Source organism: Parambassis ranga, chromosome 2 (assembly GCF_900634625.1).
Source record: "Parambassis ranga chromosome 2, fParRan2.1, whole genome shotgun sequence".
NCBI lineage: Eukaryota > Metazoa > Chordata > Actinopteri > Ambassidae > Parambassis > Parambassis ranga.
In genome coordinates this window covers 22,212,037-22,434,259 of record NC_041023.1, presented here as the reverse complement: position 1 = coordinate 22,434,259, position 222,223 = coordinate 22,212,037, and the positions used below count along the sequence as shown (strand labels likewise).

Below are 222,223 nucleotides of genomic sequence, written 5' to 3'. Positions count from 1 at the left end.
TCATTAGACAAGAGAAAAGGGAATAGACGCTGCAACGGGTTTTATTTCATCATTTAGCACCCTGCAGAAGGGGGCCGGGAGATCAGACCGCTTTGTTTTTTTCTATATTTCTTATGTAACACACCTGACGGGTTGATAATTAATGAGATGAGAGCTCTGGGGGCAAAGTCCCCCAGGGCCCCCTCTCCTCAGGTTCAAATTCATGGCATATTGTATGACTGCTTGGCAAAGTGATATTCATCATCACCTATCGTCACTTCAAAGGCATAATTTCTCTCATTAATCTGCAAAAGACTGATTCTTCAAAGCAAACTCAACGAGTGAGTGTTTAGTTTGATGATTTCATGCTTTGCACATTCATCTGGCAAACATTAGCTGTCGACAGTATGAAGATACACAAAAAGCACAAAAAGTGGGGTTTAAGTTGCTAATCTCATGTGACAACTGATTTACATACTGCTGACAACAGTCCAGCAGCCATCACTGCTGACTGCAGGCATTCAGTTCTGCATTACCATTCCTAGGCTGCTCAAAAGAGTCATTAGGGCGGGTGTGTCGCACGGACGTTGTCCCCTCTGCCTCTTAAGTGCAAGTTGTACTAACAAAAAAAGGAACACACCTCAAATAGATTTGTCCATCAGCCACATAGAACCACCCTGACATCCCATAATTATCCTCTGGGTTGTCAGGAGGTTAATAATAAAGTAGCAGCTACCCTGCTGCTTGAAAAGCTAATTGAAATGTTGCACTCAGATGTGTGTGTGTGGGTGGGTGTGTGTGTGTAAGAGAGAGAGAGAGAGAGAGAGAGAGAGATGGACCACAGCTGACAACAACACCGACGTTCTCCTGACACCGGATCACTCATGTTAGGTATCAAACAATAGGAGAAAGGCCTCCCTGTCTCTTCCTGGGGGATCCCCAGCTGCTCCGAGGCCAGTTCAGAGTTATAATCCCTCAAAAACCGAAGTGGAGATGCCAATAACTGCAGTTCCTGAAATGGCCACTTGAGGGCCATTACTCTGGTCTCAAATAATGAGTTCTCTTCTGTCAATTGTAGGGGGGGTGTTTTTATAACTCACTTATTTTAATTATATTCTGACTTAAAACTATGCATAGTTATGGGCGTTGCTGCTTGAGCGACACTGTTGCCGTATCACAGCGTGAGTTTCCTGCTTCCACGATCCCCCCCCCCCCCAAACTGTGCTCGTGCTCCCCCTCTTTGTCCATACTTTGGCGAGTTTTGGTGGACATGATGCTGCCAACATGGCGGCGGTCAGAGCGTCCCGGAGACTCCCACCAAGCCTCAAAACAGCTCTTCAGAAACAAATGGGTGACGTCATGGAAGCTCTGTCCAACTTGCAGAAGTACTTCAACCAACTGCTTTAGTTCTACCATTTTCCCACCTTGTAGCCACATTTTGGATTACCCAAGAATGCAACTTTATGCAAATGTTTCTCAGAAGTTAAAGTGCTGAGCTGCATTGTGTTAGCTTTCATAGATTTATTTTAGCAGAAACAACCCAAAAACTAGTTCCAAGGTAAATATTAATGATTAATAAATATTAATAAATTAGTAGTACTCTTACAGCTGTCTGTTTGACTGTCAGTAATCTTTACACCTGTATCATTGTCATAATACCACCAATATAATATACCACTGCCAATAAGAATCCAGAATTTACCTTGAATATGATATCAATACAACGCATATTATGTCCTGCACCTCCAGTTTGTTTTACATTTTTATTTGTTTTTCATGAGAAGCAGCTGATGTTTCTGTTTGTGCAGATACAAATAATCTCTTCCTATATTCACAGCATGTCAATTACTTTGATGTGTGTGGGAGATGCATATGTTCAAGCACTGTTGGTTATGTTACATATGTTAACATTGTAATGTAAATAGTTAGCATGAGCTCTGCCTGAGGGTACAAGAAGTTGATTTTCTTGCATGTCTGGCTGTAATTGCTGCTGAGCGGTCATATCCAGATCACAGCGTGAAGCTGGGACTTGTTTATTTGTCTGCAGATGACATTTACCATCCACCAGTCCCTATCGACCATCCACCAATCCCCCATCTTTGCAACTAAACACTGGGCTTTTTGGAGGCAAAGCTGCCCAGGTACTCTATTTCAGCTTTCCTTGGCTCCTCTGATACACAGCAGTCAAGATTACAGAGCAGCTTTCCAGAGACGGTTCAAATCACAACAGAACCAACTGGCGTCTTGGATTGATACACGTGTAACAATTTTCATGATCCTACATCAAACCGCCAAGATATGTGATAGGGGGCGCTGTGGAGCCATGATTCCATGTACGTTTAACAACAAACAAATTTGAACTTCTTTTGGCAAATAGCCAAACCTGCTGCTCGCACCACTCTGTGTTATTGACTTTGTGACTTCTACACTATGCCACTAACTTACTAAGCACCACTCACTAGCTGTTTCTTGAGGATTCAACTTTTTTTGGTGCACATTAAAGACATCAGAGATGTCACACAGTCCCTATAAAATCAGCAAAAAAATAAATCTGAAATTATTCAGTTACTGAAATATTTTTACTGGTATATGTTCTTTTGTTTAGAAGAATATTTAACTGTGTTTATGTGAATACTTGATCACATACAGTCACCAATTAATTGGACAGTTTTCTCAGACAAAAGCATCTGCTGGGTTTATCTTCTGCAAGGTGGAACGCGGGGAAACCTAGCAACAGGCTGCAGCAGCCCGAGCTCGTCGCTGCTCTCAAATTATGAAGGTACAGATGACAAACGACACACACATACACTCGCACAATACGCACACACTAGCAAGCCTCTGTGGGGTAGAGGGAACAGAATGTGCCACGGGAAGCACATTACACACCACACTGACCTGAACACATTCCAGCCTGTTGATCTTGTTGATCCAAGGTGAGCCTATTGTGGCAATTTCACATGTTTTTAAATTGACCCAATTTGCTATGAAAATGTGTGCTAATCACACTTAATCACACAGGCAAATAATTCGTCTGCATCCTTCTATGCTTGAACTGCATGTGCACCATCCACAGCCTTTGTTTGTTTACGCTCTGAAGCTGTTATCTCTGTTTGAAAGGAAAAAGAAACATAACCTGGAAGGAAGCAGATGAAGGTTTGTTGTATTTTGTTTTGTACAAACACAGCAGTGCAAGATGCAGGAGATTACGCAGGGTCATCAGTAATAAAGCAGTAATCAAGCGGCTTTATATAGAAAAATATACAGATACAAATGTAATCAAACACTTTGTAGGCAGGACATTTCCTGATGTGTGCATACTGTGCTTCAAATGCACTTTCCATTTAAATAAGAAGCTGCTTGTACCCATATTCTGTGTGTTCATATCTTTTTGCTGGATAACAGATTCATTTCTATCCCTGACAGAAAAACATATAAAGATACAAAGAAAGAAACAGATCATATATTTTATGTCTGCTAAGCTTTATATTGAGCTGAGGTTATTTTCTGTTTATTACGGCACCACATAGGGGCATTAATCCTGCCTCCTGGGTTCAACCTTTCAAGCTACAGTGCAGAATGTCTGTCTCCCCCTTCTGGCAGGGAGAGTAATGACACGAAATGACTCTACAACAACTCGAGGACGCCTACAGGGGAACTGGCAGGGTGTATTGTAAGACCAGGATTGTCAGTGGCTCTAAGCTAAGAGAGAGGACAGCACATAACATAACAACTGGGCCACAAGCAGGCCAGACCAAAGCCACGCATCAACCAATAGGAAACCAAATAAACCACAATGGGGCCAACTCTGGGCCACACCCTCCTCTTCTGTCTGCCAGAAGTAGACCACATGGAGGGCAGACCATAGCCACACCTCAGCCAAGAAAGAACCAAAAACACCAGTGTGACATATTACAAGCACAGAAGTCCGATGCTGTGTCTTGTACAGTGCTGCTAGTATTGACTTTCAATCAACTGAAACCCTTCTTCTTGATTTGGCAGCTAATAAAACTGTCTTTTCAAACAGATTCAGAGGTTTAAACTCACCTTAGAGGAAAGCATAAGACAAGTCCCAGAGAGAGTGCACACATGGAAATCAAAAGGTGCATACATACAGTGTTATAAGTGCTATTTGCTACACACAGTTCTATTTCTGCTTGCTTGCATTCAATGTACCGGTACCAGTATAGCACCACCCACATCATACTGTGTAAATAATGGCCTTGGATGAGAATCAGGAATCAAGACAGTGGATGTTTTCACTGATGAGAGGTGTGCGATTTAGTAAAGTGTGAACATTAATCACATAAAGAGCATTAATCAGATTTAATTCTGTAATTTCCCAAAGTATGAAGAACTGATCATAGAGGACAAAGTGTTTAATATGAGAATCAGAGCGTGTGAGTGGGCGATGTGGAGAGTAGACTCCTTTATCCAATTCAATCAATTAGCTGCAGTCTAATATGCTGGAAGTGGGTGAAGCGATATCCCCACTCCACTCGACAAAACGGATCAGCCCAGCCTCTCTCTCCTCCGCTGACTGATGAGATGTGGCGTTTCTGTCAGAAATGTGATTATGTTCATACTGGGGATTCACTCCACAGACAGTCCAACTGAAGGAGATCACATTACTGCTTCATTCATTTTAGTAATCGAGGAATGGGTGACAGCTGTAACAACTGATGACGGCTATTATACTTAATTTTTTGAAAAAAAACTTGAAATCAGCTAAATTCCATGACTGGTGCACACTGGAAACAAGAAACTTAACCTTCATTAATCAATTCAAGTTGACTGAAGTGTAATTAAAACTGATTAAAGTTGATTAAAATTAAAGTGTATTAAAGTCAATATTTCAACTTTCAGAAATTACTATTAAGATGTAAAAGGTGTTACTAATGGGGACAAATCCAACCATACAACTGAGTCATTAACGAGCCAACTAAACAACTGACTAACCTCTCAACCAACCAACTAAACAACTGACTAACCTCCCAACCAACCAACTAAACAACTGACTAACCTCCCAACCAACCAACCAACTAAACAGCTAGCTAACCTCCCAACCAACCAACTAAACAGCTGACTAACCTCCCAACTAACCAACCAACCAACCACTGGACCAGCTGACCAACAAACCAACTGATCAAGCAACCACTATAACTTTATGTCATCTCTGTGTATAAAAACTCATCCTTCATATGTGGGTTGAGTGTTTTATTAATACTCTGAATGATTCCTCCACTGATACCATAATTATGTCTGCCACTCTGCAGTTAAAATGCAAATGTACTCCAAAGGCTCATATTATTTTCATCCATGTCTCACATGTTAAAACACAGAGCACACAGCTCCACATGGGCTCAGTTTAAAAATGAAGTGATGCTAGTTGTTGACAAAAATCCCCAGATTAAAACAACTGGTTAAGCGTGGGCGTCCCTGTGAGTCCCTGCTGTAGTAATCCTGTTATAAATCTCCTGCTGGCTAAGCTCTCTCAGAATGACTGAGGGATAAACCCATGTGTACAGTAAACACCACCTCTGCCTTCCATTGTGATATTATTACATAACTTCTACAGGGGATAAGTAGCTAATATTAGCTTTGACAGTATGAAATATGTTCAACAGACTCCTCTGCATTACCAGATTTACCACAACCAAAAATAAAACATACAGGCAGGAAGAGGAGGAGTTTATCTTGCCTTCATAATTATGACTAAATGATCACACAATCATTTAGTCTTTATTAATTGAGGCAACAGATCAAAAACTATCACTACTGCATCTATTGCAAGCTGTGCAATAGACTGGCAGCCTGTCCAGGCTGTACCCCGCCTTTCACCCATTGACAGCTGGGATAGGCTGTAGCCTGTGTTATAGATAACACATGATCGACTGCTAAACTATAACAGGCAGTATACAAGTTTTCATTGTGGCAACTCTGGAATATGCAAACTTGAAGCAGAACGCTACATCATCATCATCATCATCATCTCATTGTGTTTCTGGTCTTTATCTGTGTCACTTAATACTGGGCATCCCATAATTGTAGTAAAAAAGGGATGGTTGGGATGGTCTACCCTTTTTTAAATTTTAGCCTTCAGTACACTAAGTCATTTAATGTGCCTATATATAGCAACTCAAAAATGACAGGCTGTTCTGTAAGTAAAGGACGAAAACGATTAAAAAATGTTGATAAATCATCCTGCACTCAGGGGTGTATACCAAATTTTCATCCAATCATTATATTTTTTTCAATTTTTTATGTTTTTCTCTCTCCTTTGTATCTCTTTCACCAGCAGAACTGATGTAGAATGTTGGGCGGGGCTTTCTCAGGCTGTTGAAGCTGACCAATCAGACAAAAGGAGGTTTTCTGAGAAAGAGGAAATGATCCCTCTTATGCCCTAAATAAACAAACAAAAAAAGACAGTCCTCATGAAAAAACTACACTAATGGACTGACAGGGTAAATGTCTGGAGAAGGTGTAAATACACAATTTAGCACTAAGTTTAAAGTCACATGAGACAACTGAGCTTTAAGAGGCAAAAAAAGAACAGGTGCATCAGTCAAAAACTGTCACATCATCTTTTACCATGGGACCAGGCTGGAAAACGACTCCAAACACAGACAAGCTGCATCAACAAAGAGAAACTGCAGCTGGAGCTACGAAACAGGCATATATGAGATGTATGTAGCTTATACGGGAAGCTTACAAACGCCACAACATTTAGCTTTTAACACGTTTACATTCTTGTATATTTTATTGTGTCCTTAATCTGTTCTTTTATCTGCACCATGTTTTTTGTTTTAATCCCTTCAGCCGACACAATTTCATTCCTGGCACCAAAATCCAAATGTGATGAAGGACCAGCTTCATCAAAACATGAACTGTGCAGCAGCAGCAACAGATCTGTGAGTTTTTTCTTACTGTTATATTTATTTATTTAAATGACAGGATGTGAAAGCAGCCTGAACTCCTTAGGAAAACTCGGCAGGTGCTGCTGGATGGGAGCCAAGAAAAGACCAACTGTGAGCATTTGAAATGCCGCGCTCAGAGGTGTTTGACATTAACACCACAAGACAAACAAACGCAACAAAAATCCCACTTGACAAACAGGGTTGTTGACACTGAAGCAAAGTTTGGAAAAGGCTGCTCAGGGTCTGCCTGCAGCAGAATAACCATCACTTTAATCTAAGGACTAGATATTTTTGTGGAGATGTCAATCTTCTGCTCCCTCATTAAGTAATTATGAGTGAAGTATTATTTGGTTAACAGTTGAGGAATAAAATGCATACTTTGTTAGATTCTGCATGAAATTATCCCTTGTGTGTGTGTGTTTACAGAGTATAATGTTGTTTATATGAAAGGTCAAGATTTGTAAGCAGTCTGCTCAGGTTATACAAAAGTTCTCAAAAGGCCTTCAGATCCAGTGAAACACTGGACACAGCAGAAAGGTCAGCCATCGTCTAGACAGCTCGGTCCTGCTCCGCTGACTGCTGTGCAGGAAGAAATGGTGCATGATTCCTGCTGTTATCTGCTTTTGTAGCCAATGTGATTTTTTACAACATACCGTTTCTAGGTGTTTCTTTTCTTTTGCTGAAGAGGATGTGGAACTCCAACCGTTCAAAGAGGACTCCTGAGGTAATCTGTAAAGGTAATGGTGCAATTAGTGGAGGATTGTTAGATGTGTTACACTACAATGATCTAACCTTTCTTTGACAGCTAAATGTGAGCTAATTGAAACAACAAACGACTATGTGTATGTATATAGCAGCTTCCTGCCACTGTGGAGCTGGTCACCATGGTAACCACAACTATGGATGGTGGAGACGCTTGTTGTAGATGTTTTAACCACACCTTGTGACGCTTCTTGTGATGTTTGTGGCTGAATCAAAGATGGTTGATTAGCACCATAGACATTATAAACAAACAGCCAAGGTGAGGCTAAAATATCGCACACATGGGCGTTGTCATGGTGAAAAAAAAAGCCTGGAGCTTGGAGTCTGTGTGCAGTAGAGCTCAAGCGGTGAACATTGTATCACACATGTGTAAGAAAATTAGCAATTGAACACAGAGTGTGTAAATTGGGTCTGTATCCCCTCATTAACATGGAGGAGGCAGGGATTTTGACCTATACTGTGGTCCAGTAATCCAGATGTTTAGGAGAGCTGTCGTGCTGGCCATCTCTATTTACAGTCAATGGTCAGGACTAATCAGCATCCTGTGGAAAGGTGAAGGCACTTTTTCCTTAAACACATTTTTTCCCTTATAACCTGCTAACTGCTACCTGTTTGCTTGTTGTGTTTCCTCTTTTTCAAACAAAACTGTACTGACCTCCTTAGAGTCTCAGCACCTGTTTACTTCCTCTATAGAATCCGGTTCGTCCACTAATAGTATATGCTGCAAAGCATTGGTGCTTATGGCTACAGGGTGAGTCAGTGATTCATCTCATCCTTCTATTTTTTATTAATAGCTGGTAGCAGAGAGGGGGTTAGCAGCACTTTCACTCAGTAATGCTTAAAAGGTTCGGCCTCCGGTTTACTGTGTCAGTTCAATGGCAGCCTGTCACTGCCTGCTGAAGTTCCCTTTGGCTTTTCCTTTTATGGCAGCTTAGTCCTGAGACGGTAAATATGTCAGTGGTTTCACGTTTATGGGCAACAAGGAATAAAAAAAGAATTCTTAGTGTATGGATAAGATAAGATAGTTTTAAATTTTTTTTAAACCATTTTGCTCTTGATCCTTCCAAACTGCTGTCAGCTACTTCCAAGTGCATGCACAAATGCATTTTGACATACAACACACTTTTTTAGGAGTACCTTTTTACTGTCTTCTAGGTGCTTTGTTACTGATTAATGAGTACGGCAGTAAGAAGGGTCTCCTAAATATCATCACACTTCCTGTCCCTCCAGCCTTATTGTGTGTGTGTGTGTGTGTGTGTGTGTGTGTGTGAGAGAGAGAGAGACAGAGAGAGAGAGAGAGAGAGAGAGACATCCTGACTGAAACGCAACAGACTGTACTTCTGATTTAAAGGACACTTAGCAGACACCTCTTAAAGTTCAGCCCTAGCACGGCATTTCCTGATGTCTGGAACACACACAGTTGACGTAAGTAAGACATACTGTACTCGGGTACACAACAAAGGGAAAACGTTTTTTTGTCGAGCAAGATCTTTTCCTGCTTCAGGATTTCAGTCCATTGTTTTCTGCTGCTCTATATTTGTCTTTTAGTTTCTTACTATCCTTATTATTGTGCAAAACTGAAAGGGAAATAGTGAAACCCCCGTTTTTATCCACAGAGCAACAAGGTGGCACATGAACTTTGGTCATTTCTGTCATTGTTCTGTGGAGGACAGGCTTTAAGTAAATACTTGAAGAATCAACAAACACAGTTTGTTTTTCTTGTGCAAAACAGGAAAATGATTCTATTTCAGAAAGCAGCTGTTTTAATCAGCATGATTGTATCCTTTCTCAGCTGTGAGTAGTTTCTCTTTTTTCCTGCACTGTCCATGCATTCATTTACCTAATCTGCTTCTGTGTGCATACAGGGAATTCTGGGACATTTATCTCACCTGAGCTAAGATGTTGCAGACATGTCAAGGGACATGCATATATCCATGCTCTGCCTCAGTTAATGGGATTTAACTGCATGTGCTCAATCATATTTTAGCTTGCTCACAATTACCCAGAACTTCAATAATGTATTGGCTCAAAAGGCTTCCCGTACACCTAGTAATCTCTAAAGCTACTTTATAAGCAATATGCATGAATGGTAAATCATGATGTTGGTGGAAACAGACCTTCTTGTTTGTTGACATTGACATGTGGAAGAAGGGCAGAGACACTGCAGTATGCAGCATTAGCTGTGGTTCACAGGCAGGACTTGGCTCATTATTGCAGCTTCAACACCACACAGAGAGCAGCGCGCCTCACAGACACCTTGATTAGCCTGACAACTGGCTGCATGTCCATCAAAATGTCCTCTCACGTCTGATGAAAGGTTCGGGTAGGTGGGGAAAAAGTAACGGGTTTAGGAAGGACAAAAAGGGAAAGTGAATGGATGTCTATTAGTTGTAGTGGCTGCGTGCACAGACCTGTTGGCAGCAGACAACAAAAGAGCCCTTCTGCCACCTTTTGTCTCAGAATATAAAAATAAATAACAGTTATATTATCTAATGACCCATAGAAAGTGGTTTGCCATAACCTCTTCGAAGCATTGTAAAATAAGAATAACAATTCTTATTAGTGAACAGACATAGTGAAAATGTTATCACTATGTCTCTTTTTAGTTTGCTGAGATATCTACTGAAGTGAGCATACTAACAAGCTAGCTCTGAACTGGCATTATACAAACTTAGCTATCATGTAGTTTATCTTCAGTCTAAGAACAAAACAAGAAGAGTTACTTCTGATGAGATGATCTTCTAGATGAGCTAGGGGATCTCTTCTTACTGCAAGGACCATGATTCCTTTTCTCCATGAGGCCAGAGGGAGCACTCTGTGTGGCTCACTTGTCCTCCAGTCCATCCTCCTCTGCAATGTTTGCTCCCTGGACAATAAATGGGTCTACATTAGATACCAGCTACTACATACTATTAGGTACAGGTTTGTTTGTTTGTGTTACTATTAGGTTAGACTGACTGTCTTGCCTTGTATTGTGCTGCAACCCTTTCACAGTAGATCTTTGTTTACTGGTTACTTCTCATCATGGTGGAGTAGAGGGTTGACCTTATTTTTCACTTTTGTATCAGGATATCAAATAAAAAATGAATATTTGTGCACTTTTGTTAAATTAATTGATTGTCCTGCCCTCACAGATCTGGTTCTTCGAAAACCTGATGAGACAGGCCTGATTGGTTTCTATTTGCAGGCTTGTTTGTTGTTTCTTTTTGTTGTTGCTAGTTTTTAACGTCTCATGCACTCATGCTCAAAATGTTGTTAAAAGGTCAGCAATAAGAGGCCAGAGGAAAGACAAATCAAACTGTTGTGGCAGAAAATGTACACAAATGATCTAAATATCAGTCCAAAGTATAAAACAAAGGCAAGAAAATAACCAGTTTACCATAAATAATACATTTCAGAATTGAAAATTTCAGTTCAAACCACTTAAAGTATATATTTTTATATACACAAGGAGCAATTCTGCAATTCAGCTCCTCTCAGCACAACATGAAAATTAATAGTTGTGCAAAATGACTCATTTAACGCCACATTCATAAGGACGTTAAGGGTTCTCTTTGATAATTGTTTATATGGTTTTCAACCAATTTAAAGCTACAATTTCGTAAAGTGCAGCAATAAACAGTGATCTGAAGAACCAAATAAAAACACATTAAGCAGGGTACATTGCATATGTGTGCAACCCGGCCTTGCAGAGGGGCGCTTTATTCCCCGCTCTCAATGCCAACTCAGTCAGAGTCAAATGGTTTGTAAACACCGAATGTTGAGAACAAGAACCTTCAAACATTTCAGTCAGAACTGAAATGAAAAACACTGCACTGTGACTCATAAGTCTGTCGGTCTGTAGTAATAAAGCTTTTAAGCATAAAACGTCCTTCTCACCTAAGGTTTTGAACTTGTGATCCTGCTCTGGTTATCGCCCCTGCACTGAGATCATGAGAGGCATGTGGGTTTTAAATGCTGCACTGGAAACAGGGTAAATGGGACCAACAAGAGCTGCACATCATGTTCCGTACTGAAACGGTTTTGCATTTTTAGGCACTTTCAGTACAAGGCCAAAATCTGTTTGTACCCACTTTATAAGTGTTAAATACCTTTGATTTACTATTTGATTAAATAGTTTCATTTTGTGATAAAACTGGACCAAAGTATGAACTTTGTGCTCCGTGTGACACTTGTTAACGTAAGCTTGCTAGCTACATAGAAAGAGAGCCATGCTTAGCCAGCGACCTCTAACAGCCACACAGCACGTCAACTTAGCTAACATGATCTATTTTACATTAGGTCCAACAGTGTGGATTTTAGCTAACATAAAATAACAGCATAAAACATTAGCATCAGTATATGATGAATGAATGTGTTGATATAACACGTGCATCAACTTGCTGATCACTACAGATTATTCATTTTGAAAACCAAGCAATTTAAATTTGAAAAAAAACATAAGACAATGAAATCATTTAATAGAGCACCACTGACTTAATAAACAGTGTCTGGTGTCTCGCTCTGAGCTGGATTTCTGACAATTTGTGAGCCCCACTGAAGACCGAAATGACTCTGCTAGATGGATTCTTCGTCTAGATCCATCAGTGTGAAGCAGACGTTGATATAGTACAAAGATAAGACTCTAATCAGCGATGCCATCAAGAGGGACAGGCAGGACCACTCTGCTGCTAACAAATGAGACTCCGGCTGTGTTGAAGCGAGCAGCACATTATTCCTATCCCAGAAGTTGGCACTTACATGAATCAGAGCTCATTTTGCTGTACAACAATCTCAACGAATGATGGTACAAGAAATTTAATTTCCAGCAGAAAAGATTTGACCTTTACAGATGTCTGTGAACTAGACACCGATATCTTATTAATAACCTAAAAAACAGTTATTATTTTTACTACTACTCTGAAGGTCAAGAATTACGTGAACACGGCTGTTGAACGATGGCGGACTTGAGTAATTGTTCTGGTGGAAAAGCCGTCCTCTCACTGAGACTTTCCTCCTGCAGCTGACTCGGAGATCAGTGTAGCCGGCCCCTGTAGTCAGTGGTAGAGGAAGTACTGAAGCTTGGTAGGTATGTAAAAGTACAATTACCCAGCAAAATATATACTCAAGTAAAAGTAGAAGTGCTACATCAACAAAAGTACTTAAGTAAAAGTCTTAAGTACTTACTTTTAAATGTACTTAAAGTATTAAAAGTAAAAGTACTCATGCACCGAATATATATTATTGATTTCCATTGCAAAGGATCTGAACAGGTTAAAATAATTAAAGAAATCATCTTAAAATTAAAATGGACAATGTGTAGTTAATTTATATTTTCAGTCCAGAAGCAGCTATGGACAGGTCTGTGTGTCATGAGGCAGGCTGTGGGCATCAAGTGAACAGAGGCTGCTAACAAAAAACAGGCATTCACCATTTTACTGTGTAAGTATTCCTGCTGTAGATTAATGTTATGATTCATGTTAATCAGACATTAAAGGTAGGGTAGGAGATTTCATTCTGATGCACTTTTGGTTAAATTAGTGTAACTTCTCTTTACAATCCAATAGCAACCAATTAGTTCGGTAGTTTCGCTTTAAAGCGAAGAATATGAATCATCTGTGGAAGCTATAAAATGCTAAAAACATCAGCCAATCCTACGAGGCGCCCCTGCGCGGAGTATTGGCTGGTTGTCACTCTCTTCCTGCTCTGCGCGCATCAGAGAGGTACGTGCATGATGGCCGAAGTCACAGACTGGTTGGGAGGTGTGGCTTTGGGGTGAGAGCCGAGAGAAAGGGGAAGAAAGTAAAGTAGAAATACATAAAAAAATTACTTAAGTACAGTAACGACGTACAAATACTTAGTTACTTTTCACCACTGCCTGTAGTGTGAACCTTTTCCGGGTCATCCACTAGCAGCATTCAGAAAATGAAGTGCTGCTGAAATTTCTCAGGTTCCACCTCCAAAATGGCAGTATGTCTCTTGGATCTTCTTCTCATAAGGCCTACAGTGAGCTGACAGCTTGGTCATTTGGAGTTTGCTGTGTTAGTGGACGGCTGCCTGTCCTCTGTGTCGTCAGATGTCTGTGCTTAAAATAAAGAAAATCTTGACTAAATCACTCCTGTCAGCTTAAACTCATATTGATGTTATCATAAATTGATTGGGCCTGTCATGTTGTATCTCTCTGTGAACAAGGCCTCAGAGGTGTGAAGCAATCGTAAAATCGGCGGATGACTGCTTTTCCTGGTGACTTTCCAGTGCAGCATTTATTTCCCCCTGGTTTCCAGTGGCCCCACATTTCTGACCCTGTCACTACCAATTGCCTGCATGCACAATTATGCCTTGTTTACTTCTGTCATTCCCTTCAGCTCCGGCAAGATGCTTATGTAACAAAATATGATGCACAATCATCAGCACTGCTGTCTTCCTGGGAGAAATCAATTTGCCCCCATCGGTTCTCGCCTGTTTCTTTTGTTCTCCCTTCATCCTGCGTTTTGTCCATGTTTCCTTTCTATATGGCTGAACAGTGGGAGTCCCTTCATACTTAAGTAAAGGCACCACTCTGCCCACAAACCAAAGCACAGGCTGAGTTTGAAGCTTATTCTTTATGAAATTTGATGCTCAAAGATGAAAAAATACCGAAGCATCTGGACAATGCTTTTAGGGTTCATACTGTTTTATAACTGCAAATCTGTGCAGTTTCAGTGTCTGAGAGGAATTATTGGGGGTAAATTCTGTCAAAAAAGATGGATTCAAATTCCTGTCATACACATGTCATCCTGATCGTCTCAAACCAACAAATATGATCTGCACACGACGGGGCCGTGAGTGTCATCCTGTTGTGCTTCATTGAACAAAGAGGGCGGGAAAATCTATTAACCTTTCAGGCAGCAGGAGAACCACCCAGCTAGCCGGGAGGGGAGTGAATGCACCTGTATTTAAAGGTTAGGGGAGATGTGGAGTAATGATGCACAGACACAGAAGAGTGAAAGAGAGAAAGGGGGGCGGCAAGGTTGTTTGGATGGGATCTGATATCTAGCAACACAAATACACAAATCACTCAACATGCTCCACACTGTACCTGCAGGTGTGTAAAAGTAACTGTAACCTGAATGAACCGCTTCATTCAGGAGGGGCTCTCCAGCTTCACACAGATACTTTTTTAAAGCCTTTCCAACACAGGTCATCCAACGTCAAAGTGTCTGACTACAAAGGAAAATGAAACAGCACATTAACTGTGATCACTGCCTAGCGGTTGGCATAGCAACGTCATTTAGTTCAAGTTGTATAGTAACTATTTGTGCTTTTCCACTGCAGGAACTTAAGGGCCTGTACTAGGATGGCCTGCGCCGTTGTGCATGTTCTGACTGCTAGAACCTCCAGTGTAGACATGTTTCAGGGTTGTTTTGAGAGGGGGGAAAACATCTACTAGAGTGGAGGTCATTCTAAAAAGTTGTAGCGACACTGGTTAAACTCACTGTTCCATTACATTGAAACTGTTTAAAGCACAACAGCAGAAGCAGAACAGTAAATATAAAACTTCAGGCTTTGTTGGTTTATTGCATGCTCCTAAAACAGGATGGAAACACAAAAGCTGTAGCTGGATTAGAGGTTTCATAAAGCTTGTGCTGCCTCACACATGTTTGAGTTCCTGCAGTGGACATACAACTTCTTATGTTCTTCACACGGCAAACATTTTACCAAAGTTTGTGCATATCAGCAAACAGCTAAAAAAGGACCCTAAAAAACAAGGTTTGGATTGTGTTCAGTTTCTGCAATGCAGAAACACTGAGAAATCCAATCATTAGTGAAAGTTCCTCCTGTCCAAAAGTGCCTACTTTTACACTTAGAGAAACAGGAATGCTTTTGGAGTTTACTAATATTGAAAAATGGATTAAACAATAGTCATTACAAACCACAGAAGACCACATATGGCTTTTTAAATATAAATTCATTAAAAACATAATGGAATATGACAGAGAGTGTTATTGCCGAGTCTCTGCTGAATGAATTCTTAGAGGAAAAATAACATTTTGCCTTTGTTGTGGCTCCGTGATTATTACACTGTATCTGAGACAGTCGGCAGCAGCTGAGGACATTTGGGTTGGTTATGAAAGCAAACTGTTGCAGTCAGAAGCTGCAAGGAGAAAACGTAGTGCTGCTCTGCATTAGCATGTTGAAGAAGGTGTAAAGTTTTCTTATCCTGCAAACATCCTCTGTCCAATGTTACCCCGATGGACCACACCATCTACAGCGTCCCTTTGGCAGTTCATGACATTTAAAATAATTGCCTATTGGGCCTTTTTAATCAATTTGAATTGCAGAAATACATTTTATCTAAGACACTTTGGGATGTTATTTGCGAATTTATTCAGCTTGTCTTGGCTTTTTCTGATAACATTAGCACTACGCACATAATGCTTCTGGGTGGTGTGTATATTATTGGAGCCACAGTGGCATTTTATTCAGCACTCAGCACATATTCACACACTGCTTTCACATCCATTGGAGTGTTTAAGCCGGGCTTTATTGTGTGACATTTCAGATTTCATCACACTGTGCAAATGATCCCAATTTTTATACTGATAAATTCATCACATTTAAAACAGATGTAAGAGGAAAATCAACAGCTTCCTTCTACAGAGTCGTCCTGATTAACAGACAGCTGGTATCCACATCACAGGGCCAGAGTAATGACTCTCGAGTTATCCTGTGTTGATTGGCAGGGCTACAGCTATTTACCACAAGCACAAAAGGTGCGGAATCTCATTCTCATATCATTTGCCTATAAAGAAAATAAATAAATAAATATGGAAACACACACGCAGTCACTCAAAAAACTGCTGACAACAACAGAACCAGCATGTCTTACAGCATCCATGCTGTCAAAACTACAGCCAGCTGCGTTCAATAAATACAATGTTAATATAGGATGATTTAAGAAAGGCTGTGTCACAGAGGAACAGAAGAAATAACATGTCTGTTATTGTTTTGTGGAAAAATACTGAAGTAGAGCGCACAACTTCAGTATCTCAGAGCTATTGTAACACCCTTCTGAGAAATCTACTGAGAAGGAGCTGACACCTAAAGGTTTATAATAATCCTTCTGTGTGTGTGCAGTAATGTGACAGTTTAATTAATTTTTCAGGATCAATGTAATGAGATGCTGAAAGCTGGTGCCAGTTTTTCGATTCATTACGGTGCCTCTTCCAGATGGCACAACCTCTGAGAAAGTTAAAAAAATTTGTTTCAAAATAAGGCAGAAAAAGCAAAGCCTCGGTGACAGGAGAGCTCACATTCTATCTTTACTGCGTGCTGTACATTTAAGTAAGAGGCTCTTGGTGGAGGTCAAGGAAAGCCACTGTCATTCTGAATGTTTAATGAGGGACGTAAATGTCCTGATCCACAGTGGACTCCAGCTGAAAACCAAATTAAAATATCTAATGGGATATTCAATGGTTAACACTGCATATCCATCTGAAATAGTGCACTCTCTCACTTAGGCAAGCTCGGGTTCAAATCTTTTTCCCTGAATTGTGAGTAATGTTTTGTTCTGTGACATACTGTGTGCAGCAGAGCCTGAAACTGCTAGCATTACCTGATGGACAGTGGAAAAGTATTCAGAAAAGCCACTTTGAATCCTTCATTTTATTAAAACCATTCAGAAATGCTTCATAGGTTTTGGGCAATAAGGAGCACTTTGCAGAATTGAGACAAATTCAAAGGAAGCATTCAGACAGAGTGACAGCTGCATTCAGAGGAAACAGACGGAAAAAGAGGAGAGGAGAGACACACTCAAGCTGCTTACACTGAGGACAAAACCTTTTGCTTTACAAGCCAGTTACATTTTTTTGCCAGACAGAGATGCATAACAGTTTAAGAAGGCATGCATGTGGATTTGTCAGCTCGACCTTACCAGGAAAATGAATCTTGAAGCTGAGGGAAACAGCCAGTGCTTATGCAGCCTCTCCTTTGGCAAAAGTCTGATGTAGAGTTATTACCACCTGGGAGGTGTTAACAATCCTTCACCCCTCCTCTCTTACAGGTCTTTGGTTAGGTTTAGCAAAAAATGTACTTTTGTTTAACAGGCATGTGCTAAACATGTTACAAGCTGCAATTCTTCCACCTGCAACAAGTTCCACTGCTGTTTTCTTGGCTCCTATTTTAATCATATCGACCGTGGCTGGGCAATTTTCCACACATTTATTGACACAACAACAAGAGGGCACAACGCTTTGTTAACACCTTTGTCATATACTGATCTAATCCAAGTCTATATTACAGACGGACATGTAAAGTTGAATGTCATCTGCATAACAGTGAAACCAGATACTTTTACTAAGAATGGAACCTATGAGGACCACAAAGAGAAAAAAGGGTGTGGCCAAAAATAGATTCCTGAGGACCATCAAAATGTAGAGGAGGATACAAAGTTGCTAGGGCAGACAGAAAAACAAACAGCTGCAAGGTATGCAGACATATGCAGAAACCAGGCTGATTTGTGGCCATCTTGCAGTAAACAAGTGGAGTGATTTCACAGTATTGCATTACTGTCAATAATTACTTGTCTCTCTTCATTACATTCTGTGGGTTTATGCAAAATCGAGCAGCCAATAAATTAAAGTCTCTCTGGAACCTTCAGCCTGTCTTTACCCTGCATGTGTAATGAAAAATCCCTCAAGTGCTCCCTCTCTCCACATAAGGCTTAGAGGAGCCATGAGTGTCATTAACCCATCAGTGAACACACTCAGTATATTCACACTCAAAAATGTGTTTGCTATGTACAGCCTGACTCTCAGTATGACATTCAGAGGATGAAATAACCTGGTTATTTTCACAGTAATGGACTCGTTGTAGGGGTCGCTATTCACATTAATCATCTGGCAAAGCTGCTCTCAAAAGTATAATGTGATCACACTTGAAGTCTTGTTGGCTGAAGTGGAATTTCACTGCAATTTACATTAACACGGGAGATGCCTACTCATCTTCCCTTTGGTTTGTATTAAAGTGAGAAAATGTAGATCACAGCAGAATCCTGGATTACCGGGCCAGCCATACTCAATCACTCTGCGAAATGGGTCAGGAGTCCTTCCCCTTCATGCATAGGGCCAAACTGGAGAACCAATTGTAATCGTTTGGGTTGGGCTTTATGTGATAACTTGCTGCTTGCCTCATTCAAAAATATATGAATTGCTAATAACACCTTGGATTTTCATGTTTTTATAGCAAAACAGACACCAGTCATTCACCGGTGTGACCCATTCTTTGTACAGAAACAGAATTAGGATAACTCACCAGGCTACTATGTGGGACAGAAAAATCTTTTGCACTGGCGCTTGTCAGGCAAAATTGCACCAGCTAGCAGAATTCAATCTGGTTAGCAACTGAGTGAAGATAACATCAAGTCCAACACAATACACAAGCCAGCATGATGAACTGTAGGATGAGCTACATACTCTCAACTTGTGGGGACAAACAGTCGAAGACCAGCTCTCCTGTCTATGCTGCTCTCCAATGTATGCTCCCTGAACACTAGTAAACATAAATGTTTTCCTATTCACCAAGATGTACCAGTAAATTTTTTTTTTTAAAAAGATCAAACTTCACTTCGTTTGCATTCGTTCAGTTCCCTAACCCTAACCCTAACCCTTCAGATTGGCTTCAATCTCCCAAAATCATAAATCAGCAGCTTGTCTCTTTCTATCTTTGCCATATCTGCTTCTCTGCCTCCTAAGTATAAAATAAAAAAGGAACCTGACAAGCCAAATTGCTGGCTTTACATCCCTGCCCCATCCATTCCCCAAAACCATTACCCTGAGTCTGATAACCCAGGCTGATAAAAAGAAGATAGACCAAGACTGAAGCGGTGTCTCTGTTAGCTGTGATTACACAACAATGTTATCCCTTCCTCCTGTTTCGGCCTTTCATCCCAGGTGACGCTCTGATGAGCTGCCTCTCCATACAGGCATGCTATCTGTGTGTGGATAACCCAAACAGAGGGTGCAGACAGCGCGAGATAGGATCACAGCATCCCTGCAAGAGAGCCGAGCCAGAGGCAAGACAGGGTGCTGGTTTCACCTAGCACATCCTTTGTCAGGTTGTTTCACAGGCTTTGTGCTGCTCTGAAGAAGGACAGATTCAACAATTGTATAGGAGTACGGAGTTTGTCGCAGAAATAGACTCTGACAACCACTTTTACAGACTGTCACAGCTCCTGTTTAACAAATCAAACATCTAATCTCCAGCAGGATCCATGTGAGATAAATGATATGATTTTATATATGATCCCCTTAAATATCTGTTTTTTTGTCTTTTTCCATCCTATTAAATGTTTATCTGTCACAGTATTACCCTACTAAATCTGCAGTAATCAGTTGTGTTATCATCCTTTAAATGGCTCTTATCAGGCATTATCATTCTATATAACAGCTGTTTTCAGTCTTCCAATTAGATGAATTTAATTGTCTTCCTTTAAAATGGTTGTTATCATCCCATTAAATGGCTGTTGTCAGCGGCATTATCTTCCAATCACATGATTGTCATCCTATAAAACACTACCTCCATCATTTCTAACCTTAATAAGAAATGCTACACAACAAATCAGGAGCCTCTTCTGTCCTCTGAACATAAAATATTTTAGAGAAAAAAATCCAATCTAATTCTAACTGTGGCTCTCAGAGCACTGACCACTCCTTATCCTCCTCCTCCATTTTCTTTTGTCCTTTGCAACTGCTTCAAGGGTGTTCCATGAGTGACCTCATTTTTTATTTTATCTCTCCCTACTCATCTATGTACGAGGAGTCCTTTTGTAATTTATTTTCACAATAGGCTAATTTCTGTCCCAGAAGCTACAATCTGCAAAATGGCCTACTTGGTGCTCGAAACTCAGCGCAACTTACGCTTGTTACCCTTTTTTTTGTGCCATTTACTGCCAGGTTATGTTTACAAATACTCACCAGAAGGGCATAAGATGAAGTTGGTTTTCCAAGAAGTTGAAAGGACTTTGCTGTTTATGTAGCTGGCGCCCTTCCATAGTTACACGAATAGAGGGCATACCAGCCAAGAAAATGAGGAATAGCTCCCTGTTGCAGATGGAAGAAGAGGTAAAATAAGTGACCAATGGTTCTTGAAGTACACAGTCCCATGAACGTCATCTTTTTTGGGTTAAAGTATAGAACAGTGCGATAACCATCAGCGTCTTTTTCACTTCCAAAGGTTTTCATGACCTTTAGGCAGGGTTCAGACCATCGTATATCAGCCCCAGACCACCAAAGCAGGACCATTTGAAGGGTTTGGAATAGTTGAAGACTGAATTATTGTGTTTAAACCCCATGGTGTAATTTGGGGCTAAACTAAAATCAAATTATGTTTTGTGATGCTTGAAAAACCATTTAAAATCCTGATAAAGATTCCTGCATCTCTCTCTAACTCTAAACTCAACTACAACGGGGAAACAGAACATGAAGTTTCAATCGATCAGTCAGCGGCCACTTCATCCCTGTTGAAGGATTTATTTGGTCTTTTCTGTGTGAAAAGATGCTTTTCACATCATGTATCCATCACAGCAAGTCCTGCACTTTGCACAACGGGTGTTATGTAACACAGCACCTATTCGCTCTTATGCAACCACTATGGTGTATCTTAGCCCTTCCTTTTTATTAATAACCACACAGCCAGCCAGTGTGTTGGCTCAATATCTCCTTCAGTAACCTCAGGAAGGAAAAAACAACAAAAAAAACAATTGAAGAAGATTCCCTCAACAGATGCCTAATTCAGTTTTTTGTGTGAGTGGGCGAGTGGATTTAAGAATAGGTCATCCTGAGTTTGTTGTCAGTGTGGATAGACACTGAAGTCAAAGTAGCTCAATATAATGGTCTCTCATTCTGTTTGTTTGGGTGTCTGCGTTGCTGATTTCTGTCAAATGTACCTTGGGATTCTAATAAAGTCGCGGAGGCCTTATGACTTTATCTGGGATTATGTGTTCCTGTCTAGTCTGCTCTCCTCTTATGAGATTTATTTGCAGCTATTCCGGGAGGAGAACGCTGAACTATTGAACAGATTATCGTCATTTCTGTCTTTATCTAAAGACAGATTATCGGAACAAGTCATTTATCTTTTCTTTTTGCAATTTACGGTGCGACTTTTGTAGTCTCTAGATCCTTGCTCGGACTATCAGTGATTAAACAAGCTGTAAAACTGGACACTAAAAACACTACATTTAAGTGTACTGACATAAAAAGGGAATAATTAATGCCACTGTTTTGGCTGGCGTGTGGTTGTTGCAGCGTTTATCTTAGCATGCCATCACCCTGTTCTCCTGGGTGAGTTGGCAGACGCACACACTAGACATCTGTGTGATATTCACAACCACACCGGCTGCCACAGAAAGAGATTACTGCTGTGGTTTGTTCTAAATTGTGTTTAATTATAGCTCCGTGAGAAGGGAGGAGAGCGTCTTCCTCTCTCTCTCCTTGTTCAGCCTGGTTTTTATTGCACATCCAGGTAACCATGACAACAGCTCAATCAAGGACCAACACCTTGAATTGTGGTGAAGTCATCTCTGGACAGACGAGTGGAAAGCGATTAGCATTTTACACTAAATGCTAAATTAGAAATTAATGTTACACAACATTCAAATGAGGGTGTTGGTCTCTAAAGGAATATTTGGAGAGTGAGGAGAGGTGACTTAGAAATAAAACTCTGTGGAGAGAGGAGAAAAAAAAATCAAATGCCTTGAATTATGTAGTTACATGTTTCATTTCCATCTGAAGGATACCCCACCCCCCACCACCACCCTTTATCCCTGCTCTGCCAAGTTATTGATTAGTTAATCTGAAAGAGAATACATTAGATGCAGAGGACACATGGGAGGGAAGAGCCATCTGTATCCTTATCCAAAGTTTTATATAAATTTATTTGTAACAAGCTTTTTTCTCTTCAAACCTTGAACGGCCACCAACTTCAGTTAGGCCCTGCTGATTCCATCCCTGCTGCAGAGCCCTTCATCAAAGCGTTATAACAGCAGACAGCACTTTGATTATTGTGATTACAGGACCCTGAAGTCAGACATGCATGAATGTACAGTAAGAGGGGAAGATCGGCCGGCACAAGGATGAGATGAGCACGACACAAAGATGGCACATTAGTAAAAACATTACTACCACTCCACTTTAAATGATGTGATTGTGTGTTTTTATCCACTTAACCATAAGAGCTTTTATATTCTACAAATGTCACCCCTGAGTGCTGAGGAAGGAGGCTGCCTGTACAAATATTCAGCCGTTCAGTTCAACATTTTGTTCTGACTGGGAGTAGCAGAGGATATAGCCTTGTTTACACTCGCAAATTCACGGGCTGTATGCCTACCATTAAAACTTCAGCAACTATTACCTTTCCTTTGTGAAGCACCCTCCTAAAAGTGCCCTCTTTGCTTTCTTGCTGCTGTGCAACAGGGAATAAAAAGTCCCAGTTTCGAGGACGTTGCCTTGTCCAGTAATGAGTGTAATTGAAGCCATGCATCCAGATGGCCCTGGTGGCCCAAGCTTCACTCTTAATGTGAATTAATTGTGACTGTAGTGAGCAGCCTCTGGTTAAGATAATGACTTCACCTGAGGGGTCCTGGGTGGCAGCAAGGCAGAGGTAATTGTTCCGAACATCCCAGTGAGGCGCTCTCAGCGTGAACAGTCCCTGTTCACCCAACTGCGCCTGAGATGGAGACGAAGCGAGAGGGAGAGATTGACTCCTTATTATGGAGAGAAGAACTACAAAGTTTAGCTCTAATTTCCAGCCATGCACCATGTAGAGATCAATCTTCTTGTCATTTGCTTATCTGTGCAGCAAACTCCAACTATAAACCTGTGTGCAGTCTGAATAGAGCACAGCATGCAGAAGACAGAGCAGTATACATGCACTGGTGCACTGATACCAGTAGCTGCTTGAATGGATAGAGCTGAGATGCACCGTGAACTAACATAAGTCAGTTCCAGGACAATAAAAATACACTTATGTAATAAAAAAGATCATATAAAAAGAGGATTATTGCTTTCTTATGTGTCAGATATAAAGCTGCACTGCATATGTGAGATTCGGTTAATGAATGATGACATAAAAAAGAACAAGGAGCTTGACTCTAGAGATTTATTGTTTCAGTTAAAATCATTTAATTGCATTTTACGTTGAATATAGTGTGTGTAAAGATACCTACAGTGACAAACAGGTCTGCAGGCATTCATCTGCACGGTGTCATGAAGCGAACGCCTGCTGGGAAATACTCATTATTTATACAAAAGTACACAAAGACAACAGGCAGCATAGCTCTTTTTCCCCCCACAGTCACAGGTGTAGCTGCAGAGCGAGCATGGTGGTGAAAGATGTCTGACCGTTGTGAAAGTGGGCGCAGACTTGGCAGTTAACCTTTAAATGGTCTAATTAAACCGCAGAGCCATTAGAAAACCTGTGATTAAATCAGACCTGTTCCATGAGGGAATGAAAGATGTCTTTTTAACAGGTTATCTGCAAATCAGCCTTTTTTCAGGGGGGCTATTAAACTGTTTTTTGTGCTGTACATGGTGAATTTGTATGTTAAACAGGACGTAAATAACTGGAGTAATTTGCCATTTACAATACCAAGATTTTTTCTTCTGTCTGTACTGTGTGAAAGAAAAAGTTTGTGTGTTCTCTCACAAATAAGGTCAAAGATTAATCATCAGGAAGAAATGCAGCGACTTTTCTAAAACAATCTGCATTAAAAACAAGCTGCTGTTCATGAATGAAGATTCATCCTAGGCCAAGTGGGCTGCCGATGAGTCTGGAAGGCCAGTAATTGTAACCATGTGCACTACACTGTCACAGAGCTGAGTATATCCAGTGTATCCAAGCAGTTTTCACAAAACCCCAAAAAATCAAGGTGTCAGCTCGCTGACTTCTTCTCCTTGGAGTAGATTCAGCACAATGTCAAGAGACAATCAGCCATATTTAAAGTGCATCCCGAGAGCCATGGATGAAAATGGTCCACCAATTCACCCCAAAGAACAATTCAAACAGTGAAAACAGTGTCCAAACTGGTATGGTCACACAGGCAGACGACAATTATCTCTATGACAGCTACGGGAGGAACCCAAGAAGGGGTACCATCATTCAGCAGCTGCCCTGTTTACCTGATCCTGCACCAGACTACTGCCTCATCCCCCGAATGAAGAAGCTCAGTGGTCACCATTGTGAGAGTGCTGATGTTGTTGCTGCAGTGAACCATTTCCTCAAGGTCAATAAGTGTGTGAGGAGGGGACAGTGCATTCTGTCCTGTGTTTATGCTTCCTCTGTTGACATTTGCTCCCTAGGTGTTCTTGTACTAGAGCAGCTAGTGTTTTCTCATTTCAAAAACTATGTTGATCATGGAGGCACCCCTCTCTGGGGCGTGTAAACATTCGCAAATTATCCCTCTCATGTTGCTCTCACAGACACAAAATCCCGGCTTCAAGTGTTGTGAGAATAATTAACAGAGAACAGTCTTTTTCAGGAGCATGCCAGAGGGGCAGCCGGGGTGTCATTAAACTGTTTAACAACAAATTGATCCGGCCTCACTCGTTGCACTTTGTCGTCTGTCACAGGGACACGAGCCGAGGAAGATGAATCCCTGCCACAAACAGGAGGATCATCAGACTCCTGCAACGAGAACTCGCACAGCTCTTAAGAGTGTTTTCCTACAATTTTCTATTAGTGTGCTTGACATTCACAGAGGACTGCCTTCTGCTGCTGTGGAGCTGCATTCTGATGATGTTCTCAGTGTCTCTAAAATAATCAATTAGGGCTGTAATTTCACTGATGTGCTGTCTGTGTTTTGTTTTAGGCAGCAGCGCAGCGTGCTGGAAGCCACCCATGTTCCTCCTCATGAATGTTAATGATTAAATCATTTCTCACTCGCAGGCTCTCTTAATGTCAACCAATGAAATAGACCCTGTTTTTAAAGCATGTCTCCCCTCTGTTGCCTCCTCACAGCACTGAAGCTGATGAACATCTTTCTTTTTAATTTCATATAAATTACTTTGTTATTGCAAAAAAAAAAAGATTGTTGATATTATAAAGCTTGAAAAAGTCCCTCTTATATGTACTGGTATAAGACTGAGGTGCTCCCCTGCACCTTTCCCCTCTTTTGTAAAAAGAAAGTCAACACTTTGTACCTCCTGTGAGGGTACGGCCATGTCGGTGGCCACTTCTCTGACATTTACTGTGACATTTGACATTCTCGGACTCCATCCTCTCACAAAGCAACACAATGAAACGCAAGCAAAGATTAGAAATTACTCCAACAGTTACAACATGAACCTTGTCTGTACAAGCAGCCCCAGTGTGCGAACAAACAGCTGGAGAGCTTGTCTGAAAACTCTGAAACAACAGATTCATATGTTGATGTCTTGACTGCGCTTGTTTGCTAGTTTGACACCTATTAATTTGCTCAAATGTGCAAAGACACAAATCAGAGCTGCTGTAATTTTTGTTCAATGACAACTATGAAAGAAAAAAATCTGTCAAGAACTTAACATGATAAAAACACTGATTTATACGAAGAAAGCGCAGCAGCTCAGTCAGCACTGAAATTATCTCTGTTAGGATAATTTACTCTCCTAGGCAGTAATTATAGGAAAAATTCTACAAATACCTTTATCAAATCTGTCATCTGTCTGTGGAAAGATAAAGCTTTTAAAGTGTGGGCGGAGGATTATATCAGATTAAGATACAAAGTATTTAGAGAGGTTATCATCTATGAGACACAAACAAACCTCATGCTGCTACGAATCAATCAAAATCACATCTCAAATCAAGATTTGGAAAATGATTTCAGGGGGAAAAGCAATAACAAACTCTTGTGGGATCAACATCATGACAGCCTCAGCATCCTCAGCATCCTCAGTATCGATTGTTTGAATAGCAGCCATCTTCTCAGTAGTAGAAGGTTCAAGTACAAGTTGTTCTCAAGTGGTGTGAAAAATCAACAAGATTCTAATCACATTTTGTCATCAAGATCTAATGACAAAAAGTCATTCATACTTGCCTTCTAGAAAGAGGCGTAAGTGTTTTTGACTTGATACTATTGGCAGGATGTCATCATTTGTCAGCAGCATAAATCATCTAAACGTCTGACCCGAGAGCTGTGGATGAGATTTGGTTACGCTGACACACAGTCATTGCCATAAAAAGCAGCAGGCTCCAGAGCTGAGATATAAAGCCAGGAGTGTTAAAAACTGTGATTCACCCCACAGCCTTTAGAGGCTGGCTCCAAAAGTGAGTCAATCTCCATAGAGTCATGTGTTAAACTCACAGCACAAGCTTCCTGCTTACACGACTCTGCCCAAGCTCCGTTCACGCTCCCCCTCTTTGCCTGAATTTGGAGTTTAGATGGACTTTTCTACTGAAATGAGGATCTTTTCCTGCATGTTGTCCCTGCAGAAGAGCTGGGGATTGAAATGTACAACCTTCTTATTCTGCTTATCCACAGCTTCTTCTTTAAGCAAATGACCCTGGGACCAACAATACTCTGATTATTATTTTTATTTATGACATGATAAGTGTTTCACTCAATGTCATGTCCATTTTTTACTCCTTTCTATGTCCATCATTTTGGAACAGGCTACGAGTGGATAAGCACACCACCCTTTATTTCCATGCACATAGTTTTGGAAAGCATAAGGCAGAGAAGCTTCAACTGCAACCCTTCCCATCTGCATATTTCTAGACAAACTAAGGCCCTTTCCATGCTTAAATGTGGAAAACCTAAGGCAAGGAGAAAACCCCTCCCACTTTTCCACGTGCATATATTAGGAAAGCCTAATGCCCGGTTTACACTGTGCTATTTTGGGCGCAGGCGAAAAACGAGCATCGTAGGAGAAGAGTGGAGATATCTTTTCCACGCTCAGCCAGCTGTGAGACAGGTTCCACTATGGCCGTTGTCAGCGACCAAAGACAAGCTCAGATAAAATTCTAGCGGAGTCAGAAATTTAGGATGCTAGGATTTAGCTGCTACGACCTGTCACTCTACATCCACGTCCTCCTCCTCGCGTGTAGACGTACGTCATAACCTGAGGTTGCCTGTGATTCAGTAATTCGTATTCGAGTCGCATAGTGTCTCATGCAATGGTCTTATATGATCGCTAAAAGTCGCACAGTGTACACCAGGCAAATACAGAACATACATAAAGGCTGTATTAGTGGTATTAGTAATTCTTAATCAAGTAAGCCAGGTATACATGAGCGAGCATTTTTTTTAACCATGACCAAGGTCTTCACATCTAACGTCTAAGACCAAACTCGACAGACTAGGACTTCTTAGCCCTACTTGTGGGTTGAGTTTTTTTTTTTTTTTTTTTGACGTCCACAATGAATTGTTCTGATCAAACTTGTGTTGACAGAGGGGAGTACAGACATGATTATAATGTAATCAGTCTGTGTAAATAATAATAAAAAAATCACATCACTTAGAGACTTTGTTCTAATTTTTCTTTGTGTTTGGGAGTCTAATGATAACACCAGCAGGGGATTACATATAATGTGGGCAGTGTTTAGTTTTGTATTTACAAATCATAATTATGCTAATCATGCACTAACTGCTCATCATCCAGCAGTGCCTTCTTTCAGCACCCCAATTAGTAACCTATAACTGCCATTAAAATGCTTTTTAGAGTGAAGCTGATGTTCCAGTGTCCCAGCGGGCTCAACCTCTGAAGAAATATTTTCTCTCCACATAGCTACTTCAGACATAAACAAGAGAAGTTAACTCAGAGACAACTACTGTTGTCTAGGAGACAGACCCATTTGGATTCACACCCCTTGTGTAACAAGATTTGAGTTTAGGGAATAAACTGCCATGAGGAATAAAACCCTCTGCTACTGAAGTGCTATAGACAAAATGCTTGATGCAGTGTCTGACATAAATACTGTAAGTGTTACAGCAAAAATGCCACAGGAGGCTTCCAAAAATCCTAAAGTGCACGGTCCAATTAAATGATTGTTATAACCACAGTGCAGGGTTAATGCGTATGTGGTTTATTATCAGTTACAGGATGCTGCATTTAAATTCCAGCAGCTGATTTCTCACCTTTTCTGTTGGTTAATTTCCAGTTCTGAAGGTCAGCCAAACAGCGTTCTGGTCTTGGCATCACAACCTAACACTGCTGAGCACAGCGCTCAAAACCCTGATACACAATGTATGACTCTTATAAAAAGCTGAAGACATTATTCTGTTTTTTTAAATAAACTATTAATAAAATAAGCTCATAGAGACAGTTTTAGAGAGGTGCAGCTTAGCCACTCAGACACTGAAAGAAGCCAGCCAGAAGCTGGCTATGCAACCAAGAGCAATTGAGATTGAGGATGGGTCAGGAGGGCGAGTGTTACAGAAGAACTCAGAAACAAACTAGAGCGAACAAGGACAGTTGCTTTCTTATATCATCTGGGTTTTTTACATGACGACAGATGCAGAGTCATAAACAAACAGCAACTTCCTGGCCTTAAAAATAAAGTTATACATTGTACTGTAAATGCGACTGCAGTTTCTCTACTGGCCACTGGAGGGAGACCCCCAGAGGTTTGACAAAAATGCACAGAATACAGAAACACACTGAACTCACATGGGAAGTAGTGACTCTTTATTTCCTGATAACCAGAAGTCATCAAGTTACACACACTGCAAAAGTTGAGAGCAATTTTAATGTTTAACTAAATTAATAATTGAAATTACTTCATTTTCTTCTTTTGCTTAAAGTGACAGTAGTGAATTTGAAAGGTGTGCGAGACCACCAAGTGGAGAAACAAAACCAAACCAACTGAGTTCACTCCTTCGGTAACCATGACTGCAAAACTCAGAATCACCTGCGGCTCTCCTACTTGTCACTCCTTCATTACAGCTGTTGTGATTCAGCTTTTTCTAGTTTTCTTTGGCTACAGTTGTGTGCCCTCCTGCTGGCATGGAGTAAACGGTGAATGAAAAGAGCCTGGATCACCACTTCTTGCAGAGGCAGCGACGGATGACCCTTTAACTTCATCCTGTCCACTCTCCTGATGAATAATACACATCATGGTATTCAGGATTCGAAATCAGTGAATCAATCAATCAATGGTTTTCAACTGAGAGTGTTGTGTGTTTTTTTTTCTTTCTGCAACCACCTGTGAGCAATCAAGTCTCCAGTTGGGCAAAAGCAACACATGCCTCTCAAATATTAATTAAAATGAGTTTTCAAAGGCTAAATTGTGATTTTCATCATCACACATGTAATTATTGTGTCCTTGACATGAAATTAAATCTGCATGAGTGGTCAAGTAATAATCTGAACAACAGAGGAAACGTCACATAAACTCCTCAGTGGCAGTTTTTAAGATATGAAATTAAACAAATGATGATGTTTATACAGGCATGCATATATATACAGAGTGCATATACATTATCATATTATCAGCCTGCTGCTCTAATCTCTTTGATGTTCTATCAACGCAAATAATGGTGTTCTAAATCTTACTCTCATAAACAGAGCTTCTTCTTCCTTCTGTGTATCAGGTTTTTATTGATAGTTGCTGATTCTCACTCATTACTTGATATTTATTTGCTATTTATCTATTATTTCAGAGTGATATAACTACAGCAGTCCATCCAGTTTGTCCATCTTCACTGTTCAGGGTCACAGGGGACAAAGACCTGTTGGGGGCTGGTGGAACTGGACGGGAGGCGGGGACACAGGCGGGTCGCCGGTCGTCTCATGTGGTGAGAGAAACACGCCAGTCATTACTCGAAAAAGTAATCCCGTTACTGACACCAACCACTTGCGCACAGCCATTGGACACAGTGAGGGCTGGGCTCCATCAACCCCCCACTCCGCTGCGTGTTACTCAAATGCAAAAGGGGGTGCGTGTGGCCAGTCGCTCCTCGTTGCGCGCGGTGGATATGGATCTGGACGCAGCGCGAATCCCTGCTGTCTCCCACGGCCAGGCTGCACTCAGCTGCGGCGAATAATAATAAAAAAAAAACAATTAAAAGGGTTTGCCCAAATGAACCGCCGCCCTCCCGGCTCCCCCGGCGTGCAATGGCTTAACAGGAGAGACATGAGTGTCCGGACGGAAGACAGCATCACCTTGTGCCAAAGGGCTCTACAGATCGTTACGGAACTTTGTCTCACGGGACACGTGGACCGGGAGAAATGTTCGGATATATTTCCGCTGGAGAGCAGCATACCAGGTAAAGGACACGCAGGTAAATGCAACAAAGTCCTTATTTTATATCCCCATGTGCCTCAATGTATGACTTTCCTCTGTTTCCTGTATGATGAAATTACGCAGGTGCTGCATCTGAGCTTAAAAACCACTCTCCTTTGTTTAAACTTTATTGCGCCTCTCAGTTTAGTGTGTTTTAACTGTTGTGAAAGTGTTTGTCTACCTGGTTACGCATCTTGCTGCAGCGCTGGTGAGACAGCAACAGGTGGAAATTAGAATAGAACACTGAGTGAATGTGCTCCTTTTCTCTTTCACTTTGCAGTCTGTGGAATTTATTCAGTGTCAGTTTGGAGGAACTGAATGTATGATCTGAATTATGAAACTTTGTTTTTGCAGTGTCTGCAAGGACAGCCTCAGACAGGAGCTCAGAATGATGTTTTTCCTCTGTGATTTTATGCTGCCCCCTCTTTCTTACAGCTGGCTTTCTCTCCTTTTTTCTCCTTCTCCCTTGCATGTTTGTCTGTCGTATTGTTGTGTCCTTTGCCTCTGCTCCCCTCTTCTCTCTTTCTCCACGGGCTTACATACATAGACATCTCTATAAGTCTCCTTGCTGTGGTGGTGGGTTTCTGTGGCCTCGCCCTGTTGGTAGTCTCTCTCTTTGTCTTTTGGAAGCTGTGTTGGCCCATTTGGAGGAGCAAGGCTCTGTCAGCCCATGCTGAAAATGGCCTCCACGTGGGTTTCCCCGAGGTGCCTCCACCAGCTAACTCCCTGCCAGTCACTGAGTGTAAAGTGGCAGAGGTGGAGAAGAAGAAGCCGCCGGAAGTCAAAGTGAATGGACGGTGCACTGTAAAGCTCCAGGAGGCGGCCATGAAAATCAGCCAGACGTCTCCAGACATCCCAGCTGAGGTGCAGACGGCTCTGAGAGAGAAGCTCAGCCAGCAAGCTAAAATCCAGAGGCAGACCACTGAGCCAACCTCCTCCTCCAGGTACCCTCCAATGAACCAGCTGCAGGCACCACCCCTCCCCATCTGCCTTTGCATGCTTCACATAACTGCTGCTTACAATCACAGTACAATGAAGGCATTTTAAAGCTGATGCTCACACAGTGCCGAAACTGTCCTGACAGTTCGTGACTCTGTCTCTGCCACTGTCCTCGAGGTAGTTTGGCACGTGTCACACTCATCATCAGTGACTGGATGGTGACCTTGTGGAACACATAAAATCTCCTCCTAGCTGAATTTTGAACCATATAATCTCTTTTATGTGCGAGTCAAGCTGCTATGGTAACGGTGGGAAGCAACCCCAGTAATTAAACAATCAGCTCTTGCATCTCTTTGTTTTACAGCGCTCTCTTTAAACTAGAATGTCCATAATTAGCATGGCTGTAGGGTGGGAGCTGTCATGGTGGAAGGTTGGATTCTTGTGAGACGCACCAGGCAGCTGTGCTCAGTTTGTCAGGGGAGAGCCATCATTGACAGTCACTTTGGCTTTGTCGTCAGGCTCATTGATTAAATTATATTGAGACCAAGGTCTTCATGAATTATACAACCACTCTGATGCAAAAAGGTCAGCTTAAAGATTACTACGCCTACTTTCTCAATCCGTCCACCTATTTTGATTTTTGCACAAAGTGGCAGCGATTTCATTGAGCACACGACATCTTAATTATGCTACAATAGCCCATTAGCTTTTAGCTTAGCTTAAGAACAGTGACTAAGAGAAGAAGGAAGATCTCATTTAGCTTTAAATAATTTTATACTTTTTTAAATAAAAAGTGTGGTTGAAGAAATGAATGGTTTTCATTTTGAATCCAGCTTATAGGGCTGGAAGTAAAGATTATTTTTAAGGATTTGATGTATGAAAACAGATTATTTTGAGAGATTATGTTGCAACAGGAATAAATCAGAGCATGATTTTATCATCACATCCACCATCGGTCACCATCTTAACAGTGCCTGACTACACCTTTGTCGCAGGAATGGGTGGAAGCAATACAGTGTGTATGTAGCTTAGGTGGGCTTGAGGCTAGACAGCTTGTGATCTAAGAGTGCCCACCTCCAATGCAGTCATCATGATTGAGGACACTATCTATAGAGACTACAAATATGCTCTTAACATAGAGCTCTATGGGGATCGACTCATTTCTCCTTTTCCCTTGAGGTCTGCTCTGCCTCTTTAACAACACATGCTTTCTATGTTACTTACAATACTGATGGTGTGAAAGTAATATTTAATCTTCTGCTGTGCTGTGCCGTGTCTGTCAAATCATTCTGATTGTCTTACTGTCAGAAAGGAGGAGGCATAGTTGCTAGGTGACAAAATTGCCAATTCAAACACAGCTTTGTCAAGAGATGTCAACTTCTCTGAAATGTGCGGCTTTCAGGTAATTTATATAAAGGTTCAATTCTGAATGCTGGAGATAGCATTTGGTTTCTTAAAACCACAGGCAGTGGGAGTCAAACTCAACAAAACGTTTTTGCCGATTTGTTCACTGATTCAACAAAGTCTGGTTGTCAAGGTAAAACAAGCCTAGACGACATGGTGTGTATATAGGTGAATTTCTTCTCTGACAATCCAATAGTGTCTATCATAATAAAGCATCTCATGCATAACACCAAACACGCCAGAGACATTTACCAGATGCCCTTTACCCTTTTCAACAGGCACAATTCATTCCGGCGCCACCTGCCTCGTCAGATGAATGTCACCAGTTTTGACTTCAGCATGGACACAGTGCCTCTCCGCCAGTCTTCTACTGTGAGCATTGGAAGAATAAAACCTGAACTCTACAAGCAGAAATCTGTGGACTCTGAGGACGAGGCCAAAGAGCCGGTGGAGACTTGCGGAAAGCTCAGCTTCTCACTCCGCTATGACTACGAGGAGCAGGCTTTAGTGGTGAGGATCCTTAAGGCCTTGGACCTGCCCGCCAAAGATTTCACGGGCACCTCTGACCCATACGTGAAGATCTACCTGCTGCCTGAGAGGAAGAAGAAGTTCCAGACACGTGTTCATCGCAAGAATCTAAACCCTACATTTGACGAGACCTTCTGTTTCCCTGTGGTGTACGACGAGATTTGCAACCGCAAGCTGCACTTCAGTGTCTACGACTTTGACCGGTTCACCAGCCACGATATGATTGGCGAGGTGGTGGTGGACAACCTGTTTGAACTCTCTGATCTTTCCAGGGAGGCAGTAGTGTGGAAGGATATTCACGCTGCAACTACCGTAAGTTGGTGTTTACATCGAGCTGCTGCCAAATCCTCACATATGTATTGCTCCAGCAGGTGTATGTGGTGTCAGTGAGGTAGTGAATGAGAATTTATACTGTTGTTTTTTAAGTCTGCCCACCCAGCTTCACAGAAGTGGCAGGTGGAACACACTGCATGATTCACTTGCTTTGGAAAATGAATTTTATCAGCTAAACGCCCACACACACATTTTCTAGAAACTGCTGGGTATTCTGCAGATATAAATATAGCAGCAGGGAGTAAAAATATCCAACGTCAGATGTGGCAACAACTCTACTGTAGGTAAACAAACAGGGCAGTACAGAGTGTACTGCAGATCATCAGAATGAAACTATGGTAATGCTTTTACTCTACGTAAACACTTATCACAGTTTCCTTAAGTCTCTGCTTTATTAACAAATGTTTTCATAATGAATGTGATAACACTTAAGATATTGTTTTTTTTAGCTTCTGGGTAATAATATAGTGGCATCACAAGAACTACAAATTCAGTTTAGTTTTTCCTCTCTGTCCTTTGATGATTTAGTATTTATATCCCTTTATGTGATAGAGGAGAGAGAGATCTAGGGTTTACTGCCTTTTATGCATCCATAACAACACAGATATATTGTGCAATTTGTTTGCTGCTGTATGAATCAGGTTGTGAGGAAACAATGTGGGTGCCATTGTTAACTTTACCAAAGAATTATGCTTACTATAATGGGTTTGTAGGATATCTAAGTGCGTATGTGAGAGAGAAAGAGACAGATGTGGACCTGGAAAATAGGTGGTATTTCCTCTTCTCTTGTTATGTTCTGCTATAATAATAAACATAAAAACTGTACCCCTGTGAAAACACTTCCACAAAGAAGGATGGCAAGTGACAATCTTTAGCTGAAGCTCTTGAAATGAAAACATTAACAGTAATTATGCTAATGTTTTGAACAGTAATTAACCCACATACACAACCTGAAAATGAAATGAGCAGCATTTTGAACAGACTAAAAACAGCAACAGAAGACTGTTTTCTGAGGATTTCTTAGCTTCATATAGTTGTACTATAGAGCCATCGTAGAAGCTCTGGGAGGCTAACATGCATTAATGATTGTTATTTTTGTTATTTTTAGGACATAGAACAGATAATTGATGCAATATCCCAGATGTAAATACTTACTCATTGATTTGATAGTACTAAAAACTATACATGTCATTGTGGTACTTAGAAATATTAAAGTACCCATGTGTAGGATGTTGTGACATCTAGAGGTGAGGTTGCAAATTGCATCCAACTGAAGGCCCTTGTGGGAGAGTTTGTCCACTGTAGCAACATGGCAGCATAACCCACACTTAATAAACTATAATTATAAACATTATTTTCCATGTCTCTCTCAATTGTACACAGTGGACCTTAATTAGAGTACAGCAATAAACAAGAACAAATAACAGTTGTGTTTTTGTTCCCATAGAGGATATTTAACAGATAATTAAATGCTCATTATCCAAATACAACTTCTTATATAAAGTGACCTCTTTGGTTTTAACTTATTTAAAGCTGGTTAAATGCGGTTTTCTTTGTCTTCCAGGAGAGTATTGACCTGGGAGAGATCATGTATTCGTTGTGCTACCTCCCCACAGCGGGCAGAATGACCCTAACAGTCATCAAATGCAGAAACCTAAAAGCCATGGACATCACAGGCTCTTCAGGTAACCCAACAGCAAATCCGGCTCACATCAAAAGCACAACTGGGTCATAAATTAAACTGAAGCAGCAGGTGGCCACTTAAAATGGAAATGTAGGAGAGATGTAAGAAGGGCCATTGATTCCTTAGCTGGTCTTTAAACTGTCTGTGTTTAGCAGTTTGGAACACCTGCATGTAGAAACTTTCTTTCCCTTTTTACATTTTTTATTATTTCAACAAATGCGGCATTAAATAATGTAATAACTGTGAACTTCTGTCTCCTAGATCCATACGTTAAGGTTTACCTGATATGTGATGGGCGCAGGTTAAAGAAGAGAAAAACAACAACAAAGAAAAGCACACTTAACCCAGTGTACAACGAGGCCATCATCTTCGACATTCCCCCAGAGAACGTGGAACAAGTCAGCCTCTCCATCATGGTCATGGATTACGACCGGTTAGTCGATGTACTTGTTTATGTCCTAAGCTAATGTCAACAAAGTCTACGCCTATTTTTCCAGTTCAGTCAGGAGTTTTGTGTCCTTCCACCAGCTTCAGAGATCCAAATGTGTGTTAATGCTTTACCACTAACAGGGTTGGACACAATGAGGTGATCGGCGTGTGTCGCACCGGGCCAGATGCTCAGGGCCTTGGACGAGATCACTGGAATGAAATGTTGGCTTACCCGCGGAAGCCCATCACACACTGGCACGCGCTGGGAGAGGTACAGACATGTTCTTTTAGACCATCTGTTTTCCAATTTCCTCTAAACAGCTCACATTTACACAGCTTTCCAGATGCTCCTTAATGTGACATTGACCAAATACTCTGCAGTGCAAAGCATCAATTTATGAATTTGTTTGTTGAGCTCTTCCTTCTCTTCCCCTGTGGAAGGCACACTATTTGTCAATGTGTTTAGGTTTTTCAAATATTTCCAAAAGTTTAAGGAATTCCTGACAAACCTGCATCTAATCTAAATACAAGTAAACAAGCAAACAATAATCTTGAAGGGATACTTTCAGATTAGGCAAATGTTTTAGCTGCCTTGCCCAAATTCAAAATTAGAAGTTAAGTTAAGTTAGTGCCTTCTATACAGAGTTAGAAATGTTTTCTGCACGGGAAACAGCTGGCCTTGCTTTGACAAAGGCGACCTTCTTTGTACGCTGCTGTGTGTGAAAGTCCTATACCCAAAAAGAAGTTGCCATGTTTGCAAAAATGTGCAGCTTTGCAACCTTGAAAACCCCCCAGAAGGCAGAGGCCAACTGTTTCACCACAGTTACTGCAATTTCATCTTTTAAATGTTATCAATTTTTTTCCTCTTTTGCCAAACCCACTTCCTACCTGACGAATAGGAAAAACCAGGTGATTACCATTTTTCAGTGGTAAAACTACTTTTAAGCTTTGACTGTGATCATAGGCAAAAAAAAAGATAGCTACTCCTGGGGATTCTGTTTGCAGGTGGAACATAACAGCTACACAGAGACGATTCTCTGAATAACAAAAGAGCTGAGGACTGACACTCTAATGAGAGCTGCTCGTGAGCTTGATAGCAGATGGCTTATTGACAATTGTGTGTGATATGAAATCTGAAATATCATGGCACAGTTTAATGTCACTGAGGAAATGCACGAATATTATCACTGTTTAAAGATGCAAAAAGAAAGAAACTGCTGTTGTTCCTGTTCAGATTCTGTCCGGTGCTATTATCATTGACCTTTCTTTCATCTCCATGGCATGTGGGCAACGATCTGTTCACATCTACTTTCACCGTACACTGACAGCATAGAAATCATCCATCAACAAACCAGCATCACAATGTGCTGAATAATTTAATAATAATAATAATAGGATGTTGTATGTGGAAGCAGAAGCTCAGCCAGATGACCATGCTTGGATCAAAACAAACTCCTATTATTCTTGTTCTCCAATGGCTGTCTACCAAGAGCTTCCAGATCATTCATTGAGTTACTTGGTCTTATGTTGGCATCTCATATTTTGGTATGGCTAACATGGTTCACATGCTAACCTACCCCTCCTTTAAATGGAAATCTAATGCCAGTATAAACAAACAAGGTCACCATAATCCATGTTGTGCAATCAGAGATGTGTGTCAGACCATTTGTCTCATGTGTTGTGTTATGATGTACTACTTACACAGTAGTTAATTTTGCATTTTGACCACCATTACTGTCAACTCGGAGATGCAACAGTGGAAATAATGATGCATGGTAGACGCCTGTGCAACACAATAAATCACAACAAGTTAATTAATAGTCCTACAAATTGTCCCTTTGAGGTTTTACCCACTTGCTGGGCCCGAGTTTGCCTATGATCACAGTGTGTCCTAAGGACTTGAGAAATACCTGCTCAGTTATTGCAGACAGACGGCACGTCTCTGTAATGTAATGTGTGTTTTGTGATTATTTTACCTTGCAGTGGCCTGGAAGAGCAGCAAGCTTTGAGAGTCAGGGCTCATGTCCGTCACCCAAACCTCCACAGACACCCTGATGGTTGCAGGTCAAGTGCTCATGACATCACCCCTGTAAGAAACCAGGTGTTTGTTTAGACTTGCTGGGAAGTCATGATGCCTGGCGGTATCTTGGGAGCATGTTGTGTATGAAAACTGAACTCATTCAGTTATGTTTCTTGTATTGAAATGTTATCAATTGTTTCAAATGCAAGTACTTCAAGTGCTCTACAGAGCTGGCTATGCACAGCACTCATAGTCATTCAGTTCAAGTTTTCAGAGTCTGCTTGGAAAGGATTTATTTGGCCAACATTTACACAGACCACATGAATGGCAGGCCTCACTGCAAGCAGTCCTTGGTGATTCACTTTAACAACCTTTTCGATATTTCAGCTACATTTTTTCTGGCCCCAGAGCTCTTTGGTGTGTTAACATTTTACTTTGAAATGGCACAAAGTTAAAAGGGCTACACTGCTCTGTGCCATGAAACGAGTTTACTTGATAAAAACTGCCAATAAAATGCAGTGGTTCGTGATTTAGATTTTAACTAAAAAATACAGATATCTCAGTGTCTACTAAGGGCTGGGTGAATCTCAGAAAATCCATCAGTCACAGCTGGCCAATCTCACATTTAGAGAAAAAGTAGCAGATACATGTAGCAAACATAATGTACACTCGAAAAAAACCTGGATAAACTTCACAAAATGATACATTAATATTTATTTTTGTACACACCAGAGACATTTCAGCTCATATAACAATCAGAAGGAGCAGTAATAAATAAGGTTATTATTATTATACGTCCCTCATGTTGTGAATCAAATATTAGGTAATGCTGATGAACACTGGACTATTGGAATAGGGGGAAAATGACTACCCTTTTTGTTATGCACACAAAATGGGTAATAAGTAATAATACAAGAGTTTGACCGAACATTGGCATGATTTAAAGATGCTGAGCAACCACAGGCAAATAAATTAATCTAAAAATTATGTTAAAAAAAGAAAAGAAAGAAAAACATGGTGAACAAGGCTACATCAACGATGAAGCAGTCTTCTTCTTACATTTTTTTCTAGCTAGCTCCATGAGGATCCTCACTGTCCAAGGATGCTAAATCTTAGCATATGTTGCGTGGCAGATCAGCACATACCGACACTCTATAATGGCATTTGTAATTGAGCCAGAATAGACAGCTTTGAGAAATCTATACACATCCTGACAATTTTTATTGATGGCTAGCTACCTTGCTAACATCCGTGACACATCAATATCGGCTTACATTTAAATTTATTATATCAATGAACCAATATATATCATAAGACTCTACTAGAAGCTCTAACTAGACACCATTTCAACCAACTTATGAAGACATTGCTTCTACTAATAAAGTCCTGTCTGCTGGGCAGCTGTAAGAACAGTTCTGTTGAGGCTGACTGTGACTGTAGTAAACAGTTTACTGACCAGACAAAACTCAATTTAACCCCTAATGCACAATCCCTCTATGTTTTCAGGGAATTCATCTCTATTAAAGAAGCTTCACTCAGTTGAACTTTAGCAGATATTGTGTACATTTTTACATTAAGCCATATGGAATTAGGTCAGTGCATCAAACACAGAACATTGACTCGACTTCTTCTTTGCTGTCAGTAATAAATTAAAAAACTAATAAGAAACCAACATAGCAAATACAAAAAAGGCTATGTACTGTTATCTTACTTGCACATGTTAATGATGTTTTCCCCCTGCTTTGCCCTTAATATTAAAATGAAATATTTTTACTTGTAGCATGCCTGTCGCCACTTTAAAAGCTATTCATCGAGGGGAAAGTGTGAGTAATGAGTATTTCCAATTTTGAACTTTGTGTTTACATCAATGGCACTGTTTGTATATATGGAGAAGTGAAATTTAAGAAGTTGTTGTACCTTATGGAAATAGAGACATCACGATGTATTTTGTATTGTTTGGTGATACTTTGAACAGCTCAGACTTGTACTCGAGTGAAATTTATACACGTTCTGTAATAGTTGTGAACAACTTAGTGGAACTGGAAACCCAGTGAAGCCAACTCTACCTTATTAAGTTATTCCATGTTTAGGGATTTAGAGCTTTGAGCTGTAAATGTTTGCCTATCGGTTGAATCTACTGTATATCCAGCAAGAACAACTACTGCAACCACTGTCATGATGTGTACAGTTTGTGATAACTTTTGTAACAATTTGAGGTAAACATTTGGAATATAATTTACTGTATCTGTTTCATATGTATTTTAACAACATAAATAAAAAAATTGAAGAGTCACAGCATGTCTCTGTCTTAGAAGACATCGCATTAAGACAGTCAGTCTTCTGAAGGGTTGTGTTTATTGATTAATACCTTAGGACAGAATACGATTCTACATGTGCTGATGTGTGCAAAAATGGGAAACAAAACACGCCAGTGGACCAATAGTGTGAATAAAGCGAGGTGGAAATCACCTCCACATACAGATAATGAGAAATAACAGCATGTCACCTGGCTAAATGCTTCACACCTGTCTCACACGAGGTGGCCAGAGGTCACTGTAAGCTTGTTCTGCTCTTTTTTTCAAGGTGTTTCCTGCAGCCACAAAAATAATAATAATAACTTCCTACTTTCTAGGAGAGCGAGCAAGATAGTCTGCATGTAAAGTGGCATAATTTCCAGAAAGAAATATATTTTTTGCTTGTTTTTTCCCCGTTTCATTTTATTGTGATTCTAATGTGGTAAAGTAGCACTTGTATTTTTGTCTCTTAAGTCTGGCTGCATCCTTCCTGCTTCAATAACAGGTAACCACTTTACAAGGTTTGTGCTTTTAAGGCCTTTAAGACAAAATAAAAGCCTGCTCCTGTTTGATGGTGAAACATGAAGAGAACATTTTGATCTCTCGTGCAGCGTGACATGCAGCACAACTTCCTTTTGATCCACAATATTGGAGAAAAACAGACAAAAGGGGGGCATGTTGCATTAGTTTCCTTGGCAATGGAAGCTTCCCACTATCCGTATGCTAAACCCATATTTAGAGTGGAGTTGCAGCTTTAGTTAGCAGTGGCTAATCGTGCCATGTGCTGATGCATGTAATTAAAGCTTTGCCATTTCCTGAATGCTTCTTTGTACCGAGTATTTAACACCACAGCTCTATGAAGATTTAGGAGGAGATTGAACAGGCAACGGAGCAAGCATCAACAACGCACCTGCAGGATTAGTCATTATTTTGTTTGAAATTGCCAACATAGAAGATGTAAAATGAAGATAAGAGCTTCTGTCAACACATTTTTTCAAATAATTGCACCATTACTGGCTAATCAATGTCCTGGTTCTGGCAATAAGCTTTCCAATAAATAAAAAATACAATAGTTTAACATATTGTATACAAAGAGCTGTTAAGTCTCAATATTATGTAAGCGCTGGGGGGAAAAACACTGTTTATTTAACAGATTATGACCTTCAACAGCCTGTAGTCAAGCTTTGATTCAGTGTGCAACCTATATAGAACATATGTTAGATTGCTAATGCAGTGATTCGCTATCAGGTTATACTGGTTAAAACTGGTCGCATGACTGATAGACAACACAATTAAAGCAAAAAAGCATTATGGAATATTTAAAATTTGCAGATTTAGTATTTTACAAAAATGTTACGAATGCAAAATAATATAAAAATACAAAATTTCCCAGCTTAGGATGAATGAAGTATTTCTATTCTAATTAAATCTAAATCTCTAATATTAAATAATAATACATTTTTCAACAGAGAACAACAATAGTTAAAAGATATTCCCAGTAGAACAGATCTAACACCTTCAGTAAAGTTAATAAATGTGTAAGCATATGTTTCATTGTTTCCAGAGACTTGTGTGCTGAGTCGAATTTTCCCCTGCCATCATCTCTATTAGCCTGACAGTTTGTTTTAGCACCATGAAAATGAATTCATTACAACATTCATCCTTTGGCAGCATTTTAAATGCTGCAATTAAACACTGACACTTTTATGTTTTAAATATGTTTCCACATCATGGTTATTCATGAGTGGGACATTCCTGTCAAGTCAGATCAATTAAAGAAGGACGAGTAATGAGAGAGGAATCCTTTGCTTCTACCCAGGGGGTAAAACATCTATTTATAGTCTATTTATATCAATATGTTTCCCTATGTGTTGCCTTGGCCTGATGCTGCATAGAGCTAGCTTTGCAAGCTTTCATCTCCTCTCTGCTTTGGTGATGGCTGTGTGGTTCCAGCAACATCAGACTCTCTCAGTTTTTTTTTCTTGATATCTTACAAAGGTTTGAACAGGTTGTGCAAAAAAAACAAGATTGAAGACACACATCTAGTCACCAAAAGGGATATAAATACAAATAAGGGACCATGTGCATACTTGCTAGAAATATTCCACACCATGAGTTTGATTGGTGAATTATGTAACCCAGCTTTTACCAGAGATACCACATGTCTATCAGCCATGGGGATTTTTTTTTTTTTTAAGAGGCACTGAACGCCATAAAAACGACAATTAGACAGTAATGGTGGCATTACATAACTGTCTGTCCACTTACGCCTGTAACTGTAATTGTTCTTAAAATAGAAGCAGCCCCTTACTCTCACCATTAATGGGCTGAATTTTGACCCCTATGAATCCAATGCACCATGGAAAATGGCACCTGAGTGACAAAGACCTGTGTGTACACACTGATGCCTTCACTTGTGTTTCCCATTGCGTCTTCAATGCTCATTATATGCATGTCCCACTTATATAACATACGTAAATGTAAGGCTCCTATAAATGCCATGTTGTATTAATAAATGTAAAACAGTGTATGGGCAATCAAGCTAATGTCATGTTGCACACTCTGGAATGTGCATAAATGTCAATTTTTTAGAAAACACATCCCAAGTTTTTTTTACATACAAATTAGTCCACATGCAATGTTAAAATGACCTCCACATTGATCTACAAAGCCCCTTAGGAAAGCTATGGGTGATGCTGAATGATAAAGGTTTGTTCATCAGTCTATAGACATGAACCTCTACTATCCATCCAACCATCCATCCATCCATCCATCCATCTTCTATTAACCCACATCCTCCTGCAGTGCAGGGTCACCAGTCCATCACACAGGGCAACATACAGTCAGACAACGATTCACACTCACACCTTTACTATTCAAAAAAAATATACTGTTACAAAAGTAAATGATACAGATATAAATCTATTTGCAATTACTTAGAAGAGTTCTTAAATAGATTTCTGTTACATGCATCAATAAATGTGTGGACCAGAGATGATCTTCTTCACCAATATTTTCAACTAAACTAAAAACACAAACACACACAAGTGAAGTAATCCCATCCCTGCTTTATTTGTCATTGTAAGCATCTGACTTCTACCTTATGAACACCACTAAAATTAAAAAAAAAACAAGAGGTTTCACTGTGGCTCCAACAGGTGTACGCAGTGACCCTATCATCAGCACTGCCACAGCAGCTGGGAGACAAGGTAATAACAGGTTGGAGGAAAAAAAAGGCTCCAGCTGCTCAGCTGATTTACATGGCGAGCAGAGGTGGAGGAGTTGGCATGAATCACCCCAGAGTAGGACGTGATCCCGAATCTCAATGCCACCGTTTATCAGATCCCACTCATTCCCTCACAGCCAGGTATACGGCTCATCCTGTAGCGCCGCGATTCATTACTGGAGACACGTTCAATGACCAAATGAAACGGGTGGGCAAAGATGGATGCTGGGGAACATTTCCCAGCACAGGAACATGAATACAATTAGAGACGTCAGATGATGACATATGCACAAACAAGTATCGGAAGCAAGCAAATGTGCAGAAATCAGAGATGGCACTCAATACGGGATAAAAGTTGACCCTCAAGTTGTAGGTGGTAATGCTAGCATGCTAATCTTTGAATAGTTTTTTAGTTGTAACAGAATGTAGCAGATGTCTGTATTACATCAGAGCCGTCTTTCCATGAATGAACGGCCCACACTCCCTAATGGTGACTCATAGTTTTGACCTGTGTCCTTACAATGTGTGTATGTGGGCGCCGCCGACAGGCAGCTGTTGGATAATTGCATGGGATTATATTTATAGTTTCCCCACAATGCATGACGACACAATAAGGACACACGCACACTTGAAATGACTCAATCAATTGCCCTGTGTGCTTGACAGGAGTCAATTACATCTGCATTTCCCACTCTTGTGTGTGAGCATGAGAGGTATTATTAAAGACAAAGTGAGGAACATGATCTAAGAGACTTTATTATGCAAGTCCATGGAGCCTTTTTCTAAACTGTGTTTGTAGAAGAAGCCTGAATTGCCCTTTTTCGATGGTGATTAACAGTTATGCAGTCACTGCCATGACACATTCTCAGTGAGTATATTATCCCCACTGATCAGACAGACACTAGTTGGTATAGGTGGGAGGGTTTAGTTTAACAAGCAGTTTTGGTGCAAGAAAACCAAACAGAAATTGAAAAAGTAATGGTCCAACACTGGACACAAACAAGTCTCCTGGGTGAAACTCTGAAGTTGTATCCACTATCTTTCCTATTTCTTCTATCTTTGGACATTGTCAGTCTGTATTGATGGTATTCACACTACCTCACCCACACTGTTGTTTTGGGAGTCAATGGCAATCAACCCTTTGGGACAACAAAACCAATTAAATTTAGGATGTCAAGAGTAGGGCCAACCAATAAATAGCTAATAAATAATACAAGTGTTTCATTAGTGGGAAGCAAGTTTGCTTAAAAACAAATGCAGTTCATTTGTTTTCTTCAGACACACTGAAAGAATTTGTTATAAGAGGTTACACTAATTAAGCCTCAAATTTCTCACACTGTGTATTATGTTAGCACTAGTACAACCAGACACTACAGCTCATGAACTCAAATGTTTGCAAAAGAGGTGCTGATAGGATGCAAGCTGACGTCAAATCTTTATATGGCCGGAGGGAGAGGGGCCAGAAAACTTGCAGGATGTTGAGGAGGTGCGGAGATTAATGCCCTGTCGGATAGGCTAAATCTCCTTTATACCTCTGGCTGCTACTAACTCCCACCTCAATTTGGAGGAGGCTGGAGATAAGCCCAAATGGTACTGTCTCCAGGGCAGGCTAATATATCCACAGGCTAAAGGCATCCTGAGACCCGGAGCTGGAGCATTCCTCCAAGCTGCCGTCCTGGGCGTGTGTGTGTGTGTTTATAATTCTGATGTGTGTTTGCTGTAAGGAAGCTGACAACCAGAAAGGCTGGAAAAAAAACACAAGTGTAATTGTTTCTGATAGATACTCAGTGTGTGGATTTGCTACAGATTAAATAAGGAGCTGCGGTGCATTGTGACTTAAGCATCGAAATTCTCTACCTATTTGATAATATTGTAAGTACTTCAGACAGCTGAAGTGGTTAAGGGGCCTCTTTAAGTCTAGCCACTACTTCAAGATTAACATCCTAAAGAGCACACCACAAAAAATCATTAAAAGTACAAGTACAAAGAAAAGTTATATAATCATTCAAAAATTCACTTCTTGCATGCAAGGAAGAGGCCAAAACTAAAAAATACTAAATATTCAGCAGGAACATGGCTCAAACATGGCAACAAAGGAGTGTGTGTTTTCACTCTCTGGTGGTATCACTGGATTTGTTGCCATGGTAGCCAAGAAAATGCCAGAGGTACAAAGGTTGCTTTTACCCCATCAACGTGTAAGCAGCATTGTTAATGATGTTAAGTGATGGATGGAGCTAAAGATGCTGAGTAAAAATGTGTTAATTATTCTTCACTGTGAATCCCCAAATGTTACAGCAGACTGTATTAAAGCCTCTAATAGCAGTTCCTCCTCTGAAGAACTGACTCCATTATCTTGGCACTGGCAAAAACATTTCAAAAGAGAATCCCATTCTTAATTTGTGATATAAACACAGTTCTAATGTGACAAAGCCATTGTTGTCACTTATGCTATGTTTTTTACAAATTTTATCTCATTATAAAACCTTTGTTTCTTTGCCGTCAGTAAACAACTCTGAAGAACAAAAACAACATAAAAGCGTTTGCTGCTGTATCAAAAGGCAGGCGCAGAATGTGTTTTTATCCATCATATTTACCAAAAGGCACGATTTAATTTAATACCCATTAAAGAAAACTGTAAATAATTAATAGGAATGGTAAGCCACTACAGTACAAAAGCCTGGAGATGCTATTATGCTGGACACTGTCATATGTTAAATACACCAGGCCACACAGACATTACTTGAGGAAGGCTACAAATCAAGCACAATTAGCATATAATTATATTTTGTTTTTACTTTATCACTCCTTTGTTTCCATTTCTAAGAAAAACATGATACTGTTTAGGCGTTAAGTCTTTTTTTTCTTCATTATCCAAATGCAAGTTGCTAAATTTGATGGTGGCTTTACTACAGAAATCACCACAGAGCATTTAAAGCATTATATATGTTATTTATGTCGTTTGTTTACATCTTCTGCTGCTGTGGCTGTCATGAAAAATAAAGGATTTATAGGAAATGAGCTATGATGTCCACCTAAGGCATTGCTAAACAGAACTTCACATCAAGAATGAGATGTCTGCTGACAGGGACCTTTCTTGTTAAAATGTCCATCATTCATGAGGAGGATGGGACTTATTTTTCTCAGATTATACCATGAAATACATAAAAAATTAGGCCACATACATGCATCATTAGAATTCCTAATGAAAAAAACATTCTGTTTGGAGAGAATTGGAGGATTCTTCTTAAGGACAAACTGTAGCTAAAGAAAATAAATCATGGAATCATGGCATCTGGCTTGTTATAAGCACACAGATGAACAACCAGCATCTGTGGTCAGTGAAGGTGTTCACATGGCATGGATACCTTTATCTGTGAAGGCATCACTGATATAGAATAATTTATCCAGGTTTTAGAGCAACACATGCTTCTTTCCACTGATTGTGTGGCCTAGAAATTGTTCATCATGCAGAGCTTACATTATCCTCCAGTCGCTGCTGGGTACTAATGAGCATACAACTACCCTCCTGATGACCCTGCAGCTGCTGTTCCTGGTAAACATACACACACACATGGCCTTTATTCATATGGGTGGACACATTCATGTGTGACAGTGTAAGATTAACGAGAAGCAAGTGTATCAGCAAAGTGTACCAGCATCAGAGTCCTGGGAACGTTTTGTACTGGACTGATGCTCTGGTATGTCCTGATGCTGTCAAGTCAGGCATCTTTCACACCAACGCTGCCAGCTGCACACCTTTCAGTGAGAGTGAAAGAGTGAAGGGCGCTGTATATATTGGAGAGGGCGTATCAAAGGCTGGAGAAGGGTTATTGAGACCTGATTGTACAACAGCCTCTCCCTGTCTCTATGGCAACCTGCGGGCACACTGCCACATCCAGAAAGGCCTTAATAGCTTGTCACGGCCATGAGAGGCAAACAGTAGTAAAGCAGCAGCCTGGCCTGAGTGACAATCCAAAACCGCAGGGGAGAGAAATTTCCCCGTATGTCGGTTATCCATGTGTTGCACTGCAGTGGCTGCGCTTAAAGTGTATTTTCCCTGCTGTGCAGTGAAAACGCCTGAACAGCCTTAAATGAATACATGCTCACAAGGATGAAAAGTCTCTGCTCACTCATTATGTACTTAGTATAAGTTTTAACTTTCTGGAAATAAAGACTAAAATTAAATGCTTTAAAACAACTGATATGGCTGCCAATATTGTAATGTAATTATTCATAAAAATATGTGGTTAATATACGTTGTTGATGCATTGCATCTGTTATTAATATCCTCTGAATAGCTTTTCCAGAAGGTGAGTTAAACTACAAGCTGGATCTATACTGCCATCTAGCGGACAAAACATTCTGCTACTCAATACATTAATTTCACAGTATAAAAGAGCATAACTGCAACCTTAACATATGTGGTCTTACAGATCAATGCAAATTTAAAGAAACTGAATGATTCTCTTATAGTGACATTATATCCCATAATGCTTTGCACAGTGAGCCTTTCTTTATTTAAAGCTTGGAAAAATATGCTCGCTTGTGATCACATTTTCCAGAATGTTTTATCTTTCATCAGACACAAATATTTTCTTTTGACAAATCACACACATTTATCCAAAGCTACATGTTCTATTGATAGCTAAAGTAAAATTGCTCTAGCTCCATTCACTGACCCTCCCCTGGAACCCCAGTATAAATGATCAAAACCTCCACTCAATACCTGTTAACACTGTTACTATGTTATCATAACTTATATTTTCACTTACTTGTATACTGTATTCTACTATTCTAACTCTATTGTATATTTTATAACACATATTGTTTTTCTATTTATGTATATCTTGTTTGTTTGCTACTGTATCTGCATAGTTTCTAAATATTAAAATGTACGCTATATTTCGAAGAAATTAAAAAAAGATGTTGGTTATAATTAAAAAACTAACAAGTTAATATGTTGCAGCATATATTATAATAATCAATCAAAATAACTTGTTTTAATTTAATGAATTACTAAATACTTTATGGCTGACACAGGAGCTGATCATCCCACTCAACAAATTAAAATGTTTATTTTCAGACTATTTTAGGAGATCCTAAACCTGTCTCAGTGAAGCTTGGTCCTCTCATTTGAGTCTTTTTGCTAACAACACTGCAGACCAGCCCTGAACCACAGCGACTCATTTAGCTGCGTTACAGGTCAGCTGTGCAGCACCTGTTTGACTTTTCGGCCCTTTAACACAACCCTAAATACAGCATTAAATCAGACATACCAATGAAACAACTCTTTTCACACAGAAACATTCATGTTTCAAAAGGTTGTCATGATTAGACTGAGACAACATGAACTAAAGTGAGCCACACACTCACACTTTGTTGATTTATTGGAAATTTGAGGTTTTGTTCACAAAACTGAGTAATACACAAAACTCCTCAACCACAATTTGGAAACACTTTTTTAAAATACAGTTAATTATTCAATTTTAATTGGCTTGGTTAACTTCTCTTGATTCACTTCAGTCCTTCTCAAACAGTCCCTGGGGTAACTTTTATGATACAAACAGACACCAAAGAGTCCAGAGGCAGCCTGGTTGCCACCATGGCCACTGGCCCCCTCACTTCCAGGAGCCAGACTTGCCCTTGGCACCACGGGAGGTCTTAGATGCTTTGGATCCCCTCTGGTGGTCGCTGACTCGGTTTCGGAGCACGTAGATGTCGTACTTCTGCTTCTTAAGCTTTTCGGCCAACTCAAACTTCTCAGCATGCAGCTGGTGAAGCCACTGCCAGAGGTCCTGTGCCTTCTCTGCCAGCTTCTCCTGGTTCAGGTGGTCGATGTTCAGCGGCTTCCTGCGCTCCAGCAGGGCCTTCTTCTTCTCCTCGCGGGCGGTCAGCTTCTTGCCCTTCTTCTGGTCTACCTTCTGCAGGTAGCCACCAAACGATTTGTTGGAGAAGATCTTCTTCTTCTTGGCCTCCTCCTCAGCGCGAAGTTTGGCTGCCTCTTCCTCACGCCTCACTCTCTCCTCGGCCAGCCTTGTCTGGCGCTCGCGTTCCTGCTCTGTACGCACACGTTGCTGTTCAGCCCTGTCAGCACGACGGCGTTCAATGCGATTACGCAGCGCGATGAGCTCTTCCTCTTCCTTCTGGCGGTTGGTAAAGTGCAGCTCGATGAGGGTCTGGAGGTCATTGAAATCTTTCTCGAGTCTCTTGCGGTGGAGATCATCGAAATCCACCTTCTCACCATCAGGAAGCTTTGGTGGAGCAATGTTTGGCACATAAGTTGTCTTATGTCGAGGTTTGGACTCTTCTTCATGCTCCTTCTTCTCCTCTTCCTCCTCAGCATCTTCATTTACCTCCTCTTCTTCTTCTTCTCCTTCTCCTTCTTCTTCTTCTTCCTCCTCCTCCTCCTCTGCCTCTTCCTCCTGCTCATACTCCTCCACGATTTCCTCAGTGTCTGACATGATGGTACCTCGGAGGATAACCCGGAGTGAGAGAAAGCAGGGTGAACACCAAGACCAGCTGGTGCCTGGCACGCAGTAAGTGAAGACCGGGTCTGTAGGTTTGGGGGGTTTTTATAGGGGTGTGGCTTTACCACATGACCACATACACTGACTACAGTCACCCGGGTGTGGGTCAGCAGCAGATTTTGAAACAGATGGAACAGGCTATTTTCTCCTTCACCAACACACACACAGTCATCCCCCTATAGACCCCCCTGCTGTCCACTCTGACCCTGCAGGGCTCCTCATTCCTTTGTAAGGACAAGATGAGAGACTATTTCAGATCCACAACAGATGCAGACACACACTTGTGCTTTCCAGGCTCACAAAGCAACACATAGGACAAATACTGTAACAGCGGGCCTGAACTGCAACTTCTATTCCACAGAATGCACATAGAACTGCAACTTCTATGTGCATTCTGTGGAAACATTTTTGGGCATGTGTATCCATCACTATAGTTTAGAATATCTTAAGTGTCTTAATATTAACATTTTGTATGTCAGCTTTGTTTGACACTGGTGCTATTCATAGCCAGGAACTGAGGGTTGAAAAAAAGAATCAATCTAGGTTTATAATGTTATGATGACTAATGATAATAATACTTCTGCAATCCAAAGCAAAATGAGGATGCCATGACTGATTCACTTGCAATCTGTCCAAAAACAATCAGCAAGGTCTTGGCTGATGGGTTTTATGTACAGATTCATTCTACGCCATGATTGTGCTGTTTCCATAAAGGTCCAAGACATGCTGCAGTGTAAAATCAGCCCCATTTTAACTAAGAATGTTTCATCTTTTTCTATTACATCAAAAGAAGCTTATAGTTTATTTATATTTATATAACGTGCCTTTTCCCTCTCTATATCATTCAATTGTCTGGATCTGTTTTAAAAATGTAAAAAACATTTTAAATATTCATATTTGTACACAATGTTATTTCTGTAAAGAATAACAGCACTTAAATGTGCCTCAGTAAGAACAATGACATGCAAGACGAGCTTTACTGCTCTGCCTTGTCTCCACTTTGGAATGTAATTAAAACATTCTTCCTATCGGGGGCTTTCTGCTTTCGGCGCAGAGTGGATTAAAGCATAATTGCTCCCACACGGCAACATTTAAAAGCGGATGTCAAGAATTTATGTTCCCACGTCTTGACTTATCAGCAGGAAAAGGACAAATGCAGTTTTTAGAGGATGAGGTAACTGACAGGAAGAGACAGGTGCTCTGCAGTGTCTGAGAATCCCAATTAACTTGCGCCTCCTTAGGATAAAGCTCCTGACGTTACGTGCTCTGCTGTACATGCATGTCATAGATAACACACACACATATTATCTCCAAAGGGCTTAAATCTGAGGCTCATTATAAATCTTGAGTGAAGACAGGCTAATTGTGGTCTAAGAGGAGCACAAAACAAATCTCAATGCCTTAGAGAATGTCCCATCCCCGAGTGCACTGCTAAAACATGCCTGCACACAACATGAAGACAGCAGGTGGCTCCAGTATAATCAAGGGTTGCTGGTGGCAAGGGACAACTGTGTCTATCAGCAAGGGAAGGCAACAAATGACAGGGGGCTATAAATAGACTGTCTGTTCAAAGAGAACAAACAGAAAAGGTTGTCCTGGTTTTATATCGATTCATACAGGAAAGGACTGACAAAAGACAAGGTTGGCGGCCTGCTCAGATATTTCAGTTCATGATTTTCTAAGACACAAAAATAGAAAGAAGTTCACTTCAGCAGACACAGTGACACCTTGTGGACATTACAGTGCAGTACAGTTAAGAGGATTCCCTCGATCTGAGGTGTAAATGCTGTCATCAGCTAAATTAAATTAATTAAGAAACCTTTATTAGTCCCACAATGGGGAAATTGCTTAAGGCAGCCCAACAAAGAGCGCCATACACCACAGGGCTCTAGAGTGCGACCATTTTGGGTGCACATGCGACCTAATTTCTCAAAGGTGCAACCAAAAAATATCAGTGGTCGCACAGGTACGACCAGCTGTAAAGGCTGTTCCATACTCCGCGAGACAAAGAGCGGAGAACGCGCACCACGGGTGGTAAGAGATAAATAAAAAAGGTCTTTTCCGCACTGAGGTACCATACTCCACGAGACGCGTGTGTGCAGAACTCCTCATACGGCCCGCCCACTAAACTATAAGGAAAGACTTTACTGAGTTTTTTAACACACCACAAGGACTTGTGCCATGGCAAGAGGGCATTATACAGAGAGGGTGCCTGCAACATTGTGAGATGTCCGGAGATGAGTTGTGAAGATGCGACATTAAAAGTAACAATAGCAAAGATTCAGTGTTTGTGCCTTTATGACCACATTTGCACATCTACTGTGTTCCAATGTGCCTGCGATACTTCAAACTGTCCGGTGATGAGCTGTGAAGATGCGACATTAAAAGTAACAATAGCAAAGATATACAGACATTGTTAACGAGCCTATTATGCCCGGGTATGTAGGAGTATATAGAATGGTAATAACAGTCACCATCTGGTATGTGTGAATGGCTGTCTGGAGTTATTGGTGACAAATCACCCTGACTTGCCTTTCTTTCTTTCTTTTATTGCTCATCATGCAAAACCGGTATGTCTTATCTAAATCTGTTGAATCAGCGCTGTTTATACACCTACCTATATACCTGGAGAGGCTCTTGCGCTTCTCCACTTTCATCACGCCCACAATAAATTCCGACCAATCACAGCATGGTTGCCGCACAGCCTTGAAAGACAAAGTTCGGCCCGGACCCTGTGCACAAAAGTGCGGAACAGCGGGCGGTCAGAGACAAAAAATGACGTCATTTTCTGGGCGTAACGTCTGCAGGGGGGAAAAATGTCTTTGTCTCGCGGAGTATGGATCCAGCTTAAGAGGGAGATACGTTCTCCGCGACTCTCAAAAGTCTCCAGCAACAGACACACATCGGGCCATATCGTGGTCTAAACCAATCAGAGACGGTGAAGGGCGGGGCCTCCGTGTGCGTATCTTTGAAAACGTGTCTGCTGCGGTCAGCCGAGACCGAACATTCAGAAGAAGAACGCGGACATATGCTGCGCAGAGCTGATGCTGTGTGCTAAAGCTTGTTCCATACTCCACGAGAACGGAGAGATCTGTTCGTGTTCCCGAGGTGACGAGAACAAAGTTCGTTTCAGCCCGGACTTTTTAAAACATGTGTGCAGAACTCATACGGCCCTCTGACTGCAGCGCGCAGTGCGCACACAGACAGACAGGGTTTAAAGACGTTTTGCTGCAGAATCCACAGTTCAGGTGAACATGCAGCGGAGGAGCAGGATTTGTTGATACTATGCGGGTTTTGCTAATTTGCTGTTGACCTGAATGACTGACGAGGAGCTGGTCATGTTCAGGGAGGGGGCGTGACGTGCTCGCAGCATTATAACAACTGAACAGCAGGTCTGACGGACAGTGTTATCTGACGTGTGAGGTTCATCCATGAAGGCTGAGTCACTCTGACTGACAGCAGTCAGCTGGTTTTAAGGAGTTATAGTACATGGTTACATGACGAACGCCCATTTAAAAAGTATTGTTATTATCCTGCTATAGTGGAGCATTGTCTGCCAGTATGATATCTGCATACAGCTAAAACTGTAACAGACAGAATGAAAAGTCTGTCAGCTGGAGCTCAGCTTTAGAAAGAGAGGAGACACAGGAGACACTGAGGAAGAGAGGTGAGGAAGATGAGAGAAGAGATACTGTAGCTGCATTAGAAACGTGTTGAAGAAAACTAAATATATATCTCAATCACAACTATTAAATAAATAAAGGTGTATATAATTTAAATAATTTTTAATTCCCATTGCCAGATAGATAAGTGAGGAGCGACAGCCAGAATAATACAGAGAGAAAGCAAACAGGGAACTGAAGAGTGCTGACAGGCTAGTTTGTCCATAATTTAAATGAGTACTCTCAGTACATGTATTTATTTATTTTTATTTACCTATGTTCATTAAACAAGGTCCAAAGTCAGTTTAGGATGATATGTGATTATTAAGCCCGTTCATATTTCCTAGAGATCAATTTTTGGACCTCAGTATTTCTAAAACTTTGTCTACAGCCCTGCGAGGCCGTCAGGTAAAGAGTAGACGTAGCTGCAGATGATGAGAGAAGATGAAAAGAACTTCTGCGTTAGGATAGGTGTCAAGTTAAGGCCTGATCCATAAAATATATGGACAGCAATTAAAAAACAAACTGCTGTGTGATGTGTGATGCGGTGCACCTAACTTTTGTGCCGGTGCACCCAAGAAAAAAAGGTGCAACCAGTGCAAAACGTTAGTCTAGAGCCCTGCACCAGTGAGCACACTGGAGGCTATGCAGGTAAAGTGCCTTGCCCAAGGACACACAACAGTGACTAGGGAGGAGTTGGGATGGAACCACCAAACTTCCGGTTATTGGACAACCCTGCTATACCACTGAGCCACTGCTGCCCAAGTTATATTGCCAGATTGAAATTCCAGTATAAATATATGCATATATTCAGTCAGCATAATGTTGATTATTGGGTAAAATATGTACAACTTATATGAATAATTAAAAAGACTATTTACTTACTCATGGCAAGTAAATAGTCGCATCCTTTTCTCTGCTGATTGGGAAGAAAAAAGAAACTAATCTGTATTTTAAACAACAACTCTAAAAAAAACAGCTATTTTACCCATCCACAACTTCAGACGCCAGAACTCCTGGATGTTTTCATTTTACATGCTTATGCATCGCCGTTGTACGTCTGAATTAGGTACACTTCACTTACTTAGTAACTTTATTTTCCTGACTTTCCTTCCCTGACAGTGTGCAAATGGCTCTCTTCCTCTCTAACATACACACACAGTGTGTAGACACACAATTATGTGCTAAAATACTCCCTATAACTCCATATACAAGCCAGAAACTACACTACATGAGCACAGGCCTGCAGGTAAAGGGTTAATATGGTAATTAAGTTGTTAACTGTAAAAATCATAAATTTTACCTCCTACCAACAGGGTAAACCACCAACAATCAAGAATGCATGATTATTTAGTGCCATGGCTGTGCAGTCAAAAAAAGTGTGTTTATAATGTAAGTCTATGGGACAAAATGGGAGAAAAAAAGAAAATCCAGTGCTGTGCAAAAACTAATAATGCAATAAAGTCATTTTTTTACTGATGTTTGACATGACCAAGACTGTAATAAAGGTTCAAAAGAATCCAGTCCACATTCACCTTTTCTATTAAAAATGAGCCATTTTGTGTGTTTTTTTTTTTTCAATTTTCAGCACCACCCCTTATAAAATTGGTGATTAAAGGGTTAAAATCCTGGGGGAAAATGATTTTTTCACTACTGTTGATTAGAACTGAAGTTAATTAAAAGGTCTATGCAAAAAAATTTCCAAAAAATATTTATCTAATATATTTTTAAAACCATTAAAGTTAGGGGACGTTTTTGTCCCCGAACAACACATTAGGAAGAAAAAAAGAAAATCCAGTGCTGTGCAAAAACTAATAATGCAATAAAGTCAATTTTTTTACTGATGTTTGACATGACCAAGACTGTAATAAAGGTTAAAAAGAATCCAGTCCACATTCACCTTTTCTATTAAAAATGAGCCATTTTGTGTGTTTTTTTTTCAATCTTCAGCACCACCCCTTATAAAATTGGTGATTAAAGGGTTAAAATCCTGGGGGAAAATGATTTTTTCACTACTGTTGATTAGAACAGAAGTTAATTAAAAGGTCTATGCAAAAAAGTTTCAAAAAAATATTTATCTAATATATTTTTAAAACGTTAAAGTTAGAGGACGTTTTTGTCCCCGAACAACACATTAGGGTAGTGTTTGCGAACAATGCATGAGGGTTAAACTACATTTTATCTTCAATGTGTTTCAATAAAGTGGTCAGAGGTATCAGAGGATTCTAGAAATAACTAGACAATAACTAGTATGTAGTATAATAACTAACACAACAGTGCGGTGTGCTTAAACACCTAAACAGTTTAGCTTTGTGGCTGAATGTAAGCTAACACACAAGGACTACATCTCTGTAATAATCACCACTATCTAGCTCTTTATTTACATTTTTTGACGCCGATAAGCTGTACCTTCTAGCATTGTGTCCACAGTTGTGTATTTTGCCAGACGCTACCTGTGGATCTGTGCTGAGCTAGCTTGCGTTAGCTAACTTATCATGTAGCTTAAACAGCTAAAAGAGGACGGAAATGTGACAGAAAAGACTTTGTTGTTTCATTTTGAAAGTGTCATTTTTGAAATTGTACCTTCAGCATGAATCGTTCTGGTGGAGTGGATTTGAGGAGGGGGGCAGCAGCGACAGGGTGGCGCTGTCCCTGAGTCCGGAAGTTTGTGTCGTTATTGATCGATTTACAGCACCTTTCTGAGGGAAGCAGATCAAACAGGTGATTGGCTGGATGGGAAGGAATCTGGTCCTGAATCTGGTCCTCCTGAGGAACCGGGAGCTGGAGATCCCTTCCTCGTTCTAGCAGGGGGTGCACTTTATTCATGCATGTTTTTTTAGCTCTCTCTCTCTAGCTCTCATTTGTCTTGTGTATTTTTTCTGATTTAAAACAGACGTAGCTGAAAATCACACAATCACAGACTGAGAATGTCTTTCTGTATTCATTAAAGAAAAAAAGACGGTCACGTGCTCCGAGACTCCGCCCCTCCGCCGCACTCCTGTTATGAAAGCGAGCGGTGGGTGTGACGCACGGAGTCCTTTAGCTGCTGCAGACACACAAACAGGTAAAGAAACAATGCGTTTATTTTGTTGACTTGCTGTCATCTGATCAGATGTTGATTTCTGTCTGTTTGGTTGTTTGTTATGTTTGTGTGAGCTGTGGTCTGTTACACGCGGTACGATACATAACAGCAGTGTCACATTTGTTGTCAGGACACCGTGTTCCTCCTGTTTGTTGTTAGCTCAGCATGTGATGTTTATTTGTAGTGTGTTGTCATTCTGTCTAAAGCTATAGTTTATTATTTTGTGTTATAGAGGAGTTAGTGGTGCTTAAGTTAAGAGTTTGACTAATACATGTTTTCTATTTTAGTCATAATAATACATTTATTTATGACATTTTTTAATTTGGGTAATAATAACTTTCATATTTTATTAATATTAATATGTTTTATTTTCAAACTATGAGTACAGAATGTTTTGCTCCTGGTCCGTATTTGTTTTGTATTTGGCTATTTGTTTTATTCTTATTTCTGTTCTGTTTCTTGCCTAATGTTGCCTAATTTCACTTTATTTAATATTCAAAAATACAAAAAGTACACCAGCTCCAGTCTCAAATATTTGTTGTTTTTTTCCATTAATCAAATATTGAATATATTTAACAGGATTTTCAGGATCAGTCGTGGAGTTTTCATCATGTCAGGGCGCTGTTTTTATATCCTGTGTTCTTCTTTCAGATTCACTACGATGCTTCGTGTCACCACTGCCTCCTTGTGCACCTACTGTCAGAGGATGAGGCTGCTGCTCCCCCCCTCCGTCTCCACCTCCACAGTGGCCTCCACCAACAGAAGACCGGAGAACCAGCAGACCGTGGACTCCCTCTACGAACTGTTGGTGGACATAAGGAAGGTGCGTAAGTGTAAGAGCTGGGTTCTGTCTGAGAGCACTGCGTATGTGTGTGAGACTGCCGACCTGCTGAAGGACATGGGGGCAGACGCCACAGCTATCGCCCACATTCTGGAAACTCACCCTGAAGCGGTCCTGTGCCGGCCGGAGGACACGGCCGCGCAGCGAGACCTCTGGATGTCCGTGTGTCACAACAGGCGCAAGTTGATGAGCATTATTGAAAAGTTCCCAGCCTCCTTTTTTACATTATCTTACCATAGCAACCAGCAGGCCAACATCCTCTACCTCCAAAACCTTCGTCTCAGCAGAAGAATCATCAGCAACCTGATGGCCAGTGCTCCACAGAGCTTCAGTCAGCCAGTGGAGCACACTCAGCAGGTCATCCACACACTGAGGGAGACCTACCTGGACCTAGGCGGGGACGAGAGCAACCTGCGCATCTGGCTGCAGAAGCTGCTGAGCCAGAACCCATACATCCTGATACGGCCTGCCGAGACCTGGAGAGACAGTCTGGGCTTCCTGAGGGAGCAGGGCTTCACCACAGAGGATCTCCTCGGCCTGGTCTCCAGCCTCAAAGCATCCATCTCAGACCTGCAGCCTGCGGCCATGCAGCAGGCGCTGGCTTACATTGAGGAGGCTCTCGCCTGCTCCGAGGACGAACTCAAGCAAGTGGTGATCCGCTGCCCGGCCGTGTTGTACTACTCCCTGCCCATCCTGGTGGGGCGCTTCCAGGGCCTGATGGATGTCGGAGTAAGCATGGAGCAGGTGAAGGAATCTCCAAATGTCCTGGAGCTCACCACGCAGATCGTGCTGTATCGTGTCCAGAAGCTGGCCTCATATGGATACGACGTGTGCTCTGGCAGCCTGGACGTTATTGTGGGAACTAAGAAGGACTTTGAAATGAGTTACAACCGGCTCCACCTCAGGCAGCAGCGGCCGCTATTCAACCCTGTAGCTCCTGTTAGGTCTGCTGAGGAGTGAATGTCAGAATGTTGATTAATAGGATGGAATGAGTAACAACACCGTAAAACTAACCAATGTAGCCTTCACAGCTATTTTTTCCAAAGACAAGACAAGACAAGCTTCAAAAAATGTATTGAAATGAGTGCCAATAAATGCCTGACACTATAATTAACTGAACATGGCAGATAAGCAATAAAAATCAGATTTGATGTTTTTAAGTTTGTGTTTGTCAAATCAACAAAAACTAACAATGCAACATGATACAATACTCATATGGCTACCAAAAAAGAGAGAAAGGAGCAGCATAGGAACAACTACACAAATGTTTCCAGGGGGAACCCAGAAAGTGACGGACCAGGCTGGGCCTTGCTTGCTATTTGTGCACCTCCTAAACACTTCCTGTTTTTAAGTGGAAGGGGGTGATGGGCAAATGGATCATTATTATTAATTTGTTTGGGTTCAGTTTGCTTAGCTAACACTAAATATTTGTGCAGCTAACAGCCACATTTAGCATTAGACAAATTAACTAGGCTGGACATTTAGCATAGAACTGTTGGGATGGAACAGTGATATCTTTAGCTATCTCCAGTTAAATATATGTTACTTATCAGTATAAAATGTTTTCCTAGAATTGAATAATTATAAAATGTAACACTCTATGAAAAGAAGATCTATTATTTTATCCACTCACATTGAAAACATCAATAACATTTCCACTACTACTGTTTTAACTCTTATCAACTTTTTGCATAGTTACATAAGGTGCTATTTATTCTGGGCCTGGTCTTAAGAGCGCCCCCCTGTGGAACAGAAAGTTCAGAGAAGTAGACAACTCCATCATGGCAAGAACAGACTGAAACGTTTGTATATTTAACCCAGTTTTAATTGAACAAGCACATTGAGAAGGAACAAGAAGCAGGTGAAGCAGTTCTCTCCAGTGGTACAGTTATTGGGGGATTATACAGCAGGGAAAGAGGTGGGGAAGGGTGGGGGGTCGGGGCACCATGATATGAAGGTTCTGCATCCTTTTCTTAATAACCACTGACAAAGACAGTAACATGGCAGTTAATGTCATTATGATATTGGTGAGGAATAAACCCACAAGTAGCCTCTACTGTGTAGATATTTACATGGGACGGAGCAAAGAATGAGAGAGCAGGCAGATGTTTCAGGAGATACAAGCATTTTTCTCACCTTTTTTTTTTCTTAATGGACAATCTATAAATGCTTTAGTTTTTATTGAACATTTTTCCAAAAGAAGGTTCCATCCACAATGAATTTCTCATATCAAAAATATATCAATGGGTCTATGGGTACACAAAGAGAGAAAACACACATACAATATCCAAATATTTACAGGTTGTATGTGAGCTGCAAATTAGCAAATTCATTATATACACAAGGACGTTTTTGTTTTTTTTTGTCCTGGCAGAGACAACCACAGTGTAACAGCCTCTGCAGTGACGTCTGCACTGGCCAGGCTGTGCAGTCCACACCACCATAAATGTACAGTCTGATTATGTGAGAGACGCGTGAGTGTGTTCAGTGACAAGTTGTCCTGAAGGTGTGTTTTCATGCAGTAGTGCAGTAACAAAATCTGACCATCCATTTTGTTTTGGCCGTGTACACCATGTGACCGACAGTGAGCCTGCAGAGACACCGGAGGAGGAGAGAACAGAGTGCAAAAATGAGTTCAAATGATCAGACAATCACTCCACAGCTTTGACAAATGGGACACTTATTGAAGTCATATTTTGACCAAGTTAACAGGCCATGTTGAGGCTAATATTCTGGGAACAAAGTGTTTGCAAATATTTTGAGGAAAAACAGATTGTATGACTACGATTTTTGTATATTTATATTAATCTCAGAAATTAAGTTCATATAGTTAGGGATCAAAGAAAAAAAATCTCAGTGATTTTTATCTCAACCACCAAAGGATGGACAGATGGATGTTTGTAACCGACCTCTTTAGTGGTTGCTTTGTCTCTGGACTTTAGAGCTTTTGCCGTTCCCGGAGTCCTCACTGTGCCGTTTGCCACTGCTCTGAGTGGTGGAGTGATGATCCGGCCCTGGAAACACAGATTTATTCTTCACAGTGAGATCCTGAAGGTTTCCGTCCAAACAAAAACACACAAGAGGTAATTAGTCAGCCTCTCTTTTACTCACCTGTTTGAACTGCAGGACCAGGAATCTGCTGGGTGCCTTGAGTGTAGCACATCATACTGGAACCGGCAGCATAACCTGGAACACAGGCAAGATTTAAGAGTTAGCAGAAAAAAACAGAAGTGACGACTATAATAAAAATGTCGGAGCTACCAGCCCACCTTGTTGGTGTGTGCCGATGGTTGTTTGCTGATCGCCCTGCAGGTACATCATGACACCACTTTGCCAGTCTCCCTGGGAGTGAACAGGCATTGGATATCCTGAAAAAAACAACACAAAGCTTCTGTTCAAAGACATGCTGATATGGAAGATACTCTTAAGTCTTTAAATGTGGCAGGAGGAGATGTTACCAGACTGAGCAGCAGCCTCATGCTGAGCCTCAACAGGGAATCCCATCACATCTGAGGACGCCTCACCGCCTCCATTACCATTACTGTTAGAGTTGGAGGGAACAGTCGCCAAAAGGCCTGCGGGCACAGAAAACAGACAGTCAAGATCTTCTTCGGGAGCAACAGATGAAATGAGATCTTTCTTCATGATCCTCACCGAGGCCCCTGTAGCAGGACAGCTGCTGGTAGATCTGCTTCATTCGTTCAATGTTGAGACGGCTGGCCTCTGCATGGTGCACCATGGGCTTTGGGTAATGCACTCCAATAATACACTTGGCTGCCTTCTGCACAACCTCAGGAGCGTTCCAGGGATCATAAATATACTTGGCTGGAAACCCCCTCAGAATGGGCAGGTAGCGCCTAAAAGGACGGAAGAAAAAGGTGAGATGTAGCCAGAACATATGCACTGTGGTAGAATTAGACAAAACTACAGGCACAGCCATAGAGGTAATTTCACCGAATGTAATCTCCATTGGGGTCGGTGCGTCGGCCGAATCCCACAGGGCAGTAGCAGTGGAAGAACTGCTGGAAGAAGGAGCTGCAGGAGAGCCACATCCAGCTGCCAGCATTTACACTCCAGTCAGCATCCAGCAGCAGCTCCTCGAACACCTGAACACACACATACATATGAACCATCTTAGCTTAGAGACCTGTCTACTCATGCACAGTACACTGAAGCAGAAATAGCTACCTTCATGCCCTCCTCCCAGCTGATCCACAGGTCCCCTCTCGTCAGGAAACAGGCCACGGCGTGCCGAGCCAGATGGTGGATCCACCCCTCCTGCCGCAGCTGGGTCATGATGGCGTCGATCCAGGGGAAGCCGGTGCGGCCCTCCGCCCACTTTGCCAGCGCCTCAGGGTTACGGTCCCAGGGGATCTGAACGCAGATGGGGTTGTTCTCCATCTTGTCGAAGCAAGGGTTGCTGGTGGCAGCTGTGTAAAAGAACTCACGCCACAGCAGCTGACCGTAGAGCGACAGAGGGGGAGAGCTCTTCTTCTTCACCTTGGTAGGAGAAAAGTCATTTAGATTTCTGACTGGTTGATATTTACATTCAGTTTTAACACTACTATGTCTGCAGTATGTCAAATGTACAAAGTATAGTTATGTGCCAGTTATGGGCTAATGATAATTGTTTCTTATTATATTCATCAATATTTTTACTGGTCACATACAGTTAATACACCTCATGTCTCCTTCCATGTCCTTTGGTTAAACAATGAAAAGATTAAGATTAACTTTATTAATCCCCGTGGGGAAATTAAGTAAAAACATATACATATATATCAGGGGCACCTGTCTTTCTTCCCTAAAACAAACACTTTTAACCCTTGGATGTGGTGCAAGATCTCATCGTGCATGTCTTCAGTATTTAATTAGCTACAGGATATCAGCACACTGGCTGAGTCAGCTGACAGGTCTGGAGGCTCTTGATTGGTGAAATGAGGTGTCAATATAAAGGTCATAGTGCAGCAGCCATGTTGGAATTCTGACAGCAGTGTGGAAACAAACTTTTCCTACAGAGGATATGTGGAAGGTTTATCTGTTTACAGCCAGTGGGTTTCTATGGATCTAATACCGTTTTGTGGATTAATTAATTTATTGGATTCTATCATCAGGATGCTGGATTACTACGATGCTACAAGGGTGAGGGGAGTCTTTTGTTTGCTGCTGGTGTGACACCTGCTGCTGTTGAGACTGTATGTTGAGGGAGTAGGCCAATGGATTGTTATTTCCTGTGGCTGAGTTTTTGTGTTTGTGTGTATATGCGACGGGTTTCTCTGTTGTTCTCCTGTCCTGTTATGTCTGACATCACAAATGTGTCACCAGAAAACCCAAGCTAATATTCACACAAATTGACTCAGATGTCACATTAACATCACTGCAGGAGTGAATGCAGATTTTTTTTCCATTGACAAAGGCCTAAAGTTAACAAATGAACAATGTTCTAGTTACCTTCCTGTAGAGGTCGGTGAGTTTGAAGTAGAAGAGGCGGCAGGAGAGGCAGCCGAAGCGCAGGTATGGGCTGAGGCCTGTAGGGCTGGCGAGCAGCGAGTTAGCGTTCATTCTGGGGCGCTCAAAGTTGGCGACCCACGCCTGGAAATGCACGAGTGTGTCACACTTGATGTCACCACGCATAACTACAAAAGGTTAGATTATATATGCGACATGGCTGACCTTCCTCTCCAAATGCCTCTCTAGCCGTGTGAGAGCTTCGGTCTCTCCTCCTGGCCACACAGCTGAGGACAGACCTTCAGTATCAAAACCTGCAAGGGTGACATCAAAATCAGTCAAAATCCAGCCTGGGTTTTAGTATTTAATTAAACTGGACTGAATGAACTCACCCAGCTCCTCCAGAGAAGGGACCCCAAACTTTTCATCATGGTCCTCGGACAGTGGTGTCGTGCATTTCCCCATAATCTCAGCGGTAATGGACTCGGCAGGGATTTCCACTGGATCCATGCGGCTGATCAGAGTCTGAAACCGCTTGTAGGTGAGGGGGGACTGACCGCCGTTTAACTCTATGATCCTGCAGAGAACAGAAAAGAGATCAGACAGACATGTAGATGAGCTTTAAATATCACACCTAAATGTCACGATAATAACAGGACAGTAATAAAGTCAGTGTTTGTTGTGGTAAGCGGAGATATCAACTCACTTGTCCAGATCATAGAGTGTGTGGGAGATGCGAACTGTCACCTCCACTCCAGCCTCAGAGGCCAGCTTCTTAATGGCTTCATCTCGCTCTCTCCCAAAGGGCTCAGAGTCATACTCGTAAGACAGACGAGCAATCTTCCATTCCTAATGGAGAACAGATTATTTAGGGTGATTCCCTCTTCTCTGTCTAATATCTGAATGTAGTTTTTTTCCATGATATAAGGGCTAATATAGGAAAGTGCATTTATCATTATATGAAATTGATGGTACATATGGATAGCATGCATGGCTAGCTCTTAAAATGACTAAGAAATAAAAGCCTGAAAGTAAAGGCAGTGCCCTAGCATAGCAGCTAGTTTACCTTGAAAAGTCTGGGAAAGACATCAGTGGGTTGGCCTCGAATCACGAACAGACGAGAGTTGAGCTTACGGAGGCTGGAGTCCAAGTCCTCAAGACTCTGCAGTAAGAACCTGAAGAATGACACAGTACATATCATTATATATAATTGTATATAATAGTTTGCATCTTTTGTGTGCAGTAAAGCCCGAAGTTTTTACAAAAACATTGCTTGACATAAATAAAATACATAGTTTGTCCAGCAGAGTGTGCTCTGACTGTCTGCAGCACATGTAGCAGATTAAAACTGGGCAACATCTACTAAAGGTGCGAACTAGTTTGTGAAATACATTGCGATGCCATCATTTCTCCATAGCTGTGTCATGCTTGTTTTTATCATTTCATCGTTTGCTATGTAAGCTAGCTGGCTATATAAGATATAGCAATACCTTTTTTACATCAACACTTGGACTGCTGCATTGTGTTCTGCATTCTGTCTTTGTTGTGTATTTTTGCTTATTTATATTATGTGAGAAAATTTGCCTCTCCAGAGCAACGTTGTACAGGCATACTGTCACCTGACCGATTTAATTAAGTTTATTCAAAAAGGATGAACATATTCAGAGTATAGATAATACACAGCGGTCTTGTGTCTGAGTACATAAAGTAATTCCACATGTAACTTTTCATTGCATCTACTTCTTGGATCATAGAGAAGCCTATTTTCTGCTAAAATGTGTAAACTAATTTAAGCTGATGCTGCATTTGCTTGAAGCGTGTTAAACATTATATTATGTAAACCCTAAAAATATCTTCTTGACATCAGTTAGCTTGGCTAATATGACATTTATTCCTAATGACATCTAACTGCCTGCAACCTTCACCCCTCACACTGAACCCCTGAAGAGCTTTAAGAGTGTAAAACTACCAATAAAATAAAATCATTTTCCTGGGGCGCACACATTAAACAAATATAACACCAACTATGCATGAGTACAACAACTAGGTTACTGTGCTAAAGTGATGCAACACTGCTGTGTTCATTGTCTGCTGAAACTTTTGTCCTTTTAGGTGATGCGTCTTTAATGTTAAAAAAGACCGGTCCTTACAGCTGAATCCCTCAGGGAGTTTATCATCTCCGTTTCAGTTCACAAACACGGCACACCGAACCACCAACAGGCAAACAAATGCAACATTTTACTGCTTTAATGTCCAAATAATAACATTTCCGTCATTACATTTGCTTCCGTTTCCCTCTTCCCTAAAATAACAAACTGTAATCACGAGAGCACACCCACCGCTGTGCACTGACAGAGCGGCAGTAATTTGGTGCTTCCCATGCCGTTGCTATAGGTACCAACATTTGTTATTAACAGAGCAAATATTTAAAACTATTTTAAAGGTATCCTGAGGTGACTTTTAAAGAGAAAACGGGCTCAGTCGGAGCAGAGGGCGGAGGTTGTAGCTGATGAAAGTTATTATCCTGATGTAGCTCTAATTTTAGGTCATAATTCTCTATAAATGTGCAGCATTTGGGATGATTGTAAAAAATGATGTAAAGTGATGATGATCTGTTGATAGCTAGAAGGTGAGCAGCAAATGGATGTAAGAGAATCAAAAACATGTGGACAAGCTGGAAATGCTGTTTTCCTTTGTTCTGACCCTTTCCTTGCCTTGAACTTGTTGCTGTGGTGCACCTCATTTTAGTTCAATTGCTGTTTGACCTTTGCACAGACAGAACAGAAGTGATGCTCTGCTGGCTTGTTTATGTGTATCTCCATAGCCTGTGCTCCACTCTCTTGAGTTGCTAATGTTCAATCCTTGGGCCACAAAGTTATCAATCAGTTCTTGTATAACATGAAAAATGAAAGTTTAGCAACAACAATACTGAATTATTCTCACAGTCCAGCTATGACAACAGTGTTTCTGTTCCATTGAGCCACAGAGGAAAACTTTTCAGTGGTGGTTTCCCTTTTCAAACATGCAGGAAGCTTTTTTCTACTTCTTCTTCTAGGCATTAGCTGAGTATAACTGATTCTTTTTCCACTTTCACCCATACACCTTCACACTTCAAGCTTTCTGCTACAGCCAGAGCCTTATCTGATGGCCCCTGAATAGCCTTCTTACGTCCATAGGCCCAGATTTATCCTGCCAGGATCATTTAAAAAGGGCTGAGTACAGGTCACTTATTCTGCTGAGGTCAGTGTGACACCAGCTGACTGGAAACTTAAGCTATTCTGCTCTGAGGGAGTTAAGACACAGCTGTACTGCACAGGAAAACCATACATTCCACCTTTTTCTACCAACCACTTTCTAAACACCTTACTGATTATCTTTGACTTTACTGCCATAATCACAGGCCACCCTGCACAACACCAGCTCCAACAGCCTCCAACCATAAAGCTTGATGTCAGATTGGACATGGATGTAGCAGAGATAGTCCGGGTATCTCTCAGAAGCAGCAGCATGAGAGCAGAAGTAGGTCAACAAGACGAGAGTGAGGGGAGATCTACTACTAACACACTGACCTACTTCTCTGGCGATGTCAGCTGACATTGACGTGCCTTTTCACAGAACTTACAGACTTTAGCATATTAAATGGCTTTGAGAGCTCTGTTTGTATGGTGATATTTGCTGCAGTTTGCATGATTGATTGACAGTAAAGGCAAAGTTATTTCTGACTATTTGATAAACAAAAATGTTGATCAATCAGTAAAAAAGGCCCTAAATAGCGACATCTATAACATCATTACATTTAAAGGGTAGATTTGACTCTAAAAAATCTACAGTTTTTCAGACTAATTTGCTTGATTGGATTGATTAACTGAAGCTTTTGTTCACAGTTTATTTGTAAATTAAAATTAGTACCTGGAGGTTTTGTGCCTCTCCAAACAGCAGTTGCAGTTTAGTGTGTTTGATGTGACATTTTATCATGAATTCTTGATCCATGTCGCAAAAACAAGGTTTGAGAAGTCCTAGAAACCCTTGAAAGCCAAATTTGAATCAGCTTTTGTGGAAATCTGTGCAAGATTTGAAGGAATTTTCTCACTTGATGACCACCAAATCATTATTTGTGATGTCCCAGTAACTGTGACCTTTGACCTCATGATAGGAATCAGGTCATCTTTGAGTTTGCACAAAATCTGAAGAAATTCTATCAAGGCCTACTTGACATACTGCCTTTGCAAGTGAGGTTATAAACTGACAACTACAACACCCAAGCAAAAACATACAGCCTCCATACAAAGAGCATGTTTTATACTCGGCTTGTATTTCACCAGGATAATCACCTCTTGCCTCAGAATAAGATTTTAATCCCTTTAGTATGTTTTGCTCAGTGCAGTAGGTTTTACTCCATGCACACGTCAGATATGTGCATAAAAAATAAAATAATGATAATAATGGGAATGAATCGGGGCATATCGAGAACTCTACGTCACCCGGGGCTGCTGTTACATAACTGTGGAAACATAACATGGATGCTCAGAACAGGCGTGCCTTTTCTGCTGCTGCTGCTGCCCTTCACAGAGACCGGGTGGCACCACGATGCAAACCGGTGGCAAAGGAAACAAAAACATCCAGCCGGACGCCTACTGTGCTGCAAACCACCAGCAGCTGTGTGCGCAGGCAGGCTTATAAACCTGCTGTAGTTCCTGCACAGCGGTGGAGCCAACACAGCACATTTGTGGGGTTGTTCTGGATAAAAGTCTGGGTCACTGGGTGCCCATTGTTTGTTTTGACAGGAGGAAACCTTCCACTGAACTGTTAGCAAGTAGCAGGACAAACCCAGTCTGCTAACGGCCCTCACTCTTATCTCTGTGTGTACTTATTTATGTCAGTGGATTCAAACGGCCTGTTCCTGTCTCTCGCACACTTGGCTGACAGTTGAGGAAATGTCAGTTACATTCACTTTTAAAATCACGCAGAAATGTTTATTAAAGAAATGTGAGGACAGAAAGTTGAGGTAAAAACAGAGATGTGGAATTTAACCTGAAAAGTTTCAGCCTGTGCAGCTCAGCCAGGTGTTGTATCTCTACTGATCTGAATGTGATTTACACTGCACAGCATGGATCTGTGGTCTGCACTGTTCAATACGGCATCAATCACAATGTAACTCATTCTAACAGTAATTACAGTCTAGCAAAGCAGCCAGCATCAACACACGAAAGTACTGTTTTCTCATCAGAGGTCTTACTCGGCTAGAAGAAAAAGTAAAGTTAAATCCCCTGTGATGTCAGCGCTGTCTGATTTTAATTGATATAATTTGGTGTTTATTCTCTTCTGGATGTTTTATGGCGATTGATTGGGGTGAGGATTACAGTTTCTGAGGTTGTGCAAATTACATGTTAGCTGTCTTCATTTGCTGCAGTTTGTGGTCTAGACTTTCTTTTAAAAACTTGCAGCGCGCAGCGCGGCAGCTTTACGTAGGGATGCAAGAGAGAACCTGTCTTATAGATGGCCTATATTTAACACCAGTCATTTTATATCTAGAACAGGCAAGTGTTGCCGTAATACTTTTTAGCACTAATTGTGCTGCCAAATGTCTAGTTAAAAGAGTTTTAATGGATCCACAATACAAGCAGTAAGATATCTGCATCGGGAGATATCAGCCTTAGTATGAAATATTGGCCATAGGGCAATAAGATGGAGATATTGGCTGATCAAGTTGATGCTAAGTGATCCGGATGCAACAAAAACGGTTACTAACTCGTATAAAAGAACAAATATGTCTGTGGTCTGGAGGTCTGTAAATTTCTGGCCTATTCGCTGCCTTTTTGTGATACCTGTGCTTTGGAATTGCCTTCAGTTTTTATTATTTGTTCTTGCTAATTGACTTTGAATTTACCTGCAAAACAGCCCAATATGGCGTCCTTAAAGGGATTATTATGAAAAAGCTTTGCAGTTCAGTGCAAACATGCACAAAACCTTTTGACTTGGCTTCTTTCCTTTAAAATATAGCAGTGATCAGCTGGTCATCAGTTAACTAATCAATAATTTATAGCAGTTAAGAGATAAAAAACAAACATTTATATCTGATGCATTTTGTAAAAACTGTGACTCTGATTGATGGCTCACCTCCACCTGTTGATCCCGACGTTGGAAGATCCCGCGAACCAGGGGTCGAGGATGTAGACGCAGCGGACTGTGTCCGCTCCCTGCAGAGATTCCTTGAGCGACGGGTTGTCGTGGAGCCGCAAGCCCTTCCTGAACCAGTGGATCGTATTAATGACCATTACTCAACTGGATGAGTCCTTTGTAATTTTCCTTTTTTTTTTAATTAGGTATCAGCTGTCCTTCAAGTGCTCACTTTTTAAAAAAAATCTCAGATTACGTCTAAGAAAAAAACATAAGAAAAAAAGGCCACCGGGAATTCAAGTAGAAGATGAAAAGTCCTTTGATTTCAGCAGCAGTTTTATTGATTAGCCTTGCTCTAATAGAATTTTTTCCATAGTGTCGAAAAATTCAGAAGCCGTTGTCAGGTGGAGCATTTGGGCTTGAGACAGTGCGCGCTCCCCGGAAATGTGACAGGAAAGCCGGCGGGCTTTAGGACCTGGTGCGCTGAGGAGCGGAGCCGGGCTTGTTGTATAACTTGTTTTTCTGATAGATGAAAAATACATGTATATTTATACATGTACTAAATCAACGAAGCTCTCACTGCACGGACATTACACAAGTAAAACTAGAGTATTTAGGTAAATAGATGCAGTCGGTGCTGCTTGTGTCCACGGGACACCGTGGCAGCGCCGGTCGCAGATACCGGGAAAGCTGGTTATGTAAATACAACGTCTAACACCTATAGTGTCAAATTCTTCGTCCTAACGTGAGCTGGATCGATACTCATCTGTTCTAAACGCGCCTCGGTTCCCTGTAACTCGTTTCCCACGCTGCCGGGCTGTTGTTCTGAGTAGCAATATGAGAAAAATCTCTTCTCAAACGTCCACAGTGATCCGCTCAGGGTCCGCGCCGCACCTACGAGCTCCTGACTCCGCTGACTGAAGACGTGCGCGGCTCCGAGCGCCGTGATTGGTCCAGAGCGCTGCGTAAGCTTGTTGGCGTGGTCACGTTTCTGCAGCGTGCTCTCACTGTGGAGGCGCGGCAGGCGGCGTGGACTGTTAACCTTACAGTGATATTACAGTGAGGTGTGACCTCTTATGGCGCGCCGAGCAGACGAAGCGTGTCAGTGGGTTAATTTACGAAGCTCTGACAATAATTATCCCACAAAACACGAGAGGAGACCGAAATTGACCAAGTATTTTCTGGTTGATTGCAAGTTTAGCAACAAATCATTACATAAAATAATCGAATAATTATATAAAACAACAGAAGAGGAAGCCTATAATTATTAATGTAATTGATGGATAAAATATGACCACGTAGACGTAAGGAGAACAAATGTAGGTCGGCAGAGCGCACTGTGGCTTGTTTACCATATAAGAACCCGGATGAGCACATGAAGTCTGGCATGAGCGGACTGCGCTCACGCGCCACCGGCGTGTGTGTGTGTGTGTGTGTGGTTATAGGTATGTTTTTTCTTTTATCATAAAGCTTCATGCTGTCTACATTCGGCTTTTACTTTAAAGCAAGGCTTTTAAATCATAATTCGCACTTTTATTTTCATATTGCTTTTGAATTCCATTTATTTCTTAAAGCACTTATACCTGCCATTCAAACTAACTTGAGTTGCCCCACTATTATAGGATTTAATGATGTTATACCCTACAGTAGTCATTATTGTTGTTATTATGAGGCGGTGTTTTCTGTTGATTAGATGTTATTTTATATAATCCAGAAAAGAAGTGCGTCACAATTCTCTTATATAAAATAAACTGTCATTATGCAAAAGTGCTGCTTTGGACAGTTGGTGTAGTACTCGGTTTTGACCACTGAGGGGCAGTGTAACATCACTCCCTACAGTTCTGTCCTTCTCCTGATGATAATATTGTATAATTCAATACATTCATACAGGACAAGATATTACAGGATGCACGATACTTGACTTTTTACTTATGTATCTACATATTTAAATATATGATTAAGGACTGACAAATGTATGCATTATTATCTAAACATATATTACTTAGATATACATATAATACATATAAACTTAGAGGAGGCAGGTAACACTGTTAGAATCATGTTCTTTGATTTTTCCAGTGCGTTTAACACCGTGCAGCCTGCCCTTTTGAATAGGAAGCTCCTGGACATGCAGGTAGAGACCCCACTGGTCACCTGGATCACTAACTATCTTACAGGTCGACCACAATTTGTGAGGCTGAGGAACACCGTCTCGGACACGATAGTGAGCAGCACGGGGGCACCCCAGGGCACGGTACTGTCTCCATTCCTGTTCACACTCTATACATCGGACTTCAGACACTGCTCACAGTCCTGCCACCTGCAGAAGTTCTCGGATGACTCTGCCATTGTGGGCTGTACCAGCAGAGGTCGGGAGGCGGAGTATATGAGTGTGGTGGACAGCTTTGTGGAGTGGTGCGGACAGAACCACCTGCAGCTGAATGTCACAAAGACAAGAGAGCTGGTGGTGGACTTCAGGAAGCACCAGACACTCCCAAACCCAGTCAGCATCAAGGGTACCAACGTGGACATTGTGGACAGCTACAAATACCTGGGTGTCCACATTGACCACAAACTGGACTGGTCCACAAATGCAGAGGCAATATACAGGAAGGGACAGAGTCGCCTGTATCTACTGAGGAGACTCAGGTCCTTTAACGTCTGCCAGACCATGCTGCAGATGTTTTACCACTCGGTGGTCTCCAGCGTCATCTTCTACGCTGTAGTGTGCTGGGGCAGCAGGATGAAGACGGCCGACACCAACAGACTCAACAAGCTCATTAGGAAGGCTGGCTCGGTGCTGGGAGTGGAGCTGGAGTCTGTGGTGGAGGTGACGGAGAGGAGGATATTGAGGAAACTCCTCAGTATTCGTAACAACACGTCTCACCCCCTGCACGACACACTGCTGTCCTACAGGAGCACATTCAGTGGTAGACTGAGACTACCGAGGAGCAGCACAGAACGCCACAGGAGGTCCTTCCTGCCAGTGGCCATCAGACTGTATAACTCCTCCCCTTTCTGTAGGGAGAAGCGCTAGATAATCATGTCAGGCATCACTGTCATTCCCTCCACTTGTCTATATTATGTTTACTTAGCACCTTACATCTCCATATTTGTATCCATGTATCATATATTGTGCTCATACTGCGTACTGTACTCTTTTTTGGATTATAGTGACACTTATACTTATACTCTGTACTTAACTGCATTTATTGTGACTTGATACCTCTGGCACAAGAATTTCCTTCGGGATTAATAAAGTTTTATCTTATCTTATCTTATCTTATCTTAAACAGTACACATATAAATGCACACTGTGCATAGGCTACAATAAATAAAAAAGCTGTAAATAAATAGATATTTAAAAAGTAAAATAATGCTTTTATAAGTAGACATAACACAGTTTAAAGCAAATGATGTAACTATAGAACAGAAATTAAAATCTAAAATTACATTTTCCATGACTGGAAGAATAAATTAAAAAAAACATGACTGAGCGGCATGAAACATGTTTATATGATACACTTATTCTGCTTCAAAAACACAAACTATCATCTTGCTGGAAAAAATAAATATAATTTTGCTGTTACCAGGCAACCGAGGTTTAATAAGTGAAGACAGGCTTTGGAGCACCACAGTGCACGCAGAGACGCAGCTGACAGCTGCCCACCTCCTCCACTCACCTGAGTTAGTCAGCAAGATGTGCTGCATTGCATCAAGAGCTGGTGGCAGAAACTCTGTGCATGTCACACACTGCAGGAGGAGATGTGCTAATGATGGCATCTCCAAATGCATCACTTCCATCTCATCTGTTTTCTTTACGGAGCTGCACATTATCTGCAGTCAACATGTGGCATTCAGCTCTACAATGTACTGTACAGTGATGTTGTTTGTCATTATTTAACAACATCAAGTTGACATGATTTGTTTTACACTTCTTCCCAGCAATCACTTCTGCCACAGTGGGTGTCACATCATTTCTACTTCACCAGAATCCTGGTGTAGTAAGTTTATCAGCTCTGGCACAGCTACTGCAGTGTCATGTTATGGAAATGTGAACGGCAGGCAGGCAGGCAGGCAGCAGCGTGGACAGATGGTTGGTCCAGCTCAGACGTACAAGGAGAAGCCCCAACAGAATGGATGAATCATCATTCCACCAACTGTTCCGCTCGGCATGTCCTCAGAGTTCAGACTGCCTGCTCTTTCACTCTTTGTTTTCCTGACAGAAAATAAAGTTCAGTTTTATAGAGAGTAAATGATGATGTTGATGATGATAAGGTGGTGCTGAACCTTTTAGAAAGGGCAGCAGATTGTTATCATCATGGGATGTGAGACGTCTTAATGAGGTTTGAGATGTTCCTCAAGAGAGTTATTGATGCTGCAGACACTTAAATGGAGTTAAGAAATGAATTGTATTTATTAACTTTTTGTAACAGCCTTGTTTTTATTGTTTGTGTATATTTATATATATTTTTATATTTTAAATTAATACTCCTTTTCTTATACTTTCCCAGAATGGAAATTGCGTAAGGCTCAACTAGGGAGGAGTTGGGCTTGAACCACCAACCTTCTGGTTATTGGACAACCCTGCTCTACCACTGAGCCACTGCTGCCCCAACTGGTGCATTTATAATACTAATCCTCACCAGTTTATATAAATAAAAATAAAGACAAAAATAAATGAAATATGAAATAAAAACAAGGCTGTACAATAAGTAAATTAATAAATACAAAACTTATTATGTTTTTAGTTGATCATCTGCAGCCATAAATAGGAGAGAGAGAGCCAACATGACCTGCAGTGTCTGTGTGTCCTCTCCATCATTCACCCTCCTTGACGTCATAAAAATAAAATGTCTGTTTTTTTGTGCCATTCCAACATTAGCACCATGTGCTGTCTCAGTGGGACTCTTCCTCTTCCTCCTGACAGATGACACTGCAGCTATACAGGACTGCAAACACCAGATTTGTTGGCACAGCAGCCTGCGTTTGTGTGTCTCTTATTGTACAGTTATGTTTCAGGTAGAATCTGCTGAGAGGCAGCAGGTAGCTCTTCCTCTGTGTCAGTCAGAGCTGATGGCGGTGCGGATTGGCCGGTTCCTGCTCGCGGGTCTCCAGGCTCCTCCTCTCCATCAGAGTCCTGCCTGTGCTGCGCTTGTTGCAGTCAGGGTTTGTGCGCTCTCAGGTTACGCTCATGAAGTTGTGGACAGGAGGACATCGAAGACATCCAGACACTCGGAGAGGGAGAAAAGTGGACGCACACGTCTGTCATTTCACTCTTCAACCGGGGAATACTTGTTTCAATCATCGGACGGCGGTGGAGAGAGGCACCGAGACGGGTTTGTGGTATTTAACTGAGACCAAGCATACCCAACAGTATGCGGTGCAGTTATGGCAGGCAAGGGTAAGACAGTCGTGAGGACGCTGGAGGATTTAACGCTTGATTCTGGTTATGGTGGAGCTGCGGACTCGGTCAGGTCGTCCAGCGTGTCGCTGTGCTGCTCCGACACGCATCAGTCCTTCTCGCATGGGGGCAACTGCTGGCATCTGACGGAATCCATGCACAGCAGACACAACAGTTTGGACACAGTCAACACCGTCCTGGCGGAGGACAACGAGATACTGGAGTGCTCGGGTCACTGCGCCAAGCTGCCCGAGCTGGAGGACGTGCCATGGAGCCTCGGCGAGGTGGAGGGCGCACTGAGGAAAGACGAGGAGCTGATGGTGGGCAACCCGCCGCCGGAGGTGCTGGCGCGACTCTCGGCTCTCATCAGCCGCGTGCTGGTGAGGGTGGCCCGGGAGGCGCAGCGGCTCAGCCTGCGCTACGCCAAGTGCACCAAGCATGAGATCCAGAGCGCCATCAAGGTGGTGCTCTCATGGACCATCTCCGTCAACTGCATCACGGCAGCTCTGAGCGCCCTGTCCCTCTACAACATGAGCACCGGGGACAAGTTCAGCCGAGGCAAGTCTGCGCGCTGCGGGCTCATCTTCTCCGTGGGGAAGTTCTTCAGGTGGATGGTGGATAGTCGGGTGGCGCTCAGGATCCACGAACACGCTGCCATATACCTCACCGCCTGCATGGAGAGCCTGTTCAGAGAGGTGTTCAGCCGCGTCCTGCGGAGCGCGCTGGTGGAGAGGGACAACGGGATCCCCAAGTTTACGCTGGAGTCTCTGGAGCAAGCCATCAGCAACGACTCGGAGATCTGGGGTCTGCTGCAGCCCTACCAGCACCTCATATGTGGCAAGAATTCAAGTGGTAAGAAAAAACGTGCAGCAGTGATTGTTAATTGAAAACTGAGTGGAGGTGTCACCTTGTAAAATGTAGGGTGGGTGTGCAGGAGTTTCAGGAAATGCCCACAAACAAGTGTGTGTGAGGCAGCTAAAGGGGTCAGAATACCTTCATCACTAGATCTTCTCAGAAGTTTTTAAGCTGATGGATCTGTGCTGTGTGATCATGAGCAGGGAAAACCAAAGGGCCTGACAGTTTCTGGAATATTTATCACTCTCAGCTTTAGACCTTAAGGCCTCATGCACCTCTGAAACACGAACTGCTTATCTTGGTATCAAAGCCTGCAGCAACAGCAGCCAGAATAGGTATTTATGGTTTCTTTGAAGCCTTTTTCTCCTCCGAGGCACGGATGTTAATGACTATTTCTTTTCTTTTTATGATTTTTTTTTTGTTCTTTCTGAAGCATGGTTTGTGTTTACATCAGGCTCCGGCCTTGTTGATAATACTCCTGTCTCGCTCCAGAAGGAGCTGTCACAGTGAGCCGCCCCAAAAAGCCCTGAATGAGTTGGCTGAAACTGTGAAGCAGAAGGGGTTTGAAATGCTGCTCTCCACCCGCTGAGAGAGCCGAACTGGACCGAGCCGTGTTGTCATTATAGTGTCTTTGCAGGCTGGTGGATAAGAGCAGATCCCCTGGATGAGGATTCCTCCAAATTAAAAGATTGTTCCAGAAGGAAAATTGATCAGGTGTTGCTGCTTCTCCTCTGTAACCCAAACAGATCTATAGTCAAATATATGATCGATCAAAGAAAACTGAACATCTGTTTGTTCTTGTCTACGCAGTGTCTGAGATCAAACGTTCATTTGGATTTAGAGATGAACTGGTTCAGTTTTGGAGGTCAAAGGTCGGTGTTTTAAAATCCCTTATGGTGCGTATGTTAGACGAATCTGGACTTTAAAGTTATGCATAACTGGACTAATTCAATGTACAACTTTAAGGTGGTAATTCTATTTTTTCCATAGTCAAATATGATATGTTATATACAAAATGATGACGACTAAGTTGTCCTTGGTGCTTTGGATCCAGCTTCTCAGGTTTGACTGTAGGTTGCAGCTCCTGTTGCAGCAGCTCAGGCTTTCAAGCATCAAATAGACTCTTAGTTTGGAGCTACTTCAGGTGCTTTATCCGATCAGACGTGTTGTCTGGTTGGCTTTGCTTGTGGCACGCTCTCTCTTTCTTTTTTGTCTCCTCTTACGTATTCTCTCTCGCCCAGGTGTCAGGTATCAAAAGTTTGGTACCCAAAGCTGTAATTGATTCACCTTTTTGTATTATAAAGTGTTAGAGGAATAATATAAATGTCTTATCGCTGTTTCCAGGCGCTCATATATTAAGATAACAGGACCAATCATTTCTGATTAATTTTCAGCCTATCAGTGATTACTCACTGTCTCATCGTCTTTATTCTACACTGACGTTTGACCCAGCTTTGTCTCGTATCTGGGAAACAGGTACTCCTCTGTAGACATGAATGCAGATCTTAGCACGAATCCCTCTCCCCTCCTCCTCTTCTTCCTCCTCCTCCTCCTCCTCCTCTTCCTCTGTGGAACGCATCATTTCCTGATGGTGCAGAGGAGGCTACAATTTGCACCAGCATGATGTCAGACTGTGACAGATAGGGAGGGAAAAATGTGAGGATTTATTTTCCTGACCCGCCATTTTATCTTTTTTGGTTGTTTTAAGCCATGCTTGAAAGAAAGATCGTTTTAAAAATGGAAATGTTAAAGCATGTCAAACACTCCCTCAGCTGCCTTTAATGTCTTAGTTCTGGTGAAGGTCTCTTGTCCAAAATGTCACCAGGAACAAAAGCAGTGCAGCACACAATGGTTAACTCCACATTACTCCGCACTCCCTCTGACCAGACATGACAGCCTCTGTGCTCTGACTAACGAGCGCAGTAGAACCGGAGTTTTTCTTTCCAAACCTGGATCCATAACAACAAAATGTGCATGAATGGATCACCTGTAACATCCTGTGATTGGATCATGTTTTTCTTACCAACAGCAGCTGGAGTTAATACATGGTGTCTACAGTTTAAGACCAATATGAGAGCCTTATTTAATGTATTGAAAGGGCTGTAAACATGTTAGCCTGTTCGCCTCTTTACTCTCCTGATGGATTGTTTACCCTCATGCAACCAAAGCCCATATGATGGTTTTTGGATCAGTTTCCTATCATTACCATAAAGCAAATGTTTTTAAGGAACAGAGCTGTGAATTTGAACTTTTTTTTCTCCATTGTTGGCTGGAGTTTCTGTGCACTTTACCGTACATTTCAGCATAGCTGCGCAGCATTTTAAAAGTGTATACAGTGCGGCTGTGTCTCTCCAAATGGTAGATGACGCAGTACTGCAGCGTGGAAGAGACAAGGAGGGTTGGGAAGACGTTACCAGTAATGCCATGCTCAACAGCTGACTTTTGCTGCCTTATAATATTGGGTGCAAGGCAGTTTGCGGGCTAGACCGGTCTGCGGGCCACATTGAAGATGCAAGTGGGCCGTGTCTGGCCCGTGGGCCGTACTTTGCCCAGGTCTGGTCTACACCATCCTCTGTGGCTAAATGCTCTAATTTTCTCGGTCACTTATTGACAAACAGCATCCTGCTACCACAAAAAGCACAAGTATACATGAGCCAAAACAGTAAAGCTGCGACTAGAAAACCAAAACACTGAGTAACACAAGGAGGGACAGCTTTCACACAAGCTTTAAAAAAAAACAAAATAAACATCAATTATAGCTGTTTAAATGCTTACCGTAACTCTTACCTGTGTGTGATGGGCCTTCATTTTCTTATTTACTGTAAATATGTTCTAAGTTGGAGATGGCCATTAAATGTCCACAGTGCACATTGGTTCAATTTCACAATAAAAGCTCTCTATTAGCGATGCTAGTTCATATTAAAAGTGAATGAAAGAGGATCCAGAAGACACACACCTCGTCTCTTTTTTGTGTCTGTTTACTTCTATTTTCATGCTTTTTAAGTTGCTTCTAAAGTACTTGGTTAGGTATGAGCAGAGTTTGGGTTAAAAACACCCTTTAATAAAGATGACAAATCCTATTTTTCTTGTTGCTTGATTTGTACTTCCAAAAAAAGGTATGCATCTCTGTGCTGGAGCATGACTGACAGGATTGGTAGGATAGGATGGACATGACACAACCACCCTCATTATTTTTGATGTAAACCTGCACACAACACACCCGACGGCGTGCATGGATACACTCTGTGATGTCAGCGATCAGCTGTTGAGGAACAACAATCATATTTCTGGCACATGTAGCTTCCTACCTATAACATGATTGTGTGTTTACACATGAGCAACATGTTAAACTGTAACGACATGGGAAACGAACAACACCATCATCAGCTTCAGTTTAAATTTGGAACCCCGAATGACTTGATTGTATCTGATTATGTCTGTCATTCGCCGTGACCTTCCCCCGAGGAACTGATCCAACCTCCGCAGGACAGATGACACAACATAATGGAATTGCATAGCCTGCTATAGTCAGTCTATTAAATTAGCAGCAGGGTGTCTGTTCTCCCTCCTTCTTCGCTCTCCATCTTTCACACCATATTTTATTGTGTTTTCTGCTGGGAGGGGGAGGCGGGCGGACGGCCGGCCAGGCTCCGTGTTTGCATATTTGTTTTCCACTGTGGTTTTTAATAAGCTCAACTCATAACCACATGATTCTGGCAAAGCCTTTTGCTGTCCATTCTGTTATTATGTTCTGCCTGTCCTTCCTGCCCGTGGTGATGGTGTGGTGGTGGTGGTGGGGGGAGAGGATGTGCAGATGAATTGACAGATTGCCGAGGTTCTGGTGGAGATGTGAGCAGCCAGGCAGGCGGGCGTGATGGATTTTGATGTCGTGGTAATTTTATAAGACCAGTGGCTGCACCCGCTCTTCTTCTCCACCTCGCTTCAGCTGCTGTCGGTGATTGTGAAGTTATGCGAAGTTGTATTTTTATGAGCTTCATCCATTTCTAGTTGCCCTCCGTGTTACCGGCTTGTGACAACATTGACTTTAATTTCATATGCTTTCCAGTGATTTTTCACTGGCAGACATATCACTCGGCTGAGACCTCTTCCAAAAATGCAGTGGTTTTATCACTTCCGTGTCATCGGAGCGTGGATCCCCCTTCCATTTTCAGAAAGTAGGTGAACGCAGTGGGTCAGGAGGAGATAATAAGAAGCAGTCAGACTGCTGACTGCTGCGAGGGAGGCGAAGTGCGGGAGGAGAAATCAGGCTGGAGAGTCAGCTGGGGAAGGTGGTGCTGTGGGGGCATTGGCGCAGGTCCCTCAGAGATATAATTACCATGCAGCCCTCTTTAATTAACACTTGTGCTTATCTGGTAGTCATTAAGATTAGGAATTAGCAATGGAAAACACCAGGGAGCCGCCGAGAACAAAGATAATAATTCTTCCATTCATTTTTTTTATGACTGGATGCTCGTCGGCGTGTTTGATCGGATCCGGTCTGTGTGGCCGAGATAAAATGTTTTCTTCAGACCAACCTGTTATGTCCTTGTCAACATTTTTCTGCACAGATGTTATTCTAGAGCCGGCAAATAGCAAAAAAATACAATTTAACAACTTTGTATTGAGCCCATATTCCATCATAAACATGAAATGTGACTATTTCAATAGTCGACTACTTTGGAGCGCTAATTTGTCGTTGCTTCGTCCGCCTCCGTTCTGCCGCTTCAGTGTATAAAGCTGAAGATCTAGAGCCAAAGCCTAAGGTTTGTGTGTCCGTCCGCTCATTCCCACAGCTACCTGAAGCGCATTCCCGCCAAATCCACAGAGTTCCTCCACACCCACCTAACAGACAGCCCCTCCTGGTTTCAAACCCAGGACCTCTTGCACCCAAAGCACCAGTCGTCCCACTACAATGCGAGCTAAAGAATCATTCTGCGCTGCAAATGCGTTACACTTGCATGCCCTATGATGACGTCACTAACGACCCGTCGGCTACTACATTAGTAGTTGTTGCAGCCCTATACTGGACTATTCATTGCGTATTATTATATATTTATTATATCAGCTTGTGAGTGATGTCATTTGTTGTTCGTTTGTTTGGTAAACATAAGCTAAGACTTAGCATATGCTACATTTTAAGCTGGAGCTTAGCATTGTTTTTCTAAATATAGTAGTATTTTCTTTTATTAAAGTTTTTTTTCAATGCAGAGAAAGCTACTAAATAGCTATTATTGATTATGTCAACTTAAGAGTTTATAGTGGAAATCATATCTCTCCACACCTATGTAGAAATCTACATGTGTGAGTGTATTTGTCGCACATTTATGACCATATTGAATGGCCTGCTGTTGTGATTGTGTGTAATCAGCTTCTGTTTTTTGACCTTTGACCCATGCTGTGAGTGGGATGTGTGTACAACAGGTGGAGGTGTGTGTGTGTGTGTGTTAAATGAGTTCACACCTCAGCGAGTGGGGAAGGTGTGGGCGCAAACACAATGCTGCAATGTCAGAATGACCTAATTGTACAGTTGCTGCTTTGACAAATACACATCCAAGAGATGACACGGTGAGATGAAGGCTGGAGACGCGCAGGGCTTCTTTTGAGGTTGAGACAACTTGTGACAGCAGCTGTCAGAACAAACTGTGTTATTAGATGTTATCTGTCAACAGTATGAAGATTTAATTCAACATTTATATCCTGCAGGGATCCTCAGTCATCATCTGACCTCGTAATCAGCGCAGAGGCTACCTCTCCTTCTCTGCAGAGTTTTTTCCTCACTTGTTTTGTTCTTGAAACTTTTGCAAAAGAGTCTAAGTATCGCCAGAGGATGTCAACAATCTCACAACAAGCAGCAAATAGAAGAAGAAACCTGTTGTGTCATTCTCATTCTCACACACTAAAGGAGTGTGGATTTTCACTTTTGATTTGACATCATGGAGGAATTACATTTCTCTAAATGTTTTAGGAGCTTTTCATATAAAGACACAGTTTCTTCTTCGTCTTTTCGGACTAATCTACCAAGCTAATGCTAGCTGGATCATTATATGTCGCTACATTTACCCATTAAACACTCTAATAAGGTTTATCAGATAGCAGCTGTAGCTTGGTTGGCCGCCATTTTCACAGATTGGGTTGTGGTTTCTCCTCTGCTTTAGTCAAAATGGCGATCAGTTCAGGTGGTGGGCAGGGTGTCATCTGTCTTTAGCTCGGATGTAAACATGTTTATTTTTGCTGTAAAGTTAGACATGTGGGGATTTACGTGCTTTTGCAGCCAGCCCTCAAGTAGCCATTTCAGGAACAGCAGTTTTTGGCAGCTTTTTTCTGGCCTGCAGGTTGCAGCTTATAGAAATTATGACACAGAGTTTATTAGGATTATTAATTGATTTGGTTTGGTGTCAGTTTCACATGAATATGAATTTAAATATACCAAATTTAATATTCACAGTTGTAAGTTACTCATTTTTTGGGCTTATTTCTGTGATGGAAAGTTATAATCAGCCCAGTGAAAGTACAGAGTGAAGCCGTACCGTGCTGCTGGGATGTTAAATCACGTACTCTGCAGAACTGGAAGGTTTTAATCAGACACTTTTGCATTTCCTGTAAAAAACCTCTTTTCACCTTACATACTGTGTCTCGACGTGGATCTCTGTATCTCAGTGTGCTTGACTCTTCTTTGTCGTCTTTTTTTAATGACATTTTCTGCAAAACATCTGCCAGCTGGACTTGGTCATTGGTCTTCTGTCATAATAAATCACGGTCATGAGTCCTCTGAGGAAACGGGACAAATGACTAATGGCTGTCTTTAAACCCAGACCTTATCATATGAGTCAAAGCGTTGTGAAAAGTTTGTCTTTCTGTAACACTGATGTCACTGCTGGACTGGGAATGAGGATGTTGCTGTGAAAGAATCACACCCTCTGACATTCATCTGTTGAATCACCGGAACTTTTTGTCTGTATTGTCAAAAAGGGGAATTCTTTACTACAATTAGCACATCGCCTAAAAGTTTAGCATCACAATGGCTCTGAGAGCTATCAGAAGATCTGCTCAGAGCGAAAATAAAACCGCTGTTCTGCTCCTTCTTTAGTATTATGATCGATTAAATAGGTTGGACAGTAGCCACGTAGGAAGCAATCATATCACTTCAGCAGTATATTCATGGTCGGTTTGTTTATTCACAAGTACCCAACCTTAATGCTGCTGAATTATGCAGCTGGGCCGACGACTTACATTGTTCCAGCTCCATGTGAGCTGTCTTTAAAAGCAGCAGGCATCAATCACCACCTCCCTCCTGTGCTTATTATCCTTCCCTCTGATATTATTTCACTCTCAGACTCCTTGGAGTTGTTTATGCTGTGAGGAGAAACACATTTTAATCAGAAACAAATATACAATTTCCTCCTACATTTGTGTGGTTGTTCTGAGAGCTGGCCGCACTGACGGCCAGTGTCTCTGCTGACAGGTCTTCAAAATGAAAGAAATGATAGATGGATATCTCTTTGCTGCCATCTTTCCTCAGGAGAAAGTCAAATCCTCCTCTGTAATTCTTCAAAAACAGATAAAAGTAGGACATGTTTCCAACAGCGTGTAGAAATGTCCTGAGCAATAACAGTTATTAGTCCAATAAATGATCTCCTTTGGTAATATCTAAGAAGACACTATTTAGAGAGCAGCAGGATCCATATGAACATGGAGAGCGAGAGAGAGGACAGAATTCATGTCATTATTACTTAGATTTTTTTTTCCAAAAAGCATCTCATGATCTTCCTCTGTGTTACTGCACTGAGGATATGCCAAACTTTTTTATTGCTGCACTACATAGGAGCCAAAAACTGCAGTTCCTCACCATAGTTCTCACATGTCCAACCTGTCAGTCAGCATCTCACAGACTAGCTCTTGTATCTCTGAAACCTCTTTATAGCTGATTTTAAAATCAAACTTAATTAAAAAAAACTTAAACTTAATTAACTTAAGGCACATAGGTTTGCGCCCTAATCTCAGTGATCATGTACTATGTTAAAAATCCATAGATTAAAAGAAATGAGAACATGTATGTGTTGCTAGAGATCAAAAGACAGAGTTGCATTATGAGTGTAAATATAAAATGTTGAAGCATTCTGTTTCATGGTTGGTTTTGTAGCTGCATGCTTACATCCACGCTGCTCTTCTCTCCAGCAGACCTGGCTTCCTGTAAATGTTATGAGAACTTCAAACAGGAAGTCTTTTATGTGTCTCTTCTTTACTAAAAGTCTTTTATGTTTTTTTTTTTTTTTTTTTTCTTGTGGCGGCTCAGAATGTCATCAGTTGACGGGTCACGTTTGTGATCAACTGACACCTCCCAGCAGCCTCGATAAGCACAGATTAATACACTGTAACATGGCGGCTTGGCCTCTGTGCCTCATGTCTGAGCAGGAATGAGGCTTTTCATGCTTGCACGCATGTTTTTAAACACGTTCCCGTGAATTTCCACACAGACAATTTAGTTTTCTTCGGCTTGGCTGCAGATGAGATGCAATAAGTCGGATTTAAAGGATCAAACGGAGATTAAGATGTTGATTTCATACAAACACACCTCGCAGATGAAGTCTGTCAGTCGCTGGGCTGCACACGTTCATCCACAGACTTACTCATCTTTTTGAGTTGTGTAACTCTTGTGTAATGCTTGTAAGCCAAGTTCCAAGGACAGTTTCTAAACATGTACATTTTTCTTCAGACTTACAGAGAGAGAGAGAGAGAGAGCAGCGAAGCTCGGCTGTGTGATGACAGTTCAGTTCGCTGAATTAAAGGCTCAATATTTTTTAATTTCAGTTTGATGTTTGAGCCATAACTACCTTTTATATATAGTCTCAAATTGAAATATAACTGCTGATAAGACCCTTTATCATGTTGTATTTTTAATTAAGAACCTGTGAAGTGTTTCTCAGGCATAGTTATCTCATGTTCGCTTCAGATCTGGGGACTTATGATGCATATTTTTATTAAGCTTTTTGTCCTTTCTGTGTTCACTACATCTTTTATAGAATATCTTCGACCGTTCACTTGAAACCAGGAATGAACTGGTTAACTTTTTAGTGGTCAAACATCACTCTGACCTCATGTCCAAATCTTCTAAACAGGATCGATAGCTCAAGAGAGTGATTAGAAGTTGCGGTCATGATTATAATGCTAATGCTGCACATGTTGTATTGATGCTGTTCTTTAAGCTTTTAGACACAAAATGTCATTTGTGCACATCCTGGAAATTAGCTCATTTGACTGGCTAATCCACCAAGCTAACTCCTGCTGCCATATCCATAACAGGGTCAGAAGTGTTCCACACACGCTCGATGTGTGTGCACACAAAATATGAAGAGTAACGGCAGCTTTTATTCGTCATTTTATCAATATCAGATATTAAATATTTGTAATAATGTCAGTAGATTTATATCAGACCTATCAGCCATCATCAAACAGAAACAACAAAACAAGGACAAGGGGAGAGTGTGGAGCAGCTCTGGTCAGTGAAATGGACAGAGATAAATAGAGCTTCCTGCAGAGTGTGTGTGTGTGTGTCCACGTCCTCCTGTTTCCCGAGCGGCGGGGTTTCAGTGTGACATGTTACAGCCCGACAGGACAGGCCCACCGTTACAACATTTAATTAATGAGGGGTGACTGCAGGATCACTTTCTGGCTGTTCCCAGGTGGTGATGGGAAATTAGGCACCCTGCTCTAGGGAGAACCATCTGGTGACACTAAATAGGCCAGTAGTCCTGCAATGCATTCTGGGTGATGTAGTCTAGGGGAATACCTCACTCTCCTCCTTGTTCTCTTTTCATTGTTTGTCTTTTTTTGACTCTACTGTAAAATCCTGAAGTGCAAACGCCAACTCACACAGCCTGCATGAACAAAAGCACTCCTTTATTGTTGTTGTTGTTGTTGTTTTTAAAGCCCACGCTTACATAAGCTGTTTCTCAATGACTGCTGGTTGTGAAACAGCGACAGTGACACACGGTCCTACTACTCTATCAGAAATTCTGGAGTCACCCACAGCTAGTGTTGAAGATGTAACGATTTTGGTTCAGTGCTGCTGTGTAGGAAGGAGCACTTCCTCCCACTGACATTTCATAATGATCACAAAGTAGACTTTGACAGGAAAGCTGCTCTCAATCACTACATGGTTGCTGCTCTCAGCAGCTCTCCACAGAGACAGCTTCTCATCTCCTACTAATTGATATTTCCTCTTTTTAATGAGCGTTATTGTGTTTTTAAAGGTTGCTTATGTAGCAGGTAATGAGATAAACTTCATACTTTAGCATTTGTGGCTAAATTTGGCATCTTGAACTGACACCAGGCGGCAGAACTTACCCTGAAAGAGCAACTGTACGTGAACAATCTGTCCTCTTTCCATGCAGTCATGGTTATTCAGTCCAACAGTTGGTTTATAATGTGTCATACAAGATGGACTTAAGCCCCTTTTGCATGCTTGTCTTGGATTTCACACGGCTACTGTGAAGAATGGTAAATTGCAAATGGGCTGTGTTTTATGGCACTTTTCTACCTACTCCAAGGACTTTACTCTTTCACACACCAACGTACAACCACTGAAAGCAACCGTGAACTGCCAACCTCACACTTGTTGGAAAACCGCTGCATTGCCTATTATAATAATAGCAGGAAGAGACAGAGGAGAGCCGTTTAGAGCCCATGGTACCAGGCGAGGACAACTGGTGGAGTGGTCTGCAGCAGCCCTCTCTTTTGTGTGATGTACTGTTGATACGTTTTTGGTCACATATGGAGAATGCAAGAATCAAACTTCATGATCCCCAAAGAGAAGCAGGCAAAAAACACCTAGCAGGGAGATAGCGATAGCATTGTGATAATGCTAACACCATTTCCAGATAAGATTTATAACAACAATACCTTGCTGAAAAGTGTACATCACCCAAGTGAGTACTGTAGACATGTGAAGGAATGAGTCACAGGTGAGTCATGAATGTGGAAAGCCCGACTCCACTGATAGAAGAGAAATATTGTGGAGAACACACTGACACCACTTTAGCTTTAGCTCGCTGTTGACTGAATGACACCAAGCATAAAAATTTTTATAAATAAAAATTAAATTTTTTCATAAAAAAATTGTGTCAGATTGCACAGTTGCTGTGCAGTTGCATGCTAACGCTAAGCAGGCATTTCTACACAAACAACGTCCCAGTGCTCTCTCCACTACTATTATCATAGTTCACTTTGAGGAATTGTTGCAACAAGCTGAAGACAATGAGCCCGGTGCATTATGGGTGTTGAAGTTTTGGTTAAGGTGAATACAACCAGTTTCTCTGGTCCTGTAGCTCATGTTAGTGCTGCTGTCGTTGCCTGGTTGTTCTTCAGGTCTGGGTATAATCAGCATTTTGTGGGTTCAAGGTGAACTCATTTCTCTGTTTAGCTTGAATATTGAGAAATAAGAAGTTGTTATGAAATACTTGCAGGGTTTTTTGAGACAAACTGAAAACAAGCAGAGCTGTAATCCTCTCCTGAGTCCTTTCATTGAAGCTGACAGTAAAACTAAACAATTGACAACATAAAATATGAGTGTGTGTGTTGTTCCCACTAATTATCCTCATTCTTCAGTTACTCCAAACTCCTTCATCCATTTCAGCCTGCAGCTTTCACGCGATTGCATAATAACAAATTAGAATTTTTTACTTTTTTTGTTCCTGATGTATTTATTATGTTACTCTGCTTCGCCACCTGTCTGGTTGAACCTGCTTTGCGTCATCCTGCAGCCCTTTTGGCCGTCGCGACAGACAAGTAGAGGCACGGAGAGGTTGCATCACAGCTCCAGTTTCTCTGCCAATGGCCGACTTACTGCGGGAATGCGTGCCTACAAACAAACAGGTGTCGGGACACACACACAGTCATTTGTGTGTGTTTGTATTGATGCACCTGTGGGAGTATTTGGCGGCTGCAGAGATAAACCATTACAGCACATGCATATTTTAGATGTGAACCTCACAATCCTGATGAAACTTTAAATTCAAGTCTAAAGCAGTCAAACAAATGCACAATGTTTACTTACTGAGGTGAGCTGTAGTACAAGGCGTCTACCCTAGGTTTATTGCTCCACTGTGTCCTCAGTCTGACTCCAGGTTGGACACGTCACCAGGGAGGCGCCCAGGCGGCATCCTAACCAGATGCCTGAACCACTTCTGCTGGCTCCTCCTAACATGGAGGATCAGTGACTCTACACAGAGCTCGGGACCAGCTGGCTCTGCCTTTTGTCTCAGCTCTTTCTGCACCACAATGGACCTGAGCAGAGCCCTCATTGCTGCGGATCTAAGTGTTGATCTCCTGCTCACTTTGTCCCTTACTCGTGAAAAAGACCCTGAGATGAATTTACCCAAGGTCCCACCCTGGAGCCAGGCTTTTTAAGAGGAAGTTGATGCACTCCTACTAACATCTGCTCTCTATATCAGTTAATGAAACCTCAATACAACCTTTCCACCATCGCTGATTTAATAAAATGACCAGTACCCAAGGCTAATCACCGTTAAAGTGGGGGATCGTTAATGAGGAAATTTAAATTAATCCGCAGAAGTGTTTTCAATTCTTTTGTCAGGTTTGAAGGTGGGCAGAGCTGAGCTGGGAACGACACCATGCTGTCAAAGTCTGTGTAATAATAGGAACCATAAAGGTGTGAGCCGCAAGTGCAACAAAATTATCAAGTAAATGAACCAGATGTCAATCAAGAGCTGTTTTTTTACACACCTACACCGAGTGGAAAACGGATCTAATCAGGCAACAGGGCTGAAAACAGCTGTGTGGACGAGCTGCTCATTTAAATGTTAATTATTAACCCAAAAAAATCCAGCGTTAGCATGAGCTAGTCCTCACAAATGTAGGAAGCCATACACACAGATGTAGGTTGTGGGTGCTGGTGCTCCACCTGTTGCTGCTGTGCATCAGTCTCATTACATTATCATCACTTCCACACATGTTAATGGAATGTGTTGGTTAAGTGCAGGGATGCAGTCGTGCACATCCTGCGCTGCCAAGTTTATCCATCCAAGAACTCATTCACCTATGCTAATGCACACCTACACAAGATATGATACCGCTCCCGCTTCCACACAGTTAATCCTCTGGCTTCACGGCAGCACTTTCGCTTTCTTTTTTCTTCCACACTCCCCAAAACAGATACTCAATCTCATCAGTACCCACGATCCATCATGATGTCCCAAATGACCGCCAGGCACCGCCATCAAAATACAGTTTGTTTCTGGCTTGTTTTCACCCGTGAATGTATCATCAGGGGGCTGGTAGCAACTCTCTCTCTCTCTCTCTCTCTTTTCCTGACCTGCATTTTGCTCTGCGTTTAAATCTGTGACTCACACTGAGTCAATGTGAGTGTGCATAAAATGTAAGCTGCCCTGGAAAACAGGAGCAGCATGTTATTTATTTTTTAAGGATAAAACATCAGAGAGAACACTGAGACATCACAGAATCAATACAAAAAAATTAGAAAACATCAAAACATCAAAATATTCTCACAGATATATCTGACTCATCCATAAACTGTGCCACTCACCATAAATGAATCTCACAAATGTTTTAAAAGCCTGCTTTCTTTTGACTTCCAAATCCAAGACTTTCAAAATAAGAGCTAATATAAAATACCTTGTATTGTTAAAATAATACAACTTGAATTGCACAAACATGAAAATACATGAATGACAATTAAATTTAAACTATTTAAACTAAATTAAATTTAAACTATGTCTAACAGAGAAGCGGAACTTGAGCATGTCACAATTGTGAAGCTCTTATTGTGAAAAAACCCTTCTCCTTTTTCTGTCAATAGAACCATTAAGGGTTTTTTGTGAGCTTTCATGGACTTTCCCAACTAGTTATCATGTTACCTAGATACAGATACCTATTGTATGAATGGATTAGGATGTTTCATTGTCACTTAAGATGAGGTTGCATGTTGATTTTTACACAGGAAATGTAGCAGTGGGAGCCTGCTAACACCTTGGTAATAAAATGTAAATATACTGGCAGGTTGTGTCCATCATATTTCCAGTAACTCGCTGCAGCTTTCACATGTTGAAGTGAGTCTAGATCACTTCCTTTTTTTTTTTAAGTGTGAACTCGGCAGTTGTCCTTTTACTTTCTGGTTCTCCCTGCTGGAAGTGGAGGGCTGTGAAATTGCCCCGGAAACATCAATCATGCCTTCATTTCCTAGACTAACCCCCCTGTGTGCTGCCTCCTCTCTTACATCCCCGCCGCTGCCTCCGGTCGGCTCGCTTACAGGGGTTTTCACCCCAGCTCTTCTTATGCTGCTGTCATTCTCAGACTTGTTCTCCACTGCATAACTCCACCAGCCCATATGGGAGGAGACAGTGAGGCTGTCATAAGTTCTCCTCAGGAAGGGTTGGGCTCATCCATGTTTTAGTGCAACACAGCGTTGACGTATTGTTGATGTGTTTAGGAAGCTCATTCAGGAGGTCAGAGCAGAAGTGAGATGGTCGAGCTAAGAGATTTCCCCTGAATAGATATGTGAAAAGATAACAAATAAAATTTTATAAAACACATATATTTTATTATAATTTCTTTTTTTACAATATTTATATTACATATAATTTATTTTTTTATTTTGAAAATAGAAACAAAAGACAATTGAAATTTATTAGAAATATGATAATACATCCTCACCACATTATTATTATTAATAATATTAAAAATAATGTAAATTACAAAATATACAAAAATGTATATATAATTTGAAAAAATAAATACACATTATAGTAATTAATTTTATTATGTTTATAATATAGAATCAATTTGAAAAAAATTTCTGAAAAAATATTCAGAAAAAATATATCTAAAGGATGATAATAAATTGAATGTGTAGAAATACACAATTCAATTCAAAAATGTAATTACAAATATAAAACAAAAATCACATTTAATTTAATTGATTTAAAAATGTGATTTTTCTTTTCCTGTTCATTACATAGCAAATAAATACAGCGATCTCCATCTCTTCAGTTTTCATCGGTGTAAAGACGAGCTGCCGGTTCCTGAATGATTCCCAACACACAAATATTTTAGAGTTAATTTTATGCAGAGGAGAATCGATGGAGGAAAATGGTGCTTGGTAATAAATGTTCCCTCTATGTCTCCTCAGCTTGGAAAACTTTTATGTTTGTCATCATTTTGTTTGTATGAAGGATCTTTAGCATGACAATAAGTCGGGAGGTCCAGATGTACTGGCCTGGCTCCTCTCCTCTGGCTCCGCTGTCAGAATGCCACGAGTGTCAGCTGCTCTTTGTCGCTGTCATTGTGCCCATTCTTCTGTGCATCCAGATACTGCTCTGTCAGACATTTTGCCGCTGACACCATTAATCATTGATGTGTACACACACACAGGCTGATGTGCTTTCAAAGAGTCCACCAGGGGAAATAAACAAGTGTTCCTCCACGGACAGAAACAATGACAAAGACACCTTTGATCACTTCATTTCATATGAAAACCACATGTGAGGGATGGAGCTGGCGTCTGAGCTGTTCTGCTGGTTTTCCTTTCATTTTGACATCTGTAGAGCAGATTAATTCAAAGAGAACTTCACTCACATCGTTCAATCAAACAAACAGTTGTTTTTTTTATCCCAAATAGAAAAGCGTTGTTTGTGTTGGATTAATGTTGGCCTCTGTGTGCCAGCTGTGTGATGGCAGCAGATGTCTGTACACAGCAGTATGTCCAAAACCTCGAGGGAACTACTGCAAATTTTTGAGCAAGCTTGACTTAAATATAAAGGTGAGCTGGTTAGAATGTAAAGGTCAAGGTAACTGTGACATCACTAAACATGTAATTCATGTGTAAATATTTACCGCATAAAAGCATAAAATAACTTCTGTTACATCTGAATGTGAGAAAGCAAAACAGAAAACATGTTACACTTTTGACATTTTTCAACTGCAGGAACTAACAGGCCATTTCAGGGCTCATTAGACCAGTTGAATAGGGGCTTGCATATTTCCACTGCAGGTCAGAAAAAAAACTACCTGGCAGTTTGAGCTCCCTGATATTTAAAAACAGAACAATGTAAATATTCGTTAATAGGGAGCGGTTCCTGGGAACCATTGCTGTGGGTTCCTGCAGTGGAAAAACATAGGCATGTGTTCAAGAAATTGCGCATGTGTTAAGGCTGTTCCATACTCCACGAGAACAGAGAACTCGCTCCATGGGTGGTAAGAGTAAAAAAAAAAGTTTGTTTCGGCATGGAGGTACCATGCTCGGCGAGATGTGCGTGTGCAGAACTCCTCATACGGCCCTCCTATACGCAGCGCATGTCACACACAAAAGGTTGACAATGCAATTGTATTGCAAATTGTGAGCACTGTCGTGGTTACCTGGCCTAACAAGCTGATAATGCTCAGGAAAGAGGGCGTACAGCATGACAATAGATAGAAGATCAGTGTAGCTGAGTGTAGCTGACTGTAGCAGACCTCTGGTCTGTGTGCTTCTTCACATTCATCATGCCCACAATAAATTCCGACCAATCACAGCATGGTTGACGCACAGCCTTGAGAGAAAAAGTTCTGCCATGTGTCAGAGAGCGCTGCACAACGGGCGGTCCGAGAGAAAAATGACGTAATTTTGTGGGCGTAACGCCGGCAGGGGGGAGGGAGTTCTCTGTTCTCGTGGAGTATGGATCCAGCTTCATAATCATGTAGCTGCTAGTGCAGGCTTAGTTAGATTGATCAATAGATTAATAGATCAGAGGAACGATGGGAAATGTGATGGCTGTGTTTGCGTAGATGATGGAAGTTGTAGTGTGTAATCCCTGGTATTAAAAATAAGGGTCCCATGAAGTCCATGTAAGGGGTGTGACTTCACTCTGCTCACCTGCAGTGAAACCATCTCTTTTAGGTGGGAAATATCCCCTATTGATATTTGCTGTCAGTTTGAATCACACACCACAACCCAAACGTCTCATGTTTTTGTTAGCCATTCTGACCCGTGACCACATGGTAGTGATTGCTCTGGTCCATCATGTGTGCTGTGGTTGTTTACTGAGCTGTTTCAGAGCCTGCAGGTTTTACTGGTGCACAGAGAATCAGGAATATGACTGAACTTATCTGCAGAGAGGTCAGTGAGAGTTACATAACTTAACACACAGAGCTCTCTTAGAGTAACTTTGGATTTTTACTCTACTCATGGTTTAACTTGGTTATAAAACAAATACAGTATCAATATTATGACAGCTGTTTTAGACATAATACAGTCCATGAAATCTTTGATAGACTATGGACTGCATAGATGGATGGCAGATCAGGGTGGTGGCTCCGCCCGTCACCATCTTGACAGAAATTCCATACAGTTGTACTCCATTGTAGAATATAAAACGGTAGCAGGGTGTATACAGGAGGTTTATGGGACCTGATTCACTTCCAGCCCTCAAGTGGCCACATGAGAAACTGCAGTTATTATGCATCATTTTTTAAATATTCTATTCTCAGTCCATCCTCACCAGGACAACATGAGGTATGGTGACGGGACTCACTGAGCTGGCTACCGTGTGTTTCCTTGTAAAATTTGTTGAATGTTGACCAGTAGTTTTTATGCTAAATCCTGTCACAATTAAAAAAAGAACAACAAATGAAAATATAATGGCTTGCAGTGTTGATGGACTCGAACTTGGGACTCCTTATTGGAAGTCTGCCGGATTGTACCTTAACCATCCCACATGCCAAGCTGCCTCCTTACTCTGACTTTTGCTGATGTATTGGTGACATGATCAGATCACATCTGGTGATATCTAACATGATGTAAAATAACGTTACAAGCTGGGGAAGCTGAGTCCATGCATTCTGTTAACATCAACATAACCATGTGTTTTATCTGGCAGATGTCATGAATCTGCCAGATAAAACAAATTTTTTGTCCTCATTTGTGATACATGCAGAACACAGAGGCTCAGATCTCAGACTCAATTACAGATCAAATATCTTTATCTTTTTACAAATAGCCTCCTGACTCCTCTGAAGGAGGGAAATATCCTCTCTCCGTCTCCACGTCCCCTAATTTGTGTTTTTAGATCATTTCTGTCCTTCAGAGTCTCGCTTTGAAAATCTCCAATATAATTATGCCTTGTGGTAGACAACCCTCTACCTAGTGCACAAATTGACAGCCAGCCTGTAAAAATATATAATGTACATATATTATAAGCTCTCTGTGGAGTAAGCCTAATTTGTAATCGCGTGTGAAGATCTTCAGCTGTTAGCCAGCGTTCATGAGTCAGCTTGTGGAGAGGAGTAATTGGGAGCAGACTAATGGGGCATTACTATTCTGAGGGCTGGTTAGGCATTATGTGGGACAGAATGAACATTTCACTGTGCTCGAGTGTCAGTTAAAGAAAGCTTACTGGTAACTGGAATAACAGTGAGTAGTAAGAAATATAAGAGACCAGCGGGTCTTGTATCAACGTGGACTTGTTGTGGTTTGTGATTATGCAGTAATGCATTTAGAGTGTGATTGGAGGAAGTCACAGGGTGCAGGGAAAACCCACACACACACATATAGAGATGTAATAAGAAAAAGCACGCGAGAGAGGCTGTCTTTGGGATTACATTAAAAACTTACCCCTCCCTGCAGCATATGCACAACTCTGGCAAATCACCTTAGAAAGTTAAAAGCAGGGAAACAAACACTTTACACATCTAGTCACTGAGCAACAAAAGACCTCTCTTGTGCTGCATTGTGTTATTCCTATTATGAAGTAGTAGTATGACAGAAATATGGTTATTAAGTCTCACTACAGATAATTACCATAAGATGCTAAAAGGAGGACCAGGATGTTTTGCTACATCTGGCCACATTTTGCAGGATGCACGCCACAACCCTCTGCTCAGCAGGAGACCTGTCATATGACTGAGCTGCAGTGAGACGGCTGACTGTCAGGTTGGCTGTGTGGGTTTTTTTTTTTACGTATATGTTTATGAAATGTAACAAATGTAATTGAATTGTTGGACACAGCTCCGATCAGCAGGGATGTAAAACATGGCACCCCGGTGTGCCTGTGTCAGTAACTACTGTGTCATCGAGTCCATCTGGTAAAATCAGGACTCAGTCATTGCTTATTTTGAGGTAAATGACAGTCAGTGGTGAAGGAGTAAAAACACTGTGAGCCAGAAAACAAAAACACCGTGCAGTTCGTACAGGAACTACAAAGAGGAACTTGAGAGTCTGGTGATAAATCTTGGTGGATGTGAGTAAATCTGCTGAAAATCTCATGACCTATAGTCTGTTGACCAAACTGTCCGACTTCCTTCATCTTTAAAATAATCCCATTCTGCAGCAGTAGGTGTTATTCACCTGTGCTGCTGAGTTCATTGTAATTAGCAGACATGTCATCTGGTTGAAAGCAGCTCCCTGATGTGTTTTTGATAGATGGCAGTCATCACCTCCTGCTTCTACAATTTTGTTTCCTCTCACCTTTTTTTCATTGTTTGTTTCAACAACCCAGCTGCAGACCAAACAATACAAAATCAGCTGAATTTCCTGAAAAAAAAGAGGAAGGCATTTTCTGGCGGTGCCTACAGAGCACAGGAGGATTTTTTTTTGGAAACAACAGCAGTGCTGAGTAGCACTGACTTTGCTGTCATACGCCCACTCAGTCACCCTCATCAAACCCACATGTCATAGCTGCAGATGAACCAGGGCACTGCGGTTGCTATGCTTCTGCTGTTTCCAGCATTGTGTCGCATCTTTAGGGGTGAGGCGGCACATGTTCATGAAAGAATTCCTGGCTTTCTTAGTGATGACTTCCACTCATATTTGCCTGCGTGCACATGATTACCTGATATCATTATAAGTGAGACATTTGCCGCCTCGCAGGGATGGCGGAGTATATACGATCCCGCCGCAGTGTTTTGGTCTGCACCAGACAACCTCCCTCAGACATGTAGAAAGCTGCGTAATGAGATGCTTGAACCACCTCACCTGGCTGCCTTTGATGTGAAAGAACCAGCAGACGCCCTGAGCAGGAAGCACCTCCTGTCATCTTTTTTTGATTTATATACTCAAAGTTTGTGTAGGTGAGGGTTTGAATATAAACCCATTATCAAACCGAAGGCTCCTCAATAAAGTCTGAGGCTGAGCTCCTGCACATCAGCATCTGCACCTGATCTGGTCTTTGTTGTGCAGCCTACTTGGTGGTTGCATAGCTGGATGCTCTAATTGTAGTTTTGAGGTTAAAATTGCATTGACAATTTTATGTCCATGCACCATGTGATTGCTACTTCATTAACAGCCACAGTGAACATGTCATCTTCAGCGATTGAAGGATTTGCAAGGACACACTGTAAAAGCATCCCTAGCATGCTCAGCAGCTCATTCACATCTCTAACTAGATGTCAGTTTGGACGTTATCTGTAGGAACTACATGCACAGAGGTGAAAGAGTTCTTTCGGTGGAGACTGAGGCTCAGATTTCCATGGAGGAACAGCTAGGTTTGAGAGATTTGCTGCTCCAGATGCATGAACACGAAGTGTCAAGTGTGAAGATACTCGAGTGGCCACTTGAGGCCATTGGAGGATGTTTATTACTGCTGTAAAGTTGGGATTTTAATGAGGCTGTCTATGGAGATCGACTCACTCTTGGGGTCACTTTCAAGTGGCCATTTTAGGAACTGCAGTTTTTTCCACCCCTGAACATGCTGTTTGGTTTAGTCATCCACCACAGCTGTGTCTTCTACATTCCTCTGCAGTGTGTCTGCCGATCAAAATAATCTTTGTGGATTTTACATTTAACTTTGTACCTGAATTGTTATGAGGTTAAGTGCCATGTGTCTGTTTCACAAATGAAAGTCAGCTTGCAGACCTGAATTTAACGCACTGATGCATGATTCTGTTCATTGCCTTTTTGGGCCATAGACAAGCTGCAGCCCCAGATGACCAGCGTGGCCTGCTGTACCCATGTGTGTGTTTGGAAGGCTTGTGATTCAGCCACAGATGGGGTCATGACTTCAGCTGAGTGTAAACGGACCAGTAGACAGCGAGGACACACACACACTGCCCTGTACCCTCCTGTATACAGTGGCTATAGGAAGGATGGGAGGCGAAGGGAGGGCAGGAGAGTTCAGCCTCTTAGTTATGCAGACTGGGCTTTTAAGTAGGCCAGCTCATGCCTGGGAGCAGCCGTGCCAAATGTACTTCCTTGGTTGCTGTGTGAGGCGGTGTTTTGGAGGAGCCTCCAGGGAGCCAGGGCTGTCAGGGCGATCTGAGGGGCTGGAAATGCAGCAAAAAGGAAACTGTCTTAGTTTGGTTTACCAACAGCTCCTGACTGCAGAGCACAAACACTCTCATTCTGAATAAACCTCTGACAGTGCATGTCAGGTCAACATTTGCATAATTATTGATGGTCGACAGCATAGAGAGACTATGGCTTCATTTAAATGAAGCATCTTCTTCATAAACAGTCTGACAGGAGGACAGGAAATAGGAGAGGATCTCCTGCAGTCTTGATGCAGCTCGTGGTGGACTGAAGCCAGCAGGTGGTTGATGGAAACTTTAATTTTCCAAACATGGCCGCCATGCTGGTGATGGAGAGGTGGTGGGCGACGCTACAGAAGGTCTGCAGCATCTGTGCTGATGGGGAAATTATAGATCTTTGATAGTGACATCCAAATCGAAGCTTTAGGAACCTTCTTTTATCAGTTTTGTGTCTGTAAAAAAATATCACATCTAGGGCTGCAATGGCTAGTCGACTAATTGTCGACAACTTAGGTAGTAGTCAACGGGTCGTTTGTGACGTCATCACATGGCATGCAAGTGTAACGCATGTGCAGCTGGGAATGATTCTCTGGCTCGTGGTGTAGTGGGATGGTTGATGCTTTGAGTGTAAGAGGTCCTGGGTTTGAATCCACGATGAGCCAGCTGCTGTTAGGTTGGTGCGGAGAAAAAGTTGTCTGTATGAGAACCGTGTGGAGTCGGTGGTAAAGCACTTTAGGCAGATGTGGGAATGAGCACACAGCTTTTTGGGGCTTTGGCTCAAGATCTTCAGCCTTTACATACATTGAAGCAGCAGCATGGAGGCGGTTGAATCAATGACAAATTAGCGGTCCAAAGTCGTCCACTATCAGTCGACTGGTAGTGGATGACTAGTCGACTATTGGAATAGTCATTAGTTGCAGCCCTAATCACGTCTCCTGTGATTACCAAGAAATAAAGGGCTAAGTCATCATGGAAATACTCATGGAAAAGAAGATATTACATTTATCTGGGGTGGCACCAGATTTTAATGTAAGCCTGCAAGCTACAGCAGTACCTGTGTTTTAGTCTTACATCTGTAAAGTAAAGCAGAAAGTTACTTTTGCTGAATATTTAATGCCGAAGTTCAGTCTGCCTTTCACACAAATAAGGCATGGGTATATATGTCTCGCTGCCACTCACAGCAGGCCTTTGCCTCTACACTTATTCTGCTGTCAGAATCCACCAGGGGAGACTCTTTAACAGTTTCTATGATGAAATGGCGGGAGCTGTTAAACAGTCGGGGAATCCCAGGTGGCCAGACAAAAAGCTTTTTTTTTAATGAACATCTCGTCTCCTGTGAAACTGTAGCCTCGGGTAAATAACAGGGACTCTTCAGTGCATCATTGTGTTCACACATGCTGATCTATACCATGTAGGAAAGTGGGGGATGGGGTGTAAAGGTGACAGGATAAGGAAGAAAGAGCACAGTGTAATAATTGCATTGAGTGAGTGGGAATGCAATACAGGAAAACAGAGGAGGAAGAGGAGGTGGCCTGAGTGGCAGGAGCCTGTTCCCGGCTGAGCAGGCTGGGATAATCAGAGCAGGGAAATGAGCCGAGTCCCACGCAGTCCTCGCCAACCGCCCCGGAGCGACCGATCACAAGCCTGATGGATGGCAGCACACAGCGAGCAACACTCCTCTGGGAACGAGGGAGGCAGAGGGAGGACTGAGAGGAGGGGAGGCACAGTGGGGGAGGAGGGGGCTGCAGGTGGTCAGAGGGGTGGGCAGGTAACAGAGGAAGAGGTGGAAATATGTTTGCTTACGACCTCAAACACAGATCTCACTTGGAGACTGTAAATAAAGATGGACAACATGACAGCCCCCTAACAGTGAGGCCAGAACATCTGGATCGCCCCCTGGTGGCTATAGGCCTCGTCCATAAGGCTGGGACCAGGACCCAATTTTCTTAAGCGTTCATATCGAACTTGTTGGCTAAAAAGGAGGAAGTAACATCACAGTCAGCAGCTAAAGGAGCAGCCAAACTAAGCAAACAGTGAAGGACGGGTGTGCTTGGTGCAGAAATGGGCATGTGTTTCGGAGGAGAAATCACAGCATGGCTTCACCTCTAGACCTCTACTGTGCAGACTCATCTTCCAAGTAAATAAATTAAATGTATAAGCGGTCACAAACCTGATCGAAAGGTTGGCCTACAGAAATTAGGAACTGCTTTTAAAAGACTGAAGCTTCTCTCTAAACAACATTATCCGCCTGCACTCAGTAGCATGACAAACGATGCCTTCCCTGACTGAAACCTTGTCCTGCTGCCAAGAGGGTTTGTTCATCTACAAAACAGACACACTGTACATTCATTTGTTATTCACTCATACACATGTCCCCACACAGCACCACTGGGTCACACCCGGTCAAACATAATGCAAGACAAGAGCCGTATCGGGGAATCTGAGCCCAGGCTTCTGATTGGCTGGACTATGTCCCGGCCTGAAGTGCACCTTGTGGGCTCTTTGCTGGGAGATCAGCAGCCAAGAGAAATAAACAAGGCAGTAAACACTAACTGCCAGGGGGACAGCCCCTGGGGAGAGCTTATTTTTCACTCTCTGTGAGAGGTCTGTCCAATCAAAATATGTCTGACTCCCCACAAAATCACACCGAACGGCTCACCGGAGAGTTTTAAGAGATGGGTGACGGATAGGAATTATATAAACGTCTGCTCTGAGTTTTTATGCGAACATATATCACCATCAGGAACCTGATTCATGTGTTTGGACCTCAGAGGGTTTCAGCCCAGTGCAATTTGTAAGCTTACTAGTTCAAAATTTGTTTAACAATTATTAAAATGATCACTAAAATCATCAAGTTAGCATGCTAACCAGCTAATTCTTGCACTGTGCCATTGTGAAATAGCACACGATGGGATAGTGACTCAATGTAAATGAAAATCTGCCTTCAGTTCAGCTTCAGGAGAAAAAGTAGTGCTGCTCAGAGAGCTGTGTTTCTCTTTCTATAGCTGTTATCAGGCCTGCAACAAACAAGTATTCTGATACTTGGATACTCGCCGATTAGTTTTACGATTATTCAAGTCTATCACAAGGAAGGTTGCTGAATACAAGGTTTCTCACAAAGCAGGGGGAGGACTGCTCACACAACACCCAAGCTACTAGTCCACAAGTCTCTCCCAGTCTGTCTGCAGCTGGCGCTGCTCTTTTCAGCCGGCTCCCAGGGTTACGATGTAGTCATTAATGGAAGGGGACCCAATCACGCAGCTGCTGGTCTTTGATCAGCGAATCACTGCTGGGCTCTGGTACAGCTACCTTTGCACACACACACACTGCACATATACACTCTCTGCACAGGTCAGTACCAGTGGCACTGCCTGGCGAAAACAACATTCAGTCACACTCACAACACACTCTATACACATATACGGCCCAGGGGCCGTAACAATCGGATCATGCATAAATGTCATAGGTTTCCCATAAATACGGCTGCAGCTAATAGCTACTTCGCTAGTGGGTGCCTGCTTTGTCATTGCTTCAGTCCGCAGCTGCCTCCATGCCCGACGCCAAAGGTGTGTCTGTGTGTGTGTGAGAACGACTCGTCCGGGTTTTGAAAGCAGGGCCTCTTGTACCCAAAACGCTGATCATCCCGCTGCGCCATGAGCCACAAAACCATTTTTGATGACATCACTAACGGGTCATCGAACACCAAATTAGTTGTCGATGCGATTTGCCCTCGAATATTACTCGAGTACTCAAATAATCATTGCAGCCCTAGCTGTTATAGTCTGTAGTAGCTCCCATCAGTGCTACCGTGCATGGTAGCATCTATAGCTCATTTACATTGGCGTTAACGTCCGTACCTTCAATGCTTTGGAGGACAATTTAACAGGTAAAATATTTACCTAAATATTTATCCATATTTACAAACATGGAGCAAAAAGTGGCTTCAGACTTAAATGTATGTAATAAACATGATGCTAATGAATGCTCACCTATCATTAACCAACTAATCATTACCTGATTAGTTGGCAGGTTTTAGGGTGAACCAAATCATTCTGCTGATCAGTGATAATCATCAGTTGCAGCTCGCTGAACTGCTTCAGCATGTAGGCCTGTGTGATTAGAGTGCTCTAAACATGCTACAAGTCAGACAGCAGAGTGTGTGTGTGTGTGTGTGTTATCATGTGTGTGTGGGTGGCCAGTGACATTAAATACATCTCATATTGGGTGTGAAGTATGTTGACTCATTAAGGGGTGTGATGCAGATTGCAGATGGAGAGTCGGTGCCAACGGTGAGCACAGAGCAGTGTGTCACACTGCAGTCAGAGCTGCGGCGCTGCTGCACCTCACCCGGAATGAAGGGTGGATGCACGCAGACAGGCGCTGCTTGGCGATGTCAGAGACAACATGTCAGGCCTGATGGAAAGTGACTGATGAGCATATCAGTGTCCAATTTAAAGCCAGCGCATAATAGATGCTGATGAATAAAGCCATCAGACGTTTCAGCAGGAGCTGGCCCATCCTGAGAGGTACATTAGCTCATGTCACACATCTAATAAGGAAAATAGTTTGTGACAAAGGAAGCTTGACGTGATGCTTCGTCTCCAAGCCGGACTGACAATGTGCTGCAGCTCTGCCTCCCGATGAAGTACGATTCCCTGTCTCAGTTATTTTATTATTACTGACACTGATGGATGGCTTTAATTATTAATACGCTGCAAAAATCTCCATCTTGTCAAACCACCTTTGTCTATTATTGAATCCTATCAGTTTTATTTTGAGGTGGATTCAACCTGCTCCAGGTACAAAGGTTTTTCAGGTGACTGATATCTGGAAGATATTTGAATCCAGTAATGATTAATTCATTTTCTTTCCACCATCAACACATTTGTAAGCCTTTTCAATCAAAGACAATCACAGAATAAGAGTGTGTGTGTTTGTGTGTGTGTATTCCTGTGTGACACTTTTCAAGTTGGGTCATGAATTATAGAGAGACCAGACAGCTTTCCTTCAGGGAGTGTACCAGAAAAAATGTGTGTGTAGATGCTCCTGGGTACTTTATCATGTTAAAGTTAACTAAGTGACCAAACTGCACACTAATGTGTTTGTGGCCATTTGGATTCTGAACTTTTTTTAAACTTAAATCAACAGCCAATTAAATTGAATTCTGCTGTCCGTTAGCTGATAAAATGCTTTAGCTAATGAGTAAATTCTGTATTACCTAATTTTTTGGGTTATATGTTGCACCAGAGTATAAGTCGCACAAGGTGTATGGTATGCTAATAGCATACTGTACGTTACGGCATTAGCATTATGCTAACAAACACGTTGATGGCTAATCAGCTACATGAAGCATAAAAACAAACTCAATAGTTTTCCTTTATGTAACATATTAACAGTTTCTTTGGATAACTATGGCATAAAGAACATAACAAAACAAGTTTATCACTAAATCCATTGAATTCGTCTTCCTCTGTGTCGTTCTGAACAACTCTGCCAACTCCGGAGGTTGACAAGCCTAGCGCGCCCTCTAACAAAGTCACACCTGAGTATAAGTTGCATACCCAGCCAAAGGATGAAAAAAGTGCGACTTATAGTCCGAAAAATACAGTATAATGGTGCATTCTTGTTTGTAAACTAGCCAAACCACTTGTTGCTAGCTTGCGAGCTGAAAGGGTTTATCTACATATCAGTTTTTTGGAGCCACCCTCAAGTGGCCATTTGAGGAAGTGCAGGTTTTGTCTCTTGATCATTTTTCGGGCATGTGTTTGATTAGCGAAACAAAAAACCTGAAAATGCAAACAGTGTCAAAGCTTCACAGTTGGTGTGGTGTTACTTCAGTTTTCCACCAAATGATGAAGCGAAAGTAGTAAAATCTGCACCAGAGTGTTTTCAAAGCAAACAGGACAACTGTGCAGAAGGCGATGTAAACTTCCAACGGTAGTCACTGCCACCGGCCTTTTATAGTCCAGACTCACCGGCTCCACACGGCCTTATGAATAAATGAGCGCAGAGAAACGACCCCGTCTGACATCTCTAACTCTCTAATTGACCAGAACACAAGTCCCAGGGCCGGCTCTCAGGATGATGTTTTTTCTCTGTTTCTGTGATGCTCACACTTGATTAAGCATGCATGTGATCTTTACTGTGAATGGCAAGTGCAGCCCTCAGCTGGGTCACTGCGAGCCCATCTTGACATTTACGTTTGTTAAACAAAATCATCAAGTGCTTTTGGAACAACGCCGATGACATATTTATTTGGGTAGGTCACAGAGATAGGATCATTTTTTTTACCCTTGTTTCCTACAAATGATGCTATTAGAATGCAAATGCATGGACATGAATTGAATTAATTATGAAAATGCAAATAATAATCATGCACTAGTGCAGATTATCACCTGTACCTGGCATGTAGCTGAGCACAGGATGGTCCTAAATGTGCCGGAGGTGGCACAGATGGTATTTGTATGCTCTGTGCAGAAAAACGCCGCTTCCAGCTGCGTCTACCCTCCATCGAACCTCAAGTGTAGGAGTGTGTGTGTGTGTTTCCTCTTACCACAAAACTCAACTTTTTACTTTCCCTACACGAAACCATTAGTGTTAGCCGTAGCCAATGTCCCATCGCAGTGACATAAATCAGAGCCTAATGAGGCTATCTGTATGCGGCGCATGTCATCAGTGAGATTTACTGCAGATAACATTGACACTGTGGCATCTTTGGCAGCATACCTGGGTGCAACAGTTAAACACTTTCAGACATAACAAGCACATGAAAGGTCATCATAAAGTTGCTTTTTTTAGCGTCCTCAAGCGTGTGATTAGACCACTCAGGGGGGCTCCTTTAGAGGCTGACTTGCAGCCTCCAGGTGGGTTAGATTTATATTAATGTGACGAAAATCATCCAGGCGTCGCACTCGCTCAGCCTTCAGCCCGTGCAGAGGTGTCAGTCCATGGAGGAGATCAAGGTCACTTAAGGTTTTTAATCCTGTGCTCTTCAAGTCACTCCGCTTTGTAATTTGGCAGAAAAAAATCCCTATAAATGCAAAGCTATGCAAGAGAATTGTCACCTGTATCTGCAGCTTTTTTCCACTTTTTGGAGCTTTATAGTCTGTATCTGATCACTCAGTCGATGAATGAAAAATAGACTAAATAAATTCAACAGGTTCATTTTTGAGCAGCAGTGTACCGTATTTTCACGACTATAAGGCGCACCTAAAAGTCTAAAATTTTCTCAAAAGTCGGCCCTGCGCCTTATAATACGGTGCGCCTTGTGTATGGGTTGAGTACCAGACACGGGGACGTGGTACGTAAACTACGTACGCTGGCAGCAATTCACCAATCAGCTGAACAGTACGTCATACGTACACTACGTACACTAGCAGCGATGAACCAATCAGATGGATACTACATAACACACCGGTTCAGCCGATTGGTGAATTGCTGCCAGCGTACACTACCTACGCTGGCAGCAATCAGCTGAATGCTACGGTACTGGCGCAGCAACTTCCAGCAGTGTGCAACATTGCCATCAAAAACATCCAGCCCAGCCACATCACCAACATGTATGGACTCTGCCTAAAGAAATGTTTCCAGCAGGAGTCTTTGTTAAGGAGAAATGAGGAGACGAGGAGTGGCTCAGGGAAGTTTATGTAAAGAGACCGGGTGGTTTTTTTCCACGCATCACCCTCGCTGCTGATACGCGACTCCGCGTACGCCCGTCTCACCGCTGGTGTAAAAATACAGGCGGAGCAGATGAATTCATAGCTTGCCGTTATCCCGGGAGGGTTAACAAAGAACTCCAACCGCTGGACATCGGCGTAAACAGGGCGTTCAAAGTAAAGTTGCCAGCGGTGTGGGAGCGATGGATGGCAGACAGCGAGCACAGCTTTACTGGGAGGCAGCGCCGGGCGAGTTACGTCAGTTATGTGAATGGATTGTGGACACATGGGCTCATGTATCCGAAGATGGTCTTTGTTTATTAATAAAGTGTAAAGATAAAGTTGGAATCACAACAGGCATTCAGCGGCAGCCACTGTTCTGCCCATAGAAACACACACGCTGTTTCTCTGTCGCTGCCACCGTCGAGAGAGAGGCTGCACCGGCTCCTCGCTGATATCCAGCCGGTTTTTACTGAATCGCTGCTGATAGAGATGTGAGCGGCTTGCGGAGAATGTTTCCTGGGTTTTCGCTTCTGCAGCGCAACGTAACTCTCTGTCTTAAAGCTGAGATGCGAGGGTCCGATCGCAGGAGAGTTGCTCAGGGAAGTTTACGTAAAGAGACCGGGTGGTTTTTTTCCACATATCACCCTCGCTGCTGATCTGTGACTCCATGCGCGCCCATCTCACCGCTGGAGTAAAAAACCAGGTGAAGCAGACGAATTCGGAGCTTGCCGTTATCCCGGGAGGGTTAACAAAGAACTTCAACCGCTGGATATCGGAGTAAACAGGGCGTTTAAAGCTAAGCTGCGAGCGGTGTGGGAGCGATGGATGGCAGACGGCGAGCACAGTTTTACCAAGACTGGGAGGCAGCGCCGGGCGAGTTACGCCACCATATGTGAGTGGATTGTGGACGTATGGACTCATGTTTCTGCATTGACTGTTGTTCGAGCTTTTGTGAAAGCCGGCATAATTTCAGAACAGCCAGCCGGCAACAACAGTGACTCTGACAGCGATGAGAGGGAAGCTGGTATGCAAGCACTCGCACAGTTGTTTTATTCTGACGCTGAAGATGAGGACTTTGATGGGTTTGCGGGAGAGGATTGATTAAAATGTGAGTGTATTGTACATAGCTGTAATAAAGTTCGACTTAACTCTATGTTTTTGTCCCGTTACCTTTTTATTTACGTACTGGTATGTTTTAGCGTAGCATGCGTCTTAGCGTCTCAGTGACTGTTGTCCGAGCTTTTGTGAAAGCCGGCATAATTTCAGAGCAATAATGAATTAGGAATCACTGTGGTGCAATTTATATGCAAAGATGGTCTTTATTTGTTAATAAAGTGTAAAGATAAAGTTGGAATCACAACAGGCATTCAGCAGCAGCCACTGCTCTGCCCATAGAAACACACGCTGTTTCTCTGTCCCTGCCACCATCGAGAGAGAGGCTGCACCGGCTCCTCGCTGATATCCAGCCGGTTTTTACTGAATTTACGTACTGGTATGTTTTAGCGTAACCTGCGCCTTGTAGTACGGTGCGCCTTGTATATGCGCTGAGGACAGAAATAGACCGTGTAACTGACACTGCGCCTTATAATGCGGTGCGCCTTATAGTCGCGAAAATACGGTATTTCAATGGCATTTCCTGTTTTTGCACAAGTGCTGTGTTGCAGATAACCCAACACTAGAGTCCTTTGTTCTTTTCAAACTTATTTTTTTTGTACATTTTGTAAAGTGTGAGGGATTATAGTGTGGGATTAACAGCGAGGCTAAATAAATTGAAGGTGCAACCAGTTACCTGTGCCAGATAATCCTATTTAGCCAGTGCAGTCATACCTAGCATAGCTCCTGTTAGCTGTTCCGCAGGGCAGCTTCCCTATAGGCCGATCAGCTTCCAGCAGCAGAGCTGCAGATTTGAGCAGGATGCATTCACTATATTAAAAAATGATGTTTTGTGTTGATGTATATCCATCTTTACTGTTAGAGATGACCTTCTGGATCTTTTTGGTGACCTTCCCGGGTTCTTTGATTAGGAAGAAGTGGACAATATCTGGTCTCATAACAGAGAAAGCCTCTCCTCAAATGCTAGTAGGCTTCCAGCTCCAAGTGACCTCAACCTCATTACACTTAGCTTTAGCATTAGCATGCCTGCATAGCATTCTCTAGTTCTGTATGGCTGAGAGTTTAGATTTGAGTTTTAACTACATGATGCAGCTAGAAGAACCACAAGTATTTGCACTAGACGATAGTTTTTAAAGACAGCACTATGAATTTTACAAACATGACATTAAGTGCAAAATAAAGGTTGTCCTGCCTGAAGAAACAGAAACATGTTAACTCTGCAGTCCCATGTGTTCCTTCTCACCTCCAGAGCCATGTTCCAGATTATCTGCTCCATCCTCCCCTGAGCCTTCTGCTCCCTCGTGGTTTCATCACAAAAACTCTTTAAGTCGTACTGAGCTTTCATACCTCGGGGACTGACATGCAGGAACGCTGCCAAGCTGCTACAGTACGATAGGCACGTTATACTGTGCTACTCCCAGCAGATAAACCCGCTGAAAGAAAGCAGGCGAGCCAGCGCTGGAGTCTAGTGCACTACAGGGGTCAGCGGCTCGATTATCTCCCTTCTCTGAGGCCCTTCATTGTTGCCGAGGGCCCGTCTTATCTCCAGGCACAAGATCTCTGACACAAATGAATGATCACGCCCCTTATCGCCACGTGGGCTCAGCTCGGGGACGCTTCATGGGAACACGCAGCTTTCTTGTTGCTGTGGATGTGTGGAGTGTGTGTGGTGTACAGTGGAGGTTTGCAGCAGGTTAGGTTGAATGATGAGCTGCTCCTGGGCATTTGTTAAGGTAATGGTAATGGACCTCTGTGCCCTCAGTGTACCCCTCTGTAATTTCCCTGCTGGTCTTTTATTGACTGACTGTCATTGTGCTCTGCAGCCCTAAAGGACCCTATCTGTCATACGTCTACTTGGACTTTCTGCACAAACCTGGTTGAGTCATGTGCGCTCTCTTTAGCTCTTTGCCAGCTGTGCCCGAGCTAAATTGCTCACATTTAATAACTGTATCCTCTTTATTTTTGATTGCTGACATTAGACTGAAAAAGCAACAGAGAATATGTCTGGGCAGCACCGCCTAATTATTCCTGTTTGGTTTTATCTCGCAGCTTTTTTACTCAGCACGGCTCCGTTTGTTTTTCTGGACAAGCGAAAAAACAGGAAATAATTTTGTTTACTTCCATTTCAAGGGCACAAAAATATAGCAAATAAGAGACAATGGAGAGCCCCATTCATTCAACAAGCTACAAGGCAATATGCAATCAGCAGTGCCACTGATTAGGTGAGTCATTTTTATACGTGTAAAATTACAGCTTTTACCAAGACAAAAAACTTCAACAAGGAGTATTTGTAATCTGACAGAGGTGCAGTTTGCACAGGCTCACCTTTATTTATCAGTCCTGAATTGGTCTTGTTAGCCTTCACAGATGCTTCACCGATGGCTGTTGATCTTCACCCAGGGCGATCCACGGTCTCTCAAGACTGATGGACACCGCTGTTAATCAGTTTGTCAATCCCCTTAACTAAAGCTGCAACTAAATTCAATTAGCTAACTCTGGCTAACATTGGGTGGCACAGTGGTGCAGAGGTTAGCACTGTCGCCTCACAGTTCCCGGTTCGGTTCTGACTGGGGTGTGCACGTTCTCCCTGTGCCTGTGTGGGTTCTCTCTGGGTACTCCGGCTTCCTCCCATTAGCAAAGTCTTAACATGTGATTTTAGTGTGTTTCCATGTGTTATTTATTTTATTGCATTCATGCAAAATTTTGCATTCCTCTAGTGGTATGGCCTGGAAGCTTCCTGCCAGCGCCCCCCTTATATTTATTACAAATATGCAGTCAAAAATGTATTGATTTAACTCCCTGTAAGCGTCATCTGTAGATTCCTTTGTTGCTAAATTTGACACGAGAGCGGCCGAACATCAGAAACGCCTCTTCACTCATGTCTCATTTCATCTACATCACTTACAGACTAACCACTGTAAGTCTCCAGTGTTCTCAGAGAGATCGACCTTTGTCACACACACTGTTGGCAATCTAATAATGTGCCACTGTTACATTATTCATGTGGTTGAAACGATGCCTTTTTAAAGAAAATAAAAGCTGTCTGTTATCGGCTGCATGAAAGTGAGCGGGGAGGAGAAGCAGATATCTGGATTGACAAATCGAGCGGCATGAAAGGGCAGAGTCGGCCATGATGAAACCATTACCCTCACAAAGGACAGCTAGACAGAGGGACGCAAAACAATTATGGGGAAAAGGGAAAAGTCGATGTCACCAGCAGGAAACATGTGCTACCTGTGGCACCATTTTTCATGATTTCTGTAAACAACAGAGGCTCCAATAACAACAATTAAACAGAATTTAATGAGATGTTGTTAGAAATTTTGGGATTTTTCAGACACTTCCTGACAACTAGGCGTCAGCCACAGGACAACTTGCAGCTTCTGATGGGCTTTTAATGAAATGCTGCCTTATTAAGCCTCTGTGATGCTCATTTGATCACACAGAAGTAAAAAAAAAGACACTTTCCAAACATTTACTGGCTCTGCTAGTTACTTATTTTCTTGTCAGAGAAACTTCCTGACTGGCTCGAGCATTCAGTCAAGAGTTGATCAAAGTGTGTTCTCTATAGATCAATAGGCCATGACCTTAAATCTGCAGGATGCACATAAACCTCAGCAGCTCACTCAGGAAGTCGCCGCTCAGCCACCACACGTACACACACTTAGCTGACGAAGCAAAGCTTCAATACAAAGCTGGTTTCATACATGCTGTGTTAGTGTGTTCTCACAACGCTCAGCCATCACATGTAGCCACAGTCACGTCCGTAACCCAGACGAGCTGCCGAAAGCCACGACATTCTAACCTGCATGTACTGCAGGGGGGGTTATTGTTTGTCAACTTTACAGCCGGTTTGTTCAGAGTGTAAATCAATGGTGGAAAAATCAATGTAATGTGGAGCAGGAAGGATTGCCTGTAAAGCATCGTTTTCTGGAGGGAAGGGCCACAGCATTCACGTGCTGTATATACACTATAAATAACATATTAGATGCATCTTAAATAGTAATTGTGCTTGCAGCCTGCACATAAAAATGAATGAACCCTCTCTGATGTGGTGCTTGTGTGGTGGTTCTTGATTGGGTAATCCAGAAAAGGGAAGCTGGTGGAGCTGGAGTGGAGCTGAGGTGTGTAGCCAGCATGGCTGAAGCCGAGATTTTAGAAATACAGAGGTCCCAAAAGTGAACTTATCATCATGAAATATCAAATAAGCTGAATTTGAGGTGGATTCTTTCATTTTTTTCAGGCATGTACGGTAATATCTGGTGTAAATTGTCATCCATTAAATCCATCAGAAGCTTCCCATTACCCTTTGAAGCTGACATCTGATATTTTTTAATAAGAAACATATAAAATATGAATAATATGATGAAGGAAAATCTTCTCAAAGCTGGAAGACAATAACTTAAATCTGGAATTTTCCTTTCCCCCCCTTTTTGGCTGCTCTTTACACCCACCTGTACCGTAATACCTTGTATAGATGCATACCTTAAATCCTTGTGTCGGTTGTCTTGACCAAACCTAAATTAGCAGCAGAAGCAGTGAGTCCTTTGATCATCCACCCACCCACACACCCAGCAAGGACCCAGGAGACAGTGGAGCATGGTGGTGTTATACAACCCTTACAGCAACAAGTTTATTAAATGACCTTTGCCATGTTTATGCTTCCTCTTGAACATAATATAGACTTTGAAGTATTTTCTTTACCTTATATTTTTACAGCACAGAAGAGAGCAGTGAAAGATTTGTGTGAAATTTCAGATCTGCGGCACCTGTTATATCTTGATTTAGAAAAGATGGACCTGTTGGATTGGTATAAGTTTTACAGCCTTTGTAAGAGTCAACTCTTTTTTGTCCTTGCTGCTACATTTTTGTTGCCATGGTGACCGAATCCAGGGTAATTACGGGACCATTACCTTCATTACTGCATGTGGGAGTCGTCGTCGGTTGGGGTTGCGAGGATATGAAACTGCCATTTATTTAATTTAGAATGAGGGATTGAGTGAAGCCTCATAATTCTGCTCATGCGATGGATTCTGTTTATTCGCTGCTCGTGAGGCATTTTTTCGGGATTTTAAAAGGAAGAATTTTAATCTAATTATGCTTTATGGAGAGCACAGCAGTGCATCGACCCCTCCAAATGCCACAGGAAACACTGTTTTATGACCCTGAGGGGATGAAACTCTCCTGCTCCTCCTCCTCTTCTTCTCTTTCATTCCATTTGCAGCAGATTCCCTGTTTAAATTTATGGGCCTGTTAGGGATCCTACATTTGCAGCCAGTCCTCCTGGCCGCAGTCTGTGGAGAGGAGGCCATTACTGCTCCGCTGTAGCTTTAGAGATGACCCCGGTCACGGATGACATCAGAAAGACTCATTTTCCCTTGCCAGAGTCTTCCAAACTCCAAGCTCTGCAATGAGGTGGCGGAGCTGGCACACTTTTTCCTTCTGCTGCCGGAGAGTTTTGGGCTGTAGCTTTGCAGATAAAAAAAATGTTCCCATCTGAAATTACACACCCTGAGAAAATGTCAAAGCAGAACTCAAATAAAGTGTTAGAAATAGATGTAAAACTAAACAGGTTTACTTTGCTCCATCAGTGCTGCAGCTAACTGAACTTTGCGTTCTTCATCTGATTCAGCGGTCAAACTGGGGGTTTAAACTCACCATTACCTCACACTCACTTCCTGTTTACACAGTTTATTAGTGATGCTCTAACCTCAGAGTGTATTCCCATCATAACCTGACCTGGTAAAAAGGGTTAGCTTAGCATAAACAGGTGGCCTAATTACCTATAAAGCCATGTTCTACTTCATTTGCCTAAAATGACAAGTTGTAGTTCTCATAGGGGTTACATGTAGGCAAGTTTTAGCTGGTTGCCTAGCAACAACAATGATTTAGGGCTAGGTCCAGATTCTCTTTTGGAGAACTGACACTCACTAATCAATCTTCTCTGGAATAGTCATATTCAAGTTTAGAGGACCCGAACTCAAAGCATGCACATCTTTATTATGGCTTAATTTGATTAAAACAAATTACCCTAAATAGAAACTTAAAAAAAACATATGCATGAGACCAAAGCTGCTTCTGTACCAGGCTGTAAATACTGAGGTCCTGGGTCCAGCCTCAAGTTAGATTAGTACAGCCATACACCACTCAAAGGAGCTAGTGCATAAATATTGTCCACTGTAATACATGTAAGGCCTGATTTAAACATGAAGAAGTCAGTAAGCCTTTATAAATCCTCCAGTTCCTTACGCTAAGCTAACCAGCAGCCGTCTGTGGCTTCACATTTACAGTTCAGACATAAGAGTGTTATTAATCCTCTCATCTGATTCTCAGCGAGTTAGATCTTAACTCCAGAATATTCTCAAAGGTCAAACACACACACACACACACATGCTGCCTCATCACTCACCATTACATCATGCAATTAAAGTTGAACATAGGAACTCTGTCTGGGCTTATTTCCAAACACAGTGTAACTCAGAATTGATTTCCTCTTAATACGACCCTGCACTGGCATGAAAACAACCCTGCAGATTCTGCGATTATTATGGCAGAACAGATCCTGCCACTGCACACTTGTTACAGACGCCGATAGAGCACGCATGGCCCACCGCACCGGATCGGCCGTAACGATGAAATGAGTCACAGAAGTGATGAATTATGGGTAATTATGAGGCTATGGCGGCACATGCAGGGAACGCTCAGTTTTAAGTGTCTACGTGTGAATACTTTATGAATATTAAGTGTTTCAGAGGTATGTAGGTGAAGGACTTATTAAGAGGAAGTCATTTCTTGAAGGCAAAAATAACTCATTGATTGAGTAATATAGAGTAAAGCTTAATGTGCATGAGTGGGAGTCATAGCTTGAGTAGTGAAAGAACTCAAGTCCTGACCAAACCAACAACTGCATCAACTTCTACAATAAAGGAGCCGACGTCAGAATACTTTCTTATGCTTTTATTAAACATAATATTAGGGCTGTTAGGCTTCGAGGAAAACTAGCAGTGGAGCTGCAGTCACACAGCAAGTGCACTGATTTAATGAGCCAGTCGACGAACAGTCATCTGTATAATAATGAGAAAGACCCAGATTAGTGTGAGTCAGCTCAGCAGGTGATTGATTGATTGATAATGTTGTACAGTCACAGTAATGAATCCTAGCAGGATGTCACAATGAACAGTAACAAAAAGTGGCCTGACATCCAGGTTCAATGTGAGACATGAGGCTTTATACTGTGTATGTATTCTTCTTAGTCCATATCAGGGTCGAGCGGGGGGCATCACTGGCCCTGAAGCCTGCTAGGAGCTGGCCATGCCCTGAAAACCTTTGTTGTTTGTTGTTTTTCTGAACGGCACAAAGCCCATATTTTGCTAAATTACTGAGTCATTCATTGTCCCACCATTATGGTTCTGATATTTCCAGATTCCAGACAATATCCTCTACTAAACTTTAAAAAGACATCTCTACTGGCACCTTGCTCTGTAGACACACATGCTGAAACATAACAATTTTGTCAGTTGAATCATTTCCTTGATATAAATGCTAATATGAAAAATGGGGATATTATCATATGAAATGATGGTACATCAACATGGCCTAGACTAGCCTATAAATCAAGGTATAGCATGTATGGCTAGCTCTTACAATGACCATGATATATAGGTGAAATGCCCTGAAAATGATGAGTTTATTTTGCTAAAGCTTAGCTTTGATAGGATAAGAAATCTCTATAAAAGTTCTGCAGTTCTGCATATATGTTTGGATGAGCAGCAAATCATCACATAAGGCCTGCTCTGTTTCAGTGGTATGGATCGATAGGTATGATAGGGTTGTGAAGTGGGGGTGGGTATGGCTGTCCAGTCTTGGCTTGTGCAAAATCTTAATCGTCAGAAAAACTGTCAATGATTAATATTTGCCACTTAATGATTACGGCGATTAGTGCCTTGTCATGATGACGCATTTTTGTGAGCCCACAATAACAATAATGGCGGAAGGCAGTGGTATTCAGTTAAATGTGGAGCGTTGATTGTTGCCATAGTAACTGGATTTTGTCTCGTACCAAAGGAATGAAGTCCGATCATTATTTACGGACTCCACAGCAAGATAGGAAACATTACAACAGCGAAGTCTCCTCCAGCAGATATTGGAAAGAATCCCACTCAGCTGAGAATCCGCGATATGTTTAGTCATTGTGCTGCTTACGACCAAACCAAGCGCTGGAAGAACGTAACGTAGGTTGACTTGCACAGACATACATTTAAATGTGAAATTGTCTGGTTTGTTTGTAATGTTTTTTCTGCTGCTGTTCTACAGTCTGAGTGAAAACATGCACTAGTGTGGGACATATTCCAGTCACAGGTTCATTTGCACAGACACATTTTTTTAACTTGAAATAATCACTGATGTGACTTTTGTGAACTTATTTGTCCTGTTTAATTTTAAGGTTGATATGCACTGCTCTGTGACCTTAAGATAAGAACATTTGAAGGGCAAAGCTACTTTAAATGTTTGCTTGATTATTATTCTGAAACAGTTTGTGCCTCTGTTATCAATAAATATTTCCATGGCTGGTTTGTGCCTAATCACTACTTACCAGCTTAACCTGTTAGAATGACGTAGTTAACTTGACTGATGATTTGTCGGTATCATGCTAGAACACTGTGCCGATTTAGAGTCAAAAACATGTAACATGTGGCTAAATGCCACAATTAATCGTGATTAATTTTTTTACCAATATCGCCCAACCCTAGTCCAGTCTACCCTGAAGTCATACAAGCCAACGCAGCACTCAATCTCCCCTGATCCTGAGCACTCTCAGTTGTTATGAATAAAATAAAAATCCTCCTCCGTGTTGCTTTTTCTCTGTCACAGCACCACATGCGGTGCTGGTTTTGTCTTTGTGACACATACAGCTGCATTGTAATGAGGTAACACAGCACTTACTGATACAAACAGCGCAAGGACAGAGGCTCTCCCAGCCCATATAATGCAGGAGGAGACAGTGCAAGACGCCCACTGGGGATGGTGCCTTGGCCAGTTCTCACTTATTAGGATGGCTGACTGAGCATGCAGACACCCTGAGGGAAGAGGATGTTGAGATGGTGGGTGGTGCCGGATGGAACCAGCCACTTCAGTTTTCCTCCGGATAGTTCAGGGCCAACAGTCTGTCTTTTGTGCACTTCCCTGTGTTGGCTTTGTGTGGCCCTGATGGAGGTCATCTGCTGATTGACCCCTACTTCTAACTAGTTTAAAAAGGAAGCCTGTGCTGGAGGATGGAAGGATGCTTTGAGGATAAATCCACAAGTTTAGACGGAGGAGCGTTTTGAGACCATGGCTTCTTCTTACAGCCTTTCTTAGTATTCTTAGTGTTATGAGGGAGATTTACTTCTTATCTGCCTTTGGGTGCAGAGGTCATCAGATATTGAAAAACAGTTCTTCTTTCTTCGGTTTTTAGCCTACATTAGCAGCATGATGGATTTTCATCAATTTACCAGATAAATGTTTGCTAAACTTGCTTTGTTACTGCACCAGCAGATTTACATCATTTTATTTTTCTCATCTAAACATTTACCAGATGTTTATGGTTTCCAGAAGAAGGGTTTGCTTATTTTTCCTCCAACAATAAACAGTTAGGTGACACATACACCAGTTTGCTCCGGGGGTGTCGTAACTTGAGACCATATCTTCAGTGGGTACCAGCCAGCGTGTAGTTCAGCCTTAGCGACTACCTAGAAGGCTGGGAACATGGGACTGAAAACAAAAAATATGTAAATGGATATATACAATCGTTCAGATAGCTTCTGGCCTTCATCACTGGACTCTGAATACACACAGTGGTAGTCACTGAAGGCTGATGGTTCCAGCAACAAGCCTGCTAAGGTGGAGTGTCATAAGGTGTGTGAAGTTAGCAGCCCACCCTACAACAAGCTTCCCTGCCATTTTCTTGGCTACCACGGTGAAGCTAGTCCTTCTTCACAGAGGAAGTTTACAAAACTACATAAGTATCTAAACACTTATGTTGCTTAATAATTCAATCACATCTGCCATTTTGTATGATAGGGATGACGATTGATGAAGAGGATGACACAAAAAGATGCCACGTTTGGTCGACAATATGTCTGCCATATTGTTTACATTTATGGTAATCAAATTTCCCAATATCATCCAATCATGGTAGCAATACATATGATAATATGCTAATCAACCCTCCCCTGGCCTCCTCAGACTTTATGAGGACTATCATTGACCCAGCCAGCATCCCTGCACACACTGACCATGATCAATGTCCCGTGTGAGTGAATGTGACATTGCTACCTTTGGGCGACTGTCAGCAATCGCATGTGTCACACGCAGAGAGCCGTGCACAGAGATGCCCGTTGTTTTAAATCACACACGTGGAGGTGTGAGGTGTGTGGTTCATGTGCAGGTGGAGGGGTGACCTTTGGTGTTCAAGATGAAAGAAAAGGGTCAAATCGTCACACAATGCTAAAGATGTTACCACCAGGATTAAGCAGTTAAAGCTAGTAATTTAACAGCAATAGAAATACGTAATGATTTGTTAGTGGAGTTTAATCAGAGAACTTCTAGGAGGCACTTCACATTCACATGGCCACAGGAGGGCGCACAGCTTTATAAACATCGGTCGACCACCGCTATTGAATTCTCGGTGATTACAGAGTGACTTACAACAAGCTTCTTTACTGATTTCTCAACGAACGCGGTTACGAGTCTGAAGATCTTAGCTGCACTTATTCTCTTGACCACAAGAGGGCATGTAATGGTACTGTAGATGTCTACCATCACATGTGGTGTTCATGTGGATTTTGACCTTTGGTTTTATTGACAACAAATCATCACAGCCTGGTTATTGTATAGTCTTCTATAGGCTGCTTGTCAGTCATTTGTTAATGGTTTGTTTTCCTGAATTTCCATCATCATGCGGCTGTAAATCCTCCAGAGGTTGAGGTGTTAAAGTTTTAGTGTTGTTTGCTCGCTTTGCCCTCTCTCAGTCAGAGCTCTGTGAAGCGTGAGTTCAGTTCAAAAGACAGAGCTGCTCAGGATCCTGCATCCATGATGGCACAGCCGGCCTCACACTGAGGCGGTGCTCCTTCATCTCAGCTGAACTCTGCCTAACAAGCTCAATTACAGTAACCACATCTAGAGTAGAACATGGCCTCAGATTGGACGTGCCCCCCTCCCCATCCCTGTTATATGTGTGTGTGTTTTCATCCTCGTTGGGTTTCATACTTCAACACAGCTGAGGTAAACAAAATAAAAGTGGTGTTGACGGGTGGAGATTAGTGAAGTCATTCTGATATAACAAATATATGCTGCTGCTTAGGCGATAATTAAAAACACCTTTATCTGCTGTTCCAGCCTTAATGCATTTGTTCACATTTGTGTTTTTTCACTTTCCTCCCCAGTGTTGTGCGATAAATCTCAGGAGAAGCAATTAACGGGATAAGACAGCAGAAAAATACAACTCTGCAGCACGGCAAAATGTTCATAACTCAAAACTGAGACAGGAGACTGCTTCATATATAGCTTCACTTTTAGGGTTTATGACCAGAACTAACAGAGATTTTCACTTGAGATTCTTATGAAAATAAAAATATGTTTTTATTGAATCAGTTAGCTATAAAGAAGCAGTTCAAAGTTAACGTTTTTAAGTGTTCTATTGTTACAAATTCACTCAAATTCACTCAAATCCCCAACAGTGGTGCAGTGGGATAGCAGGGTTGTCCAATAACCGGAAGGTTGGTGGTTCGATCCCAAACTCCTCCCTAGTCACTGTTGTGTGTTCTTGGGCAAGACACTTCACCCTAGCCTGTGGCGCGCCTTGCTAGTCATTGTATGACACTGCTTGTGCAGCAGCCGTAACGAATTTCCCTCTGGGATTAATACAGTATCTAAAATAAAAAAATAAAAAATAAATAAAAAATAAAAAAATTTAGACGCCAGAACCTGCAAATGTTCTGTAGTTGTGCCACAAAATTATTGAATTTAACTGTTATTCTTCAGTCTAAAGACATGAGATGGTGAAATCTAACAGTGGAACTACTTTGCTGTAGTCTTGGATATTTAAGGAGCTCTGATTTGGTCATTTTTGGGATCTTTGTTGCATCCTTTTGAGGTCAAGCCGCGCCTGAACACTCTGCATTCAAATGGAAATTAAATAAAAACCATCACATGTTAAGATATTTACTGTGTACCCTGCATGCAGTTCCTCAAATAGCCACTTGAGGGTGGTTTCATAATTGAGACAATCACCATAGACCTTTAAAACCTCATGTTTACGACATTGAATTTGATGGAACGGTGAGGTTCAACAATGGCACTGATTCATGTTTCATGTTATTCTCCCCAGCAGTGTGAAAATCAGATTTTTTAACAGTTTCTTTCCAGAAATTCTGAATCATCAGCGTTTTAGAAGCATTTTCATACAAAGGCTCTTTGTCTCCTTAGAAGTGAGGAGTGCTGAAAGCTGCTGAATTTTTCAAATTGTGTTGTGAGAACCACAAACAAATAATATCACCTCCATTGTGCCTCAGAGACAAACAGAACTTTTGCCAAAAGAAAAAAACACCTTTTGACATTGTATTCCCATCATAATAACAATAATACATGTTTTGTATATAGTGGGCCTTAAAAAGCATCCAGATGCAGAGTGAGCATCGTCTCTTGGTCCGTGCTGCTGATCAGTGTAAATCTAACACGCCGTGATCTCTCCTCTTTATATCGATGCCCTGACTCAAACAGTAAGCCGCCGGCTCCACTGCAACAGCTCCGCTGCAATGGCTCCACTGAAGAGTGGAGGTTGTCTGAAGGTATTTATACAGTTGGAGGGAAATCTGCCAAATTCACTCATCAGCAGTGAGTATAAATCATGTTGTCAGCTTGTAGGGTTTGGTAAGGTCAGCCTGTCATTCTTTTGGTCTTAAAAAAACACACACAACTGCACACAGAAAGCCACGGGGGGACACACAGACACACTACCTACAGTATGACGGAGGCTTCTCCGGGAGTCACGCTGATGCTGCTGCTGCTGCTTATCTCACTCTGTGGGGCAGCAGACATGCAGGAGCGCTGGGATTTAATCAGGAGGATGACATTCTGCTTTGTATTTTGGTTCACAGTGGCAGTTTATCAGGAATTACAGTCATGTCGAGAATTTTCTTTTTTTCATTTCACGTTTTCAGGACGGGAGGCTCAGAGGGAGATATAATAAAGCATCCAGCAGCCAGATCCAAGCTCACATTTATATGAAACTATCCAAAAGAAAGAACACACTGGTGATTAAATGTCACTGCAGCGTCCAGCCAAACACTCCTTACCTGTTTAAGAACATCCATTATTTTAATTTAAAGTCATTCTAAATTGCCCGTAGGTGTGAGTGCCTTCAAAAGTGAGTCAATCTTCATAGACCTTCATGTTAAAATGTCAAAATTTACAGCAGAAATAAACACTTACAGCCTGGTAAACACCTCGGACTCTCGGACCAGTGCTGGAGGTGGTCGTGGATCAAAACGACTCTTCAGAAACCTACAGAAGGTTTATCTGTATGTTTTTACAGTCGATGAAAATGGCAGAGAAGCTTGTGGCAGACGGAGAAGTCTGTTTTAACCTGACCAAATACTTTTGATGTCTTACATGAATTTAAATCAGATAAAGAAATAGTTAGTGTAACTTTGGACTTGATCTCTAGTCCTGCCTTTATGAATAGGTGCAGCAGCCTAAGTAGGGTGCAAGGTGATCTGAGAGGCATCTTTTCGTGGTCCTTGACCCAGCGACCATGTTGTTGTGGAGAAGTTGTTTTTTAGGACTTTGTGACTTTAGAAAGTCACTGTTGTTGTTTTTACTTTTGTAAAGACAAGGTCTTTCTGAATCCTGTGATACCGAATGTGTCCATGTTTAGTTTTAATTCAGTGTGTGGTCACAAACTGAAAGGTCAGAACAGGGCTGTGCTTGGGGGATTCATGGGGGGTAAAGAAGCTCAGGTGGCGTGGACTGACCTCAGACCCAAGGTGCCACCAGGCTGCATGATCCCCTTAAAATCCCTGTAAAACAAGGTCATACCTGGGTTTACTTCTTGACTTCTGAATTAAAAAGGATATTCGCAGACACCAGCTAATGTGATTCACCGCTCATCTTCTAGATTTGTTCTGGACTGATTGATGTGAAGATTTCATCTGTTCAGAGTTTGGGGAATGATTTTTTTAATGACTTTCTTTTATTATTTTAGTGTCAATTTAAACATTTTTCTGCACTTTTACTGACTCAGCACAATCACCGGATAGTCTCCTGCTTTTTTTATCTAGAGTAGGTAGTGTGGAAGCAAATCAGGTGTCTGTCACTGTGTCCTCTTCCACTCTCTCTTTGTTTCACACTGTTTTGTACAGTACAGAGTACAGAGTGTGTTACACCTCACTGACTCTTTTCAAATGGGACGAGCTCTCCGGACACATTCTGACTCGCTGCTCCACATTGTTCGGCTCCACTCTTACAAGCAAATCTTTGACCTTCAGCTAATTTATTAAGGTGCCTCCTCACTGTTTCCATTTGTACTTAGTATTCACGTCTCCTCTCAGGCCTGTCTCCTCGGGTACTCTGTGTATCTGCGGGGAGTCGAGTAAATGTCATTTTTTCTGGGAGATAATTGGACGTGGGAACATAGCGGGGGGGATTTTCTACGTGCTTCACTCTGACAGCCTGACATCCAGGTTAACGTCTCTTCACTGGAGTACCAGGAAATTCTGGCTTTGACACAGAGTTTTCTTTATTATTTTTTAAATTCAGGGCTGATCAATAGAGGGGAGGCATCAGCATCTTTTTTCAGGGCTTTTTTGCAGAGGCAACAGTTCATTGGACGGTCAATGGTACAGTTGACCTTAAAATCACGTTGTGGCATTTGCAGGAAGTTCTACAGTGTTAAAATCTTTGAAGTTTAACTATTGGCAATGGGTTTAGGAGTGTGACATCAAAGCTGTGGAAAAATCAGAATGCAGTTTATGTTAGCAAGTGTAACACATACCGGAGACACAACAGCCTAAAACTATAATCTATGGAAATCGTTGATGTCATGTCTGTAACATGGGGTAAGCTAACAGCTAGCATGCCAGTTAGCTAGACATAAGCCTACACTAGACATTGCCATCAGAATAATGATAATACTCCAAAGGTGTTGGCACACCAAGTGTTAATGAACCTCCATGGTGTCTTCCTCTGTAGCACTCTTTCTCCACTACTCCCCCACATCATCTGACCATTTGATTGACAGACAGGCATTCTCTTGTTCCAGTGGGTGGTGAGTTACATAAGGAGGAAGAGTTGATGGAGGAATGATTGCCCTCTGTGCTGCATCTTCCTTCCATAAAGCCCTCCATGCGGCCTCGGACATCTAAAGGCTGCCAGCAGTCCGTTTTTAGCCTCAGGAAGGAGTTTTTTTATAACTGCTTCACTCATGTCGAGGACACTGTGGAGCTACAACATTAAGTTCAATCAAGTATAATTGTCTTGGCAGTTGGTTGCCTGTTTAAAGAGACTTGGGTGTGTCTCCATAAAAAAGGCAAAACTAAGAATATAAATATAGAAACAACTCAGCCTCGCAGCTTCCGCCATCTTTGCGTTTGCTGTATTATTGATTGACTTCCTGTCTGTCGACATGATTGACCAGCAACACAGTACAGACGCCCCTGACTTCACTGCTGTTATTTATGTATTTTCGTTCTTTTTTTTTAATGCTTTAGGTCTACTGTAAGAAGCCTGCAGATCAGCCGAATACTCACTGAAGTCAGTGTTTCCGATCATGGTGTAGAAGTTACACTGAGAATTTGTTGTTATTTTTTTGCAGGATCTGAAGAGTGGTCTGTATTTCCCCCCCTGGAGCTTCCATTCACACATTTAAAGCATCAGAAACCGCTCAATGTGGTGTGTATGGTACTAACAATGGCTTCAGCATTGTCCTGTGAGCATCTTCAAAACTCATTACCAGTGGAATTAGAAAAGTGGAATAATTCATGGACGTAGCTCGAGCGTCTATTTGTTCAGATTATGAACAGTAATAGTTTCCTCAAGGGGCCTTAAATAGAGAAGCATCCATCAAACACTGTCCATATATATATAGAATATATATATATAGAACATGAAGGACTGATTTTCACACTGCTGGAAGGACCTTCATGTTCTGTCCAAGTTGGAACAAAGCCTGCATAAAGCCAGACCCTCCAAAAACATACATTAACGCCTGACAGGATGCACGCCGAGTGTTTCTTATTGATTACCAGAGTCATAAAGCCGTGAAGTGAATGACAGCATCTGCACGTGTTTCAGAGTATAAGCCCAGCTAATGTAATTATCTCTCTCTGCTTCCTTCCATGCTGCCGGACCTGCTCTCCCTGCTGTCCACTACAGGTAAGCTCCTTTCTGTTGCACTAACACTGACACTGTGTAATGGCTCCGGCCGCTCGCCGAGCATGAAAACAATTTACTGCAGCCTAACAAGTTGTGAAATTGGAAGCCAGTGGATGTGCTGGCTTTATTTCACTGCAGCGTAAAAGAGGCAGACACGTTGTGTTGCTGGTATGTTGTGTAACAGATTAGAGGACGTGGAGGAAGATCTTTCCTCCCCTCTGTTGTCGGGTGTGTGTGACATCTCATTACTGGGCTGCAGCTGATTATTCTTTTTATTATCTCTTCTTCTTTTATCAGTTTCGGAAGTGTGATAGCTCATTACTGCGCTGCTTCTGCTGCTAGGTGGCCATTGTTCTGTTGCACTCTCGGGAGCTTTGTTAGTTAAAATCTACGCTTCAGTGAAGCACCAACACTTTAGTTCCTGCTTTATCATTAACAGCAGCTGCAGACTTTCACACCTCTCTCTTTGTATCTGCGTTCCTTATTTGTATTGTCACATGTCAGTTTGTCTGATATCCATACGCTGTCGTACTTTATTCCATTTTGTCTAAACTTTTAGTGAAATTTTAAAAGAAGAGAGAAGTCAGGCAGCTCCTGCTCTGTCAATCACAGACATTTTAAGCTGCCCTGCACTCATGCGTGCACGTTTCGAGGAAATGATGAAGGTTGGGGTCGGTTGGAAACAGCTTGCAGACTTATCAAACCATTAAAGGTAGGAAAGGAGATTCCATTCTGATGCACTTTTTGTTAAATAAGTGTAACTTCTCTTTACAATCTGATAGCAACCGATTAGTTCGGCAGTTTCGCTTTAAAACGAAGAATATTAATCATCTGTGGAAGCTATAAAACGCTAAAAACATCAGCCACGTTGTGTAAATCAGCTTCCAATCTCCTAAAATAAGGTAATTCCAATTCAGTCTTTAAAATGTCAGTCTCTCAAAAACTGCAGTTCCTTCATTAGCCACTTGAAGGTGGCTCCAAAAGTCAATCCTCACAGACACTCATGTTAAAAAGGGCAACATTACATTAAAAAAAAACAAAAAAAAACATGTTTATTAAAGAGGCCAACAACCTACAAGGCTGATGGATGAAGCCTACAAGCCAAAAACTGGCTGGGCTCCACCAGGAGTCAGTCCCCACACAAACGAAACCGTTCTATAACCCAGCTAAGAGTCTAGTTGGTTTTGCATGGTAGTTTAACTGAAACACCTAACATCCAGGGATGTCTGAGAAATTGACTCAATTGACTGTCAGTCACATACTATAGCTGGCTAGCCCATTAGCTGTTAGCATGCCAGGTGTTGTTAGCAATTTGTCAGTCATTGTTGCTCACTGTTAGCATCATGTTTGTAGTCCTACTTCTGTGTCTTTTCTCGCTCAGTAAGCCACACAAAGTTATATAGTGCAGTCTAAATCAGGATCTACATGGAGCAGACAGTGTGTTCCCGTCCTGTCAGGATCCCCCTCAGCTGTTTTGGATGCTGCTGTTTTCACAGTGTTCCATGTGTTTGCTTTAATGTGTCTTCCAGAAGGGATTTGTAGCTTTGATCCTGCAGCAACACTGCGCTCCGGCCACTATTCCAAATTATTACCCACAGAGCTCCAAACACACAGAGAGAGAGAGAGAGAGAGAGAGCGAGAGAGAGAAGAAAATTGGCATTGGTGAGAAAATAAAATGGGGTCACCAGCTAGTTGTGTGGTAATTTAGTTTGGGAAATACTGGCAGGCTGAAATCAGTGTGTTCTGCTCCGATCGGCTGGCTGGAGAAATAATAAGGGCCGTGTGTGACCCACTGTGCGTCCGGGATGGGAGGAAATAAAACTGGAATGATTAAAAGAGGCTGCTTGTAACACATCTGAAAGTCTGCAAGCACTTCAGAAGTTACCAGCAGAGCAGTATACAGCATGTTTTCATGTTTCTGTGAGGCTGTTTGGATGCTGAGTCTGTCTGTTTACCTGCGACTGGCAGACGGGAGTAAATTCACACAGTAAATTCTGACGGGCGTCGAGCCTTTCAACAGGCGAGCGAGCAGCTTGAATTAGCATGATGAATGCAACGGGCCCATTCATCAGAGCAAGAGGCTCTCTATCAGCACGTAATTACCACTCTGCCGATGTTTGCTCTGCACAGGGATGAAAAGGGAAAGGAGCAGACTCACAACCTTGAACTTTCCTTTAAGGTTGTTTTCTTTTGTTACATTTCAGTCTTTCTGATGAGTAATCAGTGGAAGAATTCTCCGAAATGATGCACAAAACATCCAACAGTCTCATCACACAGTGTGAAATGGTCACTTAGTATTGAATGTGTTGTTCTGTGCACACAGACACACAAACATTCCTTTTGTTCTGTGCCTGCAGCACATTTTCTTCTGTTGGAAGAGTCATATTGTTCAATGCAGATTGACAAATCCTTTTCATTACAGCCAGCACGACATCCTACAAACTTACCCTGATTTTAGTTTCAATGCCAAACCCCAACCATGAGTCAGAGTGTCAGGTGCAGTGTGGCAGTGAGGCGACCATCAGGTGGACTCCTGGGCAAAAGCCAGTGCTGGAAAGTAACTAAGTATTTGTACTTTTTAGTAAAAGTAAAAATAATAGTCCATACTTTATACTTTTACTCCATTACATGTTGCAGCTGTTACCTGTACTTTCTACTACACTACATCTCTACAGTGTTTGTAGTTACTTGTTACATTTGATGAACACAGTACTGGACTGATGTGAGGTGGTGGAGGCGGTGTCACGCTGCCAGCTGTGTTTCTATAATGATGCCGGTGCTCTGGCTCAGTTAGCTAACTAGTTAGCTACTGTCTGCTAACACAGATCCATCCATTAATGTCTGATTAACATGAATCATAACATTAATCTACATCAGGAATACTTACACAGTAAAAATGGTGAATGCCTGTTTTTTATTAGCAGCCTCTCTGTTCACTTGATGCCCACAGCCTGCCTCATGACACACAGACCTGTCCATAGCTGCTTCTGGACTGAACATGTAAATTAACTACACATTGTCCATTTTAATTTTTAAATGATTTCTTTGATTATTTTAACCTGTTCAGATCCTTTGCAATGGAAATCAATAATATATATTCAGTACATGAGTACTTTTAGTTTTAATACTTTTTTCTACTTTTACTTGAGTATATATTTTGCTGGGTATTTGTACTTTTACTTAAGTACAGCTTCAGTACTTCCTCCATCACTGGTGAAAGCCCACAGTGACTTTCTAACACAGACTGGGAAAAAAAACTGATGTGTGCATTAAAAAAGTGACAATTCCACCAAAGAAATCGGATGATTTGTGTCAGTTTGCACAAAATATTAGGCTGAATTCAGTGGATGACACTGTTTTAGAACATTAGAGCTTTTCTGTTGAACTTTTCATTGTTGACTTGTGTGTGTGTAGGTGTGGACAACTGAAGCAGACATCTTATCAGAATGTGTGACAAATGCTGGTGGACGAGGCTGAACAGGACACAGTTGGGGGGGGGGGGGTTGTTCTTATTATAGCACATATACAGTAACTGTTAGACCACATTCAGAGTAACATCCGCCTCGCATAATCAACTTGTCTGTGGTGAAGTATTACAGTAAAATGGTCCTTCTGACTCATATGTTGTTATGAATGATATAATGAGATGATTAATAATAAAGCATCAGTGTTTGAGCAGCGTGTAAGTGAAGATATATGTGCTCCAGCAGCAGGGCTCGGCAGAGGATTGATGGGAAAAAAAAAACACAAATCTGTTTCTTTGATTTTTAACTGAGATTAATATAAGAAAAGTGAGTATTTGGTGGAGCTGTTAAGAATTCATGGACATCTGTACAGTGACCCTGACCACACAGTGATTTTTGTACAAAGCTGGTTGTATTCTGACACCTTGTTATAGCATCCATTGTGTAAAATGGTCCTCTGAAAGATGATTGATTGGGAGAAGAAAGTTTCCATCATCAGATTGTGTTTATATGCGGCTTGGACTCTAAAAGGAAGTGTATAAGACGTCTGCTGTCTGTACAGTGACGTGTACAGGAGCTGTAGGAGGTGATAAATCATACGTGTTGAAACAAAGCTGTAGCCTGTGCCACCATAAATAAACCAACAATTGTCCACTTCCACCCGCCACCTTTGTTTGTACGTGATGGACTGAAGAATCCCGTCTTTATTGAGACACTATAGAAATATTTGAAGAACGGATTTTATAGTGCCATCTTTATGTGTAGAAGGATGTATGACTTCTTCCTCCATGAGGTTTTTCTGTTAACTGCTGCTTCCCTAATGTTCCAACCAGCGACCTTGGACATTTGGAGAACATTTTTTTTAATGCTGCATTACATAAAAGGTGATTTATTATGGGATGGAAAGGCAGTTAAAGGAACAGTTCACCTAAAAAAATCACCCCTGATTAACCATCTTCTGATCTAATATTATAGAACTTTGTAGCACAACAAGCTTAAAACATCAAGTCGCTCCATAGACCTCATTCAGAGCTTTCTTCTTATGGAAACTACTTTCTACCAAACTACACCCGACAACCGTATCACTACGCAGAGCAGAGCATAGCATGACGAATATTCCGACTTAACCCAGGAGGACGCCAATAACATCCACACAACCTGTCACAAGCACAAACTTGCCTGATGGAGATCACACAGGTTCGTCCTCGAGGCCAGGCCTCAAGCTGTTTGTTTGCACGCGAACCACTCATGGTTCAGAAGTACTGATATCTGTGTGTGTTTAAAGTGTGGCAGTAAGAAGCTACCAAGTTCTCCTTGCTAGTGTTTCCTCTTCTTTTATCTGAGACTGTTCTTTTGACAGCAAGTTTTTGTGTTGTTGCATCCAAGTATGGATGTATTATCTGTGTTTAGTTGGATGTAGTTTGGTAGAACATAGCTCCAACGTGGAGAGAATATAACCATGAACGACGCTTCTGTAACATCACCCATAGGTTTTTAGGAGGTGTTCTGAGTCTTTCCATCATCACCATGTTGGTAGCATCACAGTCCAACTCCAAAAAACAGGCAAAGCCTTGTTTTGCAGTGAGACATGCATAATAAACAAACTTTGACTTCTTTGTGATGCTTTCATAGTTTCTAAAGAGTTGGTTTAAAAATAATAAAACACTGACAAAAACACAGCAGAGCACATGACAAACATGAGTATAAATTTTGTAGGGTGAACTATCCCTTTAACATTCCTGCCCCAGCGTGAAGCGGCATTAGAGGATTGCTCCCTTCAGCCTCATCACATTCAGCTCAGTCTTCGCCTGGGCCTCTTTCTTCTCCTCCTGCTGTAGGTGCTTATGTTCTGCTTATGGTGAAATGCTGTTAGTATTCATGTGGCGGCTGCCCTCTGACTTCTGCATTTGTCATTTAAAGGGATATAATTAGCTAATGGAGAGTGTCTGACTCAGGTCGGTTAGTCTGAGGCAGAGTTCTAGTCAAAATATCCAACCAGCGCTACAGTTCCATTTAGCTGATTTAACTCTATCAACGTTGGCTGCTTTTTTTTGGCTGCAGAGACCGTTGAATAAATGAAGGCCTGAGCACACAGCGGAGCTGCTGCTATAAAAGACACGCTGAAGGAAGTGAGCTGTGATACAGGTTGAGACTAAATATACTTTATGTTCCTCATCTTTATCTAATATTTATACATAAGACAAAAAGCAAAATAAACGCTCCAGGACAGCCGGCTTCTTTTTTCTCCTCCACCTGTTGACCCACATTTAAGTTACCTGTGTTTCCTGTGCAGCGCAGCCCCGTGGACCATAATGCTCTGTGCTTGTAAACAAAGTTACATAACTTGTCAGAGGGAGCCAAAAATTCTGCAGAGCGTTTCAGGAGCGTCTCTAAAGCTTGCTCGGTGAATAATTCAGAGCCGCTACCGTGAAGATGCATGAAGCCGCTGTCCTCGTCTTACGTGTTGGCTGTCATGTTTTTCTCCGTGAAGGACAAGAGTACGGCGGCCACAGGGGGGGCTCGCCGAGAGACGCCGGGGTTATACGACCTTTCTGGCTCTAAAGCAAGATGTTGTTGGATGGCTGCCTTTTCAGGGTCAGTGGTCAAAGTCACAGAGGGAAGATGAACTAAATGATGCAAGAAAGTTTTTTAGAAACTAAAAAACTTCTGTTCCTTCTGTATTGTTGTATATTTAATTGAATTTTCTTATTTCATATAAAGCAATTAGTGAGAGTGAAACTGTTGCTTCTTCTTCTTCCTGCATCATTTCTTCACCAGAATGGTGGGTGGAGCCAGGGTGGTTGACCAATCAGAGCAAAATGGCTTTTTATTAGGGGGTGTGGCCTCTTTTGCTGCTGTCTAAATATATCTCCTGGACACAAATAGCTTTTTGCTATCCATTTAATAGCCTACTTAATTTAATTTAATACTATTTTGGCAGGAAGAAAATGGAATTAGGGATGTCCCGATCAGGTTTTTTTGCCCTCAAATCCGAGTCTGAGTCATTTGATTTTGAGTGTCTGCCGATACCGAGTCCCGATCCGATACTTTGTATAAAGGCACTCGTTGCAGCAAAATGTGTGTGTGTGTGTGTGTGTGTGTGCGCGGATGCGGACCGCACGCAGCACATCAAGATCTCGAACCCAGGACCTGTCGCACCAAAAGCGACTGTCATACCACTGCGCTACAAGACACAGAGCCACCCTGCACAGAAGGCGTTAACTTTGACAGCCCTAATAAATATATATCCGAGTCCTGATCGGGAGGTAATGTCTGATTCCGATCGAGTCTGAAATCATGTAATCGGGCCCGATTTCCGATCGCGTGATCGGATCGGGACATCCCTAAATGGAATTGGACAAATAAATGTACACACTTTTAATAAATTCACACAAAATCTGCAGCCATGCTGATGCCGCAAAAAATGCGAGAGATGAGAGGCTAAGTCTAAAAAGACTAAATCATATTATACTTCCTTTTTCTGTCACTGTGTTCCTAGGGTTAGGCACTGACACAAGCTGGTGAGGTTTAGGAAGCCATCAACAGGCTCTTTCACAGTGTTTAGATTTTTCCTATCCTTTGTTGCCATGTACACTAATGCATGTACTTCATCGCGTGACCACAAGAGGGTGCCTTGCTATGTACAAACAATAGATGTTTCCATTGTGTTCAGCTTTCATCCAATAACTATTGTAGTTATTGTGGCTTTCACATTTTCAGCTTATTTTTAGCGCATGCTAATTGTATATGCTAGCAAAAATTGGCTTAATTAGCTTCTACATAATTCATCTTCACCTGTGGAGGTGAGTTTAGAATGTCAGACACAGAAACGGGCAGTTAAAGGTAATACAGTCATCATGGCAGCAAAGTGACAACGAGTGAGTTTTATTTAATGACTCAGGAAGAAGCCGGTCCCTTCCCAGAATGCCCCTATGACCTGACTGCTGCCCAGCGCTGGGCCGGGCTGTCAGCCTTTCTTACATCATCGGTGTGAGGCGAACTGAGCAGAGAGGTCACGGCTGGACAATCTACTCTGTCTGCATGTCTCACCGGGATGTCGCCTCCCTCTCATAACTGTCAGGGAAAAGATTAAGAGATGTTACATAAGCACATGAGTCGAGGAACAGCTGATATCTAAACCAGACCTAAGCATTTTTAAGAAGTCTCTCGCTTCTTTTGATTTTCCTGGAGTCTTCCCTCAGAAAGTGTCATTTTCTTGATGGTTGTGCGGTGATGTGTCCCCAGGCCATTAAGGACACAGGCGTCGTGTCCTCTGCATTTTTTTTCTATTTTTTTTGGCACGTCCGCTTCCATTTTTCACACATAGCTGAGGTTTAGTTGGAGCTTTTAGAGGGACTGTTATCTCAATTCGCCTTTACCCTAGGAGTGTAACACTGCAGTACATGACGGTGGCAAGGGAGGCTTGGTGACTAGAAACAAAGGGAAGAGGAGACAGAGGAGATAAAACTGTGCAGTCACCACTTTATAGTCACTCAAAGGTCAGCACTGTCGAGCCGAATAGCATTTGGAGTGTCAAAGTTCAGCTAAGTTGAAAGTTATGCACAATTAATTGTCCTCCATGAGCAAATGATGTCCGTTTCACTAAAGAGCCTTAAATGATGGTGGCACGCAGAATATTTGTTTTGTTGTGGTTGTTGTGTCGATTTTTTACATCGTATTAAGAAGTAAATATTGGCATTCACAAGTGCATTCTGAAGTTTTAACTGCAGCCTCATTTCAAAGGCTTTTTAATTTTACAATTTATTTACTAAGTCCTGAAAAATGTCATGTTTTTTGAGTTAAATCAGATATAGAATTAAATCCCTTCTCTTTTCTACAAAAGTCACCAAATGCTTACATAACAGCATGTAAATAAACACACATGTGCAGGATTGCATTTCCTTCAGTGTATTATTGACTGTGTAATGATGACTCCTCTTCTGATGACATGAACCGTCTGTTTTATCTTCCCTCTCATCCAATCTCTTAATTATCCTCTGTTGCTAAGGCAGCTTTTTTTCTTACTCTCAGACAAGTGATCTAACAGATAAGGCAGCTGAAGGATAAAAGATCGATTGGAGTGAAGCGCCGCCGCTGCTGCTGCTGCTGCAGGGGCTGAATTAAAATTTGTCGCAGTCCCCCCCTTCGCTTTCACTTCACAGCCGATCATCTGATACACAAACACACACATGGAGAGGGAAGAAAAACAGAGAAACAATCAAGTGCAAAGGGAAAGCTACTATTTCCAGTACCAGCTCTGTGTGTGCGGTGAAGTGTGTGAGAGGGATCAGTCTGAGTTTCTGTGGCAGTAAATTAGACGTCCAGCCGAGGTATTAATCAGGAATCCATTCCCCTTGATGGCTTCACTGAATCACGATTGAAGGGATCAATTGAATCAGCTGTGACTCACAAGGTCTTACATTGCAGTGATCAGGCAGTCGTCGTTGCCTGACTTGTGGATTTAGAGCCGAGAGCGGTGGGGATAGATGAGAATTTGCTCGTTTTCGCCAGGTTTTTGAAACACTTTCTGTTAAGCTGTCATATTGATCTGAAGAGGAGAGCGGAGAAGTAAAAAAACACAGAATCTTTCACAGAATCAGTCTGCACTTATCCTCCTCTTTGAGCTGCTTCTTGTGACCTCATGGATTTTTGAAGGCAAGTTAGAAAAACTGATCTTTAAACAAATGAACAATATGCAGGAAAGTGTTTTATAACAGAGAGACTATTTTCCTGACGTCAGCTCCACACGTTTAACCTCCACATATTAGAATAAGTGCTGCATGGTGTGATGACAGCCCTTCATAGCACCGATATGACTTCTCCTCCTGATCTAACAGCAAGTAGTAGTAGTAGATTTAGTGCCTACACAAAAAGTGAAACATAAAGTCAGTAACTAATAATAATATAATATAACAGGAAGAAGCAAGCATAAGATAAGATAAAAAAAAGTAAAAATGTAATCTAAAGGCTATAAATTAACTTTTACATATACAAATGAACAGAAGAATGTGTAGGGGTTCTGTGTAATAGGTACAGCAGTGTAACAGGTACCGCATATGGTCTGTGAGGTGGTATGAGTGTGCAAAGTAGTAAAAATGAGTAAAAAGCAGGTGGATCGTGGCAGGAGCATGATACAGTTATGCAAAAATGATGAAATGATTCAAACTAAGAAAGTTCCCAAAAAAACTACAGTTCCTCAAATGACCACTTGAGGGCTGACTTTAGGAGTGAGTCAATATCCATAGATGTCAATGTCAAACTTTACAGCAAAAATAAACATGTTTACAGTCTGGTCCAAATTATTATTATTACGTCACATCAGCTTCACTCGCACTCCAGCGTTTTGCCTGTATTTGGATAAACAGGGGGTTAGCTGGAGCCAGACCTTGCCAAGACGATGACGGCTGGAGTCGCTCCTTTTAGGAAACATATGGATGACCTTATACAGGCTTAGTCCATGTACTACAGTATATTTGTCGCCCATAGTAGTTTATCCCTTTTTTAAGCCCGGCCTCAAGTGGTCATTGCAGGAACTGCTGATCTAGATTTTATAATTCAGCCAAAGAACTTTTTTTGCGTCTACAAATTGCTTCATAAAGTGGAAGCTTTATTTTCCAGCCGTGTGTGTGCCATTTAAACTTATTTATTTAAATAGGCTCACATCTGTTGGACCCTGAATGTTGCGGCCATGTTCTTGGAGACATTTACAGCGATAATTACATGATTTGTGTCAGCCCACATAGCTGGTTTTTAACCTGTATTACCTTATTATTCAGCAACACTCTGTATTTGTGCGCTGTGGAAACATGAAGGTACTCAGAGACTATTTGTGTGTGATTTGCAGCTACATGTTTTTTTTGGCTTTTGAGGTGGTTTTGTCAGGGAAATTCGTTTCCAGTTTCTGACCTGCACGTCCTGACGTTTCACTGAACTGTGTAACACAACATTTTCATCATTAGTGCTAAACACGAACACTGAATGGAACCAGCGTTATAATATAATAATTTAAACATAATTATTCAGTATCACCTTGGACTCAAGTCTGCAATTAACCTGAGCTCGACCCGGCGGTAGTGACAGCAGCTCGCCTGGTAATCAAGAGTGAAAAATAATCCCAGCAGCCGCTGCGATGATGAGGGAGGGAGGATGAGCGATTATTGATTCTGCGCAGGGTTGTGATGGCAAAAATCATTCAACCCATCCAGCCAGAGTGGACAGTGCCCGGAGGAAAACACGCATCGATCCCACTGTACCAGCACCACTCTGTTTTCATAAATATGATCTCTAAATCTCACAGAAACACTTTGCTTTTATGATTTTCGTTTGAATAGTTTTCATGCACTTCTAACTCAGTCGAAGACTTTTATTTTTTTTCACCATGAACCCCGGTGTGGGCTGGTGTAGAGCACAAATAATGAGTTTTTCATTGCAGAGAAACATCCAGAATAATTGTCCAAATCATCACTGTTCAGCTGATTTCGGTTAAATGCACCTCTCAGCCTCTAACAGCTAAAAACATTTCTCTTGCTCAAGCTTTCAGTCTGCCTGGAATGCAAAACAACAGCTTTTAAAAATGGAGCTCCTTTTGATCTTTTACTATTATGTAATATATATTGTCTATTTTATCTACTGTACATGTTATAAGATCTGAGCACTTCTCCTCTGCAAAACCATGGAAACAGTTACATGGTTATTGGAAACAGGCGTCTTTCAACATGTGGTGAACATCACCTGAGATTAATATAGAAGTGGAACCTCTGCATTGTAAAGTATCATAAAGGCAGATCTCAGTGCATTAGTTAAATTTAGAATTTATAAAGTTACTTTTACCTACAGCTGTTGAATAAAAGTGAAAGCACTTGGAGCATACATGTGGTTAAGTTTATAATGCAGTGTGGGGCGGTGTTTATGTAGCAGCTCCCTTGTGTGGTCATGTGAATAACTGCATGTAAAGGTCTGCTAGGTCTGCATAAAGCGAAACTCACAGCTACAGTTTGTGTGACGGGGTTTGACAAAATTATCATCGGTAGCGGAAAAATCCGACAAGAAGGGGCACTTTTTATTAGCGTTCCCTCGTGTCTCTCCGACCGCTGTGTGTATTCACAGGCTGCAGCGCACACACACCCTGAGCCCTGAGTAAACATCCAATCAGCGTCCGTATGCAAATGAGTCAACACGTAGTGTCAGGTTTCAGTGTAGTTACGGAGAGGAAAGACATTGAAGAAGCTGCACACACGCATCTCGGGGAGTGTGAATACTCTGTGCCGAAACTTTGTTCTTGTTCTTGCCACCTCGGGAGCGAGGAGAAAGTTCTTTGTTCTCGTGGAGCATGCTCCCAGCTCTACAACAAGCACAGAGACGTGTCCATGTCCGCTGAATGTGACAGACTGAAGACAAATGACCGCTGTCTGACAGAGCCCTACGTAAAGCCCCGCCTCAGACTGTAGTTCTACACTGTTCTGTTTCAGATCATCACTGCAGTTTCTACAAATCCAGCTTACTTAATTTCCAGGAGTTAGGCGAATTCAGGAACAACCAAGATGGGGACCACCAGAGCTTCAGACCTGCTCCTTAGATATCTGCTCTTGGTCCATCTACCTGTGTTCTATTTCTGCTTTTTGTCCCAGTGCTAACCATCTAATGTGTCACTGTGAAATGACATAAAATGTGCTGAAGTGTTAAAACTCTCGCCCTTTTCGCACGAACATGTTTTCAGCTTTTTAAAAATATGTATTTCTATAGAAACTGGTTGGAACATTTTTACCCAAAGGCCAGAATTTCCATGTTTAAAAAATATTAGAGACTGTAATTAAAAGTCTTTGCCAGACTATGATCACCTCATACAGCAGTCAGTGTAGCTCCTGCAGTGGCAGAGGGGATCTTCATAATCCTGACTTGCCCTGGCATCAGTGGCTGCTGTCAGCCAGAGTTACAGTCCAGGCTTACAGGGGGTATCCCTGGTCCTTGGCTGGGCCCTCCCCTCCCTTCCCTGGCCTTCCTTCCCTCCTGCCTGGATGCCTCAGATCAGCGCTTTTATGAGCTGTCTCTGCCCTTTCTCCCTCCCTAAATCTCATGGCAGCTTTTAACGAGCCCAACTCTGGCTTCAACCTTTGCATGGCAACACTGCTGTCTGATCCTGCTGTTTGAATTGGCTGCAGGGGACTGTGTCCTCAGAAAAAGACGAAAAACCTGCAATTTCTTTCAGTTTATTCTTAAAAATGTGCAGTTTAGACATGAACATTTATTTAAATGTTCTTTCTTGTAAATTCAGTGCAAAGAACAACACAAGACAAATTCAATGAATGTCTGAATTTGTTGCTTTTTCTGTATGTGGTCGGTGTGTGTGTGTCTGTGTGTTTGCTGCATAGCGGGGCTAGAAAAGCCCTTCTAATCGGATTATTACACAAAAGCAGGCTGGTGGAAACAGAGCTCAGTAATTAGCAGAGTTTTATCAGTATTCTATCGACTGTTAAACATCCTGAATCTGCTGAATCTCTGTCAGACAGCTGAAAGCTACAGTTGTTTGTCAGTCAGCCAGAGAGTGAGCTTATGTTTAGCCTCAAATTTTACAGTTATTTTCTACAAGGGCTCCGCAAAGGTCAATGCTGATAAAAGATCGGAACCAAATAATATGACACCCAGAAGAAAACTTTTCAGGAGACACTCTGGTGAGGTACATGGGTTGTTGCCATCGTTGCAGCTACAGTAGCGGACTTGTTAACTCGTTTTAATAATATAAAGTTACATTTTTTTATAAAAAAGTGCACGACTGCTTTGAAGAACAGGTGACCTCCTTCTCTTTGCCTGTTTCTGAATTAACAAGGAGTTAGGTGGATCACACAATACAAGGATGCACACAGAATCTACAGCAGCTCTTCTTTAGGCATTTTAACTTGGTGGTCTGTGGAGGTCGTTTTTCTTTGAAAGCAGCCCTAAAGTGGCCATTTAACTTCCTTGCTTCCTCCTTCCTTCCTAGCCCTAAAAGTTTTCATTTCCTAAATTTCAATTAGACAAATAAAGGAAATGGAACATTTGCAACTGTGTGTAAAAGTACAAAAGTACAACTTATATACTTTAATCAAAAAAGTCAGTTTGTAACTAATAATGATGAAATAGATTAAATGAAATGAAGATGATTACAGTTATCTTTGAGCACCATATGTTGGAGCTGGGCAGCGTCACAGGCCCTGGGATGGACTGGTGACCTGTCACCCAGGGTGTACCTGGGATAGGCTCCAGCCCCCCGTGACCCTGCACTGCAGAACAAAGCGGGTTAATAGATGATGGATGGGTGGATGTTGGAGCATCTTAACATGATGCTCTCTGCTCAGGGTAATATTAAGTCCAAGTGTTTCAATTAAGTCCAAGATCAGGTCTCTTATTCACTTTTTTTTTTTCTAACCAACAGCCCAGAAACTCAAATATATTGAATTTAGCGTTGATGTGTGGAATATTTCCATGTTAAATAAATTATAAATCAGGCTACTTATCATTAAATTGACTCCTACATTCAGTCTGTATGACCTCACTAGCCTGCATCTGTGTGATCTGAGTGTTTTTGTGCCTCTCTGGTTATCAGCATGCGGCCGCTGTGGATAATGCATAGAACCAGATTTATTCCACAAGCTTCCATGCCTGGTGTGTTAAACTGCTCTCTCATGGGAAAAATGAAATAATACAAAAAAAAGAAATCATCAGGATGTCATTGCGACCCGTCTCATGTACTTTCCACGAGTGCAGCGCAGGTTTGTTATCACACCCTGCGATTCCACGACTGTCACCCTGACCGTTAATTATTCACGGTTAATAACCACCTGCACAGGCTTAATTTCGGCCCTGACATTTCATTAGCTAATATCTGATGCCTTCATTTGTTTTCTGGAATCACAATTCAGGATATTGAGTTGGATGACATTAACTTCTGTGGCGAAAATGAGCAGATGGACACTGTGGAGTGTAAAGTCTGTCGTATTTCAGACACTGGAGGTGTGAATTCAGGGCTTTATTGCCATGTATTTTGTCTCTGAGGTTTTTTTCCTGGAGGATAAGTCAGCGGTGACTCAGACTGTATCTTCTGATGGTTGTTTTAATGTTACTATGTGACGTACTGATGAACCAGAGAGCAGGACTAAAGAGAAAAATCCGCCGCATCTCACTGTTTGATCTGAATCTTTCTGCAACTTTTGGATTGTAGATTGGCACGAAGAGAAACATTTGAATATTTAATCCTAGTCTTTATTATTGGAGAAGATAGCAGATGACTGAACAGAGCAAAACAAACCTGAACAGCATCATGGATTAGTTTATTTTCACTGTAGGAACAGAAACTCTATTTGATGATTTATTTTCCACTTATTACCAGTGTTGGGTAGTAATGGATTACATGTACCGACGTTACGTATTTAGAATACAATATATGAGTGACTGTATTCCGTTATAGTTACACTCTAAAGAGATGGTAATCAGAAGTTACATTGTTGAAATCAGTGGATTACACGACGGTACTTTCACATGTTTTTTCACTCTGCTGGATGAAAGAAGTCGTGTAAAAAATTCATCGTCTTCTTACAAAAAAGATCTTGTTTACGGCAGATGTCTGACTCTCCTGTTCGCTGGTCTCATTGTGTGGTCATATACGTGTGTATGACGGTGAATAGTCAGGAGTGAGAGCTCTTACCATCAATACAGTGTCCTTGAACAAAGCCAAAGTTTTTGGTTCATGTCGGCAAACTGGACAGAAAGCTGCGGGCGACAGAGAGGACAGAGCAGCTGGGGGTCAGAGTCTGAGGATTAGGATGAAGCACTGTGTGCTTAAGGCTCCTCAGTCATGATGCCGGTACACTGTTAGCGTCACTTGAAGGAGTGAATTAGTTAGCTGTTTGCTGTTAGCTAACTCCGTACGGAGGCTGATTAACATTTAAGTACGAACGTGTTGCTTGCAGTCAGCTGGTTTTATACATGAGTCTGTTTGACGTACGTATTCAAACACTGTTTCTGTGTGTAAAATGACTTTGCTTTGTTTAAAAAATATATTATTCTGTCATCATTACGGTTTTTTTTTTCAGTTTCTCTCAATAGAATAACATTGATGTGATGCAGTCAGCTGTAACAGTCTGGACAGGTTTTATTGAATGTTTTATAGCGTCCTTTGTAGTAAACAGGGGCTGATCGCTGCATTCAATCACTTAAAATGCAATTCAATGTGCAAGTATTCCAAGTATTTAGAATACGTTACTCAGACTGAGTAATGTAACGGAATACATTACAAATTACGTTTTAGGGCATGTAGTCTGTATTCAGTAACTGAATACTTTTTAAAAGTATTCTTCCCAACACTTCTCATCACTGATTATGTTAAAATAATTAATTATGTAACACTACCAGCCAAACTAACATTCACCTCATCTGGATGCATATCCTGACATGCGATCACAGGATTATTATAGTCTGGATTAGGAGGCTGATGGTGCAATCATATGTTTGTACAGATGTCTATCTGTACCATGCATCTATCTGGTGGATGTATTATCGACGCAATGTGGCATGTCTTGGATGTGTTGGAATCCCCTTGAATCCAGACACAACTGAAGGACAGACAGCGGAGCTGAAAAGTGAACTTTAGTTCTGCAAACAGCATTTATTCAGCATTGAAACCAATTTAAATGAGTTTATTTCAAGTGTACTGGCAGCTCTTTTCAGCAGCAGACCAGCATCCCTGAAACCTATGAATATATAATCCCTGCAAAACACAGTGAAGCTGCTTCTCTGTGCTGGCACTTGGCAAACAGAAGATGATGCGGTATAAGACTATTATGTTAACTATCTCTGTTATTTACCTCATACATTGTCAATAAGCGAGTGAAGCTGAGGGATTTTTCACACAGACTGCAGCATGTGTGATTTGGAGTTTTGGTTCGTTTATCCCCACACGTCCAGCTGACTTTAAAGCAGGTCCACAGATATAAGTCGAGACAGAGACTGCAGAAAAATGATCCAAAAGAAGAAGAAGCTGAGATTTTGATCTGTGCCCAATCTCCTGTAAACCTCCACCTCATAACACGGAAGCCAGAAGCTGCTGGGAGGGGTTTGTTGCCACTCCCTTTGCCTCATCAGAGTGCGCTCAGTGCCTGATCACCAGTGTTAATTTTGGCAGCAATTTCGGATTTAGTTTTTATTTTAGTCTTGTGACTAAAATGTCATTTGATTTTAGTCACGTTTTAGTCATCAACATTTTTAAAGTTTTAGTCTAGTTTTAGTCGACTAAATATCAAATAATTTTAGTCGACTAAATCTGCCGTGGATTTAGTCGACTAAAATTCTATGATATATATTTTTCATGAAATATTTAAGGTTTGATTGTGCAATAAAAACAGGCACAGCTTTAACTTGTGTTATTTGAAACAAATATCTCTTTATTTAATTGCTATTACCTTTTCACAAAAGAACAGTGAACAGTGAGCTGCTCTCCCTGAATACACTGTTCAGTCATGACCTTCTTCATGAATACTCCATAACTACAGCAAAACACTTCAGTGACAACTTAGAAACAGTGCGCATGCTGTAAAACCATCAGCAGCGGTGTCTTCATTTATAGATTTTGTCACGTGTCTTTGAACGGAAGTTAAGATGACTCGTCTGCAAATGTCGCTTCAGGTTTATTGTTTTTACCGCTGATAGTCGCTCCGCACGGTTTGTAAACCGTCTTGATTGTCTTGAAATTAAACGTGTCTGTGTGTCTGTTCTCCTGTTCTGTGTGACCATGCATGAGTACGCCTTCTTCCAGCATCGCGGCGCAACGTCCTTACACAGAGAGAGCACTTCTGATTGGCTCTCTGCCGCCGTCTCCTGATTCGTCCCTCCCTTTCCACAAACAAAATTTGCTCTGATTGGATCTCGTCTCCATCAATAATTTCGTCTCGTTTTTATTCGTTGACGAAAGTGTCAATACATTTCGTCTTCGTTTTTGGCACCATGCGTTAGTTTTTATTTAGTTATCGTCTCGTTTTTATCAGCAAAAAAAGGTCGTTAACGAAAACTATGACGAAAATGATTCGTCAACAAAATTAACACTGCTGATCACAGACCTTTGTTATCACCCACCTCTGACCTGAGCGCCTTCCTGTCCGCCTTGATAAGAGCAGATCAAACACAGACAGCTCTGACGCTGCAGATCCAGAGCGGCTTTTACAAAGGCCACTGCACAGCACTCTGACATGGAGGACGTGTGGGGGATATTATGATGTCAGTGAACGTATACTGAGGTCAAAAGCAGGGCACAGGCTTGGAAATGTTTAACAGCTACTGCAAGGCAGGTAAAAGCATGCAGAAGCACAGTCTCCTTCTGTGCACACACAGTTCAGCAGGAACGGAGCACAGAGCCCTTCCTCGAACATCCAGTGAAAGAAGCCATGAAGTCACCAGTGATCTTTCAGGACCCAGCGTGCTTACACCATGGACCACTGCATGGACACATTCCTAATATCCAGCTCTGTGATGAATTAGGTCATGGATGTGGTCCACTGCTGGCCTTTCAGTTCCCCTCTGACCGTAAATTGCCCCAGTTCTCCAAGTGTTGATCCTCAGCACCCCTTTCACCCTTCCAAACAAGCTGCAGACCTTACTTTTCCCAAGCCTGTTACTAAGCTCCAGTGGCGCAATCGGTCAGCGCGCGGTACTTATAAGACAGTGATCTGCAGAGCAATGCCGAGGTTGTGAGTTCAAGCCTCACCTGGAGCAAAACTAATCCTCTGGGATTATTATTAAGTTTTAAATAATTTTCCCTCAGGATAAATAAAAGAATTCTGATTCTGGTTACCCAGAATCCCTGTAATTATTGTGACTTTTTAGGTTGGTTGTTGCCGAGCAGATAAGAACAAGGAAGCTGGAACGAGTGATGATGAATGAAATTGTCGTTTTGTTTATGGTCAAAAATAGACATTTTTACACACATATCAAAATATGATCTGAAAGAACGTCACTTTCTTTTGTTGTTATCTTTTTGAAGTAAAGACAAGCTGACACCCAGTTTCATACAGTTCAGGGCAGAGGATGAGGGGCTACCCACAGGGCACAGAAACACTTATGTACAGGGTTATCACTGAGTCATCCTGGTCACGACTGGACTTCACTCGCATTATATGTTTTGTCCTTATCCTTGCACAAGTACCAACAGCTGTGGTCCCTTGTGCACTTACACCCCTAAATTTACTTTCACCAAGTGTGCAGTGAAGCCACATGTTGGGTCAGGGCCCCTGAATGCATTATAGACACGAAGGATTGCATCCCATCCCTCATCTGTCTCTGGCTGGTGACTCTGCCCCCTAATCAGCTCTGATTTTTTACCCCTGACAGATCCAGATCACACCTTCCTCATCATCCTCCTAAGTTACAGGTTACAGTTACATAACCCACTCTTCACACTGGGAAATTAAAAGCGCAGCAGGACTTTTAACCGTGCAGCCTGATTAAGGTTTTTAAACTGCACGGGGGAATTTCTAAACTTTTCATCTGAAAATTGAGTCCAGTCCCGCCATGCTGAATCTAAATTAGTCTGCAGAAATGATTTGACAGGTACTGATGCGTGTTATTGCAGTACAGGACAGTCTGGAATCATACATTAATTCATTTGCTAATTAAAAGAAATGTTTTTTTTTCTTGAATATAACCAGCCACCCATTGAAGGTGCTTATTCTTGAGTGCCTACAGAGAGCATGTAAAGCAGAGCTGCTTTTACTTTGGCAGTAACAACACTTGCTAAGCGAGCTGCCAGGTGAATTTGAGGCCAGAACATGAAGAGGAAAATGTTTATAGACAAAGGAGATACCCCTCAGACAGAGAAACCTCCTCCTCCTCCTCCCATCACAGAGCGAAGCGGAGCGTCCTCATCAGCAGATCTGGAGCGCTGCCACGGTCAGGCCCGGTCACCGCTCAGAGGGGCTGGCTTTAATCAGAGGCACACTTCCTCTCACACACTCTGTGGAGTGGGTTGTTGAGAGGCAGAAGATCTGTGAGAGCAGATTGATCTGATACCAACACCAGTGACAATGTTTGTTCAGCTGGAATGGTTGATATGGACTGCTACTTACTGGGCACAGGAGACAGGCAGAGAGAGGCAGCACTACAGAGAAGTTCAGTTAAACCCTCTCCAAGGACTTCCTCCTGAAAGACTCTGCCTCCTTAGTGAGGGAGCTGCTGAAAAATGCACAGGCTTTCTGCAGCATCTGAGCACAGGAGCCACAGCAAGGTCAGCACCCATCACGTCCCTGGTAGACCATCACCATGCTGGTAGAATTGTAGTCTACCTAAACTCCAGATACAGGCAAAGAGAGTGAGTGAAGTGAGTGAAGCTGAGGTGGAAGGAGGGACTTTTGTAGCAGGCCCTCAGCTCAGAAAGCTGCTGCAGAGGGAGGAAACAGAGTGTTCCCAGGCAAGCTGAGGGATATGATTAACTTTTGTTCTTTCAGTGTTAATTTTGTTGACGAATCATTTTCGTCATAGTTTTCGTTAACGACCTTTTTTTGCTGATAACTAAATAAAAACTAACGCACGGTGCCAAAAACGAAGACGAAATGGATTGACACTTTCGTCAACGAATAAAAACGAGACGAAATTATTGATGGAGACGAGATCCAATCAGAGCAAATTTTGTTTGTGGAAAGGGAGGGACGAATCAGTAGACGGCGGCAGAGAGCCAATCAGAAGTGCTCTCTCTGTGTAAGGACGTTGCGCCGCGATGCTGGAAGAAGGCGTACTCATGCATGGTCACACAGAACAGGAGAACAGACACACAGACACGTTTAATTTCAAGACAATCAAGACGGTTTACAAACCGTGCGGAGCGACTATCAGCGGTAAAAACAATAAACCTGAAGCGACATTTGCAGACGAGTCATCTTAACTTCCGTTCAAAGACACACGTGACAAAATCTATAAATGAAGACACCGCTGCTGATGGTTTTACAGCATGCGACCTGTTTCTAAGTTGTCACTGAAGTGTTTTGCTGTAGTTATGGAGTATTCATGAAGAAGGTCATGACTGAACAGTGTATTCAGGGAGAGCAGCTCACTGTTCACTGCTGCTTTTGTGAAAAGGTAATAGCAATTACCGGTAAATAAAGAGATGTTTGTTTCAAATAACACAAGTTAAAGCTGTGCCTGTTTTTATTGCACAATCAAACCTTAAATATTTCATGAAAAATATATATCATAGAATTTTAGTCGACTAAATCCACGGCAGATTTAGTCGACTAAAATTATTTGATATTTAGTCGACTAAAACTAGACTAAAACTTTAAAAATGTTGATGACTAAAACGTGACTAAAATCAAATGACATTTTAGTCACAAGACTAAAATAAAAACTAAATCCGAAATTGCTGCCAAAATTAACACTGTGTTCTTTGCTTTTTTCTCTCTGCTAATTAGCAAACTCTCTTCAGCATTAAAGCCTACTTGATTGCGTGCTTTGAGAATTTTAGCCACTGGTAGCTGCTAACATAGCTAAAGACAGTTAGCTTTATTGTGAAGCTGCATCTGCACAGGTATATCTGAGTCTTTATCTTTACTGGCAATTTAAGAATAAAGTTCCATACAGCACAGTTCTTACAGCCCACACATTCAAATAAAAATATCCGTACCTCAGTTGGCAGCCATTTTGGATGCTGCTATTAAAGTATTTTAAAAAGACGTGACAGCTATGATTCTCAGTTGGGATACACTATGTAAACTTAAACTGTGGCTCCTGTAACCTGTTATTATTACAGTGCAATATGTATCTGCTGCAGTGAGGATTCTATTCTATTTGATCACACACGCTGTGCTCTGTTCATTTCATAAGCTGGGGGTGGGGTTTTAAACTCAGCGGAGCGTCGATGAAAAGTGTAAAGGATCCTTCCTGTCGTCCTTCATCTCTCAGCAGCTCAGAATTAGTCTGCAGTTTGCAGGAAGGGAGTCCGTCTGGATTGATTCCAAACAGTGTGAAGATTTTTCTCACTTTTACTCCTGTCGTCCTTTTGACTGAGCAGCTTAATTACTCTTGCCAATTTAATCAAGCACATGCTAATCTGGATTGATTTTGACTTCAGCCTTAGTGCGGCTCACTGGCTGTATGACTGTTCATCAGAATCCTAAAGGCCTGTATTTCCTGGTCCATCGGATGGCATTACTGTGTCAGATGTTGGAATAACTGAAGGGAGATGTGTCCTTATTAAACCAACATGCGTTCAATATATTATTAATGTGATATGCTAATGAATAATTCACCTCTTCTTGAGCCTTTGGAGAGAATAGCTAAGAAGGGGAGCCATCATTCATGTCAGTACTAATAACTTTTACCACTATAAAAAGACAAAAAAAACATGTCTTTTATATTTTATACTGTCCTCTGTCTCTGAATCTGTCTTATTTATAGGGCTGTTTGAGACGTCTGAGGTTCGAGTCCCCTGACACTGTCAGCTGTTTTGTTTTTGCTTGTTTAGTTGCTGGATTTGGGTGAAAAGAAACAAAACTACTGGTTAAGACTAGGCGACACAAACAGGGTAAGCCTCCCTATACCCACCATTTGTGTAACTTTGTGTAAGTCAACTGTGTCAGCCATTTTTGTTGGTTTTAGTCTCAAGCTATTCTGTTGTTTATTTTGTTCAAATGATCCTTTTAACTGGAGCATTCTAGTGGCCACCTTTTCTTTGTCTTTATAGTTTAGAGGAATCTTATTAGAGGTACAACAACAGAAGGCTCATCAGCAGTTTAAAGTTGGATTTCAGGCGTTTTACTTAATGGTACCTGCAAAATAAACACAAACTGCCTGTGCAGGAGGTACGATGCTGAAACAACCAGTGAATTTTGATTTCTGTGGAGCACACAGCAAACCTTGAGGCTCTTTTATTCCCCTTGGGGGGTTCAGACTGCCGTAAACCAGCATGTCAGCAAATTGGATTAGCGCAACATTTTAGAGAATTAAAAGGCATTCTGTGGAAAATTGATCAGAATAAAATGAGATACTTGAAAAGAGTCCAAACTGCTCACCGAACCCTTTTTTTCTTTCATCTCCTGCTTTGAGATTCAGTGTTAGATAATTTACTCCCTGAAGGCAAAGATCTGTATCAGAAAATAATGTCTGCTGTTTGAAATGTCTAATGTGCACGGATGTAAGCGAAGGTTACCTTTATGGATAGGTTTACATGAAAAGTGTTGTAGCCAGAGGCTTCTTCTTCTCCTTCCTTTCCTTCTTCTTCTTCTTCTTCTTGTTTTTGGTCAGATAAAGGTTATGCACAGGGCACAGGAACACCTCTACACAGGGATATGAGTTAATTATTGTGGCCATAACATGAGCAGCCCTCTTCTTCTTCTTCTTCTTCTCGACAGATTAATGGCTGCCTCTAAAAACACAGACCTGTTTTTTTTTTTTTAACACCAACATACAATGACCAGGGTTATTTAAGGGGTTTGTTCTATTTTGGCCGAGCTGTGGTACATTTCTAGCTGCTCTCAGTCCTGTATGTTTGTGTGTGTGTGTGTGTGTGTTTGCAGAGAGAGAGAGAGAGTGGGTGTTATGTAAAGCCTCCACCCATTCGGGGTATGTAGGGGCAGATCAGTAATAGCAGTGGATTTAGGACAGGAGTGTAAGATGCAGGAAAAAAGATCCTTCTGAAGCAAAGATGTAAAACCTTCAAAGTGAAATATTTATACTCCAAGAAAGCTAATGGTGTCGCACCATTTGTTTTCATTTCCTGCCTGCAGCTTTAAGCCAAGTAGCAAAATGTGTACGGCAACATTTAAAAGAGCGCTCTGACTGGAGGATTTGCACTGTTTGACTTGTACAATATGGATGACTGTGGCTAGAAACCGTGCAGGGCCGTGCTGCACGGCAGGGGGGCTCTGAAACATTTCAGCACCTTTACAGATATTAACATTAAAAAAAAAAGTTGGCTCACTTCTGTGAGAGGAGAGGATCTGTGCCTTATGTGTGTGTTTTCCTCTGAATAATGAAGGGAAACAGCATCAAACAGATTACTGTTCACTGAGGTTCTCTGACCTCAATAAGACAGAACAACTGGAGAACTCAGAGCCCGTCATCAACAGGAAAACACCACTGTGCCTGCACGTCAGCCATTATTGGGGGCGGGGCTTAGTGGAAACATTTTACTTCATATAATAACTTCAATTAAATTCTTTTTTTGCTATTCTCAGTAAATGCTGCCACGCTAAATATATAAGTAAATAAATTAAATAGAAACCTTTTAGGTAAATCTCTATTTACATTGTTGTGCAAAGAAGTACGAACTTTCTAGGAAAGTGTCTGTATACATGGTGATATATATAGCAGAGTTGTCCAATAACCGGAAGGTTGGTGGTTCAATCCCAACTCCTCCCTAGTCACTGTTGTGTGTTCTTGGGCAAGACACGATATATGTTTGTCCACCACCCTTAGCTGCTTCCTTACATTAGCTTTGATTAGCCTGCTGCTAATTAATTTTCCATCCCCCCGCTGAGGACCCCTGCCTCCCTCTCCTGAAGCCACATCCTCGGCTTCCTCGCTGTGTATTTACGGATCATCTATGTATATCTGACACTAACCCTGTGGCTGAGGTCAGCCCCGCCACGCCAGACAGGCAGACTTCCTGTCCGCCTCCTGCGGCTGGAAGCCTGACTTGTGCCAGGCGCGCTCGCCGCACCCTGAGAGGAGCACCGCCTCCACCGCTGCTGCTGCTGCTGTGCGTGGACAACTGGTCCTCCAGCTGACCCTGCTCCTTAATTGGATGGCGTTACATAAGCTAGACTCCTCCGGTGCACTTGAGGAAAAATGCAGCGAGTGTGTGCACACAAAGATGGAGACTTTGAAAGATAGTCGTCTGACTGTTCACACTGACTGATGTTAGGTGAAAGATTTTATTTTGCATGATGAATTCTGCAACACAACTGTCAACACTCGTCCTTAACTCTGCTTTCCAGCGTCAAGCCTGATTGCTTCTGACTTTTAATTGGCAACTGCTCTTCCCTCGGTGGGTGGAGGATGAACAGCTTATTCAGCATTCTTCTATCTGCAGCTTTTGCCTTTAAAACAGCACCAGCTCTTTTGCTGCAGGTGCACATGTGGGTTGCTTCACCCATGAATATGACAATATTACAAATTTGACAGGAGATATGTCAGCCTTTTTCTGATGTTGTTGTTTGAAAATCTGGCTCTAGTTCATACATTAGAACACTAAAGTGCGTAGAACATTTGCACTGCACTGTATTTCTAATCAGGCTGTGCTCTGTAGTTTCCTGTTGTCTCAGTTCATTAGTTTCAGCAGCATCCAGCCGCCTTCCAGCTACACTCAGAGCCTCCTGCTTCATCTAATAAGAAGCTATCAGGAGAGCCATCACAGGGCTAATTTTAGTGTAAGGTGCTGTGTTTTGTGGGCTGGGAAGTTCTGACGGTTTCAGCATAAATACTTTGAAAAGTTCAGTAATTACAGTGGTTGCCCTGAATGTTGCTTCTGATGAACACTTGGTCTGTGCGTATATTTGGCTATAGAGCTTTTTTTTTTCCACAGAAAACACCTTCAGGCAACAATGACACTATGAGAGCAGCACAGAGTGAGAAATATGAGTTATGGAGCTCTGCAGAGCTGAGGGGAGCTGCAGGTCTGCTGCTGTTATTGTTATGTGTGTGATATGTCAATGCATTTATTACACACACACACTCACTGGTATTATAGCTGGCTAGCTTGCTCACTAACAAACAGATGTTACGGAACACTAAACTAAGAAAGTGAAAATGATGTAAATAAAGTTAATGAAAAACATGTTTATACATTATATGATGTATAATATTTTACTACAGATGTATTGCAAAGAAGTGAGCTTTGGCCTCAAACTTCTTGCATCAGTCAGGCTGTATTATAGCTTCAAGAAACACATCCTTGTGTCTCTTTGTGCAGCCTAATTGGCAGTAACACATCTCGCTTCCATTTATGTTGAATTTGGCATTTCAGGCTCTTACTCCTCTTCCTCAGAGTCCAAATTTCAGCCAACTAATTAACATCATCCCTCTGCTAACTCCTAGTTTAGCTTTTCTTCATCTTTAATTCTACATAAGAGAAATGATTAAATAACATGCTGTTATTTGACCTTTGAACTGGCAGCCTTTGGAATTTCTAGCAGCTTCCTGCGCGCTAGGTGCTTTTATTTTGAAGGACACTGATGAATAGCAGCATCACCTGATAAAAGTCCCTCGGCTTATTGCTACATTTTAATCTGTGACACAACTTTAAAGCAGTCTGCAGATGCTGTCAGTGTCATGAAGGATTTATTAAGGATAAATGAAACGGACCTGATATCTCCTGGATATGTGACGTTATCACAGACAGCAGCAGTTTGCTTCCAAATCACGGGCAGTGTGTTTAGGGAAACTACCAGATTTCCACGTGAGTCTGTAATGACTCTGCAGAAAGAGACAAAGGAATCAGAAAGCTAAGAGAAAACAGCCTTTTACCAAATGATGCAAGGATTATAAGGCTGAGAGAGGCTCAGTAAATGACAACAAAGGTGTGGCGTTTGCTCGAGTGCTGCAGTAACATCGTTTTAGAGGCAAAGAGAAAGGCGAGGCCTCGGAAATGAAGGATATTCTAACTCGGCGGTGAAAGGGAGATTATCCCCAATTGTTCCTTTCAGCTCGTCTAAGCTGTCCTGATTTACTTTCAAATCAAATCATTCATTCTGCCGTCTCCTTGGTGCACACCTATACCGAGAGCAGGAGTGTGGCTTGCAGCATTACAGGCAGATATTGTCCCAAAGAGGCTGACTGACGCTCTGCATTTCCGCCCAGAGTATTCAGTAATAGAAAGCACAAAGCTCTGCCAGGCTAATTTATTAGAACTGTTCCTCTCCTGGAATTATGGTGAATGAAATAGGTCATCAGTTTTCATGCTCGGTAAACTCTTTTCATCTCGAGGCCACCAAAAGAGATGAAAAACAATAAGGGGAAGGTGCTACAGTCGGGGCCGCCACGGGGCTCCTTTACTAATAACAACCTAAAAAATATATAAAGTGCCACCTTGATGAGCCCGAATGATGGACAGCGAGCGCTGCAGAGTCAAATCTCAGGGCTCAGAGGGACAAACTGAAGAATCAATCTCCTCTGCCAATCCACACAGATTACACAGGAAACAAGGAGGTTTTTTTTTACAGCTTTCCCCTCAGCTGCTGCGAAGTTATTGTTTTTATAAAGCCAATCTGGGGTTAATACACTCATGATTCAATAAGCAATATAGATATCATGATTTATAAAACACTGCAATGCACCTGCATGTATATATGTCCAAATAATATGAAAATACAAACATAATCATGGGTACAAATGGCATTAATTATGCTGAAGCCAGAGCAGATCAGGAGTTGATCATCTCCAAATAAAAGCTTTATGTAAGGGATTAATAAAATAATTAATAGCATCTTTGTGTCTCATAAAGTCAGTCTTGCACAGGGTAGTCATCCATTTCTGTCCCTATTAATTATCTGTTTTGTAGCTACGTACAAAATACAATCGACTGGCGATGCTAACAGAATCTAAACTAGCTAGTGTGCTAGAGTTCTGTGTGGGAAGGACCTGAGATTTGCTAGCTTAGCATGATTACAGGATGACTGTACTTACCACAAGTTAAGGTACCTTCTTTCATTGCTTCCTGTCTCTATACTATGCTAAGCTAAACAGGATGTATCATGCATCATTACACCTCAGCAGTTAGCACACTTGTTAATGGATTTTCTGACTTTAGCATCATTAGCTGCAGAATAACAGAGTAGCTGTTGCTGTACCTGCCTTCCCCTAAAAAATAAATATTCATACTGCTCATTAGTTTCAAATTTAGTGATCGAGTGCGGTCATTATTTTCAAATTGTAAAAGTCTGGGGCAAGCTGGATAATTAATAATAATGTATTGATGATCATACACTTGATGTCTTACACCTATTAGAGAAGGCACATTATTAGAAGTCCTCATATAAATGCTAATGGAGCTAGGTGTTTCAGAGCAGAAGCATTAAATCAGTCCGTGGTCACGGCGACTGGCTGCAGGTCACGTCTGATATCACGCTCAGAACAATGGAAGCCTGTTGGACGTTGATAAAGACACACAGAGAGAAAGCTGTGAAAATGATCACATCGGGCTTCTGTTCAAACATGAGTGAGCTTCTGACAGCAGGAAGATCATACGAGAGGCACAATAATGTCGGCAGAATGCTGTATGAGTGCTCCGGGATTGAAATCTCCCTCTCGGGGTGTCATCATGGAGCTACTAGAAAGCTGCATGCTGCTTTTGCCAGAGTTGTTATTAATAGTTCCTGCATTCAGCGTGGTGTTTGTCAGATTGGTTGCCAGTGTGGAATTCCCTCAGAGATCCTGAATAGCTGTGGGTCAGTCAGTTAACTACACTCGTCAGCGAGACAATAACAGATCGCTTTCTGCACACAGCGGACGGGAAATTATTTGTCTTCCTCTCTTTTTACAGATATGTTGTACAGTGTCTCCATAGCTTTGTTGCTGGAAGCCTTACACTCGCCATGGTCCACAACCACCTCCATATAGATTTCTAAAGGATGTTGCTGTTATTTATTCCACGCTGCTTCAAACAGGTGCTGCAGAACTTGTTCATCCATCCATCCATCTTCTATTAACCCGCTTGTCCCGCAGTGCAGGGTCACAGGGAGCTGGAGCCTATCCCAGCTAGCTTTGGGTGGGAGGCGGGGTACACCCTGGACGGGTCACCAGTCCATCACTGCAGAACTTGTTGTGCAGTGAAATTCTTCTGAGGGAAGCTATTGTTTGAGTGCTTTGAGATGCTCTAAGAGGCTTCATCCCTCGTAGGACACATGTGGACTAAACCCCGCCTTCGTCATGTTAATGGCTGGACACAGATCCAAAATGTTGTTGGCTGAAAAAGGAGGAAGTAATGGTGTGGTCAGTAGCCAATAGTGAAGTCAAGCTTTGCAAGGAGGTGAGAGAAACATGTGCTCGGCATGGAAGTTGGTTGGTGTGTAATCGGAACAGGGACTGTGCAGCTTCACCTCTTGATCGGGCTCCAAGATGGCGTCTTTTTCCAACAAGGCAGAGACATGTGCAAGATATTTTGACCTCACCTTTGTACAGTGGGTGGAGGAGGTAAATCTGGACAGAGATTTGTAAAAATTCTACCAAAAAAAAGTAAAATTTTTTCTTCACAGCAGTCCTTATCATTTTTTTATAACAACATGGCGTGCAGTCTGCTGATGATGCAGCATTAAATTTGAATTTTTCCAGCATGCACAGTGGGAGAGACGTGACTCCTGATTAAAATTCATAACTCTGACCTGTAAACACTGCAGCATTAACATGAGTAATTCCCTAAAGTTTCATTAAAACTAACAAACAAATAAATGGATGGGTGGATTACTCACACCTACATATCATCATAAAGTAATTATTTATTTACAAACACATAGATCTTTCTTCTGCTTTCTAATAAAACACGTTGTAATGCAGTGGGTTAAGGTGTGTTTGTCATCCCCAACATAAGCCAGCAATCTTGGTGACCCAGTTCGAGGCAGAAACTCCCTCAGCTCGGTTCTTTTTAACCTGCACCATATGGCAGGCGGCCTGACTCGCTCTGTGGGGGTGCTGATTGGGACAGCCAAGAAAACGACAAGCCTCAGCCTGTCAGTACCGATACAACTGCAGAGTGAGGAGATTCCTTCTTCACAGGAATAAAAAAAATCAAAATAACGAAATGAAAAAAACATCCCTGCCTGCATGACCCAGCTGCTGGCAAAAGCCCCTCGTCTTCCACTATGACAGTGACGTAAGAGGAGGTTCTCAAAAGTCACAGTCTCCCTGCAGCATCCTCTGCAAACCCACCTCCGCCGACCGGCAGGGCTGTTGCCTAGTTACCTGGCTCTGCAGAAGTGCAGTGAAGCATCATGGGCCAACGCGAGGACCACTTCACAACCCACACCTACTGTGCTACAACGAGGGAGGGAAGAAGGAGTGAGGCGAGCTGTTTTCTCCAAACAGAAGACAAAATACAAACAAGACGCAACCACAGAGGCAGAAACACATCACTGAAAGATGCAGCAAGTAGTCCACAAAAGCTCCACAAATGATCTCAAAAATTCAAGTAAAAGACTGATTTTCAGATTTCTAAGAGTCTGGACGAGACTGAGAAAACAAGGCAGAAATCAGCTGTGCTGTGTTTTTACAGTATGTGGCAGCCGTCTCTTCTACAACACATCTTCACAAACTCATATTTACATCTTCCCAGATGCGACACATGGCTGCACTCGCTGGTTCACCAGAATAGAACGTATGATGATCAATTCAGCCACAAACGTTCATGTTATAAGGTTGGAGTCTGGCCCTCAGTTCTACGGACACAGTGGCTGTTTCCGAGGACTAAAATAACAGCCTTTTATTATGTTTGGCTTGTGGTAACGGGATGTATTTTTATCTTAGACCACTCAATCAGCAAAGCTTATAAATGCACTGAACCACATGACCTGCAGCGCTGATGCACCTTTACTGTCAGAAGGACCGTGAGCACTTTTTCTACAAGTTCCTCACTATAAGAAATTTTTAAATGTACGTTCTAGTCGAGCCACAGGAGGCACTGCATGATGCGTGGGCAGGCTGACAAGTTTATTTTTATTTTGACTTCACTATGGTTCAGGTTGTGCGCTCCCTGCTTGTTGGTATTTCAGAAGGTGTTTGCTGAGAGTTCCTGGAATTGTCTGCATGTTTAATTCATGCAGGAGTTCATGTATAAACCAGGCTTTGTTTGTCAGCTTCACTCCTCCTCCTCCTCCTCCTCTTCCTCTTCCTCAGGAAATGTGGCTCTGTGAAGGTCAGATTGATCTCAGTGTGTGAGGAATGTACAGTAGGCCCACCTGTCAGTCACAGCCTTCGACTTGATGCCTCCTCCTCTGATGTGCTTCAAAGCAGCAGAGCTGAAACGAGACCTCGCTTTAGTGATGTTGGAGGAACTGTTTGACTTTTTCTCCTTATTTAAAACATATATACACCATCAGGTAAATAAAATAAACTACTTTTAAAACCACCTTGTAAAACATGGAGAAGATGTTTAGTAATATTAATCTTTTAAGCTGCAACCACGTCCCTTCCATATTCTTGTTGACTGTTGTCATTGGACTGCACTGCTCATCTGTTCGTGCACATTATGGACACGTAACACTTTAAAAGCTCCCTCATGCTGACATTGTAAACGTTCGCACATCATAAATGTGCTGTGACTGGACTCATACATCTCTTCTTCTTTTATATTTACACATTTTTCCGCCCAGTGCTGAAGGCCTCCGTCCTTATTTAGTACTGTGTCTACACCTGACAGTGGCACATCCATCACATATGTCAGAAAGTAAATCAAACTTTGTGCCAAGTTAAGTTTTGAGTGCTGCAGTCAGTGTGAGCGAGCCGTCCAGGTTTCTGTTTGAGACATTTTGCAGCAGTGATCATAACAGGCGCCAGAAATAGATCTGGACAAATTTATGGCATTTGAAGTAGAGCAGATTGTAATTTAAGGCTGATTGGATGGGTTTATATTAATATATACATATTTCATATTAAAAAATATTTATTTAATGTGTTCACAATATAAACAAAAACACTCCTCAAGTGGAGCTTTAACTATTTAAGTAATGTTTGGTCTTTTTATTCAGCTTCACTTTTTGTTGCTGGAACTCTGGAAACACACCAGATGTCTTCCCTGAATTAACGGCATAATAACTCAGTTAATCGATTCATCGATTCAGGTTTGCGAGGACAAGTTACAGCCACGCATGATAGATGAACGCGCTCATAAAGATCTGGATAATTAATGTGATTCACGGTGAGAGACATCAGTTGGTTTGCACAGGAACTGCTGATGGTGTGTAACTCTTTGAATTACTAAATCAATGCATGCACATATTACCCTGAAACTCAAACCAGCACCTGTTCCGTCCGTCTGTTTTGTCCTCAGAAACAGAATCACAGTCCAGATGAAGACAAACAAAGTCACGGTGCTCCTCTCTGATTGTTTTTTCTTTGTCAATTTAGAGATTCCACGGTTGACAGCCGATGCACCTGCTGCTGTACAGCAGCGATCTGCCATTTTTGCACAATAATTGTCTCATTTTGAGTAATTCTGCTGAACTAATGTGTGCAGAGAGCAGCGGGACTCTGACAGAAAGCCTCGACGGGTGCTTGTCCTGCAGAGATTTGTGGTGCTCCGTTTATTTGTTCATCATTTCAAGAAAATATGTCAGATGTGGGTTGTAACGGAGGCAGCGAGGGCTCGCTCCTACCTGACTGCTCCATTAAAAGGTGACAGCAGAGGTCAAAGGTGACACATCGCCCTTGATGCGTGCTGACAGCAGAGCCCCGTCAGCCACGGTCCTCTAGGGGCAGCACCGCAGTGACAGTAAATGGCAGGCGGAGACGGTGCCCTGATGTGACACCCACAGGAGCTCTGACCCGGGCTCTCGGTGGCCCCTGGCCCTTTGCACGAGTCAGCAGCAGCCGTCACCATGTGCTGTCAGCAGAGTGCCTGACAGGACGGCTGCTTTGTCGCTGCTCTTTTGTGCTTTCTAGCTGCAGTACGATGCTGAAACGTGCTCACACATGTTGGCCTGTGACATGACGTACAAATGAGACATTTATCATCTAACTGATTTGCATAGTTAAAGTTTGCATAGAAAAAAAGGTGACTGTTTTGCTTTGATTTATCTGTGCAACAATCTGCTCATTAACCAAAATGCATGATATAAACACAGGTCTCATTAGCATGGAAATGCTAAAAACGTATCAAAATATTTGTGTATCTACTTACAATCTGTTAATCTTACTGACAAGAAGTTTAGGAAAAAAAAAACATTTTAATTAGAGCAAAAGTAAAATCTATATTTACATGTATAATTTAAAAGGTGCACTATAAATATATAAATAAATAAATAATAAACACATTGGTTTAATGGTACAAAGGTCTTTTTCAATTTGTGTCATTAGCATTAATAACATCAAGAGACCATCAGGATGAATGCAAAAAATAAGAAAAATAGACTTTTTAAAACATTAAAACATGGCCTCTCTTTTATTTCCATTCTTTCATTCTTCTTCTTTTTTTGCTGTTGGCTGTTGGAAGGGACAGTCATTTTATCTGAGCTGTTTTGCAGTAAATAACATTTTTTTAAAACCAAAACAACATCCTAAAAAGACATAAATTAGCACTCAGTGTTTAGTATGATTAGTACAGTGCCTGGATCTAAGTATGATGAAACAATGATTCATCTTCCAAGAGTTTAAAGTCAGAAGTTTCTGGTTGTTTTCCACAAAAGGAGGCTGACGGTCTCTCTAACAACATGTCAGCTAAGGATCAGGCTTCCTGGAGTCTCGTTAGCCTTCAGGTGGGCTCAGCAGATAGGCACCGATTGGGTGACCATGTAACTCCACTCCTCCCATCATGTTCATGAAGAGCCTTTTCCCGGCTTCAAGGCTCCGTCAGAGCCCGACACTAAGCTCCTCGTCTCTTCTTCCTTTGCCACCCATCAAGGATTTATCTCCTTTCAAACAGACCGCGAGGAGTGTGTCAGCACTGCAAAGTCACGCAAGGGCAGCTGTCAGGGGAGGAACAGGGAGCCGCTGCAGTCTGATTTCAGATTTCAAAGCACAATGTTCATGCCAAATAATCTGCCTCTCCGCCTACTATGCTAATCTGACATGTGATACACACAGGAGGGCTATTTTCAAAACCTTCCAGGGTACACCCACCACCACCACCACCCCCACCCCACCTTCCCTCCATCCTCCAGGGCGAGCAAGCTCAGCTAATTTGCCTCAGAGGAGAAGGTGCAAAGGGATGAACCTGACACACTCCAGCTTTCCTGTGGTGTAATTACACCAGCAGAGCTCGGCCTCTGTGGCAGCCTGTTGTTTTTGAGTTTCTGTTAAAGGGACTTCAAGTTGAACAGATGCACTTTGAGTGACTTTCCCTGCAACTTTACATAAACATTAACTTATGTTATATAAATAGATCAATAAATGAGCATCAGAAACGATGGTTCAGCTTTTATTTTTGCTGTTTTAAAGCTGCTTTGTGAAACATTTAACACATAAATGTTTTCTTATTTTCGTCGCATTTTGTGTAGTTGTTGCTTTTCCAAAACAAGTGAAGTGAACTTCAGGGCAGAGCATAAAAAAGATTTATCTATCAGAAGAGTGAAGGCTTGAAGGATGAAGGAGGTGTTTGATATACATGACAGCATACACTGTCCTTCACAAGGCTGAACAGTTTGGCAGTTTACTATGTGACTCAACAGGGATAACATCCCTAAATGCATGTAACACAGAGCTAGTAAAGTCATTTTTACAAAAGGTAGTGCAAATACAGCTCAAGAGTATATTTCCTTTGGAGGCAAAGAAACGAAGCAGTAGTTTTAACTCCCAACTGTGAGTAAAAAAGGTTTCCAAGAAGTGAAAATGAAACTTAACAAAGAGAGAACAAAACAAAACAGGAACCCCAGACTCCTGGGTGAAAGTCTGTCTAAGGTTTGTCCTTATATTGACAAATAGACAAATAACAAAATGTAAAGAATAAGTGCATGACATGCATATCGTGCAGACAAACATTGCAGCACAATGAACTACAGCGTCCACCCATCAAACCAGCACCAGAGGCACTAATTCACACCCTGGCTGCATCTGCGTGGCTCCAGTTGAGAATAATTGAACATAATTAAACCTGGAAAACGGAGCTCAGCGACTGTCTGAAACTTTTAGCAATATCCCTGTGCTCCTCGCTGAGGGAAGTGAGCCGTAATAACACGACCACACCTGAGTCCCTGAAGACACATGAGCCATAACGGGGTAATGGGGGGTGGAGGGCGCTGCTGTGGTTTTATAAGATTTGTTACCAGAGATGCGTACGAAACCCAGAGACCAGGGCGTTCCCTTCTTCTGGCAGAAACAAACACACACACTGCAAAAAAAATATTTAGTTTGGAAAGAATGGAATCATAAATTCAGGTTTTTCACTGTGTCTGTGGGAAAATCATTCTCCTGAGACTCCTGATGCATGTTTTTCTCCTCTGATGATCAGTAAAGTTCTGTCAGTTGATCTGGGACAAATTTATTTCTTGGTGCTCGAAGCTTTGTGGTTTCCATCTGAGCTGTACCGGCCAGCAGACACTGGTTTATGCAGATCAGTGCTAACACATTCTCAATGTTTGTAGCTGTTTTGAACATTTAAATGAGTGCAAACAGTACAGTACGAGTACCCCCATGCAGAAGGGTCAGAAACTGCACGGTCACGACCTTGTCATGATGTCCCGCCATCTTGGCAAAGTCTGGCTTCTGTTTAATCCAGAAACAGGCAAAGAAATGGAGTGAGTGCAGCTGCAGGCTGTAAACATGTTTACCACTGCTGTAAAGTTGGATATTTTAACATGGAGGCCTATTAGGATTGACTCTTTTTGGAGCTAGCCCTCAAGTGGCCATTCAAGGAATAGCAGAGATGTTTATTATTTATCATACACGTCCAAATCTCAGCAAAACTGTTGCCATAACTCTATCAATCATAGCTTTGTTTTGTTCATCATATTCTTGAAGCCAAATGGTCCAATAATTGTATAATTTTGGCCTTGAAACTCAAGAGCCACTTGATTTGACACAAATTCAGATGAGATGTTAATGACGTTGTTTTTATTTGGTATGAATGCATAATGAGCAACCAAAATGTAATTAATAGTCTAAATTATTTATCAGATGGAGCAGCTGATTGTCTTTGAGATTAATCATTAAAAACTTTTCCCGTCCAGCCTCACTTCAGATTTCAGTCACTGCGTGTTAACGTGTGTGTGGGTGTGTGTGTGTGTGTGTGTGTGTGTGTCACAGACATCATGAGACCTGCCGCCAGCTGCGGCTCGTCCTCAGGTGTTGATGCCTCTTTGTGGTACAAAACAGTCACTGATACAGTAATTGCAGTAACTGCAGATCATTTTCATGCACTCAGACATGCTTTGTCACGTCGCTCTGACAACCCAGGAAAATGCACAGTCGTCTTTATGCTTCGCATCTCAACACTAATAAAGGCAGAAAAAAAGGAGCTTCCCTCCAACCCACCACTTTAATTTAGTTTGTCAAACAATAAAAAAACACCTACAGCAAAGGGTAGCCCTGATTTAAGTCACTGTTGAGAAAATGCCTGTTTTCAGGTGTGGAGCGTCACCGTTTTGCTTATGCATGTTTTTTGGACATAATATCAGATGTTGATGCTGCAGATGCTCCGTCAGACAGCCCCACAGCACACAGCAGAGGGTAAACAAACCATGGCAGGAATCGCAGAGAGTGCATTCCTGGGCCCGGTCTGCTCTCGGCTCGCTCTGTGTGGACATATGGTGACCATCTGGGCAGACCCGGGGATGTCAGAACACTGTGACTGGGCGATATTCAGGGGCCCCGCAGGTCATGTTAACCCGTTAGGCGGCCTGTTGATGTGAGCTAACGCCGCAGCCTGAGAGTGGCAGCGTGAGAAGAGGAACCTTCAGCCTGTCTGTTAAACTTTCCAAGAACCACTCAGGTTTTATCAGAGCGCTGTCAGCTGCTTAAAGAATAAAAGTCACAGAGCTTGACATTTGCATGTCGATGATGATTTGTGCTTGTTTATAAGAATAGCATCGCCCCACAGGAAAAGGACGCCAGCTCCTCTCACACTGTAGAATCTGGAAAAGCCTCTTATATGCTCAGTGGCTTTTAATGGCCTCTGAAGTTAACACTGCTCTTACAGCACAGCGCTACAATGGTACTAACACAAGACTGCAGCATCCAGATGCAGACTGCATTAAACCAACACTTATTTTTTTGTAAGTTTTTGCACAAATATTTGGACCCCAGAAGATCATGTTTCTCCAAAAGAACTCATTCTTAATTCTTACTTTGGCAGCTTGAGATGAGTTGGTCTAAAGAAAATTGAGCCTTATGAGGTGAGATTTGCATTGACTTGGAGATTCTGTTATGTGCGGTGTAGTTTTTAACAGGACCCAGGCGCAGACAAAACAAAGTGCAACGATTCTGTTTCTTCAGGTGCTCATGAGACCTGATTCTGAGTCTCAGGTCCACCGGCGTGTATCACAGACTGGAATTAAATTGAAGTCATTTTTGACACCGCACTGCAGCAAAAGAAGATTTTTGTGAGACTTTGTTTTTTTGGCTTTGGCTGGTCACTTCCCTTCAGGCCAGGAAGAGAGAGTGAGTCCACTGTGAAGATAAAACATGACTTCCTGGCCCTTGTCTCCTCTCTGTGCTCACATCTTTCTCTCTTCAGTCCCCTCACATCAATCACCCTAACATCTCCTCGTGTTTTTACAACTCTGCCTCTCGCCCTGCATCCTTCAGCTTCACTGTAGTCCGTCCCCATTGTTCTTTCACAGTCTCTTGATCATCTCTGTCGTGCTCTGGCTCTTTTATTGTGAGATCAGGCTTGGAAAGCACTGCTGGGATGTGTGAAATCATCGGAGGCTGCCCCCCCTCCCCTCTCTCCTCCCATCCCTCTGGGCTCCGGCCAGTCACAGCTGTGTAACCTCAGCGGCTTCCCAACCTTCCACGACTGGCCCGGGATGCCCCGCAGCCCAGTGACCTGTGTGCACGCTGCGTGGTCACATCGGCCGTGTCGGCAACCTTAACATCAAGGACCAAGTCATATCGCCCCCAAATATAGAGCTGCCACCCTGAATCTGCATGGATTCTTTTGACTTGCGCTGCAGCTATTGTTTTGGCTCAAAGTGGATTTTCATGCTTTTTAAAAACATATCCAGAGGAGGAGGGTTTTTTCTTTTTCTTTTTTTTTTTTTTTTAACTGTGCTGCAGCACAAAATGACCATCTGTGGCACAGACGATAAGGGTGGTCATCAAAATTCATCAATACAAACTGGAACACTTCATAATCTGCAGCTTTTATTCATTTATTGTGTACAAAGAAGATCCCATTTACCAGCAGCCACACTCATAACATAGGTGACAATTTATTTAAAATGTGTCAGACTATGTTGCACAAAGCCACAAAATAATAAAATCTTCTGCTGTGATTTCACATCAAAACTAATACAGTTAAAAACAGAGTTTCTTCAAAGTGTAGTGAATGTTTTTTTTTAAAGGGGTATTTACCCGCCCACATGTTTTCAATATGAAAATTGTTTGATTAAAGCTCATGTTGTGCTGAGATTACTGTAGGAGGAACGATGGTGGGAGATTACATAACGTCAACAAGTTCTGTGAACAAACAAAGAATAAGGGTGTAAATTCTCCTGCCTTATCAGGTGCAGCAGAAACAAACAGGAGTGAGAGCGAGCTGTCTGTCATGTTTAGTCCTCAGAGGAGTTACACTAACGAGTTTCTGACCTGTGAAAAGCATTAATGTAGGCAAGAGTGGCAAGGTGGAGCATGTTCACCATCACCCGCCTTATCAGCAAATCTTGTTGTAGAAGGACTTGTAACCATGGTAACTGAAATCCAAACAATGAGAAACATGCAAACATGGTTATTTCTGCTGCTTTTAACATGGAGGTCTATAGTGGGATTGACTCACCTTTGTACTCAGCCCCCTAGAGGCCATAGGGGGAACTGCAGTCATGAAGCACTTTAATAAAGGAAATCAGCTGTCCCACTCAGGGACACAAAGTTATAGTCTCCATCTAAAACTCCACTGCCTTCTGTGGACTTTGAATGGATGTGTATATCGTTACCATCTGTGGCTTTTGGATTAGATAAATATTGACATAACGTACTGTTTATATGTGAGGTTGTACTCGAGGCTGAACAGCTGCTGCAGAGACAGGTTAAAAAAACCCATCTGCTGGAAAAAGGTTTTGTGATGCGGCTGAAAAAAATGTCGACTTTGCTGTGTATTTTTTGTATGTTTACATGATAAAATGGTTGTTTTATATGATTACAAGATAAAACTGTTGTTCCGCGCTACCAGAGGCTTCTGTGCTTCCTGTAAATTCTCTGAAATGTCATTGATTGTTCTTTGTGTTGCCTGAAAGCCTCCCTGCCTTTTGTTTCTGCTGCTGAATCAGCTGAGAAGGTGTTGCGTTTTTTTCCCTAGAGGACACTTTAATGTGGCCGCAGGGGAGGATCAAACCCAGGCCTCCTGCACGAGGGAAAGACATCAGCAGCCAGAGGCTGCTCCGACTCTTACCTCATCCCAGCTCTCAGCGGAGCAGCATTTTGGTAGAATTAGGCGATCGATAATCCTCCAATTTGAGGGGATTTTTGTTGAACGTATGCCGACTGATGCAGTGTGAGAACATCCTGCTGCATACAGAGAAAAGATTGGGTGCTGTGCGCCGACGGCATCCTGATCCTGAAGTCGTTACCCTTCCTACAGGAGATCCAAATGTCAACATCGCCCTTTGCCAAATCAGAAACGTGTTCTATTTGTGTACATACGACAACACAGAGGATGAATGCATCAGTCCGTCTCTGTACACCTGGTACACTGTCAAACCGAATTCCTGCAGGGAAAAGGCCAGAGGGAAGAGATCCTACACTCTGATAAAAAAAAACTGTGCATGTGTGACCACCTGCTCCCTTAAAGCTGAGCACTCTATGTGCTATTTATAGCTGTGAGGTGGGACCAGCAGAAGGTGAGATGTTCCAGCTCGTCCTCACCAGAAAAATGTATCCGGATGTATCACTACGTGTTCATGGGGGCAGCGACCGGGCAACTGGAATGGTTTTACTTGTAAAAACATGTTTAATGTTATGAATTCACATGTTTAAGGGTGATCTTTATCTAAACCCTCTTCCTTCTCCTTCAGTCAGTTGAAAGGTGCCACCGTATGCAGCCTCTAAATAATCTGCACCAATGACCAGACCAGGACCAATGAAACCTAGATTACTACTTGAAGAAAATGCATAATATGGCCTCTACATGCTACTTTAATTCCATTTTACTAATCATTATTTAGAGTCAGCCTATCCCTGATAGATAGGTATAGAGTCTGTATCTGCACTGTGTGAAGAAGCTTGGTTCTAATGATTGTTCATGTGTAAACACTTGCACACTGTATCTTTAACTGTATAACATAAGTAACAATATGTTTGTGGAAACCTGCCCTTTGGCCTTTGATAGTGGTAAAGTGTGTGTGTGTGTTTGTGAATAGAGCTCCATGAATGTTTATTATTTTCAGACCCCCTCTTTCCCTCTCAACGCCCCAGCTTGTTACACACCGGCTGATATGTGTGTTGCTGATTGCATTACTTCTGCTCGAGATTGAGAACACAGGCGCCGAACCTCACGTGGCACCTCAACCACTCGTTTTGAATATCCACATAATGCACACAACAGACCGACTGACAGACTGAAAGCCACACAGGACGTTGTGTGCTGTTTTAAGTGGTGCCACAGCAAGGCCCTGTGTTCTAGATGAAGGTTGTAAATATAGTATGGCATCTGGCGTGGCACCTGCAATCCATCTGGCTTGGCATGATGAAGGTGTCCAAATGATGAAGGATTAGGCTCCTCGTCGACTGCAGCCAGATTAAGCAACAAAACTTACAAAGGCGACACATCGCACTCATGTTGCTTCTGCAGAGGTGTAAATTATTATACACAGCATATGGATTCATCACATTAAACACTGTGTCTTATGTTTGCTCCAGTTCACTCCAATTAAAGCTGCAGACTTGCTGGTGGGTTCGGCACAGGATCAGAAAGTTGTATGGAAGGCCATCTGGTGCAGCACCTTTTTCACCCCGAAAAAAACCTGTCTCCTGTGATTGGTAATTGCTGTACCCATTTATGTAGCGCTCCAGGAGAGGTACATTAGGTACAAAGGTTTAGAGATCCTGGTAGTCGAGGGAGTCTTTGTACCTCATGCCATATGCATATCTGTTTTAGCTAGTTAATCATTTCTACAGCGTCGGGAGTTTCGGAGCTGCCACAGGTGGGAAGTAACCAAACATTTACTCTATAATCTCAAAAACTGTACTAAAACTCTGTATATTATATTAAAATAAAGGTGTAGTACATCTTTCTAGAGGCAGGTGGTGCTCTGATGACGATCTGCTGGATAAGTTATGCAGTCTAAGCTAGGCTTAAAATCTGCTGATTTATGCCAGGCTAACAACAGCACTTAGCTTGTTGGCTATCCCAAGAGTGAAACAAAAAAAAAAGTTCTCTTTCTCTCATGTGGAATTGAGGGCAGATACTGTGTTGACTCACAGTCACATCATGTGGTGCCTAATAGCACTAGCTGTTTAGCATGCTAATTTAAGTAGATATGACACATGTCATAGCTGTTTGATTGATCATTTTTAGCTAATTTTTTGACTGAAGAAAACCTACAAATTGCCCCTTTAAACTACCAGCTGCACCAGCTGTGATATTATATGTACTCATACATATATGAATATCCTTATTTTAAGCAGCATTACTTTTGATACTTGTTACTTGGCCACTATTGACACTGAATGGAAACTCAAAAAGAAGCATTTTTCTCTGTGATTCACATCAGCGGGGGGAAAAGAGCCTGAGAGCCACAAAAAATGTAGATTTTATGCTGCATTATAATTCTGCTCCATCACATTTTACATAAAAATGCAGCACTTTTTACTCATTATATATTTATTTGATGGAAATGATTACAAGTTTCTACTGAGATTAGGGCTGGGCGATATGGCAAAAATTTTATATCACGATTCTTTAATGATAAAATCACGATCTCGATTTTATCACGATTTGTTTTTACATTGACACTAATTTGCATGTTTCCGTGTAAATGACTTAAGGTAGCCTTAAGGTAGTCACTTCTCAAAAACTGTCAGTAGATTAAGGCAAACAACAACTCTGATAACGTGCACTCAGTATTAGTTTTCAATAAACATGAACATTTAAATAACAATTACAGAACAAAATAAAGTTTTATTTCAAATAGGTTAAAAAGAAGACTAATGTAGTTCTGTAAAGTATTATTCAACAGTCATTTAAACAGACTGAAGTGTGCCTCCTAAGGCTAAACAATAAATACAGTATTAAGACTTAAGTAACTCCTAAAGTTCAATGTGATTTAGAACAAATGATCAAACTTTAATGGGAATCATATCTAAGGACAAACGGAGCTGCTGCTCTGTCCACCGTTTACTAGAGTCCTCATATGGAGCCTCTTCATCAAATGCCTACGTTTTTGTTTTGGTGACGTCATTAGCTGTTGCCTCTGTCTGCATCTGATGTACACACGTGGCCCTCCCACACACACACACACACACACACACACACACACACGTAGAAGAGCTGCTGACGGCACAACAGCAGCGAACCTGAATATAACGAGCTGGTAATGTTCAGAGAGGTGGGCGCGTACGCGCTCCTACCATTATAATACATTCGTATACACACGGCCCTTCCACTGCGACACACGTCGCGCACACACACAGGCTTAGAAGACGCGTCGCTGCTGCCGGCAGAAACAGCACCGAACATAAAGGTGGAGTTCGTTTTAGGGACCAGTTCCTCCGTTCTCTTCTCGTTTTCAGCCGTAGCTTCCTAACAGGGAGGCTGTCATTGGTTGGTCGTGTTCACATTAAGCACACTGAGAGTTGGCCGAGTGAAAAAAACTCATGCGTCTGCGCGAACATAGAACTGCAATTAATAGAAGGTGCTCTATGGACGATAAAACGATCTGTCCGTTCTGGTAGATCGCCGATACGTTCAAATCCTTCACGATCATTTATCGTCAAATCGCACACCCCTAACTGAGATCCATTATTAAAATACATAAAATCTGCAAACCTATTCATGTTTTATAAAAAAAATGAAGTTACTGTTAAAGCCACCAGTAATAACAATAATGCACAATGCATAAAAAGTAGACTAGATTTTATCAATTTTGCCAATTTAAATAATAATAATAATAAATAATAAAATAAAAAGTACATTACATATATATATATATATATATATATATATATATAAATGTATAATATATATTAAAACAAGCTTTCTATTGGGCTGACCAAGAAGCTGTTTTTATATTCAGTCAAAGAAACATGAGAAAAGGAAGGAAGGGAGGTTTGTAACAGGCGAGCATACACTGCAGAGAGTCAGACATCTGTACGTGTTTTTAATTTATGCTGGAAATGCTTGTTGGTTGTGACTTATTTATGTGGAAGTGAGGCACTATCTTGTCGGCTGGTGATCGGGGTGGGGTTGGGGATTTTACTGATAAATGAAGAGGGGGTGTGAAACAGCAGTTTATTGAAACACAGATAATAGGATGAAATTTTCCATTGTCAGCAGATTTACGCTCAGTGAGCTGTATTTTATAATAAGTGCAAGACCTCGCTGTCACCCCCTTTTAGATGCAAGACTACAGAGTTCCCATTAAGAGCTGTTAGCGTTTGTGTGATGTCTGTCTGCACAGCAAACAGGCAGACACTCAAAGGCCACTGAAACAAACATTTGTAAAGGCAACATCCAAATCAGGTCACCACTTCACTCCATGGCTGGAGTGGAAACTATTACAGCTCACTTTTCATTCTTTCATTGTTTGCAAAGCAAAATTGGCTAATGAGTGGAGCAGCAGGCATACAGCTTCTTTAATAAATAAAGGTTTGGTATAAAGGATTTGGGGACCTGTAGTGGTGATGCTGCAGAGAGCAACCAGCAGAATACCTTCGTCAATATGTCCTTGCAGACAGACACCAGAGTCAGTGAGAGAGTCATTCAGAGTGTGAATGACTCTCAGTTAAACACATACAAACAAACAGCAACCTCCAAAGCTAATGTGGAAGTGCCAAAAAACTGCAGGTCCTCCAATGGCCACTTGGGGGCTGGCTCCGAATGTTGAGTCCATCCCCACAGACCTCCATGATAAAATGTTCAGGTGTACAGCAGACATACATACGTTTACAGCCTGGTACAAAGTGAACGAACTCTCTTGCCGGCTCATACTTTACCCCTTGGACTACTCTGGAGTTAGGCTGAGTCAGGGACTACCCAGATGGAGACAGATGAAGCCTCCATGTTGGTCTTCAAAATCAGGTTTCAGGAAACTTGGTGACATCACAGTTTATAGTTACAGTAACACTGGCTGCTACAAACATTGCTGTTGTTTTAGTAGAGAAGCTACTAAAGTCATTTCTACACCCTGCAGTCCCACAGTGTTACTTACATCCCCACTATGACTTATTAAGACTGAATATGAATGTGCCATGTGATGCCACAGATCCAGATTTTGTTCTCTGCTCTTTGCTTTTTACCGCTGTGGTCATGGATATATGGTTGACATTTCCAGTTAGCCAGTGGGGTCAACCATTTAATCATTTTGGCCACTCCGCTGCTAATGTGGTCTTGAGTCCCGAGTAGATTAATTCATTATTGACGAGAGAATCAACGTCTCTGTGGTATGGTTCCCACCACTGATGCAGTGGATGCTTTTTTGTTTGTTTCTGCTGCTGCTCGTGGCTCTGGGGTTTTCTTGTGCTTTCCCTTACAGTAAAAGAAGAAGAAAAAGCATCGGCCAATCGCAGCACCGTTAGGCAGCAGTCGCCTGTTGCCATGGTAACTACCTGTTAATATTCCAGTTGAGTTTTCTCACTGACAAGGGGAGAGCGCCATTACTTTCTCAGTAGAGAAAATCGATTGGACATTCCTGCAGAAAGTCAGGGAGCTGCAGTACCTGCACACACATGTCGCCTGCTTCGTCAATATGACCTCACCGACCTTGACCTTTAATAGCAGAGGCTGAGTGCATCTAAATATCGAGCATTAAGCAGCTGAACTTTCTTCTTTTTTTGCTCTTGAGTGGTAAAAGCTTTCAGCTGGGATTGGCTGTCTGTCACATAAAGGGATGGCATTGATCAGGAATCCCATTGTGTCCCCTGAGCTTGATCTCAAACAGTCCAGACAATCCTGTCTTCCATTTCTCTTCTGAAAAGACCTTTTTTTAAACATCTTTGTCACATGAGAGGCAGGAGAGAGTGTATGAAAAACTGTTAATTACACACACAGACATGAAAACACTGATGAAAAGCTGAAAAGTCGATCAATCGATCAGTTTTTCTGCCAAAAGTAGCAGTAAATCAATGAAATGACATCCAATCAAACAATTAACGGAATCAATAATACATGTAGAAACCATCTATATCACTATTTTAATAAATATTTTTTTGCAGAATCCCTGGTTACATAACATAAGTGTAACTTTTCTGTGTGTTATGTAATATTATTTGTGCCAAACTCAGTAAAGGCAGCAGCAGCAGTGCTCCCTGCACTGCTGCTGCTGCCTTTACTGAGTTTGTTTGTTTTGTTTTACTGAGTTTGCCATGAGGCATCGCCACTGGCTCGGTGAGAAGACCTAACAAGGATAACAAGAATTTTTTCTTTTTTCTGACTAATGCTACTCATGTTCCAGGTGCAGAGAAATATAACTCAAAATGTCAGTGCCATTAAAGCTGTAGTGTTCTTCTTCAAAGCCCTGTGCAGAAACACATCGTAGAGTATCGTAGGGCTGTGTGGCTGGAATGAAATACTGTTGGATTTGAAGCTTGAAGTGATATTAAATCTTAGACAAATCTGTCAGGTCATACTGACGCTCGCCTCCATCAAGGTTGAGTAATGCCTTGTGAGGTTTTCTGTGTTTCTCAATGTGAGCTTTTTCTCTAAAATTCTGACTCTGTATTTAAAAACCAGTGCTTGTGTTGTAGCCTGGGCTGTATGTTAGTCAGCATTTTAACCTGTTTTGATCATATTTCTTCTAAGATCTGGTATTTTGTCAGCAGGCAAGCCAGGCAACGGCTTGGAGCCCCAAGTGTGTTGGGCCAGATACTTATCCCAGTGGTAGCTGAAAATGGCAACCATTGTAAAATGTGTTTGTGCATTTTAAGATCATCCTTACTCAGCCCCTTACTCTGTTTTTAATGCCTAAACTTAACCAGTAGTTTTTTATGCCAAATCCAGCCACAGGTAAAAACGACACTTAACTGCAGGTGAAAACAAAACAGCTTGGGGTGTCAGGGGGACTCAAACCTCAGAGTCCTAATTGACCAGTACCATCCCCAACGTCCCTCATTGCTCTGCCTTTTCTGGCTGTATTGGTCCCATGATTTGATAACGTCAAGATATGCGATCACTTAGCATAAGTGTAACCATGTGTCGTATCTGATGGATGTGTTATCAGGACAACTGTGTGTGTTTATACTCAACATAAGGCTGAACCAAATGCTGTCAGAGACCAAGTGAATATTTGGATCATTTTAAATTTTTGAAACATCAAAAAACAAAGCAAAAAGTCACTTCATTAAAGAAGTGGCAGCTAAATGCTTTAAAGATAAAATCAAAGACTAGCGTCTTTGTTCTGAGGGGGCTGTAGGCTGTTAATTGCTTTGTTCTGGGCCTTTTCTTTTTTGTTTATTCCTCTGCTTCTTTGCATCACCTCCAGTGATTTATTCCCATACAGACAGCTGTTGTGCGCTTGTACAGCTCAATATTCTCTCCATTATTTATGACGACCTGCAGGAGCTGCAGCGTTGCTGCGGAGATGACTCAGGGGATTTCGGTATGCCACTCAGAGCCTTAAAGCAGTCTCGTCCCTGTGACCCAGTCTCCATCTTCATCTGCCCGACAGCAATGGAGATGAAGGGAGCCCCCGGAATAGAAAATGCAGGTCATATCTGTTTATCTGGGATTAGACTGTTTCTCAAGTATGCGTATACATAACGCTGAGCTCATGCAATTGCCTAGGAGGTCGCAGAAAGATGCGGTTGAAGTGACACAGAAATATGAGGTTATGAAACAAGCCTGTGAGTCTCATGTTGCTTGTCATTTTTTAATCAGACGCTTGTGTCCGTTCCATCTTCTGCCTTTTTTTTGTCTCTGGGGTGCCAGGCTGGCTTCTTTTTCACCTCTGATGTTTATTACACAAACATCACCTAAGATCAAATATTCCTCCTTTTTTTCTATCCAGGGAAGCCAAGTGTTAGTGAGAGATAACATGTAGAGGGAGTGGGAGGTGGGGAAAGAGAGAGCTGCAGACTTGTTTATATGTCTTGATCTGACAGGATGAATAATTCAGCAAGGGACCACGATTATATTAAAAGAATAAATGGGGAGGAAAGAATAGGAGGTGATGAAGTAAAGGTGATGATGGAGCCTTGATTACAGGGAGCACTGTGAATCGCCTAAACCTAACCGTGTGTTGCAGAGGAAGCCGATGGGCTTCTGATGATTGAAGGACATTCAGGAGATTTCAGAGTCTGCTTCACTCTGGAACAGGAAGATAGAGGAAGTCTGACAGCTTCCTTTTTTTACCGGAGGCCAGAGGAATCCCCCATCTCCTATTTGCCGGCAGGCGTTCTGAAAGCTTCTGTCAGAATGTTGCTTTCTCCGGACGTTTACAGCACTGAACAAGTTGCAAAGTTGAGAGGCAAAACTAAAAGATGTTTACTTTGCATTTTCGCACTTTTAGAGAAGTACATGAGCCAGTTTAGGTGTATAAAATCACATGATGATGTAATTGCAGTAAAAAAAATCACCCCTCTCTGACTTTTAGCTTTAGTTGTTTTGGTTCTAAGACCTGCAGATGCTGTAAAATCCCTTCTGAGAGGGACGCCACATTCACAGAAAAAGGATGAACCATCTTCTTATTTATCTTCAACCAATCAGAACACTTTTCTTAAACATGCTGCAGTTCAGCTAAGATTGCCAACGTGTTCACATAAAGAAATGACTCGGGGGAGTGCAGTGACTAAAGTGCAGACGCACGGACACTTAATGATGTCACCCAAAAGTAGCTTTGAGGTCCGGTGAGTTTGTGCAATCTGGACGCTGCCAGACTCTGCTAACTACAGCCTAAAACGGTCAGTAGGTGGAGTTAACCATGCTACAACCTGGCTCCCTCAGCTACACTCGCACTCCACCTCTGTTTTTGGAGTACTACAGGCTACTGGAGAACAGGATGGCTGGAAGTCAGGTAGTAGACAAGACGAACTGGCACCAAGTGAGGGGAAGACGTAGACTATATACACAGGGATCAGGTCAGACAAAGGGGCACAAGTGAGACACATTAGGGAGGAGCAGGTGATCACCAGGAGAAGGAGGGAGAACATGAGGAGGGAGCAGTCAAGACACCTGAAATGAGAGGGTCAGTGATTTCAAAATAAGGCCGGAACTAAGGACAGACATCCATCCATCTCCATCCATCTTCCACCGCTTATCCGGGGCCGGGTCGCGGGGGCAGCAGTCTAAGCAGGGACACCCAGACTTCCCTCTCACCAGACACTTCCTCCAGCTCCTCTGGGGGAATCCCGAGGCGTTCCCAGGCCAGCTGAGAGACATAGTCTCTCCACCGCGTCCTGGGTCTTCCCCGGGGCCTCCTCTCAGTGGGACATGCCCGGAACACCTCCCCAGGGAGGCGTCCAGGAGGCATCCGAACCAGATGCCCGAGCCACCTCAGCTGGCTCCTCTCAATGTGGAGGAGCAGCGGCTCTACTCCGAGCTCCTCTCGGGTGACTGAGCTTCTCACCCTATCTCTAAGGGAGCGCCCAGCCACCCTTCGAAGGAAACTCATTTCGGCCGCCTGTATTCGCGATCTCATTCTTTCGGTCACTACCCAAAGCTCATGACCATAGGTGAGGGTAGGAACGTAGATTGACCGGTAAATCGAGAGCTTCGCCTTCCGGCTCAGCTCCTTTTTCACCACAACAGACCGGTACAGCGACCGCATTACTGCGGAAGCTGCACCGATCCGTCTGTCAATCTCCCGCTCCATTTTTCCCTCACTCGTGAACGAGACCCCGAGATACACAAACTCCTCCACTTGGGGCAGGAGCTCTCCTCCCACCCAGAGAGGACAAACTACCTTTTCCCGGTCGAGAACCATGGCCTCAGACTTGGAGGTGCTGATTCTCATCCCAGCCGCTTCACACTCGGCTGCAAACCGTCCCAGTGCACACTGGAGGTCCCGGCTCGATGAAGCCAACAGGACAACATCATCTGCAAAAAGCAGAGATGAAATCCTATGGTTCCCGAACCAGATCCCCTCCGGTCCCTCGCTGCGCCTAGAAATTCTGTCCATAAAAATTATGAACAGAACCGGTGACAAAGGGCAGCCCTGCCGGAGTCCAACATGCACTGGGAACAGGTCTGACTTACTGCCGGCAATGCGAACCAAACTCCTGCTCCGGTCATACAGGGACCTAACAGCCCTCAGCAGAGGGCCACGGACCCCATACTCCCAGAGCACCTCCCACAAGATGCCGCGAGGGACACGGTCGAACGCCTTCTCCAAGTCCACAAAACACATGTAGACTGGTTGGGCGAACTCCCATGAACCCTCCAGCACCCTGCGGAGGGTATAGAGCTGGTCCAGCGTTCCGCGGCCAGGAAGAAAACCACATTGCTCCTCCTTAATCCGAGGTTCGACTATAGGCCTCCTCTCCAGTACCCTGGCGTAGACTTTCCCAGGGAGGCTGAGGAGTGTGATCCCCCTGTAGTTGGAGCACACCCTCCAGTCCCCCTTTTTAAAAAGAGGGACCACCACCCCAGTCTGCCAGTCCAGCGGCACTGCCCCCGATTGCCACGCGATGTTATTAGACATAATCAAACAAAATACAAAACAACTGCCCTGGCTCACGCTGGGACCCTGACACTCCAAGACACTTCAATCAAAGGCTGTCGAGGGAGTCTTAATGACAATAAATGTGATTACAATTTAGTCTTTTGGATGTCAAGGTTGCATAACAATATTATAAGAGCATTAAAATGACTGTGTTTCATTGTTATCCTATGAAAAACTATCACATTAATTTGGTTTACAGCTTTACATTCTGGTAGATGTGAAATGTAGAACAGCTGCACCACTGCAGACCCAAACCTTTCACTTTTGTTTCACCATCACGTATTTCATTTGAGGAACTCCATTTCAGACACACCCTAATACCAGCTGTTCCATCAATACGGCTCAGCAGAGCAATGGAAAAGGCTGTTATAATAATCATTGGAGGCTCTAAAAAAAGACGACCTCCCCGGAAAGGCTGTGGGAAGGAGAGGGAGTGGGACTCAAACAGGGGAATACTGGAATTCTTGGGCTGGACACTGTGGGAAGAGGACATGGTGGGAGGAACATGGAGCTGGAGAACTCTCTGTGCTCCTTCATACGTGCACTGTGTCCACTGCCTGTTCCTTTTATTTCATGCTCTGGCATCAGACACAGACAAATTGACTAACTTCCTCTGTGGTGTAATTACTGTTTGTTGAGAAACAGCATCTCCCACTGTGCCGTGTCATTTGGATTAGGACTCAGCGTAGTGGTGTTGCCTTCCATTCTCTAGTCGCAACAAAAAACTCAATATCCAATCTGTCATGAGCTGGCTAAACAAAGCCTGGCTGCAATAACGGCACCTAAATGCAATAAAAGGTAATCTGCTGCACCTTGTTTGCAGCTGGGAACACACCTGTGGTCACAACATGCAACAAATAAGCCTCACAGCCTCAACTAAGTCAACCATAAAACAGGAGCAGTGAAGTTAAGAGGGCTCAGATCAGCCGTACAGTCTGCATCCTATCTTCACTGTAAAAAATAAAAAATAAAGATGTAGAGTTAAGCTGTGTTTAATCATTCAGGCTGCTCCTGAAATCACTCCATCCTGCTCCACAACTTCAATATTTTACATGCTGAAAGTGCTGATTCTGCAGTTCTGCTGCTACAGGTCCCCTGTTATTTCACACTGGCTCAGATTAATTTGACATCAGCAAAAAAAAATGGGCAAAAGATGATGCATAAATTGCTGCTTTGTTTGTTTTTCTGACCCCTCTGGGCCTCTGTTTACAGGTGTGCTGAGCCTGCCGGAGAGTTTGAACCTGCACCGGGACCAGCAGCGGTCCGGAAGGGGCAGCGAGAGTCATGGATACAGCCAGGCCGAGCTTCGCACTCTGGAGCAGTCGCTGCTCGCAACCCGAGTTGGAAGCATTGCAGAACTGAGTGAGTAAAAAATACTCATCATGTAAAATCAGCACATTAGCAAACATTTGTGATACACCATTATGCCGTCTGTATGCAGTTGCGTCAGTAATACTTGTTGCTAAAATTACACGCACATGATTAGATTAATAAACAGCCACCCTACATCTGAACTTGTTGTAAAGGCCAACAACATCCACCACAGGCCAGGCTGTCACATTCATCCTCACTAAAGGCCATTCTAAATAAAGACCATGGCTTTGTCATGGCAATTCATAAGATAAGATAAGATAAGATAATCCTTTATTAGTCCCCCACAGGAGAAATTCACAACTAATTACTTTTCTATTTTTATATTAATATAATAGACTCCACAAGTAGAGCTGTAAGGTGTGAGGAAATCAAATAAAGTTTGTGTCAATGTTCAAGATTAGACCATCAGAGGCCAGAGGCTGCCTAAGAGATATTCATATTTTGCTCCACAAAGGCCACATCCATTGAAGGCTGCAGCCCTTAAACTGAGACACAGGGACAGTACAAAAAGATAAAGAAAATACTTGCATATTTGGATGAGGAGGACTAAAAACTGTGTATTATAAATGTAGCAGTAATTGTTCTGCAACCTTAAGTGCTTATTTTCACATTTCTTTGCCAAATAGCTCCATTAGAGGTGAAGAAGCGCTCCCTCCCTGTCCCTGTGGGCAGTCATGGTGGTCTGAGTCTGACCTAGTATTATTCTACTGTCCCTTCACCGCGCCTCACCCCATCCGTCTCTCCCCAGCCTCCCTCAGCCTCCGACACACCGCAGCAGCCAGGCACTGTTTCATTACAGCTGTTCTAACACCTGTTTATGGGTGCCGCCTGGGGTCCTTTAAATCCAAGGTCACCGCCTTGGAGGCTTTTAACCTCCACTTGAAAGGAAAAGCTCCACCTTTCGCTCTGACGCCTCACCCTGCTGCCTCCAACCCCCATCCTCCTCTCATATTAGATCATCCTGTCCCCTGCAGACATTTGCACAGCGTCGCTGTGTGTTTGTGTCCTGGTTTAGTGTGTGTGCTTCAAACCCTGCAGCACGTTATCAACCAGTAAATTATCGTGAATCATTGATTGAAGCGAAAGATTCGAGGTCTTTGTTAAACATGTTGTCCTTCGTTATCTCGGCTGGGACAAAATCAAAGATTAACAGTGCTGGAAGAGATGGACAAAGCTTCCATGTCACAGCGGCATCCTCATCCCTCCCTGAAGTAAACTCACAGCCTGTCTGTGCAGCCAGTCTCTGACATTCATTAGTTTACTAGTTTACTTTCTCTCAGTCTGTCCTCAGCTGTTGCTAGGCAACAGTTACCATTACCATGTTCAAACATATCAGTGAATAAGGTAGTAAATATAGGTTTTAAATGTTATATAGGCCAGTTCTATTCAATTTCTGCATAATGGAAATGGGAGCATTGGCAGCAGTGAGCAGGGGCAGGGGCAGATCTACAGCAGGCACAAGAGGGGGGCAGCCACCTTTATTTTGAATCCATATAGCTATGTGTGACTAAACTTTTCCATTAAAAAAAGCTGACTAGGTTGCGATTACGGCATTTGCTTATGCATTTTAGTGGTTAAAAAAGCAACTTGTTGCTTATAATATTCACTTGTATAACAAGAAAAAGGTTTCATGTTATTCATTAGAGTGGCAAATGACAGCATTCATACAGTATTAATACAAGTTTAAATGCTTTTATGGACAGAGCACTCTAATAGTTGAGAGAAAAACTGTATATAGTCTTTATTATTCACAACAGGAAATGCACCGATGTAATTAGGAATAAAAGCGCATCAGAGAGAGCCCCTCCTCTAACTGCTAGTCGAAATGCAAATGTGTGAATTCCTGCTAATTTGAAGATATAAATTGGAAACATTAGACAAGCTGTTGGTAAAAAAGCAGATGGCCGCTGTTTGATTCCTTTTTAATGTGCTGAGTGACTGACTGACTCTGCTGCGGGGCCTCCTCACCTCCGGGGTCAGCGCTGCCAGAGGTTGACATGTGCCTCAGAGGGGTGCTTGCTGCCAGCCGTTTGCAGTCGTTGCAGGGGCTGTGCTGTGAACAGATTGATCTACAGTTCACAGATCTGCTTATGTGTGGTATGTAAGGCTGCAACTTTAAACATGTTCTACCATCTGAAGTGCAGCCTGCATGTCTGTCTCGGAAGTTGGTGTGTATCCAAAGCTGCTGCGGTGTCACACTATTACTTTTTTGTAGCAACATAATCTGGATGTTGTTATTTATCTGCCATGTTGCACAAGCACTGATACTAAGTAATAGTGATTCTTGTCTGACAAAATATTTATGCACAGGTAGTGCTTAAGCCTAGGGGGCAATTATGGGCTTTATTTTTTTTTTTACATTTTTTGGGGATAATCCATAGGAGACTTGCCTGCTAAAAATGTTCGTTTATGCTGTTATTTTACCATGTTTTGTGCCAGCTTATAGCATAAAAACATGAATATAGGTTGATTAAAAAAATAATTTGTCGAGATGTAAAGAAATGTTTGTTTTTGTGTGGAACTGCCTGATCAGATACATTTCTCATTGTGCACATCAGCAACTCTTAAATGAGCCAAAAACCTTTCAACTAAACTAAAAACTGACTCTTAGCATATTGAGATCTTCGGTCTTCTGACTCCGTTAGCATGTCAGGGTGGTGAGCAGCTGTGTACTTTTATATCAGCTAAGAAACTGTGGAAGAAGATCAAAATAATTAGCAGTAATTATCGCAGTAAAAAACTGAGCTGAAGCAGGAATGTTCTATTTAGTGTTCTGTGAGGCTGCTGTAATAAACAGTTATTTTTCCTGAGACCTCAGTGTGCCACTGCAGCAGGTGAAGTACCGGCCAGAGCAGCAAAGATGAGATATAAGGCGGTAATCTTCCTCCCAGAGCGCCACAGATAAATAAATACGAGCGGTTATTACATTTTTCAGACAGATACAGTCTGTTTCATGTGGAAATGCGTCCTGCTCTTAGCACACACCATGAAAAACAACAACACTAAAAATATGTTTTCAAAATAAAATTCAGTGACAGCCAACAACAGTGAAAATATTTCAAAACAAAGAGATAAAGGAAGGTATGTGAGAGAACACAATGTGGTCATTTTGTGACGCTAAACAAAGGGAGACCTTTCAGGGATCGGCTAATGCACTGGAGTGATTTCAGTCTTTTTAGGAGACATTTAAATGGTGCCTCAGGCTGCAATTATCTCAGCAACTGATGAGGAGACATCAGACAGATCGGTCACATGTTTTTAGGTTCACCATGTAACAGTTTGTGTCAAATTAAGTGTTAAGTCCTGAGAGAGACACATTTATATGGAAGGTCATGTTCAATGTCTGGACAATTATTCAATGTATTTCTATAGACTTTCATTATTTTCAGTAAATATTGATTTTGATGATCTGTAAAATGTCGTGTTACACCACCTGCTGCACCTTTATGGCTCATGAATCCATTGCATCCATGGTGGTTTTGTAATGAAAAACCCACAGAAATAAGGACAAACTCAACAGTAGTTTGTGTTTAGAGCTAATATTAGCATGCTTATATGCTACATTGGCATGAACATACGGTATATGGATGTCATTGTCATTTGTGGGAAGGAGAGTCACTGTCATTTTAAGTATATAAAGCATGTGGGTGTCCTCCTACCCTCACCTGTAGTAGGGACCGTTGGATAGAGGCTGGGGGGCCTGGTTATCAGCGTCTGGTTAGGATGTCCCCTCAGCACCTGATTGGTGAGGCGTCCTGAACATTCCCAACCAGGAGGAGGCCTCTGGGCAGACCCAGGACATGGCGGAGGGATTATATCTCCCAGCTGGTCTGGGAGCACTCCGGTAAACCCCCCTGATAAACTGCAGGAGGTGGCCCTAGAGAGGGAGGTCAGGGTGTCCCTGCTGCTGCTTCCACCAGCCAAACCCCAGATAAGTGGAAGTAAATGGATGGATGGTTTATACCAACATGGTATGGAAGCCTGGAGTGCAATATGAATACATGGATGGTGTTTGCTAAATAAAAAAAATGTAATCGCTCTAATGTTCATAATAAGGAAAAGGCCTACAGCCAGAGCAAAGAGCTGGAACAGATCGATGACAGGGAGCAGGTGTTTTTGTCATGGTCAGACACAATCAGAATTTTAAACAATCTCCTCAGGATCAACACATTTAAATAGTTTAAACTGAAATCAATTTTAGCTATTAGCTTGATATCTGAACAATAAACAGATCAGTTGAAAGTAAAGCGGCCACACAGAGACGGCTCTCAGGGCAATTTCACACCCGACTTGTTCAGTAATTAATGGATAATAGAAGAGGCTGTTAAAGACCAACATTCATCATTATATCCATAATTTCATTCTGTTGAGGTGGAAAAATAAGTCTTTTGTTTTCTGAGGTCACCTTTATCTCACTACTCATCTTATTCACTCATGTTTCACGTCTTTGTCTGCGGCAGGAGAGCAGCCTGCCGGGGGCAGGTCTGGTACAGCAGGGTGCTCTGTCTCATTTCTCATGACGCTCGGCCTTGAAGGCAGATGTTTCTTCCTCTGTTTGCCCTGTTGTGTGTGGCATATAGGATCCATAGGCGCTGATCTGACATATTGTGACCAGGTGTGACAGAGGAAAGCCGTTCATTTGTCAGCACAGCAGCTGCCCTGTGGGTCAGAGAGCAGCGGCTAGGCAAATAAACCGTGTAATGTAATACAGTGCAGGCCTCCAACAATGGGGCCCCCACCATTCCTGAAGCTGAGTGTGCCTGCACTACACTGAGGATGGCAACAATTAAAGTATCAGCTTTGAAGAAGATTTTCATGAAATTAAACAAAAGGTTTTATTTTTTATGCAATTTCTGTGGATAAAACTGGAGCACGTATTGCATTTTATCTCATAAATATTACCTTCAAATGAGCTGTTCACTGCTCTGCCCACTAGTATTCCAGTGTGCATGGCATCAGTATGCACCAGCTGCATATATTACATATATTTGCAGTTCCTCAAATGAACACTTGAGGGCCTACAAAAGTAAGCGTAAAGTACAGATTAAAATTGCTCGTTCACTTGAAGCTATGCTTCTTTTTCCTTCTTTCAGTGACTTCTTGGCAGCCTTTAGGTGTCTTGTGGGTGGGAGGAGGCGGTAGTGGTGTTGATGACTCTCAGATTTATGACAGAGTGCCTTCACCTAGCGCCCTTTTATTAGAATAGATGATAGCACACCTTCTAGGTCACAAGTAGGTAGAGCTGTGTGCCTGCTATCCATTATTCTGAGAGCAATCACAGCCATTTAATGGGCTGATATGGATTCAACACAGCTTTTATTGTGAAGGGGGCCAAGGAAACTGATGATAGGAGTATTTGTTTATTAAAAGTCTTACAGAGATCCATATTGCAGGGAGCACTGTATTGCTGTTGCCAGGGTAACCACAGATGTCACCACACTTGGTGATGATGAGACAGATTCTTAAACCATCAATGTGTCAGCTGATTCCTAATTGTCACCGATGGGTGTGATGACGATGTGTTTATCAAAGGCGGCATTACCTTCAAACATCGAGGCCCACTCTCTGTGTTTTTTCCCTTTGTTGACAATAGCCAGCTTGAAAAATGAGTCACGCCGTATTCCACCATGCAGAGGCAAAAGGGGTGGGGGGGAGGAAGTACTTATTTTTCAGGGCTGAGTGGGTTTCACGAATCAGGGGAATCCCTCTCCCTCTGCAGAGTCCAGAGCACAGCTTCTATTTTGACAGGAAGTGATTACCAAATACCTGACCTGCCTCGGCTTATGTGCGTGTGAGCACCTCAGTACTTCTGTGCGTCAGTACTGAGGTGATAAATGACACCTTTCCTTTCAATTTCTTCAAGATTTCATTAACATTGGCTGCTTTTTACAGCTGTGACTCAGACCTCCTTCCCATCATCTCTGCTCCATTATCCCACACTCTGCTATGTGAATGTGGGATAATGGGATAGCTTCACACACAAGGAGGTGTTACATTTCATCCTGGTCCATCAGAATTCCTCTCATTTTTCATTATAGAAGAGTTAAAGTACTTTTCTCTAACTTCGCCATGCATCATCATTCCGGATCTGGTACAGTCTGACCCATTTTTCAGCTCAGGTGATGGTAAAGGAAGAAAGCAGGCAGTCTCTCAGCTCATATAGACACATCATCCAGTCAGAGAACACTGCATTTCTCTGTTTAAAGGACACTGGTGATAATGTCACACTCATGCCCTTTTCACTGACTCACTTCTGTCTGGGAATGCTTGTCATTTATGTCCTCTTCACATCACTTCCTGCTGCCTTGCTCTGTCCTCTGAGTGGCATTCACCTCCTCCTGTCTGTCTATCATCAAAAAAAAAAAAAAAAAAAACTGTCCAGGCTCCGGAGCAGGGGTGCGGCCATTTTCCTTATCTGTCCCCCAGCACCTTTAGGAAGACAGCATGCTGACACAAACAAAATATCTCCCCACACACACACCTCTACATTAGGCACAAGAGGGACACAGTGGAAAATCCTTCTAGGCTGTTGCTGTATCCTGCATTAATTATGTGAGGCTGGATTCATTATTCTATAATGGTTTAATGTCCCCTGATACCCACCACAGGAGCACTCAGTGCTGCAAAGATTAAATAGAGATTTAAGAGCTGCTTGTAGTCTGGAAGGAAGATGCAAAAGCACATTTTTTGGGATAAGTCACTCAGGAAGAGGATGTCTTTGTGAATTCTTGTGTTTGAGTTTGCTCATCTCAAGGTCAAAGAACATCTTAAAGTTAACAAAAACAAAACATGAAGACACTGTGGATTAACTGCAGTTCAATGACCACTTGAGGGCTGGCTCCTGTGAGTCAATCCCTACAACCACCGTGTTAAAAAGTTGCATAATATAGGGCATTGCTAGTTTAAGTGAAGACCTGAATCAACATGTGAGATGAATCAGGGCTTCTTTCCATCATGCATTTTCCATAAGAAAGAGTGATATTTTACTGTCTCACTCAGGTCTTATTCTGCATATGAATGGACATGGTCCAAGTGGCTCTTCGGTCTGGTCGGTAAAAATACTGTACTTCCCATCAAGGACACAACAGTCAGCCAGCATCCTTTGTCCTCTATAATTCATCGACAGAATGTGTAAAGGCTGAGTACAATTCAAAAATGCAAAGAGGAACAAGAGATAGAGATAGAGATCTCTGCTGATTAGCTGCCAAATGAGAAAGCGTCACATGGGGACTTGGCCGGCAGCAGTGAAACGGGAATAAAAAGGAGAGGAGCCAACGATTCACTTAAAGTTAGACCCATTACGCCCACACAACTGTGCACTCCATTTGTACTGACTCAAAATTCTGAAGAAAACTGCATAATCACAGGACTAATTATACAACATGAAACACAATTTAAAACTGTGATGATTCCTTACGTGGCACGGCACATTCTTGTCTGTGATATTTAACATATTATAAACCAACCAGCCCCTCTGTAACGCACCTGCAAATAAATTTGTATAACTCTCAGTTTATTAGGTGTACTTGCTCTTTAAAGGTGTGTTAGCAGGTACTCATGGGCTGGTTGGATTATAATCTGTCACATATAACACATAAACTCTCAGGCACTTTGTAGGTGGCTGAATCACTTTTTGGCAGATGGAAACTAGTAGTTTATGAGGTGTACTGACTCTTTGAAGTTGTTTTAACAGGTATAAATGGGCTGGTTGGATTATAATCTCCTAAATAACACAGACAAGAATGAAATCAAGTACTTTTAAGGCAGAAATAACCACTCGGGCACTCTGTAGGGGCCTTGATCACTTTTTGGCAGGTGGAAAATGTAGTTTGTGAGGTGTATTGACCCTTTAAAGGTGTTTTAACAGGTATAAAAAGACAGTACATGTCATCCGTTACTCCCCAACACTGTCCAGGTTGTACCCCGCTTCTCACCCGTAGATAGGCCCCCTGTGACTCTGCACTGCAGGACAAAGCAGGTTCAGATGATGGATGGCTGATTTCTCACCTTGTGTTCTTTTAATCCACAAGGACACAAAGACTGAATCGGCATCACTTGAGGGAGGTCAGCAGCTGGCGTCGTCGATGTGGTCATTCAATACTGGGATTCTAATTAAAGTCCATTGAATGCATTGCGTTTCAAACATGGTGGAAGCATGCACTTGGCTGCATCGAGCATGTGTGAGCATTCAAGTGTGCGGCACCTCTCCGGAGAGCTACTACACCCACAGGCAGATGTTCTTCATTAATAATTATTACCCATCAGCCTGACATTTGAGAGTCGAGCATACTCAACACCACCACTCTCTGTGGCTTCAGTGGCTGAGGGACAGGCCGAGGTTATCTGTGTTTAACATCCACTTCACACTCTCAAGACCTGCTGCACAAAGATGGACATTACACCACGGCCTTCACAGCAGTGCTGCTGAGAGATAATGCAGACCTACTAATTGAGTGTTTCAGAGGGAGCCAGAGGGCTAATGGAAGTTTCGGGGTAATAAGGTGGTGAATTGAACAGGCTGCTCCGAGGTCTCACCTCACTGTTTCCAGAGAAAAAACACAAAAGGGCCAGGCAGCTGTGTGGAGACAAACACCAGCAGATGTTTGGAGCAACACTAAATGAACGGGGACAAAACAACAAAGGGGGATCAACCCAGACAGGGTGTCAAGGACTTGTCTGTCATTTACTGTACGAAGGCTTTAGCACAGTTTACAACAAGACTGATGGAAGAGTCTGTTCTATAAGCTCTCAATTTACTAGTCAGTTTAGTTGAAATTATCGCTGGTGGTTGTAAAGTTTAGGTACAAATATCCACCATGACACCAGAACTACTTTTGTTTTAGTACCAATTATCAGGTTGACATGCTAACTTGCTAGGCTTAGGTAAGCCTGAAAAGTGTGCCAGTGTGCCAGAGACAGCAAAGAAACAAGACAGTTTACTGAACAGTCACTTCCTGTATTTCAGATTTTGTCACGTCACACAACTCAATGCCATTTTGACACCAAAGCTGTATGTTTCAGCAGGATACTCTTGTGAGATTAAGCATCTATCCTAACTTGATGCTCAGACCATCTTAACTGGCTTCTGTCGTCGTTGTGCTTCTCCTGGATGGTCAGGTCCCTCTCCCTATAGGGCGAGTACAATCATTATAGCCATGATTTTGATCTTTCAGTCACTACCCAAAGATCATGGCCCCCCCGTGTGAAGCAGAGAGTCACTGCTTCACACTCTGCTGCTCCAGTAAATACTGGAGGTCACTGCTTAGTGAGGTCAATAGGACCACATCATCTGCAAAGAGTAGGATTGGGGTCCTGGGGTCACCAATCCAGACCCCTTAGCTGCTCTGAGAAACTCTGCCTTTACAAGTTATAAACAGACTCAATGTGTATGAGTATTTTTGACCACACCCTACATTTTTCACTGTAAGCACATTAACAGCATCTGCTTGTAATTTAGGCTGGAGAATGTGACTGTGGTTTAAATGTATGTACAGTATTTTCTTGTAAAAAGCATTTTGTTGTGCTTCTTTACTTTGAGTACACACAGTTTTCTACGTTACATTGACTGTTGCTGCCATGCAGAGCGCACAAATACAAACACACGCTGTGCTGTAGCTGCACACACATTTCCAGCTGTGCTGTAATATTTGTAAAGTGCATATTTTTTTAAACAAAAATAAGCCTTTTAACTGAAATATGAACACTGCAGACGTATTTAAGCTGGTTCGACACAGTGGATAATAAAGAGCACTCACATGAAAGTTATTTATTTCAAAGCGTCACAGTCTGCAGCAGTGTTTCAGAAGATCTTCACAGAAGAGCCATTAAAGTCCCTAAAAGAGCCATTAGAAAGAATAAAGTGGCAACCATTTAGAAGTCCCCTCCTGTGAGCCGCAGAAAAGATGATGACAATAGATAGATTGTATCTGTAATCTGTGGACTGGAAATATCTGTGAAAAAAACTCAAATCAAACAATAAGATGACGAGACAAATCAGTTCAGAGACCTCTTCAGAATAATCGCCACTATGATGAAGGGCCTTGTATTGTTTCACTCAGTTTTGTTTTGGTTGATAATGAACAGATTTATTCTACAAATGAGTCATCACATATTTTTTTTGTTTCTTTGCTCACAGTCATCAGTCTGGTGGACAGCTGCAGCAGACAGGGGCTTCTGTTCATGCATTAATGACCAGATAGATACAATCATGGTGGTCTCTGCAGCAGCACAGCTATCAAATGTGATTCAGCAACACCACACAGACAGGCTCGTTCACTTTCCTCAACACATATTTCATAATATTTTGCAGCATCTTGCATCATGGGACCCCTTATTTTTAATCTAAATTTCCTCCAGGGAGGACTGTGGGGGAAAAACAGCAGCCCAGGTCCTGATCCTGCGCAAAAGCCACCTTTGAGGCTGAAAAACCACAGACGTACCTTATTATTTTTTTGACAAGGGGTGATCATTTGTAATTCAGAACTAAATATTTCAGTATTTCAATTATTCGGTACCCCATGATCACTGGATCCTGCGGTGAAACAGATGGCATCACGCTGCTGCTGCCTTCCAGTGATCCTGTTAATGTGCTCGCCTCTAGATATGCTGTGAGATTTTGGTGCATGTTAGGTAAGTTTTAATTAGTTTGTCAATAAAGTTACAGTATCTGAAAAACACCTAAACTGCTCCCACAGACAATGCAAGCTGCTGGTCATCACCTATTTTAAATAAATGGGTGCCATGGAGTTTGTAGCAAGTAGAACTGGCTGCTTTCGGTCACCAGTGTTAAAATCTGAAGCTTGGACTCAACTTTGGCCCCATTCACACTGGAAAAAGTCAATCTGGCTTAACCCGGCGTGTTTGTTGTCCTCCAAACCACTAGGTGGCACCTCATAATATACAGAGTCCGTTCAGGCTGCGGTAAGACCACGTGTGCGATTGCATTGTGCAGTTATTTTTCGTCCCATGTCGCTCGTTTTTTTTTCGGTTCAAAAAGCAGTTTATTCCTTTGTAGCCCTTTAGAAAATAAACTCAGGGCAAAGCTTTCGTACACGACCTGGACACTGTCCCTGTGAACCAGAAGTATCACGTCGCTAGCGGGATTTGCTAGCCGCATTTGCAATCAGACCTGAGCCACATTTGAGCCAATCCAGCTAGATCCACCTCCGAAAGGTGGATTGAAATCTATCTGGATTCCCGTTGTTCAGACTCAGAAAAAATCTATCCGGATATATCCAGATACGGCCCGAATCCCGCTCTTGCTGGGTTGATTTCCCCAGTGTGAACAGGGTCTTTGTGTTCTTGATTGGTGTAAGTAACATAAGCCAACTCCTTATCAAATGTGACCCTAGATGATCATGACGAGACGACCAATCAAGGACTGAGATGGAAGATTCCTTCTCTGTCCTCTGACACACTGGCACGGCCTATCGCTCCCTGGGGGCGAGCTGAGGACATATAATCATCAGTCTGTAATACGACCAGCTCAGAGCTCTGCCTTAGGGCCACATTAGCAATTCCATGGCAACGATTAATCACAGTCAATTACAGGACATGTCATCATCAACACAGAACTGCAAGATAATTTAACCAGCAAGTGGACATTAATCATCAGTAGGCATATTTAATATGGAGCACGTAAAGGAAAGTCACTGTTTGAATAGCCTATGGATCCAGTGACAGGTGGGCTACATGCTGCTTTTAGAAACACTGACACTCTCAGCTTCTTAATAATCCAAAGTCACACGTTAATAATAATCTGGCTAGAATGCAACTAGAGGCTGAGCGGCCATCTGGAGTTGTAGGAGTTTACCTGCTGGGCCATCAGGCCTGTGACCCCGTGAGCAACGAGGCAAAAGTAAAAAAATGAATCCAAATGTGTTGTTGTCTGTGGACACAGAGGCTCCACAGACGAAGGCTGAGTCATACGCTGACCTGTCTTTTTGTAAACTGAATTCATAGTAATATGACACTGTGTTTGTGTAGCTGAATATTAAACTGTAACAGCAGGGCACTAGCTGCAAAGATAGGACTGAAAAAAAGGGACAAAATAAAGAGCCCTGCTACAAATGTTCAATGATTTATTGAGCTTTGAAGCACCAGGCATCATCAGGGCAGCACTTGATATTCCTGATACTGTGCTGCCTTGAACTGCAGCTGAAAATATCTGACCACAGCGCAGAGTATAAAAGAACACTCATGAATAGAAAATACAAAGGCAGAAAAACAGGCTAAACATTGTTCATAATTATTAAGCAATAAAATAGTGGTCCAGATTTTACCAAAACTTTTTATTTATTTTACCCTATTTAATTATTTTAGTCTCTTTTGGCCCATTGTTTTGGTTACACTACACTTTAAATTCAGATTTCAGGCAACAGCAGAAAAAATGTTTGTATTATAAACACTGTGCTTAAGGGTAAAGGATAGCAATGTCATTAGCAGCAGACTGTAAATGTCAATGAACCAGTCAAAGTGATCCCTTTACATCTAAACAGAAAGAAAGTAATGCATGAAATAGACCAACCCATCATGTTGTTAAAGTGCTAGCTGCAGGTTATCCACAAGCTAAAATGGGAGGATGGAGAGATCACATCGGAACTAATACAGGCATACATGCCAATCTTTAACGTATATGTTAGCATAGCTTTATTATTTGCTTTAAAAACAACCTCATGGCTATACATTTTTATAAATAGGTTGTAATGTAAAGGCGTTTTGCAGCTAAAGCATGACAGACTTTAGGTTTCTTTATGGCAGGATTCTGTGTGCTGCGGCTCCTGCGGCAGGCTGGGAACAAACTTTTGTTCAGTAATGAGTCCTTCCAAGAAGGAAGGACTTGGCCAGGAGAGAGGAAGACACTAAGCTGTCCCTTATGATTAATTCAAATGAGATGAAGCATGAAGCCCATAGGAGAGTTGCTTGGAGAATTACAGCAGAGGAGATGGGAGCAAATGTCGTCCTGCTGACAAAACCAAAGTCACAGGAACACTTCAGGAAGGCCGAGGAGCTCGATGGTGGTGGTGGCGTGACCTCAGAGGGACGTTGGTGGCTTCACTGTTTGCACGGCGGCTGCCTCTTACTGTATGATGTGTGCTGTGTTATTTACGGATGCTGTGTGGCTACAGAGTTCTGTTTTTACTCAGCAAACTTTGTTAACCCCCGGGCAGCGTCGTCAGTTCTTGGAGTGGTTTTCTTGATGTCTGTGTTATGCTCTGCTCATATTGTTCCTCTCTGAGATGATTGTTTCAGGCTATTCTTAATGTCTATTAATGCTTAACTTTTCTGTTTAATATTCAGGCCAGATGCACAAACACACACACACTAAAAGGCAGGGGACTTGGGCTGGAATGGTTTTTATGTTCAGTTAGAGATTCTTGTTAAATTCTCCACAGCACCAAACTTGTTTCACAAAAACATCAGAGAAGAGCAGCGTGTAGTCATTTAGAGGCTGTATTGGGTTTTTTAACAGCCCGTGTCAGTTAGCAGGTCTGGTCAGCAGTTCAGAGCGAGGGAATGAATAAATATCACTTTTGTGATGCTGGACTAGGGGAATGTTTGCCATTTTGTGTGCTGATGTATGATTAATGAGTAACAAACCTGTTGATTTATTTCAATATGATTGCACTTGTGTTATGAGAAAATGAGAGACCGTTAAGACATGAACAGCCAAAAAACAAAACAGCAGAAGAAGAAATTTTTTTGCAATTTTATCGCAGCTTGTCTTTGGTCGCAAGATGCTGACAACGGCCATCGTGGAACCTGCCTCACAGTGAGATGTAAGACCACAGTTTTAGAGCCATGACCAAAGATATCTCCGCGATTCTCCTACGATGCTCATCTTTCATTTGCGACAGCCCAAAATCGCACAGTGTAAACCAGGCATTAGATAGATGAAATAGCTGTTTGGGGGTCTTTCCAAGATGGCTGCCCCATCTTCAGTGAAAAATGTTTGAATGTCGAATAACCACTGTGACTAAACAAACGGGGCGTTGTCTTCCAATACTGTTATAGAGACCATATATGGACCATGTGATGCTACCAAGATGGCTGACAAGTGGCAAGACTTGAGAGCTGGCTCCATAAGCGTCAGTATCCATAGACCTCCATGTTAGAATTCCAGACTTTACAGTAGGAATGAACTCATTTGCAGCCTGTTTCAGAGTGTGAGGATCATTTATTTCTTTCATGACAGCAGTACAGGTGTGACGTTTCAGTTTTTAATTGTATCAGGGCTTAAAGTTGTGGATATTCAAGGTGTGGCTACTTTCGGGAAAGTTGGGGGCTGCCGTATTCCTCTAGCTGTTGGTGAAGTAGCTCCGCCTTTATTTGGAATAACGAGGAGTTGGTTGGATTCAGACACTGCCAGCATCACGACACCTGGAGCCACCTGCATGTGGCTTCAGAATCATTTCTGATTTCTGCTGTTTGGTTGACTCCCCAGCTTCCTGAGTCAAATAACAGGTCCAGCTGTGGTTTCTTTGGCTCGAACTCGGTACCTTTATTAGTGACCACACTTACCAGCGAGTGTTTAATTATTCATCATGGTGTTTAATTTTTTCTCCCTGGAGCCGTGGTGCACACCGTGCCGCAAGCATCACGCTCTGTTTACGTCTGGCTGCCTGTGAACTCCGTCAGAGGGCTTTCAGTTTGACAGACGAAGAAGCTCAGGCTCACCGTGTCGCTCCGTCTGAGGAATGAGGTTTCAAGATTGGCCAACTTTGGTCAGACCTGGTATTTCTGGAACAAATGATCAAAGTGGATCACAGAGTGTGTGTGTGTGTTTGCTGTTGCACTGCTGCAGCTCATAGCATATTGTTTTATCCACTAAAAGGATGGAGGCATGCTGGTGTGTTTTTTTTCTTTTTTTATTCTTCCAGTAAACTGAGTAACAAATCAGATCAATAAGGGTGTAAATTCTTCTCAGCAGACTCACACACTGCAGTATTTTTCCTCTCAGAGCAGCATCATTATTCTTAAACGCATCGCTAATGCCCTCATCGATAAGATGCTGTGAGGCAGAGAAATATGAGCCTATAAATGGCAGCTCTGAATATCTGCCTCTCTAACAAAGACGTCCAGGATTAAAAAATTCAAACTGTTATAACTGTAGAGTGTCTTTAATATGATGCCTTCTCCTGCTGTGCAGACACAGCTTGATACTAAAATGGGTGGACCACTTTTTTTTTTAAAGGAAACTATAGAAAGTGTCCTCCAGAGAATGATGACTAAAGAGAGATGATACATGAGAGCTTCATTCATGAATAAAGTGAAGCTAGGTGTCTCCAGCAGCCTGTTAAAGTTCACAGGGCTTTACACGTTCCTTTGACATTTAGCATGCACTCTCACTGAGCTATCATAGCTTCCCTGTGTGGCCACAGAGGCAAACTAGAGGAACGGTGGAGAAAAGTAAGAGGCAAAGATGAATCAAGGGCAGAATAAGACCTCACACATCCTGAGTGCTCTGCAGAGAGAAGCACGACGTGCGGAAGATTTCATTTCAAGCAGACGTTTCCCACACGGGACTGTGTGTGGGTCTCTGTGACTACATGTACAGTGAATCACAGGGTGTGTGAAAGGAGTGTATCTGCTGCTGCGAGTACTCGTGTGTCAAAGGAGCAGTGCAGTGCAGGAAGTGCGTTTGGATTTGAGAACAGTGTGTAGGATGTCCTTATAACAGCTACATCATGACAGCATAATAAACAATGCTGTGTTTCCTTCTTCAGTGATTTTCTGCTTCTGTTCCACATCACATCACTCCTCTCATGTGCTAAACTGTCTACCAGGTGATTTGGTGTCCCGGGCGATGCACCACCTGCAGCCGCTGCACATTAAGAACCCCAGCAACGGCACCCCGGTCCACCAGAAGACCAACACCACCGTGCACTGGGAGCCCGAGGCCCTCTACACCCTGTGTTACTTCATGCACTGCCCGCAGATGGAATGGGAGAACCCCAATGTTGAACCCTCCAAAGTCACCTTACAGACTGAGAGGTGAGTCCGCTGCAGAGCGTTCAGTACTCTGACCACAGAAATGCCCCCATGGGATCATAGTTCTCAGTCAGATCTGCACTCCCGGGGGATTTAATGCACCATGTTTGCACTCTGGCAGGGAAAGAAACTGCTGTGGTTAATAATGAGTCGGCCTTTGCTGCTCTGAAATGAACAAGATGGAAGCCAAAACCAATTTTATGGTTGGATTCCCCCAAAATGACAAAGATCAAAACTACTGATGCATTCAGGTGCTTTATATTATCACAAAGGAAATAACAGCCAAGTAAAGGTTTGCATCACTTACACCTGCCGTGCATAGATGATGTGAGTGACCACAGCATCATTTCATATTATAAATAAAAACTGTGATATTTAAAAATATTTCTTTTACATAAACAATGTGCCAAGAATCTAGACGCTCATTCCTTAAACAGCAATCAAACAGGAGATGCACTACAGCTTGATGACTGACTGCTTGTTTTCACCATAAAATTATTAACCAGATAACCAACTAACTGGCTGCTTAGAAAATCAGTTACTTAGTAACTAATAAACACATTTGGTTTGTGCTAATCCCTATAAATCTGAAAAGGGGTTAGCAGGGTAAATGTAGTTCCTTCTTTATTATGACCTCTCTGGTGTGTAGTCCCCTCATCAAGCAGTGGGACATTTTGTAACACAGACGTGTTTTTGTGAGTAAATACACTCAACAAAAATAAATAGCAGACACATTCAGCCATATTGTCGTTGTCAATTTGTGACACACACACACACGCTCAGTAGAGATACTTTCTTGCACCAAGTTTTTGGCCCCACAAACGATGGGCCGCTGCATGGTTCCAGCCGGTCCTGACACTTCCCTGGGCAGCGGAGCGGATTGATGGGAACCGGGGGGACTTCACTTGGATGGACGGACGGACAGATTCTGCAACATCTTTCCTCCTCCGCTGTGAAGAGATAAAACTCCATCCTGACAACTCTGGGGAGCGTGAGGAATGTCAGGCGGAGTGACATGTCAGCAGGCTCTCAGGTCCCTGGAGAGACAATTCTCTATTTAGCATTCTGCTGAAAGGTTGAAGACCAGGAGGAAAAAGGGCCCGAATAACACAACGGGATGAGAGGGAGACAGGAAGTCGTTAAATGGGATGAAATAATCTCGACACCTGACGTTCAATTAGCTTCAGAAAAAATGGTTTATCACTACGAGTTTAAGAAGAGGTTTAAACAGTGAAAGCTGCACACTCTTTGATGAATTCTGTATTTTCCTCTTTGGTGCTGGCAGGTCCAGGTGTCGGTTGTCGCTGCAGGCCTGCTGTCTGAATGGATGGATAACGTTACCCTTAGTGTTTTCATTCCAGGCTGGGCCTCCTTCTTAAACCTTGAAGTGTAAATATGTCTTTCGGGAAGCAGGGAGGGGACAAGGAGGAGGTTCAGTTTGTTACATCGGTCAGCCAGATGCTGAACACAGGGGGAGCTCCTGCGTGAGGTCAGATTCCAGCCTGAGACGAAACGCAGACGAACTCAAACACAGCACGCTCATATCTAAAAGCTGCTGATTAAACATGTGCTCACAGCAAATTTACAGACGGACCAGACAGCTGAGTAAACAGTAAACATGACGGTCCCACATGGCTTCTCTCATCATTTTATGTTTTTTTGGAGAAATTACAATTGCTGGAGGATCATGAGGGAGGAAAGCTCTAAAGGGACTGATGGATTCATAATGTAATTAAATTGAAATCAACCAAATTTAATTGAATGTTTTAAGATTTTCTAATGTGCAGCTGACACTACTTAAAGGAAAATAACCAGTTTTATTATTGTCTGAGCTGAAATCGGGTGAGTTAGAGTGATTTAATGTGGAATGATTACATTTGCTGTTAAACCTATGCTGCATAGTTCAGTCATGATTTTATTCTTGTGTCACGCATGTCGGAAAAGTCACACTACACTACAAGAAACACTACACACCCCAGTGTAACAGAAGAGAAGCCTTATGGTCCTGCATGCTAGCTCTTAGCATCCCTCAATGAAGCATATATATACATATCTTGCTAGGGACTTCAATGCCCATTTTGTGGGGGGTGCTCTGGGAGTATGGGGTCCGAGGCCCTCCGGTCCCTGTATGACCGGAGCAGGAGTTTGGTTCGCATTGCTGGCAGTAAGTCAGACATTTTCCCATTGAATGTTGGACTCTGGCAGAGCTGCCCTCTGTCACCGGTTCTGTTCATAATTTTTATGGACAGAATTTCTAGGCATAGCGAGAGGCGGGAGGGGGTCTGGTTTGGGAACCACAGGATTTCATCTCTGCTTTTTGCAGATGATGTTGTCCTGTTGCCTTCATTGAACCAGGGCCTTCAGTGTGCAATGGGAGGGTTTACAGCATGTGAAGCGACTGGGCTGAGGCCATGGTTCTCAACGGGAAAAAGATGGCGTGTTCTCCCAGGAGTGGAGGAGAGCTCCTGCCCCAAGTGGAGGAGTTTGTGTATCTCGGGGTCTCGTTCATGAGCATGTGCCACTTGGAGGAAAAATCCTAATGATGCATTTCGGGGTAGATCACAACCTGTGCTAAGTTAAGAAGCTAAAAAAATAAAGCAATTTATACAGATACAGCTCGAGGACATGACCTTGTAAAACAAATAAAACCAGTCTAGAATATTTTATTCACCACTGTTTTTTTTGTCCTGCGGCTCATGCTAGCTGCCTTTACAGGAGCTTCGATGGATTTCACTTTATTATAAACTACAGCTTGTCAAAAATATCTTTGTTCAGACCTGGTAAAATGCAGAAAAGGCAGAATAAAGTATTAGCTCCAGGACTCTGAAGGGGCCTTTCTTTTATATTTTTTTAAAGGTAAGTGACTTCTGAGCCATAATCAGTGTTAAGGAACGGCTGGGAAAGGATAGGAGCAGCTTTCTCCGACCGCTGTTTCTTCTTCTCTGTGATGTGACATTAATTTAACAGAATGAACTCCAAGAGCATCACCGGCCTTCCAAGCATTTTCACAGCATTCTCCAAAATGTCATTCCATGATATAATTTACACCTCTGGCAGTCAGTCAACTCAGATTAGCTGCTTCATAATCTACAGTTCTGTATAATCTCAGGATGGAATAATCCACTGAGCTGTGATATGGTTACAGGCAGGCTGTTAAATCCCACTGTAGTGTCTGTGCAGAATTTATTCAATGTGACTAATAAAATAAGAAAAATCTATTTCATAAAGCACAACAACTCACTCTGATCATGACGCTGATGTAAAGGGGTTAAATATCTAATCAATGACTGACCGGGTTTAGCTGCTGTGTGTGACATTAAACACACACACACACACACACACACCTTTCCAGGAACTAAATGATGAAATATGAACATGACAGCCAGGCAGGACCCAGGCCTGATTTTGATTAAAGAAGGTAATAACAGCGTTTAGGGAGGTTGCAGCTCCTGTGCTGCACGATCACAGGTGTAAATGATCAATAATGCCTTTTCACATATCTATAAGGGCATCTTTAATTAGAAAGTTTGTGGATATCAGCCGCAGACCAAAGTCTCTATTAAGTGATTTTACTGGAAAGGTGAATAAAGCTCAGACAGGGCTGGTGATGCTATCAGGTTGAAAAATGCTTTTATATTTATTTTGTATGTATGTATTTTGTTTTTTTTTTTCAACAGAAATTAACTAAATATGAAGCACACTGATATTATTGCTACTACAAAAACAACATTAAACATGGGTACACTTGTTTTTCAGGCCGTTCCTGGTGCTGCCGCCACTAATGGAGTGGATCCGTGTAGCGGTCGCCCACACTGAACATCGACGAAGCTTCTCTGTGGACAGCGACGACGTGAGGCAGGCTGCCAGGCTGCTGCTGCCCGGCGTGGACTGCGAACCCCGACAAATAAAGTAAGAATTATGTTATGCAGCTACTTAATTAGTTGTTTTTTTCCACAGAGAACAATAATTAGTAAGTTACTTGTGAATGGGTCAAGAGTCTCTTCACACTTCAAATATTTGCCATAAAGTAACACATGAAGTGCTAAGACGTGTGTAATGCTAATTAGCATTAGCTCTTCAGTCAGCTGTAATTGTCATATACAATTAGACAAACGTCTTTAAAAAGGATCCTTGGTGACGCCAGCTGTGACAGCTGCTTGGGTTAAGAGGCTGAGTGAGTAATGATGAGTCATGGTATGAAACTCACCCGAATAAACACAAAGTGGAGATTTACATAGATCCATATCTTACATATGCTTGATAAGCTGTTTTTCTTTTTTCGCCTGCAGAGCAGAGGATTGTTTCTGCGCCACCAGGAAGCTGGACGCTGCGTCCACGGAGGCCAAGTTCCTGCAGGATCTGGGCTTCAGGATGCTCAACTGCGGACGGACGGACCTGGTCAAGCAGGCCGTGAACCTGCTGGGTCCTGATGGCATTAACAGCATGAGCGAACAGGTCTGGCACTTAACACACGCACACACTCCTACACGTATACAGTGGACTAACAGCCCACACCTACACTGGGCTCCGCACAGAACCATACACAATGAATTGTTAATTTCTAACAAGTATAACCTGGCAACCAGTCGCATTTCATACACACACACACTGGGCACAGATTGTTCTGTATGAGTAATACATCGTGCTAAAGTCTGTGTGTTTTTGTGTAGAGATGGTGAGAACATGTTGAGTGTATGAATAACAGGACGTATAAACTGTATAAAAAGAGATATGGGGCGATTAGCCAGCCTCATATACATACACACTTCTCAAGGTCATTCTAGCTAACAGAGCCAAATAGGTTTTGATTTCTGTTGGCAAAAACTTTGTTTACATTCCCAGTAGAGCAGGGCTGAGGTCTGATTTATTTATTTTTCCCTCATCCTCCTCCTCCTCCTCCTCCTCCTCCTCCTCCTCCTCCTCCAGATCTATCCGATCAGGTGAGAGAGTTCCCAAACTCCCATCTCTGCAGCTCCATTTTGTGCTCTACTTAATTTACCACGGTTCCTTTAAAACCTTAAAAAATATGATCCACTTTGCCTTTAAAAACTGCTTTAACTATGATTTATTTAGGCAACAAAACTGAAGCACCTTCCAAATGTGACTTGGAGGTTCGAAATGCATGCACTTAAAAAAAAGGCAAAAAAATTACACCGTTCATCACCAACTTTAAGACTACATTAAAATGTACGAAATCCAACCTCAAAATCTATTTCATTCAGTTTAGCTATAAAATATACAGAACCAGAATCAGAATATTGTTTATTGCCATGTAAATGAACATTACTACGAATTTGCCTTAGTGATTAGTGCGTACATAAAATGTATAACGATTAACATGAAATAAGAAGCATGCATGGGTTAAAAAAATAAAATAAGATAAATAATATAAAAGTAAACAATGTTATCTAAAAATAAGGCTATAAATTTACATGACATTACAGACATGAAGAATACATACACATACAGAATGAATAAAATGGTACATGACTAATGGTTGTGACAAAATTGAGTATTTAGCTGAACTGCAGGTGAAAAAAACTGCATGTGTGGAGGCTGTGAACATGCAGAACAGAATTTGTTATGATTTATGTCTGTATAATTGAGTTATGCTGCATAGAAGACGTTTTATTTTTGATATTTGTTTTCTTCCGGAAAGAAGCATATATACAGTATGTTTGGATTAGTGTCAGATAGGATTGTGGGGATCTTAGCTCAGTGGACTTATCTGATGTTACCTGATATTGCAACACTTTTCCGGAGCTGAGTGCTGACATGTCAGATCGATATCTGAGCCTTACTGCATCCAAGTGTTAACGTCACTTGGGGAATCTCTTCCTTCCTCAGTCAGTTGAATTATTGGTTGTTCCCTTGTGCTGCTAAGTGGAAGCTAATAGAGCTATTTGATTTTCTGCGCTTTGTAAGCTGCACCTAGTTAAGTCCAATTAAAATGTCTTTGCCCGCTCTCCAATCAGATCCTCCTGAATTGTTTATGTTTGTACAAATCTAATTTTCAGTCTTTGTTTCTGTTACATTCCTCAATCTATACCAGTAAAAGAATCGGACTGTTAACAGGTGATTTTTAATATGACACCGACACATAAATATAGGCTTTTATCTCCTTGTAAAAGGCTAAATAGATCATGAGTGCAGACAGCATTACAGGAGCTGTAAAGTAGAATCTGCAGCCTGTCATAATGGCTGGGAGACAATCATCAGGGTCTCTCACCCTTTACGCTGTCTGCTGATTAAGTAGATTGGTGTCCGGGAAATATTTAAGAGTGAATCATCACAAAGGGGTATGAGTCTTTGACATAAAGTGCTGTGCTGTGTTATGAGTGAGTCGTAAAAAGGCCCCTGTTGAACATAATGGCCCCGATCAGGCATATGATGGAAGTCTGCTTTATGGAGCCTCATCAACAACACTTCACAAAGTCTGATAAATGAGGAGAACTTGCTGCTGCGGTTACACTGAAGTTGTTTTTCTTATGCCAGCTTCATCTTGCTGCTCAGAGCAGAATGTGCGCGGGTGTGCATCTGGTGCAGATAAGTTAGGTTTCACCTTTTCTCTTTTTTTAGACCTTATGATTATGTGAGATAATGAGAACCTGCAAGCAACCACTGGAAGTGTCTGTTGTTGATGAGGAGGAAATGGAATCTGATTTGTTTGCTTCTTATCAATGCTTAACATATTTCAGATACGTGGCTAAAGAGTGATCAGCAGTGAACTACTCAAGTAAAGTACTCAGTTATTTAAGGAACCAAGCCAGTGGGGAGCTTATGGATTCGTAAAGGTCAATTCAACCTGCCGTATTTCCTGTTAATGCAACTAGTGTGGCTCTATGGATCATGTGGACTCTCTATACAAAAGGTTGAAGTGAGGCATCTGGACTTGTGGAGTTTTCTCGATCCACCCACTGAGGTCCTTTACCACATATACACCATGTATCCCCACCAAACAGTTAGAACTGATGAAGCTGCTTGGAGCAGTGACATGTCTTCAAAAAACCTCTACAAACACAGATGCCTCGCTTCAACCAAAGCTTATTTTATTAAACAGATGTAGGGAAAAAGCTACAAAAAATAGCACATGGCTTACCAAAAATGCAATTTTCACATTTATTTTACATGCTTTAAAGACACATATTACCTCTTAAAAGGGTCACATGGTTTGTACAGCTACATAAACAATGGATTTTCCCTTAGGGGACAATAAAGACTCCCTCTTAAAGTAACAGTAATTACCATTTTTATGATCATTCTGATTATCATTACAGACATTTTCCTGGGTAGGATGTGTCTCGCCTTGTGGTTTCTGCTCGGCCTGACCTCTTTACTAAAATGTACTGGTTGTGTGAATGCTTGAATACAGTGTGTTAAAAACTACCATGCTAGCTAAGAAAATGGTGGAGAAGCTTGTAGCAGATGAGAGAAGCCTGCTTTTTAATGAGAGTGTCTGATTGAATAATGATGGACGAACCTGTTGTCACCATCTTGGCAGCACTAGTTCCCCTAACTCCCAGTTGTACAAAGAGTGGAGGTCAGATTGGCTTTTGGAGGCAGCCTCATGTGGCCATTTGAGGACCTGCAATCTTATTTCTCAGCCCTGGAGGTTGCCGCTAGTTAACTAGTGCCATCTTACACAGGGAAATAAAGCTCACAGTTCAAACAGAAGGTAAATAAAAATGATATTTTAAAACTAACATCTTGCAGGGGATGACCCCTCTGATGTACTCCTGCGTCCGCGGTGATGAGGCCATGGTCCAGATGCTGCTCGACGCTGGAGCTGACATCAACAGTGAGGTCAGTCAGTTTTTCCTTTCAGACGCAGCCGTGACTCCACATTTTTTTTTATGTTTTGGTCTAATATGTTCATTCACATTTTGTTTGTGCGTATCAGTGAAAACGATGAACCCACTTTGTGCCGCTCTCCCTCCTCCTTCCTCACTCTCTGTTGTCTCACCTGCTCTCGGCATGCTCTCTCTTCTCCCGGCAGCTCGTTACATGAAGTGCACCAACAAGCAATAATGCGAGTATCATTTGCACAGTTTGTCTTTACACTGATACGAAATAATAATGCACTGATAGTCCCTGAGCGCAGGCAGTTACTTCATTACATTTCACACTACAGACATCCAGCAGCAGTTTGCTTTATGCCACATCAATAATGCATTGCTGTCTTATGTATGCGTGCACTCGGTGTGACTTGCTTCCACACTCTGTACATGAAGCATTGCACTTATTTGTTGTGTTCAAGTAACAGTGAGGCAGCACTGTGGTACATCCTTCTTTCTGTGTCAGTCAGAATACGCAAACATGTGAACGCTTCATGGACTCTCCTCCATTGTTGATAGCTCCATTTGTTTCATGCAGCGCTGGCTCAGAAACAATGCACCATCTGTTAAAATTAAACGTTTGAAGGCTTAGTTTAACCATGTAGTTAGGTTTTTGTGTGAAAATTTTAAGCAAGTGGAAGAGTTTTTTGTGTTCTCCTCAAAGCGAAAAACTCTCTACAGAAACAATATCCTGGTTTACACTACATCAGCAGCAGTGTGGGGGGTCAGGAAGAGGTTCCAGTATAAACCTCAACCAATAAAATGACTGAAAGGATGAGAAAAAGTTTTTTTTTTTCCTGCAATACTGATTGTTTTAACCTTTAGCTGCCCCTAAAATATATCAAAACAAACAGCCTCAGAAGAAAAAGTCCCTCTTATTGTGTTACACTCTAACATTTGCTCAAAATAATATTTGGGTGACACAAACGTCAGACTTCACTGCTCTGATGCTGGCAGATTTCCACTCTGGATTCCTAAAGTGGTTCAACTCTGAAGTAATAAAATGTGTCTGGTTTTTCTTATTTGGATGAACTAAGCCTTGGCTAATGTAAGAACAGCCATTGTCTATGATTTGCTCCTCTGCTGCCTGTTATTATGAAGTAATTCATAATTTATCCCTGTGAACACAGATACATTAACAGTCCCACTGCTGAGCAGCATCAGAGCTCAGATGTAATGTGACATCATATTAAACATCTGTTAACCCTCCAGGTGACATTTTAGAAAGCATTTCTATAATTTAATTACCGGTAATGGTGAGGCCGCTTTAGAAATCACAGAACACCGCTGTGGTTGTTTAAGTTCATCCAGTTGCTGCTTTGTTCACGAGTCAGCTAGGCACGTCTCGTCACTGTTTGTAGTTTTCTTGTTATCTCCATTTTGAAATGAAACAAGGTGGAGCCCAGCAGATATAACACAGTGTGGTCAGAGAGGTTTAGATGAGCGCCAGGAGTCAAGCTGCTTCAGATTTTTCTATAAAAACTCAAGAGGAAAATCTACCTCTGCCATCCTCTGCTTACACTTCTCCCCCTGCATACTGCTTCTCACTCCTCCTCCTCCTCCTCCTCCTGCTGCTCTCACCCCGTCCCCTGCCCTGAGCTGTGAATGTTAATGGCTGTATATCTCTCTCCCTGAACCTCACCTATGACTTCCCAGGTGCCAAGCACAGTAAACAAGCACCCCTCAGTTTATCCTGAAACGCGCCAGGGGACGCCACTCACATTCGCCGTGTTACACGGACACGTCCCTGTCGTGCAGGTAGTGATGTTTATGACCTGTAACCATTAACCTGTGGCCCTGACCTTTGTGCCAAAATGAGGACAATAATGATGATGATGATTATTATTATGGGGCATCATCATAATAATAATGATGTCCCTTTTTTCTCCTTCCTGGTCCTTTCTGTGCAGTGATTATGTGGAGAGAGGAGGATTTGTCGTAAATTATGTGAGATGTGTAGATGTGATCCTGCCCCCTGGAAACAGAGTGGAGCCTCAGGGACACCAGATCTCAGTGTTTTTGTTCATTTTTAATATATTATACATTTTGTTGCTGTACGAGCTGACGCTGACAAACATCGTCGCCTTCAGGATTTATTTAATTATTGATGTGCATCACCAAAATCCAGAATTTTCCTTCAACAATAAGACCCCCAAACAGAATGAGGAAGTGTAGCCAGAGGAGTGTGTGTATCCACAGTTTCGGACAGTCTTTGTTGACTGTAACAACCCCCACCCCCTCACCTGTTTTCTTCCTCCACACCCCCCCTCTCCCTTTTCCCCTCTCTGTACCCACAGTTGTTGCTGGATAACAGAGCAAATGTGGAAGGCGCCCTGCAGGATGGGGCGGAGAACTACACGGAGACGCCTCTTCAGCTGGCCGCTGCTGCAGGTGAATGCGCCCAGATTTTAGATGTGCATCATCTGACCTGAGCACTGTCACTCCTGATGCAGCACATAAAGGGATTAGTCATGACATGTTTGACTCTGAGCGCACCAGAAGGCATTCACGCTCTGCTTTAACCATCTTAATTAATTTATCACTTCCAATTACTATCTGTGATTCACAAATGCAGTGAATTTTAAGCAATGCTGGAAGAAACTGCAGCAGGTATTTTTAAGTTGAATTAGCTTTCAATTGAATTTAAAGCCATTTATTCACATTCTGAAAAGCTTGTAACGTCCGATGCAGTCATTTAACGGGATGTTTTGTCCTAAAACATGGCTGTCTTGAGCAAAAATGTAAAGTGCGTTACATCTGGACAGTGGACTTTTGTTCTGAGTGTAGGCAACTTAAAGGGAGAGTAAAGATTTTTATTAACTTTCTGTTTAAATAGTTAGCAAAGCTTAGCTTAAGCACTGAGAAGAGGAAAACTACTAAGGTTTCCTAATTATCATGTATGTATATTAGGAGCGATATGGCATCACTGTGAGGTCACAAACCCTCAGATATCTGCCTGTACTTTAAATAAATTGGAACTATTTAAATGGTTCTGACAGGCAGTGTTTATTGTGTTTTGGCATAGGAAAGCTAGCGTGCAGTTTAAATCTAAGAACTAATAAGTGCATTTCCTTTAATATCCTCAAGTATTTGACTTTTTTTCACAATATTAAGCTCAGCTCTCTAATTAATGTCATTAATAACAAGTCAAAATACAGTACCAAGTGTGATTTCAGCGAGGGACCATGGGAAGGTGTAGGCAGACTTGTTGCTATGGCAACAAGTAATTAAAACACACAGCCACAAATAATGAATGCTATTACCGTCCTACACATTTAATAAAGAATAATGTACATGAATTTTGAGACCACAGTCCTAAAGCTAATTTTGATAATGAATGAATTAATCAAGGAGTTTTGCTTCGAACGAGAAGCAGCTGTCACATGATTACCTTTACTGAATATACAGGTTATTTTCCAGATCATTGATGATTGTATCACATTAAATGTTTCTGTCCTTTAAAGCAGCAGATTTCACCATATTTGTGCGTAATGACGCATAATTTGTCCCCTCCATCCTCGTTAGGTAACTTTGAGCTGGTGAGTTTGCTTTTGGAACGAGGGGCCGACCCCATGATTGGTACCATGTGTCGAAACGGCATCTCCTCTGCACCGCTGGGAGACATGAACTCATTCAGCCTGGCAGCAGCACATGGCCACAGGTGATACAGACAATCTCACACACACACACACACACAAATAAATGCCAACCAGCTAGCCAGCCAAGATATATCCATTACCACAGTATTGATCCATTTACACACTCTGCCCTGGTCCATCTGCCTCTCAGAAAATCCTGCAGCACATGAGAGGCAGATATCTCAGTTTCCCTGTCGGACAGCAGCAGCGGCAGTGATAAGCGATGCAGTCTATTCAGCGGCACTTATGGCTTCAGTTTGACATAATTTCCCTGCAGCTGAGTAAGATAAAGTCCATTAACATTCAGAGCAGTGAGAGCTATCAGGAAATGGAGTGAAAAGCCAACAACACATTGCAGCATTATTAGGACAATCAATTACAGTGGGATGGTCATGCTGCAGTGTGTTGTGTCATATATCATCACTTAAAGTTAAGTTGGAGAACTTGTTTTATTATTTGTTTATTGTTATTTTATGCTAAGCTGAGCTATTTGTACATTTGTGTTGCCTTCATCTTAAGCTAGACTAAACATGTTGCAGTATAAGTCCTGTATTGAGAGCAAATAACAGGTGTAGAGACACTTTTAACCTTTGTTTACATTTGGTATCTGGATCACTGTTATTTTCAGTGAAAGGTTAAAGCTGAAGTGTTTTGATTTTATGACTCTCTCAGTGTGTTGTGGAAAGACTCTTGCTTGCATGGAGCCCTGACCTCGGCCTGTCTGACACCTCTGGGATGAATTAAACCTTATTGCCCAGCATCAGTAACAGGCTGCACAATGCTCTGAATGAGGGCGAGTCCCTGCAGCCACTCTACAAAACTGTGTGGATGACCTAAAACTAGAGGTCTGTGCTGCAGTACAGGAGATCACTCACTCATTGTTTTTCAGATGAGGTAATAAAATATGTTCGCCATATTAGTGGCTCTACCACATAAACATGAGAATACTTCTCTGCTCGCTCATGGGCGTATGCTAAAACATTCCAGGAGACAGCAGAAAGCAACATTTTATAAAGAGCTTCCAAGTGATGACTGCGTGCCTCCTACTGACTCATCACCAGCGATCAAACAATCTCTCCAACAGGATGTGACGTTTCTAAACGAGGCCCTCCTCCCTGAAGCAGATGGTGCGGTGATGCATTATTAGGCTGTGATCACACTGTATGTTACGTGTCTTTGTTACATGAAGGAGGGCATCTGTTAGCGCTGCTGCAACATTGTGTTTCACAAACACAGTGTGGGAATGTCACGTGAATTGTGGAGATTTTAGACACATTTTTATGCAGCATTAATATGCCATCAAAGGTTGGGGGCTTAATGAGGATTTAATTTAGGACTATTTACTGGTGTGTGATCATCACAGCTGTCTTACCTTTTCAGCTCATGTTGACAGGAGACAGTTAGCTGTCTATTTGTACACATATATATAAAAGTTGCAATGTTTCAAGAATGTCTTGAACACTTTGAGGGGTAAGATCAGCATACTTTTTATACTCCATTTATACCAAAACCTAGGTGGACAATGCCAGTAGGGAGAAACATGGAAATCCAGCTTAGGCCTACCTGGCTGCCAGTGCAAAAAATCTTGACACTATCCTTTAATCTTTTTACTTGTTTCCCTGCAGGAATGTTTTTCGGAAGCTCCTGTCTCATACAGACAAAGAAAAGGGGGACGTGCTGTCCCTGGAAGAGATCCTGGCTGAGGGTTCAGAGCCGGGGGAGAAGAGGCTGGTGCCGCAGGCCAATGGTGGAGGCACCCTGCGAACAGGAAAGGCCAAACTGAGAGCCCTGAGAGAGGCCATGTACCATAGTGCAGAGCACGGCCATGTGGACATCACCATAGACATCCGCAGCTTAGGTCAGATTTACTAATACATGCTTCACTGGCACACATGCTTCCAGCTGTCCTGGAGATGTGCTCATGCTGTGCCTGTCCTGTCCAGTCCTGTGCTGTGCTGTCCTGTATTCACCCTCTGCCATCACAGCTACTCATCCGACCATGAAACTGTCGCAGACTTTTTATATCCGAGGTGATAATAGCTTGGGTCAAAGGTGTGAACATGATGATGGAACTGTGTCCTCAAGCAGTGCTCATTTTGTAAATGTGACAATCATCAGCTTTCAACCCAACATAGTGCAGCTCATTGAGCACAAGACCTAATGTGGCTGCTCATTAGGATTTGATGGGGATCCATTGATTTTAGTTGGCAAAACAACTTCAGAAGCAGGTCTGCAGTCACACACTATGATCATTTAGTTCTGTAGGAAATATCAAGCTAACTCCACAGGCTGGCTGGAAACAGCTAGCACTGCTCCATCCAAACGGTTGAAAAATCCACCTACCAGCATGTCTAAAGCTTACTAATTAACACTTTGTATCACATTTGTTTAATCAGTACAAAACCAAAGCGTTAAACTGCACATGCTTGAGATATAACCTGTTAATTAGCAGGCTTTAGGGGTGCTGGAAGGCTTTTAACTGCTGTTACCAGACATGCTTTAGGATGTTATGCTAAAGGTTTTGTAGCACCACAGAAACCCATCATCCTAAGTCATAGGAATTTTTCTTTTTGTAGAAAACAAAACTAGTTGGTTATTGTCCCCTTGTATTGCTTTACCCTGGGCAGAGATGATTCAGGATGGTGGGCAGAGCCCGCTCAGGTAATCAGAGCTAGCCGGTCAGACTAGACTGGGCATTTCCAAAGGTGGGCTGTCGGAGGACAGTATTTCATTAGCATTATATTTTTATAGGAAATACATCAGGTGTTCCATTGGAGCTTTAAATCACCAGTCATTCCAGCTGAGGGTTAGTTGATACACCTCCACGCTCATTCCATGTCTATCACGTTGCTGCTAAACATTAACAGTCATCCGTTAATCACGTTCTGATGCTGCATTTATACACTTCTGACTAATCCCACACTCTCGCGCCCTCCCACTCACACCGCCACCATGAACGTGATGGAAACATGGTCGGTTCTGTTTTCCTCGAAGCTCTGTATGCCGTCTCTGTGTATTCACTGTCCATGTGTCTGTGGTGTTCCCAGGCATTCCCTGGACGCTGCACACCTGGCTCGAGTCCCTGCGTACCTGCTTCATCCAGCACCGCCGACCACTGATCCAAGGCCTGCTGAAAGACTTCAGCTGCATCCAGGAGGATGAGTACACAGAGGAGCTGATCACGCACGGCCTGCCACTCATGTTCCAAATCCTGCGAACCAGCAAGGTCACTGAAGCTTTCTTCTTATGTGCATGTAAACAAAACACTAGTTAGAGAAACATCAGACAAACTGAGGCGGCTTTTGCTGGGAATACAAACTGTCCTGTGCCCAAGTGCTGGGGTGACATTAACGCTTGTATTTGCATATATTTATCAGCACTCCAAACTATTATCATATATCTGCATAAATCTGGATAGCTCACAGGAAAACAGGCCAAAAGGCTGTTTAAGTTTCTGCTCTAACTGGCGTCGGTGTGTGTTTCCAGAATGAGGTGATAAGCCAGCAGCTGTCAGTCATTTTCACGCAGTGCTATGGGCCCTTCCCTATCCCCAAGCTGACAGAGATCAAGAAGAAGCAGACCTCACGCTTAGGTAAGTCAAAAATAGCAGGATTTTGTGTGATAGCTAGACATGGATTCTTTGAGCCACTTCCTTCAGGCAGGAGGTTACGGTCCATTCAGACCAGAACCTCACGCCATAAGAACAGCTTCTTCCCCTCTGCTGTTGAACTGTAATTAATACACTGCTCTGCACTGTCACTTCACAAGGACACTTCACTGCATAATGATGACTATTTGCACTGTTTACTTCCATCTTGCACTACTTGCACACTAGTACCACCTCACCGATCCATGTGGTACCTATTCCACTGTTACACTCTTTCATATCAGGGTCTATGTTTGCCATTACAACCCCCACTTAGGTTCTGTTCTGTCCATTGTATGTCTGTAATGTCACATCAATTTATAGCTTTACTCTTAGATTACATTATTTACCTTGTTTTTAGCTTAGTTTTTATCTTATTTCATGTTAATTATTATATGTTCTTTGTATGCACCAATCACTAAGGCAAATTCCTAGTAATGTGAATCCTCTTCACTTACATGGCAATAAACACGATTCTGATTCTGATTCGATAGCTCTCAAATTAAATGTTCTCTTCATGACATTAAAGTTTAAGTAGGAGGCGCTCTGATCTTTAGAAACAAATACTTTGATGCAGTTTCTTTAGTGCTATTAACACTGACATATCTTTACAGTTTAAGGTATGATGTATAAACCGTCTGTGTTTTATATGTATGTCAGCATCTTTAGGATCACATAGCCTGCACTGATACATTCTTTCTTTTCATGTGACTGCCTTTATAAGTTTGTAAAAGCAAACTGCACCACAGGTAGGGTGTAAACTAAATCCATCCATAGGTCCATATTCACCCCCTGAAAATGTCATTTGTGCTTCATACAGAGCAGGAAGCTATAAGAAGCTTAGCAGTTAACACAACATTAGGGCCAGAGCCATCATGAACTCAAGCTGGGATTGTGAAAACTTTTATTTTTCACTTTTTTCAAAAGTGAAAAGTTAAAACTACAAAGTCTATCTTGCCTGCTGTAGATGGTTAAAAAAAACATTACTTTGCTGCAGGAGGTTTTTCTTCAGTCCTTCTTTGTGAACTTTAAATCAGCAGACCTGCTGCAGCTCTGCAGCATATTGCCTCATAATTGGAATCAGTTTGATTAAATGAATTCATTACTTTTAATGGGTTAATGTATCAGATTTTATGCCTACTATCTGGATCCAGGTTGGGTTAGTTCATTGCATCATATAGATGTTACAGTGATGTGCTGCTGCAAAGTCATATAATAATAATACAGCAACCCTATGGGTTTTTGGTATGATCGTAAAATTTGGTTCTATGGGATATTAGAAACTCAGCTGTGTCCTAATTTATTTTAACATTAAATTGTATCAATTGTTTAATGCTGTGCTGCTATGAGAAGAGTCCAAATTAAATAATGTTTTTTATTATTTAAATTAATCATAAGGCTCTGTCCTCCCTCTCCACAGGCTAACAAGGATTATTCTGCTCATTATTTCCACTTTTTTTGTCAATTATTTTAAGTATTTTTTGGAACTCCACTCCAAACTATGATATTTTGATTCTGTTTTTATTTTATAAATGTTTCTTCATGTATTATTTACTTGTTGAAAAGCTATCAATAATTCAAAATATTTATTTTTATCAAATGTGTCGGTGTGAAGGGTTTTTGCACACGCTGAATGCGCAGAAGTACGAGGAGGGAGCGTCAAATGTTCAGTGACGGTGCTGCGGCACCACCTACTGTTCCTTTCATGAATTACATCATTAGAATAATGACCCTGAACGTGTAATTTATCAGACTCTTGTTGTCGTGTGCTGTTTCCTTAGACCCTCACTTCCTGAACAACAAGGAGATGTCTGACGTTACCTTCCTGGTTGAGGGGAAACCCTTTTATGCACATAAGGTTTTGCTGTTTACAGCTTCACCCAGGTAAAAGAAAATTAGGCTATTATATATATCCGTTGTTAAATAATGATTCGTTTCACACGATTTTGTCTCTTTCTTTAGGTTCAAGTCACTCCTGCAAAACAGACCAGCAGCTGAGAACACCTGCATTGAGATCAGCCATGTCAAATACAATATTTTCCATGTAAGTCATTCACTGGTATTATGTCATTATATTTTATTTTAATCTTGATCTTAGAGTGTGAATTCTGGCGCTCAAGGCCACAGACAGGCAGTAAAGACAATACCAATATATATCTGTAGAGTCAGAGATTGCTGCTTTATCATTTAACAGTTGACATGCTGTTTATGCTGATAAATAAGCCCCAAGGAATACCAGATAAAACAGCGCAGAAAGGGTGTCCTTTTCCACTCCTGATACCAGTGCTGCTCTGTGTTACAGTTGGTGATGCAGTATCTGTACTGTGGTGGCACCGAGTCCCTGCACATACGCAACACTGAAGTCATGGAGGTATGAGAGACTTAACCGAAGCCTGCCGTCAAGCGACAGCTCGAGCATTAGCGTCTCTAATCCTGAGTCCTGCGTCTCATTCTGTTCCCCCACAGCTCCTGTCTGCAGCCAAATTCTTCCAACTAGAGGCCCTTCAGAGACACTGTGAGATCATCTGCTCCAAGAATATCACCACGGAAACCTGCGTGGACCTCTACAAACATGCCAAGGTGAGTGATGTGACATGAGTCAGACACAGCAGGCTGACAATAACACAAACATGAGCGTGTTGTAAGTTAAAGCTACACTAGTTATAACTAGAAACAGAAAGTAGTTACATACTATAAACTGCAGGTCTATTGACAAGTGGCATCAAAGGAATATTTTGTAAATGTTCTGTGATGTAAAGTTGGACATTTTACAATGGTAGTCTGTGGGGATTGACTCAGCACTCAAGTGGCCACTTGAGGAACTGCAGTTTTTAGGAAGTCTGCATTAGCTTTTATTTTCAGCCACATAGGTTGCTACTTTGCTGGCAGATGTTATGCCTTCTAAATATCAGTGTGTTAGCATGCTAATATTAGCATTTAGCTTAGTCATAGTTTGTGTTTATGTTATTAGCAGGAACACTGCTAGATCTGGCCAGATATTTATACTAATTATATTTCTGGTGCAGTTCCTTGGTGCTGCGGAGCTAACAGCTTTCATCGAGGGCTACTTCCTGAAGAACATGGTGCTGCTGATCGAACTCGATGGCTTCAAGCAGCTTCTGTACGAACCTCCCCCCGCTGAGAGCCCTGCGTCCAGCCCTGGAATCTGCTCTGACATCCTCCTCGACCTGGAGAAGACTCTGGCCACTCGCATCCACTCCATCCACCTGTCCACCTCCAAGGGCTCTGTGGTGTGACGCTGTCCTTTCTCCGGAGCCCAGTCACAGCATCCATGTAACACCACATTCAGCATCCACCCGTCCCGGCCCCACTGCGTAGGAGGAGCTGGTTTTGTGTCAGGAATTCCCTTTAATCGCAGCTCGCTGAGGGTTAATGTGAAAATCAGAGAGGGAACTGTGTCGCCTCCTGCTGGTCACGTCACACCCTGTCCCCCCATCCATACAGACCCAACAGCATCACTTAGACCTAACCGTGATTAGTAAACTTTGTATTTCAAATAAGATACATGCATGGAATACACAATTTTTTCACTCAAGAAAACTTAGAGTAGAATTTTAACTCAATAAATGCAGCTTACTACTCATCATGTCTGAAATGAGACTTTGGTTTACACTTTATGGAAGCGCAGCGTGAAGTTTTGCCAAAACATAAATATACTCCAACTATACAAACCAATAAAAATTTTAGTAGCAAAGCCGGCAGTCCGGCAGACTTTTAGGTGGACTTCTGTGTTGGGACACTTTTCACTGTGTTATATCTACTGTGTGCAGAGGCCAAACTGATCACAGCAGCTTCCACTGCAGCGCTGATTCAACCAGAGGCGGCCCACTCAGTGAAATCTATGCTGACTTATGCTTGGACATCCAACTGGGAAATTAACTCCTCTTTGTTCTTTTTCTGTTTTTTTTGCATGACACCTCCTCAACTGAGCTGCCATGGTGTTGCTTTTTATGCAGAAGACCACCCTCACAGGAAGAAGCTGCTCATATTACCTTTCTTGGTCTGGCGATGGGTTTCAATTGGCAGGGACTTTATTAAGCGAAGTGTAAATACATTCTGAAAGTCGTCGTACTGGTCATTCTTTTTTTCTCCCCTTCTTTTGGTAGACTGATGTACAGTTCTCTCCCACGCTCACTTGGCTGATGATGACACTGGTCTCACTGAATGTTGCTCCCCTGCTGTGTGTCTTGTTTATGCATGTTTAATCTGTGTGTATGGTGCCTCTGTTTTGCTTTCTTCGTAGATTGGTAGGGCTGAGTGCGGCGTTGCTCTTTCTGATACATTCCGAATTATCAGGGTCGATCACAGGATGTCACTGCTTTTCTTTCACCTTGCTGCTGAATTTCTGCACACTGTCAGCAGCACTGAGTTTATGACATTTACACTTATTTTCTTAAGATGTTAGAATCAGCTGGGCCTGTAATTTGATCCCATCAGTCTGAAAATGAAGTTGATGTGTGTCCAGGTCAAGATGAGAATGATGCTTTCACATGATAAGCTGCTGGGATCACAGTGTGAGTCTGTCTACCTTCAACTCTGGCCTGACTGCTGGTCAGTAACAGGGTAGCTGAAGACAGACATAAACTATCAAGTGAACCTACCCTAATTGTTTAATGTGAGTTTTTATTGTATGCTTAAAATATGTGGAAAGTCATACAAAAGATATAATTATTGCAAAATTAAGTTACATGTGACATGATCTTCAGCTTCTTTTCTGCAGCACCTAACTCGTAAAAACTGCATTTATTCACATTTTTTATGGTCAGAAAATGTGTTTAAAAACAGTTCAGTGTGCAGTTAAGCTTGGCTATCCTTCAGTACACAAGTTAGCAACTGTATGACAAAAGTTTTTACTTTTCTACTTTTATTTAGGGAGTGAGTCTGTGTCGCCAAAAGCTCTGAAATAGAAAAAAAACTATAACTCCCAGGGTGCATTTCAGCAGGAATCATCGAAGCACCAGTTACACTACTCTGAGACTTCAGCTATGAAACATTTACAAGTTTCATGAATAAATTTTACATAAACTCATAATCGTAGACCCTAAATTAAACGGACTATGCAGAATATACAAAGTTATGTTCATATGAGTTTGGGACTTTTTGATTTGTTGTTAGAGCCATTTCCTGTTGTCATCAAAACGCAAACACAGGAGGATTTCCTTGTAAGATATGTGTCTCTGCAATTGATCAAATAGGTATAAATCAAGCTGAACCACATTGTGTCTAAACTCAGTGCTTAACATGAGCAGTAACTCCACCTTCTGTTGCATTCTTCTCATTAGAAATTATTCTGAAAGGACCAAAAGTCTAAAGCTGGCCTCTCAGCCCTGCTGTTTTAACCATGCATACTTCCTCAGTAAGCTGGTGACAAAACTTCATGCAGGTGGGACATATTTTAAAGCTTACACAACAATGGAAGTTATGGTTATATTTCATGAATGTAACAATGCAACAAACAAAATGTGTGATCCAGCAACAAACCAAAAAAAAGAAAGAAAAAAGAAAGATGCTTCCCTCTGTTTCCAGCGGCTTACAATGCAAACGTCTCTCAAGTGTCCTCATACTGTTTGTGGTGGTTGTTTCTCCTTTAATCTGATATAAACATCATCTTAATATATTGTAGCACACTCCAAATGACTCCAGCATTAGTTTTGGGCCCATTTTAAGAGAAACAAGTTTAAGTTCTGTAAATAGTTACAGAAAAATAAGATATAGATATTATCCTACGACTTTATTTTCTTACCAACATACATAGCACTATATATATTTTATTTTACATTCCACAGCTATTTTGTTTTACAAAAGTGAAAAAGATTATATAAAAACATGCTTTAACAGTTGAAATTAAGCAATACTGTGTTACTTACAGTAGTACGATGCCACAGGAGCTACACTATAAATGTGAAATAAAGGACTCATAACACAAACAAATGAGTGACTGAAAAAAGTTTGGATTTTTGTGTTACACTGCCATGTTTCTGTTGATTAGTACCCTGAGTGGTTTTAAGAAAAAGTTGTGTTTTGAATATATTTGACTTGAACCATTGCCACACGCCCACGCCTTGATGGAAACGTGCTGATTAAATGTTAAGTGTGTAACTTAAAGATGCAAACCGTTTTGTCTCCACTGAGGTGAAAAGGTTCATGATGATGTCAAGCACTTCTCGTGCCAGTGTTACTGTAGCCTCACACACAATCAAAAGCATTAGTATGCTAGCTCGAATAAGTCTTTAGGTGATCCAGCAGCAGCTGAGAATTCAACTGTTTTTAGTTCAACATCAGCTAGCCTCTGTGCCAGCGCTTCTGATTAAAAAAAAAAAGATTAAATGTGGGTTCGCATGGCTCTTCTTGTTTCGTGTTGTTGAGAATGTGCTCTGTACACCAGCTTTGTCAAACAGGACTCTCTCTCTCCCCTTTATTTGCCTGCGTATTTGTTCCTGGTAATAAAACATCCTAAACACAGAGGAAACATGCATGGGATACTCAATAACTAGATTTTAAATCCACCGGGGGGATGAACTTCTGCTATTTTTGTTTTTCTTTCCTTTGATGAAAACATGTATATTGTACAAAATATATATATATATATGAAATATAAATTATACATGGTGTGAGAAGCAGAGATGTGGTGGAGTATAACAACAACAAGAAATGTTACACTCGTGCTACAGTTTCTGTCGTTCCATGACATGCTTTTGTGGACAGCCAATAAAAGACCACAGTTGAAACCATATGAAGGATGATGGGCGTGTTTGTTCAGTGCTTTATTCATAGTGAAATATCTCAATATCCGAATATTCAGATGATAAAACCTGCTGACAGTTCACATCTTCACATTTCCAGTTAAATTTGGCACCATGTTTGTTATAAACATTAATTCCCACTAATATTTATGATGTAACAGGGTCAAATGTGACTTTAAATAAGTGTAATAAGAAAGGAAATGCATTAATTTCTGCCATAATAATTAGGAAATATTCATATTTTTTTTTTATTTTGAGTTTAAACGTTCAACAATGTAAAAACAACATCTTAAAGTTTGCTGTTGGCTCCTTACAGCCATTTCCCTTGAATGGCCTGTAGGTGGCGTTGATGAGGAACGAGCTCACTGAGAGCAGGAGAAGAAGACGGACATGTTTCATTTGCATTTAGTCAATCACAAAGTTGGTCACTTACAGAAACTGTGCGTGTTTGTTGTCTGTAGTTAACATGCGAGCCTTATCAGCTGCTCACTTGTGCAGATACGAAACCGCAACAGACTGCAGAATACAACCAGCCGAGCTACGCCTGCGCACTCCGCACTGGATATCGAGCCGCCCTTCCTCCCCGCCAGCTTGCACCGCAGGGTCGGGCGGACATCGACTCACAACAACCCCGTGTAGCTTTGCTTCACACATTGACTATTCTTGGAGAAAACATGAAGAGCCCGAACCGTATCGAGCACGGTAAGCCGCTGAGAAGTCAAACAAGTGCAGCCCGTCGCGAGTTATCAGGTTTTCTTTACCGGTGTGTGCGCCCGATTTTGAACATGGCGTACGCCGCTCTGAGATGGCGGTGGCTTTGTGCTACGTTGCAGGCACCGGGTAGCTGATCAGTGCGGTGATTAAAATAAGAGGACTAAGATAGTTGGCTAACACCCGCATAAATGCTGTAACGGAGTCAATTAACAGGCTGTATAGGTTAGCATAAGTTAGCAACAGATTTTAGCACTGACTGTGACGGCTGACTGATGTTGCCTTCGTGGTCCAGATCTGAACTGCAGCTAGCATTTAGCGGCTAAAAACAAAAACTATTTCAGCTAATGCTAACGTCCGGCAGTCGAATTTGTGTTATAAACATATATGCAACAGCACGTTTCCTCACATACTGTACTTTAGTGATTATGAAATGTCAAAGAACTGTTTTGCGTTTGCAGTTTTTGCAACTTGGCTAGCTAAGAGCTCAAAAAGTGACGATTGCCGCAGCCATATTTATACTTTGTTGGGGGTTCCCATGTCCGGTGGGTCGTAATTACGACACACTTGTCAGTCCATGAATGCATCCAGGGGGAATAGGTGGAAGAGAAGGGAGTGAAGCAGGTGTGTCAGAGGGGCGTTCAGTGGTCCCAGAGCTACCAGGGGGCCCAGGAGCCGTAGCTGTCTTTGCTTGTTGTATTATTTTAAGTAAAATAAATGCCGTGTGTAAATAACAAAAATATGCATTGTTACAATCACTGAGAAATTTTTTAAAGATCTAGTTTTTATGTTTTCATATTCTGACTTGATTCGATTGATGTGCAAACAGATTTTATTCACTTTTGAGTGCCTGAAGCCAGTGCTTTTATGCAATTTTAGATATATACAACTGATTTAAGCAATTGTCATCTTATATTCAGAAAACATCTGTATTGCTGCTGTGGTACAATACAGTTTTGTGCAGACATCGGTTTAGTTGTTGTTGTTGTTTTTTGTTTACTGCAAATTTATATTTGGTTTTTACACTTGTTGATATTTATTGTACTTCTTAACTAGTACCTGACTAAAAATGACACTGCACGGTGGCGTCAAAATCCTTTTACTGTATGTGTGCTGTTATGTGTGTTAACTATTAAAAACAGAATTGTTGCCATATTCATGACCAGAATCCTCTTTTTAACTTGACTTGAAACATTTTTCTGAACCTGTTGTCTAATGCCTCCCAGACCTGCCCCTCCTGCTGCCGTCTCTCCGCCTCTTCATTCCTCCCCTGCGCCTCGTTTCTGCAGCCATGTGGCATGTGGTGCAGAGGGGAGATGTGCAGGACTACGGGATGGTGGAGGAGTTCATCAGCACGGTTACAGAAATTGTTCCTGAATTGTTGAATGCAGATCAGAAAGCTCAGCTCCTCCTGGGACTCAGAGCACGGGTGAGGCTCTGGTTTAAGGATTTTATACAGAAACATCACACACCTGGCAGAACAACAGTATAAACAAGAACAGTATGAAGTCACGACCTTAAAGTATAACCCGTGAATATACCATGTGAAAGGTCTGAGGCTGGAATAATACCATAAGCTTATAAGAGGCACAGGCTGTGTGATTTGAATGTAGAAAAGTAGTATACAGCTGAAGGATGATCAATATGACACATATAATGCTTAAAATGTGATAAAGACTACAAATATGGCTGCTTTGTATACTTCTTGTGTGTCAGCCTGTCACTAGGGTAACAGCCCTGCCTGCCATGTTAAATTCAGAGGAGACTTCAAAAACCACTCCAACTTTGAGAGCCTGACGCGCAGAAAAGATTCGGAATTAGAAAATTCTGAATAAAATAAATAAATGGTCTGAGTGAGACCACTGTTTGTTTACACCGAGGTGTTTGTTGCAGATGGTTCTTGAACTGTGTCGTGCTGAGCAGATAACAGACACAGAAACCATCGAGATGCACCTGGACCGGATCAAAGCCCTCGTATCCACATGGGCAGCGCAGGTTAGCTTTGTAAAATGTCAATGTTTTCCATCAGATGTGTTTTCGTCCTGCTTTAACTGTGCGTGTTTGTTTTGCAGCCATGTTTTGCAGACGTTGAGTTTCCAGAGTCAAACTTTGTGGATCAGGTTGAATTGCTGTTAAAGAATCCAGAAGAAAAGGAGAAATTCTTCCAGGTTTGTCATGTTTATGTATCTGTGTGTTCACGGCAGTGCAACATACATGGGTGTGTAAAGTGTGATACATTTGTTTTCCTCAGGATGTTTTCCCCACAGACTTTGGACCCGAGTATGACAGCGCTCTCCATGTGCTGATGTTGGACTTCCTGTCTAGACTTGAGAAGCTTCTTCCCGTACCAGACATTCAACAGGTACTAAGCTTAGTTTTATTTTTGCACCAGATTATAAAAAAAATCACTGTTGTCTTTCAGTCTCAGGTCAGTTTTTTCCCACTTTGCTGTCTGTCTAATAACTTTTGTCATCCCAGCTACAAATTCCACACATCCCTGGCAGAGCAACATATCATTACAACTCACAGGTCACATTTCTGAGGAGCCTGATTTATTCTGGGAAAAACAAAACAATTTCTACCGTGTGTGTTTAAAAACTTTTAAATGAAGCCCACAGTTGTACTCAGTGTGTCTTGTGCTTTATGCTTTTCTTGTGTCTCTGTTGTAGACGGCCTCCATGCTCAGTGCCGTCCCGTCTGCCCTGGAGGAGTGCACACACTCGGTTCCTGACCCGCAGCATCTGAAGACAGTGCTTATGTACCACACAACACTTGGAAATTTTGATTTATCTGGTGAGTTTTATCTGAGCTATGAAGTTGGTTTTGTGTTTTCACAACTGTTTTCCAGGCTGCTTGTTGTTTTTAATTACATTTGGTTGTTTACTTGACGAACGGATGTGTTAATGTTCCAATAATTTGACACATGGTGACACAAAAATATGTATCATTTTTGCCTTTTAAGCCTTGGAAATGTCTGTGTTTTTGTTCTGAAATGAACCTGACATGTTTTTTAACCAATATTCGGGTTATTCCTACAAACTGATGAGGAGTGACTTCTGCTAACTGCCCGTTCCTCTTCCTCACAGATGAGACTCAGACCATTCCATCCTCCTTTGGAAACTGCATCCTGTCTTCACTGTCCCTCCCTCAGCTGGAGAAGGTTGTGATCCATCCTGACCAAATAGAGTTACCGCCCTCATCAGAGCAGATGGAGGGCTGCATGACCGTCCAGGTGGAGGGCGAAACTGTGACACTGCTGGACTACATACACATCGACCAGCCGTCCAGTTTGGTTGAGACTGATGATCCAGAGGAAGAAGAAGGCGATGAAGCGGACGTGGAGGAAACAGGAGGAGAAATGGCACAGGAGGGTGACACCTTAAAGCCAGCGGCTTTTCAGCCTCTGAAACAAAGCAAACGGCTCCAGCTGAAGAGAAAAGCTTTAAAGGAAAATAAGGATTTGCTGACAACAAAGAGGCAGAGGAAACAATACTCAAGCAATAAGACTTGTCCGGTGTGCAGTAAGACTTTCCGTCGAGCTGCAGCCATGAGGCGGCACCAGGAAATTCATGATGCAAACCGGGACCTCAAGTACAAGTGTGCCTACTGTGACAAGCGATTCAGGGACCAATACGACATGAACCGACACAGCATGCGTGTCCATGAGAAGGGAGAGATGAACCTCAGTACCAAAGAAGAAGATTCAGGAGATGCTTGCACTTCAGACCTGTTAGAAAACAAAAACTGTCCTCTGTGCGGGAAGTATTTTGCTCGACAAGTAGACATGGAGCGACACATGAAGTCCCACTCGGAGGACCGCCCATACAAGTGTTGTTTCTGTGAGAAGAAATTCAAGAATCCATATGTTTTAAAGAGACACCAGACGGAGATCTGTAAGAGCAGAGAGCAGAAAAGGCCAAAGAGGAAAGAGGCGTCGCAGTCTAATCTGCAGCCGCCTTCAGAGGTGACGACCGATGGTAAAATCTGTCCCATCTGCAACAAGATCCTCCCTTGCACCGCAGATATCGCAAAGCACTTACGGTCTCACTCAGAAGAGCGTCCCTTTATCTGCGTCACCTGCGAGAAGGGTTTCAAGTACAAAGACACATTAAAGAAGCACCAGATCATCCATGGTCATGAAGGCATCCGGGAGGAGCAGACCAAGTCTGTGGAGCAAATTTTGGCTGAAGCTGATGGTAATGACTGTGATGATTTGTGTGACATTGACAAAAAAGAAGGTATTCCAGATGTACCTGAAGAAATGTCTGAGGAGAGTCCATCTTCCCCAGTGCAAAAAGTCAGCAAAAAACCTCTGAAAGTGTGTCCAGTCTGCACCAGAGCCTTCGACAGTGTAAAAACACTAAACAGGCACATTCAGTGTCACACAGATGACCGGCCGTATCACTGCATCCACTGCAAGAAGCGTTTCAAACACATGCACGGCCTGAAGAGGCACCAGATTTATGCCATCTGTCACAAGAAAACCAGCAGATTCTTGTGGAAGAAGGAGCCGCGCGCCGGGACGAGCCACAGTGAACTGAGTGGCACTGACGCCCAGCAGGGGGCGCTGCTGAAAATACCTGTTTGGTGCTCCAACTGCGGCAAACACTTTGAATACCCGTCTGCTCTAAAGGAACACCACGAGAATGTTTGCAAAGTGGAACTCAGGGAAATCATGAAATGTGACGACTGTGGGAAAGAGTTCAAGAGCATGACCATGCTCAAAGTCCACCGGAGGATTCACGACCCGCTCTACTGCAAAGAGTGTGGAAAGATACTCGCCACTGAGGCAGCGTTCGAGAGGCACAAGCTGATGCACAGGCCAATGGCGTGCACAATGTGCGACAAGTCCTTCACCCTGCTGCGACGCCTGAGAGAACACTACGAAAAGCAGCACAACTTCACAGGACCGTTCCCATGTTCACAGTGTGACAAAACCTTCATCCAACTATCCTACCTCGCCATCCATCAGAGGATCCACAAAGGAGAGTTTCCCTACATCTGTAACATGTGCCCAGAGAAGTTCAGGTCTTCCAACTGTCTGACGGTTCATCAGCGGAAACACACTGGAGAGAAGCCCTTCCTGTGCTGGCAGTGTGGAAAGTGCTACCGCTCAGCATCGGAGCTCACGGTCCACATGGGGACCCACTCAGAGGAGCGACCATGGGCCTGCACACAGTGCGACATGGCCTATCGCACAAAGCTGCAGCTGACGAACCACGTGGAGCAAGTCCACATCGGAGTCAGATACCCCTGCAACACCTGTGGGAAGCAGTTCATGAAGGAGACGTCGCTGAAGAGGCACGAGCTCATCCACACAGGCGAGAGGCCGCACCAGTGCACAGTGTGCGGCAAGACCTTCCTGACCGCCAACGAGCTCAGGCTCCACAACCGCTATCACACCGGGGAACGGCCGTACAAGTGTGAGGTGTGCAGCAAAGCCTTCATCCAGTCGGGCTACTTGAAGTCGCACATGCGCATCCACACGGGAGAGAAGCCGTTTAAATGTGACGTGTGCGATAAAGGCTTCAGGCTGTCGTATCACATGAAGAAACACAGGCGGACGCACGCCGGGAAGCCAAAAAGCTACATCTGCGAGGAGTGCGGGATAGCCTTCCTCCAGAAAAAATCTCTCTGGGAACACTCTCTCACTCATGATGTGAAAATGGAGCCACAGTTCACGGAGGAAGTGAGAATAGAATTTCAGTAGTTTGTCTTTCTGTCTTTCTTTGACTTTTATTTTCAGCCTTTGTGTTTGGTTCAGGTGAAAATGATCTTTGAGGCATATTCTGTACAGATTGTAAGCAAATGAATCGTTTGTGATTATGAATTTTTGAAATAAATCAAAACTTAAATGTTCCTATTGCTTTTTATTTTTTTACCCTTTAGCATTCCATGCATGTGTTGCCGTGGTAACACCTGTCCCAATGTAATTACACGTTTTTTTATGGCTGGTAGAATGTATTTTGTTTTGAGTGAAATATTTATTGGTTTAGACCCATTTAATCTAGTTTTGTCTTTGAATCTTTACACCTGAGAAGCTAGAAGTGGCATCTTTCTGGTTGAAAGTGTCAAACAATCTTTAGAACTTGAACCCTTTTAATAGTCTGCTCAACCATTTGGTAGAGCACATTTTGAGTCACTATATCTTATTGAAAAAAGTGGGGAACTTAATTCTACTGCATTGAGCCATCTCTACCACTAGATGTCACTCTACAGATCACAATAGGCCTTTTCATTCGGTCAGCCAGCAGGATGTTGAAAGTGAAGAAGAGCACTACTGAGATGTGGACTATTACACCTCTTGCAACTGTCCAACATTGGAGCAAAGATAGCAAAGCAAGGATTCCCATCGAATGCCCATCACTAATTCTTGCTTAAATTTCAGCATATGGGTGGCATTGACCTTTCAGACATGCTGGTTCACCTGTAAGACACCAACCAAGTCACAACGATGGTACTTCACCATTTGGATACTCCCTTGACCTGTGCATCTCCAATGTCTGGCTGCTAATAAAATTACTTGGCATTACTTCCTTTCCAGTTATTTGACTATTTCAATAGTCTTTTTGTATTTCTAGGTAAAAAAATATGATTTTACTGTAATTATTTATTAATTACTATGCATTTGGTTATGTTACCATCGAGCACAATCTCAACCGTTTGGTAGAGACCTATATTTAGAAAAGTGGCCCCAATAACATAATAAACACAAAAAAAATAATTTATTCATTGCTTGTTTCTTGGAGTGAACATTAAAAGGGTTAACAGAATTACTTTTTTGATGGATCTGTGTAATTAGTGTGCACAAAAAAGTTTCAAAACTTATCTTGTAATGGTGAATTGTGACACCAAAAGGTGTAATCAATAGCATTATGGTCAATGTTGTAGATGTGCAGTGTGTAATCAGTGATCTTCTTCTACCAGTAGATGGCAGTACAGTAAAGGTATCGAGCTTTCTTAGCTGCCCCCGCTGCCTCTGCATGTGTTGGAGGATTTAGACTCTGCAAACCTCCTAATGCATAAATAATGCAGCAACACATAATCTCTCAGCAGTCAGTGTTTGTGTTTGTTTACACAGTAAGTTGTTTGTGCAGTTTTTGCTGGCTTCTTAATTTGTGTCATTATTTCCTGCTCTTCCTCACAGTCACCTGACCATTGACACAGCTTGAGTGACAGTTGAAACCGCATCATCATCATCATCCCTAAATTTTCTACAGAAACTGCTCCCCATCTCTTTTAGGGAAAAAAAATGAAAGGCCGACTGAGTGAGAGTCTCTCCAGAGTGTTGGGAGCAGATCACTTTTTAACCCAAAGCACATTGATTTATATGGGGCTGTAATTGCTTCAGTGTGTCCTGGATTATTCCCCCCGTAATTGAGGCCTGGCAGAGGTCTCTTTCCTAGACATAGCCTCCCTCATGCCAGGTGCTGTTGGGTAGAGAGGAGCACCGCACCCGACTCCCGAGCCAGCAGGAGGGAGCCAGCGGGAGCAGTGGCCCCCCTCCACCGCAGCAGAACCACAGCTCTGCATGAGATAAGTAAACAGCACAAACAGTACACTTCCCTCCGTCCACTGAGGTACCACTGGCAGGCCGCCGTCCGGCTCTAGTTGCAGCATGAGGCAGCACATTGTGCTGGATGCTCTCTGCAGTATCACTGACACTGTTGTCTCTCCAGGATTAGCTGTGTTTACTGAAACCACACATTAAGGCTGTGATTACTGTACATGCTATTGTTCAGCTGTTTGAGTTGTGTTTGTGAGTCAGCGGAACATTCCTGGGTTCTGTAACGCATGAGAATGCTTGCATGCTCCAACAGGTCTGGGGATTAATGTGGTGTCACAGACACATGGCTTAGAAAAACAAAAGAAGGGCCCATGTCACCTTTAAAGCCTTGTGTCTTCCCAGTACAGCGTGTACCACATGCTGCACTTGCAGTTTATGTGGCCTGCAAAGCCTTATGTTGTTGATTTATCTTAAAGCCAGTAAAGTGACAGCCAACAGTAGCTGTCGATCCATAATAAACAGAGCAACAGCAGCACAAACATGAATGAAAATTGCTCATGTTTCCAGTTGTTTTGTGTATTGTTGATGCTACTAGACAGTTACAGCATGTAGAAATGTGTCTGTAAAGGTACACGATACCCTGATAGACACAACACAATGTCTGTAGGTCATGCGTGATGTCAGTATTTATCCTAACAGAGTAGGACGCTGTGTGGACATCAAGGTAACGAACTCTAAATTTTGAGGCGCAGGTCTTTGTGTGATGTATCATAAGAATAACTACATTTCTGTGGGACACAGAAGGGTCAGAAACATGTAGTCAAACAACATGCTGTAAGCATGTCTCTATATGGATGGGTGACCCTCCCATGACGTCAACTGGTTTTCTCAGGAGACATTTTGTAGACATCAGAACATTAGAAAGTTTTATTTGATGCAAACGGAACATGGTGCTCTATATTTCACTTTTGAAGTCATCATTTCGCCCTTTAGTGGTCATTATAGGAACTACAGTTTCACCTCTTTCACCTCCGCAGAGGGAAATGTCACTTTCCATCACAAATGCTCCACAGCGTTCAGAAGCTGGCTGCTAACTGTGTGTGCTGTACAGTTGTTTAATCGGAGCTTTTGATTCAGTAAGGTACTGAGACGTCTGTTTACTGAAAGTTTCTTTTTTTCATCAACCGCCGTGTTGGATGTTCAGCTACACAGAACAGACCACAATCCCATTAGCTCCAGTTCACACGGAGCTCTTGTGTGTCTTTTGTTTTTATCACCAGTAAATGTGAGCAGAGCAAAGCCTTCGAGTTTAGTTTCTCGAAAGCCCCGCTACAAACAGTTAAACTGTCCCAGAGATGTTTTTTGAAAAAGCAGGTTTTTGATCGTCAACAGGCACCACAGAGTTTCCTGGCCATTTTGCCAAGATACTGTGACCCCTGCATGTTACTACGGAAACACAGCATATCAAAACAAGCGCCCCATTTCTTGCGTTTGCTCCATGACGCACCTTTATTTCTTCCATATGAACAGCGTATGGCACAGCAGAGGGGGCTTTGATAACAATATCTGCTCTGAATGCATGGCCACACCCACTTTAACCACCAAGTTTGGGGAAAGTAATAAAAAAAAAAAATTTAAATTGTCCCTACAATCACTTGCAATAGATACCCTACATTCATTGTTTTGTTTTAGTGAATGGATAAAGGAGGAAATATAACAGAGAAACCAGTGAGCTGGAAAAACCCTCAGACTAATCAACAGAATAGAGAAGGATTGCTCTCCTAATCAAGTGTGTGTGTGTGTGTGTGTGTGTGTGTCCTCAAGTGAACCTGTGTGTGTGCCCAGACATATACCGGCCTCACACTTTCCCTCCCATCTTGGGTACCAGCCCTGCAGTCGCCACACACAGCCCTCCTCCATCCTCCCCTCACCACTGGTTTTTATCTCGTTTTTCTCTCTGATTCTTCCCCCTGCAGTCTGTATCCTCTGTGTGTGTGTGTGTGTGAGAGAGAGAGAGAGAGAGAGGGAGAGAGAGAGAGACTTTGTTTGGCAGGCAACGGGATGCTGTTATCACTGCAAAAAATGTCTATCCTTACAATTTTTTGTGAGTGTAAGTCTCTTAAAACGAGAGAGATGACTTGTTTGTTATGGATAAATTCTTTAAAAAAAATCAACCGAAGTGGAAACACTCTGTAAATAGGTGCAACTATTCTGGCAGCATTGTTTAAAACACTTCCTGTGGACACTTTTTGCAGCGTTCACTGTCTTCTTTCTACACCAGTGGGGAGTGAAAACAAGCCTTTCGCTGGTCAATGAGTTCACTGGGGCCGACGTCTCCTTAGACAAGGCTGCGGGGGGGTTTGTGAGGAGGAGGAGGAGGTGGTGAGGGGGTTCAAAAGTCTTGCAAGAAGTGAAAAGAGAGAGAAACCTGGCACCAAGACAGCTTAGAGAACTGGGCATTAGAGAGCAAAAGAAGGTCAAACACCCTCCTCCTCCTCCTCCTCTTCTTCCCACTCTGCATCAGCAGACGCCCATCATCAATACTGCCAAACCACAGCCACAGTGATAACAGGAAAAGTCTGTGATGAAGCATTTACACGCTACATTCTGTGTGTGTGTGTGTGTGTATCTTTTTTTTAAAGCAGTGAAAGATCAGATAACTTCACATCTAAGACCAGGCACTGACAGAGAGGCTTACAGGCATCAGTGACCGCCACGTCCCTGATCTGATGCTAACAAGGTCATCCTCCGGTCTGAAAGCAGCTTTGTCCTCCTGATCGGAGCAGCATCATTATTGTATTCCACCAACAGCAGCAGCAGCTACTCACACTGACACAACCCGCCAGGGGAGACAAACAGAGGCGCCGCTCAGTGTTCCTCTCTGAGCTGCAGCCCTGAGCATGAAGATAAGTCAGGTCACAGACTGAGGTCACAGAAACCTGAAGGTTAGCAAGAAAAGACACTGAAACCCTGATGTTTATGCAGTAAGTGTCTGTGAATGTGCACTTGATGCACCTGAAATTTTGCGATGTAAAGTATTTCTCAAAATAATTTAAAAGATCATAAATAAAAGTTTAAAAAACACTTTAACCAAAGTTTTGCTACTGCACAGACATAGAGAGACTTTTATTGTGAAACACCCAGTAATTGTGGTGTCTTACATCAGTAATTTTTTTCCATTTTTATGTTTTGCAAGACAGTAAAGAAAGGAGACACCACAGGAGGAGCTGCAAGTGGACACATCCATCTTCTCAGCAAGGTAACCAGTTGCACCTGTTTATGTACAGCTTGTGCTGTGTGGCTGCAGTGTAATCGGATTTGTTAAATGACTAACAGAAAGTGGAGAAATGCTGCTATGATGTCAAAAATGTCTTTACATTGAAATTCTGTTCAGCTAATACCAATCTGTACCATCATGTAATACTACTTTAGACCACAAGATGGGATGCTGAGTCAATGTAGCCTGCCCTCAGTCCATCATGTGAGAGAGACGATGTGGTGCCTCCGCCTCAGATTATCACCGACTTCTGTGCTTCTCTCTCACAACATCTGGCGCCAGGTGGTAGCTAAGATGGCGTAGCTTAC

At 42.2% G+C, this 222,223-nt stretch overlaps 6 protein-coding genes, 1 long non-coding RNA gene and 1 other non-coding gene across 13 annotated transcripts; 5 read left to right on the top strand and 3 right to left on the bottom strand.

Moving 5' to 3' along the window:
- Positions 1–29,415: 29,415 nt before the first annotated feature.
- Positions 29,416–57,018, bottom strand: LOC114445313 (uncharacterized). Its single transcript, XR_003671626.1, has 3 exons — positions 56,496–57,018; positions 38,160–38,270; positions 29,416–29,678 (listed from the first exon to the last, which is right to left on the bottom strand). It is a non-coding gene; the product is annotated as an uncharacterized LOC114445313 (long non-coding RNA).
- syt10 (synaptotagmin X) lies at positions 30,434–40,476 on the top strand. 3 transcript variants are annotated; one of them, XM_028420250.1, is made up of 8 exons: positions 30,434–30,864; positions 31,414–31,810; positions 33,488–34,049; positions 35,635–35,755; positions 36,016–36,187; positions 36,325–36,454; positions 37,083–37,092; positions 38,167–38,235. In XM_028420250.1, the coding sequence occupies exons 1-8, from the start codon at positions 30,663–30,665 to the stop codon at positions 38,190–38,192; spliced, it is 1,620 nt and encodes a 539-aa protein (XP_028276051.1). In that variant the 5' UTR covers positions 30,434–30,662; the 3' UTR covers positions 38,193–38,235. The 3 variants fall into 3 exon arrangements, with proteins under 3 accessions (XP_028276051.1, XP_028276042.1, XP_028276032.1); XM_028420241.1 differs by lacking the exon at positions 37,083–37,092 and having other exon boundaries at positions 30,435–30,849; positions 38,167–40,476; XM_028420231.1 differs by lacking the exon at positions 37,083–37,092 and having other exon boundaries at positions 30,435–30,864; positions 38,167–40,476.
- Positions 49,093–50,279, bottom strand: LOC114445303 (troponin T, cardiac muscle isoforms). The gene has a single exon (XM_075353426.1). The coding sequence runs from the start codon at positions 50,182–50,184 to the stop codon at positions 49,342–49,344; it is 843 nt and encodes a 280-aa protein (XP_075209541.1). The 5' UTR covers positions 50,185–50,279; the 3' UTR covers positions 49,093–49,341.
- On the top strand, positions 56,863–58,986 carry LOC114445287 (transcription termination factor 2, mitochondrial-like). 2 transcript variants are annotated; one of them, XM_028420261.1, is made up of 2 exons: positions 56,863–56,976; positions 57,646–58,986. In XM_028420261.1, the coding sequence occupies exon 2, from the start codon at positions 57,656–57,658 to the stop codon at positions 58,793–58,795; it is 1,140 nt and encodes a 379-aa protein (XP_028276062.1). In that variant the 5' UTR covers positions 56,863–56,976; positions 57,646–57,655; the 3' UTR covers positions 58,796–58,986. The 2 variants fall into 2 exon arrangements, with proteins under 2 accessions (XP_028276062.1, XP_028276067.1); XM_028420266.1 differs by lacking the exon at positions 56,863–56,976 and adding an exon at positions 57,192–57,320.
- Positions 58,987–59,642: 656 nt separating this feature from the next.
- On the bottom strand, positions 59,643–69,558 carry cry1a (cryptochrome circadian regulator 1a). 2 transcript variants are annotated; one of them, XM_028431449.1, is made up of 14 exons: positions 69,401–69,558; positions 64,350–64,458; positions 63,990–64,132; positions 63,676–63,860; positions 63,509–63,597; positions 63,287–63,427; positions 62,024–62,335; positions 61,790–61,941; positions 61,490–61,692; positions 61,294–61,410; positions 61,105–61,203; positions 60,947–61,021; positions 60,745–60,849; positions 59,643–60,436 (listed from the first exon to the last, which is right to left on the bottom strand). In XM_028431449.1, the coding sequence occupies exons 1-13, from the start codon at positions 69,556–69,558 to the stop codon at positions 60,749–60,751; spliced, it is 1,884 nt and encodes a 627-aa protein (XP_028287250.1). In that variant the 3' UTR covers positions 59,643–60,436; positions 60,745–60,748. The 2 variants fall into 2 exon arrangements, with proteins under 2 accessions (XP_028287250.1, XP_028287243.1); XM_028431442.1 differs by having other exon boundaries at positions 59,643–60,425.
- Positions 69,559–74,476: 4,918 nt separating this feature from the next.
- On the top strand, positions 74,477–210,386 carry btbd11a (BTB (POZ) domain containing 11a). 2 transcript variants are annotated; one of them, XM_028433211.1, is made up of 17 exons: positions 74,478–75,656; positions 172,386–172,535; positions 188,333–188,540; positions 192,294–192,446; positions 192,827–192,992; positions 196,251–196,340; positions 198,029–198,130; positions 198,670–198,763; positions 199,898–200,033; positions 201,636–201,868; positions 203,058–203,236; positions 203,497–203,602; positions 205,438–205,540; positions 205,619–205,700; positions 205,959–206,027; positions 206,123–206,236; positions 206,683–210,386. In XM_028433211.1, exons 1-17 carry the CDS (start codon positions 74,792–74,794, stop codon positions 206,911–206,913), a joined length of 3,081 nt encoding a protein of 1,026 aa, XP_028289012.1. In that variant the 5' UTR covers positions 74,478–74,791; the 3' UTR covers positions 206,914–210,386. The 2 variants fall into 2 exon arrangements, with proteins under 2 accessions (XP_028289020.1, XP_028289012.1); XM_028433219.1 differs by lacking the exon at positions 198,029–198,130 and having other exon boundaries at positions 74,477–75,656.
- Positions 140,199–140,292, top strand: trnai-uau (transfer RNA isoleucine (anticodon UAU)). Its single transcript has 2 exons — positions 140,199–140,236; positions 140,257–140,292. It is a non-coding gene; the product is annotated as a tRNA-Ile (tRNA).
- Positions 210,387–210,842: 456 nt separating the features above from the next.
- On the top strand, positions 210,843–216,990 carry LOC114432658 (zinc finger protein 11-like). The gene is made up of 7 exons (XM_028400815.1): positions 210,843–211,122; positions 212,358–212,560; positions 213,025–213,126; positions 213,204–213,299; positions 213,383–213,493; positions 213,801–213,924; positions 214,218–216,990. The coding sequence occupies exons 1-7, from the start codon at positions 211,095–211,097 to the stop codon at positions 216,839–216,841; spliced, it is 3,288 nt and encodes a 1,095-aa protein (XP_028256616.1). The 5' UTR covers positions 210,843–211,094; the 3' UTR covers positions 216,842–216,990.
- The last annotated feature ends 5,233 nt before the right edge of the window (positions 216,991–222,223 follow it).

Bases quoted from the DNA above. Each gene is read 5' to 3' on its own strand.
- syt10 (XM_028420231.1), top strand. From the start codon at position 30,663: ATGAACCGCCGCCCTCCCGGCTCCCCCGGCGTGCAATGGCTTAACAGG. The intron at 34,050-35,634 runs GTAAGTTGGTGT...TTTGTCTTCCAG, and splicing joins ATATTCACGCTGCAACTACC to GAGAGTATTGACCTGGGAGA. The intron at 36,455-38,166 runs GTACAGACATGT...TTTACCTTGCAG, and splicing joins ACTGGCACGCGCTGGGAGAG to TGGCCTGGAAGAGCAGCAAG.
- btbd11a (XM_028433211.1), top strand. From the start codon at position 74,792: ATGGCAGGCAAGGGTAAGACAGTCGTGAGGACGCTGGAGGATTTAACG. The intron at 196,341-198,028 runs GTCAGTCAGTTT...ATGACTTCCCAG, and splicing joins GAGCTGACATCAACAGTGAG to GTGCCAAGCACAGTAAACAA. The intron at 198,764-199,897 runs GTGAATGCGCCC...CATCCTCGTTAG, and splicing joins TCAGCTGGCCGCTGCTGCAG to GTAACTTTGAGCTGGTGAGT.
- cry1a (XM_028431449.1), bottom strand. From the start codon at position 69,558: ATGGTCATTAATACGATCCACTGGTTCAGGAAGGGCTTGCGGCTCCAC. The intron at 61,942-62,023 runs GTAGCTATTTCT...GTGTGTGTTCAG, and splicing joins GCTGGGAGGAGGGCATGAAG to GTGTTCGAGGAGCTGCTGCT. The intron at 61,022-61,104 runs GTGGGCTGGTAG...CCTGTGTTCCAG, and splicing joins CATCGGCACACACCAACAAG to GTTATGCTGCCGGTTCCAGT.
- LOC114432658 (XM_028400815.1), top strand. From the start codon at position 211,095: ATGAAGAGCCCGAACCGTATCGAGCACG. The intron at 213,494-213,800 runs GTACTAAGCTTA...TCTCTGTTGTAG, and splicing joins CCGTACCAGACATTCAACAG to ACGGCCTCCATGCTCAGTGC. The intron at 213,925-214,217 runs GTGAGTTTTATC...TCTTCCTCACAG, and splicing joins TGGAAATTTTGATTTATCTG to ATGAGACTCAGACCATTCCA.
- LOC114445287 (XM_028420261.1), top strand. From the start codon at position 57,656: ATGCTTCGTGTCACCACTGCCTCCTTGTGCACCTACTGTCAGAGGATG.
- LOC114445303 (XM_075353426.1), bottom strand. From the start codon at position 50,184: ATGTCAGACACTGAGGAAATCGTGGAGGAGTATGAGCAGGAGGAAGAG.